The sequence below is a fragment of the Anser brachyrhynchus genome, assembly GCF_964034855.1.
Source record: "Anser brachyrhynchus genome assembly, chromosome: W".
Classification (NCBI taxonomy): Eukaryota; Metazoa; Chordata; class Aves; order Anseriformes; family Anatidae; genus Anser; species Anser brachyrhynchus.
In genome coordinates this window covers 14,186,768-14,448,604 of record NC_137704.1, presented here as the reverse complement: position 1 = coordinate 14,448,604, position 261,837 = coordinate 14,186,768, and the positions used below count along the sequence as shown (strand labels likewise).

General features: G+C 45.2%; 3 protein-coding genes and 2 long non-coding RNA genes across 16 annotated transcripts; 2 read left to right on the top strand and 3 right to left on the bottom strand.

Moving 5' to 3' along the window:
• Positions 1-1,604: 1,604 nt before the first annotated feature.
• LOC308184865 lies at positions 1,605-3,128 on the bottom strand. Its single transcript, XR_013942970.1, has 2 exons — positions 2,779-3,128; positions 1,605-2,599 (listed from the first exon to the last, which is right to left on the bottom strand). It is a non-coding gene; the product is annotated as an uncharacterized lncRNA (long non-coding RNA).
• Positions 3,129-25,377: 22,249 nt separating this feature from the next.
• LOC308184760 (uncharacterized protein) lies at positions 25,378-140,971 on the bottom strand. Of its 9 annotated transcripts, XM_080572263.1 has the most exons (7): positions 44,487-45,033; positions 43,634-43,762; positions 40,920-43,055; positions 39,333-39,514; positions 36,407-36,523; positions 27,582-27,775; positions 25,378-27,326 (listed from the first exon to the last, which is right to left on the bottom strand). In XM_080572263.1, exons 5-7 carry the CDS (start codon positions 36,453-36,455, stop codon positions 26,502-26,504), a joined length of 1,068 nt encoding a protein of 355 aa, XP_080428389.1. In that variant the 5' UTR covers positions 36,456-36,523; positions 39,333-39,514; positions 40,920-43,055; positions 43,634-43,762; positions 44,487-45,033; the 3' UTR covers positions 25,378-26,501. The 9 variants fall into 9 exon arrangements, with proteins under 9 accessions (XP_080428389.1, XP_080428381.1, XP_080428382.1 ...); XM_080572255.1 differs by having other exon boundaries at positions 25,378-27,775; positions 39,333-39,526; XM_080572256.1 differs by lacking the exon at positions 39,333-39,514 and having other exon boundaries at positions 25,378-27,775; positions 40,900-43,055.
• LOC308184745 (ubiquitin-associated protein 1-like) lies at positions 45,272-256,731 on the top strand. Of its 4 annotated transcripts, XR_013942894.1 has the most exons (9): positions 45,272-45,580; positions 93,856-93,896; positions 96,531-96,655; positions 98,541-99,470; positions 113,279-113,314; positions 113,787-113,984; positions 115,353-115,454; positions 144,221-145,547; positions 254,642-256,731. XR_013942894.1 is itself a non-coding variant. In XM_080572172.1 (8 exons), exons 2-8 carry the CDS (start codon positions 93,863-93,865, stop codon positions 141,052-141,054), a joined length of 1,575 nt encoding a protein of 524 aa, XP_080428298.1. In that variant the 5' UTR covers positions 45,273-45,580; positions 93,856-93,862; the 3' UTR covers positions 141,055-141,069. The 4 variants fall into 4 exon arrangements, 3 of the variants coding, with proteins under 3 accessions (XP_080428298.1, XP_080428299.1, XP_080428300.1); XM_080572172.1 differs by lacking the exons at positions 144,221-145,547; positions 254,642-256,731 and adding an exon at positions 140,905-141,069 and having other exon boundaries at positions 45,273-45,580; XM_080572173.1 differs by lacking the exons at positions 144,221-145,547; positions 254,642-256,731 and adding an exon at positions 137,992-138,057 and having other exon boundaries at positions 45,275-45,580.
• LOC308184790 (alpha-2,8-sialyltransferase 8E) lies at positions 171,257-192,950 on the top strand. Its single transcript, XM_080572347.1, has 6 exons — positions 171,257-171,385; positions 179,018-179,104; positions 182,221-182,365; positions 185,259-185,371; positions 189,872-189,964; positions 190,958-192,950. Exons 2-6 carry the CDS (start codon positions 179,076-179,078, stop codon positions 191,424-191,426), a joined length of 849 nt encoding a protein of 282 aa, XP_080428473.1. The 5' UTR covers positions 171,257-171,385; positions 179,018-179,075; the 3' UTR covers positions 191,427-192,950.
• On the bottom strand, positions 246,037-250,487 carry LOC308184891. The gene is made up of 2 exons (XR_013943009.1): positions 249,580-250,487; positions 246,037-246,486 (listed from the first exon to the last, which is right to left on the bottom strand). It is a non-coding gene; the product is annotated as an uncharacterized lncRNA (long non-coding RNA).
• Positions 256,732-261,837: the final 5,106 nt, after the last annotated feature.

Genomic DNA, 261,837 nt, shown 5'->3' with positions numbered 1-261,837 from the left:
GAAAGTGATTATGCAGGATTATGGATCAGGATCTCACGTCCTTTTCCAGCCTCAATATTTACACTAAAAGCAGACGAGAAGTTTGACGAAGAAGAGAACAAAAAAATAAAAAATAAAAAAAAAAGGAAAAAGAAAAAGATGATGAATGGGAGTCATTGGATAACCTACCACCTCTATATCCTAACAATCCACCCCCGGTGGTGCATCTTGTAATCCTGTTTTGTTCTTAAATGTTTTGACTGTGTCAAGGAGGAAGGTGGGAGCATTATCTAAGTAACAGTTTAGAAGTTTGGGTATATTCGCGGTGGTGTTCGGTCAGTTTCCCAAGTATCGGGGGAGAGGGGCTGACTGATTATCAAAGTGGTAGAACGGAGAGTCACTTCTTTGGTGGTTCGGGCCTGAGCCCTGGGAATTTGGTAAAAAGGGGGAGAGCGAATTTATTTAGGCCTCAATACCTTTTTAAACCCCCATCTTGATGGATACACAGGAGTGATTCCTTGTTTTGTGTAGGCTTACTAACAAAGTGCATGAGAAAAATTAGCATTTGGCTTGAAATTCGGTCTTATTGAAATGTAAATTCTGTGGAAAAGGTGTTATTGTTTGTCTAGAAGACAGAAGGCTGAGTGCTTCAGGTGTTTTTCCGAAGTCCTGTGGATTTATGATTGGAATGGGGCTCATTAATAATCTGAAATAGTAAAGTTTGTATGTGGAAAGAAGAGTTTAATCCCAGAGAATTGGGACATTTGGGAAGAAGATTAGGAAAAGATAGTAAAAACCTGCAATAAAAAGGTTTGCGTGGAAATTGAAACAAGGGACAGTAACTAATATAAATAAATAAAAGGGAATGGGAAATCAAGGAAAAGGGGAAAATCCAAAAAAAAAAGACGTCCTAAAAAAAAAAAAAAAGCCTCCTTGGGTGCATATTGGCACATTGGAAGGATACTGTTAGAAATGGGGGCACAGAAAGCAAGAGGACTTTCACTAAGTATTGCAATCAATGGTGGCCACTATATAAACTAAATGGCCACTTTATGGATCAATCGACTATAACAGTGTCTTGCAATTAATGTTTTTGAGGAGAGAAGGAAAATAGGATGAAATGTTGTATAGTGATATGTTGTTTCAGCATGTTGGAGGGAAAAGGTTTGGAATTAAGTTGGCCCCTGACTGAGCCTTTGGTGTTGGCATTAGAAAAGTACAGGCTGGAGAAAGATAAAGGAAGTGTTAAAAGGATTGTTGAAGGTGTTAAAGGTTGTGTGGCATGTAGTATTTAACAGAGCTGTTTGAAGTTGAATGAGCAGGGAAAGAGGATGTAGGAATGTTAATAGTTCCGTCTCAACCCGAGGCTGAGATCTCTAAATCGCGGGTGTGAGCCCTCTGGGGCAGGGGGACCTTGATGGGTCCGAGAGAGTTGTCGTGGAAACAGAAAAGCAGCTAACTCTTGAAACAACCTGAGTTCCTGTGTGAGCTCAGGTTGCCAATGGGACCGCTCAGGGAACTTTCAAGGATTGCATTCCCCTGACCGACCCCCTCACTGAGACCCTAATCACCCCGGAAATTATGTAAATACTAAAATCTGGTTAAATTGGCTATTGGGAATTGAGAATCTGTTCCAACAAGGTCCAAAAGAAACCCCTATGGAATTTATGGAATTTTTGAATTTCTGGACCAACTTTGAAATGCAATGAAAAAAAAAAAAATGGACCTGGCTTAAAAAAAAAAAAAAAAAAAGAGAGAGAGAGGCAACTGGCTAGCCTCTTTCCAGGGCAATCAGCCCCTGATATCAGAAAGAAATTGTCTTAGGCTGCAGGACAAACTTACAACAGTCAGGAATGATGGGGACCTGGGGCATCTACCCTAGCAGGTCCACTAGTTGAAATAAAGCTAGGAAACGAAGACAGAGGCTTGAATTTTTTGTTGGTTATGGGAGCTTCTTTCTCTGTGTTAATTAGGCTGTAAATGTAATAGGAGCAACATATTCAGTGTTAAATAGTTTAAAAGGACGATTAGGAACTAAGACAACTACAATAATTGGAGCCACAGGGAAAGAGGAGGAATGGTCATTCTTACAACCCCTTGATTTGCGTTTTGGGGGTAAGGAACTAACCCATGAATTTTAGTATGTACCAGAATGCCCGATGCCACTCTTGGGACGGGATCTATTAGCCAAATTAGATGCAACAATAACCTTTGAGGATGGAGAATTAATAATGAAGGTACCTGAGTCCAAAGTAGGCCAAATCCTAATGATCAAAGATAAACCCTTTGTTAATATTCCAAGAGAAGTAGAAAATGCAGTTATAGCAACAGTACGGGAAACAGATGTACCAGGGAAGTCGAAACTGGCACAACTGGTAAAGGTGGAATTAAAGGAAGGAGCCAAACCTGTTTGAATCAAACAATATCCACTTAAGATAGAAGCTAGGCACGGGAATGGTGAAAATTATTGACAAATTTCTCAAATATCAGATTCTGGAAGAATGTAAATCGGAATACAATACTCCAATTTTTCCAGTAAAGAAGCCAAATGGCGAGTATAGATTTGTACAAGATCTTAGAGCAATAAATGAAATAACAAAGGATATTCACCCGGTAGTAGCTAATCCTTACACATTGTTAACATCTGTGAAAGGGAAATATAAATGGTTTACCGTGATAGATTTAAAGGATGCCTTCTTTTGCATACCTCTTGATAAAGATAGTAGAAAATTATTTGCCTTCAAATGGGAAAACGTATTGAAGTTTTTGGACCACATATGGTAACAACCGTTTTGGAACAAGGGGGGGGGGGGGCACTGGTTATCACCCAGCTGGATGATGAAATATCAGGCAATCCTAACTGAACAAGATGACATAACCTTGAAAACGACTAACCTGTTATATCCAGCAGTATTTCTAGGAACCGTTCCAGAAGAAGGACCGTTGGAACGCAATTGTGTGGAAATAATCGAACATACGCCAGCCACAAAGATTTGAAGGATGTACCCCTTGAAAGGTATTCAGTGGGAATACCACACTCCGTGGCACCCACAAAGCTCAGGGAAAGTAGAAAGGATGAATCAAACAATAAAACAACAATTGGCTAAGTTAATGATCGAGACACAGCTGCCCTGGACGAAATGCTTACCATTGGCATAAACATAAGAACATAAGAACTAAACCACACAGTGAGACTGGATTATCATCATATGAAAAGTTATATGGTATGCCTTATTCTCAAGGGGTGCCCCTAGGGAACAATGTAGTTGAGGATCATAGTATCCAGAAATGCATAATTACCATTGGAAGGAGATTACAGGAGCTAAGAGAAATTGGGATGATGACTCAGACACCACCTTTAGGATTTGCTATTCATAAAATACAACCAGGAGACAAGGTCTTAATAAAAACCTGGAGAGAAGAATCATTGAACCCCCGATGGGAGGGACTGTACCTTGTTTTACTTACTACTGAAACAGCTGTGAGAACAGCAGAAAGGGGTTGGACCCACGCATCCAGAATAAAAGGACCAATAACTACCGAAGCCTGGAGGGTTGAGTCCACTCCTGGGGAACTGAAACTGAGACTAAAGAGGAACTGATATCCCAGCAATGAGGTTCTGCATGAATTAAGGGCACTGGATAAAGAGGACAAGTCTGAAGGGAGGAAAGGGAGAAGGCAAGACCGGGGTAGGACCCTCCACTGCGGCGTGTATGGTCTACCGAGGGAGGCAACCCCTATGGGTATTGACCGCCGAGTGAGAGTGCCTCGACCGGACTTCTCCCACACCAAGATCAGTTTGTCCTGAGAAAAATAACATGAGAACCTTTTAAACCCATAATAAAATTGTGATTAGTTTTTCCAGGAGCTGGATCACCCTGAAGGGCTGAATGGTAACACAAGCTCTGAAAGCGGGCCCAACCCCATGATTGAAGGCGCTTCCCACACTCTCAAGATTGGACGGCGAAAAAGGCTTATAATATGACAGGTCGCCAAAGAGAACTGAATTGTGACTGTAAGTGGAAACCCAACGTGGGAGCTTGGAAGCGTGCATATACGAGTACAAACGGGGCAGACATTGTAACAGGACCACTCGGTAACAAGGACACTCTGTATTATCACGCCCCAAAGGGTAAAGATGGATGGGATGGTCATTTTCCAAACGGGACGTGGGCCCTAAAGGGACATTATTGGGTGTGTGGCAAACATGCTTACAAGAGGCTACCCGGAAACTGGTCGGGAATATGCTATGTGGGGTACATAAGACCCTTGTTCTTTTTATTGTCACAAACACAAGGAAATCATTTAGGAATAAGATTATATGATGACCTGAACAGAGTAAAACGATCTATTGATACTTCCTTATCCGGGGATAGTGCCCAAAAATGGGGAAAGGATGAATGGCCTCCTGAAAGAATCATACAGCATTATGGGCCAGCTACCTGGAACCCGAATGAGTTGGTATCAGGAGCCCGAGAACCTATTTATAATTTGAACCGAATAATTAGGTCGCAAGCTATCCTCGAAGTTGTAACCAATCAAACAGCGACGACCTTGGATCTTCTGGCTGATCAATCCACTCAGATGAGGAATGCTATCTTTCAACGTAGAATGGTCTTAGACTATTTACTAGCAGAAGAAGGGGGAGTGTGTGGAAAACTGAACGATTCTAATTGTTGTTTACAAATTGATGATAATGGAAAAGTGGTTAAGCAGATAACAAAAGAAATTAAAAAGCTAGCCCACGTCCCAGTACAAACTTGGAAGGGTATGGATTGGGATTTCTTTTCATGGTTGCCTGGTGGACCATGGGTTAAAAGGATGTTATTTTTATTTTTATGTGGTATAATGACATTATTGTTTATACCTTGTTTTATACGTTGCTTTACGTTGTTGATATGGCGAATAATAAATAGCACCCAATTTGTGATGACTTCGGTGGAGAGAAAAGGTGATGTGTCGATAATGATGCTTAAGAAATGGGCACCCCGAGAACTGACTGATGAAATCCAATTGTTACTAACAAAGGTTGAAGAAGAGACACGAATTGATGATATTAAAAAGAAGGGGAGGGATTGTAAGGAATGGTCCAGCAATTCGTGCCACTAAGGGATTTGAAGGGTTAACATTGAGGCCTGGGTTTAGGTGAGAAGAGAACAAAGGGATTTCTTCAGAGAAAAACTGCTGACTTTGCATGGACATGCAGTAACTTCTGACAGCCAGCCAAGAGACCACTAGATAAGGAGGAAGAATATGAGCCTCCCTGTCCGAGCGGCCCCCGAGAGACTAACAGAGACTGATAAGCAGACGCACCTGGGAGGACTTCGGATTCGGGAAACCAATTATAATAACCCTGCCTCTTCTAGAAGTAGTAATGAATATGTATTAGCCTAGGAGCATAAAAACCAGCCGCCTTACGTAACAGGTGTGCGTCCTGGTGGGGCAGAGACTCCCGGCGCACCCAGCGCTGTTTGCTTGCCTCTATTCGTTTAATAAATTGTAAACTTTGATTGTAATCCTATTTGGGACTCAGTCATTTATAACATATATATTTAATCTTTTTCCCTGTTTTTTGGGTTGTTTTTCCAAATTCTTATCATTCTTCCTAAAGGACTATCTTTAGGCACAATCCTGGGGTCTCCACCCCCACCCTGCTGACTCTTGGAACCCTTAATCCCCGTCTCTTCCTGACGTGCTGCTGTGGACTTTACCACCCACAGGGTACCACACGCCTTCACCTAGGATTAGGACAGAGGTGGGGTGTACTGCCGAGCACCTCACTTCACTGTGCTCGGGGTACCATACACCTAAGGGCCCAAACCACCAAGACTCTCTTTCACTCCTCTCTCTTTCGCTTCGTCCCTCTCCAGCTGAGGGGACTTCGTTCATCCCCTCGTGGGACTACAGAATCTCGAGGATCAGGACTCCACACTCGCTTCGCACTATAAGTGCGTCTCATTCACACTCCACACAAGAGTCTCCCCGAACCCAACCCGAGGCAAGATACGGTAAAGTTTCCCTTACCTCGGTCCGTGCACGGCTTCCCGGTCTGGGTTATCAGCAGTAATCCCCGTGCCTGTTCCCGATCTGGGCTGGACTATATGTGGGCTGTGTCTGTGTATGTCAGTGCTGGCCTCCCTTCTCCCCAGAGCTTCGCAGAGCCTGTCTTCAGATTAACAGTCTCGGTCCTTTGCTGGCCATACCGAGACGACCCACCAACCCTGACAGGACCGCTGAAATCAGTGGGGTGCACCTTCCTCTCTGTGGTGGCAAGAAATCTTCGGCAGGTGACAAGATCCCAGACGAGCCCTCAAATTGTGAGAAAAATCTCAAATAATTTTCTTCAGACAGGGTCTTCTGTGAAGCTATTTTATTTGAGATTGCAATGGCAGGCGTCCTGCCAATTAGTAGTGCATTTTAGTAAACAAATCATAACCTTTTATTCCCTATTACCTGACACCTGATCACCTCCCCTGCTTCCTCATTGGCTGAGTACTACAGGTTCACAAGCTACTCGACACTCCTCTATACCATATATGTACAATTTTTTTTCTTCAACCCTTTAATTTCTCCTTTTTCCCTTTTTTTCCCTTTTTATGTTTTGAGAACTTGTGATCTTTGTTTTACTGTTCTCACACTGCTCATCCTGTTTTTCTCAAGCTTCCACCTTATTTTGCAACAGTGAGGCCTTCTACTGTCCGCTTATCTACTTAGCGTTTCTCCTTATTATGACTACACAGCTACCTTGGAATACAGAAAATTAGTTCTCTACTGCAAAAACACAACTTAGTTTCTCACAGTATGTATGTGCAAACCAGTTGCAAAGAGGCTAGAGGAATGAGAGACCTTAGGTTTTGTGTGCTCTCAAACCTCTGACTAAAAATTCAAGACAGTTTGCATGGATCAGGCTTAAAATTGGTCTCTATCAGCGACTTCACTGAAACACCTACCCATTTGCTGCAGTGCCTGTCAGTTGTAATACATAGCTGACAATCCTTACAAAGCATTTTAAGAGATAATGAAGATGGTAAATGGAATCAATCAATTCATCCCTCATAGGAAAACTCAGCCTATAAAGACAGTCATGCAGTTGGTAGGTTAAAGACTGCAAAACATCAAGTGTTATTAACCTGTTGCAATCGTACCTGTCCTCTTTCAAACTTGTTGAAGTTTGTTTCAGATTTTCTGAGTTTCCTCTCTCCAGTGTCCCCCAGATCTCCATAGATATTTAGGAAAACATTAGCATCTGTCCCAGCACCGTTGATATCTCCAGTGAACACACTGATTTTGTATGTGTGAACTGCAGAAGGAAGCGGAGATGTGATTTCTGGCCAGGTGAATTCTCAAGGTCTATCTTAGATACTGAATTTACCTAAGAAGGTGTTCCCCAGTCTTTCTGCTCATTACTGAGTTCCTGGGGAGTTAAAATCCTGTATGCTTTATCCTTCCAGGCTTCTGATAATGATCCCAAGGTTGGAGAAGCACTCGACTGAAATTTGCTGACTTTCTTTTTTCATCTAATCAATGTCTGCATATTGCTTTGATCACACAGTACATAGTTAAAAATGCAAAGAATCATTATGATTATTACTGGATGTGAAGTCAATAAGAGGTGAGGGAACTCAGTACCTTTTCATACTGAGGCTCAAGGGACCTACATCTGAGAAGTGGTTCAGTGTTGTGAATTCTTAATATTCCATCTTCCATAAACAAACTCCAGGGATTCTGATGTGCAATTGTTACTAGAGTTAACGGCATGTATCTCTATAAATTCCCCAAACAGAAAGAGAACAAAGGTTTCAGAGTCCTTTTTTTTTCAGACAGTATATAATTAAGGAAGTGTTGAGATGTATTGTTTAAGTATCCTTTCTCTTTAGCTTGCTCAATGATGATCCAATAAAGCCCCATCAAATCTTTAATAATGTGCTTTAATAAACCTGTTAAATGCTTCTTTTTCTATTTTGCTACGCTTTTCCTAATTACACAGGGAAAAAAAATCAAGAACATCTTCTCCAGGAAAACAATTAGGAACTGTGCAAGTCTCTGATTACCCTGGTGACATACAAGCCCTAGAGAATGCCTCCTTGCAAATCCCAGGGCAATACAGATGAGGAAGAGGGACAAAGTCTTAGCCATGGAGATTTGCTATGCATGCTGTTAATATTCTTCTTTGTACATTAACAACATCAAAGAAAATATCAATAGTGTCTTTTCCTTCTGCACCTAGCTTTCCCAATAAAACAGAGCCTATTCTGCTTTTTAGTACATGAAATATTTCTATTTATTTCTCTAAGAAAAGTATCAAAACCATCACTTGAGACCATTTATCAGGTTAGATACAATGCCAGGTTTTCTGGTTTGCCTCTTCATAATATGTCCTAAATATTTATAGAGTTGCAGGTTTGTGTTTGAGTGACAACTGCCACATTAGTAATGAAGGAAGGTATGCATACAGTCTAATTAGTCACTTCATCTCTCTTTGGTCTTCACTTGCCAGTTCTGGACACCTTCAGGACTGAAATCAGACCACTATATAAACTACCATCCTCAGAATATCATAATCTGGATTTTCCATTGATGTCATTTATACTGTGTTAGTACCCAATACGTATAAGGTCTCATAGTGATGCAGAAGATATAATTCGCATCCCAAATATTTTATATCTAAAGCAGAAGCTCCCAGACTTAGCCCTAGATTTCAGCCAAAAGAAACCTTTAGTTACTGAAACACCTATTCCTTAGCTTGTCTTGTAGAACTTGTTTTAAGGCTTTGGCTTTAGGAGGAAAAAATGGGCCACACAGATTAGTTAATACATGGTAATGACTGCAAGGCAAAGCGACATGAGTTAGTAGGTTAAAGTATGTCATGAAGCTATCTAGCAGTCATAGTGCTTAGTAATTGATAATACAACTGCCTTTTCCTCCAGCAGAAAAAAAAATAAAAATCTCACATGAGCTACTGTGTAGTTCTTAACAGGAGGAAAGAGCACACCTTTCTCTTCTAAAGGAGCAATGCAAAGGCTGCACTCCATACAAACAGCCTCTACAGACACCACACAAAGCACCTCTTCACTTCCCTGGCAGTAAAAAAACACTTAACATTCATATATATTCCACCTTGACAATGGTGTACTGTAAATGCAAATCAGACTGAGATAAAAGAAACAGAGAGAGGAATGATTTCCTCCGTTGAATCATCTTGTTACCAGCTGCAAGAACCAGGAATGAAGATGGCAGCTGCATTCAATTTGCTCTGATCAGGAAATAGGAAGGTTCACAACCTCTCCCAAGGACAGAGGAGCTCAGTGAGGGAAAAAGAGGTTCTAGAGAAAGAAAGAGTTAGGAACAGCCAGGTATACATGGAAGCAAATAGTTGAGGATGAAAACTTTGGCCCTCATAATCCACAAGGAAATGGTTGGTAACCTGCTACAGCACTTGGATGTACGCCGTCGATGGGGCCGCATGGGATCCACCCAAGGGTACTGAAAGAACTGGCGGTAGAGGTGACCAAGCCGCTTTCCATCATTTATCAGCAGTCCTGGCTATCAGGGGAGGTCCCAGTCGACTGGCGGCTAGCAAACATGATGCCCATCTACAAGAAGGGCCGGAGGGTGGACCCAGGAAACTATAGGCCTGTCAGTCTGACTTCGGTGCCAGGGAAGCTCATGGAGCAGATTATCTTGAGTGTCATCACGCGGCACTTGCAGGGCAACCAGGCGATTAGGCCCAGTCAGCATGGTTTTATGAAAGGCAGGTCCTGCTTGACGAACCTGATCTCCTTCTATGACAAAGTGACACACTTAGTGGACGAGGGAAAGGCTGTGGATGTGGTCTACCTTGACTTCAGTAAGGCTTTTGACACCGTTTTCCACAGCATTCTCCTCAAGAAACTGGCTGCTCGTGGCTTGGATTGGCATACGCTTCATTGGGTTACAAATTGGCTGGGTAGCTGGGCCCAAAGAGTCGTGGTGAATGGAGTTAAATCCAGTTGGAGGCCGGTCACTAGTGGAGTCCCCCAGGGCTCAGTACTGGGGCCGGTTCTCTTCAATATCTTTATCGATGATCTGGATGAGGGGATCGAGTGCACCCTCAGTAAGTTTGCAGATGACACCAAGTTAGGTGCATGTGTTGATCTGCTCGAGGGTAGGAAGGCTCTGCAGGAAGATCTGGATAGGCTGGACCGATGGGCTGAGGCCAGCTGTATGAAGTTCAACAAGGCCAAGTGCCGGGTCCTGCACTTGGGGCACAACAACCCCAAGCAGAGCTACAGGCTGGGAGATGACTGGTTGGAAAGCTGCCTGGCTGAGAAGGACCTGGGAGTACTGGTTAATAGTTGGCTGAATATGAGCCAGCAGTGTGCTCAGGTGGCCAAGAAGGCCAACAGCATCCTGGCTTGTATAAGAAGCAGTGTGGCCAGCAGGACTAGGGAAGTGATTGTCCCCCTGTACTCGGCTCTGGTGAGGCCGCACCTCGAGTACTGTGTTCAGTTTTGGGGCCCTCACTACAAGAAGGACATGGAGGTTCTCGAGCGTGCCCAGAGAAGGACAACGAAGCTGGTGAGGGGTCTGGAGAACAAGTCTTACGAGGAGCGGCTGAGGGAGCTGGGGTTGTTCAGCCTGGAGAAGAGGAGGCTCAGGGGCGACCTTATCGCTCTCTCTACAGGTACCTTAAAGGAGGCTGTAGTGAGGTGGGGATTGGTCTATTCTCCCACGTGCCTGGTGACAGGACGAGGGGGAATGGGCTAAAGTTGCGCCAGGGGAGGTTTAGGTTGGATGTTAGGAAGAACTTCTTTACTGAAAGGGTTGTTAGGCACTGGAATGGGCTGCCCAGGGAAGTGGTTGAGTCACCATCCCTGGAGGTCTTTAAAAGACGTTTAGATGTAGAGCTTAATGATATGGTTTAGTGGAGGACTTGTTAGTGTTAGGTCAGAGGTTGGACTAGGTGATCTTGGAGGACTCTTCCAACCTAGATGATTCTGAGATTCTGTGATCTTTTCAGGAGGGCAGCACTGTGTTTCATTCACAGGCTGGGAAGGGAAGAGAGGGTGAAAGACTGGAGACTGGGGAAGAAAATGCAGGCAGATTATTGTCTGACCCTGCTGCTAATCCCAAAAAAATCAGTGAAGGTGTATTGATAGAGCCATGCAAAGTACTGCTTTGCTCCCCAGACCAAGGACTGTGCTTTTAATAGTGTGTGGTCCAGTTCTTTATGGGTGAACTCTCAATGCCCTGCTGATGCACTATATGAATTTTTCCAGCTAATGACCTGTCCCAGAGAACAAGGTAAAATGTCTCCAAGTTGGAAACTTATGACCATGTGACAGAAGAGACTCCTCCAAAAAGCTAGTCAGAGTCATTTTCTGCCTCTTACTCCACTACGGCAAAGATAACAGCACAAGATTTTGGAACTATGAAAAAAAAAACAAACAACAATTTCAGTTGCTTGATGTACAATGAGGGTCAAACACTGAATCTGAACACTTTATAAGATGGAATAATAGACAGAGATGGATAATAACTTATTCTGCTCCCCAGGAGCATTTGAATGAGGTGAGGGTGCTTGCCTAGGGCCAAATTTTTAGAGGGTGTCCATATGTACCTGGAGAGCATCAGTAAAAATAGCTTTGGGAGGAAATAGGAGAATGAATCAGACTGACAGGGTAGGATAAGAAGGGATGGAGTGCACAGGACAGGTGAATTTGGGCAAACATGCAAAGATGTTTGCAGAGCCTAGAAGACAAGGTCAAGATGTTGGGAATTTGCTGTGCATCAAAAGAGATGTGCAAACCATGCCTGTGTGGAAGGGTGGCTGCAGTAGGTTTGTAAATACCCTACAGGAAAACAATAGTGTTATTGCATAGAAGTGCTTCAGGTGTAAAGTGCTTCGGGCCACAGAATGGGAAGAGAAAGAAATATGGACAGGTAGAACCAGTAGTACGTTTGCTTGAACTACACATCCAAACAGTTTTTCCCCCAAAAATCAGATAAATAGGTCCCTTCCTACTCCTACCCATTGTATTGCCTTCTAATGGGTCTTCAGCCTCTTCTATCTGTTTGAGTGTCCCGTCCTTCATAAGCTTCTCAGTAAAAATATCAGATGGTACCAGTTCTCTGACAATCTAGCCATCATCTTCAGACTTCGCAAGCCATCTTTCGCATGGAAATGTGACAGTTTCTGAGCCCTGAAGTAAACAGGACAGAGAAACTTTTCAAAATAAAGTGAACACAAGTTAGCATTCCTCCTCTGAAAATACTACTCTGACATGCAAGCAAGGATACTCAATTCATGTATGCACACCAGTGTAAGTATACATAGACCTGAGACAGTAGGCACAGCAGCAACCAACCCACATGGGTATGGTTGTTGAGACAAAGCAGAACAGAGTGCATCTTTACATGACAAAATATTTCAGTCATTCAAACTCCAGAAAGAAGATATCTGAGGACGCTGAGAAGAAACATTGAACATATAGCAGAGAGCAGTATTCCCAATGGCTGCATGAGACTGGCTACATGACCCAGTAGATCTTTGTCCTCTATGATACCTGTGGGTTCCAGTTTTTGATCTTGCAAACCCCTAATCAGGACTGCACCATTTCCACTGAAGCTATGTTTTATTGAGACTCTGCAGTCCCTCTTCAATCCTTATTCAGGCAGCATTCTCTTTGAAGTCAGTAGGGTTTTTTCTGAATCGATACTTCAATATTTTGCCATGTAATTCTCTGACTCAAGCTGGTTTCTACGCAATTCCCATACGTGCATTAAGAGGACAAAAATACTGAATTTTTGATCCTTTGTTTTGACTCACTTTGGTGGAAACAAATATGATTTCTATCATCAAAGAAACAAAAACAATAGAACGTGTTTTCCACTTAGTAAATGTCCTGGTTTCAGTTAGGATAGAGTTAATTTTCCTCATAGTAGCTGGTAGGGTGCTATGATTCGGATTAGGATGAGAAGAGCGCTGATAACATGCTGATGTTTTAATTGTTGCAGAGCAGTGCTTACACCAGGCCAAGGACTTTTCGGCTTCTCGCTCTGTCCTGCCAGCGAGCAGGCTAGGGGTGCAGCAGGAGCTGGGAGGGGACAGACCCAGGACAGCTGACCCAAACTGGCCAAAGGGGTATTCCATACCATCTGACGTCATGCTAAACAATATATAGGGGTGGCTGGCCGGGGTGGGGGGGCCGGCTGCTCGGGAATAGGCTGGGCATCGGTCAGCGGGTGGTGAGCAATTGCATTGTGCATCACTTGTTTCGTACACGTTATTATTATTAATACTATTATCATTATTGTTATTATTATTTTCCTGTCTTAATAAACTGTCTTTATCTCAACTCACAGGCTTCACTTTCCTGTTTCTCTCCCTCATCACAGAGAGGGAGGGGGGAGGGTGAGCGAACGGCTGTGTGGTGTTTAGCTGCCAGCCAGGTTAAACCACAACAGTAAACAAAATCAGTCCCAGGCTACTCATTAAGAATGGACTCCTGTAAGGCCTCCAAGATGGTAAGAGGCAGGAGATTTTCTTTGTGCTGGGCACCCCAGGCTATGTCTCCATAAAGAAATGGGCATGAGCCATCACGCAACTTGCAGAGCCCACAAGTCAGAACAGAAAGAAGTTTTCAGCTCACAGTAACAAAATAAAGGATGAAAAAATGGCCCTTTCCTTACTGACAACTTCAGTATTTCTCTCCTTTAGTAGCACAGGGGCTTTCTGCTGTTTCCAGTAGTCCATCTGTCACTGAGCTTTTACATATAAAATACTGTCCACTGTCTCATGGTTATTTATCAAATTGACATAGAGCCCCTTCTTCACTCTTTTTGCTATTTAAATACTAAAAAGTTAATATATAATAAAAGAAGGCAAGAGCTCTCTCTGCCAAGATATTGAGCATCGTTATTGCTGGGTACTACCACACTGCACTGACTTGAGCTGCCAGATCCTGCCCTCCCAGACATGCTCACTGGAGAGGAATGGTTGTGCACCTCAGATCAGTCCCTGCTAACCTGGTATGAACAGGTCATCATACAGGTCCCTGAAAAGCTGGATTGCAGGCGCTGAACACCCCCAAGGGGCATGTGTGATACAGCCATTAAGTGTCTTGCTCGAGCCTGCAGCAGAACCATCCTTTGAACCCAGATAGCCCAAATCTGTCAATACAACACAATTTCTCCTCCTTTCTGCTGCTCCATGTTATGCTGGTTAATACCCGAGACTTGCAATGTTTAAGCCCATAAGTTGTTTTGGAGCATGACTTGTACACAGTGTCAAACAAAACTGATCAGTACATTAGATGATTTCAAATATTTTACTTTCAAGTGTTTTTTGTGCTGTATAAACAAAATACAGTGCTTAACATCTGGCCACACCACTACTTTTGCATCCTCATTTCTGCACTGTCTGTCTGACCACGTAACCCGTATTACCTTGCTGTACGCCGAGCGAACAAACAGCAATTGCAGTGCTTATCTCCCCACTTACAGTTTGGGAAGACAGGCCTTTCCAGAGCAATGTTTCAGTGCTGAAACTCTCTCCTCCCAGTAGAGATCCCACTTCAGTCACTTCTCTTGCTGAAGCTTTTAACTGCTCCTTAAAGCTGATAATGTTGGTTGTCCTTGCCATTGATAAGAACACTGTTTATTTGGTAATAGGACATCTAGGGACTTGAGTACCTGCACAGTTGGGCATAATGTGCAGTTACTGCAAGAGTTAATTGTATCATTATTGTTAATCACCATGGCATTGCCACAGTTTTTATTGTAGTTTCCTTGTATTGCGGTAAGGGGTGTAGCCGATTAACCTTAGGGAGGTATTGCCCTGAGTTTTTCCAAGGGCATTTACAATTAATTGATGAAAATGTCTGATAGAAGCCATTGACTTGCTCCTAAGGCCAATAAGGATGATTTTATTGGTCGTTCCAATTTCCTTAGGTCATCTCTAGTAGCAGTTATTTAATATACCTAATCCTGTTCCCAATAACCCAGTTGCATCTACCCTTTTAGAGACCGGCTAGGGTTAAAGAGAACTTCTTGTTGTCCCACATTTTTAATTATGTAAGGACCAGGGTTGAAGATGGAAGGAGTTAGACCAATGGGAGGCCAAGTTGGTACATTTCCAAATATCTGCGGGGGCAGAGGCTTCTTAATTCTGTGCCTCCGTAACCCCAAAGACAGTACACAATTATAGGTTTGGTGAAAGTAAAATTGTGCTTAATTTCAGTTGGCCTATTGTAAGTAGATCCATTAGTTATTCGGCAACTGATTTGTATTGTCTGGCAAGACGTGGCTTGAAGTTCAGCCATTCTTAGAGAATCGTTCCAACTCCATTCATCTTTTGAAAATATTTTACTCCCATGTAAAACCAAAGTAGAGAGATTTAGGTCCTTTTTGTTTTGAGATGTTCCAGTGATTGCGCTATACCGTGACAACGCATGGTTAGATGTCACGGTGAAACACCTCAGCTCCGTGCACAACCACAGTAGCTAAGTTTCCTTTAAGGCCTGTAATTGCATCAAGGTCAGGGTAAAGCATAGCATTATTAATCCAAACTGTTGATTCGTCATCCTCCAGCTGTCCATATGCAGTTCACTCAGGATTCCTGTGAACACAAAAGAAAATAAAATATGCTCTGTTGTATTCAACCGGCAGGGTTAGAAAGAGGGTGAAATAGCAATCTTTGATTTCCCATGTATAGGGATATTTGGGAGTAGTTAGCACCATTGCTACTGTTAGATGCACAGAAGGCTTTCACTATCTCTGCCATGTTTGGAACTGCGGCAGTCAAAGGTGTGGTGTTAGCATTTAACTGTCTGTAATCCACTGTAAAATGCCATTGCCTGGTTGGTTTCTTTACTGGCCACACCGGTGAATTGTAAGGTGAATGAATCCTTTTAATAATGCCTCTTTCTTCCAATTCTGTTACCACCCCATCAATCCCCATAAGTGCTGCTGCTGGCAACAAATATTGCCGAACATCAGTGATTTTAGTGGGGGGTAAGGGTATGGATGTTTGTAACAGACTCAATCTCACTGTGCCTGAATCCCTTTGATGTGTTGTGAAACTCCACACGGTTCCATCTGGGAGTTTCCACATACGGCCACGCGGTATGTCAAATCCTAAAATATTAGTATGTGCAGCACTGACTAATACTTCTACCCTGGTTAATTTTTGTTCCTCTGGCAACCAGAGTGAAATTTTTGTGGTGGGGCATTGTTTTTCCACACCATCGATTCCCGTGAATTTAACCCTCTGTCGACCAGGTGTTATGCTCAGGGTTTGTGCTGTCTCGTGTAATTACTGACATTTGGGCCCTGGTGTCAATAAGAAAATTTACCAATATTTTTCGGGGTCCAGCGGGAATGGCAATGATAGGGTGAGAGTGTTCATTAGAGAGCCATTGAATTGCTAATACCCGCCGAGCAGGGTGGCTCACTGCCCTCCCCAGGGATAGGAGTTTTTTTGCTGAGCTTCTGCCTCCTCAATTAGGCTCGGTGCAGAAGTTGCACTTTCCTTATGGGTTGGGGGTTTTCCAGTTAGGCAATTCTCCCCAGCTGGAATATTTTTCTTATCCAGAAATTGGACTAATGTACGGAGGTCCTCCATAGAGGCACCATGCAAGAATGGTCGGGGTGCACCCAAAGCTAGGGCCTTATGCCACAACTCACCCCGTTCTTTATTAAATTTGAACCGCTCTTTGAAGTTGGGGTATCTGGGATTTTGAGAGTGGATTTTGCGGACTTGCTGAGGGTGATCTTGGGACTTAATACTGGAAGAACTAATCCAGCCCATTCGGCGTCCGTACTTATCTATGTCTTGTACAAATTCACTCCAGGTGGGAATGGGGGAGTTCGGATTTTGCCTACAACCACGATCATCATCCCTACGAGCAGCTAGTATGTGATCCTGGGTATTTGCTACAAACATCTTAAGACAATCAGGGAGTCCACGGATGAGAGGGGTTAATCGAACCGGGTCAATAGGAGCTAACATGGGGGATTTCCTGAATTCATCTCTTTCATATATCGCCTGAATGCAGGCTGCTTTCTGTACTGCTACAGCCAGGTCAGAATAGCTTGTGGCTCTAATTTCCAGTGGTTCCCCTCTCTCCTGGGGATCTACACCACCTGCCCAGTATGCAGCAGGTTATAGAGTAATTATGGTCTCCTGGTGTGGTGGTTAAAAATACTCCAGGTCCCCAAAAGCCTCCTGCCTCTTCCTCACTCAATATAATTCAATCTCCTCCTTCAAGAGAAACTCGCCACACATACTCAACTTCCGATTCCCCTGACCGCCTTGAGAACTTCTGTATTTCAACCAACTCTGCCGGTGACCATGGAATCGTTTGCACAGTAGTGCGGATTTCATCATCATCATCAACAGTAGTCTCAGTCTTAACCAAAGGTCTCAAGGAAATCGATTGAGGTTCAGAATCAGCAATCTCTTTGACATCATCATCACTGTCAAACCAAAAATCACCATTCCAGCTTTCAGGGTCTGCACTATGCATCAATCTATGAACCTGCTTAACCGGAGCAGAAGGCTGTATTCTATTTAACAGATGACTAAACCTCTCCAGCAATTGTTTAAGATGATCATTCTCACTCACAAGTTTATCATTTTCAGTCACAAGTCTGTTATTCTCATTCAAAAGTTTATCATTTTCATTCAAAAGTTTATCCGCTCTGATTCCTAATGTTTTTCCAGTCTCCCTTTCAAAGGCCAATGATGACTTCAACACCTCATTCTGTGATTTCAAAGCTGTATATTCCACATCAAAAATCAGTTTGGGAGCAGGAATTTCCTTAGCTTCTTGCTGAGCACAAGACAAACAGGCATCTAACACAGCACAAATCGCACCTTTACCCTTTCGTTGTCCGATCTTTTGTGAAGCCTGACACTGCTCAATGCACTCTACCACTTTCTCTTGATTTTTCCAAAATTTTTGGGCCCACTCCTTCCCTACCTGGGAAGGGAAACATTTGCATTTTTGCAGCAGTTTATCCATAGCAATCCTGCTGACTACGCCAATTTCTCTGTCGCGTTAAGGGGTGTAGCCGATTAACCGTTAGGGGTCCGGTCGGATTCAGGGTACTGAACTATCACAATCCCAGATTCACCAATAACGCATTAACCGATATGGGTCTGGTTGGATTCAGAGCACTGAACTACCACGGTCACGGATTCACCAATAACGTATAACCACCCTTACTCTAGTCGCGTTCAATGAGAACTATCACAGCTAGGAACAATGCCATCAAGTGCAATTTATTACAGCAACAGGTACACAGGTTCTTTGGATTGCTGGCGATAATTTACTGTCTGCAAAAGCAAGCTAGCATGCATGAAATACACAGGTGCGCAGCCTGGAAATTAACGCATTAAAAGGCACAAAGACTCTATAGAGATTTCTAAGTTTCCGCGGAGGCACACAGTATAACCAAGTGTTCAAATCTCACCCAAAGGTGTCCCAATGGGGGGGAAGAGAGGCTCAGCCCGTCGACTGATCCCAGGAGTCAGGAGGTCCTCAGGACAGTGTATTCCCTCGGGATGATATCTCCCCTGACGGTGGTATCTTCCCTAATGATAATATCTTCCCCTACATCCCCCCTCTCTTAGGCCAATTTATATTATTTTCTATCTTTTAGGTGGAGCTTGAGTGACTCTAGTCAAGCATATCTTAATTATGATTGGTGAAAAGTTTTCCCGTCTCTGTTTAAAGGTATAGGCTCTGAGAAATTCAGAGTGCATGCTCAGTGAGGGGTGGTCGCACCTTGGAGATGAGCAGCTTTTGGGATGGAGGTGTGTTTTGGTATTATAATGATATTATAATGAGCAAAAGTACACTAGAGTACAGCATTTGTCAAAACATGACAGGTTGTTGGCTCAGAGTAGCAAAAAGTGCGGCTTATCGGTCTCGGTGTGCACAAGAACAATCGAGTCCCCACCTGGTCACAGAGCCTAGCCGTGGTGTCTCCACTCCACTCTATGCTCCGTACTGTTCCTTAGAGCTAGCACACCAGGTTCCCCCAGCGCGACAGCATCTAAGGTTGGAAGCCTAGGGAACACTCAGGTAATGCAGCTATGCCCCACCCTGAAAGCCTCTTCAATGCTGTACATTTTCTTTAAAATGTGAATGTTAGTTTTATTTTCCTAGTTACTTTAGGCATTTGCACCACACCTTGTTAGTGATTGCATTAATATTTAAGTGACGTTAAGTGCACTGTTTTATGTTACCCACAGTAAAATCCTCTTGCAGCTCCAAACAGAATTTGTTTCATTAGAGTTTGAGCCTGTCCCTAAAATAGAGGCAGGGTAGGATAGTGTGCTAAAAGTCAGTGCTTTGCCCTTCTCCAAGTTGTAACAAATGAAATATAATGATCAGATATAATTGGCATGCCAAGACAGAGCTTTATTGGCATGAAACAATTCTAGTTTCTTACCCAAGTGCTTTCAATTTAATTTGAAAAGTTACTGACCTCATTTTTCTTTTGCAGCATTACAGATATATCTAGACACATCTTAGCAGTCTAATCAGGTGGGACAGCTTTTAGAAGTATTGGCAGCACATTGCTATCCTGTGGCAGGTCATAATACCCTGCAGCTGATCAGCGGCATCATGCAGTGCTCTGCTTTCTTCTTTTTTCCCATACCATAATCAAAAGATCAGCAAAATTGTAAATCTCTCCATTTTAAAGGTGTTCATGGCTTTCCTCCCTTCCTCCACCTCCCCAGGTTTCTCACTGTCCGTCCTTCAAAACCTCTATAACGACTGCACAGCTGTGCAGGCCTAAGCACATTTCTGGGGTGATGGCAGAGTACTCAACACTGAACTCAGAGTTTCCCAAAGTGTTTGGTCAACCACACGTGTAGAAATAGGGAGCCCAGGAATCTCTTTTCGCTTAGTTTCCATGCCTTTGCACAACACCTTCTTTGCTTTCCCTAGTCTCTGACCAAGAACACATCATCATCTTGTTCAATAACATAATCAAGCCATACAAGATAAGGATTAGTCAATACACAGGTAGAGGATCTGACGATAGCAGACTGGCAAAAATGTAATCAGAAGCAAGCAACAAGTACTGGCTTGTGTGGAAAATTGTATAACAAGTATGAACAAGCTTGAGTGTGATAAGGAGGATCAAGGCAGACCTTTGAGTCGCTCAGTGAGGCAAAGAGTAAAGCCTATCCCTGAAATTTTGAAGGAGGAAACAAGACGAAAAGTAGGTTCACCACATCTAAGCACACCAACACTAGATATCAGAAGCTGCTTGAGGAAGGGGCATACCTGAGCAATGGGGCAGAGATGAAAGCTGAAATCCACTCAGAATAAGGGGAGGAAGGACAAGGCAGAGGACAGAGGACAGGTGTTCCCAAATACAGCTACTGCCCAGAATTCTGAGCTGAACTGAATCACCTCCTGAAGGAGGTGATGTTATTCTGAGCTTCCACTTCCTGGTGTTGTGGTTTAACCCGGCTGGCAACTAAACACCACACAGCCGTTCGCTCACCCTCCCCCCTCCCTCTCTGGGATGGGGGAGAGAAACGGGAAAGTGAAGCCTGTGAGTTGAGATAAAGACAGTTTATTAAGACAGGAATATAATAATAACAATAATAATAATAATAGTGATAATGATAATAGCATTAATAATAATAATGTGTAAGAAAACAAGTGATGCACAATGCAATTGCTCACCACCCGCTGACCGATGCCCAGCCTATCCCCGAGCAGCCGGCCCCCCACCCCGGCCAGCCACCCCTATATATTGTTTAGCATGACATCAGATGGTATGGAATACCCCTTTGGCCAGTTTGGGTCAGCTGTCCTGGGTCTGTCCCCTCCCAGCTCCTGCTGCACCCCTAGCCTGCTCGCTGGCAGGACAGAGCGAGAAGCTGAAAAGTCCTTGGCCTGGTGTAAACACTGCTCTGCAACAATTAAAACATCAGCATGTTATCAGCGCTCTTCTCATCCTAATCCAAAACATAGCACCCTACCAGCTACTATGAGGAAAAATTAACTCTGTCCTAACTGGAACCAGGACAGATATCCACCCCTTATTCCATACCATTTATGTCATGCTCAGGTTACACTCTTTCCAATACCTTGTAATTAATCACCATTTTCATCTATGATATATAGCAATCATGGTAGTGATGACATACAGTATTATATAATAATTAACATACTACAATTCAACTCATGGGCTATTCTCACTCAGTATCAAATCCCCTTGAGGTACACACCAGACCTCCCCATTCTTTTGCATTACCCACCAAGTGCATCCAGGTCCCTGAGCAAAAGCAATTCCACGAATGGGTTTGCCTTTTCCTGAGGCAGGAGTAGCCCAGACTGTTTTACCCAGCATGTTTCTTACGTGCACTACAGGAACTTTATCCCCTTCTACAGTGCGTAACAGGTTTGATTGGGCAGGTCCAGCTCGGTTGGCAGATCCCCTGGTATTGACTAACCAGGTGGCCTTTGCCAAATGTGTATCCCAATTTTTGAATGTCCCAGCACCCATTGCTTTCAGTGTAGTCTTCAACAGTCCATTGTATCGTTCAACTTTTCCAGAGGCTGGTGCATGATAGGGGATGTGATACACCCACTCAATACCATGTTCTTTGGCCCAAGTGTCTATAAGGTTGTTTCGGAAATGAGTCCCGTTGTCTGACTCAGTTCTCTCTGGGGTGCCATGTCGCCATAGGACTTGCTTTTCAAGGCCCAGGATAGTGTTCCGGGCGGTGGCATGGGGCACAGGATATGTTTCCAGCCATCCGGTGGTTGCTTCCACCATTGTAAGTACGTGGCGCTTGCCGTTGCGGGTTTGAGGGAGTGTGATGTAATCAATCTGCCAGGCCTCTCCATATTTATATTTCAGCCATCATCCTCCATACCAAAGAGGCTTTGACCGTTTGGCTTGCTTGATTGCAGCACGTTTCACAGTCATGAATAACCTGTGCTATAGTGTCCATGGTCAGGTCCACCCCTCGATCACGAGCCCATCTGTATGTTGCATCTCTACCTTGATGGCCTGAGGTGTCATGGGCCCATCGGGCTATAAATAATTCACCTTTATGTTGCCAGTCCAGGTCCACCTGAGCCACTTCAATCTTAGCAGCCTGATCCACCTGCTGGTTGTCCTGATGTTCTTCAGTAGCCCGATTCTTGGGCACATGAGCATCTACATGGCGTACCTTTACAACCAGGTTCTCTACCCGGGCAGCAATATCTTGCCACAATGCCGCAGCCCAGATGGGCTTGCCCCTGCGCTGCCAGTTGTTCTGCTTCCATTGCTGTAACCACCCCCACAGGGCATTTGCTACCATCCATGAATCAGTATAGAGATAGAGAACTGGCCACTTTTCTCGCTCAGCAATATCTAAAGCCAGCTGAATGGCTTTCACTTCTGCAAACTGACTCGATTCACCTTCTCCCTCAGCAGCTTCTGCAACTTGTTGTGTAGGGCTCCATACAGCAGCTTTCCATCTCCGATGCTTTCCCACAATACGACAGGACCCATCAGTGAACAAGGCATATTTCTTCTCATTTTCCGGTAGCTTGTTGTACAGTGGGGCTTCTTCAGCACGAACCACCTCCTCCTCTGATGATATCCCAAAGTATTTGCCTTCTGGCCAGTCCATAATCACTTCCAAGATTCCTGGGCGTCTGGGGTTTCCTATTCGAGCCCGCTGAGTAATCAGTGCAACCCACTTGCTCCATGTAGCATCAGTTGCATGATGTGTAGAGGGGACCCTTCCTTTGAACATCCAGCCTAGTACCGGCAGTCGGGGTGCCAGGAGGAGCTGCGCTTCAGTACCGACCACTTCCGAAGCAGATCGAACTCCTTCATATGCTGCCAATATCTCCTTTTCAGTTGGAGTATAGCGGGCTTCAGATCCTCTGTATCCCCGACTCCAAAACCCCAGGGGTCGACCTCGAGTTTCCCCAGGCTCTTTCTGCCAGAGGCTCCAGGTGGGACCATTCTCCTCGGCTGCGGTGTAGAGCACATTCTTTACATCTGGTCCTGTTCGGACTGGCCCGAGGGCTACTGCATGAACTATTTCCTGCTTAATTTGTTCAAAGGCTTGTCGTTGCTCAGGGCCCCATTCAAAAGCATTCTTCTTACGGGTTACTTGGTAGAGCGGGTTTACAATCAGACTGTAATTTGGAATATGCATTCTCCAAAACCCCACGACACCTAGGAAAGTTTGTGTTTCTTTTTTGCTAGTTGGTGGAGACATAGCTGTTATTTTGTTGATCACATCCATTGGGATTTGACGACGTCCATCTTGCCATTTTATTCCTAAAAACTGGATCTCTCGTGCAGGTCCTTTGACTTTATTCTGTTTTATGGCAAAACCGGCCTTCAGAAGGATTTGGACTATTTTCTTCCCTTTCTCGAAAACTTCTTCTGCAGTGTCACCCCACACAGTGATGTCATCGATGTACTGCAGGTGTTCAGGAGCTTCCCCCTGCTCCAGCGCAGACTGGATCAGTCCATGGCAAATGGTAGGGCTGTGTTTCCACCCCTGGGGCAGCCGATTCCAAGTATATTGGACTCCCCTCCAAGTGAAAGCAAACTGTGGCCTGCACTCTGCTGCTAGAGGGATGGAGAAAAATGCATTAGCGATATCAATTGTGGCATACCACTTGGCTGCCTTTGATTCCAGTTCGTACTGGAGTTCTAGCATGTCCGGCACTGCAGCACTCAGTGGTGGCGTGACTTCGTTCAGGCCACGATAGTCCACTGTTAGTCTCCACTCACCATTAGACTTTCGCACTGGCCATATGGGACTATTAAAAGGTGAATGAGTCTTGCTGATCACTCCTTGGCTCTCCAGTTGACGAATCAGCTTATGGATGGGACTCAGGGAGTCTCGGTTGGTGCGATATTGCCGCCGGTGCACAGTTGTGGTAGCGATTGGCACCTGCTGTTCTTCAACCCTCAGCAACCCCACAACAGAAGGGTCCTCTGAGAGACCGGGCAAGGTAGACAACTGTTTAATGTCCTCTGTCTCCAAGGCAGCTATGCCAAAAGCCCAGCGGAACCCTTTTGGGTCCTTGAAATATCCTCTTCTAAGATAGTCTATGCCAAGGATGCATGGAGCATCTGGGCCAGTCACAATACGGTGCTTTTGCCACTCATTACCGGTTAGACTCACTTCAGCCTCCAATACAGTTAACTGCTGGGATCCCCCTGTCACACCATAAATACAGATGGGCTCTGGCCCTTTATAGCTTGATGGCATTAGAGTACATTGTGCACCGGTGTCTACTAAAGCCTTATACTTCTGTGCGTCTGACGTGCCAGGCCATCGAATCCACACAGTCCAATAAACTCGATTGTCCCTTTCCTCCCCCTGGCTGGAGGCAGGGCCCCTCTAGTCCTGGTCAGAATCTTCGTTTCTGTGTTTAAAGGACTGCCTGCTGGAAGTTGGAGCAGCAAACTTTTCAGAGAACCCCTTTTTCCCAATTGTTTTCCTTTGCAATTCACGTACCTGTGCCTCTAGGGTTGCAGTAGATTTTCCATCCCATTTTCTCATGTCCTCTCCATGGTCACGTAGGTAAAACCACAGGGTGGCGCGGGGTGTGTGCCCACCATATTGTCTTCCTTGCATAGATGAACGTTTACCCCTAATAGCTGAGACACTGGTTTGTACAGGTGGGGCGGAAAATAATCTCTCTTCAAGTTGGTGGATCTTTTCAGAAAGTTTCTCCAAAGTATTCTCTTTTAGCTGGTGGACACTGGTTCGTTCAGGTGGAGGGGAAGATAATCTTTCTTCAAGTTGGTGGATCTTTTCAGAAAGTTTCTCCAAAGCATTCTCTTTTAGCTGGTGGACACTGGTTCGTTCAGGTGGAGGGGAAGATAAATTCTCTTTAAGTTGGTGGACCTCTTCAGAGAGTTTCTCCACAGCCGAGACACAGGCCTGTAGGGAAGAGGAGAGATTTCCTTCGTACTGCCGGAGTATTTTAGTCACTTCATTCACTGTGGGATTGTCCTCCGCTTTCCAGGTTAGTATTGCCAAGGAGCTGGCATATGATGATGGTGCACTCCGTACAAACTTCCACCACATGGGTGGTGTACACCGGACTGCATCTGGATCTGCGGATGTTTGTGCGTCGTCTAGGTCCTTATAAATTACTTCCCGTACGGCCAATTCCCTCAGGTACTGAATTCCCTTCTCCATGGTGGTCCATTTGCCTGGTAGACATACAAGTTCTTCCTTGAAGGGATACCTTTCCTGCACAGCTGACAGGAGACACCTCCAGAGGCTGCGAGATCGTGCTCCATCTCCAATTGCTTTGTCAATGCATGCGTCCCTAGCAAGGGATCCCAGCCGCCTGGCTTCCCTGCCCTCTAATTCCACATAATTGGCTCCGGTGTCCCAGCACCGGAGCAGCCAGGTGACAAGCTGCTCACCTATACAGCGACCAAAATCTTTTCGCACATCTCGTAGCTCACGCTGGTATAGAGTCCGGGTAGTTACTGTTGATTTTTCGACATCCTCATCCTCATCTTCAGTCTCCTGCACCTTTGATGGCCCAGCCTCGTCTTCGCTATGCCCAGACTTCGCAGAAGACTGTCTGCGTTCTAAACGACCTGAGCCTCTACACCATCTTTTCACCTTGTCTACAGGGTCAACTTGCACTGCTACAGCTCGTTTCTCTGACGCAGGGGCTGGAGCGGCTGCAGGGGCTGGAGCTGGAGCGGCTACAGGGGCTGGAGCTAGGTTGCTAGTAGCATCAATTGCAGCTCGATAGGCACAAGCCAGACCCCAGCACGCTACAGTGATTTGTGTCAATTTGGAACTGCCAGAGTCATGATGTTAGCGTAGCAACCACATAACCACCAAGTGATTATATGAAGGTGCTTTATTCAGCGCTGGAAGCCGGGGCAGGTGCCCAAATCTGGCTTCAAGTCCCGTTACTTCCCAGCCATTATTTATACATACAATATTGCGTCAGGTATACATATTCATTACAGGTTGCAACATCAGCCTCGCTTTTCATTCTAATTAGCTCCCCTCCCCTTTGCACATGCGTGGCACACTCTGGTGGTCGTCCAGGTGGTCGTCCAGATGAAGTAAGGAGTCTTCCTCTTCGCTAAACTTTTCACCTTTCTATTCGACGCATGCTCTCTCCGCTCCTCGGTTCTGCTTCAACTCACTTCATCATCTCCAGGCCCTTATCCAAGGTCAGGTTGTACCTGTTCCCTCCCAGGGTTCCCCTCCAACGATTCTTTTGATTGTTCAATGTACTCCCTAAGTTTCCAGTGTACATAGATTACTTGATAATGTAAGTACATTTAATGATATTTAATTATACTGTATGTCCCATCACCTAAGAGACATTAATAAAACATCCATTCGATTCTCCCCAACACTAACATTTCCCCCCTTTGAAAATACTTCACTCATACCAAGAGCAAGTATTTTCATTACTATTAGGTTGAATCAGGTTAGTAGAGGTTAGTGAGTATAACTTGATATAGAGATTAGTAAGTATAATCTTAACGCATCTTCGTTAGTCTACTATCTTATTGATTCCTCTATGCCTGCTTGTTAACGCTAGTACTATAGGATGGGGGTGGAGTAAGTGGGATAGGGTGTTCTGGGTGATTCCCAGTAACCTACTAACCTCCTTAACCACATTGGCAATGAAATGTGGTCCCCTGTCTGAAGAAATACCCAATGGTACACCAAATCTAGGGATTATTTCCTGTAGTAACCATTTTACCGTTTCCTTTGCTTGGTTGGTGCGACAGGGAAGGGCCTCCGGCCATCCTGAAAAAGTATCAACCCCTACCAATAGGTATTTATAACCTCTTGCTTTAGGCAGTTCCACGAAATCTATTTGCCAGTAATCTCCAGGCTCTATCCCAGCTCTAATTCTTCCCATCTCAGCATGTTTCCTTGCTACCGGATTATTCTTTAAGCAAAGCTCACATTTTGACATTACTGACTTTGCCATTGTTAACATGTGTACCGAGATGACATCTCGTTTCAAATAGGTCACCATTGCTCCTGCACCCCAGTGACATTCATTATGTTTTATTTGTAAGATTTCTCGCATTACTATAGGAGGCACTATAAGTTGTCCTGTCGCAGTCACATACCAGCCGTCAGGATTCTTCTGGGCCTTCATCAAATTTGCAAGTCTCTCATCTTCTGCTGAATACTTTGGGTTTTTAGGTAATTTGAAACAAGAGAGGCCTACCTTCGATGGAATTAGAGCCATTACTTTCCGTACTTCACGCGCGACCTTCCGGGCCGTCAAATCTGCCAATCTGTTACCTTCTGCAATCTCTGACATCCCTCCTTGATGAGCTTTACAATGCATTATGGCCACCTGTTGGGGTTTCTGTACAGCTGTTATTAATTTCAATATTTCTTCCTGATATTTTATATTAGTCCCTTGTGAGGATAGCATTCCCCTTTCTTTCCATAATGCCCCATGTACGTGGACTACCCCGAATGCATATTTTGAATCTGTCCAAATATTCACATTCTTACCCTCGCTTAGTTCCAGGGCCCGCGTCAGGGCGACTATTTCTGCTCGTTGGGCTGAAGTCCCCGGAGGTAGGGAATTTGCCTCAAACACTACCTTTGATGTAGTTACCGCGTATCCTGCAAAACGAGTCCCATTTTCCACAAAGCTGCTTCCATCCGTGAAAAGTTCCCAATCTGGTCTCTCCAGAGGCTGATCTTTTAAGTCTGTTCTGCTGGCATAGGTATGTTCGATGATCTCCACGCAATCATGACTGAGGTCTCCTTCCTCCGTAGTTGTTCCTAGAAACACTGCTGGGTTCAATAAGTTAGTAGTTCTTAAGATTACATCATCTTGCTCAGTTAGTATAGCTTGATATTTCATCATTCGGCTGGGCGATAGCCAATGGCCCCCCTTTTGCTCCAATACCGTAGTCACCATATGTGGCACGAACACCTCAATTCGTTTCCCTAATGTGAGCTTCCTGGCTTCCTGTATTAAAAGGACTGTGGCTGCCACGGCCCTTAAACACGAGGGCCATCCGGCGCTTACCGCATCCAATTGTTTAGAAAAATACCCCACAGGTCTTTTCCAGCTCCCAAGTCGCTGGGTCAGTACTCCTAATGCCAATCGTTGTCTCTCATGCACAAACAGCTGGAAGTCCTTTGATAAGTCCGGCAAGCCCAAGGCAGGCGCCTTTATCAGGGCTTCTTTTAATTTTTAAAGGCCTCTTGGGCTTGTCCCAGGAAAATGAGTGCTAATTGAGCTTTAGCTTGCTCAGTCTCTACGTCTAAATCTGTATATTTCTTAGCAGTTTCTTTCAATCTCTCTAAAAAGGCGGAAGGTGATTCCGCTTTTTCTTGCCTGACATTATACAATTTTGACCAATTTATGGTCCGGGGCATGGCATTCTGTTCCCCGACTTGTACCCAGTCTTGATATCTCTTCAGCCTCCTTATTCCATCCCCTGTGTTATAATCCCATTGGGGATCCTCAGTGGGGAAGTTTTGATCTAGATTTCCAAGCACTAATCCATTTCGTATATCCTCTCGGGCTCTCTCTCTGGCTGCCCGCAATACCATGTCTTTTTCTGTCGAGTCCATCAAAGTATCCAGGATCACCTGGAGATCATCCCAATCGGGATTTTGGGTTTTAATTATCATTTTCATTACCCTGGCTACTTTATCTGGGTTTTCCCTGTAGGTGCCGGCTGCTTGTTTCCATATCATTAAGTCCCCGGCTGAAAAAGGCACCTTAACATATACCGGTCCTTCTGTCCCCACTCCTTGCCTGAGGGGAGCGATTATTTTCCCTCCCTGTTCATTTATAGTTTCTCCTGCCCTTCGCTGTTGCCGGGTCCTATGTGACACGGGGAGACTAAAATCGGGGATTCTCCATCACTACTGCTATCTTCCTTTTCTCTTTTCCCTCCCTGTCCTGGCTCTTCCGGCGGAGCCGACGGCGCAACTTCCAGATCAATATTTCCATTATTCATTTCCCATAATACTTATTATTCTCTATTGCCTGATGCTGTATACAGCGTCCCTCCTTAGTACATGCACAACAACGTTCCTCAGTTTAAACTTCAAGCACCATTATTCCACAAGCATGCTGCCATTCAGGCTTTCGGCGCAAATAAAAGAATAATTCCACATACGGCAGTTCATCATATTTTCCTTCCCACTTACAAAATAGCATCAATTGTAAAATTGTATTATATTGCAATGTTCCATTCTCAGGCCAAGTTTCTTGGTCCCCTAGTTTATACTGTGGCCACCAAATATTACAATAATCAATCAGCTTTCCTTTCCGCATTTCTTGACCAAAACCTCCCTCTTTCCAGTGTGCTAGCAAACACCCCAGCGGGGATGTCCGCGGGATAGGTACATCTTTTCCCAGAATTTCTTTAATCTTTTTCATTTTGAGCTTATGATACGGACCCAAAAGCTGCCGGAGCAGCAACACACTCTCCCGGAAGCTGCCGGAGCAGCAACACACTCTCCCGGAAGCTGCCGGAGCAGCAACAGCACACTTTCCAGAAGCTGCCGGAGCAGCAGCGTGCTTTCCCAAAAGCTGCCGGAGCAGCAGCAGCAGCACGCTTTCCCAAAAGCTGCCGGAGCAGCAGCAGCACGCTTTCCCAAAAGCTGCCGGAGCAGCAGCAGCACGCTTTCTACATACCAATAATACCAGGTGCTGACCCTTCAGCCCAAACCAATACAATCACCAATGCCGAACCTGCAGAGCTTTCGCTCTGTCTAACGGACGGCGCCTAGGCTTACCCCGGGAGCTCCCTGCCCAACCGAGCGTGGCTTTTGCCGCGTCTGACCGGCAGGCTTTCCCAACCAAATCGGTACCGAATACCCAAAGTTGAAAGCACCTTTGCTTACCACTCCAGTGGTACGTCGTGAGCAGCGGAGGTCGGTCGTGGTCGACTGCTCCCCGAGAATCCCTCGGTGCCGGCTGGAGCGAAACCGAGACACGATCCGCCTCAGCAGTGCCCACGCAGTCCCATCTGGGTCGCCAAAATGTTAGCGTAGCAACCACATAACCACCAAGTGATTATATGAAGGTGCTTTATTCAGCGCTGGAAGCCGGGGCAGGTGCCCAAATCTGGCTTCAAGTCCCGTTACTTCCCAGCCGTTATTTATACATACAACATTGCGTCAGGTATACATATTCATTACAGGTTGCAACATCAGCCTCGCTTTTCATTCTAATTAGCTCCCCTCCCCTTTGCACATGCGTGGCGCACTCTGGTGGTCGTCCAGGTGGTCGTCCAGATGAAGTAAGGAGTCTTCCTCTTCGCTAAACTTTTCACCTTTCTATTCGACGCATGCTCTCTCCACTCCTCGGTTCTGCTTCAACTCACTTCATCATCTCCAGGCCCTTATCCAAGGTCAGGTTGTACCTATTCCCTCCCAGGGTTCCCCTCCAACGATTCTTTTGATTGTTCAATGTACTCCCTAAGTTTCCAGTGTACATAGATTACTTGATAATGTAAGTACATTTAATGATATTTAATTATACTGTATGTCCCATCACCTAAGAGACATTAGTAAAACATCCATTCGATTCTCCCCAACACTAACAATGACACCTTTTTTTCAAGCATTCTGCCAGCTTTTTAGGATTTTGCAGTTGTTCAGGGGTGAATGTCCAAAACACTGGAGGTGACCACTGCTCTAGAAACCTGCCCATATCCTCCCACACTCCCTGCCACTCGCAACTATCCCGCCTCAAGACAGATCTCCGGATGAGATTCCTAAGTAGTTGTTTAACCCTCACCAAAACCTGAAGCGCATTCAGGAGACATAACAACAAGAGCAGGCTGGTCTGAGTATCCCAAGGATATTCAACATCTCGGAGAACCACCGTAACTAGCTCGGGGGATAAGAGGGTGGTGGTGAAGGAGAAAGGGAGAGTGAACAGGTAGGGAAACGTCTTCCCCTGTCCTCTTCACAGATTGGCTCCCTAAAGAAAACAGGCAATAGGTGTAATTGCTAATAGTTTCCGAGATATGGGTTCCAAAGTATAGAGTCGACGTCAGTGCTGAGTACAAATACCAGGTTAGAGTCGTGACCAGATATTTCATCATTTCATAAGCCATTGTTACACTGCACAGTACCATAACAATCTTAAACCAGGGCCCGGAAAGGATAAACAGCGCGACAGGGAGCACATACAGAAAGTAACGCGCTATAAAACTCAATTTGGAAAACAGGCACAGCAGACTGGAGATTAAGGCAATCAACATCGTGACTAGCAACTATTAAGCAGGTCCAATACTTATACCAATTTTAGTTTAACACACTCTGGTCAAATTTGTCGATATCTCAACCCTCGAGCCCCACGTTGGGCGCCAAAAAGGACTGTTGTGGTTTATCCCGGCTGGCAGCTAAACACCACACAGCCGTTCGCTCACCCTCCCCCCTCCCTCTCTGGGATGGGGGAGAGAAACGGGAAAGTGAAGCCGGTGAGTTGAGATAAAGACAGTTTATTAAGACAGGAATATAATAATAACAATAATAATAATAATAGTGATAATGATAATAGTATTAATAATAATAATGTGTAAGAAAACAAGTGACGCACAATGCAATTGCTCACCACCCGCTGACCGATGCCCAGCCTATCCCCAAGCAGCCCGCCCCCCACCCCGGCCAGCCACCCCTATATATTGTTTAGCATGACGTCAGATGGTATGGAATACCCCTTTGGCCAGTTTGGGTCAGCTGTCCTGGGTCTGTCCCCTCCCAGCTCCTGCTGCACCCCTAGCCTGCTCGCTGGCAGGACAGAGCGAGAAGCCGAAAAGTCCTTGGCCTGGTGTAAACACTGCTCTGCAACAATTAAAACATCAGCATGTTATCAGCGCTCTTCTCATCCTAATCCGAATCATAGCACCCTACCAGCTACTAGGAGGAAAATTAACTCTGTCCTAACTGGAACCAGGACACAGTCACACTTGTTCCTGCTCCTACAGCCAGCACCCAAGGCAGGGCTTAAGGAACAGCTTCTTACGTGGACAGGTTCAAGATGTCCAATTTGGCTGAACTCAGTTAACCCTGTTGGTATTTGCAACCATAAGTCCTGTGACCAAACTTGATGATTTTTATGAGTGATTCTGGGACTTACACTGATGGGCCTTTTGCTTGCCCTCATTGTAATGCTCCCTGCATTTACTCTTCCAGAATTAGGGGACTGATGAAAATTTTATTGTTCATGTTTAGCAACAATACTTTTTATCTTTAAATGATGCACTCACTTCCTTCCCTGTGATTGGTTAAAGCAAACCTATTCATGAAAATACGAAGCTTTGGTCTCTCATGTCACTCAAACCGACCATTATTTGAGCTCTGTAGAAGCTATATGACTTATGGTTTAACCCGTCCGGCAGCTAAGCACCACACAGCCATTTGCTCACCCTCCCTCCTCCCTCTCTGGGATTAGAGAATATCTCTGGGAGAGAATTAGAAAGAAATGAAAACCCATGGGTTGAGATAAAGACAGTTTATTAGGACAGGAAAGAAAGGAAAGGAAAATAATAATAATAATGATAATAGTACTACTAATAATAATGTGTATGAAACAAGTGATGCACAACGCAATTGCTCACCACCCACTGACCGACGCCCAGCCTATCCCTGAGCAGCCGGTCCCCCCCCTGCCCCCAGCCCCCCTACCGTTCAGCATGACATGATATGCTACCACGATTGGCACCTGCTGTTCTTCGACCCTCAGCAACCCCACTACAGAAGGGTCCTCTGAGAGACCGGGCAAGGTAGACAACTGTTTAATGTCCTCTGTCTCCAAGGCAGCTATGCCAAAAGCCCAGCGGAACCCTTTTGGGTCCTTGAAATATCCTCCCCTGAGATAGTCTATGCCAAGGATGCACGGAGCATCCGGGCCAGTCACAATACGGTGCTTTTGCCACTCATTACCGGTTAGACTCCCTTCAGCCTCCAATACAGTTAACTGCTGGGATCCCCCTGTCACACCATAAATACAGATGGGTTCTGGCTCTTTATAGCCTGATGGCATTAGAGTACATTGTGCACCGGTGTCTACTAAAGCCTTATACTTCTGTGTGTCTGACATGCCAGGCCATTGAATCCACACAGTCCAATAAACTCGATTGTCCCTTTCCTCCCCCTGGCTGGAGGCAGGGCCCCTCTAATCCTGGTCATAATATTCATCACTGTGTCTGGGGGACTGCCTGCTGGAAATAGGAGCAGCAAGCTTTTCAGAGTACCCCCTTTTTGTGGTTGTTTTTCCTTGCAACTCACGTACCCGTGGCTCTAGGGTTGAGGTAGATTTTCCATCCCATTTTCTCATGTCCTCTCCATGGTCACGTAGGTAAAACCACAGGGTGGCGCGGGGTGTGTGCCCACCATATTGTCTTCCTTGCACAGATGAACGTTTACCCCTAATAGCTGAGACACTGGTTTGTACAGGTGGGGAGGCAGGTGAATTCTTTCTAAGTTGGTTGGAAACTTTCTCAAGTTTCTCCAGAGTATTCTCTCTTAGCTGGTGGAACTCTTGAGAAAGTTTTTCCACAGCCGAGATGCAGGCCTGTAGGGAAGAGGAGAGACTTTCTTCGTACTGCCGGAGTTGTTTAGCCACTTCATCCACTGTGGGTTCCTCATTCTCTTTCCAGGCCATTATTGCCAATGAGTTGGCATCTGATGATGGTGCACTCCGTGCAAACTTCCACCACATGCGTCGTATACACTGGACTTCATCTGGATCTGTGGATATTTGTCCGTTGTCTAGGTCCTCATAAATCACCTCCCGTACGGCTAATTCCCTCAGGTACTGGATTCCCTTCTCCATGGTGGTCCACTTGCCTGGTAGACATACAAGTTCTTCCTTGAAGGGATACCTTTCCTTCACAGCTGACAGGAGACGCCTCCAGAGGCTGCGAGATCGTGCTCCATCTCCAATTGCTTTGTCAATGCATGCGTCCCTAGCAAGGGATCCCAGCCGCCTGGCTTCCCTGCCCTCTAATTCCAGACTATTGGCTCTGGTGTCCCAGCACCGGTGCAGCCAGGTGACAAGCTGCTCACCTATGCAGCGACCAAAATCTTTTTGCATATCTCGTAGCTCACGCTGGTATAGGTTTCGGGTAATTACTGTTGCTTTTTCAACATCCTCATCTTCATCCTCCTGCTCCTCTGATGGGCCCAGCCTCGTCTTCTCTATACTTAGTCTTAGCAGAAAATTCTCTGCATTCTAAACGACCTGAATCTCTACACCATCTTTTCACCTTGTCTACAGGGGCAACCTGCACTGCTACAGCTGGTTTCTCTGACCCAGCCACAGGGCCTGCCACATGGGTTGGAATACACGCTGGGCCAGCCACAGGGGTTGAAACAACCGCTGGGCCCATCACAGGAGCTGGGACGGCCGCTGAGCTGGAGAGGCTGCGGGAGCTGGAGGGGCCGCAGGGTCTGTCACTAGGTTTATATAGCATCAATTGCAGCTCGATAGGCATAGGCCAGACCCCAGCACGCTACAGTGATTCGTGTCTCTTTGGAATTGCCAGGGTGATGACACCCCTTTTTCGAGCATTCTACCAGTTTTTTAGGATTTTGCAGTTGTTCAGGGGTGAATGTCCAAAACACTGGAGGTGCCCGCTGCTCTAGATGCCTGCCCATATCCTCCCACACTCCCTGCCACTCGCAACTATCCCGCCTCAAGACAGATCTCCGGATGAGATTCCTAAGTAGTTGTTTAACCCTCAACAAAACCTGAAGCACATTCAGGAGACATAACAACAAGAACATGCTGGTCTGAGTATCCCAAGGATATTCAACATCTTGAAGAGCTATCGTGACTAGCCTGGAGGAGAAGAGGGGGGTGAAGGAGAAAGGGAGAGTGAACAGGTAGGGAAACATGTCTTCCCCCGACCCCTCCATAGACTGGCTTGTTAACAGTTTCTGAGATACTGTTTCCAAAGTATAGAGTCGACGACAGTGCTGAGTACAAATACCAGGTTAGAGTCATGACCAGAAATCTCATCATTTCATAAGCCATTGTTACACCACACAGTACCATAATGGTCTTAAACCAGCCCCCAGAAAGGATAAACAGCACGACAGGGAACACATACAGTAAGTAACGCGCTATAAAACTCAATTTGGAAAACAGGCACAGCAGACCTGAGATCAAAGCAATCAACATTGTGACTAGCAACTATTAAGCAGGTCTAATACTTATACCAGTTTTGTTTAACACACTCTGGTCAAATCTGTCGATATCTCAGCCCTTCGGGCCCCACGTTGGACGCCAAAAGGACTGTTGTGGTTTAACCCGGCCGGCAGCTAAGCACCACATAGCCATTCATTCACCCTCCCCCCTCCCTCTCTGGGATGTGGGGAGAGAATTAGAAAGAAATGAAAACCTGTGGGTTGAGATAAAGTCAGTTTATTAGGACAGGAGAGAAAGGAAAATAATAATTATAATGATAATAGTACTCCTACTAATAATGTGCACAAACAAGTGATGCACAATGCAATTGCTCACCACCCGCTGACCGATGCCCAGCCTATGCTTGGGCAGCCAGTCCCCCCCACCCTGGCCAGCCCCCCCATATTAATTGTTCAGCTTGACGTCAGATGGTATGGAATACCCCTTTGGCCATTTTGGGTCAGCTGTCCTGGGTCTGTCCCCTCCCAGCTCCTGCTGCACCCCTAGCCTGCCCGCTGGCAGGACAGAGCGAGAAGCTGAAAAGTCCTTGGCTTGGTGTAAGCACTGCTCTGCAACAATTAAAACACCAGTTCGTTATCAACATTATTCTTATCCTAAATCCCAAACACAGCACCATACCAGCTACTAGGAGGAAAATTAACTCTATCCTAGCTGAAACCAGGACAATGACTATGGCACACAGGTATCTGATCGAGTCTTTGGCATTCTGGGATGCCCAGCCACAGTGGTGGAGTTGTCCACAAGGACAACTGTTCAGGACTGTAGTTCTTTGGCTGAGTTTGCATAGCAGTAGATACAAACTCAGCAATCTCTCCTCTCAGCCCAGCAAGATAGCCAGGACAACATTGCTTCCAAACCCAGGCAGATTGCTCCTTCACACCAAAAGATGGACAGTAGCAAAAACCCCCAAAGGTTGAGGAGCAGTATCACTGTTTTCCTCCTATCTATTGCCAGGAGAAAATACCTCTATTCTAGTCAAAATTTATGATGATAACAGCACTTTTTAAAAAGCAACGATTGCAGAACTGTATAATCAACTTTTGTAGAATAAAACATGATAATAAATGGTTGTTGCCCCCAGATTCCCAAGCTTGAACAAGTTAATTAACATACATTGTACTTTGAGGAGTCATTTTTCACTATTAATCACACTTTGCGTACTGAAAATCCTCTTTGGAAAATAGAAGCAGCTGCCAATGGAAGTGTATTCCAGAGTAACATGATTCACAGCCTACCTTCCCATTTGGTAACAGTCTTCGAATTGCCACACGATCCAAATGCCATCCGGAGTTCAACCCTCCACCTTTGTGTCCTATGCGAATCTTTTCAGTAATGTCACCAACATCCTCCAGCTAAAAAAAATAAAATGAAAGAAAAATATGGCATGGTCACTTTTGAGACACTACTTATAAGGCTTATTTCCTATTTCCAGTCTGTATGAAGTCCCTGGGGAGCAAATACTAGTGCTGATGCTAATTATGCCCTAACTTGTATTTTAGTTAAAGGGCCTCCCTGAGCTTCTATCCCCAAAACAAAGAGAATTTTGCACTACGTAACTTACCCCCCTGTATGAGATAGGTTTGGTTGCACAGCAGCATTCCTGCATCTCAAGCTTCTTTGTATTAGGGGGAATGAAGGTATTTTTTAGGAATTGCAATGCTGCTGCATCGTGAATTGTTCTTTCTATATCCCTTTCCTTTTGAAAAAAACTTATGTGATTAGATGGTTGTGCACGGTTATAACACTGGGAAAATAGCCTTGAGATCAAAGCACAATATTAACAGCCTGGCATTTTATATTCCCTCCTTTGTTCTGCTACAGAATCCAAGTGCTATTCTGAGCAAGTCAACAGGATCACTACCTTATGAAATGGCTACTATGTTTTTATGCCTCATCTTATTACTGGAGTAATTTGTCACTAGTATATTACATTTAAGACACTTTCCTTCCAAAGGCCTGAATGGGAAAATGTCTGCTCCTAAGCAATACCTTTTGGTGATTCCAGTGCAAGCTTTTGTATAGTTGGCCTTTGAAAAACCAAAGCTGGCTGCAAGCTTCCTTTGCACATAGGAGAAGCACATCAAGCTTTCCATAGGGACTTGGAAAATTTTGTTCTTGGAGACATTACAAAATTTAACTTCTCAATTTACACCACTGGAGACCACTCCCTTGTCTCCTCAACTAACAAAATTGTCCTATACTTAAGTAAAGACATCAGCAATTTTAGGAGACTCCTCAGCTCAGTAAGACTTCAGACAGCACAAGCATCAATTGCAAAATAATTAAATGCTTATAATCCATTTCTAAAACCTCACACATGCACTCAGGCATACACTTGAGGGAAATTATATTCTTCCTCCTCCCTCCTGCCCAACTACTCATCTTTCAATGAGGCTTTTGATCAATACATAGCAATGAAGTGATACGTGACCAGTAAAGGTTCATGTTAAAGAAGAAATGTTTTTTACTCTGCTGGTAGGCATCTCCAGCAAAGCATCACACTTTGAAATGTAGCTGAGACAAGTCTTTAATCTTTTTGTGCCTCTTTTGCAAAATACAAAATGGCAGAGTAAAAACACTAAAACAAATGGGCAAATTTCAGTTTGTGTTTCCTGAGATCCCCAAATTGTTTACAAGTTCTATTGAACTCCAAATTATGGCTCTACACAAGCAGGTGAAAAAAAATATATTTTGCCTCATCTTCCCCCTCTGCTGCAGCAAGCGGAACTGGTGAAGAGACAATGAAGTTTGGGGACAGATTAATATAATGTTATAAATCTGGAGAACAAACTGCATTTTCACTTACTTCATATAAGAAAACTACTGATGTTTCACATTCTGCCAAGCCTGAAATAAATCTTATGGAAAAAAGAAATAACAATAACACTCAGTTTAAGATTTATACCTACGTATTAATGGAACCTCTGTTTTGAAAATCTCGGTGGGAACTCCGCCAAAATAAGTCATATTATTTGTTTTTAAGGAATCACGCTGGGGATTTATTTTATGATTCATGCCATACAACAACGTGAGCTGGAATCATTTTAACTTGTTAAAAAGCTTGTTTTAAAATTTGCCTTCTATTATTTTACAGAAAAACAAACAAAACAAATTCAAAGCACAGAGAGGTTGTAAGGCCCTCTACAAGGTCAGTGTCAGTTTTGCACCCAGTGAATGAAGGTGAGTGTAATAAGTAGTACCAAAAGAGCAGACCAGGGCAGAAGTGCCTGTATTTTTGCCTCTTACAACTTCTCAGCAATAGGAATATATTATGAATAGGAATTGCTGAGTACTGTAGATGTAAGTGAGCGCAGTCATTTACATGCAGTGGTTTACTATTTGTATACATGTGCAAATACTTTGGTAAACACTTGATAAGATCTTTCAAAAAGTTAGTCCATGTATTCAGAAAATAATGGTGCCTGCAGCAAAGTAGCAATCTCTGTCAGAGGAAACAGAGAGAGAGCATGATGCTCAGCATGATATTGAGTTAGAACAAACGAACAGACTATCCACCCCAAATGGAGCGCTTTGCAAGCGGTGAACACTATGGACTAGCCACTTCAGCATGATCTGCTGAAACAGGAGCGTGAAACAATGCATAGGGAACTTATATATGAGGCCATCTAGTTTCAGAGCTACTGCAAGGATTTGGTTCATTTCAAAGTGTTATAAACTGTGAGGGAAAGCAAAAGTGCAAGCAAATAAGGGTGATAAGGAGAGGGACACGTTAAACCCAGCACACACTTAGATGATGCCAAGAATGGTCTAGGAAATGGAAGATGTAAAGACTCCTATGCACTAACCTTCCAAAGCGCCTCTCAACTTGACATGGAAAGGCAAGTCTCCGTATCTGTGCATTGGTACATCTCAGCTCCATGATAAAACTGAACCAGCCCTTACAAGATTTAATGTGGCATTAGGCCACAGGGACACTGCATGTTGATAACTTTGAGTTGCTACTAACTGGATCTCAATGAGAAGTGATTTTCTCCAGTACGTGGTAAGTCTGTTGTGGAACAGGGATTTAAACTCACATTCTGTGAGTAAAAAGAGCCAAATAGCTTTCCTTAAACAAGGAAAAATTCCCACTTTGTTACATTTTCTCTTCCTAATCTCCTCAGGGCAACCTAAGATGAGCACAAACATCTTTGATTTTACCTCCACTATGAACTGATTCACTGAGTTCCTTTCAAAATACATCCTTTGCTCTCTCTTGTTGAGGCACAGGGATTTCTGCTGAGTGCAGATCACATCGCTTCCGGAGAGAACAATTAAGACATCTGCATCTATGCCAGCTCCAAAGCTATCGCTGGTGTAGACAATGATCTCATAATGAACAACTGGTTTAGGAACTGGCAGAAAATAATAATTTTAAAAGTTAGCAAGCAGCAGATGAATGTTCCTAATAACAATTTAAATAAATAAAATCTGGGTTAGAAAACTCGACAGTTAAAGACAACGAGGTAGGAATTACACTTCTCATTGAGTTATCATGCTGATCAGTATTATGAGAATCCAGAGGAATTTCCTTGAACCCTATAAAGCCAACTGACCATGATTCAAGTCCATTTACTGAGATTTTGGGGCTTATCACGTGATCAGAAAGTGTTCAGTATATTTATATCAGCCATCTAAAATTACTGAAAGGGGATTTACTTCAACAGCTCAAGTCTTAAAGCAAATCATGATTTGACAATTTTTTTAGCAACTAGGCAGATGGATTAAGTTAAGCCAACTGGAGACATTATATAAATATTCAAGATAGCCTTGTTTGTAAAAGACAAACAAACAACCTCCCGTTTCTTTCACTACTGAATAAGTAACAAGAATCAATTAGAGGGAAAGGAATAAAACACCTTGCTATCCACTCTGATCTAGTTTTCTCTTAGTACCACCTTATTCTTTGACAGCATATAGTCCTTAACACCCAGGCAAACAAGGTAAAAAAAAATAGCAGATCAGCGGGGAGTGCAGGACAATAAGGATCAAGCCCCTACATACTTCCTGACTCTGTTCCCTTACTTTCTCCAGAATGCCCCATTACCCAAGATCTGATGTTTCCTCTTGTCCTTCTCTGTCTTCACAGCTTCTCAGTCCTGACTCGACTCAGACTTGCTGAGGAACAAGACTGACCCAGGAATAAGACTGAGACTCTGTTCCTGGCTCTGCTATAGACTTGCTGAATATCCTTGGTCAAATCCCTTCCCACCCAGTTTCCAAGGTGAGATGCTGTTCAGCTCACAAATTAGGAAACCAAGATTCAGATGTCCACACATGGAATAAGTGCATAAAACTCCCTTGAAGCCAAAGGAGGTGTAATCACTAAAGTCAGTGGAGTTTGGAGAAAGAGCCAGACAAGCAAATACAAGCATCTTTATCAGGATTAGCTGAATCACTCTGCAAATCCACCACTTGCAAATGACGACACATCTATTGATAACAGTGGGAAATCAGACACTCGCTGTTGTGAGGACATGTAAGTTCAGGGGTGCCATTTGGCAGACTGAGTCCAACATCTGTCTCTTTTAAATCCTCTCTGAAATCTATAGATGGTAAACGTCAGGTAAGACTTGGGCACCATCTATTAGCTGCAGGGACTTCTCCTTACTTCGGGCAGACATAATCTTTGCACTCCACACCGCTACCTGCGAGCACTGCACTTGACACTGAGCACTGTCACCGGGATCCCTGCTGTCCCTCTCCCATACACCGCCTACCCACTTACCAACATTTCATGTCCCTCACCAAGATCTTTTCAGCTGCTTGTCATCTGCACCCTCCCACGCTGCAGCGACTTCAGTCATCCTTGCTGTTCTTTACACAACAGTGCTTTGTGTTGTATTTCAGATTCAGCATCTCTGTTAGGGTAGAGTGAATGTTTCTGGCACAGTATCTGTTACTATTGGAGTAACTCTGATTATGCATATCAGAGGCTAATCATTCATTAAAAACACAGGCTCTCTACATACAGTACTCAGGAGAACAGAGATGAAGTTGTTTTCTTTTACAGAGAGTCAACCTGGAGGTACTTAATATCCTTTCTGCCCAATCCAACAAAATCTGCTCTACTGCGTTCCACGTAAACTAGAATAGTTTCTCCAATATGTAAGGGAAAAAAAATCCTGGAGACCAAAAATCACATGCTGTGCATTATGAATTAAGAATTATTTTCTCTACTGAAATCTCTGGTGCTTGCTTTTGCTGTTTGAATATTAACATCAGCTTAGAACTGAATAAGCAAAGTGGCATGTAACAAGGTCACTAGCAGCACAACTTTCAGTTGTCAGACTCCCATTCCATTTACATGGCACTTTTAAAGCAGTACCCCCACAGGCATGATTTTAATTGGACTGCCAATGACACATTTTCATCTTTCGTTCTTCATGAAACAAATCGGCCACTAGTCATCATAAAACAAATCCAACCATTTTAGTTACCTCTGACACACTGAAACCACCAGGTTAATAGTTAGGAAACTAGAATGCAGTAAATAGCATGGTGGGAATGGTTTGAATGGGGAAACTGCCTAAGCTGATGCTGAGTTTGGTGCGACTTTTTTGCTAGAGGCCTATTCGCAAATGCTGAATGTGGACTGCTGACAAAAATCAGGTTTACATACACTGTGTACTCAACAGCACAGTATTCCAGAAACTATTACATCATTGTTATATACTAGGACATTAATAAATTATATAGTCAACATCTGCATCCAAATGTATTTTGACTGGGATAACATGGAAGAACCTGCTGAGAAGCACATACAAGGTCTCTTGCTTATATTCACTCCCATGAACATGTTCACTATATTTACTAATTTATTCTTTCAAACATAAGGACTATAGCATATTCCAGGATACCGATGAAAGCAAGGAAGGGAGCAAAGAGTGTCTGTTCTTCCACTCCAGACAGTTTAGGGAAAGAAAGACAGACATGAGGAATACCTTGGTCAGAGCACTGGGGAGGCACAAATGGCAGATCTTCAGAAAAGAAAGTTGATTTTAGCTTAGAGACTGCAGGATATGTGGATATGGACATTGGCAGGTAGTTGGCCAGTGTGAAAGAGACCTTCAGCATCAACCATGGTGTTGACAGTCAAAAGGAGTTAAAAGTGGTTAACAGTCTTTATGTAGTTATTCTTACAATTACTTACGACAAATGAAACAGGCAGAAAGAGAGAGATTGGGAAGCTGTAAATGCTGATATCTAAGTAAGTAACTGCAGGCAGTAGCTTTCGATACCAGCACTGGGTTTACACTAAACATTAATTTAGAGGGGAGTGAAGTGAAGATTAAGGAAAAATGGGAGAATCCTGAAAGAGTCAGACTGGTGCAACACTGTCAGAAAAGCACTACACTGAAGAAAGTGTGGAAGAGGGCCTTCAGCAAGAGAAGGGTGCACAGTGCCAAAGGCACTGGTGGGACCAAGACTTGGAAGTGAAACCACAAGTGTCTACTTTGACATCAGAAACAGCAACATTAGCATGGAGGAAAATCAAAGGGAAACTGGAGATGAGGAAACCAGCATGAAATGGGCTAAGGACTTATAGATGAAAGGACAAGAGGGAGCAAAAAGACGATCATACATGGCCACATAGCTTCCAATGACACTTTGATTTGGAAAATACAGGAAACATTAGTCTAGAGCACCCAGAGGAACTTTCTTGTAGTAATTAGAGAAACTGGTATGTTATGTATTTATAAAATTCTCAAAGACAATTACAGATATATTCTATTGTCTGCAGTTCCACAGAGAAGATAATTCTCTCAATGGCTCCATCCTCCTCCGATTTATCCAGCCAATGGCCACAAGGGAACTTAAGGAATTGGCTCAGGAATGGGGCATCAATTTCCACCCACTCCAGAAACCAGCCAGTTGAATTACCTGTGGTTGGAGAGATACAGGCAATAACACACAAAAGCTTTACAGACAACAGCAAATGAATCATTGCCTTCCAAGCCTCCAAGAATAAATTTTCCTCTTTTGCCAATGGAATAGAAATCATAAAGATCATTGCAAGTGATTGGCCATATTTGAGCTAATGCACTTTATTTCTATATGCAACAAGTTAAAGATGTGCATATGGAAGTGCTATTCGCTCCATTGGTTGGATTAATGAGAAAGTTATTGACACTTATCCAAGTGCCCTATAAGGAAGGAATCCATGTACCCTTTCAGCGCTTCCCTTGTTTGCAGCTGAAACGTATCTATGTCTGAAAAGCAGTTAGCACCTGATAACAAAGACAACAAAAATACTGATAAAGAGATGTGACAAATCTGTAGGTTCCATGCGGAACAAGAAAAACTCTCCTTTTTTTAAAAAATAACATTAAGCAGCAAAGATAGTGACAGCAAGGATCCATCAGCAAAAGGTAAATTACATTTGGAGTTTTGGAAGAAATTTTATACAGCAATGTGCTGAACCCCATAGAAATACTAAGTTACAAAGCAGATTATCTTACCTTTATTGTCATGGCCTATCTTGATTTTTTTTAGGTCTCCAATGTCCATGGACTCCACTGTAAACTCATCTACCTTCCCACGCTCAAATTTGTTCTTGTTAATCTTTGAGGCCTTTAGGCTGACTATCCCTGTTGCAGTGATGCAAAAGGACATTGTTCAGCATGTGATAAATTAGCAGGTGTTTGTTCATTGTCTTTAAAAGGAATTCAGAGAATCTGCTGAGAAGATAAGGTTTTGCAATTTACGACCTTGTTAAGGGGGAAGACTAAGCAAGTAGATAGTGGGGAGGGGGTGTTGGATAAACATCCTTGGTAAAACAAAGACTCTGTGAAATACTGTTTCCCGCTTCACTACCCTCCCCCTTGAACACGAGCACAATGCATGATCATTGAAAGAAAAACAACGACCCCCAACAAGGAACTGCGCAGCTTCAGAAGGTTCAACAAGTCCTGACAAGCCGAAACTTGGATGCTATAAAACAGCGACACTGAAAAGGGAAAGTTGCGTGCTGTGGTGGAGCGGAGACTCCCCAGCCACCCAGCGCTGTTTTGCTTGTGCCTGCTTACTTAATTAATAAAATATTTCTGATAGACCAAGAAATTTGTATGGTCTCACTTATAACAAGCATGTGAAACAAATCCTCTGGGAATGTCAGCAGCAGAACAAGGGAAATGGCTAAAAACGTGAAAAATGGCTTTTCATCTCAAGATATGAGCTTTGTCCCTCCTGCTCTCTGAACCCAAACCTGTATCACCACCTGCACCCAAAGAATCTCTGCTTGAGGGATCCACTGGCTGTGCCCCAGGGACAGCGCCATTGTGCTGTGTTTACAGCTAAGGAAATGGGTCCTACCTGCCAGTTCCCTGTCACTCTCACAGCCACCAGAGTCCCTGCACAGAGCTCATCAGCTGATTAAATGCTTCTGGGCCACTCAGAGAGGCAGAGCAGGGCTGGATTTCAGGAGCATGCTGATTCACTGCTGAGGAAAGCAAATCATTCACCACATTCACTGCTCAGCAATGTAGTCCCAGGCAACTGTGCTGTTTCTGTAATTGAAATTAAAGCCTTCAGACCGGCAGCTGGTGCAAATCAGCATCTCAAAGTTCTGCAGCTGGTGGTATGCTCCCAGCTATCATGTTGTATGCAGACAGTGAGAACATGAAGTTATCCTAAAAAAGACTGAGGTATGGGCATTGAGGAAGCAAAAAGTGACCATGACCTGTCTTTTCAGACAGCCATATTGTGGTGTATGAGGCATGTTTGTTCATTATTTCCCATGGCTATATTAAGAAGGAACAAAGGGAGTCGCCAGGTGGCTGTAAGGACCTTGAGGCTCCCTGCCTGTTGCTGTCTCAGGCGGATAGTTGAGAGAACTTTGTGTAAATACTATAACTGCAAAATTTGATAACCCACCTGTCCTATCTGAAGACAAAACAGCATGACCGGCTACGGAGGGAAAACATCATGTACCAAGCAGAGGAAGACTATGGCCTTTATCCGTGCGACCACCAGAGGGACCAGAGACGACCCCCTAGAAACAGTCGACGCAGCCGCAGTAGCAGGAAGGGGGGCTACGTAACCCCGGAAGAACTCGGTGATATAAGGACTGTGAAAAGGGGGGGGGGTGGGTGCGGGCCGTTTGGAGGAGCATGGACTCCCCGGCCGCCCAGAGCTGTTTTGCTTGCTGATCGCTTACTCAATAAACTAATTCTTTCTGGCTAAAAGAGTAATTTATAACAAATTTGGTGCCGTGACTCGGATAGAGGTACGTCGATCGGGAAGCCTGTCGAGGGGGGCGCCCCGCCGATTTCGGCGGCCCTCGCCCGGACTCTTCCCGTTCGGGCCCTCTACCGACGAACCCTAAATTTCGGGCAGCAAGCAAATAAAGCTGGCAAACCCCTAGGTAATCTTTGTGCACGAAGGCTGAACGATGACCCACGGGGTGGGTAAGTATAGGCTCGTGTTCCGTTCGGCTGGGGTTGGTGTTCCCGGAGTGCGTCTGCGTGAGACATCCAATTGCAGACGAAGTGAGTGCGGACCCCTCAGTAGTGCGGTTCCCACATCCCGCGAGGGACTGGGCCACGACCAGGGGGAAGCGGCTGTGTGTGTGTGTGTAAGGCGCTCCGGAAGATGGGACAGAAGAAGAGTAAGCTTTCTGGTCCCATGGGTGGGGTTAGGTTGCCCCCTATACCCCCGGATAGTCCACTAGGGTTAATGATTAAGAATTGGAATGATTCCCCTTTTAGGCGGGGAAAGGAAAAAGTAAAAATGATTCATTATTGTGTTGAAGTTTGGGAAGGTCAGCAGATTCAAGGCGACAGTCTCTATTGGCCCTTGTATGGGTCGTCTGACGACGGGGTGTGTCAAGCCTTAAATGTTTATGTGAATGCCAAAGAACCTTTCTGTTTAGAAGAAAGCGAATATGCGAGTTTCTGGCTGGGCTCGGGGGGGATTGTGTTAATTTGTATTCGTTAAAAGAGAAAGGGGAGGAGAAACGTAAGAAAAAGAATCGGGAATTGGAAGTCCCGGTATCGCCACCTCCCTATGTCCTGCCCACAGCCCCCCCAGCCCCCCCCGGGCCTTCGAACCCGCAGTCTTCAGGGGAGTCAGACAGTGATGTCGATCAGGGGCCGGTAACTAGGATTCGAATTAGAAAACGGAAACAGAAATCTCAGAAACCTGAGAGCGTGGGGGGGCTGTATCCGTTGAGAGAAATATCTATGGGAGGCCCGCAACCCAAAATGGGGTATGTAGCGGTCCCCCTTAATTCAGGGGATGTCCGCGATTTTAAGAAAGAGATGGGAAGTTTGTTGGAGGACCCCGTCGGAGTAGCAGAGCGTGTGGATCAGTTTCTGGGACCCAATGTGTACACTTGGGAGGAGATACAGTCTATATTAGGGATTTTATTTACCTCGGAAGAGAGAGGAATGATTAGGAGAGCGGGGATGCGAATCTGGGATCAGCAGCATCAGCAAGGTCCAGCTGCAGATATTAAATGTGTGAGAAACACTCCTGTGGGAATGGAAATGTTGTTTTTGCAGTGTTACATTGTATAGAAGGAAGGAATGTGGTATTGAGATATGCTTACAGTGATAAGAAAGCTCAGCAGGTGACCTCCTAAAATGCAGACAACCAGACTCCTTAGAGCAATCAGGTGGAAATCACTATGTTAAGTCAAGCCAGATAAGGGGAGAAAACATTACCATCTCAAAAACAGGCCGGCAACTGAAGGCCAGGCATTGTCTATGAAGCATCAGATAGATTGTGAACCTGGATTACCCACTCCAGTGGGGAAACAGGGGAGGGTCCTGTCATCAAAAAGTATATATTTGCTACTCCACCTGGATCCCTACAAGTCCATGGGTCCGGATGGGATTCATCCCCGGGTGCTGAAAGAGCTGGCGGACGTCATCGCGGAACCTCTCTCAATTATTTTTCAACGATCCTGGGAATTTGGAGAGGTCCCGGTAGACTGGAAGCTGGCAAATGTTGTGCCGATTTACAAGAAGGGTCAGAAAGAAGACCCTAGCAATTACAGGCCTGTCAGTCTCACGTCAGTGCCTGGTAAAATCATGGAGAAGATGGTTCTCGAACTTATTGAGGCTCACCTGGGGGACAAAGCAGTCATTGGTCCCAGCCAGCATGGGTTTGTGAAGGGTAGGTCCTGCCTAACTAACCTGATTTCCTTTTATGATAAGATCACCCGTATGATGGACCAAGGGAAACCAGCTGATGTGATTTTTTTGGACTTCAGCAAGGCTTTTGACACGGTTTCCCATAGGATCCTACTGGACAAAATGTCCACCATACAGCTAAATAAAAACATCATACGATGGGTGAGCAATTGGCTAACGGGCAGGGCCCAAAGGGTTATGGTAAATGGGGCTGCATCAGGCTGGCGGGCGGTCACCAGTGGGGTCCCTCAAGGCTCCATTTTAGGGCCGATACTTTTCAATATTTTTATAAACGATCTGGATGTAGGAATAGAAGGTATTTTGAGCAAGTTTGCTGATGACACCAAACTTGGAGGAGTTGTGGACTCGAATGAGGGTGGAAAGGCCTTGCAGAGGGATCTGGATAGGTTGGAGAGCTGGGCGATCACCAACCGCATGAAGTTCAATAAGAGCAAGTGCCGGGTCCTGCACCTGGGACGGGGAAACCCTGGCTGCACATACAGACTGGGCGATGAGACGCTGGAGAGCAGCCTAGAAGAGAGGGATCTGGGGGTCGTGGTAGACAGCAAGTTGAATATGAGCCAGCAGTGTGCCCTGGCGGCCAGGAGGGCCAACCGTGTCCTGGGGTGCATCAAGCACGGCATCGCTAGTAGGTCAAGGGAGGTGATTGTCCTGCTCTACTCTGCGCTGGTGCGGCCTCACCTCGAGTACTGTGTGCAGTTCTGGGCACCACAGTATAAAAAGGACATGAAACTGTTGGAGAGTGTACAGAGGAGGGCTACGAAGATGGTGAAAGGCCTGGAGGGGAAGACGTACGAGGAACGGCTGAGGTCACTGGGCCTGTTCAGCCTGGAGAAGAGGAGGCTGAGGGGAGACCTCATCACAGTCTACAACTTCCTCGTAAGGGGGTGTCGAGAGGCAGGAGACCTTTTCTCCATTAACACCAGTGACAGGACCCGCGGGAACGGGGTTAAGCTGAGGCAGGGGAAATTTAGGCTTGACATCAGGAGGGGGTTCTTCACAGAGAGGGTGGTTGCACACTGGAACAGGCTCCCCAGGGAAGTGGTCACTGCACCGAGCCTGTCTGAATTTAAGAAGAGATTGGACTGTGCACTTAGTCACATGGTCTGAACTTTTGGGTAGACCTGTGCGGTGTCAAGAGTTGGACATGATGATCCTTATGGGTCCCTTCCAACTCAGGATATTCTATGATTCTATGATAAACTGTGTTTTTGGAACTAGTAGGCGCGCTCTCCTGCTTGTGGGGCGCCCGCCATTGCAATCGCGAATAAATTACTACTTCACTGAGATCCTCGCCTGAGCCTAAGTTATTGGCTATGGAGTGTTTCTCACAATTTGGGGGCTCGTCCGGGATCCAGTCACCTACCGGGGAGCCCCACCGCCGCAGCAGCAGGAAGGCATGCCCCGCTGATTTCAGCGGTCCTGTGCATCGACGGTGGCGGCTCTGCGGAGAGCTGACAGAGGGCCCGAGACTGATTAAAGAGGCAGGATCCGTGAAGTATTGGGGAAAAGGAAGAAGGTAGGCACTCCGGGTTTTAAGAATTGATCCGGTAACTCTGTGCACAGACCAAGGTAAGAAATATTAAGTATTGCCTTGGGGGTCGGGTGAGACTCTGTGTGACGTGTGATTGAGACGTACTTTTGTACAAAGCGAGTGTGGAGTCCTGATCCGCGGTTCCGTAACTCCGCGAGGGGCGCGGCCGGAGACGGACGAAGCGTGAGATAAGGGAGAGAAAGGAAGAGTCTCGGGAAATTTGGTGTACGGTAATCCTTGCACGGGGTAGTGCTCGGAAGTACACCAGGGAAATTTGGTGTGCGGTAAGCCTTGCACGGGGAAGTGCTTGGCAGTACACCAGGGAAATTTGGTGTGCGGTAATCCTTGCACGGGGTAGTGCTCGGAAGTACACCAGGGAAATTTGGTGTGCGGTAATCCTTGCACAGGGAAGTGCTTGGAAGTACACCAGGGAAATTTGGTGTGCGGTAATCCTTGCACGGGGAAGTGCTCGGAAGTACACCAGGGAAATTTGGTGTGCGGTAAGCCTTGCACGGGGAAGTGCTTGGCAGTACACCAGGGAAATTTGGTGTGCGGTAATCCTTGCACGGGGTAGTGCTCGGAAGTACACCAGGGAATCTGGTAAACTCATAGGTGTGCGGTAGCCCTTGCACGGGGAAGTGCTTGGCAGTACACCACCATTTTCCAGGATAGGAAAAATGGGAAATATGAGTTCCAGGGGACAGGGAGATATCCCTGGGGGAGTGCCTACCGACTGTCCTTTAGGAAGGATGTTGAGAAATTGGAAGAATAACCCCAAAACTAAGGAAAAAGATAGGAAGAAAATGGTTAAATATTGTGTATCAGTCTGGACGAAAGAACCAATTAAAGGAACTGCAGTATTTTGGCCAAAATACGGGTCTGACAAAGATTGGGTATGTCAGGCCTTAAATTTTTATGTTAATAACAAATTTCCATTTTCGGAAGAAGAATCTGAGTATGCAGCTTGTTGGATACAAGGAATAAATTTGGTTTTGAGCAAAAATCAGAATAAAGAGGGAAAGAAAGAGGAAGAGACAAGTGATAAATGGGACCTTCTGGATAACTTACCTCCTCCTTATAACCCCCAAGTTGCTGCAGCAGCAGCGGCTGCTGTAGCAGTTCCTCCGAAAGAAGAGACAGGAACTATAGATAACATTAGCTCTGGGAACAGGAGGTACCCCAAACTGGTAAAAGAATTGGAACAATGTAAAAAAGACCTTGAGAATTTTCCACTCCCTGGTACTAATAATACTAACACTACTGAAGCTGCTATGTATCCTCTCCGTGAAGTGCCGCTGGGACCTGGACAGGTAGGGTATGTGAATGCTCCCCTTTCTAGCAGAGAAGTGCGAAATTTTAAAAAGGAAATGGAATCTCTGATTGAGGACCCCATTGGATTAGCAGAACAGTTAGATCAGTTTTTGGGACCCAATCTATATTGCTGGGGAGAAATGATGGCAATTCTGAATCTGCTATTCTCAGGGGAAGAACGAGGAATGATTAGAAGAGCAGCAATGCGGGAATGGGAAAAGGATCATCCTCCAGGAGATGGAGTAATTCCAGCAGAGCAAAAATTTCCAAATGTGGACCCTAATTGGAACAACAATAATGTGCAGGATAGGGTTAACATGAGAGACTTGAGAGAAATGGTAATTAGAGGAATTAGAGAAGCAGTACCTAAGTCTCAGAATTTTATTAAAGCATTTGAGGTTCAGCAGAGTAAAGATGAAACTCCAAGTGATTTCTTGGAAAGGCTCAGGGACAGGATGCGAAAGTATTCAGGAATGAATCCTGACGACCCTGTAGCGCAGGGGCTTTTGAAGATTAATTTTGTGATGAAAGCGTGGCCGGACATACAAAGGAAACTTCAGAAACTGGAGGGGTGGAACGAAGAGCCGTTAGAAAAACTTTTGAGGGAAGCGCAGAAAGTGTATGTCAGGAGGGAAGATGAAAAGCAGAAGCAAAAGACGAAAATGATGATCTCCACAGTGAATCAAGTGGTGGGGCAGAGAATGGGGGACCGACGGGAAAAGAAGTTTCAGGAAAGACAAGGATTGGGATGGAATCAAGAAGAAAAAGGGAACAGGAATGTGAAATCAAAGTGGCCACCTCCTTCTCAGCCACGGCAGGTACAGGAAGGATGTTATAAATGCGGGCAAACAGGACATTTTAAACGAGAATGTCCTGAATGGAAAAGGGAAGAAAGATTGTTTGCCATTATAAACTCTGAATAGGGGGGTCAGGGGTTCTTTGAACAGTGGTCCCACCAAGAGCCCTTGATAAATTTAGAAGTGGGACCTAATAAAAAAGAGGTTGTATTTTTAGTAGATACAGGAGCAGCCAGATCATCTTTAGCTTATAAAATATCAGGACTCAATTTAACTAACAATACTCTACGAGTAACAGGGGTAGAAGGATTTGGTATGGTAGTGTCACTTTTTGAAACTACTGAATTAAACTGGGGAACTAAAACTGTCACTGGGCAATTGTTATATGTACCTGAAGCGGGGCCCAATTTATTGGGGAGAGATTTAATAGTCAAATTAGGATTACAATTGAAGACCTGCAAAAAAGGAATAACAGTCTCAATGAAATTATTAGCAGAAAATGATGAGAAAGAAATAAATCCCATGGTATGGGTAAGGGAAGGAAATTGAGGAGGGCTTAATATAACTCCCTTAAAGATAACTGTTCAAGAAGGGAGAGAGAGAGACAACGGCAGTATCCTATCTCTTGTGAAGGAAAAAGGGGCCTGAAACCTATAGTGCAAACTCTAGTTAAAGATGGTCTTTTGGAGCCTTGTATGTCACCATATAACACTCCAATTTTACCAGTGCGAAAGCCAGATGGTTCGTACCGATTAGTACAAGACCTGAGAAAAGTTAATGAGATAACACGAAAGCGCCACCCTGTGGTTCCTAACCCTTATACCCTGATGGGTAAAATCCCTTATGAGCACAAATGGTTCAGTGTTATAGATTTAAAGGATGCCTTTTGGGCATGCCCACTGGATCCTGAAAGTCGGGATATTTTTGCATTTGAATGGGAAGACCCAGAAACAGGCCGGAAACAGCAATATAGATGGACTGTTTTGCCTCAGGGATTCACTTAATCTCCCAATTTGTTTGGGCAAGAATTGGAAAAGATTTTAGAAATATTTCAGATTCCCGAAGGGGTGACGTTGTTACAGTATGTAGATGATTTATTGATATCTGGGGTAGAAAAATCAGAGGTAAGAGAAGCCACAAACAAACTCCTGAATTTTTTAGGAGAACATGGGCTAAGGGTATCTAAAGATAAATTACAGTATGTAGAAAAAGAGGTTAGGTATTTGGGACATCTAGTCTCTGAGGGCAAAAGGAGGATAAACCCTGAAAGGATTCAGGGAATTGTGCAACTTCCTCTCCCTAAAACAAAGAAGGAGTTGAGAAAATTTTTGGGTTTAATTGGATATTGCAGACTGTGGATAGAGTCATATGCACAGAAGACAAAGAAATTATATCTCAAATTATTGGAGGAAGAACCCAATATACTGAACTGGACTAAAGAGGAAAAAGAAGTAATGGAAAAATTAAAAAAAGATCTTATTACAGCACCAGTCTTAGCTCTTCCTGCCTTAAAGAAATCATTTTATCTTTTTATAACTGTAAGTGAGGGTGCTGCTTTGGGTGTGTTAACCCAAGAATGGGGAGATAAGAAGAAACCTGTAGCATATTTGTCTAAATTATTAGACCCCGTGTCCCGGGGATGGCCAGAATGCATTCAGGCAGTAGCAGCAACTGCCTTATTAGTAGAAGAGAGCAGGAAATTGACCTTTGGAGGACAACTGATTGTTGTTACCCCTCACCAAGTGAAGACTATTCTCACTCAGAAAGCAGGAAGGTGGCTGACAGACTCCAGAATACTAAAATATGAAGCTATACTAATTGAAAAGGATGATTTAACTATAACTACAGAACCCGTTTTGAATCCTGCCTCCTTCTTGTCAAAGGGAATTGAAGATCCAATAAATATGGAACATAACTGCTTATATCTAATAAATTACCAGACAAAGATAAGATTAAATTTACAAGAGCTGCCCTTAGAGGAAGGGGAAATATTGTTTATAGATGGATCTTCTAAGCTGGTACAAGGAAGGAGATGTAATGGTTATGCCATCATTGAAGGAACAGATGGGAACGTCGAAGAAATGGGAAAACTGCCTAGTAATTGGTCAGCCCAGACTTGTGAATTATATGCATTAAGTCAAGCATTAAAGCTATTAAAAGGGAAACAGGGAACTATATATACTTACTCACGGTATGCATATGGGGTGGTACACACATTTGGAAAAATTTGGGAAGAAAGGGGCTTAGTGAACAGCAAGGGAAAGGAATTGGTCCATGAAGAATTAATTAGACAGATTTTGGAAAATCTGTTACTCCCAGAAGAGATTGCTGTGGTGCATGTGAAAGGACATCAAAAAGGAAACTCACTAGTTGAATGGGGAAACAGAATTGCAGATGAAAAGGCTAAAGAATCAGCTTTGCAATTAGAAGTAGAAGCAAAGTTACTTCTTGTACCTGAAATAAAACCTCTACCTGAAAAGCAAATATTCAGTGAAAAGGAGATAGAAATCTTTAGGGAATTAGGAGCGAAGGAGTCTGAAGGACGGTGGATTCTTCCTGATGGGACAGAAATGGTAAATAAACAAATAATGAGGGAAATTTTAGCTGTTCTACATCAAGGAAGCCACTGGGGAGTCCAGGCAATGTGTGATGCGGTATTAAGAAAATATATATACGTGTAGGCATGTATACTGTAGCTAAGCAGGTCTGTAATAGTTGCATAACATGTCAACGAGTGAATAAGAAGGCCCTGCGGAAACAACCTCTGGGTGGACGGGAGCCAGGGCTTCGACCTTTTCAGAGCATCCAAGTAGATTTTACTGAATTACCTAAAGTAGGTAGATTTAAATACTTGCTAGTATTAATTGACCATTTGTCAGGATGGGTAGAAGCTTTTCCTTCAGCATCAGCAACAGCTAGTGTGGTGATAAAGGTAATCCTGGAACAAATAATCCCTAGATATGGGGTTATTGAAAATATAGACTCAGATCAAGGAAGTCATTTTACTTCATCTATTTTAAAAGGATTAATGAGAACCTTGGGAATAAAATGGGAGTTTCATACTCCATGGCATCCTTCCTCCTTGGGGAAAGTGGAGCGAATGAATCAGACATTAAAGAAGCATCTGTCAAAACTGGTTTTAGAGACTAAGCTTCCCTGGACAAAATGTTTACCTTTAGCACTCCTTAGAATTCGAACTGCTTCTAGAAAAGATGTAGGAATTTCACCATATGAGATGTTGTTTGGACTACCGTACCTGGGGAGAAATGGTGAGATACCTACTTTTGAAACTAAAGATATTTTTCTCAAAAACTATGTACTTGGATTATCTTCTTCCTTAGCATCTCTCAGGGTTCGTGGACTGTTGGCTCAAACCCCACCTTTGGAATTCCCCATTCACCACCATCACCCAGGAAATTGGGTCCTGATTCGGACTTGGAAATAATCAACTCTGGCCTGAATGGGAAGGACCATTCCAAGTACTACTAACCACTGAAACAGCCATAGGAACTGCGGAAAAAGGTTGGACTCACTATACTCGAGTGAAGGCATCCGTCGACCCTAGTACCGGGGAAGTTGTTCCTACAGAAGACTTGCTGAAAGTTAAAATCAAAAAGAAAAATTTTGTAATAGACTCTGAGCGGGATAAAAGCTTACAATTGTAAACTAACCTTTTATTTTCACAGGTAACTAATGAATGTGACTTGTAAGGACAGACCTATAGCAAATTGAAGTGCTCCCAAGAGGGGTTCGTTATAGTAGCAGTGTACATCTTATTCTTTGTATTGATAATTATTTGGAAACCTAAGGTTTAAAGATAATGATAGGGAAAAATCAATTATTAATTTTGTTTCTGATAATTGTAGGCCTCAGAGAAGGCCTTGGTCAATTGGAAACTTGGAAAAGATTTGACCAGATGATAGCAAAGACAGGGTATCCTGTCAAAATATGGGTGAATGTGACAGAGAGTTATGAACCACAATCCGTCATGTTTGATGCTTGTGAAGTGTTACCTTGTGGAGACTGAAATGCTCAACGACAGTTGAGCAAAGAGCACAAATATCTCTGTCCTGAACCTAAGACTAGCAGTATGTTTGAAGGACCCCCTTGCCCAGCATGGACTGATGTATGGTGGATGACCAATCATAAAGGGTGGTCACATACGCCCACCTCAAGTGTTTACTTCATGAGGTTAAAGAAACAAATTAACATATTTAAAGGAACTGTTCAGCCCAATTGTCGGCATCTACAATGTAATCCAATAACTATAACAATTAGTCAGGCTGATTACCTTACAAACCGTACTTATGGTCTTGGAGCAGATGTAACTGGGCGAGACCCAACAGCCAGATTGAGAATAGCTGTATGGAAACGATCCTCTATTGCCATCAGAGAAAGGGAGAAACTCAAGGAGAAAACAGGAGAGAAAACAGGAGAACCTCTTCGAAATGCGGCAGTTGTCACAGTTAAAGAAATAAAAGATCTTAGTCAAACATTTGAGATTGAGACAGGGCATGGGGATGTGAATGCCTGGATAGAATGGGTCAAATATACTGTCCAGAGTCTCAACCATAGCAATTGCTATGCTTGTGCCTTGGGATGACCGATTGCCCAGATAGTGCCCTGCCCATTGGGGTGGACCAAGGACTCCCAGGGAATGCGATGTATGATTGCATTGTACCAAGAGAAGACTGCCTGGGGAAATGAGGCCTGTAAGTCTCTCTTTGCTGTTCCCTTCCTTGCGTGATAGCAATATCAGGGCTCCCCCTGCATTCTCTACAGCTATAGGTAACCATACAGCTTGCCTCTCACGGCAGGGTGTGAGTGCTACCCAGCATCTGGGAGAATTTGCCTTGTGCACGAGGACCTTGAATGCTACCGAGGACTTGATGGGAAACTGCTCAAGACTTGAGATCCCCAGGGCAGATCTCTGGTGGTACTGTGCAGGGAAGATCTTACGGTCCACCCTACTGTGGGAATAGAAATGTTGTTTTTGCAGTGTTACATTGTTTAGAAGGAAGGAATGTGGTATTGAGATATGCTTACAGTGATAAGAAAGCTCAGCAGGTGACCTCCTAAAATGCAGACAACCAGACTCCTTAGAGCAATCAGGTGAAAATCACTATGTTAAGTCAAGCCAGATAAGGGGAGAAAACATTACCATCTCAAAAACAGGCCGGCAACTGAAGGCCAGGCATTGTCTGTGAAGCATCAGATAGATTGTGAACCTGGATTACCCACTCCAGTGGGGAAACAGGGGAGGGTCCTGTCATCAAAAAGTATATAAACTGTGTTTTGGAACCAGTAGGTGCGCTCTCCTGCTTGTGGGGCGCCCGCCATTGCAATCGCGAATAAATTACTACTTCACTGAGATCCTCGCCTGAGCCTGAGTTATTGGCTACGGAGTCTTTCTCACACAATGGCCAGAGTACCACAAGCAGGAGCATGTCTACTAGTCACATAGTACAGTTATGTTACAGTTAATATATTTTAATAGTTAATTACAGTTAATATACTTTATTTCTCGACGACCAGGACCCTCCCCTGTTTCCCCATTGACTGGGTAATCCAGGTTCACAATCTGTCCGGTGCTTCACAGACAATACATGGCTTTCAGTGGCTGTCCTGTTATTTTTTAAATTTCTTTTGACTTTTATACTCTTTTAGGTGGTAATGTTCCTTACACCATGATTTTCTCCTAATTGCTCTAAGGATTCTGGTTGTCTGCATTTTACAAGGTGGTTTGTTAAGCTTTCTTATCACTGCAAGCATATCTCAATACCACATTCCTTCCCTTTAAACAATGTAGCACTGTGCAAAAACAACTTCTTTGTTCTCACGTGTGCAAGAAGTCTAAGGAGGTATTCTTTGTGTCTTATGGTATTGGACTGAGGAAGAAATTCTCTTTCTGCCTACTCCTTCAAGGAAACAAATGCTTGAAAGAGGGAGTATTTAGTGCAGGGACTTGGCTGTACTGTGAGAAACACTCTCTAGCCAATAGGCTCTGTAGGCGTCTGTAGGCTCAGGCGAGGATCTCAGTGAAGTAGTAATTTATTCGCGATTGCAATGGCGGGCGCCCCACAAGCAGGAGCGCACCCACTAGTTCCAAAACACAGTTTATATACTTTTTGATGACAGGACCCTCCCCTGTTTCCCCACTGGAGTGGGTAATCCAGGTTCACAACCTATCTGATGCTTCACAGACAATGCCTGGCCTTCAGTTGCCGGCCTGTTTTTGAGATGGTAATGTTTTCTCCCCTTATCTGGCTTGACTTAACATAGTGATTTTCACCTGATCGCTCTAAGGAGTCTGGTTGTCTGCATTTTAGGAGGTCACCTGCTGAGCTTTCTTATCACTGTAAGCATATCTCAATACCACATTCCTTCCTTCTAAACAATGTAACACTGCAAAAACAACATTTCTATTCCCACAATTCCCCCCTTTTCTCTTTTTATAATTTGTTGATTTTTGCAAAATTTTTCTCTAAGATGTAATTTGGTAGATGTCTTCCTCTTCTTCCCTTTCTTTGCTTTCCATTTGCTCTAATATCATCTTATCTGAGTAGGGTGGTGGATCCAGGGTCATTTGTTTCAAAAGTGCAGTTTCAATTAACCGCTGGACAAGTCCCCTTACACAGGGGATAATGCAACAACCAACGGCTGTCAAAACTCCTGCTACTACAATCAAGGATGTAAATATGGACACTACCATCCCTTTCCATTTACCAAACCAAGATTCCAACCATCCTGTGATGGAAGTGTCTGCTCCTGAGTTTTCTGCCAATTCATTGGCAAGGGTGGTAAGCCCTTGCAATGCTCTAGTTACTGTGCCATCCGGGGCAGTATTGTTAGGGATAAAAGTACAACAACGGTTGCCCAGCATCACGCACACACCACCTTTCTCCGCAAGAATCATATCTAATGCTATTCTGTTTTCCCAAGCCATTTTGCTGGTGGCATCTAGTTGTTCAGCGATTCCTCTTATCGCATCTTTTGTATAGTTTATGAATCTCTGCTGATTATAATAGATATAATTAATCCAATCCACATTTTTATTGATCATTACCCATCAGAGCAGTGACTCAAACCCTGCAGCAATTTGATTCCTGGCTTCCTGTTCATCAGGAACTCCTCTAGGCACCCCAATAGAATCTATGTACGCTCTATCATCAAATGATACTCCTAAGCTTCTTTTACTTCTTCTGGGTATTTGTGATGTTTCTCTTTCAAATGCCAGGGTGAAGGGTATAGCTAATTGAACAAGTGCACAAGTGCCTCCCCAGTTAGATGGTAGGGTGGACCGTAAGATCTTCCCTGCACAGTACCACCAGAGATCTGCCCTGGGGATCTCAAGTCTTGAGCAGTTTCCCATCAAGTCCTCGGTAGCATTCAAGGTCCTCGTGCACAAGGCAAATTCTCCCAGATGCTGGGTAGCACTCACACCCTGCCGTGAGAGGCAAGCTGTATGGTTACCTATAGCTGTGGAGAATGCAGGGGGAGCCCTGACATTGCTATCATGCAAGGAAGGGAACAGCAAAGAGAGAGACTTACAGGCCTCATTTACCCAGGCAGTCTTTTCTTGGTACAATGCAATCATACATCGCATTCCCTGGGAGTCCTTGGTCCACCCCAATGGGCAGGGCACTATCTGGGCAATCGGTCCTCCGGAGGCACAAGCATAGCAGTCGCTATGGTTGAGACTCTGGACAGTATATTTGACCCATTCTATCCAGGCATTCACATCCCCATGCCCTGTTTCAATCTCAAATGTTTGAACTGCCGCATTTCAAAGAGGGCCTCCTGTTTTCTCTCCTGTTTTCTCCTTGAGTTTCTCCCTTTCTCTGATGGCAATAGAGGATCGTTTCTCAATCTGGCTGTTGGGTCTCTCCCAGTTATTTGTTCTCTCTGCTCAATTGTCGTTGGGCATTTAAATCTCCACAAGCTAACACCTCACAAGCATCAAACATGACAGATTGCGGTACATAACCCTCTGTCACATTCACCCATATTTTTATGGGGTATCCCGTCTTACTATTATCTGGTCATGCCTTTTCCAAGTTGCCAATTGACCAAGGCTTTCTCTGAGGCCTACAATCACTAAAAGCAAAATTAATAATTGATTTTTCCCTGTCATTATTTTTAAACCTTAGGTTTCCAAATAATTATCAATACAAAGAATAAGATATACACTACTACTATAACAAACCCCCCTTGGGAACACTTCAATTCACTATAGATCTGTCCTTTCTTTCAATCACAAGTCACACTCATTAGTTACCTGTGAAAATAAAAGGTTAGTTTACAATTGCAAGCTCTTATCCCGCTCAGAGTCCACTATGAGATTTTTCTCTTCGATTTCAGCTTCTAACAAGTCTTCTGTAGGTACAGCTTCCCAGGTACTAGGGTCGAGGGATGCCTTCACTCGAGTATAGTGAGTCCAACCTTTTTCCGCAGTTCCTATGGCTGTTTCAGTGGTTAGTAGTACTTGGAAGTGTCCTTCCCATTCAGGCTGCAGTTGATCCTTTCCAGGTCTGAATGAGGACCCAATTTCCCACGGGTCCTGAGAGATGACAAAGAAGAGGACAACCCCAGAATACAGTTCTTAAGAAAACTCTCTTGTTTCGAATTGTGGTATCTCATCCCTTCTGCCCAGATAGGGCAATCCGAACAGCATCTCATATGGTGAAATTCCCATATTGTTTCTTGGTGCTGTTTGAACCTGCAGGAGTGCTAAAAGTAAACATTTTACCCAAGGAAGTTGGGTTTTTAACACTAATTTAGTTAATTGCTTCTTTAATGTCTGGTTCATTGGCTTTGCCTTCCCAGAAGAGGAGGGGTGCCAGGGGGTGTGAAAAGCCCACTCAATCTCTAAGGCCTGCATTAACCCTTGCAGTACTTGTGAAGTGAAATGACTTCCTTGATCTGAATCAATGTTTTCAGCTATCCCGTATCTAGGGACTGTTTGCTCCAGTGATACCTTAGCCACCGTGTTTGCAGTGGCAGATACCGAGGGGAAAGGTTACACCCATCCAGTCACGTGGTCAACTAGGACAAACAAGTACTTAAATCTCCCTCCTTTAGGTAACTCAGTAAAGTCTACCTGTATACTTTGTAAAGGTCGAATCCCTGGCTCCCGTCCCCCTCTAGGTGAGTTACGGATGACCTTTTTATTTGCCTTTTGACATATGGTACATCCTCTGCATATTTGCTTCACTAAAGTGTATATTCCTACACAGACATACTGTCTTAGCACAACATCACACATTGCTTGCACCTCCCAATGACTCTCTTGATGTAAAACATCATATTTGCCTCATTGGTGCTTTATTCAGCATTTCTCTCCCATCAGGGAGTATCCATTTCCCCTCAGACTTCGTGGCTCCTGATTCCTTAAAGAAATCTCTCTTAAAAACTTTTTAGTTCTTTCTTAGTTTTCAACAATTCCCTGAATCCTCTCTGGATTTATTCTCCGTTTTCCCTCAGACATTAGATGCCTTAAATACCTGACTTCTCTTTCTACGTATTGTAATTTATTTTTCAACACTCCCAAGCCCTGCTTTCCCAGAAAGTTGAATGGCTTGTTAGTGGCTTCCTTCACAACTGTTTTCTCCTGTCCTGACAATAAACGATCATCTCCATATTTGTAACAGTAACACGTCCTCGGGGGGTTGGAATTGCTCCAAAATCTGTTCTAGAACTTTGCCCAAATTAATCGGTGGCCCTGTAAACCCCTGAGGTAAAACTGTCCATCTGTATTGTTGCTTCCGCCCCCACTTCAGAGTCTTTCCAGTCAGAGGTGAATATATCTTTGCTCTCAGGGCCTGAGAGCACTCCATTAATACCACTGTTATTCCAGTCTAACAATTTACTATTTGAATGCCCAATTTCATCATCAAATCCCTTCCCAACAAGTTAGTCCCTGCCTTGGGTACATACAATAATTGCCCAGAGATCATTTTATCCCCTAGTCTCAGCTTGGTACCCCCCAAAGGTGGCACTGTTATCCCAGTCCCTTCTACCCCCATCACTTGTTAGGGTTTCATTAGTTAATTTAATCCCTGATACTTTACAGGCCAGTAGTGACCTAGCTGCCCCAGTGTATTGGGTTTGATGGCAAGGTTTGGGGGGGAGGGGGGCTGCAGTGGCAGCCCCCCACGAGGAGAATCCAGAAACCACCCCGTGGCAGATAAGGGACAATTTCATCCGGCCCCAGAGGGGCCCACCGCTGCCCAGAGCCAAGCCATGAGCAACACAGTCCGTGCCTCTGTGAGAGCACATCCACGAAAACAAACAAACAAACAAAATCCTGCTGCTCAACAGCAGCTGGGAGAGGGAGGAGTGAGAAACCTCCCCGCAGACACCAAAGTCAGCACAGAAGGAGAGGGTGGAGGCGCTCCAGGCGCCGGAGCCGAAGCCCCCTGCGGCCTGTGGAGAGGCCCCTGGTGGAGCAGGCTGCCCCCCCCGCCCCCCCCTTCTCGATACTTGGGAAACTGACCAAACACCACAGCAAATATACCGAAACTTCTAGACTGTTACTTAGATAATGCCTACATCCTCTTTCCCTGCTCTTTCAACTTTCCCAACTCATTCAAAAAACAGCTCTGTCAAACATTACATACCACACCTTTAACACCTTTAATAACCTTTTTTAAGCTTCACTCCCAGGCTGAAGTGGCCAGCCTGCCCACACTTAAAACATCCCATCAAAGCCTGTCCCTGCTAAGATTCAGGCCGCAACACAGGTAGCTTTCCTTGCCTGCCATTCCTTCATCTCTCTTCCTCTCTTTTCCATCCTGGCCCTGACTCCCCCTGAAGATTTTCTTCTTCTTTCTCCAACCCTCTGCCTCACTACCTGCTACACTGTCAATACCATCAGTTTCACTCTCTGCTTTTCCTTCTCATCTCCCCTCTTGACACACACGTTCAGGGCCTCCCGCAGGAGGGCCCCCCAGTGACTGTTCACTACATCCCCCCACCTTCTGGAGCATTTTCTGTGCATCTTGCCAGGCTTCAATCACAAAATGAACTTTCAAGAGCCCTTGGGATACCGGGTCCTCAGGATTCATCCCCAAGTACTTTCTCATTCTGACCCCAAGTCTCTCATATGATTTCTGTGTTGCACACTATTATTCTTCCAGCCAGGATCGGCAAGTGGGTATTTCTGCCCTGCCGGTATTACCCCTGGTCCTGGTGTTAGTGTTGGGGAGAATCGAATGGATGTTTTATTAATGTCTCTTAGGTGATGGGTCATACAGTATAATTAAGCATTGCCAAATGTACTTACATTATCAATTAATTTATGTATACTGGGAAGTTTAGGGAGTATATTATCAAATAATCTATGTATACTGGGAAACTTAGGGAGTATACTGAACAGTCAAATGAATCTTTGAAGGGGAACCCTGGGAGGGAACAGATACAACCTGACCTTGGATAAGGGCCTGGAAGTGCTGAAATGAGTTGAAGCAGAACCAAGGAGCGGAGGGAGCATGCGTCGAGTGAGAAAGGTGAAAAGTTTAGCGGAGAGGAAGACTCCTTACTTCATCTGGACGACCACCAGAGAGCGCCACGCATGTGTAAAAGGGGAGGGGAGCTAATTAGAATGGAATGCGAGGCTGATGTTACCACCTGTAATGAATATGTATGCCTTACGTAATGTTGAATGTATAAGTAATGGCTGGGAAGTAACGGGACTTGAAGCCAGATTTGGGCACCTGCCCCGGCTTCCAGCGCTGAATAAAGCACCTTCATATAATCACTTGGTGGTTATGTGGTTGCTACGCTAACATTTTGGCGACCCAGATGGGACTGCGTGGGCACTGCTGAGGCGGATCGTGTCTCGGTTTCGCTCCAGCCGGCACCGAGGGATTCTCGGGGAGCAGTCGACCGCGACCGACCTCCACTGCTCACGACGTACCACTGGAGCGGTAAGCAAAGGTGCTTTCAACTTTGGGTATTCGGTACCGATTTGGTTGGGAAAGCCTGCCGGTCAGACGCGGCAAAAGCCACGCTCGGTTGGGCAGGGAGCTCCCGGGGTAAGCCTAGGCGCCGTCCGTTAGACAGAGCGAAAGCTCTGCAGGTTCGGCATTGGTGGTTTGGTATTGGTAATTGTATTGGTTTGTGCTGAAGGGTCAGCACCTGGTATTATTGGTATGTGGTAAGCACGCTGCTGCTCCGGCAGCTTCTGGGGGAGTGTGCTGCTGCTCCGGCAGCTTCTGGGAGAGTGTGCTGCTGCTCCGGCAGCTTTTGGGTTTGTATCATAAGCTCAAAATGAAAAAGATTAAAGGAATTCTGGGAAAAGATGTACCTATCCCGCGAACATCCCCACTGGGGTGTTTGCTAGCACATTGGAAAGAGGGAGGTTTTGGTCAAGAAATGCGGAAAGGAAAGCTGATTGATTATTGTAATATTTGGTGGCCACAGTATAAACTAGAGGACCAAGAAACTTGGCCTGAGAATGGAACATTGCAATATAATACAATCTTACAATTAATGCTATTTTGTAAGCGGGAAGGAAAATATGATGAACTGCCGTATGTGGAATTATTCTTTTATTTGCGCCGAAAGCCTGAATGGCAGCATGCTTGTGGAATAATGGTGCTTGAAGTTTCAACTGAGGAACGTTGTTGTGCATGTACTAGGGAGGGACGCTGTATACAGCATCAGGTAATAGAGAATAATAAGTATTATGGGGAAATGAATAATGGAAATATTGATTTGGAAGTTGCGCCGTCGGCTCCGCCGGAAGAGCCAGGACAGGGAGGGAAAAGAGAAAAGGAAGATAGCAGTAGTGATGGAGAATCCCCGACTTTAGTCTCCCCTGTGTCACATAGGACCCGGCAACAGCGAAGGGCAGGAGAAACTATAAATGAACAGAGAGGGAAAATAATCGCTCCCCTCAGGCAAGGAGTGGGGACAGAAGGACCGGTATATGTTAAGGTGCCTTTTCAGCTGGGGACTTAATGATATGGAAACAAGCAGCCGGCACCTACAGGGAAAACCCAGATAAAGTAGCCAGGGTAATGAAAATGATAATTAAAACCCAAAATCCCGATTGGGATGATCTCCAGGTGATCCTGGATACTTTGATGGACTCGACAGAAAAAGACATGGTATTGCGGGCAGCCAGAGAGAGAGCCCGAGAGGATATACGAAATGGATTAGTGCTTGGAAATCTAGATCAAAACTTCCCCACTGAGGATCCCCAATGGGATTATAACACAGGGGATGGAATAAGGAGGCTGAAGAGATATCAAGACTGGGTACAAGTCGGGGTACAGAATGCCATGCCCCGGACCATAAATTGGTCAAAATTGTATAATGTCAGGCAAGAAAAAGCGGAATCACCTTCCGCCTTTTTAGAGAGATTGAAAGAAACTGCTAAGAAATATACAGATTTAGACGTAGAGACTGAGCAAGCTAAAGCTCAATTGGCACTCATTTTCCTGGGACAAGCCCAAGAGGATATTAGGAAGAAATTGCAAAAGTTGGAAGGTGCAGATTTGAGAAATTTGGATAGGCTGTTGGGAATAGCCTGGAAAGTGTATAATAACAGGGAAAAGGAAACAACAAAAAGGCAACAACAGAACTTATTAGCAGTAATTCTAGGGAGAGAACATGCAGGATTAAGGGGCAGGGGAAGAGGAAATATTAATGGTCGAGGTAGAGGAACAGGGAGAGGCTACCCGAGCTCAGGGGGAAACCGGCTGGGTCTTAACCAATGTGCCCATTGTAAGGGGGAGGGTCATTGGAAAAACGAGTGCCCTCTCCGTGGACAGATGATCGTTGGTGGGGGAAATTCGTTCCGAAACCAAGAAGCAGCCAAGGCGATGGTTCTGGGGGAATATAGTAGCTGACTAGGAGATCCGGTAGCAGAAACTAAAGAGCCCTTAGTAAAAATTCAAATAGGAAACAAGGAAGTAAAATTTTTAATTGATACAGGGGCCACATATTCAGTACTCAATAGATTAAGTGGTAAGATAGGGGAAAGGAAAACTACTGTTGTAGGTGCCACCGGGAAGGAGGAAATACGGCCGTTCTTACAACCCCTTGATTTACGGTTTGGAGGTAAAGAAATTACGCATGAACTTTTATATGTACCAGAATGCCCTATTCCTCTTTTGGGACGGGATTTGTTAACTAAACTAAACGCTACCATAATGTTTGAAGATGGAGAATTGATTATGAGAATCCCGGAATCAAAACTGGGACAAATATTAATGATTAAAGAGAAGGCTGTTCCTCATATACCAAAAGAGGTAGAAAATGCAGTAATGCCTACGATTTGGGAAACGGACGTGCCCGGAAAATCGAAAGTAGCCCAGCCAGTAAAAATTGAACTTAAGGAAGGGGCACGACCGGTACGGATTAAACAGTACCCGTTGAAGCTAGAAGCTAGGCTAGGAATAGTAAAGATTATAGATAAATTTCTTAGCTACCACATTCTGGAGGAATGCAAATCCGAATATAATACCCCAATTTTCCCAGTAAAGAAACCTAACGGGGAATACAGGCTAGTGCAGGACCTTAGGGCAATAAACGAAATAACAAAAGATATTCACCCAGTGGTGGCTAATCCTTATACATTGTTAACATCTGTAAAAGAGAAATATAAGTGGTTTACGGTAATTGATTTAAAAGATGCCGCCTTCTGCATACCCATTGACAAGGATAGTAGAAAACTCTTTGCTTTTGAATGGGAAAATCCACGGAACGGACGAAAGATGCAACTGACCTGGACAAGATTGCCTCAAGGATTCAAGAATAGCCCGACCCTCTTCGGCGGTCAACTAGCTAAAGAAATAGAAGATTGGATTAACCAAGGGCAGATTCAGGTACCAAAGGATCGATACTTGCTGTAACAATATGTGGACGATATATTAATAGCTACCGAAGGAGAGTCAGAATGTATTCAGGTAACTATTGATATTTTGAATCAATTGGGACTAAATGGGTACAAGGTTTCTAAACAAAAGGCACAAATCGCGTGCACAACAGTAATTTATTTGGGATGTGAAATTTCTCAAGGACAAAGAAAATTGGGAGTTAACCGAATACAAGCTATTTGTGAAATCCCCGAGCCGCGAAATTTGCATGAACTACGGGCTTTCCTAGGTATGGCCGGGTGGTGCAGACTGTGGGTAATGGACTATGGACTCATAGCAAAGCCCCTCTATGAAACCCAAAAGGCCTGTACATTTACCTGGGGAAAGCCACAACAAGAGGCCTTTAAGAAATTAAAGGAAGCCCTGATAAAGGCGCCTGCCTTGGGCTTGCCGGACTTATCAAAGGACTTCCAGCTGTTTGTGCATGAGAGACAACGATTGGCATTAGGAGTACTGACCCAGCGACTTGGGAGCTGGAAAAGACCTGTGGGGTATTTTTCTAAACAATTGGATGCGGTAAGCGCCGGATGGCCCTCGTGTTTAAGGGCCGTGGCAGCCACAGTCCTTTTAACACAGGAAGCCAGGAAGCTCACATTAGGGAAACGAATTGAGGTGTTCATGCCACATATGGTGACTACGGTATTGGAGCAAAAGGGGGGCCATTGGCTATCGCCCAGCCGAATGATGAAATATCAAGCTATACTAACTGAGCAAGATGATGTAATCTTAAGAACTACTAACTTATTGAACCCAGCAGTGTTTCTAGGAACAACTACGGAGGAAGGAGACCTCAGTCATGATTGCGTGGAGATCATCGAACATACCTATGCCAGCAGAACAGACTTAAAGGATCAGCCTCTGGGGAGACCGGATTGGGAACTTTTCACGGATGGAAGCAGCTTTGTGGAAAATGGGACTCGTTATGCAGGATACGCGGTAACTACATCAAAGGTAGTGATTGAGGCAAATTCCCTACCTCCGGGAACTTCAGCCCAACGAGCAGAAATAATTGCCCTGACACGAGCCCTGGAACTAAGCGAGGGTAAGAACGTGAATATTTGGACAGATTCAAAATATGCATTCGGGGTAGTTCATGTACATGGGGCATTATGGAAAGAAAGGGGAATGCTATCCTCACAAGGGACTAATATAAAATACCAGGAAGAAATATTGAAATTAATAACAGCTGTACAGAAACCCCAACAGGTGGCCATAATGCATTGTAAAGCCCATCAAGGAGGGGTGTCAGAGATTGCAGAAGGTAACAGACTGGCAGATTTGACGGCCCGGAAGGTTGTGCGTGAAGTATGGAAAGTACTGGCTCTAATTCCATCAAAGGTAGGCCTCTCTTGTTTTAAATTACCTAAAGACCCAAAGTATTCGGCAGAAGATGAGAGACTTGCAAATTTGATGAAGGCCCAGAAGAATCCTGACGGATGGTATGTGACTACGACAGGACAACTCATAGTGCCTCCTATAGTAATGCGAGAAATCTTACAAATAAAACATAATGAATGTCACTGGGGTGCAGGAGCAATGGTGACCTATTTGAAACGAGGTGTCATCTCGGTACACATGTTAACAATGGCAAAGTCAGTAATGTCAAAATGTGAGCTTTGCTTAAAGAATAATCCGGTAGCAAGGAAACATGCTGAGATGGGAAGAACTAGAGCTGGGATAGAGCCTGGAGATTACTGGCAAATAGACTTTGTGGAACTGCCTAAAGCAAGAGGTTATAAATACCTATTGGTAGGGGTTGATACTTTTTCAGGATGGCCGGAGGCCCTTCCCTGTCGCACCAACCAAGCAAAGGAAACGGTAAAATGGTTACTACGGGAAATAATCCCTAGATTTGGTGTACCATTGGGTATTTCTTCAGACAGGGGACCACATTTCATTGCCAATGTCGTTAAGGAGGTTAGTAGGTTACTGGGAATTACCTGGAACTTACATACCCCATGGAGGCCTCAATCTAGTGGTCAGGTAGAGAGGATGAACCAAACTTTAAAAGGACAATTAAGCAAAATCTGTCAGGAAGCTAAGATACAGTGGCCACAGGCCTTACCAATAGCTTTGCTAAGAATTAGAATAAAGCCAGGAAGTGGGATGTCAGTAAGTCCCTATGAAATCATGTATGGAAAACCTTATGAGTCTCCTGAACCGAACCCGAATATACATGTTACCGGTAAACAGGTTGGCAAAGGTAACCAAGAAGGGGTTCAAAGATTTAAACTTACAATTACAGGCTACAACCAAAAAGACCCTGCAAAACAGAATGGCTCTGGACATGTTTTTGTTAAAAGAGCATGGGGTGTGTGGATATTTGAAAGATAGAATTGATCGTTGCTGTGTACATATTCCAAATGTAACTACAGATGTGGAAAATGACATATCCCAACTAGTTCGTGTGGAACATAAGCTAGAGGAAGAAAAGCAAGAAGCTGAGCAAAATTGGTTGGGAGCAACCTTTGAGGGACTAGGCCTTCATCTGGAAGGATGGCTCAAGTCCCTCCTACAAAGCATTGTGCTGCTGCTAATTGTATTCGCTGCAATGGGAGTAATGTTCTCGTGTGTGAAGGGAGAAATAGTTAGGAGTAGTGCATGGGATCGCCGAATAATGAGAGTCCTTACTGGGAATCACCCAGAACACCCTATCCCACTTACTCCACCCCCATGCTATAGTACTAGCGTTAACAAGCAGGCATGGAGGAATCAATAAGATAGTAGACTAACGAAGATGCATTAAAATTATACTTACTAATCTCTATATCAAGTTATACTTACTAACCTCTACTAACCTGATTCAACCTAATAGTAATGAAAATACTTGCTCTCGGTATGAGTGAAGTATTTTCAAAGGGGGGAAATGTTAGTGTTGGGGAGAATCGAATGGATGTTTTATTAATGTCTCTTAGGTGATGGGTCATACAGTATAATTAAGCATTGCCAAATGTACTTACATTATCAATTAATTTATGTATAGTGGGAAGTTTAGGGAGTATATTATCAAATAATCTATGTATACTGGGAAACTTAGGGAGTATACTGAACAGTCAAATGAATCTTTGAAGGGGAACCCTGGGAGGGAACAGATACAACCTGACCTTGGATAAGGGCCTGGAAGTGCTGAAATGAGTTGAAGCAGAACCAAGGAGCGGAGGGAGCATGCGTCGAGTGAGAAAGGTGAAAAGTTTAGCGGAGAGGAAGACTCCTTACTTCATCTGGACGACCACCTGGACGACCACCAGAGAGCACCATGCATGTGCAAATGGGAGGAGAGCTAATTAGAATGGAATGCGAGGCTGATGTTGCAACCTGTAATGAATATGTATGCCTTACGTAATGTTGAATGTATAAATAATGGCTGGAAAGTAACGGGACTTGAAGCCAGATTTGGGCACCTGCCCCGGCTTCCAGCGCTGAATAAAGCACCTTCATAGAATCACTTGGTGGTTATGTGGTTGCTACGCTAACACTGGAGGATGAGTTCTTTCCCATTTTTGTATAGCAGCTCTCCTCCTGATCATTCCCATTTCTTTCCCTGTAAACAACATATTTATATACATAATTCCCCCTCCCCAAGAGTATAAGCTAGGTCCTAGGAAACTCCTAACCTCTCTGCTGGTAAGGAGGGGGGGAAGTTCACTTAAGAGGACACACAGTTAGTGTTAGTACTGTTAGTATCAGGGAAGGCAAAATTCTCAGTACCTCTTCTACCTTGTTCTAATTCTTGCCAGAGCCTAGAGTACGCTCTTCTCTAGGGACAGTGTTAATTGCAGTCCCTGTCTCCTTTCCTGGAGCGACTGCTGCTGCCACCGGTGCAATATTAGGATTATAGGGAGCATAACTTGGCTCCTCCTCCAAAAAAAAAGGAATCTTATTGTTTACACATAAATTTCAAGCCTGAATTTTCATCAGGCCCGTATTTTGGCCAAAATACTGCTGTTTCCTTAATTGGTTCTTTTGTCCAGACTAATACACAATATTTAGCCATATTTATTTTTTTTTTTACCATCTCCTCCAATTTTGAGATTATTTTTCCAATTTCTTATCATTCTTCAGGAAGAACTGTCGGTAGGCACTCCCCCAGGGATATCTCCCTGTCCCCTGGAACTCATATTTCCCATTTTTCCTATTCTGGAAAATGGGGGTGTACTGCCAAGCACTTCCCCGTGCAAGGATTACTGTACACCAAATTTCCCTGGTGTACTCCCAAGCACCTCCCCGTGCAAGGGCTTACCATACACCAAATTTCCCGAGACTCTTCGTTTCTCTCCCTTATCTCACGCTTCGTCCGTCTCTGGCCGCGCCCCTCGCGGAGTTACGGAACCGCAGATCAGGACTCCACACTCGCTCCGTACAAAAGTACGTCTCAATCACACATCACACAGAGTCTCACCCGACCCCCAAGGCAATACTTAATATTTCTTACCTTGGTCTGTGCACAGAGTTACCGGATCAATTCTTAAACCCGGAGTGCCTACCTTCTTCCCTTCCCCACTACTTCACGGATCCTGCCTCTTTAATCAGTCTCGGGCCCTCTGTCAGCTCTCCGCAGAACCGCCACCGCCGATGCACAGGACCCTGAAATCAGCGGGGCATGCCTTCCTGCTGCTGCGGCGGTGGGGCTCCCCGGTAGGTGACTGGATCCCGGACGAGCCCCCAAATTGTGAGAAACACTCCGTAGCCAATAACTTAGGCTCAGGCGAGGATCTCAGTGAAGTAGTAATTTATTTGCGATTGCAATGGCGGGCGCCCCACAAGCAGGAGAGCGCACCTACTGGTTCCAAAACACAGTTTATATACTTTTTGATGACAGGACCCTCCCCTGTTTCCCCACTGAGTGGGTAATCCGGGTTCACAACCTATCTGATGCTTCACAGACAATGCCTGGCCTTCAGTTGCCGGCCTGTTTTTGAGGTGGTAATGTTTTCTCCCCTTATCTGGCTTGACTTAACATAGTGATTTTCACCTGATTGCTCTAAGGAGTCTGGTTGTCTGCATTTTAGGAGGTCACCTGCTGAGCTTTCTTATCACTGTAAGCATATCTCAATACCACATTCCTTCCTGCTAAACAATGTAACACTGCAAAAACAACATTTCTATTCCCACAGTACTCCGTATAAAGTGACTGCACCTAGTAATGTAAAGGTCTTTTCTCTTTTCCTGCAAGTTGGGAGAGAGCTTGTCTATCTGTTTTATTACAGGCCTTCTTCAAGGCACATTTCTCCTGTAATTTGATGTTACCGCAGGAATGTGAGCATGATGATTCTGTTCTTTCATTAGGCAACACTAGATTTATCTTTTAAAGCTGTGTTGAATCAGACAAGGGTTAGAACAGAGGCTGGGGAAGATTCTCAGATGATGGGAGGAAATTAACATCTCAGTAGAGGAATGGTCTACTCGAAGTCTTTCCACTTTTTTTTTTTTTTTAAAGAAAATCTTGCTGCTTTGTAGTGGTAATGATGGTCCAATGTGATAGATCAGGTGTTGTTAGCAGTCCCGTATTGTTGCTGATCTGTTAGTCTGTTTGGAGAAGAAAAGCTGTGGGCACTTTTGTTGGATGGTCCTGTGGCAATCTCATCCAGCAACCTACTCCAATCTAGTTATGTAGAAGTGAAGCTAGATTGCTGGAGCTGATTCAAATCTGTCAAAACGTCCTGAGGAAACAAAGCTAATGCATGTCTGAAGACTCCTTTGGCATGTCAAATGAGCTGTTTCTGTTTAGTTATTCCTTGCTTTAAGTGTTTCAGGGTTTGTGCTCATTAGCAGTGCTTCTGAAGAAATGTCTAATAGGCTGGAAAAAAGTTTATACCACTGAGGAATACTGGAGATCATGTGTAACCAAACTGCAAACTTAAATGTGTTGGAAATAGTAACTTCAACAAAGTTTGGGCTAAATCCTGTTTCATGATAACAATCCAGAAGAATATCCTTAAGGCTTTTGTAGTAAAGTGGAAAACTGAATAGGAGAAATTTGATACAGAAAATTGTGGATCAGAGGTATTGGACCAAACAGAGATAACACAGTGATATTCTCGGAATAGCTGTGGGTTTGGGAATCAGGAAATACAAGTTCTGCTCTGGCTTTGTTGTTGGCTGAGCTGGGTGACTGTGGGCATACAGTTTCATCTTTGTCCCCTGTTCCTTACACCCGCAAAACTAGGATGAATTTTGCTCCTTGGTAAGTGCCTTGAAAACTGTTTTGAAGTGTCATGCATGAACTAGGTGGTGCTGATGGTTTAAGGGAGTTTTGGCAAAATGGCTTTCTGCTCAGGGTGAAAGTTGTGAATGAGAAATTTTTTAAAAAGTGTATTCAGTTTGTGGTGGTGTGAATGCCTCAGAGCCCTTTAGGCTTCGCCTGAAAGCAGCGTGTTTCTGGGATTATGGGTTCCTCTCCATTTCTCATTCCACCTGAGTATGAAATTCTTGTTCCGTCTTCATGTGCTCTTATCATTGGGAGGCTTGTAGTTGCACATCTGTCACTCCCAGTTTCTCATGAGTTTATGGATTTTGTTCTGTGTATTTATGACTGAAGGGTGAATGTGTGTTCACAGTGAGGTGCGGGCTTCCAGCCTACAGTAAGTGTTAAACTCATCTGTTCCTAGTGTCAGTCTGCAGTGCTGAGAGGGCAAATTGAATTATTGTCTTAGAGAGAAAGCAGACCTTTCCAGGTTGTTGTTTTTTAAGCGAGGGAATGTAAATCTTGCCTTAAGTCCAGTTGTTTCCATATTAGATGAGTGTCATGTGGATACAGGTTATTTTATGATGCTTAAGGATGTGCTGGGTATTTTTTCCTTAATGTAGCTGACTTCTGTGCAGCAGAGGGGGAGGGATTACACCTGTGGTATGGAAAGGCTTTCTGAAGCAACTTGTGAAGGTGAGTTTAGTGACTGGAGCATCACTGAAAAATGTCTGGGGTTTAGGTAGTTGCTCTGCTTTTTCTCAGAGGCTGAGGGCTGTTTGCATGTGTTTATGTCTCAGCTGTGAGCAAGCTCAGCTGTGGCAGTCGCACACATAGAGGGAACCTTGTTTAACAGATGTACTCACTCTTTGCCTCTTGCTCGTGGCTTCCTTTCCTGAGCTCTGTAGTCCATTGTTGGACTACAGGCTAAGCCTTATTGCCATTTAAGCAGCCCTAAATAGAGCGGCCTTTGCTGTTTGGGAACTCCAAATCAGGAGACTGCAAGGAAGAAGTTTCTGTTTCAGGACTGGAGCACGATGCCTTCAGGGAGCTTAGGCCAACGAAGTTTTCTAATACACAGCAAGCAGCCCTTTGACTTGTCATATTCTATTTTTGTGATAAATCAACTGCTATCGCTGAGGGCAAGCTCAGTTTGGCTGCGTAAAGCTAGATTTCTACTTCTCTATGCTAGACAAGCTCGCGAAAGACAACTTCCTGTGGTCTGTTCCCAGTTAGTTCAGTTCCAGAAGTGTGGGCACCACCACTTTGCTGAGCCTGTTCTGGTGTCTGTTGCTGTTTTCATATGTCAAGAGTGTTTATTCTTGATATCAGGTGACAATACTTCTGTCCCTGTGGGTTTTTAAAGAGCAAGACTGAATGTTTGCTATAAATTTCAGTCTTCCCTGAAGTTAACAAGTCTTTTCAAGAAACAATTAAGGTGTAAGTGCTCACTTCAAAATTATTTCCTGTTTGGTATGCTCAGTTATGCACCTATTCCATTTTTTGTTGAAACTAGTGGAACTTCTTTAAAAGATGACTCTTTGGAGCAGAACTTAATTCAGTGTTGACTACTGATGATATTCCCCTTCTGGACCATTTTTTTAAACTGTCATTCAGCCCTATTTGGACATGAAGGATATGAATATGGATATGAAGACAGGTACCTATGGGCTAACGAGAAAATGAGCTGAGAGCTGAAGCTGTGCCAGTGACATGCTGATTTGGTAGAAGAAGTGACGAAAACCCAAAAAAGTCAAGTCACTGTGTAAAGAATGTCACATCTGTAGCACTGAAGATGGAGTTCACATTTCTCTCGTAAGCTTAGCTTGCTGGTGTCTAATAAGGTGTGTTTTGAAAATCAGGCAGGTTTGGGATGATGTCAGTTCTGTGCAGTCACTTGCAGAAGAGTGTTTTGGTAAGCATGCTCTTCCAGGTACCCCGTGACAAGATCTTAGGTGCTTCTGAAAGTTTCCTATTACTGAACTTCTGCACTTGTGCATTTTCAATTGCATGTTTGGTGAAAGAGAAACTTGTGTCCCAGTGGTGAGTACAGGTGTTTGTTCAAAAACAGACAGCACAGAACTTGGTGGCATCTTTGAATGGTGGCTTCTAAATTACAGGGAATTTGTGTCCTCAGGATGTGACACTTCTAGCTGAGAGAAGTGAGGGGTGTCAGGTGGATGGGAACGTTCATCAGTGTTACACATATCATGGGAGAGATCCTATAGGGAGTGGGAGAAGGCTTCTGGTGGCCTGACGTGTGTTGAAACTGCTCAGGCTGAGGGTGCAATCAGGATTTGAAGCAGCAACTCCCACACCAAATTCAAGGTTTTAGCAAGGGGGCAGGCAGAGTCATTCGTAGGTGGGGATGGTTCATTTAACAGACAGCATCTTCCCAACAAAACTCAGTATGGTACTGACAGAAAGCGAAGTGTGTGGTGCAGGTGGGTAGTGCATGTGACTCGAGCGTAAGGATTAAAATTGATAACTCTCTAGTAGCCTAACAGTGTTCCCATTATTCTTGTATAGCACAATACATGTGTATCTTGGTTCTGTTTGAATATATGAAATGGCAACTGCTGTTTGACCTGCTAGCAGATTGCAGGTTTTGGTTTTAAAGCTTTTGTCCAACTTGATTTCTTGCTGGATTTTTTTTATCTGCTTTAAGTAATTCCATAAGAATTCATGTTTCACCAAATTAACCAGGACCATAACTAGCAATAAATTAAAGCTCAGAAGGAAAATGGTTTAACAAGGAAAAGGTAACAGTTATATAGCTTGCTTTGGAATAGATTTTTAAGTAGTCATTTAATTGCTGTAGTGGTAAAAATGTATTAAGTCCTAGTTTATGTTGATCAAAAGAACACAAATTACTTCTGCAGTGAAATAATTGGGCAGAATTCTTGTGTCAGTGTTGAGAGTAGGTCCTGGTATTGTCCACAGTGTTGAACTCTTTTTAGTTGATATAAGACCAACTACTTTATACCTCTCTTGATCAAAGAGCATAAGAAGAAAGCTTGAAACTGCACTTTTTTGATTAAAAATGGACTTCTGTTTAATGATAAAAGCTGCTTTGCTCTGTGGTGGTGGCAGCATGTTGGCAATGTTTGTCTAGCTCTCTTCATAACTGGGAAGAGTCTGCAGTATTAATAATACTCAAGTACTTCATAGTTGGCTTGTTGCATATTGAAATCTCATTGCTACAAGGACAGCAGTATTTTAATTAGCTTAAGTTGCTCTGGGTTCCAGACGTACATTTTAAACATGCAGGATGCTCCAGATTTTTTTTCCATGCATCTTTACCAAAGGAACAGAAAAAGTGAGGCATTTTGTTGAAGCTGGTAGCTTGCTTTCTAGTTACTCTTCTCAACTTGGACTGATTATATCAAAATATTTGCTTTCTTCTGAAGTGAGTTAGCTACAAAAGTTAATACCTGTACTTTGCTCTAGCTAGTACTGAGATTACTGTTAAGGATTTTGTTTGTTCGTAAGTGGTATCAAGTCTTGTGCTAACTAACCTGAAATTTCTAAATTAATTAGCTTTCAGGCTCTCAAAAGTGGTAGGTAGTTGCTGTCCAAAACTTGAGATACATCATAGAATCCCAGGATGGTTTGGGTTGGAAGGGACCCTAAAGCTCACCCAGTCCTACCCCCCTGCCATGGGCAGGGACACCTCCCACCAGCCCAGGTTGCCCAAAGCCCCATCCAGCCTGGCCTTGAGCACTGCCAGGGATGGGGCAGCCACAGCTTCTCTGGGCAGCCTGGGCCAGGGCCTCACCACCCTCTGAGTGAAGAACGTCTTCCTAATATCTAATCTAAATCTCCCCTCTTTTAGTTTAAAGACGTTCCCCTGTGTCCTATCACTCCATCCCCTGACAGAGTCCCTCCCCAGCTGTCCTGTAGCCCCCTTTAGGTACTGGCAGGCTGCTATAAGGTCTCCCTGGAGCCCTCTCTTCTCCAGGCTGAACACCTCCAGCTCTCCCTCAGCCTGTCTCCATAGCAGAGGTGCTTCAGCCCTCTGAGCATCCTCATGGCCTCCTTTGTATTTGCTCCAACAGCTCTGTTTCATTGTGCTGGGGCTCCAGAGCTGGGTGACTCCAGGTGGGGTCTCACGAGAGCAGAGCAGAGGGGGGCAATCCCTTCCCTCCCCTGCTGGCCACGCTGCTTCTGGTGCAGTCCGGGACACGGTTGGCTTTCTGGGCTGCAGGCACATACCTGCAAATGTTAGCCTTGGTTCTGTTGTGTCTTGAGGAGCGGAAGATGGCCCTGCTATTTCTAGTTTACTGCCTTTTTCCTGGTGATATTGCAGCCTCTCCAGGTTAGTGAAGCTGACCTTCTAAAGAACCAACAATAACAAAAATAACCCCTTTTTTTCTATGCTTTACTGTTTAGCTGATCTTCAAGTCAGAAGTAGGAGCTGTGCTCAGAAATTCACATCTGCTCTCGGCCTAGATAGAACCTGAACTGTCCCCTTACTGCCCGGGTTGGTAGTCAGGCCCGCCTGTTGTTTGCAGATGGCTTTCTCTTGTGGCAGACTCTTTGGGAAAGAGTCCATTTTAAAAAGGTCACCTCCTTGTTTGTGTAGTTAAATATGAACTTAGAATTGGTGCATTTCCCATACGCTTCTTTGGCAAGACACTCTGGCCAAAGGAAAAGCTTGTGCTGATCTGCTTCCACCACAGGGCTTGTACACAAGGGATTTTCAGTTTTCTTATGCTCTTGCTCATGAAACCTGCAATTTTAGACTTGTGGGGTTTATAAGCCTCAACTTGGCTGGAAACTTGTGTGACTGATAAGCAATTCAGTGATAGTAAAAACTAGTGCATCAGTGTACTGCATCTCCTCAGCCGTTGCAGGGTTTTCCCTTATTTCTAGGTGAAATTTAGGGCAGGTTGCTTTATGGCCAAGAAAGATCAGGATGTTAACAGAGGAGTAGGACTGTCTGTTATCAGGTAAGAGCATTAAATCCTTAACCGGTTCAAACAGTATGCACTTCTATTGAGTGGGGTGTGTTTAACGAGCCAAGTGGGGCACTCCATGAGGAGAGCCATGTAACTACAGCTGTCTGACATTAATGCAACGAATCCATATGGGGCAACAAATGGGAGCTGCAGTGTGTGGAAATCACACAATTGTCTTCCACTTTAACTTCCCATTGATTGCATGCTGAAGCAGAAGGTCTAATTGCATGCTCTGTCACATTAAACAAGTGCACAGCTTGAAGAATCAATTTCTCCTAATGTCTGTCCCTGCTAGGAAGATATCGTTCCACAGCTGTATGTGGAGCCCCTTAATGGATGTTACTGCCATCGCTAAAGAGCCTTGTCTGGTAATTCAGTGATGCAATGTGCAGATAGCCCTGCTCCTTGGGGGCTCTTTTCTCCCTGTCCTTCCCATTAATGGGAAATGTTTTTTGAAAGCACTACCCTATTGGTTCCTGTCCCTCTGCCCCTCAATCACTGCACTGAAAATAGCAAACGAAATTAATTTGATGTTATGGGCTGTCTTTCAAAACGTAGGTCTCTCTTCAGAGTGCTTGGTTGTTGAAATGTGGGGTGTGTACACAGCATAGCTGTCTCATCCCTGCCTCCCTACACCTCCTACTGCAGTCGTTGCAATCCCTGCTCTGCCTTTCGTTAGCTGCAGGATGGCCACTTGTATCCAACAAGATGAAGACGAGTCATTAGCTTTGTTTTAACTAGTGGCCATTGAAAATCAAACACCAGGATGGAGTTTGCATTTGCTTCAAGGAGGGTCTGGTTTGTGCTCATGATCTTAAAATAGAACAAGAACCATAACGTACCTGATCTCCTGTCTTCAAGTAGCACTTGGAGTAATCATAGAATATCCCGAGTTGGAAGGGACCCATAAGGATCATCAAGTCCAACTCCTGGCACCGCACAGGTCTACCCAAAAGTTTAGATCATGTGACTAAGTGCACAGTCCCATCGCTTCTTAAATTCAGACAGGCTTGGTGCAGTGACTACTTCCCTGGGGAGCCTGTTCCAGTGTGCGACCACCCTCTCGGTGAAGAACCTCGTCCTGATGTCCAGCCTAAACTTCCCCTGCCTCAGCTTAACACCGTTCCCGTGGGTCCTGTCACTGGTGATAACGGAGAATAGGTCACCTGCCTCTCCACTCCCCCTCGCGAGGAAGCTGTAGACTGCGATGAGGTCTCCCCTCAGCCTCCTCTTCTCCAGGCTGAACAGGCCCAGTGACCTCAACCGCTCCTCATACGTCTTCCCCTCTAGGCCCTTCACCATCTTCGTCGCCCTCCTCTGGTCACTCTCCAACAGTTTTACATCCTTTTTGTACTGTGGTGCCCAGAACTGCACACAGTACTCGAGGTGAGGCCGCACCAGCGCAGAGGAGAGCGGGACAGTCACTTCCCTCGACTGACTAGCGATGCCGTGCTTGATGTACCCCAGGATACGGTTGGCCCTCCTGGCTGCCAGGACACACTGCTGGCTCATATTCAACTTGCTGTCAACCACAACCCCCAGATCCCTCTCTGCGGGGCTGCTCTCCAGCGTCTCGTCGCCCAGTCTGTATGTATAGCCAGGGTTGCCCCGTCCCAGGTGCAGGACCCGAGTAATTCACATTTTCGTTCCATTAAGACTAGTGAAAGTGATGCTTTTTTTTTTATTTAACTGTAGAGGATGTGGTTGCAATATGTCAAATCCAGTTTTACAGTGACTATCCAAAGAGCTGTCACTACCAGCTTGATGCCCTTGTACTTCATAAAAGGGGAGCACCTCTCTGCAGCTTGCTGGGATCGTTGGTTGCAGAGTTGTTAGGGGGCAAAGCAAAAGCATGTGCTGTGGATTTGGGGGTGATGTCATCTCTTTGGAGATTGTAATGCTTGAAAACTGGACCTGTTGTGTGCTGTGCTGAACTTCTGGGGTCAGGTTTTACTCTGATACCCAGATCTTGTTTTGTCCTGGCAACAGGCACTGCCTCCATCTGTATGTGCTGTGGACAGCTGTATAGAGAGTTCTGACGTTGGTCCTAGCCTTTCCCTTATGCTGAAATTAGTAGGTGCAGTACAACTTTTAAAATGTTGTCTAAAACCGGTGTCTTACGTAACATCGATATGCCAGTCACTTGAATCAAACTACTTTTTGCTTTCTCAGTGTAAAATCACTGCTGAGCTCATCAATGTGATCTATGCAGAATAAAAGTGATCTTTTTGATTTTTTGTTTTGTCTTTTTGTAGTTTTTCTTCTTCAAAAACTGACCGTGTCCTGATTGTGGTCAGATATGGCAAATGGTAGCGGGTGGATTGGCCTAACTTGGGTAATATCAATACCTCAGAGCAGTTGTGAAGATGGTTCAGGTGCACGTAACTTCAGAGGCTGAGCTTGTGTTTATTGGCTCTTAATACCAGGTCTGGGACTGACGTGATGCATGGAGCCTCTTGGTATCATCACCTCCAAATGTTCCAGGGCCAACTGTGCCTTTTCTTTCATCTTGTTCTTCAAAGCATCTCAGTGCTGTCCCTTCAAGTCTGTTCAGCTCGGCACCATCTCTTTGTGCTGGTTGCTTTTGTCATCAGTTTTGTGTTGGCACTTCTTTGCTTCTGCATCTTTTTCTCTCTTATTTCCCCTTCTGTCCCTCAGTCTCTGGGCTCTACTACACTGTCTCTCTCTGGCTGCATGGCTTTAAGACTGTTGTCTCAGGGTAATTAAGTAAAAGGTGGGCTTTTCCTGTCCTCTCTGTATGTTCATACTAGGCTGTTGATGTTAAAATTACTTAGAACTTTCAGGCACCTGTAGCCCTGATCCCCTTTCCAAAGGGTTAGCTAGAACCAAGAATTAGGGGATGGGGCTAAGGAGGTCTATGATTATAGAAGAAAGCTTGGAGGTGGCTGTAAGAAGACCTAGAAATATGGAACCAACTTGTTTCACTAGCCCAGGAAGGGTGCTGAAAAACTCTACCTACAGTAGAGTAGGCTTTCTGTCAGTTTAAAATGCACAGTGAAGCGTCAAACCACAAATGCCCTTTAGCATCTTGTTCTGGTGTCTGGAAATCCAAGGGCTGCAGGCAAAAGTCCTTAGCTGGTTTGGAGGATGGCTTTGGGAGCAAACCCTTCAAATCTCCAAAAGATCAGCCCTAAAGGTGAGCAAGCCCTTACTGTCTACTGTAACAGCTTTGACCAAGCCTGAATAGCTTATCAAATCTCATTACTCAGAAGACACTGGTTTAATTAAGCCCCCTTTAGAAAGGAGGTGACGAAATGTGGCTGGCAGCCTGTGCCAGCATTCCTGCGTTCAGCGCTCCACAACGCTGTTTGCTGATGTTGCAGGCTCAGGGAATGGTCTCTTGCTAAGTGTTTGCTCACGGTGCATTAGGAAGAGCTAGTGAGATTTAAAAGATTTTTAAGATTTTTAAGATTTAAACTGGAATGCTACTTGAATCTAAAGTGTGACTATCTCTGTGAATAGCGCAGTTTCATGATAGATTGCTGTAGCTTAAAAATAAGGTGTTGCATGTGGCAGAGGAATTGTTTTTCCTCCTGCATTTCAAAACTAATGCCAGGTCCTTGGCCTCCTCTTGGATCTTACTACAGGGTTGGCAACAAAAGAAAAATACTTAGTGCTTATGTGGGTATTTTTGCATCCAGGGCACATCCAAGGCTTTATGTGACCCCAGCCTGATATGACTGTGAAACTCCCTGGATGCTAGAGATACACATCTTTGGTTCTGGGGGACTTGTACATGCTGCTGTTCATGTCCCTGGAGTGAACTGATAACATCGCGCTAACCTGGTGTTCAGTTAGCTAAGATCAGTGTGTGGGAAACTTAGTATGTCCTTGCAGCAGCCTGCTGAAGAGGGGATATCAATTATCACTTTAAAAATGATCCCTTTGGATTTTCCTTTTGTTATTCCTTATGTGAGAAACACTCCGTAGCCAATAACACCTCACAAGCATCAACCATGACAGACTGTGGTACATAACCCTCTGTCACATTCACCCATATTTTTACGGGGTATCCCGTCTTACTATTATCTGGTCATGCCTTTTCCAAGTTGCCGATTGACCAAGGCTTTCTCTGAGGCCTACAAACACTAGAAACAAAATTAATAGTCGATTTTTCCCTGTCGTTATTTTTAAACCTCAGGTTTCCAAATAATTATCAATACAAAGAATAAGATGTACACTACTACCATAACAAACCCCCCTTGGGAGCACTTCAATTCACTATAGGTCTGTCCTTTCTCTCAATCACAAGTCACACTCATTAGTTACGTGTGAAAATAAAAGGTTAGTTTACAATTGCAAGCTCTTATCCCGCTCAGAGTCCACTATGAGATTTTTTTCTCTTCAATTTCAGCTTCCAACAAGTCTTCTGTAGGAACAGCTTCCCAGGTACTAGGGTCGAGGGATGCCTTCACTCGAGTATAGTGAGTCCAACCTTTTTCCGCAGTTCCTATGGCTGTTTCAGTGGTTAGTAGTACTTGGAAGTGTCCTTCCCATTCAGGCCGGAGTTGATCCTTTCCAGGTCTGAATCAGGACCCAATTTCCCACGGGTCCTGAGAGATGACAAAGAAGAGGACAACCCCAGAATACAGTTCTTAAGAAAACTCTCTTGTTTCGAATTGTGGTATCTCATCCCTTCTGCCCAGATAGGGCAACCCGAACAGCATCTCATATGGTGAAATTCCCATATCCTTTCTTGGTGCTGTCTGAACCTGTAGGAGTGCTAAAGGTAAGCATTTTACCCAAGGAAGTTGGGTTTCTAACACTAATTTAGTTAATTGCTTCTTTAATGTCTGGTTCATTCACTCCACCTCCCCAGAAGAGGAGGGGTGCCAGGGGGTGTAAAAATCCCACTCAGTCTCTAAGGCCTGCATTAACCCTTGCAGTACTTGTGAAGGGAAATGACTTCCTTGATCTGAATCAATGTTTTCAGCTATCCCATATCTAGGGACTGTTTGCTCCAGTGATACCTTAGCCACCGTGTTCGCAGTGGCAGATACGGAGGGGAAAGCTTACACCCATCCAGTCACGTGGTCAACTAGGACAAACAAGTACTTAAATCTCCCTCCTTTAGGTAACTCAGTAAAGTCTACCTGTATACTTTGGAAAGGTCGAATCCCTGGCTCCCGTCCCCCTCTAGGTGAGTTACAAATGACCTTTTTATTTGCCTTTTGACATATGGTACATCCTCTGCATATTTGCTTCACTAAAGTGTATATTCCTACACAGACATACTGTCTTAGCACAACATCACACATTGCTTGCACCTCCCAATGACTCTCTTGATGTAAAACATCATATTTGCCTCATTGGTGCTTTATTCAGCATTTCTCTCCCATCAGGGAGTATCCATTTCCCCTCAGACTTCGTGGCTCCTGATTCCTTAAAGAAATCTCTCTTAAAAACTTTTTAGTTCTTTCTTAGTTTTCAACAATTCCCTGAATCCTCTCTGGATTTATTCTCCGTTTTCCCTCAGACATTAGATGCCTTAAATACCCGACTTCTCTTTCTACGTATTGTAATTTATTTTTCAACACTCCCAAGCCCTGCTTTCCCAGAAAGTTGAATGGCTTGTTAGTGGCTTCCTTCACAACTGTTTTCTCCTGTCCTGACAATAAAAGATCATCTCCATATTTGTAACAGTAACACTTCCTCGGGGGGTTGGAATTGCTCCAAAATCTGTTCTAGAACTTGCCCAAATAAATCGGTGGCCCTGTAAACCCCTGAGGTAAAACTGTCCATCTGTACTGCTGCTTCCACCCCCATTTCAGGGTCTTTCCACTCAAAGGCAAATATATCTTTGCTCTCAGGGCCTGAGAGCACTCCATTAATACCACTGTTATTCCAGTCTAACAATTTACTATTTGAATGCCCAATTTCATCATCAAATCCCTTCCCAACAAGTTAGTCCCTGCCTCGGGTACATACAATAATTGCCCAGAGATCATTTTATCCCCTAGTCTCAGCTTGGTATCCCCCAAAGGTGGCACTGTTATCCCAGCCCCTTCTACCCCCGTCACCTGTAGGGTTTCATTAGTTAATTTAATCCCTGATACTTTACAGGCCAGTAATGACCTAGCTGCCCCAGTGTATTGGGTTTGATGGCAAGGTTTGGGGGGCGCTGCAGTGGCAGCCCCCCACGAGGAGAATCCAGAAACCACCCCGTGGCAGATAAGGGACAATTTCATCCGGCCCCAGAGGGGCCCACCGCTGCCCAGAGCCAAGCCATGAGCAACACAGTCCGTGCCTCTGTGAGAGCACATCCACGAAAACAAACAAACAAACAAAATCCTGCTGCTCAACAGCAGCTGGGAGAGGGAGGAGTGAGAAACCTCCCCGCAGACACCAAAGTCAGCACAGAAGGAGGGGGTGGAGGCGCTCCAGGCACTGGAGCCCATGTGGCCTGTGGAGAGGCCCCTGGTGGAGCAGGTGGCCGCCCCCCCCCCCCCCCCTTCTCGATACTTGGGAAACTGACCAAACAGCACAGCAAATATACCAAGCACTTCCCCGTGCAAGGACTACCGCACACCAAATTTCCCTGGTGTACTGCCAAGCACTTCCCTGTGCAAGGGCTTACCATACACCAAATTTCCTTTCTCTCCCTTATCTCACACTTCGTCTGTCTCCGGCTGTTATAAGCGAGACCACGCAATTTTCTGGTCAAAGATAATTTATTAATTAAGTAAGCAGGCACAAGCAAAACAGCGCTGGGCGGCTGGGGAGTCTCCGCTCCACCACAGCACGCAACTTTCCCTTTTCAGTGTCGCCGTTTTATAGCATCCAAGTTTCGGCTTGTCAGGACTTGTTGAACCTTCTGAAGCTGCGCAGTTCGTTGTTGGGGGTCGTTGTTTTTCTTTCAATGATCATGCGTTGTGCTCGTGTTCAAGGGGGAGGGTGGTGAAGCGGCAAACAGTATTTCACAGAGTCTTTGTTTTACCAAGGATGTTTATCCAACACCCCCTCCCCACTATCTACTTGCTTAGTCTTCCCCCTTAACAAGGTCGTAAATTGCAAAACCTTATCTTCTCAGCAGATTCTCTGAATTCCTTTTAAAGACAATGAACAAACACCCGCTAATTTATCACAATCCCTCCTTTTTCTTTTTCTAACATATTTTGTTCATTGATGAATTTTTGAAGCACTTGTTTGCTCAATATTAAAGTTTCTGCGTCATCCTCCTCCTGTTCAAGAGATTCATATTTCGCACGCACAAGCATAAGGTGAGCTGCCTCTAATCGGTTTTTTACAATCGCGATTACTCGATTGAATATACATGGTCCAAAAGTCAATGCTAATATAAATAACAGTAAAGGTCCTGCTATGGTTGATAGCAAGGTAGTGAGCCAAGGCGAGTAATTAAACCAGGATTCGTACCAGTTTTGGTGGGCTTCATTCTCCCTTTTTCGTTTTTCTAGCCCTTCTCTCAATTTAGTCATTGTATCCCTTACTACTCCAGTATGATCTGCATATACACAACACTCCTCTCGTAGGGCTGCACACAATCCTCCTTGTTGTAGAAAAATCAGATCTAATCCCCTATGATTTTGTAGTACTACTTCAGATAAGGATCGCACAGATTTCTCGAAAGCTGATATAGATTGCTCGATATGGGCCAAATCCTCATCTACAGCAATGCGTAAAGAGGTAAATTCTTGGCTTTGTTTTACCAGAGAGGTAATTCCAGTTCCGGCTCCTGCAGCCCCCAGAATCATCAGAGTGGCTAAAGTAACAGCCGTAATAGGCTCTCTCTTCCTTAAGTGGTTTTTTGCCATAGCATGTTGGATGTACATATACTCCTCAGAATGGTAAAGAATCCTAGGTATAATTACTACCTGTACACAAAAATCATGAGACGAGTTGAACAATTTCAAAGATAAGCATGGAGTTACCCCCAGAGACGAACATACCCATCTGGTGTTATCTGCTGGTATTAACCATTTTTCTTTGTCTAATTGTGTAACATTTTCTGTAATATTGCATAGATGGAACTTCTCACCAGGGACCGTGCCTACGCATCTGCCATTCCCAGTTACTTCCGTTAACGTTATTCCTACATCCCTTCCCCAATTGCATTGTGGGGGATCGGTTTCGTTTGAACGGGTGGTCTCTCCCAGATCCCCAATGGCGTCGTAATATGAGGGCCTTATATCAAGACATAACCAGCAAGGTCTAGGCACGTCTGGATTTGTTTGATTCAACAACTGATAACTAGCATTCATGATTCTCCATGTGTTATTCCCGGTCACCCCTTCATTTCTAATCCCGTACTCCGGGTTTACTGATTTATTAGCAACCTCCAGTGGTTTAGGGCTATTAGGAGTGTCCTGGTTCCAGTTAGGACAGAGTTAATTTTCCTCCTAGTAGCTGGTAGGGTGCTATGTTTTGGATTAGGATGAGAAGAGCGCTGATAACATGCTGATGTTTTAATTGTTGCAGAGCAGTGTTTACACCAGGCCAAGGACTTTTCGGCTTCTCGCTCTGTCCTGCCAGCGAGCAGGCTGGGGGTGCAGCAGGAGCTGGGAGGGGACAGACCCAGGACAGCTGACCCAAACTGGCCAAAGGGGTATTCCATACCATCTGGCGTCATGCTAAACAATATATAGGGGTGGCTGGCCGGGGTGGGGGGCCGGCTGCTCGGGGATAGGCTGGGCATCGGTCAGCGGGTGGTGAGCAATTGCATTGTGCATCACTTGTTTCTTACACATCATTATTATTAATACTATTATCATTATCATTATCACTATTATTATTATTATTGTTATTATTATATTCCTGTCTTAATAAACTGTCTTTATCTCAACTCACCGGCTTCACTTTCCCGTTTCTCTCCCCCATCCCAGAGAGGGAGGGGGGAGGGTGAGCGAACGGCTGTGTGGTGTTTAGCTGCCAGCTGGGTTAAACCACAACAAGGAGTTAGCATTCTAAAAGCTTGTGTAGGCTGAATCCTCAAAACACTCCCCGACAGTTCCTGATTTGGTCCCACCCGTTGGGGACTCTTAGTCTCTTCCTTCTTTATATAGATGATGCCTCCCCTATCAGTCCCCCAGCAGTAGTTATCTGCTGAACAACATGGTGATCTTCCCATCTAATCAGGCTCCATTTAAAAGGTTTGTGAGGGTGCGCAGACCCAGGAACAGTGTAAACAATCGTACCCATTACTATGTATCGCAAAAAAAAAAATAAAAAAATGGCTAGGGCCCATTTTCCAGAGTTCTTTACCTGGCCACGTAATTCCCCACCGTTTCACTCTCTGCCTCGCTTGTCAGTTCGGTTGCAGCGAACTACAAGGTGCAGGTTCTTCTCGGCAGCAGCAGTGTTCTTCAGGGGAGTTTCTCAGGTAACCGCGACCTTTTTCTGATCAAACAGGGTCCCCTCTCCTCCTTTTTTTATGATACATAGACAGTTAGACCATACTTATCGAGTTCGTTTCAACGTGAGCTTTAAGTCATCAGGGCCTGCGACCGCTTCCCATTCGCTTTTCTGGATCGGTCCTTTCACGCGACTGGCATGCGTTCACCCCTTCTCAGCCGTCCGGATAGCCGTCTCTGTGATAAGTAAAACAACATAGGGGCCTCCCCACCGTGGTGTTAAAGACGTTTCTTTCCATGTCTTAATTAGAACCCTATCTCCAGGTTGTATCCTATGGATTGCTATATCTAGCCACCAAGCCTTTCGCTTGCAACTCCCTCCGTTGGTTCATAAGCTGTATTAAATAAGGTTTTAATTGGATATCCTGTACCTGGGGGTGATCAGATGGCATCTCTAAATCATAAGGCATACCATACAGCCTTTCAAAAGGTGAGATTCCGACATCGGCTCGGGGCTGTGTCCGGATATTCAATAGTGCAAGCGGTAAACATTTCACCCAGGAGGTTTTAGTCTCTATCATAAGCTTTGTTAGTTGCTTTTTAATTTCACCATTCATTCGTTCTACCTTTCCCGAACTCTGAGGATGCCAGGGAGTGTGATATTCCCATTTAATTCCCAGAGCCTTCATCGTGTCTCGGGATACCTTTGACACAAAGTGTGGGCCTCGATCAGAGTCAGTTGCTTCCATTGCCCCGTATCTGGGTATGATGCTTTCTAATAATATCTTTACCACGGTTTGAGCTGTGGCCCTTGCCGTAGGGAATGCTTCAACAAAGTTTGTGAGGTGGTCTACAATAACTAACCAGTTAGTTGAGAAGATAAGAAGATAAGGTTGCTGAGAAGATAAGGTTGGAAGTTCAGTAAAATCTAATTGAATCTTTGCAAAAGGTCGATGTGCCAATTCTCGTCCTCCCGGGACCCTTTTTCTCATATGTTGAGCATTTACCCTCCGACAAGTTATACAATTATTTATGATCCTCTTTGCTATATTATAAATCCCTATACACATATAATTTGTGGCAAATTGATCCACCAATGCCTGGGTTCCCCAGTGCATCTGTTCATGAAATCTCCGTAGCACCCTCATAGCTACTGATTTTGGTAACACTTCCCGTCCATCAGGCAGTACCCATTTCCCTTTATCGTTTTTTTGTTTTGAACCCCCATTTGTGTCATCTTGTCTTCTTCTGTAATAGTGAAACAGAGTAAGGGGAGGGGAATGGGTCCATTCGACCACAGGGAGTTAGCCGGCCCGCACTTGTAGCAGTTTTTATAAGGCGGGCTTTCTTCCTCAGAACAATTGCATTCAATCCCATCAACTCCCCATTCACTCCAGCAATCATAACATGGAAATTCCTTTAAGTCTTTCCCACAGTATTAAGTATTAAGTATTAAATTAAGCATTATTATATATTATTTATATATTATATTATTAATTATTATATTAATTATTATATATTAAGTATTAAGTATAAGTATTAAGTATTTCCCACAGTCTGGGCAATCTTCCCTCGTTCTTCTAATTCTTATACTCATTAATGCTGCCCTTTTTGCCTCCTGATCTGCTAGATTATTACCCCTAACCTGAGGGGTGAGGCCTTTTTGATGCCCTTTTATATGTACTACGGCAATTTCTTTGGGCTCTCTGATAGCTTGTAAAACCTGGGTAATCAATTCCTGATGTATTAAACCCTTTCCTTGTGAATTGATGAGCCCCCTTTCTTCCCATATTTTACCAAATGTATGTACTACCCCATAAGCATATTTTGAATCTGTATATATTGTACCGCTTTTATTTTTCAACAATTTTAGGGCCCGCAATATGGCATATAGCTCGCAAGCTTGGGCGGACCAGCTAGGGCTCAAAGGTCCAGATTCCACTATCTCAAATGTTTTCCCGTTTACTAACGCGTATCCTGATTTTTGCTTTCCCTCGACTACTCTCGAGGAACCATCCACATATATCTGTTCACCGATGGGTAATTCCACCTCCTCTAGATCAGGTCTCAATTTCGTTTGCTCTTCTATATTTCGGAGGCAATCATGTCCTAAGGACTCATTTGGTTCCCCATAAAGAAATTGAGCAGGGTTCTGTAGGGAGGTTGTTTCTAATGTTAATTTTGGAGAGGAAATCAAAATTCCTTCATATTTTAATAATGTGGCGTCAGTGATCCATTTCTCTGCCTTCTGTTGCAGTACCCCGCATATATTGTGTAGAGATATTACTTTGATTTCCCCCCCCAAAAGTGATCTTCTGTGCTTCTTCCACTAACAAGGCAGCAGCTACCACTACCTGCAAACAGTTTGGCCAACCCCGGCTAACCGGATCCAATAATTTAGACAAATAGGCCACAGGTTTGTTTTTTTTTTTAACTCCTTGCCCATTCTTGGGCCAGCACTCCGTATGCCGTGCCTGCTGCGCTGTTCACAAAAAAAAAACAAAACGGCCTCCTTAACACTGGGGGGGGGTACTAGTTCCTCCTTTAACTTGTTCAGTCGTTCCTCATCTTCTTTTGTCCATTTGAGTAATCCATCCTTATTCAGCTTGTTATATAAAAATTTAACCTTTCCACTGTAATCTTCTATCCATTGTCTACAGTATCCGGTCAACCCTAACAGTTGCCGTACCTGCCTTTTAGTTCGCGGGGACGCTAAAACCAGTATTCCACTGATTCTGTCTGGGTCTAACTTCTTAGTCCCCTTACTTAACTGGTGACCCAGGTACTTTATCTTTTGCTCCACAATTTGTAATTTTGCCCCTCCTTTTTCTTTTAAAGGGTACAGAGGGTACAGATTAACTCGATTCTCTGAGCCAATCCAAAGGCTCGCATATTCGCTCTCCTCTAAACAAAAAGGTTCCTTTGCATTTACATGAATGTTTAAGGCTTGGCAAACCCAGTCTTCAAACGACCCAAATATGGGCCAATAATTTGCCTACCTCCCCAAACTTCAACACAATAATGAATCATTTTTACTTTATCCTTTCCCCGCCTAAAAGGGGAATCACTCCAATTCTTAATCATTAACCCCAGTGGACTATCTGGGGGAATAGGGGGCAACCTAGCACTAGGCATTACCCCACCCATGGGACCAGAAGGCTTACTCTTCTTCTGTCCCATCTTCCGGAGTGCCTTCACACACACACAGCCGCTTCCCCCTGGTCGTGGCCCAGTCCCTCGCGGGATGTGGGAACCGCACTACTGAGGGGTCCGCACTCACTTCGTCCGCAGTTGGACGTCTCACACAGACGCACTCCAGGATCACCAACCCCAACCGAACGGATCACCGGCCTATACTTACCCACCCCGTGGGTCTTCGTTTGGTCTTCGTGCACAAAGATTGCTTGGGGTTACCGGTTTTATTTGCTTCTGCCTAATTTTAGGGTTCGTCGGTGAAGGGCTCGAGTGAGGCTTTCCGTTCCAGGGGCCGCCGAAATCGGCGGGGCGCCTCCCCTAGAGGGATTCCCAGTCAATCCACCTTCATCTGAGTCACGGCACCAAATTTGTTATAAGCTATAAGCGAGACCACGCAATTTTCTGGTCGAAGATAATTTATTAATTAAGTAAGCAGGTACAAGCAAAACAGCGCTGGGCAGCTGGGGAGTCTCCGCTCCACCACAGCACGCAACTTTCCCTTTTCAGTGTCGCCGTTTTATAGCATCCAAGTTTCGGCTTGTCAGGACTTGTTGAACCTTCTGAAGCTGCGCAGTTCGTTGTTGGGGGTCGTTGTTTTTCTTTCAATGATCATGCATTGTGCTCGTGTTCAAGGGGGAGGGTGGTGAAGCGGCAAACAGTATTTCACAGAGTCTTTGTTTTACCAAGGATGTTTATCCAACACCCCCTCCCCACTATCTACTTGCTTAGTCTTCCCCCTTAACAAGGTCGTAAATTGCAAAACCTTATCTTCTCAGCAGATTCTCTGAATTCCTTTTAAAGACAATGAACAAACACCCGCTAATTTATCACACGGCCGCGCCCCTCGCGGAGCTACAGAACCGCAGATCAGGACTCCACACTCGCTCCGTACAAAAGTACGTCTCAATCACACGTCACACAGAGTCTCACCCGACCCCCAAGGCAATACTTAATATTTCTTACCTTGGTCTGTGCACAGAGTTACCGGATCAATTCTTAAACCCGGAGTGCCTACCTTCTTCCCTTCCCCACTACTTCACGGATCCTGCCTCTTTAATCAGTCTCGGGCCCTCTGTCAGCTCTCCGCAGAACCGCCACCGCCGATGCACAGGACCCTGAAATCAGCGGGGCATGCCTTCCTGCTGCTGCGGCGGTGGGGCTCCCCGGTAGGTGACTGGATCCCGGACGAGCCCCCAAATTGTGAGAAACACTCCGTAGTCAGTAACTTAGGCTCAGGCGAGGCTCTCAGTGAAGTAGTAATTTATTCGCGATTGCAATGGCGGGCGCCCCACAAGCAGGAGAGCGCACCCACTAGTTCCAAAACACAGTTTATGTACTGTTTGATGACAGGACCCTCCCCTGTTTCCCCACTGAGTGGGTAATCCAGGTTCACAACCTATCTGATGCTTCACAGACAATGCCTGGCCTTCAGTTGCCGGCCTGTTAAATTTCAAATTTCTTTTGACTTTTTTACTGTTTGAAGTGGTAATGTTTCTTCACTTCTCTGACTTGACACCGTGACTTTCACCTAATTGTTCTAAGGAGTCTGGTTGTCTGCATTTTACAAGGTCCCCTGCTAAGTTTTCTTATCACTGCAAGCATATCTCAATACCCCATTCCTTACCTTTAAACAATGTAACTCTGCAATAACAACATTTTTATTCCCACACTTATACTGGTACAGTCTGGAGTAAGTTGCTTCTCATAAATGAGGTAGGCAATATAAACTGTATTGCCCTCAGATAACTGAGTGAGGAAGCTACTTTTCTGTGCATCACAAGTTTTAAAATCCTTAAGGAGTGGAGCACTTGGCTTTCAGTCTGAGGTAGTAGCTAGAATAAAGCAGAGTTGAGAGAAATGCAAGGAAGTGCACAGAGACCCTGCCCCAGTTCATCGTGGACAAGTGGCCGCAGCACATGCTTGCAGTATGTGAAAACTGTGTGACTTCACAGGTGGCCTGGCTGTCTCAGTAACAGCAGATCAAGTTGACATCTTAATTGCTACTCCCACAGAGATCTAGCAAAGCAGCAGCTTGTCTGACCCTGTGATCCGGGCCCAAAAGGTGCAGCTGGCTTCATGCTCTGCAGTGTGATCTCCTCCTCTGTGGTGCTGTGACCAGTAAAGCCCTTTCAACTCCAGTAGTTCACGTACAACTGTACTGTCTGGTCTTGTGGCTTTGCCCTCAGCCTTCCTGAATGCCCTCTGAGAGGCAAATTCAACACTGTTCCGTCTCCTTCCCTCTTTGAAGGCTCCATGTATTGTTTCCTTCTGAGAAGCAGCTGTTGGCTGGTGCCAAAGCCAGCTCAGTGGCCGAGAGGAGCGCTTTGGGGCATACGTCCAATGCCGAGAGAGAGAGAGGGTGAGACATGCAGCGAGGAACCTGACAAACACCAAGCAGAGTGATGTGCAGCTCTTCTGTGTAAGGTGTGTGGCAACAAAAATGTTGTTTTTGCACAGAGTTACATTGTTTAGAGGGAAGGAATGTGGTATTGATATGTTTGCAGTGATAAGAAAGCTTAACAGATGACCTTGTAAAATGCAGACAACCAGACTCCTTAGAGCAATTAGGCGAAAATCACAGTGTTGAGTCAGATAAGGGAAGAAACATTACCACCTCAAACAGTAAAAAAGTCAAAAGAAATTTGAAAAATAACAGGCTGGCAACTGAAAGCCATGTATTATCTGTGAAGCATCGGATAGGTTGTGAACCTGGATTACCCAGTCAATGGGGAAACAGGGGAGGGTCCCGGTCATCGAGCAATAAAGTATATAAACTGTACTATGTGACTAGTAGGTGCGCTTGTAGGACACCCGCCATTGTAATCGCGAATAAAAATGCTACTTCACTGAGATCCTCGCCTGAGCCTATGTTATTGGCTACAGAGCGTTTCTCACAGGTGTGTCCAGAGTTGCCCAGCATGACTCACTTCCCCACAGCCTAGTGCCTGCTTGCTTTGCCTCAGGAAGTTGGGCTGCATCTGGGTAAATCTTGCAGCTTTGGCTGTGTTAATTCCCATTAGCCATTGGTGTTGATTGAGCTATTGACTCTGATGTAATGGTGAAAACGACCTTTGCCCAGCAAAAGGTAGTTTCCAAAAGTACTTGAAACTCTCTTCCTGATCCCCACCATGTCAGCTGCTGCCAGGAAGGACAGCGAAGCTGTCTATGTAGTCCTAGGCTCTGGACACCCTTCCTTGAAGGTAACATTTGCCTCTGGAATTCACAGTGGAAACACCGAGGCTGAAGAATAAGACCTCATTTGGGGAGTGATGGGTTTGAAAGTTAGATTGGCTCCAAATTGTGCTTTGAGCACTGACTGCTGCTGGTGGGTGTGTAGCAGATAATTTCATGAGTGTGAAGATAGACTGCCCTGCCCAACAGGCAATCAGCTGGAGGGCTCCAGAAACAAAGGGCAACTCTGAGTCTTTGTTATGCATAACGTCAAAGGGGGGCTTACAGATGGAGTTATTCAGGGAAATAGGCTGTGGTGTTCTAAGGAAGATCTTGTGATGCTCTTGTACCTGCTTTAGCTGCTAGACTAGGTTATTGAGTGCGCCACAAGCATCCTGTAGTGGGGTTTTAGCTGATCAATCAACAAATATTCTCCAGCTCGCTCTAGTTTCAAAACAGCTCTCTTCTCAGGATAGCCCTGAGAAGGCCCTCTGTGTTAAGAGCTGCCTGAATAATCATGCATTTAACATCTTAGCCATGTAGGATTTGCATTGACTTCTCAAATTAAACAAACAAACAAACAAAAAAAACACACACACACACACACAAAGAAGTTGTTGATTAAATTCTGTGGTTGCTGGATGAAGGCTCTGGTTAGCATTGTTTCCTTGTGCATATCCGAAAACTTGAGGTCTTCCTACCAGTTACTGTGTACCAGCATTGTGTATTGTTATCAGTGTACTACCCAGCACATCTAGACAAGTGCCATGCTGGCTGTGCATACCCAATATCATAGTATCCCTTTTTAGAGCAACAGGGATTAAACTGAAGAGGATCAGTGTGGTATTTCCAGTGGGAAGGGCTATTAATGCCAGAGGAGGCAGGATGTGCTCAGTGGGGCTGGGAAGGAGCAGTCTTGGAGTGCTGTGATCTACAGCATGGCTTTCCTAATCAACCTGGCTGCTTCTTGGCTATTTGGATTGTCAGACTCTGAGCAAAGTTATTTATTCACTTGGTCAATTCTTGGCGCTGTAAAATACATTTTGCTGTCTAACATAGCAAGTGTCAGCAGCGTGTCCCATACTACAGAGATAAGACTGTAGGCTTATGCAATGCTATATGTATTAAGTTGCTAAATCAATTTTAAAATGTTTTTCAGGTTCTAAATGGCTTCTAAGAAGTTGGGGTCTGACTCTCATGGTAAGTGGAATTTGGTATCCTTGTCCTATCAGTAGGATGAATCTTACTGTTGCTGCTGAGTAATGTCCTGGCCATCGAGACTAATCTGTTCAGCCCCTGACTGGCTTTTTTGTTAGGAACAAAGTGCCTTGGCTTCCTTCTTGCATATCTGCTTGCTAACGCTGTGCCTGTTCTCTGGTTAAACTGAAGTTCAGCCTATGACTATCCCCCATCATCCCTGCCCCTCTCTTATGAGAGAGTGGCTGAGGTGGAGCTCAGCCGCCCACCTGAGTAAAACCACCACGTTACCATCGAAACAGTGGCTTGGATGTTACTTTGTATATGTTGGTTTTGCTTTTTGTATTGAATTTACTGTTAGAAGACAAATTGAGTCTTTATCTATTTGAGTATTCAGGTAGTAAGGTCATCTATTTAAAAAAAAAAAAAGTGAAGGATTCTTTACTTTCTGGGTCAGTTTTCAAGTTTTCCTAGACTAGTACTGTTGTGATTGGGCTGAATGCTATGAGCATCAGTGTTTTGCTTCAGAAACACTTTTTTTTTCTATTAACTGTCCTAAAACAGTTGGTGTCTCTTAGCACATGCTTGATGTTTTTGTAGCAGGATTGTATTCAAGAGAAGCATTGTATTAGAAATAGAATAGCATTGTATTAGAAAATTAACATACTGGAAAGAACCAAGAAAGTTTTTATTCCTTAGTCTAGGTGCTGAGGTTAAACTGACAGCCATCAGTTCAGCTCATCTAGTCTGGGTGCACTTAGGTTTTTTACTGTCCCAAAACAAGGGATGTTTTTCTGTAAATACCACAGAGTGTGTTCTATGGCTAGTGTGTATTTCAGGCAAACAAGAAGGCTGTGGAAGGGGAGGTGTCTCCCACTTACTGTGTCAATAGGTCTAATAAGACAAGTATTTGCATACTGAGCAATTTGGGCTGTGAGATTGGTGCAAAGAGGTAATTGTGCTTGGCTTGTGTGCTTGGATCATCCCAGTTAGAGCTGGACTTGTAGCAGCGGGACTAACCAGGGCATGGTAGCAGCAGGCAAGCTTGACTCTGAGCCTTTAGGAGGAGATAAGGCTGTCTCTGACCTGGCCATGATGTAAGTGTAAGCACAAAGGCTGCCACAATTGCTACTTCTGCATAAACACGCACTGTTGTATCCAAGTTCTCACACTGCCAGCTCAAATGCTATTTGGGTGTCGTGGTGTTGGTGGCCAGCGAGGTGCAGTTTGAGTGCTGTGCTGTGTACTGCTTCTCAGTAAGGACCAGTGAAAATACTATTATATTCTGCCTGGAGCGCTCTTTTGTTTTGGTAGTATGGGTGCCATGTAGGTTGTTCAGCCTGAGGGTGTCAGGGCTAGAGGAAATGCCCTCTGTGTCCCAACAGGGCTCTGGGACCAGCCAATGCAGTTTATAGCACAAGAGGTCAACTGATGACAGCACATAAACATTTGATTCCAAATTAACAGGATATTCCTGTTCTCAAAAGCTGCTTGTCCTCTTGGAGCTTGTGGCTGCGTTGTTGTAGATGAGTTAACAGTGAAGGAGCACAAATAGTACTTAAACTGTCATCCAAGTATGAAAATGGGTCACATAAAAATGGCAAGTCACAGCTCACTGAGCAAGAGGTTAGTCACCAAACATCTTACATTGCCACTAATGTCTTGTTGGATCTGTAGCATTCGGAGCAAAGTTACAAATGATAACAAAAATTTGGAGTGTTTGTCTAGTAATATACAGTCAAAAACCTTGTATGTAATTCCAGAAGGTTAGACCAGTTAATCTAGAAACTGACTACAATTTATGTTATGGGTTTTCTCGCACTTCTTCACAGCAGCTCATGGAAAAAAAAAACTTTAGTCTGGCTTCTTGGAGGAGCTTGAGTTGTTGGTGATTCTGCCTAGTGAGTTTGCAGGGTGCTTGAAAAGTTTTTGTCCTAAAACACTATAAATACTACACGTAAGTGACAGATGTAAAGCACAGATGGAGGACCATGGAATAAGTCTGTGGCCTCTCACTGGAGTGATCACAAATCAGACTGGATCCAGTTAGATTGCCTTGTTTGGAAAGTCAGAATTGCTACACTGAATGTTCTTGAGCTATTTCACCGTGTTTTGTTTAAAGCAGATCTCCTGGACTTGGGGCTACTTTGTCCTTGTGACCCCTTCTGTCCAAATGTTACTTTCCACTTGTATGTCAAACCTTTTTTTTTTTCTTAGCTGCTCTACAGCTGGGTCATTTTAAAACTTGCTTTGAATATAACAAAAGCTGATGGCTCCTTCTATAGAGGCTTAACAGAACGCAACATTCAGGAGAGCTTCAATTTCTGGTTGTGTAGGCATAGTGTTGTCATGAGGGAAGCTAAGATGCTGGAATATTAACTTCAAAATCTGCTCAGCGATTGGAGTGTTGTAAAATATAGTTATGGACTAGAATATTCTTTTAAAAAGAACAAAACTGAAGCAATGAAGTCTAGGCATATTCAGTGTGTTTCTTATCACGCAACTTCCTTTGTATTGAGTCACATTGTGTGGTTGGGGTAGCAGAGAAAGAGTAGCTGCCAAATACAGAAACATGAGACTTAACTGAATGCATCAAATTTGTATGGTTTTTGATACAATTTCTTCTTGTGATCTTAGGGCCTTTCAGTTATCTCGATGACATCCCATTTAAGATAGGAGACAAATTTAAAACCCCTTCGAAGGTTGGATTACCCATTGGTTTCTGCCTGCCTGATTCTTCTCAGCTTGTCAGAGAAGCCCAGGTAAGGATGGTTTGTGCACTTCTGCTCTTTCCTCTGTGACCCTAGGTCTTCAACGTGCGATGCTGTGAACTATATTTTATATATATATATATATATCTTCACTGTGCTATACTGTTATTTCATAGTCTGCTAGAATGTAGAGGAAGATAATATTGTAAGCCATGCAAAAAGTTTGTACTACTTGTCACTATAAAAAGTCTGATGGCATTTATTTTAGTGTATCTACTCCAAAAAACCCACAGTGTTTTTGTGTAACAGGTAAGGGTTTAAATGCTACCCTGACATTGCTAAACTAAGTTGTAAACTAAGTTGCTAAACTAAGAGGAAAGATGGTAATAATTGAAACACCCATGCTGTGGCATACCGTCAAACAGGGTTCTACAAGTATGACCATATTCTGTGCTATCTCTGTTTTCCAGCCAAGCTGGGGTTCAAATACAGTACGCCTGGTTGGATTGCAACGCCTCGAATAAAATGATGTGATCATGTAGGCTATGCCTTGCACAGAACTACTTGGCTTTTTTACAGTTCTGGTGGGAGCTATTCAAAGTAGTAACAGTGCATTGAGGCTAAATTGACCAAAGCCATGTACTTAGTATTTCATGTGTCTAAACGTGTGTTTGTATGTATACAGCTATGATAGCTCTGCTCAGATGGCAAAGTGTGGAATGAATAGTGCCCAGCACTTCTGCCAGTGAGTTGTGTTTCAAAATCACCTTGCTGATAAATTATATGTCCCATCTCTTAGAGCTAAAGGAAGGGAAAACTACTTAGTATAGAGTTGAGATAGGTCTCCAGGTTCTCTCTGGAGCCTGCTATGGGATGGATAGCACAGTGTGAGTCCCAGAAAAGCCCAGCAGAGGCGTAGCAAACCTTCCTGACTTGTTGCTCTTCAGAGCTAGGATGTCTTATTACCCCTTTGGTTATGTGACATCATCCTGGCAAGCAGGCTGTAATTCTTGTGAGTCACAGGTAGGTTACACCCTGGACTTAGCTTTGTAGGCTGTGTTCTCTGAATGTTTTGTCATGATATGGAGGGCGCTAAGGGCATCTGGTCTCTGTAAGATATTAAAGCTTCACATGTATTTAGTGTGTTCAGAATTTTGTCCTCTCAATCAGGCTACCACAGTGGCCTGTGCGCTGGTAGTGAGTAGCTTATCTAAATGTCTTATGTGCTAACCCAACCCTGAAGGAGCTGATGTCAAATGAGAAAAGCTTGTGGGATCCAGTCATGCCAAGAACAGTGGCAAAATCTGCTACTACAGGAAGTTGTTGTCAGAGTAGCCAGCACATCCCCTTTGGCTGATGAGTCCTTAGCACAGGTATGAGAATGCTGATACCTCTCCAACCAGTGGGTCTAAAACTAGTGTCAGGTCCCTTAGGAATCTTTTAGGGGGAACTGATAAATACCTTATTGCTCTTTGGATGCAAAAATTACTCTTCTGTAGTATTGAATGCCTTGTTCAGTGGTGCCAGATCTGGGTGTGACTGTCCATCATGTGTGACATCGCTGTCACTGACACTTCAGGCTTCCACTGACTGCATCTATTTTCTTGTTGGAAGAGGGGGAGAGAGTTGTGAAATTGATCTTGTGATCATCAGTAGCTCTAAACAAAACTAAATGTAGGATGGACACAAAATATGAGATTCTGATCCAGACTATAGCCAGATTTTGCTGCAAGAGGTAAAATGAACTACTGCTGGTGTCTCCTAGTTTTGCCATTCTGTAGGTTATAAGAGATGCTGGGGAAAAATTGTCTGTCTGTGATGAATCATGTAGTTCTTGCTCTGTGTTACTTGTGTTACTTCTGCTGTAAAGTAGTAGCTGTGATTCTTATAACTTGTCTTTATTTTTTTCCCTCTTTCCTTCTCTACCACTGGTCAGTATGACTTCTCCCTGGAAAAGAAAACAATCGAGTGGGCTGAAGATATCAAAAAAATTCAAGCTGCCCAGAAAGAAGCTGAACGCAAGGCAGAAGAAGCAATAGCAAACTCAAAAGCAGCCCCAGAGGACAGCAACAGAATGGGGTTCTCAGAGGGACCTTGCCCTGAGGCCATGCCTCCTCCTATTAACCCCATCCTCGCTGGTCTGCAGCACAATAACATTCTTACTCCCACGCCAGCCGACAGCAGTGCTGTGAAGCAGAAAGTTCTTAGTCCACCTCGCCCCAAAGCAGACTTCAACCCAGCTGATTTTGAAAGTGAAGAAGACCCATTTGACAAACTGGAATTAAAAACTATCAATGATAAGGAGGAGTTAAAAAACATTCTGGAAATCCATGTCGGTACTACTGGGCCGGTTGTTGCCCAGCTGTTAGATAGCAGTTTGCCCAAAGGAGGGTCTGAGTCTGTGTTGCAAGATCAGGAGGTTCTGGCATTCATAGAAAGGGCCACGTTGGACTTCAAGCCCCTTCACAAACCCAATGGCTTTATCACTTTGCCACAGTTGGGAAACTGTGAAAAGATGTCCTTGTCTTCCAAAGTGTCCCTGTCCCCCATCACTTCAGTGAGCAATATCAAATCCCTATCCTTTCCTAAACTCGACTCCGATGAGAGTGATCAAAAATCACCAAAGCTCATGAGCACTTTTCACAGCACTACCTGTCTCCACAACGGCACTTTTCTCAGCTCTTTGCAGGCCTGTGCTCAGACTAAAGCTAGCAAACTGAACGGACACCATGTGGTTGGTCTTTCTGCTTTAAACGAGGACAGTGGCATGGAGACATCAACGTTATCCTCTTCAACCAGGCTGCCTTCCCTGGCTGTGTCAACAGTTCGTACGGAAGAAGAATCGTCTCAAAGCACAGCGACCACGGTAAACACGCGGTGGATTAAAACTGAGTTTGTGGGGCAGATGTGGAGGTGTGGAGGCAAATGTTGATTCTAAAATGTCCCGTGGCTTTGTATTTAATTTCATTTAATGTGTGGTGTGTAGATAGGACAGGTCATGTACAGTAATTCTTTTATGTGGCAAAATCATCAGCCCAACAGGTCTTCATGCTGACAGTTGTGAACCTCAGGCTACTGCTCACAGGCTTCTCCCTGCTCCCCTCCCATCTCTGAAACCAATTCTGGTGACTTTTTTCAGCTTCTCAGCTCTTGTTGTTCATAGTTATACATAGCTGCATGCCTTTTGAGCTAACTGTAAGATTTCTTCCATGGTTTCTTACCTGTGAGGATGGGAGGATTGCTTTTTGGATACCAAAAGCAGTTTTGAAGACCATCTCAGATTTACAGATTTTGGTTGCTGTACAGCTCTGAGACAGGAGTTTGAAGCTTTGTTGCTTCTAACTTATAGCAAGTTCTGAGAGTACTTCGGGGACACCTAACTTGATGCCATCTGTTGTGGCTTTGTGAGTGGGAGTCCAGATTTGAGTGAACTTGGGCACTTTTTTCCAAAGAACCTAAGATCTGGACACCAATACTTATGAATTCTAATGGAAACTGTATAGCCAAATCTTCTAATTAGCTCTAAAATGTGAGATTTGGAAGGCTGCTTCTGTCCTGTGCGCGGTGGTTTTGCGTTCTTGCTGGTGTACTGTAGGTTTTTGTGACACCATGTGCTCTAAAACTGGTGATGGTCCTTCTCTTCCCACTGTTCTTTCATCTCTCTTCAGGCTTAAGTAAATGCAGTATTATTTGAGAAATGCAGTATTCTGGCAACTAGCATATCCCTCAGAGCATAGCAGAATAGGTGCTTATGGATCACTAGAGCAAATTCAATGCTGTAAGCTTTGGCAGGAGCAGCGGTGTGCTGAGCAAGTGCTTGCTGTTACAAATCACAGGTTTGAGGGGAGATTGCCTCATTGTATGAGGCTCAGAGGTGAAGCCTTGGAGCATGACGTCTCTAGGGATTAACATGAAAGATCACTTACCACTAGGTAGATGGGCCTTAAGATAACCAAATTCTCACTGCAAGTACTTAAATCTCTGTGCTAGATTAAATCCTAGCGAAGACCGAGAGGGGAGGTGTGTTCTCGACAATGCTGTAAGGGAAGGTACAAAAGGTTTTAAAAACTAAAAAAGGAATTAACAAATAGACTTACTAGGAGATGTAATAAAAATCATCACTTGAAACTGTGTGTTTTGTAAGTAGCAAGCCAAGAAATAGGTATGTTGACAGAACTAGTTCTTTCTATTGAATTCCCAAGGCTTCTGAATATGCTTGTTTCCTATTTCCACAATAAGGTCCCAGTGGCTGGAAAAGGACAGCAGAGTTGCAAGAAGTTGAAGTATAGGCAAGGACCGTAACAAAAATCCTCGGAGTATGAAAAGGATAGAGAAGGAAATCAGAGTAAACCATGTGGCCGACAGGAGGAGGACACAATCCTCCTACTGCAAGATTGCACGAGAAGAAGCCTGGTGATTTTATAAAGCTTCAATATACTTCTGTCCCAGTGTGTTGCACAGTGCTGTTTACATACATGTTTTTTCCCTCACAAGTTCAGAAATCATAACTTTTGGATTTGGAGTTACCACTGGAGCATGTTTTACCAGTAAATTGGATCTAAGGGTTTTTTGGATGCAAATAAACTTGTGATTTCTCTGCTGCACTGATTCTGGCCTGGGTGGTTCCCTTTTTCCTCGCGGTATTTCTTGAAGCTCACGGGTTTACTTTTTGCAACTTTGGCAGAGGAAGAAATGACTAGCGAAGACAACCAGTTGAAATTAAACAATCGTTTAGAGACCTGAATTTGTATGGAATGTCTTATTTGTGGAAATATTTGGTTATGGGAGGATGGACACTCCCGATGGACCATTCAGAATGGACACGCTCCCAGATAGTGTACAAAGTCCCTAAAAGTAGGAACAGTGTGCAAGCATGGGCTGAAAGCACTGCATGCCTTCTTGAAAGGCACTGAAATGCAGGCTTGAGTCTTAAGGGAGCACAGCTTCTGAGTGGCCGCCAGCTCTGGCTTTGTCTCCTGCAGTTCCTTTAGGTGATTCTGTCCTCCACTGGAAGTCCTTTGATCATGAGCACAGGTTATCAAGCTCAAGTAGATCAAGGAGCTGCTTTACCATGACTTGAATCCCTGGTGTCAGAAACAGTTTGGGTTCTTCTCGCTGTTGCATTAATAACAGAGCATCGTTCATTTGGAGTATTTGATAACCAGCTGATTTTAGGGCTATTCCAGACCCCTATTTCACTGTATCCCATATTCTAGTGCTTTATGCTCTGCCAAAAGAGTCTGGAGAAGGGTGGAATTTGAAGAGCTTTCAAACCCCTCTTACGACCATCAGGACCAGGTTCTTAGGTAAACCAGTCTATCAAACTGCATGTGATTTCTTGTGCTTTGTCTCCTGGAAGAGAAATTGAGTGGCAATGTAGAACAAACCCCCTCGCCTCCCCCAGTCCTTCTTGGGGCCCAAAGAAGGACTTTCTGAAAGAAGTGGCCAAGTTTTCAAGCAATTGATGTTGGCTGAAAAATATTAAGAAAGGCCATATACTGAGGGTTTTGGTGATGTGATTTCTTGCAGCTTCTTCTAATTCTATTTATTCGATTCTATTTAAGTCTTCCTGCATTTTAAATGTGCAGACCTTGGGCAAAGTAAAATAGAGTTGTTGGTTGGTTGTGCCCCTTGGCAGACCAGTTCTGCAGAAATGGAGCAGGTGTACAGCCCTGACACAGGTGGGTTTCCTTGCCAGGCTGTTTTGGAAACTGAACAGGCAGGACAGAGGAGGCCTCTCTGAAATAGATGTGCTACTGAAAATGGGTAATTTCTGTGCTGTCTGGCTGGAACTTCTCAAAGAAGGGCCTGCTCCCAATTGCTTATTTTTCTTCTGCCAGCTGTTTAATTAACAATTAACAGCCCAAGTTGGATATGAGAAGTTTGATATGAGTGATGTGAAACAGCCCTTTGAGGTGGCTACTTTAAGGTTCCTCTTGAAGTAAGAGCACTTAGCTCCTTTTCAACCCAGCAAAAAGTTTACTAAGGGAAATGTGGTTTAACCCGGCCAGCAGCTAAGCACCACACAGCTGTTTGCTCACCCTCCCCCCTCCCTCTCCGGGATGGGGGAGAGAATCAGGAAAATGAAGCCTGTGGGTTGAGATAGAGACAGTTTATTAGGACAGAAAAGAAAGGAAAACAATAATAATAATGATACGTATATACAATGTCCACAGAGTTTGTGTAGTCCATGACTGACTTTGGGCTCCATCTGTCACAGCAGTCTTTCAGGGCAGAAGAGATGGTGTGTGGTGTTGGATCGTTGCATGCTGAAGCCCGTTCTCGTTCCATCACACCACTGTGCTTGTCCAATTCTATCAAAATTCATTCATCATTATCTGCGTGGCTGTTACTGTGATACCATTAATGGGACATTGGCATATAGCAATCACAATGGTGATGACATACAGTATTATATAATAATTAACATACTACAACTCATGGGCTATTCTCACCCAGTATTAAATCCCCTTGAGGTACACACCGGACCTTCCCATTCTTTTGCATCACCCACCAAGTGCATCCAGGTCCCTGAGCAAAAGCAATACCACGAATGGGTTTGCCTTTTCCTGAGGCAGTAGCCCAGACTGTCTTCCCCAGCATGTTTCTTACGTGCACTACAGGAACTTTATCCCCTTTTACAGTACGTAGCAGGTTTGATTGGGCAGGTCCAGCTCGGTTGGCAGATCCCCTAGTATTGACTAACCAGGTGGCCTTTGCCAAATGCGTATCCCAATTTTTGAATGTCCCAGCACCCATTGCCTTCAGTGTAGTCTTTAACAGTCCATTGTATCGTTCAACTTTCCCAGAGGCTGGTGCATGATAGGGGATGTGATACACCCACTCAATACCATGTTCTTTGGCCCAAGTGTCTATAAGGTTGTTTCGGAAATGAGTCCCGTTGTCTGACTCAATTCTCTCTGGGGTGCCATGTCGCCATAGGACTTGCTTTTCAAGGCCCAGGATAGTGTTCCGGGCGGTGGCATGGGGCACAGGATATGTTTCCAGCCATCTGGTGGTTGCTTCCACCATTGTAAGTACGTGGCGCTTGCCGTTGCGGGTTTGAGGGAGTGTGATGTAATCAATCTGCCAGGCCTCTCCATATTTATATTTCAGCCATCGTCCTCCATACCAAAGAGGCTTTGACCGTTTGGCTTGCTTGATTGCAGCACATGTTTCACAATCATGAATAACCTGTGCTATAGTGTCCATGGTCAGGTCCACCCCTCGACCACGAGCCCATCTGTATGTTGCATCTCTACCTTGATGGCCTGAGGTGTCATGGGCCCATCGGGCTATAAATAATTCACCTTTATGTTGCCAGTCCAGGTCCACCTGAGCCACTTCAATCTTAGCAGCCTGATCCACCTGCTGGTTGTTTTGATGTTCTTCAGTAGCCTGATTCTTGGGCACGTGAGCATCTACATGGCGTACCTTTACAACCAGGTTCTCTACCCAGGCAGCAATATCTTGCCACAGTGCAGCAGCCCAGATGGGTTTGCCCCTGCGCTGCCAGTTGTTTTGCTTCCATTGCTGTAACCACCCCCACAGGGCATTTGCTACCATCCATGAATCAGTATAGAGATAGAGAACTGGCCACTTTTCTTGTTCAGTAATATCTAAAGCCAGGTGGATGGCTTTCACTTCTGCAAACTGACTCGATTCTCCTTCTCCCTCAGCAGCTTCTGCAACTCGTCGTGTAGGACTCCATACAGCAGCTTTCCATCTCCGATGCTTTCCCACAATACGACAGGACCCATCAGTGAACAGGGCATATTTCTTCTCATTTTCCGGTAGCTTGTTGTACAGTGGGGCTTCTTCAGCACGGGCCACCTCCTCCTCTGATGATATCCAAAAGTATTTGCCTTCAGGCCATTTCATCATAACTTCCAAGATTCCTGGGTGACTGGGGTTCCCTATTCGAACCCACTGAGTAATCACTGCAACCCATGTAGCATCAGTTGCATGATGTGTGCTTCCTTTGAACATCCAGCCTAGTACCGGCAGTCGGGGTGCCAGGAGGTGCTGTGCTTCAGTACCGACCACTTCCGAAGCAGATCGAACTCCTTCATATGCTGCCAATATCTCTTTTTTGGTTGGAGTGTAGCGGGCCTCAGATCCTCTGTATGCCCAACTCCAAAACCCCAGGGGTCGACCTCGAGTTTCCCCAGGTTCTTTCTGCCAGAGGCTCCAGGTGGGGCCATTCTCCCCGGCTGCGGTGTAGAGCACATTCCTTCCATCTGGTCCTGTTCGGACTGGCCCAAGGGCATGAACTAGCTCCCGTTTAATTCGTTCAAAGTCTTGTCATTGCTCGGGGCCCCGTTTGAAATCATTCTTCTTACGGGTTACTTGGTAGAGCGGGTTTACAATCAGACTGTAATTTGGAATGTGCATTCTCCAAAACCCCACAACACCTAGGAAAGTTTGTGTTTCTTTTTTGCTAGTTGGTGGAGATATAGCTGTTATTTTGTTGATCACATCCATTGGGATTTGATGATGTCCATCTTGCCATTTTATTCCTAAAAACTGGATTTCTCGTGCAGGTCCTTTGACTTTATTTTGTTTTATGGCAAAACCATCCTTCAGAAGGATTTGGACTATTTTCTTCCCTTTCTCGAAAACTTCCTCTGCAGTGTCACCCCACACAATGATGTCATCGATGTATTGCAGGTGTTCAGGAGCTTCCCCCTGCTCCAGCGCAGACTGGATCAGTCCATGGCAAATGGTAGGGCTGTGTTTCCACCCCTGGGGCAGCCGATTCCAGGTGTATTGGACACCCCTCCAAGTAAAAGCGAATTGTGGCCTGCACTGTGCTGCTAGAGGGATGGAGAAAAATGCATTAGCGATATCAATTTTGGCGTACCACTTGGCTGCCTTTGATTCCAGTTCTACTGGAGTTCTAGCATGTCCGGCACTGCAGCACTCAGTGGTGGCGTGACTTCGTTCAGGCCACGATAGTCCACTGTTAGTCTCCACTCACCATTAGACTTTCGCACTGGCCATATGGAACTATTAAAAGGTGAATGAGTCTTGCTGATCACTCCTTGGCTCTCCAGTTGACAAATTAGCTTATGGATGGGAATCAGGGAGTCTCGGTTGGTGCGATATTGCCGCCGGTGCACAGTTGTGGTGGCGATTGGCACCTGCTGTTCTTCAACCCTCAGCAACCCCACAACAGAAGGGTCCTCCGAGAGACCGGGCAAGGTAGACAACTGTTTAATGTCCTCTGTCTCTAAGGCAGTGTCCTGGTTCCAGTTAGGACAGAGTTAATTTTCCCTCATAGTAGCTGGTAGGGTGCTATGTTTTGGATTAGGATGAGAAGAGCGCTGATAACATGCTGATGTTTTAATTGTTGCAGAGCAGTGCTTACACCAGGCCAAGGACTTTTCGGCTTCTCGCTCTGTCCTGCCAGCGAGCAGGCTGGGGGTGCAGCAGGAGCTGGGAGGGGACAGACCCAGGACAGCTGACCCAAACTGGCCAAAGGGGTATTCCATACCATCTGACGTCATGCTAAACAATATATAGGGGTGGCTGGCTGGGGTGGGGGGCGGGCTGCTCGGGGATAGGCTGGGCATCGGTCAGGGGGTGGTGAGCAATTGCATTGTGCATCACTTGTTTTCTTACACATTATTATTATTAATACTATTATCATTATCACTATTATTATTATTATTGTTATTATTATATTCCTGTCTTAATAAACTGTCTTTATCTCAACTCACCGGCTTCACTTTCCCGTTTCTTTCCCCCATCCCAGAGAGGGAGGGGGGAGGGTGAGCGAACGGCTGTGTGGTGTTTAGCTGCCAGCCGGGTTAAACCACAACAGGCAGCTATGCCAAAAGCCCAGCGGAACCCTTTTGGGTCCTTGAAATATCCTCTTCTAAGATAGTCTATGCCAAGGATGCACGGAGCATCTGGGCCAGTCACAATACGGTGCTTTCGCCACTCATTACCGGTTAGACTCACTTCAGCCTCCAATACAGTTAACTGCTGGGATCCCCCCGTCACTCCATAAATACAGATGGGCTCTGGCCCTTTATAGCTTGATGGCATTACAGTACACTGCGCACCGGTGTCTACTAAAGCCTTATATTTCAGTGCGTCTGACATGCCAGGTCATCGAATCCACACAGTCCAATAAACTCGATTGTCCCTTTCCTCCCCCTGGCTGGAAATAGGAGCAGCAAGTTTCTCAGAGAACCCCCTCTTTTGTGACTGTTTTTCCTTGCAACTCACGTACCCGTGCCTCTAGGGTCAAGGTAGATTTTCCATCCCATTTTCTCATGTCCTCTCCATGGTCACGTAGGTAAAACCACAGGGTGGCACGGGGTGTGTACCCATTATATCGTCTTCCTTGCGCAGATGGACGTTTACCCCTAATAGCTGAGACACTGGTTCATTCAGGTGGGGAGGAAGATAAATTCTCTTTAAGTTGGTGGTCCTCTTCCAAAGGTTTATCCACAGCCGAGACGCAGGCCTGTAGGGAAGAGGAGAGACTTTCTTCGTACTGCCGGAGTTGTTTAGCCACTTCATCCACTGTGGGTTCCTCATCCTCTTTCCAGGCCATTACTGCCAATGAGCTGGCATATGATGATGGTGCACTCCGTACAAACTTCCGCCACATGGGTCGTGTACACTGGACTGCATCTGGATCTGTGGATATTTGTTCGTTGTCTAGGTCCCTATAAATCACCTCCCGTACGGCTAATTCCCTCAGGTACTGGATTCCCTTCTCCATAGTGGTCCACTTGCCTGGAAGACATGCAAGTTCTTCCTTGAAGGGATACCTTTCCTTCACAGCTGACAGGAGACACCTCCAGAGGCTGTGAGATCATGCTCCATCTCCAATTGCTTTGTCAATGCCTGCGTCTCTAGCAAGGGATCCCAGCCGCCTGGCTTCCCTGCCCTCTAATTCCACACAATTGGCTCCGGTGTCCCAGCACCGGAGCAGCCAGGTGACAAGCTGCTCACCTATGCAGCGACCAAAATCTTTTCGCACATCTCGTAGCTGACACTGGTATAGGGTTCTGGTAGTTACTGTTGTTTTTGCGACATCCTCATCTTCATCCTCCTGGTCCTCTGATGGCCCGGCCTCGTCTTCTCCATGCTTAGTCTTAGCAGGAGTTTTTCTGTGTTCTAAACAATGTGACTCTCTGAACCATTTTTTCATCTTGGTTACCGGTGCAACTGACACTGGTACAGTTTGTTTCCCTGGCTCACCCTTGGGGCCCAATGTAGGGCTTGGAGTGACTGCTGGGCCTGTCTCAGGGGTTGAAGTGGCAGCACGGTCTGTCACTGGGGTTATATTGGCATTGAGTGCAGCTCAGTAAGCATAGGCCAAGCCCCAGCACGTTGCAGTGATTTGTGTATGTCTGGTACTGCCAGGGCGATGACACACCTTTTTCAAGCACTCTACCAGTTTTTTAGGATTTTGCAGTTGTTCGGGGGTAAATTTCCAAAGCACATGAAGGTGCACACTGCTCTAGATGCCTGCCCATATCCCCCCACTCTCCCTGCCACTCATAACTATCCTGCCTCAGGACAGATCTCTGGATGACACTCTTAAGTATTTGTTTAACCTTAGACAAAACCTGAAGTGCATTCAGGAGACATAACAATGAGAACATGCTGGTCTGGACATCCCAAGGATATTCAAAGTTTTGGTAAGCTACCATAACTCGCCTGGAGGAGAAGAAAGGGAGAGTGAACAAATGGGAAAAAACATCTTCCCCTGACCCCTGCATTGATTGATTTATGAAGGGGGGTGGGGGTGGAACCAGGGACACTAGAAAGGAGCCTGAATGTGACATGCCAGTTCTTCTGGGTGAGGAATATGCTAGCAAGACCTCGCAGTCTTGTGTCTTTGTGAAGGATGAGGATGACAGAACATTTCGCAGGAAGGACACAAGGGTTGGTGAGAGGTTGGTAACTATGGAAACACCTGAGTGTGGTCAGGAGGGTATTAGGGTTTCTCCCTCCCAAAAGGTGGCCCAGCTGAGGTGCATTTACACTAATGCATGCAGTATGGGTAACAAACAGGAGGAGCTGGAAGCCACTGTGCTAGTAGGAAACTATGATGTAGTTGCCATCATGGAAACCTGGTGGGATGATTCCCATGACTGGAGTGTGGCCGTTGATGGCTACAAACTGTTCAGAAGTGATAGGCAAGGAAGGAGGGGAAGAGGAGTTGCCCTCTGTGTTAGGAAGTGGATAGATTGTGAAGAGCTGTGCCTGAGAAACAGCCATGACCAGGTCGAGAGCCTGTGGGTGAAAATCAAGGATCGGTCCAGTAAAGGACATCTAGTGGTTGGGGTCTGCTACAGGCCACCTGATCAGGGGAAGTCTGTTGACGAGGCCTTCTTGCTTCAGCTGCAAGAACTGTCACACTCACAAGCTCTTGTCCTGATGGGGGATTTCAACCACCTGGGTATCTGCTGGGGGTAGCGGCACTGCAGGTTCCAGGCAATCCAGGAGATTCCTGGAGTCTGTTGAAGATAACTTCCTGGTCCAGGTAATAGACGGACCGACCTGACGTGAAGCCTTACTAGACCAGGTGCTCACCAACGTGGAAGAGAGCATTAGAGAGGTTAAGACTGGAGGCTGCCTGGGCTGTAGCGAACATACCCTGGTGGAGTTTGTGATCTTGAGGAATATGGGTCTGGCAAAAAGCAGAGTCAGGACCCTGAACTTGAGGAGAGCAAACTTCCAGCTGCTCAAGGAATTACTGGCTGGGATCCCCCGGGAAACTGTCCTTGAGGGCATAGGAACAGAACAGAGCTGGCAGATCTTTCAGGACACCCTTCTGAGAGCGCAAGAGCTCTCCATCCCCCAGCAGAAGAAATCGAGCAGAGGAGACGGGCGACCGGCATGGCTGAGCAAGGACCTGCAGCTTAAACTGAGGGAAAAGAGGGAAATGTACAGGAAGTGGAAGCAGGGTTGTGTAGCCTGGGAGGAATACAGGGGTGTCGTCCGGATGTGTAGAGACAGGATCAGGAAAGTCAAGGCACAGATGGAGCTGAACTTGGCAAGGGATGTGAAGAATAACAAGAAGGGGTTCTACAGATAAATAGGCAGGAGGAGACAGGCCAAGGAGAGTGTTCCCCCTCTGATAAACAAGACAGGAGAACTGGCTTCCTCAGACATGGAAAAAGCTGAGGTACTCAATAAGTGCTTTGTCTCAGTCTTCACTGGTGGTCAAGTTTCCTATGTCTGTCAGGACCCTGAACCTCGAGGAGAGGGTGAGAGGAGCAGATTCCGTCCCACTGTGACAGTGGAACAAGTCTGGGACTACATAAGGAAATTGGATGTGTATAAGTCCATGGGGCGAGATGGTATACATCCCAGGGTGCTGAGAGAGATGGCTGATGTGGTTGCTGAGCTGCTCTCCATCATATTTTGGGCCCCTCGCTACAAGAAGGACATGGAGGTGCTTGAGAGAGTCCAGAGAAGGGCAACAAAGCTGGTGTGGGGTCTGGAGAACAAGTCTTACGAGGAGCGGCTGAGGGAGATGGGGTTGTTTAGCCTGGAGAAGAGGAGGCTCAGGGGAGACCTCATCGCTCTCTACAGGTACCTTAAAGGAGGCTGTAGGGAGGTGGGGGTTGGTCTATTCTCCCACGTGCCTGGTGACAGGACGAGGGGGAATGGGCTAAAGTTGCGCCAGGGGAGGTTTAGGTTGGATATTAGGAAGAACTTCTTTACTGAAAGGGTTGTTAGGCATTGGAATGGGCTGCCCAGGGAGGTGGTTGAGTCACCATCCCTGGAGGTCTTTAAGAGACGTTTAGATGTAGCCCTTAGTGATATGGTTTAGTGGAGGACTCGTTAGTGTTAGGTCAGAGGTTGGACTAGGTGATCTTGGAGGTCTCTTCCAACCTAGACGATTCTGTGATATTCTGTGATATTTGAAAAATCATGGCTGTCGGGTGAAGTCCCCGGTGACTGGAAAAAGGGAAACATTACTCTCATTTTTAAGAAAGGGAGAAAGGAAGACCCAGGGAACTACAGGCCAGTGAGCCTCACCTCTGTGCCTGGGAAAATCATGGAGCAGATCCTCCTGGAAGACATGTTAAGGCATGCACGAGATAAAGAGGTGATCCGAGACAGCCAGCACAGCTTCACCAAAGGCAGATCTTGCCTAACCAATCTGGTGGCCTTCTATGATGGAGTGATGGCATCGGTGGACAAAGGAAGGGTGATGGATATCATCTACCTGGACTTGAGCAAAGCCTTTGATACTGTCCCTCACCACAATCTTCTCTCTGAATTGGAGAGGTATGGATTTGAACGATGGACTGTTAGGTGAATAAAGAATTGGTTGGCTGGTCGCAGCCAAAGGGTTGTGGTCAATGGTTCTATGTCTGGGTGGAGGCCAGTCACAAGCGGTGTCCCTCAGGGGTCGGTCTTGGGACCGGTGCTCTTCAACATTTTTATCAATGACATAGATGGAATCGAATGCACCCTCAGCAAGTTTGCAGATGACACCAAGCTGAGCGGTGCAGTCGATACAATAGAGGGAAGGGATGCCATCCAGAGGGACCTGGACAGGCTGGAGAGGTGTGCCCATGTGAACCTAATGAGGTTCAACAAGGCCAAGTGCAAGGTGTTGCACTTGGGCTGGGGCAATCCCAGGTATTTATATAGACTGGGCGAAGAATTACTTGAGAGCAGTCCTGCAGAGAAGGACTTGGGGGTCCTGATGGATGAGAAGCTGGACATGAGTTGGCAGTGTGCGCTTGCAGCCCGGAAGGCCAACTATGTCCTGGGCTGCATCAAAAAAGGGGTGGCCAGCAGGGAGAGGGAGGTGATTGTCCCCCTCTACTCTGCTCTTGTGAGACCCCACCTGGAATACTGCATGCAGGCCTGGGGTCCCCAGCACAAGAAGGATGTAGAGCTCTTGGAACAGTCCAGAGGAGGGCCCCTAAGATGATCAGAGGGCTGGAGCACCTCTCCTATGAAGAAAGGTTGAGGGAACTGGGCTTGTTTAGCTTGGAGAAGAGAAGGCTCTGGGGAGACCTCATTGCGGCCTTCCAGTACTTGAAGGGAGAGTATAAACAGGAGCGGGAACGCCTGTTTACATGTGTTGGTAGTGATAGGACAAGGGGAATGGTTTTAAACTAAGACAGGGGAGATTTAGGTTAGATATTAGGAGGAAGTTTTTCACTCAGAGGGTGGTGAGGCACTGGAACAGGTTGCCCAGGGAGGTTGTGGATGCCCCATCCCTGGAGGCATTCAAGGCCAGGCTGGATGCGGCTCTGGGCAGCCTGCTCCAGTGGTTGGCAACCCTGCCCAGAGCAGGGGGGGTTGAAGCTAGATGATCTTTAAGGTCCTTTTCAACCCAGGCAATTCTATGATTCTATGATTGGCTCCCTGAAGAAAAAGCATGAAAGGTGTAATTATTAATAGTTTCTAGGGTAGGGTTCCCAAAGCATGGAGTTGATGGCAATGCTGAGTACAAATACCGGATTAGTCTCATGGCCGGTAATTTTATCATATCGTAAGCCAGTGTTACACAGCACAGCAAAATAATAACCCTATACCAACCCCCAGAAGTGATAAGCAACACGACAGGGAATACATACACTACATAATGTGCTATATAACTCAGTTCGGAAAGCAGGTACAGCAGACTTGAGATCACAAAAATCGGCATTGTGATTAGCAACTGTTAAACTGATGTAATGCTTATAAGAATCTTGTTTTAACATGCTCTAGTCAGATCTGTTGTTATCTCAACCTTTCGTGCCCCACGTTGGGCGCCAAAAGGACTGTTGTGGTTTAACCTGGCCGACAGCTAAGCACCACACAGCCGTTCGCTCACCCTCCCCCCTCCCTCTCTGGGATGGGGGAGAGAATCAGGAAAATGAAGCCTGTGGATTGAGATAAAGACAGTTTATTAGGACAGAAAAGAAAGGAAAATAATAATAATGATAATAGTACTACTACTAACAATGTGTACAAACAAGTGATGCACAATGCAATTGCTCACCACCCGCTAACCAATACCCAGCCTATCCTTGAGCAGCCGGCCCCCCCACCCCGGCCAGCCACCCCATATTAATTGTTCAGCATGACGTCAGATGGTATGGAATACCCCTTTGGCCAGTTTGGGTCAGCTGTCCTGGGTCTGTCCCCTCCCAGCTCCTGCTGCACCCCTAGCCTGCTCGCTGGCAGGACAGAGCGAGAAGCCGAAAAGTCCTTGGCCTGGTGTAAACACTGCTCTGCAACAATTAAAACATCAGCATGTTATCAGCGCTCTTCTCATCCTAAATCCAAAACATAGCACCCTACCATCTACTAGGAGGAAAATTAACTCCATCCTAGCTGAAACCATGACAAATTTTTACTGTCAGAGATAGGTGTTGTTAGCCCTATGCTGGGGATGGGACAGTATTGGATGCTGGTGGGAAACCACGTGCGTTTAGCCATTGTGCCGTTTTGCTCATATACAGCATGCGAAATGCAGTGCTTTGAGAGCAGAACAAACAATCCTTATGATTATGTTATAACTACACACAACTGCATAACCTCTGCATCTCATGTGGATTACTGATCAGGCCACAGGTCTCTCCAGTACAGTAGACACAGTCCCCAGTCTCTTCCCTGAAACCTTTTTCTCCAGCTGTAGCAAACTCTGCTTGTGTGTAATGTTCATCACCTTGTTCATGTGTTGTCCAACAGGTACACCCAGACAACAAGGAAACAGAAATGCCTATGGTAAGTTCCCACCTTGCTGTGTGCTTGCATTGCGTGGTATTTGTAAAATGCTGCTGGGGTGTTTCCAGAGGTAACATTCCTCTGAGTACAGAAAATCATAGGTGATGAGTGAACTGCAGGGTGAGGGAAGCAATCCCTTGCTTCTTCCAGGGTAAAGGGCTTTCCCATATCATAAGGACCTTTACTGTTGGAAAGGTTGGGTGTGAGAAAGTTTCAGTCCTGCCAGTAAGAGAGGGTATGTAACAAGAAATCTGGGTAATCAAATGTCTTTTTGAGGGTAAAAAGGGTGTGGTAGGAGTCAGACTACATAAAGTGCTTGGTTTCATCCTACCAGTGAGCAACTTCCCCAGCACAGCCTTGGAAGTCTCCAGTTACCTAATTTTGTGGGGTGTCCTAGTCCTGCAGTAGCCAGGAATGGGGACATGGATGCAAAAGATGACCATCACCTAAGCCTCTGGGTTTTCCCTTGTAGGTAATGCACCAAAACTTCCCAGCGTCTCAAGTGCCCAACAACACCAGCTGCGCAAAGCGGTCATGTGGCCCTGCTCCTGACATACAGCAGGCCCTCTCCGCTAGCGAGAGGCAGTGTGTAGAGACCGTCGTCAACATGGGGTACTCGCCTGAGAACGTCCTGAAAGCCATGAAGAAGAAGGGACAGAACATAGACCAGGTAAGAGCTTTTGCAGGAAGAGAGAAACCTTTGAGTGGGTGCTGATTCTGCTGAGAAACAGCCTTAGCTTTGCAAAATGGAGGGGGAGGGCACTTTATTCTAACAGTGAATTGCAGAACTGCCCCAGAAGTTTTCACCTGGCAGAAAAGTCTTCCCAAACCAAAGAACATCTGCATAACTTTCTGTTAATCTGCTTCAGTCAGCACAGTCTTCCTAGGAGTCACAGAACAATCCTTGGGAAGCTTGGTATGGATCCATGCCTTTAGTGCTGCGTGACCAAAAAGCAAAGCACCTTCCCTGTTCTGAGCACAAGGGGTTACTCTGATGATGCCTCTCCCTGTAGAGAGATGGGCCCCTGCAGGCTTACTACAGCCACGAAAGGCTCGTGAGGCACCAGTGACTGACTTTTTGTGTGCTCTGGCTGTGGTGCTTCCTGCCATGTGTTGCCTCAAACGCTTGCTAAAACCATGTCACGGAGCATAAAGTGTGGCAGGGTGAAGTGTGGCTCTGGGTCTTGGATCAGCTTCAAACAAAGCAACGTTTTGAAGCCAGAGGAGCGTGGCCAGGCTTTCTGTGCTGGCCCCGTGCTCCCTGTGCACTGCGCAGAGCGTTGCCTCGGCAGGAGGAGCATTCCGGTAGCTCCTGTGCTGTGTAGGATTTGGCTGCTGGTAGAGCTGCTCTGCTTGCCCCCTGCCTATAAATCAAGAGCACTTTAATCTGTGTGAGGAGCTGTAGTGCCAAACAGAAGGAATGTCCCTTCGGAGGGCAGTTTCAAATCCTGCAGTATTTGCATGCTGCTTTCTATCTCATTCCTAGCACTACCTTTCTCCTACCTGTCAGACTTTCACCCCTACCTCTCAAAGCTGAGAATGAATAAGAAATGTGGCAGTAGTTTCTGGGCATGTAAGCTGGGATCTGCAGCTTGCTCAGCAGTATGCTGAGGTGATCTTAAGAAGCTGACTGCTTTCAGATTGCGTTAGGTCTTCTGGCTGAGAGGAAACTAAAAGCTGATGTAGCTTGATTGCTGGCCTACGGTACCACCTTAAAAATTCACAGTATAAAAAGCACTGTTAATCTTAAATTTCTGCCTCCTGAGTGATTCAGAATGGAAGGCTAGAGAAGGAAGGCTGTTTGACTGGAGTGAAAGATGAAGCTGATGGGAGAGCACAAAGACAGAAGGACTTGTTTGCTGTTTTTTTGAACAAGCTCTTGCACAAAGAGCGTCTCAAGATAGAGTAGGAAGAGCTTTGTCTCGGTTCCTGGTGAAGCCTGGGACAGAGTTGTGCTCAGTTCCTCTGCACGTATTGAGGTGCACGACTCTGTGCTGTGAATGCAGCTCTGCAAACTTCTTTGTTTTGTTCCCTGCAGGTTTTGGATTACCTGTTTGCACACGGACAGCTTTGCGAGAAGGGCTTTGATCCACTTCTTGTTGAAGCAGCTTTGGAAATGCATCAGTGTTCAGAGGAGAAGGTGAGAGCGCCATGTGCTCCGCAATAGTGAGAATGCACCATGAAGGGGAATTCCAGCACAATGAAGTGGTTGGTGTAATTCTATCTCCATGGTAATGCTGCCTTGTTGTCAAAACTGGCTGCCAAAGAACATTCTTGTAGTGATGAAGGGAATATGTTAAAACATTAGATTTCTTCTGCATTGGTTTATTGGTTTATTACCCCTACTCGCATGCATTTTTATGGGGACAAGCTCTTTTTAAAGACCCTGCTTATTTTGATGGCAACGTTCTAAACCACAGTGTTGTCTTTTGAGCAAGGTGCTCAGTACAGAGAGAGTTAACTTCAGAAGCAGCAAATTATCATCAAAATCCTTCCAGCTTGCCGTGGCTGTAAATTTTCTCCACTGTACAAATACATCTGCCTGCCAAATTGGGTTAGGGCTCTGTCTGAAAGAAGCTGGAAAAAACAGCTTTTGTGGTTTATGGTGTGGATGCTTTGCCAGCACCAAAGGTACAGAGGCAGGAACAGAGGACAGCAGAACTGCTTTTTAGTGTATGCCAGTGTGAGAAACACTCCGTAGCCAATAACTTAGGCTCAGGCGAGGATCTCAGTGAAGTAGTAATTTATTCGCGATTGCAATGGCGGGTGCCCCACAAGCAGGAGCGCACCTACTGGTTCCAAAACACAGTTTATATACTTTTTGATGACAGGACCCTCCCCTGTTTCCCCACTGGAGTGGGTAATCCAGGTTCATAATCTATCTGATGCTTCACAGACAATGCCTGGCCTTCAGTTGCTGGCCTGTTTTTGAGATGGTAATGTTTTCTCCCCTTATCTGGCTTGACTTAACATAGTGATTTTCACCTGATCGCTCTAAGGAGTCTGGTTGTCTGCATTTTAGGAGGTCACCTGCTGAGCTTTCTTATCACTGTAAGCATATCTCAATACCACATTCCTTCCTTCTATACAATGTAACACTGCAAAAACAACATTTCTATTCCCACAATTCCCCCCTTTTTTCTTTTTATAATTTGTTGATTTTTGCAAAATTTTTCTCTAAGGTGTAATTTGGTAGATGTCTTCCTCTTCTTCACTTTCTTTGCTTTCTATTTCCTCTAATATCATCATCTTATCTGAGTAGGGTGGTGGATCCATGGTCATTTGTTTCGAAAGTGCAGTTTCAATTAACCGCTGGACAAGTCCCCTTACACAGGGGATAATGCAACAACCAATGGCTGTCAAAACTCCTGCTACTACAATCAAGGATGTAAATATGGACACTACCATCCCTTTCCATTTACCAAACCAAGATTCCAACCATCCTGTGATGGAAGTGTCTGCTCCTGAGTTTTCTGCCAATTCATTGGCAAGGGTGGTAAGCCCTTGCAATGCTCTAGTTACTGTGCCATCCGGGGCAGTATTGTTAGGGATAAAAGTACAACAACGGTTGCCCAGCATCACGCACACACCACCTTTCTCCGCAAGAATCATATCTAATGTTATTCTGTTTTCCCAAGCCATTTTGCTGGTGGCATCTAGTTGTTCAGCGATTCCTCTTATCGCATCTCTTGTATAGTTTATGAATCTCTGCTGATTATAATACATATAATTAATCCAACCCACATTTTTATTAATTGTTACCCACCAGAACAGTGACTCAAACCCTGCAGCAATTTGATTCCTGGCTTCCTGTTCATTGGGAACTCCTCTAGGCACCCCAATAGAATCTATGTACGCTCTATCATCAAATGATACTCCTAAGCTTCTTTTACTTCTTCTGGGTATTTGTGATGTTTCTCTTTCAAATGCCAGGGTGAAGGGTATAGCTAATTGAACAAGTGCACAAGTGTCTCCCCAGTTAGATGGCAGGATGGACCGTAAGATCTTCCCTCCACAGTACCACCAGAGATTTGCCCTGGGGATCTCAAGTCTTGAATAGTTTCCCATCAAGTCCTCGGTAGCATTCAAGGTCCTCGTGCACAAGGCAAATTCTCCCAGATGCCGGGTAGCACTCACACCCTGCCGTGAGAGGCAAGCTGTATGGTTACCTATAGCTGTGGAGAATACAGGGGGAGCCCTGATACTGCTATCACGCAAGGAAGGGAATAGCAAAGAGAGAGACTTACAGGCCTCATTTACCCAGGCAGTCTTTTCATGGTACAATGCAATCATACATCGCATTCCCTGGGAATCCTTGGTCCACCCCAATGGGCAGGGCACTATCTGGGCAATCGGTCATCCCGCGGCACAAGCATAGCAATTGCTATGGTTGAGACTCTGGACAGTATATTTGACCCATTCTATCCAGGCATTCACATCCCCATACGCTGTTTCAATCTCAAATGTTTGAACTGCTGCATTTCAAAGAGGGCCTCCTGTTTTCTCTCCTGTTTTCTCCTTGAGTTTCTCCCTTTCTCTGATGGCAATAGAGGATCGTTTCCATACAGCTATTCTCAATCTGGCTGTTGGGTCTCTCCCAGTTATTTGTTCTCTCTGCTCAATTGTCGTTGGGCATTTAAATCTCCACAACCTGACACCTCACAAGCATCAAACGTGACAGATTGTGGTACATAACCCTCTGTCACATTCACCCATATTTTTATGGGGTATCCCATCTTACTATTATCTGGTCATGCCTTTTCCAAGTTGCCAATTGACCAAGGCTTTCTCTGAGGCCTACAATCACTAAAAGCAAAATTAATAATTGATTTTTCCCTGTCATTATTTTTAAACCTTAGGTTTCCAAATAATTATCAATACAAAGAATAAGATATACACTACTACTATAACAAACCCCCCTTGGGAACACTTCAATTCACTATAGGTCTGTCCTTTCTCTCAATCACAAGTCACACTCATTAGTTACGTGTGAAAATAAAAGGTTAGTTTACAATTGCAAGCTCTTATCCTGCTCAGAGTCCACTATGACGTTTTTCTTTTTGATTTTATTTTTCAACAAGTCTTCTGTAGGAACAACTTTCCCGGTACTAGGGTCGACAGATGCCTTCACTCGAGTATAGTGAGTCCAACCTTTTTCCGCAGTTCCTATGGCTGTTTCAGTGGTTAGTAGTACTTGGAAGTGTCCTTCCCATTCAGGCCGGAGTTGATCCTTTCCAGGTCTGAATCAGGACCCAATTTCCCACGGGTCCTGAGAAATGACAAAGAAGAGGACAACCCCAGAATACAGTTCTTAAGAAAACTCTCTTGTTTCGAATTGTGGTATCTCATCCCTTCTGCCCAGATAGGGTAATCCGAACAGCATCTCATACGGTGAAATTCCTATATCGTTTCTTGGTGCTGTTTGAACCTGTAGGAGTGCTAAAGGTAAACATTTTACCCAAGGAAGTTGGGTTTTTAACGCTAATTTAGTTAATTTCTTCTTTAATGTCTGGTTAATTCGCTTTACCTTCCCAGAAGAGGAGGGGTGACGGGGTGTGAAAATCCCACTCAATCTCTAAAGCCTGCATTAACCCTTGCAGTACTTGTGAAGTGAAATGACTTCCTTGATCTGAATCAATGTTTTCAGCTATCCCATATCTAGGGACTATTTGCTCCAGTGATACCTTAGCCACCGTGTTTGCAGTGGCAGATACGGAGGGGAAAGCTTACACCCATCCAGTCACGTGGTCAACTAGGACAAACAAGTACTTAAATCTCCCTCCTTTAGGTAACTCAGTAAAGTCTACCTGTATACTTTGGAAAGGTCGAATCCCTGGCTCCCGTCCCCCTCTAGGTGAGTTACGGATGACCTTTTTATTTACCCTTTGACATATGGTACATCCTCTGCATATTTGCTTCACTAAAGTGTATATTCCTACACAGACATACTGTCTTAGCACAACATCACACATTGCTTGCACCTCCCAATGACTCTCTTGATGTAAAATGATTAATATTTGCCTCATTGGTGCTTTATTCAGCATTTCTCTCCCATCAGGGAGTATCCATTTTCCCTCCGGCTTCGTGGCTCCTGATTCCTTAAAGAAATCTCTCTTAAAAACTTTTTAGTTCTTTCTTAGTTTTCAACAATTCCCTGAATCCTCTCTGGATTTATTCTCCGTTTTCCCTCAGACATTAGATGCCTTAAATACCTGACTTCTCTTTCTACATATTGTAATTTATTTTTCAATACTCCCAAGCCCTGCTTTCCCAGAAAGTTGAATAGCTTGTTAGTAGCTTCCTTCACAACTGTTTTCTCCTGTCCTGACGATAAACGATCATACACATTTTGTAATAGAAATTCCTCCTCGGGAGGTTGGAATTGCTCCAAAATCTGTTCTAGAACTTTGCCCAAATTAATCGGTGGCCCTGTAAACCCCTGAGGTAAAACTGTCCATATGTATTGTTGCTTCCGCCCCCACTTCAGAGTCTTTCCAGTCAGAGGTGAATATATCTTTGCTCTCAGGGCCTCAGGATTCATCCCCAAGTACTTTCTCATTTTGACCCCAAGTCTCTCATATGATTTCTGTGTTGCACACTATTATTATTCCAGCCAGGATCGGCAAGTGGTTATTTCTGCCATGCCGGTATTACCCCTGGTCCTGGAGGATGAGCTCTTTCCCATTTTTGTATAGCATCTCTCCTCCTGATCATTCCCATTTCTTTCCCTGTAAACAACATATTTATATACATAATTCCCCCTCCCCAAGAGTATAAGTTAGGTCCTAGGAAACTCCTAACCTCTCTGCTGGTAAGGAGGGGGGGGAAGTTCACTTAAGAGGATACACAGTTAGTGTTAGTACTGTTAGTATCAGGGAAGGCAAAATTCTCAGTACCTCTTCTACCTTGTTCTAATTCTTGCCAGAGCCTAGAGTACGCTCTTCTCTAGGGACAGTGTTAATTGCAGTCCCTGTCTCCTTTCCTGGAGCGACTGCTGCTGCCACCGGTGCAATATTAGGATTATAGGGAGCATAACTTGGCTCTTCCTCCAAAAAAAAAGGAATCTTATTGTTTACACATAAATTTAAAGCCTGAATTTTCATCAGGCCTGTATTTTGGCCAAAATACTGCTGTTTCCTTAATTGGTTCTTTTGTCCAGACTAATACACAATATTTAACCATATTCATTTTTTTTTTTTACCATCTCCTCTAATTTTGAGATTATTTTTCCAATTTCTTATCATTCTTCAGGAAGAACTTTCGGTAGGCACTCCCCCAGGGATATCTCCCTGTCCCCTGGAACTCATATTTCCCATTTTTCCTATTCAGGAAAATTGGGGTGTACTGCCAAGCACTTCCCCGTGCAAGGGATACCGCACACCTATGAGTTTACCAGATTCCCTGGTGTACTTCCGAGCACTTCCCCGTGCAAGGATTACTGTGTTAGTGTTGGGGAGAATCGAATGGATGTTCTATTAATGTTTCTCAGGTGATGGATCATACGGTATAATTAAATATTATTAAATGTACTTACATTATCAAGTAATCTATGTATACTGGAAACCTAGGGAGTACACTGAACATTTAAAGGAATCGTTGAAGGGGAACCCTGGGAGGGAATAGGTACAACCTGACCTTGGATAAGGGCCTGGAGATGATGAAATGAGTTGAAGCAGAACCAAGGAGCGGAGGGAGCATGCGTCGAGTGAGAAAGGTGAAAGAGTTCAGCAGAGAGGAAGACTCCTTACTTCATCTGGACGACCACCTGGACGACCACCAGAGTGCGCCACGCATGTGCAAAGGGGAGGGGAGCTAATTAGAATGAAAAGCGAGGCTGATGTTGCAACCTGTAATGAATATGTATACCTGACGCAATGTTGTATGTATAAATAACGGCTGGGAAGTAACGGGACTTGAAGCCAGATTTGGGCACCTGCCCCGGCTTCCAGCGCTGAATAAAGCACCTTCATATAATCACTTGGTGGTTATGTGGTTGCTACGCTAACATTTTGGCGACCCAGATGGGACAGCGTGGGCACTGCTGAGGCGGATCGTGTCTCGGTTTCGCTCCAGCCGGCACCGAGGGATTCTCGGGGAGCAGTCGACCACGACCGACCTCCGCTGCTCACGACGTACCACTGGAGTGGTAAGCAAAGGTGCTTTCAACTTTGGGTATTCGGTACCGATTTGGTTGGGAAAGCCTGCCGGTCAGACGCGGCGAAAGCCACGCTCGGTTGGGCAGGGAGCTCCCGGGGTAAGCCTAGGCGCCGTCCGTTAGACAGAGCGAAAGCTCTGCAGGTTCGGCATTGGTGATTGTATTGGTTTGTGCTGAAGGGTCAGCACCTGGTATTATTGGTATGTAAAAAGCGTGCTGCTGCTGCTCCGGCAGCTTTTGGGAAAGCACGCTGCTGCTCCGGCAGCTTCTGGAAAGTGTGCTGTTGCTGCTCCGGCAGCTTTCGGGAGAGTGTGTTGCTGCTCCGGCAGCTTTCGGGAGAGTGTGTTGCTGCTCCGGCAGCTTTCGGGAGAGTGTGTTGCTGCTCCGGCAGCTTTTGGGTCCGTATCATAAGCTCAAAATGAAAAAGATTAAAGAAATTCTGGGAAAAGATGTACCTATCCCGCGGACATCCCCGCTGGGGTGTTTGCTAGCACACTGGAAAGAGGGAGGTTTTGGTCAAGAAATGCGGAAAGGAAAGCTGATTGATTATTGTAATATTTGGTGGCCACAGTATAAACTAGGGGACCAAGAAACTTGGCCTGAGAATGGAACATTGCAATATAATACAATCTTACAATTAATGCTATTTTGTAAGCGGGAAGGAAAATATGATGAACTGCCGTATGTGGAATTATTCTTTTATTTGCGCCGAAAGCCTGAATGGCAGCATGCTTGTGGAATAATGGTGCTTGAAGTTTCAACAGAGGAACGTTGTTGTGCATGTACTAAGGAGGGACGCTGTATACAGCATCAGGCAATAGAGAATAATAAGTATTATGGGAAATGAATAATGGAAATATTGATTTGGAAGTTGCGCCGTCGGCTCCGCCGGAAGAGCCAGGACAGGGAGGGAAAAGAGAAAAGGAAGATAGCAGTAGTGATGGAGAATCCCCGACTTTAGTTTCCCCTGTGTCACATAGGACCCGGCAACAGCGAAGGGCAGGAGAAACTATAAACGAACAGAGAGGGAAAATAATCGCTCCCCTCAGGCAAGGAGTGGGGACAGAAGGACCGGTATATGTCAAGGTGCCTTTTTCAGCCGGGGACTTAATGATATGGAAACAAGCAGCCGGCACCTACAGGGAAAACCCAGATAAAGTAGCCAGGGTAATGAAAATGATAATTAAAACCCAAAATCCCGATTGGGATGATCTCCAGGTGATCCTGGATACTTTGATGGACTCGACAGAAAAAGACATGGTATTGCGGGCAGCCAGAGAGAGAGCCCGAGAAGATATATGAAATGGATTAGTGCTTGGAAATCTAGATCAAAACCTCCCCACTGAGGATCCCCAATGGGATTATAACACAGGGGATGGAATAAGGAGGCTGAAGAGATATCAAGATTGGGTACAAATCGGGGTACAGAATGCCATGCCCCGGACCATAAATTGGTCAAAATTGTATAATGTCAGGCAAGAAAAAGCGGAATCACCTTCCGCCTTTTTAGAGAGATTGAAAGAAACTGCTAAGAAATATACAGATTTAGACGTAGAGACTGAGCAAGCTAAAGCTCAATTAATACTCATTTTCTTGGGACAAGCCCAAGAGGATATTAGGAAGAAATTGCAAAAGTTAGAAGGTGCAGATTTGAGAAATTTGGATAGGCTGTTGGAAATAGCCTGGAAAATCAAAACTAGCCCAGCCAGTAAAAATTGAACTTAAGGAAGGGGCCCGACTGGTACGGATTAAACAGTACCCGTTGAAGCTAGAAGCTAGGCTAGGGATAGTAAAGATTATAGATAAATTTCTTAGCTACCACATTCTGGAGGAATGCAAATCTGAATATAATACCCCAATTTTCCCAGTAAAGAAACCTAATGGGGAATACAGGCTAGTGCAGGACCTTAGGGCAATAAACGAAATAACAAAAGATATTCACCCAGTGGTGGCTAATCCCTATACATTGTTAACATCTGTAAAAGAGAAATATAAGTGGTTTACGGTAATTGATTTAAAAGACGCCTTCTTCTGCATACCCATTGACAAGGAAAGTAGAAAGCTTTTTGCTTTTGAATGGGAAAATCCACGGAACGGACAAAAGATGCAACTAACCTGGACAAGGTTGCCTCAAGGATTCAAGAATAGCCCGACCCTCTTCGGCAGTCAACTAGCTAAAGAAATAGAAGACTGGATTAACCAAGAACAGATTCAGGTACCAAAGGACCGATACTTGCTGCTACAATATGCGGACGATATATTAATAGCTACCGAAGGAGAGTCAGAATGTATTCAGGTAACTATTGATATTTTGAATCAATTGGGACTAAATGGGTACAAGGTTTCTAAACAAAAGGCACAAATCGCGTGCACAACAGTAATTTATTTGGGATGTGAAATTTCTCAAGGACAAAGAAAATTGGGAGTTAACCGAATACAAGCTATTTGTGAAATCCCCGAGCCGCGAAATCTGCACGAACTACGGGCTTTCCTAGGTATGGCCGGGTGGTGCAGACTGTGGGTAATGGACTATGGACTCATAGCAAAGCCCCTCTATGAAACCCAAAAGGCCTGTACATTTACCTGGGGAAAGCCACAACAAGAGGCCTTTAAGAAATTAAAAGAAGCCCTGATAAAGGCGCCTGCCTTGGGCTTGCCGGACTTATCAAAGGACTTTCAGCTGTTTGTGCATGAGAGACAACGATTGGCATTAGGAGTACTGACCCAGCGACTTGGGAGCTGGAAAAGACCTGTGGGGTATTTTTCTAAACAATTGGATGCGGTAAGCGCCGGATGGCCCTCGTGTTTAAGGGCCGTGGCAGCCACAGTCCTTTTAATACAGGCAAAAGGGGGGCCATTGGCTATCGCCCAGCCGAATGAATCTTAAGAACTACTAACCTATTGAACCCAGCAGTGTTTCTAGGAACAACTGCGGAGGAAGGAGACCTCAGTCATGATTGCGTGGAGATCATCGAACATACCTATGCCAGCAGAACAGACTTAAAAGATCAGCCTCTGGAGAGACCGGATTGGGAACTTTTCACGAATGGAAGCAGCTTTGTGGAAAATGGGAGTCGTTATGCAGGATACACGGTAACTACATCAAAGGTAGTGATTGAGGCAAATTCCCTACCTCCGGGGACTTCAGCCCAACGAGCAGAAATAGTCGCCCTGACACGAGCCCTGGAACTAAGCGAGGGTAAGAATGTGAATATTTGGACAGATTCAAAATATGCATTCGGGGTAGTCCACGTACATGGGGCATTATGGAAAGAAAGGGGAATGCTATCCTCACAAGGGACTAATATAAAATATCAGGAAGAAATATTGAAATTAATAACAGCTGTACAGAAACCCCAACAGGTGGCCATAATGCATTGTAAAGCTCATCAAGGAGGGATGTCAGAGATTGCAGAAGGTAACAGATTGGCAGGTTTGACGGCCCGGAAGGTCGCGCGTGAAGTACGGAAAGTAATGGCTCTAATTCCATCGAAGGTAGGCCTCTCTTGTTTTAAATTACCTAAAGACCCAAAGTATTCAGCAGAAGATGAGAGACTTGCAAATTTGATGAAGGCCCGGAAGAATCCTGACGGATGGTATGTGACTACGACAGGACAACTCATAGTGCCTCCTATAATAATGCGAGAAATCTTACAAATAAAACATAATGAATGTCACTGGGGTGCAGGAGCAATGGTGACCTATTCGAAACGAGGTGTCATCTCGGTACACATGTTAACAATGGCAAAGTCAGTAATGTCAAAATGTGAGCTTTGCTTAAAGAATAACCCGGTAGCAAGGAAACATGCTGAGATGGGGAGAATTAGAGCTGGAATAGAGCCTGGAGATTACTGGCAAATAGATTTCGTGGAACTGCCTAAAGCAAGAGGTTATAAATACCTATTGGTAGGGGTTGATACTTTTTCAGGATGGCCGGAGGCCCTTCCCTGTCGCACCAACCAAGCAAAGGAAACGGTAAAATGGTTACTACAGGAAATAATCCCTAGATTTGGTGTACCATTGGGTATTTATTCAGACAGGGGACCACATTTCATTGCCAATGTGGTTAAGGAGGTTAGTAGGTTACTGGGAATCACCCAGAACACCCTATCCCACTTACTCCACCCCCATCCTATAGTACTAGCGTTAACAAGCAGGCATAGAGGAATCAATAAGATAGTAGACTAACGAAGATGCATTAAGATTATACTTACTAATCTCTATATCAAGTTATACTCACTAACCTCTACTAACCTGATTCAACCTAATAGTAATGAAAATACTTGCTCTTGGTATGAGTGAAGTATTTTCAAAGGGGGGAAATGTTAGTGTTGGGGAGAATCGAATGGATGTTCTATTAATGTTTCTCAGGTGATGGATCATACGGTATAATTAAATATTATTAAATGTACTTACATTATCAAGTAATCTATGTATACTGGAAACCTAGGGAGTACACTGAACATTTAAAGGAATCGTTGAAGGGGAACCCTGGGAGGGAATAGGTACAACCTGACCTTGGATAAGGGCCTGGAGATGCTGAAATGAGTTGAAGCAGAACCAAGGAGCGGAGGGAGCATGCGTCGAGTGAGAAAGGTGAAAGAGTTCAGCGGAGAGGAAGACTCCTTACTTCATCTGGACGACCACCTGGACGACCACCAGAGTGCGCCACGCATGTGCAAAGGGGAGGGAAGCTAATTAGAATGAAAAGCGAGGCTGATGTTGCAACCTGTAATGAATATGTATACCTGACGCAATGTTGTATGTATAAATAACGGCTGGGAAGTAACGGGACTTGAAGCCAGATTTGGGCACCTGCCCCGGCTTCCAGCGCTGAATAAAGCACCTTCATATAATCACTTGGTGGTTATGTGGTTGCTACGCTAACAACTGTACACCAAATTTCCCTGGTGTACTGCCAAGCACTTCCCCGTGCGAGGCTTACCGCACACCAAATTTCCCTGGTGTACTGCCAAGCACTTCCCTGTGCAAGGGCTTACCATACACCAAATTTCCCGAGACTCTTCGTTTCTCTCCGTTATCTCACGCTTCGTCCGTCTCTGGCCGCGCCCCTCGCGGAGTTACGGAACCGCAGATCAGGACTCCACACTCACTCCGTACAAAAGTACGTCTCAATCACACATCACACAGAGTCTCACCCGACCCCCAAGGCAATACTTAATATTTCTTACCTTGGTCTGTGCACAGAGTTACCGGATCAATTCTTAAAACCCGGAGTGCCTACCTTCTTCCTTTCCCCACTACTTCACGGATCCTGCCTCTTTAATCAGTCTCGGGCCCTCTGTCAGCTCTCCGCAGAACCGCCGCCGTCGATGCACAGGACCACTGAAATCAGCGCGGCATGCCTTCCTGCTGCTGCGGCGGTGGGGCTCCCCGGTAGGTGACTGGATCCCGGACGAGCCCCCAAATTGTGAGAAACACTCCATAGCCAATAACTTAGGCTCAGGCGAGGATCTCAGTGAAGTAGTAATTTATTCGCGATTGCAATGGCGGGCGCCCCACAAGCAGGAGAGTGCACCTACTGGTTCCAAAAACATAGTTTATATACTTTTTGATGACAGGACCCTCCCCTGTTTCCCCACTGGAGTGGGTAATCCAGGTTCACAATCTATCTGATGCTTCACAGACAATGCCTGGCCTTCAGCTGCCGGCCTGTTTTTGAGATGGTAATGTTTTCTCCCCTTATCTGGCTTGACTTAACATAGTGATTTTCACCTGATCGCTCTAAGGAGTCTGGTTGTCTGCATTTTAGGAGGTCACCTGCTGAGCTTTCTTATCACTGTAAGCATATCTCAATACCACATTCCTTCCTTCTATACAATGTAACACTGCAAAAACAACATTTCTATTCCCACAAATGGCCACTGCAGAGACCTAATTGGAATAATCAGGACCCCGTACACCGTGGTCATATGCAGGATCTAAGAATCATTATTATACAAGGGATTAGGGAATCAGTCCCGAGAGGTCACAACATTAATAGGGCCTTTAGCGAACAGCAAAAAAAAGATGAAACCCCGACGGAGTGGCTAGAGAGGCTGCGTAAAAGTCTGCAGCTGTATTCGGGGGTGGATCCGGGGACTCCTGTGGGGGAGGCCCTACTGAAAACTCAATTCGTGGCAAAATCTTGGCCGGATATTAGGAAGAAATTAGAGAAGATAGAAGATTGGCAGGCTCGGGGTCTGGACGAGTTGTTAAGGGAAGCACAGAAAGTGTTTGTCAGGAGAGAGAATGAGAAGGAGAAAAAACAAGTGCGAATGATGGTGGCAGCGGTCAGAGAAGGACAGAGGATGATTGAGCATAAACAAGGGTCTGGAGTGGCTTATCGGAAGCAAGGGGGGGGGACAGGTCAATTGCTCGCAGACCGAGAGACGTGACTTGCTTTTACTGTAATAGAAAGGGTCACATGAAAAGGGAATGTCGACAGAGGTTGGCTGATGAGAAAATGTTCAAGGAAGATTAGGGGTGTCAGGGGCTCTATTTGCTGGGGACCTGGAATACCACTGAACCCTTGATAAAATTAAAAGTAGGTCCCCAGCGAAAGGAGGTGGAGTTTCTCATAGATACAGGGGCTGAAAGATCTACAGTCCAAGTTCTGCCTCCGGGGTGTAATATATCGACTGAGAAGGTACAGGTGATTGGGGCTAAAGGGGAACTGTTTGGGGTCCCCGTTATAAAAGAAATGCTGATTGAATCTAATTCGAAATTGGGGATAGGGTCTTTGCTTTTGGTACCTGAGGCATGTTATAAGTGAGACCATACAAATTTCTTGGTCTATCAGAAATATTTTATTAATTAAGTAAGCAGGCACAAGCAAAACAGCGCTGGGCGGCTGGGGAGTCTCCGCTCCACCACAGCACGCAACTTTCCCTTTTCAGTGTCGCCGTTTTATAGCATCCAAGTTTCGGCTTGTCAGGACTTGTTGGACCTTCTGAAGCTGTGCAGTTCGTTGTTGGGGGTCGTTGTTTTTCTTTCAATGATCATGCATTGTGCTCGTGTTCAAGGGGGAGGGTAGTGAAGCAGGAAACAGTATTTCACAGAGTCTTTGTTTTACCAAGGATGTTTATCCAACACCCCCACCCCACTATCTACTTGCTTAGTCTTCCCCCTTAACAAGGTCGTAAATTGCAAAACCTTATCTTCTCAGCAGATCCTCTGAATTCCTTTTAAAGACAATGAACAAACACCCGCTAATTTATCACAATCCCTCCTTTTTCTTTTTCTAACATATTTTGTTCATTGATGAATTTTTGAAGCACTTGTTTGCTCAATATTAAAGTTTCTGCGTCATCCTCCTCCTGTTCAAGAGATTCATATTTCGCACGCACAAGCATAAGGTGAGCTGCCTCTAATCGGTTTTTTTACAATCGCGATTATTCGATTGAATATACATGGTACAAAAGTTAGTGTTAATATGAGCAGCAACAAAGGTCCTGCTATAGTTGATAGCAGTGTAGTGAGCCAAAGTGAGTAATTAAACCAGGATTCATACCAGTTCTGGTGGGCTTCATTTTCTATTTTTCGTTTTTCTAACCCTTCTCTCAATTTAGTCATTGTATCCCTTACTACTCCAGTATGATCTGCATATACACAACACTCCTCTCGTAGGGCTGCACACAATCCTCCTTGTTGTAGAAAAATCACATCTAATCCCCTACGATTTTGTCGTACAGATTTCTCGAAAGCTGATATAGATTGCTCGATATGGGCCAAATCCTCATCTACAGCAATGCGTAAAGAGGTAAATTCTTGGCTTTGTTTTACCAGAGAGGTAATTCCAGTTCCGGCTCCTGCAGCCCCCAGAATCATCAGAGTGGCTAAAGTAACAGCCGTAATAGGCTCTCTCTTCCTTAAGTGGTTTTTTGCCATAGCATGTTGGATGTACATATACTCCTCAGAATGGTAAAGAATCCTAGGTATAATTACTACCTGTACACAGAAATCATGAGACGAGTTGAACAATTTCAAAGATAAGCATGGAGTTACCCCCAGAGACGAACATACCCATCTGGTGTTATCTGCTGGTATTAACCATTTTTCTTTGTCTAATTGTGTAACATTTTCTGTAATATTGCATAGATGGAACTTCTTACTGTGAGAAACACTCCGTAGCCAACAACCCAGGCCCAGGCGGGGATCTCAGTGAAGTAGCAATCCATTCGCGATTGCAATGGCGGGCGCCCCACAAGCAGGAGAGCGCACCTACCATCTCCAAAAACACAGTTTATATACTTTTTGATGACAGGACCCTCCCCTGTTTCCCCACTGGAGTGGGTAATCCAGGTTCACAATCTATCTGATGCTTCACAGACAATGCCTGGCCTTCAGTTGCCGGCCTGTTTTTGAGATGGTAATGTTTTCTCCCCTTATCTGGCTTGACTTAACATAGTGATTTTCACCTGATCGCTCTAAGGAGTCAGGTTGTCTGCATTTTAGGAGGTCACCTGCTGAGCTTTCTTATCACTGTAAGCATATCTCAATACCACATTCCTTCCTTCTAAACAATGTAACACTGCAAAAACAACATTTCTATTCCCACATCACCAGGGACCATGCCTACGCATCTGCCATTCCCAGTTACTTCCGTTAACGTTATTCCTACATCCCTTCCCCAATTGCATTGTGGGGGATCGGTTTCGTTTGAACGGGTGGTCTCTCCCAGATCCCCAATGGCGTCGTAATATGAGGGCCTTATATCAAGACATAACCAGCAAGGTCTAGGCACGTCTGGATTTGGTTGATTCAACAACTGATAACTAGCATTCATGATTCTCCATATGTTATTCCCGGTCACCCCTTCATTTCTAATCCCATACTCCGGGTTTACTGATTTATTAGCAACCTCCAGTGGTTTAGGGCTATTAGGAGTTAGCATTCTAAAAGCTTGTGTAGGCTGAATCCTCAAAACACTCCCCGACAGTTTCTGATTTGGTCCCACCCGTTGGGGACTCTTAGTCTCTTCCTTCTTTATATAGATGATGCCTCCCCTATCAGTCCCCCAGCAGTAGTTATCTGCTGAACAACATGGTGATCTTCCCATCTAATCAGGCTCCATTTAAAAGGTTTGTGAGGGTGCGCAGACCCAGGAACAGTGTAAACAATCGTACCCATTACTATGTATCGCAAAAAAATAAAATGGCTAGGGCCCATTTTCCGGAGTTCTTTACCTGGCCACGTAATTCCCCACCGTTTCACTCTCTGCCTCGCTTGTCAGTTCGGTTGCAGCGAACTACAAGGTGCAGGTTCTTCTCGGCAGCAGCAGTGTTCTTCAGGGGAGTTTCTCAGGTAACCGCGACCTTTTTCTGATCAAACAGGGTCCCCTCTCCTCCTTTTTTTTTTTACGATACATAGACAGTTAGACCATACTTATCGAGTTCGTTTCAACGTGAGCTTTAAGTCATCAGGGCCTGCGACCGCTTCCCATTCGCTTTTCTGGATCGGTCCTTTCACGCGACTGGCATGCGTTCACCCCTTCTCAGCCGTCCGGATAGCCGTCTCTGTGATAAGTAAAACAACATAGGGGCCTCCCCACCGTGGTGTTAAAGACGTTTCTTTCCATGTCTTAATTAGAACCCTATCTCCAGGTTGTATCCTATGGATTGCTATATCTAGCCACCAAGCCTTTCGCTTGCAACTCCCTCCGTTGGTTCATAAGCTGTATTAAATAAGGTTTTAATTGGATATCCTGTACCTGGGGGTGATCAGATGGCATCTCTAAATCATAAGGCATACCATACAGCCTTTCAAAAGGTGAGATTCCGACATCGGCTCGGGGCTGTGTCCGGATATTCAATAGTGCAAGCGGTAAACATTTCACCCAGGAGGTTTTTGTCTCTATCATAAGCTTTGTTAGTTGCTTTTTAATTTCACCATTCATTCGTTCTACCTTTCCCGAACTCTGAGGATGCCAGGGAGTGTGATATTCCCATTTAATTCCCAGAGCCTTCATCGTGTCTCGGGATACCTTTGACACAAAGTGTGGGCCTCGATCAGAGTCAATTGCTTCTATTACCCCGTATCTGGGTATGATGCTTTCTAATAATATCTTTACCACGGTTTGAGCTGTGGCCCTTGCCGTAGGGAATGCTTCAACAAAGTTTGTGAGGTGGTCTACAATAACTAACAAGTATCTATATCGCCCCGTTTTTGGAAGTTCAGTAAAATCTAATTGAATCTTTGCAAAAGGTCGATGTGCCAATTCTCGTCCTCCTCCCGGGACCCTTTTTCTCATGTGTTGAGCATTTACCCTCCGACAAGTTATGCAATCATTTACGATCCTCTTTGCTATATTATAAATCCCTATACACATATAATTTGTGGCAAATTGATCCACCAACGCCTGAGTACCCCAGTGCGTCTGTTCATGAAATCTCCGTAGCACCCTCATAGCTACTGATTTTGGTAACACTTCCCGTCCATCAGGCAGTACCCATTTCCCTTTATCGTTTTTTTTTTTTTTTTTTTGTTTTTTTGTTTTGAACCCCCATTTGTGTCATCTTGTCTTCTTCTGTAATAGTGAAACAGAGTAAGGGGAGGGGAATGGGTCCATTCGACCACAGGGAGTTAGTCGGCCCGCACTTGTAGCAGTTTTTATAAGGCGGGCTTTCTTCCTCAGAACAATTGCATTCAATCCCATCAACTCCCCATTCACTCCAGCAATCATAACATGGAAATTCCTTTAAGTCTTTCCCACAGTATTAAGTATTATATTAAGCATTATTATATATTATTATTTTATTATTATATTAATTACTATATCTTAAGTATAAGTATTAAGTATTTCCCACAGTCTGGGCAATCTTCCCTCGTTCTTCTAATTCTTATACTCATTAATGCTGCCCTTTTTGCCTCCTGATCTGCTAGATTATTACCCCTAACCTGAGGGGTGAGGCCTTTTTGATGCCCTTTTATATGTACTACGGCAATTTCTTTGGGCTCTCTGATAGCTTGTAAAACCTGGGTAATCAATTCCTGATGTATTAAACCCTTTCCTTGTGAACTGATGAGCCCCCTTTCTTCCCATATTTTACCAAATGTATGTACTACCCCATAAGCATATTTTGAATCTGTATATATTGTACCGCTTTTATTTTTCAACAATTTTAGGGCCCGCAATATGGCATATAGCTCGCAAGCTTGGGCGGACCAGCTAGGACTCAAAGGTCCAGATTCCACTATCTCAAATGTTTTCCCGTTTACTAACGCGTATCCTGATTTTTGCTTTCCCTCGACTACTCTCGAGGAACCATCCACATATATCTGTTCACCGATGGGTAATTCCACCTCCTCTAGATCAGGTCTCAATTTCGTTTGCTCTTCTATATTTCGGAGGCAATCGTGTCCTAAGGACTCATTTGGTTCCCCATAAAGAAATTGAGCAGGGTTCTGTAGGGAGGTTGTTCCTAATGTTAATTTTGGAGAGGAAATCAAAATTCCTTCATATTTTAATAATCTGGCGTCAGTGATCCATTTCTCTGCCTTCTGTTGCAGTACCCCGCATATATTGTGTAGAGATATTACTTTGATTTCCCCCCCAAAAGTGATCTTCTGTGCTTCTTCCGCTAACAAGGCAGCAGCTACCACTACCTGCAAACAGTTTGGCCAACCCCGGCTAACCGGATCCAATAATTTAGACAAATAGGCCACAGGTTTGTTTTTTTTTTTAACTCCTTGCCCATTCTTGGGCCAGCACTCCGTATGCCGTGCCTTCTGCGCTGTTCACAAAAAAACAAAACAAAACAAAACAGCCTCCTTAAATCTGGTAAGCTTAACACTGGGGGGCGTACTAGTTCCTCCTTTAACTTGTTCAGTCGTTCCTCATCTTCTTTTGTCCATTTGAGTAATCCATCCTTATTCAGCTTGTTATATAAAAATTTAACCTTTCCACTATAATCTTCTATCCATTGTCTACAGTATCCGGTCAACCCTAACAGTTGCCGTACCTGCCTTTTAGTTCGCGGGGACGCTAAAGCCAATATTCCACTGATTCTGCCTGGGTCTAACTTCTTAGTCCCCTTACTTAACTGGTGACCCAGGTACTTTATCTCTTGCTCCACAATTTGTAATTTTGCCCCTCCTTTTTCTTTTAAAGGGTACAGAGGGTACAGATTAACTCGATTCTCTGAGCCAATCCAAAGGCTCGCATATTCGCTCCCCTCTAAACAAAAAGGTTCCTTTGTATTTACATAAATGTTTAAGGCTTGGCAAACCCAGTCTTCAAACGACCCAAATATGGGCCAATAATTTGCCTACCTCCCCAAACTTCAACACAATAATGAATCATTTTTACTTTATCCTTTCCCCGCCTAAAAGGGGAATCACTCCAATTCTTAATCATTAACCCCAGTGGACTATCTGGGGGAATAGGGGGCAACCTAGCACTAGGCATTACCCCACCCATGGGACCAGAAGGCTTACTCTTCTTCTGTCCCATCTTCCGGAGTGCCTTCACACACACACAGCCGCTTCCCCCTGGTCGTGGCCCAGTCCCTCGCGGGATGTGGGAACCGCACTACTGAGGAGTCCGCACTCACTTCGTCCGCAATTGGACGTCTCACACAGACGCACTCCGGGATCACCAACCCCAACCGAACGGATCACCGGCCTATACTTACCCACCCCGTGGGTCTTCCTTCGGTCTTCGTGCACAAAGATTGCTTGGGGTTACCGGTTTTATTTGCTTGTGCCTAATTTTGGGTTCGTCGGTGAAGGGCTCGAGCGGGATTTCCCGTTCCCGGGGCCGCCAGAATCGGCGGGGCACCTCCCCTAGAGGGATTCCCAGTCAATCCGCCTTCATCCGAGTCACGGCACCAAATTTGTTATAAGTGAGACCATACAAATTTCTTGGTCTATCAGAAATATTTTATTAATTAAGTAAGCAGGCACAAGCAAAACAGCGCTGGGCGGCTGGGGAGTCTCCGCTCCACCACAGCACGCAACTTTCCCTTTTCAGTGTCGCCGTTTTATAGCATCCAAGTTTCGGCTTGTCAGGACTTGTTGGACCTTCTGAAGCTGTGCAGTTCGTTGTTGGGGGTCGTTGTTTTTCTTTCAATGATCATGCATTGTGCTCGTGTTCAAGGGGGAGGGTAGTGAAGCAGGAAACAGTATTTCACAGAGTCTTTGTTTTACCAAGGATGTTTATCCAACACCCCCACCCCACTATCTACTTGCTTAGTCTTCCCCCTTAACAAGGTCGTAAATTGCAAAACCTTATCTTCTCAGCAGATCCTCTGAATTCCTTTTAAAGACAATGAACAAACACCCGCTAATTTATCACAAGGCAGATTATAATTTATTAGGTAGGGATTTAATAGTAGAATTAGGTATAAGTCTAGAAGTAGTAGATAAGGAATTGAAAGTCAAATTATGTCCTCTGAGAGTAGAGGATGAGCAAGATATAAATCCAGAAGTTTGGTATACTCCTGACAGTGTGGGAAAACTGGATATTGCACCTTTTAAAGTGACTATAACCAACCCAAGTATGCCGATACGAATTAAACAATACCCCCTGTCTGAGGAAGGCAGGCGAGGGTTAAAGCCTGAGATCGAACGATTGCTACAACAAGGGTTATTAGAACCCTGTATGTCCCCCTTTAATACCCCAATTTTTCCAATAAAGAAAAAGGATGGTAAATACCGGTTGGTTCATGATTTAAGGGAAATTAATAAAAGAACAGTAACCAGATTTCCCGTGGTAGCTAACCCTCATACCCTGCTAGGCCATTTGCACCCGGAGGATCGATGGTATAGTGTGATAGATTTGAAAGATGCATTTTGGGCATGTCGCCTGGAGGAAAAGAGCAGAGATTATTTCGCTTTCGAATGGGAGGATCCGGATACCCACCGGAGACAACAATTACGGTGGACAGTACTTCCCCAGGGGTTTACCGAATCCCCCAATTTGTTTGGACAAGCATTAGAAAGGATTCTGCAGGGTTATGACAGAATACCAGGGGTAACCTTAGTGCAATACGTAGATGATTTATTACTAGCAGGAAAGGATGAAACTGCTGTTAGACAAGCGAGCATAAGGCTGTTAAATTTTCTTTGCTTACAGGGATTAAAGGTTACAAAATCAAAATTACAATTCGTAGAACAAGAAGTAAAGTACCTGGGGCACCAGTTAAGTAAAGGCACTAAGAAGCTGGACCCTGACAGAATCAGTGGAATATTAGCATTAACGCCCCCGCAAACTAAAAGACAGGTGCGGCAACTGTTGGGACTAATAGGCTATTGCAGACAATGGATAGAGGATTATAGTGGAAAGGTAAAATTTCTCTATGAAAAACTGACTAGAGACGGGTTGCTGAAATGGACTAAGGAAGACGAGGAGCGACTAAATAAGCTAAAGGAAGAACTAGCACGCCCTCCAGTGTTAAGTTTGCCAGATTTAAAGAGGCCGTTTTTTTGTTTGTGAACAGCGCAGACGGCACGGCATACGGAGTGCTGGCCCAAGAATGGGCAGGGAGTAAAAAACCTGTGGCCTATTTGTCTAAATTATTAGACCCAGTTAGCCGGGGGTGGCCAAATTGTTTGCAAGTAGTGGTGGCTGCCGCCTTACTGGTAGAGGAAGCACAAAAAATCACCTTCGGAGGGGAAATTAAAGTAATATCTCCACATAATATACGTGGAGTACTGCAACAAAAGGCAGAAAAATGGATCACTGATGCCAGGTTATTGAAATATGAAGGAATATTAATCTCGTCTCCGAAATTAACACTAGAAACAACCTCACTGCAGAACCCTGCTCAATTTCTTTATGGAGAACCAGATGGGCCCTTAGGTCATAATTGCTTCCGAAATATAGAAGAGCAAACAAAATTAAGACCTGATTTAGAAGAAGTAGAATTACCTGTCGGTGAGCAAATATATGTGGACGGTTCCTCAAGAATAGTTGAGGGGAAACGAAAATCAGGGTATGCGCTGGTAAATGGGAAAACATTTGAGATAGTAGAATCCGGACCCCTGAGCCCTAGCTGGTCGGCCCAAGCTTGTGAACTATATGCCATCTTGCGGGCCCTAAAGTTGTTAAGGAATAAAAGTGGCACAATATATACAGATTCCAAATATGCTTATGGGGTAATACATACATTTGGTAAAATATGGGAAGAAAGAGGTCTCATCAATTCACAAGGAAAGGGTTTAATACATCAGGAATTAATTGCCCAGGTTTTACAAGCTATTAGGGAACCCAAGGAAATTGCAGTAGTACATATAAAAGGACATCAGAGGGGCCTCACCCCTCAGGTTAGGGGTAATAACCTGGCAGATCAGGAGGCAAAAAGAGCATCATTAATGAGTATGAGAACCACAAGAACAAGGGAAGATTGCCCAAACTGGGGCAAAAACTTAAAAGAATTTCCATGTGATGCCTGTTGGAAGGATTTCGGCTTTGATGCTATACAATGTAGTTGCTTGTCCTGGGAAAAGGAGGAGGGGAAAAAGCCACATTGTTATTGTTATTTACACGGACCTATATATACATTACTGTATTTTACACATCCAGAAAAGGATAAAATGGCTCAAATGGGCATAAAAGAAATAGATGGGAGTAAATGGATATTGCCTGATGGAAGGGAAATGCTTCCTAAATCTGCAGCTCTGCGAGTGCTACGGAGGTTTCATGAGAACACCCACTGGGGAGCTCAAGCACTAGTGGACCAATTCGCCACAAAATATATGTGTATTGGAATATACAATGTAGCAAAACGAATTGTGCATGATTGTCTTGTTTGTAAGAGAGTGAATGCCCGACAAATGAGGGAAAGAGTATTAGGGGTTCGGGAATTAGCACACCGACCTTTTGCTAGAATTCAATTGGATTTCACAGAACTTCCAAAAGTGGGAAGGTACAAATATTTATTAGTAATTGTAGACCATCTCACGCATTTTGTCGAGGCTTTCCCAACAGCGAGGACAACGGCCCAAGCTGTGGTAAAAATACTATTAGAAAACATTATCTCGAGGTACGGGATTGTAGAAACAATTGATTCTGACCGAGGCCCGCACTTTATATCAAAGGTGTCCAAAGAGGCTATGAGAGCCCTGGGGACGAGTTGGGAATATCATACACCGTGGCACCCTCAGAGCTCTGGAAAGGTAGAACGAATGAATGGGGAAATTAAAAAGCAACTAACGAAGCTTATGATGGAGACAAAAACCTCCTGGGTGAAATGTTTACCGCTTGCACTATTGAATATTCGAACACAGCCTCGAGCCGATGTTGGAATCTCACCTTTTGAAATGCTATACGGTATGCCTTATGATCTAGAGATACCAGCTGATCACCCCCAGATACAGGACATATAATTAACACCTTATTTAATACAGCTCATGAATAGACAGAGGGAATTGCGAGCGAAAGGGTTGGTGGCACAGCGTCCCCCGTTAGATATAGCAATCCATAGAATACAGCCTGGAGATAGGGTTCTAATTAAGACATGGAAAGAAACATCTTTAACACCACGGTGGGAAGGCCCCTATGTTGTTTTACTTACTACAGAGACTGCTATCCGGACGGCTGAGAAGGGGTGGACGCATGCCAGTCGTGTGAAGGGACCAATCCAGACAAGCGAATGGGAAGCGGTCGCAGGCCCAGATGACTTAAAGCTCACTCTGAAACGGACTCGATAAGTATATACTGTCACTGTCTATGTATCGTAAAAAGGGGGAGGAGGGAGGCTCTGTGTGATTGGTAACAGGTACGAGGTCAGTGACCGAGAAACTCCCCTGAAGAGCACTACTGCTGCCGAGAAGAACCCACACCTTGTAGTTCGCTGCAACCGAACTGACAAGCGAGGCAGAGAGTGAAACGGTGGGGATCTGCGTGACCAGGTAAAAACCCTAGAGATGGGCCCTATCTCCATCCACTTTTTGCGATACATAGTAATAAGTGTATGTATTTGTACTGTTCCTGGGTCTGCGTACCCTCATAAACCTTTTAGTTGGAGCCTAATCAGATGGGGAGAACACCGTCTGGTACAGCAAATAATCACCGCCGGAGGCCCTAGTTTTAAAGTCGCTCTGTGTGACCTTGTGACATGGGGCAAAAATGCAAACATATGCTCTGGTCAACTGAGCTTCTATATGTGCCCAAGCTTTAACCCGGGAAGACCGCATTGTAACGATCCACATGAATACTTTTGTGCCTATTGGGGTTGTGAAACTATTGCTACAGACTGGACTCCTGGAGCTGGAGCAGACAAGTATGTGAAGGTGGGGTACGGGCCACCAGGATGTAACCGTAATTGCAGGTTCATATACATCAATGTAACCCATCCGGAAGACCAAAGGTGGACCCTAGGACTACGTTGGGGAATTAGGTTGCATGAATCCGGAGCTGATGGGGGGGGATACTACATATAAGGAGAGAAGAAATTAAGAACCCCCAACAGGTGGGGCCAAACCAAGAACTATCAGGAAATGTTTTGACAAAAGCCTCTGAAATGCAAACTACAAATAGCCCTAAGCTACTAGAGGCCATTAACAAATCAGTGGACCAAAAATATGACAAAAATGAAGGGATGACTGAAAATAGCATGTGGAAAATCATGGATGCTAGTTATTTCTTACTAAATCAAACAAATCCCAACATCCCTAAACCTTGTTGGTTATGCCTTGATATAAGGCCTCCATATTATGACGCTATTAGGGATCTGGGAGAAGCCACCTGTTCACGTCACCCCAACCCTCCACAATGCAATTGGGGAAAAGATGTAGGAATAACATTGACGGAAGTAACTGGGAATGGAAGATGTGTAGGTACAATCCCTAGGGAAAAGCTCCATCTATGCAGCAGTATAGAGAAGGTTACACCAGGAAGTAGAGAAAGGTGGTTAATACCTGCAAACAATGCTAGATGGGTATGCTCATCGATAGGTGTTACTCCTTGTTTATCACTTGAACTCTTTAATGTATCCCAAGATTTCTGTATACAAGTGATAATATACACAGCACACAGTAACAGAAAACCACTTAACGAAAAGAGAACCAATCACGGCTATAACATTGGCAACGTTAATAATTTTGGGAGGTACCGGGGTGGGCACTGGAGTTGCCTCTCTGGTCAGACAGAGTCAGCAGTTTACCTCCCTACGTGTGGCCGTAGATGAGGACTTAACTCGAATTGAACAGTCAATTACTGCCCTGGAAAAATCGGTACGGTCACTATCAGAGGTTGTTTTACAAAATCGTAGAGGATTGGATCTGGTGTATTTACAACATGGTGGATTATGTGCCGCCTTGAAAGAAGAATGCTGTGTATATGCAGACCATACTGGAGTAGTGAGGGATACAATGATGAAGCTCAGAGAAGGATTAGAGAAAAGAAAACGAGAATATGAGGCTAAACAGAATTGGTACGAATCTGGGTTTAATTATTCACCCTGGCTTACAACTTTACTGTCGACAGTAGCGGGACCCTTATTGTTACTAATATTGAGCTGTCCTGGTTCCAGTTAGGACAGAGCTAATTTTTCCTCATAGTAGCTGGTAGGGTGCTATGTTTTGGATTAGGATGAGAAGAGCGCTGATAACATGCTGATGTTTTAATTGTTGCAGAGCAGTGTTTACACCAGGCCAAGGACTTTTCGGCTTCTCGCTCTGTCCTGCCAGCGAGCAGGCTGGGGGTGCAGCAGGAGCTGGGAGGGGACAGACCCAGGACAGCTGACCCAAACTGGCCAAAGGGGTATTCCATACCATCTGGCGTCATGCTAAACAATATATAGGGGTGGCTGGCCGGGGTGGGGGGCCGGCTGCTCGGGGATAGGCTGGGCATCGGTCAGCGGGTGGTGAGCAATTGCATTGTGCATCACTTGTTTTCTTACACATTATTATTATTAATACTATTATCATTATCACTATTATTATTATTATTGTTATTATTATATTCCTGTCTTAATAAACTGTCTTTATCTCAACTCACCGGCTTCACTTTCCCATTTCTCTCCCCCATCCCAGAGAGGGAGGGGGGAGGGTGAGCGAACGGCTGTGTGGTGTTTAGCTGCCAGCCGGGTTAAACCACAACATGAGCCTAACTTTTGGACCATGTATTCTTAATCGTGTAATTGCGATTGTAAAAAAACCGTTTAGAGGCAGCACATTTGATGCATATTAGTGCCAAATGCGAATCCATAACCACGAATGAAGATGCTGAATCTCTAACACTCAGCAGACTGGCATACCAGGAATTAATGAACAAAATAGCTAACTAGAAGAAAAAGGAGAGATTGTGGTGTCTGAGGCATGTTTGTTCATTATTTCCCATGGCTATATTAAGAAGGAACAAAGGGAGTCGCCAGGTGGCTGTAAGGACCTTGAGGCTCCCTGCCTGTTGCTGTCTCGGGCGGATAGTTGAGAGAACTTTGTGTAAATACTATAACTGCAAAATTTGATAACCCACCTGTCCTATCTGAAGACAAAACAGCATGACCGGCTACGGAGGGAAAACATCACGTACCAAGCGGAGGAAGACTACGGCCTTTATCCGTGCGACCACCAGAGGGACCAGAGACGACCCCCTAGAAACAGTCGACGCAGCCGCAGTACCAGGAAGGGGGCTACGTAACCCCGGAAGAACTCAGTGATATAAGGACTGTGAAAAGGGGGGGGGTGCGGGCCGTTTGGAGGAGCATGGACTCCCAGGCCGCCCAGCGCTGTTTTGCTTGCTGATCGCTTACTCAATAAACTAATTCTTTCTGGCTAAAAGAGTAATTTATAACAATATCAGTGAGGTGCCATCCCTTTCCATCACACAGAGCCATACATGTATCATCTTTACTTCCACAGAGAGTGATGAAGACAGAATCACAGAATCATCTAGGTTGGAAGAGACCTCCAAGATCACCTAGTCCAACCTGTGACCTAATTCTAACAAGTCCTCCACTAAACCACAGCACTAGGCTCTACATCTAAACGTCTTTTAAAGACCTCCAGGGATGGTGACTCCACCACTTCCCTGGGCAGCCTATTCCAATGCCTAACAACCCTTTCAGTAAAGAAGTTCTTCCTAATATCCAACCTAAACCTCCCCTGGCGCAACTTTAGCCCATTCCCCCTCGTCCTGTCACCGGGCACGTGGGAGAACAGACCAATCCCCACCTCTCTACAGCCTCCTTTAAGGTACCTGTAGAGAGCGATGAGGTCTCCCCTGAGCCTCCTCTTCTCCAGGCTGAACAAGCCCAGCTCCCTCAGCCGCTCCTCGTAAGACTTGTTCTCCAGACCCCTCACCAGCTTCGTTGCCCTTCTCTGGACTCTCTCGAGCCCCTCGATGTCCTTCTTGTAGTGAAGGGCCCAAAACTGAACACAGTACTAGAGGTGCGGAACATTGACATTGGCATCTGTCCCAGCATTCTTCTTGTCCCTGGTTTTCACTTTCACGGTGTATGTAGTTGATTTAGCTGTCAGATAAAATTTCTTAATTTAAGAGTGTGAAGTCTGAACAGGAATTCATTCTACTTTTACTGCATATGTGTGTTTGGTTTGAGTTTTATTTTGACTGATTGCAGCCATGTTGTAATCTCTAATTTCTGCCATATGCTGTGAGCAGGGCTATCTGGTTGCACAGTCTTCTACTGCTCCAGTCATTCAGAACATTGTCTGCATATTTACAGATGAGAAATGTGTTCACCCTTCCTATTTGCTCCCTGGGCATCTCTAAGATTCCTCAAAGCTGCCTTTATCTACAATAATATTTCAGGGGCAGGGGGGAAGTCTGTTTATTCTAATAGCACCAAATAATTTAAGTGCATATAACACATACCAGAACATATGCGCACTTTGACATACACAGCTCATATTCACAAACACATCCTTTACAACAGCATCATTAGGGAGGTTCCTACTGCACCATCATCTAGCAAGTGCAGTAAATTAATACAAAATATGGAAAAGTCTAATATAGCCTTCACTGAACTACAAAAACCTACTCAAGATTTCCAAAACAGCACCTTTCTGCCATAGTGAGATATGTGTTTTCCAAGATGCTGCTCAGCCAGCAGGTCCTATGCAATTTGTAGAAATTATTCATGTATTCAAAAGCCTTTGGAGGGAAAGCTAAGGGAGAGCTTAAGAGCTTTTGCAGGCAGTGAAGCCAGTGGAAGTGCTGGGCACTCAGCACCTTACCACATCAGACCCAGGAAGGTTATCATTGTTCTGTGGTTTCTGTGTAAAATTTTGTACAATAGAGACAAATTTATTTTGGAGGACAACAGATGAAAGATAGAAAATGAAACAAACTTAGGTCTCTTCCCTTTCCCTGATTGTGCTTGCTCTCTGCTTAGTTTCTTGTTAAAATATTTAACTGTTCCAGTCCACCATGTGAAATAGCTGGGAATTATGCCTTAGATATTAACAACTAACGTACATTTCAGTTGAGAGATGATGACTAAACATGTTATCCATCTTCCTAGCTTTCTCACTTTGGGTCCAATCTTGCAAGATGATTAAATCACCTAAAAATGAGGAGTGTCCACTCTTCACTGGCTGACATGCACTTCACACTTCATTCACACCTGGAAACTTCATGGTTGGGGCTGAATTACTCACAGCCCAGTGAATGCTAACCAGCAATGCCCTTAGCACTACTAATACTTTGGTTCCTTTTCAACCCCATACTGGAAGAAATACAAGGCTAACACAGACCTTTCTGTTCCAGGCCCAGCGTTGCAAGAGACTGGCTATCATTTTCTGAATCTTTCTTTACAAATGCTTCATCCACTGGGACCAGCTCCCTGACAATCTGACCGTCATCTTCCTCAACTGCTAACCACCGCTGGCATGGAAAATACCTACAAGAATGACAGCAGCACCCAGCACTTACACAGGACTTCACAGGCTTTATTAACAGAAATATGCACAGATAAGAGGTTATTAAAAAAAAAAAAAGAGATTGCTCAGAGCTGAATAATACATCTGTTTCCATCCTTGAGCTTTGGTATTGTTTATTATTTACTGGGAACTTAATCCATAAACAGGTTAGTGAGCATTTACTGAAAAGTGCTGTTTCTGAGTTTCCAGCCCAATATGACCGAATCCTTTTACTTTTCACTTCCAGAAGTTAAGTAACTCAAGGAAAACTGCAGTCTCCCAAGCATTTTATACTTATGAAGAGTGGACCCATCATGAGGTCCTTATGGGAAGTCCCACCCACCAGCACATTGTGCAACTTTTAAATAAGTTCCAGCTCAAAGGCAAGCATGTATTTAAGGTTTCTAACAGCTTAAGCTCTGTCTGTGAAAATCATGGGAGTTTGCTTAGATTGCTCACTTGGTTGTGACCCAGCTCTTTGCATTAGGTACAAAATAGAAAGGAAATGTGAGGTGAGAAATTTCCAGAGCAGAGCCTTGGAAGGAGGAATGCAGCTGCAGGCTCTGTGAGGGAACCTCTTCAGGAGGGAGAATCCCTCCCAGGAAAAAACAGAAAAAGTGAGGTTTCCTTCAGAACACAGCTGGTTCCCAAACTGCAGAGATGCTGGGACAGCAAAACCCCACACAGAGGTTCCCCAGAAAGGCCCTATGCTCCCTGTAACTGCACAACAACACAAGACTCCCGTAGGATGCCTGCTCCCTGTGAGTTGGTGAGGAGCTATGGTGATGACCTTCTGCATCTCCTCTGCCTTCCCACAGTTCTGCAGTCTCCTGAGAAAGTGCCCCCTTCTTTGACCATACAGAAAAGGTGCTACAGGCTGCTCACATGGTGCTGTCCTTGAGGTCAACAATCTCTACCCTCTCCAGGAACCATCTTGGGCTACCACCAGAGTTGTCGTGGCGGATCCGCAGCTTCTTCAGCTCGCCCAGATCAATGGCTTTGATGGTGAACAAATCCATCTGCACAGGAGGCAAGAGGCAAGTGAGGCAATTGACTGTGCTTCCCAGAAAGGGGGAAAGAGAGGCAGTAGCCAGGGTATTTTTTTCCCCACTAAAATTAAAGGTGTCTGTAAGTCTCCCTTGTATGCCTAGGGTGGATATATAACTACATAAATAATTCCAGAGCTGTGAATTGTCCCATTCGCACTCATGCTTGGCTCCTACAACACAGTAACAGCCTTGGAGATACACAGCCCTTCATTCCTTTCTTTACTTCATCTCAATTTCAGCCTCCTGTAGGTTTAACTCATCTCTCCTAAATCTCATTCCTTTCAGGGTTAGCATTTTCCCTCAGTTTCAGTCTGGAACTGGACACAAACATTAACTCCAAGGAAACTCTCATCTGTGCTTCCATGTATTTTACTTCAAACTGCAGATTTTTTTTCCTTTTGTCATTTACTACAACCATGAGGTTCATTTATTAACAGTATTAGTGTGACAGGATGGGCCTTGTTATGATAACAATTTAAACACCTTAATGTGATTAACTAACTTGTTGGTAGACTTTGGGTTTCTACTCCCAAGAGCAGAGGGCAATACATTTGCAGAATCGATACCTGCTGTTACAATATGTGGACGATATATTAACAGCTACCGAAGGAGAGTCAGAATGTATTCAGGTAACTATTGATATTTTGAATCAATTGGGACTAAATGGGTACAAGGTTTCTAAACAAAAGGCACAAATCGCGTGCACAACAGTAATTTGTTTGGGATGTGAAATTTCTCAAGGACAAAGAAAATTGGGAGTTAACCGAATACAAGCTATTTGTGAAATCCCCGAGCCGCGAAATCTGCATGAACTACGGGCTTTCCTAGGTATGGCCGGGTGGTGTAGACTGTGGGTAATGGACTCATAGCAAAGCCCCTCTATGAAACCCAAAAGGCCTGTACATTTACCTGGGGAAAGCCACAACAAGAGGCCTTTAAGAAATTAAAAGAAGCCCTCATAAAGGCGCCTGCCTTGGGCTTGCCGGACTTATCAAAGGACTTTCAGCTGTTTGTGCATGAGAGACAACGATTGGCATTAGGAGTACTGACCCAGCGACTTGGGAGCTGGAAAAGACCTGTGGGGTATTTTTCTAAACAATTGGATGCGGTAAGCACTGGATGGCCCTCGTGTTTAAGGGCCGTGGCAGCCACAGTCCTTTTAATACAGGAAGCCAGGAAGCTCACATTAGGGAAACGAATTGAGGTGTTCGTGCCACATATGGTGACTATGGTATTGGAGCAAAAGGGGGGCCATTGGCTATCACCCAGCCGAATGATGAAATATCAAGCTATACTAACTGAGCAAGATGATGTAATTCTAAAAACTACTAACCTATTGAACCCAGCAGTGTTTCTAGGAACAACTACGGAGGAAGGAGACCTCAGTCGTGATTGTGTGGAAATCATCGAATGAGGGGATTGAGTGCACCCTCAGTAAGTTCGCAGATGACACCAAGCTAAGTGCGTGTGTCGATCTGCTCGAGGGCAGGAAGGCTCTGCAGGAGGATCTGGATAGGCTGGAGCGATGGGCTGAGGTCAACTGTATGAAGTTCAACAAGGCCAAGTGCCGGGTCCTGCACCTGGGGCGCAACAACCCCAAGCAGAGCTACAGGCTGGGAGATGAGTGGCTGGAAAGCTGCCTGGCCGAGAAGGACCTGGGAGTATTGGTTGATAGTTGGCTGAATATGAGCCAGCAGTGTGCCCAGGTGGCCAAGAAGGCCAACAGCATCCTGGCCTGTATAAGAAGCAGTGTGGCCAGCAGGTCTAAGGAAGTGATTGTGCCCCTGTACTCGGCTCTGGTGAGGCCGCACCTCGAGTACTGTGTTCAGTTTTGGGCCCCTCACTACAAGAAGGACATCAAAGTGCTGGAGCGAGTCCAGAGAAGGGCAACGAAGCTGGTGAGGGGTCTGGAGAACAAGTCTTACGAGGAGCGGCTGAGGGAGCTGGGCTTGTTCAGCCTGGAGAAGAGGAGGCTCAGGGGCGACCTTATCGCTCTCTACAGTTACCTTAAAGGAGGCTGTAGAGAGGTGGGGGTTGGTCTGTTCTCCTACGTGCCTGGTGACAGGACGAGGGGGAATGGGCGGAAGTTGCGACAAGGGAGTTTTAGGTTGGATGTTAGGAAGAACTTCTTTACTGAAAGGGTTGTTAGGCATTGGAATGGGCTGCCCAGGGAGGTGGTGGAGTCACCATCCCTGGAGGTCTTTAAAAGACGTTTAGATGTAGAGCTTAGCGTTATGGTTTAGTGGAGTACTTAGTGTTAGGTCGGAGGTTGGACTCGATGATCTTGAGGTCTCTTCCAACCTAGAAATCTGTGATACTGTGATACTGTGAACATACCTATGCCAGCAGAACAGACTTAAAGGATCAGCCTCTGGGGAGACCAGATTGGGAACTTTTCACGGATGGAAGCAGCTTTGTGGAAAATGGGACTCGTTACGCAGGATACGCGGTAACTACATCAAAGGTAGTGATTGAGGCAAATTCCCTACCTCCGGGAACTTCAGCCCAACGAGCAGAAATAATTGCCCTGACATGAGCCCTGGAACTAAGCGAGGGTAAGAACGTGAATATTTGGACAGATTCAAAATATGCATTCGGGGTAGTCCACGTACATGGGGCATTATGGAAAGAAAGGGGAATGCTATCCTCACAAGGGACTAATATAAAATACCAGGAAGAAATATTGAAATTAATAACAGCTGTACAGAAACCCCAACAGGTGGCCATAATGCATTGTAAAGCCCATCAAGGAGGGGTGTCAGAGATTGCAGAAGGTAACAGACTGGCAGATTTGACGGCCCGGAAGGTTGCGCGCGAAGTATGGAAAGTAATGGCTCTAATTCCATCAAAGGTAGGCCTCTCTTGTTTTAAATTACCTAAAGACCCAAAGTATTCAGCAGAAGACGAGAGACTTGCGAATTTGATGAAGGCCCAGAAGAATCCTGACGGATGGTATGTGACTACGACAGGACAACTCATAGTGCCTCCTATAGTAATGCGAGAAATCTTACAAATAAAACATAATGAATGTCACTGGGGTGCAGGAGCAATGGTGACCTATTTGAAACGAGGTGTCATCTCGGTACACATGTTAACAATGGCAAAGTCAGTAATGTCAAAATGTGAGCTTTGCTTAAAGAATAATCCGGTAGCAAGGAAACATGCTGAGATGGGAAGAACTAGAGCTGGGATAGAGCCTGGAGATTACTGGCAAATAGACTTCGTGGAACTGCCTAAAGCAAGAGGTTATAAATACCTATTGGTAGGGGTTGATACTTTTTCAGGATGGCCGGAGGCCCTTCCCTGTCGCACCAACCAAGCAAAGGAAACGGTAAAATGGTTACTACGGGAAATAATCCCTAGATTTGGTGTACCATTGGGTATTTCTTCAGACAGGGGACTACATTTCATTGCCAATGTGGTTAAGGAGGTTAGTAGGTTAGTGGGAATTACCTGGAACTTACATACCCCATGGAGGCCTCAATCTAGTGGTCAGGTAGAGAGGATGAACCAAACTTTAAAAGGACAATTAAGCAAAATCTGTCAGGAAGCTAAGATACAGTGGCCACAGGCCTTACCAATAGCCTTGCTAAGAATTAGAATAAAGCCAAGAAGTGGGATGTCAGTAAGTCCCTATGAAATCATGTATGGAAAACCTTATGAGTCTCCTGAACCGAACCCGAATATGCATGTTACCGGTAAACAGGATGTATATAATTATGTTTTATCCCTTGGTAAGACTTTAGCTCAACTACGCAGCGTTCTGGTGTGGAACCGACCCCTGGCCTTGGAGAATCCAGTGCATGATATACAGCCAGGAGACAGAGTCTACATCAAAAATTGGAACGAGGAACCCTTGAAGGAACGGTGGGATGGGCCTTACCAAGTTCTACTGGTAACCTTCACTGCTGTCAAGGTAGAAGGGGTAGATGCTTGGATACATTATACTCGAGTGAAACGAGTACCGAGACTTTGGGAGGCACAGCCACTGGGCCCTACAAAATTAAAGATCCAGAGTATTTGATATGATTGTTTATCAAATGTTGGGAGTGGTTTGGGGTTGGTGGGTACTATCGTATTATAGTGAGACAAATGCTGCTTCTCTGAAAATACCTCAGAAGAAAGAGAATAAGACCGTATATGTCGGAAATAATGCCACTCTGATCTGCAGGGTCAAAAGTGATTCCCCGATAGATCTGTCGAAAGCCCGGATTGTATGGGAAAAGATTCGAGACCCCCCGCAAGACCCCGATACAATTTACGACAACAAGTGCAGGCATGAGGGATTATGGGAACGCTGGAAAAAGAAAGGGTGGGTAAATGAAAAATGTCAAGGAAAGGAAGGAAGTGTAGAGCTGCACCCCCGGAACCTGACTCTCGAAGACCAAGGAAAGTATAGGTGCTTGGTGAGAAGTGGTGAGAATTTGAGAGGAAAAGAGGGCTATGGAATTAGGCCTGGTCATTGTTGTAGGTTACAGGGTAACAGTAGAGCCAATACCAGCTGGACAAGGAACAACGATCCAGTTGAGGAGGATGAGAAACACAAGACAGATACAGGATTGGGAGGCCAGATGACCCTAACAATTAGAGGAGTTACCAGGGAGAACTTAGAAGAATATCAATGTTCGTATAATAATGGAACTGCTGGAGGATTTAGTAAGATTACAGTCTCCGAAACCAGAAGGAAAAGATCAATTCAGCCTACAACACCAGGAATGCAATGGGTAGTAAAGGATCGAGAAGAAAATCTGATGATAGGTTTGATTAGGGATTTTGCAAAAATGCAGAATGTGAGTCAAATAACTGCTTGTTTACCTATACCCAAGTCAGCAGGGGACCCTATACCATGGGGCATAATAACATCTTCATTGCCCCAAATTGAGCGGAATAAAACAATTCAATGCAAAGCAGAAAAGACTGTGGAAACGGAAAAGATCGAGGGATATTATAGGGAAAAGGTAATTGCCTACTACTCACAATGCGAAAAGAAAAGAAACTATCAATTCACGAATTTAAACACCATGAGCAGACGACTAGGATGGTGTGAGTATGATGAGCAACGTACAAAATCACAGGAGAAAGTTAAATGGGAATGCGAGGAAGTAAGTGAATCAGGAGAATTAGAAGGCTGGGATAGCGCATGGACCATGAGCATACTGCAGAGATATCAATATGGAGGAAATACTCCCTGGTGCATACAGTGGACTGGTAAGACAAATGATAGCCAAAGGGACCAATAATATATGGCAGATCAGAAGGAAACTAGTAGTCGAGAACGAGTGAAGGCAGTCCCATGGTGGAACTGCACCCAGATCCTGGATTGCGATACGGACCTGAAAACCATACCTTTACTCCCAGTAAAAGTAGCTTTAGCGACCGGATGTGCATGTAGGGGACTGCGAGTCAACGGAAATATAACCAGTCAGAAAAGCAACAAGATAATCAAGGTAAATTGCAAATATTCAACAATACGGAGTATGGGACACTTCGTATGGGCTGCTAATGATGGAACTTGGACAACACACCTGGAACTAGACGGTCCAGCGAAAGAAATAACACTAGGCTTGCCCACCTTGTGTCCGCTCTGGAAGAAATCTCCTTTTAAAGGGAGTTCGACAAACTTGCGAATTAGAATAAGAAGGGAGGTAGACCAAGATGATGATTGGCAAGACCCCTCAACTGCAATCAGGATAGGATGGGTGATAGAATCACTATTTGCCTCAATAGCAACATACCAGAATAGGGAAATAATATATAGCTTAATGGGCCAAGTTAACAGGTTGGCAAAGGTAACCAAGAAGGGGTTCAAAGATTTAAACTTACAATTACAGGCTACAACCAAAATGACCCTGCAAAACAGAATGGCTCTGGACATGCTTTTGTTAAAAGAGCATGGGGTGTGTGAATATTTGAAAGGCAGAATTGATCATTGCTGTGTACATATTCCAAATGTAACTACAGATGTGGAAAAATGACATATCCCAACTAGCTCATGTGGAACTAGCTCATGTGGAACATGAGCTAGAGGAAGAAAAGCAAGAAGCTGAGCAAAATTGCTTGGGAGCAACTTTTGAGGGACTAGGCCTTCATCTGGAAGGATGGCTCAAGTCCCTCCTACAAAGCATTGTGCTGCTGCTAATTGTATTCCTTGCAATGGGAGTAATGTTCTCGTGTGTGAAGGGTGAAATACTTAGGAGTAGTGCATGGAATCGCCGAATAATGAGAGTCCTTACTGGGAATCACCCAGAACACCCTATCCCACTTACTCCACCCCCATCCTATAGTACTAGCGTTAACAAGCAGGCATAGAGGAATCAATAAGATAATAGACTAATGAAGATGCGTTAAGATTATACTTACTAATCTCTATATCAAGTTATACTCACTAACCTCTACTAACCTGATTCAACCTAATAGTAATGAAAATACTTGCTCTTGGTATGAGTGAAGTATTTTCAAAGGGGGGAAATGTTAGTGTTGGGGAGAATCGAATGGATGTTTTATTAATGTCTCTTAGGTGATGGGTCATACAGTATAATTAAGCATTGCCAAATGTACTTACATTATCAATTAATTTATGTATAGTGGGAAGTTTAGGGAGTATATTATCAATTAATCTATGTATACTGGGAAACTTAGGGAGTATACTGAACAGTCAAATGAATCTTTGAAGGGGAACCCTGGGAGGGAACAGATACAACCTGACCTTGGATAAGGGCCTGGAAGTGCTGAAATGAGTTGAAGCAGAACCAAGGAGCGGAGGGAGCATGCGTCGAGTGAGAAAGGTGAAAAGTTTAGCGGAGAGGAAGACTCCTTACTTCATCTGGACGACCACCTGGACGACCACCAGAGAGCGCCACGCATGTGTAAAAGGGGAGGGGAGCTAATTAGAATGGAATGCGAGGCTGATGTTACCACCTGTAATGAATATGTATGCCTTACGTAATGTTGAATGTATAAATAATGGCTGGGAAGTAACGGGACTTGAAGCCAGATTTGGGCACCTGCCCCGGCTTCCAGCGCTGAATAAAGCACGTTCATATAATCACTTGGTGGTTATGTGGTTGCTACGCTAACACTGAGAGCAAAGATATACTCACCTCTGACTGGAAAGACTCTGAAGTGGGGGCGGAAGCAACAATACAGATGGACAGTTTTACCTCAGGGGTTTACAGGGCCACCTATTTATTTGGGCAAAGTTCTAGAACAGATTTTGGAGCAATTCCAACCTCCCGAGGAGGAATTACTGTTACAAAATGTGGATGATCGTTTATTGTCAGGACAGGAGAAAACAGTTGTGAAGGAAGCTACTAACAAGCTATTCAACTTTCTGGGAAAGCAGGGCTTGGGAGTATTGAAAAATAAATTACAATATGTAGAAAGAGAAGTCAGGTATTTAACGCATCTAATGTTGGAAGCTGAAATCGAAGAGAAAAATCTCATAGTGGACTCTGAGCAGAATTAAAGGTTTACAATTGTAAACTAACCTTTTATTTTCACAGGTAACTAATGAGTGTGACTTGCGATTGAGAGAAAGGACAGACTTATAGTGAATTGAAGTGCTCCCAAGGGGGATTTGTTATAGTAGTAGTGTACATACATCTTATTCTTTGTATCGATAATTATTTGGAAACCTGAGGTTTAAAAATAATGACAGGGAAAAATCAATTATTAATTTTGTTTCTAGTGATTGTAGGCCTTGTGATAAATTAGCGGGTGTTTGTTCATTGTCTTTAAAAGGAATTCAGAGAATCTGCTGAGAAGATAAGGTTTTGCAATTTACGACCTTGTTAAGGGGGAAGACTAAGCAAGTAGATAGTGGGGAGGGGGTGTTGGATAAACATCCTTGGTAAAACAAAGACTCTGTGAAATACTGTTTCCCGCTTCACTACCCTCCCCCTTGAACACGAGCACAATGCATGATCATTGAAAGAAAAACAACGACCCCCAACAAGGAACTGCGCAGCTTCAGAAGGTTCAACAAGTCCTGACAAGCCGAAACTTGGATGCTATAAAACGGCGACAATGAAAAGGGAAAGTTGCGTGCTGTGGTGGAGCAGAGACCCCCCAGCCGCCCAGCGCTGTTTTGCTTGTACCTGCTTACCTAACTAATAAATTATCTTTGACCAGAAAATTGCGTCGTCTCGCTTATAACAGGCCTCAGAGAAAGCCTTGGTCAATTGGCAACTTGGAAAGGCATGACCAGATAATAGTAAGATGGGATACCCCGTAAAAATATGGGTGAATGTGACAGAGGGTTATGTACCACAATCTGTCATGTTTGATGCTTGTGAGGTGTTAGCTTGTGGAGATTTAAAATGCCCAACGACAATTGAGCAGAGAGAACAAATAACTGGTAGAGACCCAACAGCCAGATTGAGAATAGCTGTATGGAAACAATCCTCTATTGCCATCAGAGAAAGGGAGAAACTCAAGGAGAAAACAGGAGAGAAAACAGGAGGCCCTCTTTGAAATGCGGCAGTTTAAACATTTGAGATTGAAACAGGGTATGGGGATGTGAATGCCTGGATAGAATGGGTCAAATATACTGTCTAGAGTCTCAACCATAGCAATTGCTATGCTTGTGCCTTGGGATGACCGATTGCCCAGATAGTGCCCTGCCCATTGGGGTGGACCAAGGATTCCCAGGGGATGCGATGTATGATTGCATTGTACCAAGAAAAGACTGCCTGGGGAAATGAGGCCTGTAAGTCTCTCTCTTTGCTGCTCCCTTCCTTGCGTGATAGCAGTATCAGGGTTCCCCCTGCATTCTCTACAGCTATAGGTAACCATACAGCTTGCCTCTCACGGCAGGGTGTGAGTGCTACCCGGCATCTGGGAGAATTTGCCTTGTGCATGAGGACCTTGAATGCTACCAAGGACTTGATGGGAAACTGCTCAAGACTTGAGATCTCCAGGGCAGATCTCTGGTGGTACTGTGGAGGGAAGATCTTACGGTCCACCCTGCCATCTAACTGGGGTGGCACTTGTGCACTTGTTCAATTAGCTATACCCTTCACCCTGGCATTTGAAAGAGAAACATCACAAATACTCAGAAGAAGTAAAAGAAGCTTAGGAGTATCATTTGATGATAGAGCGTACATAGATTCTATTGGGGTGCCTAGAGGAGTTCCCAATGAACAGGAAGCCAGGAATCAAATTGCTGCAGGGTTTGAGTCACTGCTCTGATGGGTAATGATCAATAAAAATGTGGATTGGATTAATTATATTTAGTATAATCAGCAGAGATTCATAAATTATACAAGGGATGTGATAAGAGGAATCGCTGAACAACTAGATGCCACCAGCAAAATGGCTTAGGGAAACAGAATAGCATTAGATATGATGCTTGCGGAGAAAGGAGGTGTGTGTGTGTGTGATACTGAGCAACCATTGTTGCACTTTTATACCCAACAATACTGCCCCAGATGGCATAGTAACTAGAGCATTGCAAGGGTTTACCACCCTTGCCAGTGAATTGGCAGAAAAATTAGGCATATTTACATCCTTGATCGTAGTAGCAGGAGTTTTGACAGCCGTTGGTTGTTGCATTATCCCCTGTGTAAGAGAACTAGTACAGCGGTTAATTGAAACTGCACTATTGAAACAAATGACCACGAAGCCACCACCTTACTCAGATAAGGTGATGATATTAGAGGAGATGGAAAGCAAAGAAGGTGAAGAAGAGGAAGATATCTACCAAATTACACCTTAGAGAAAAGTTTTGCAAAAATCAAGAATTTATAAAAAAAAGAAAAGGGGGGAATTGTGGGAATAAAAATGTTGTTTTTGCAGAGTTACATTGTTTAAAGGTAAGGAATGGGGTATTGAGATATGCTTGCAGTGATAAGAAAACTTAGCAGGCGACCTTGTAAAATGCAGACAGCCAGACTCCTTAGAACAATTAGGTGAAAATCACGGTGTTAAGTCAAGTCAGATAAGTGAAGAAACATTACCACTTCAAAGAGTAAAAAAGTCAAAAGAAATTTGAAATTTAACAGGCCGGCAACTGAAGGCCATGCATTGTCTGTGAAGCGTCAGATAGATTGTGAACCTGGATTACCCACTCAGTGGGGAAACAGGGGAGGGTCCTGTCATCAAAAAGTATATAAACTGTGTTTTGGAACCAGTAGGTGCGTTCTTGCTTGTGTGACGCCCACCATTGCAATCGCGAATAAATTACTACTTCACTTAGATCCTCGCAATTATTACCTGTATACAGAAATCTTGAGACACATTAAAGAGTTTGAGTGATAAGCAAGGAGTAACACCCATCGATGAACAGACCCATCTAGTGTTATCTGCTGGTATTAACCATTTTTCTTTGTCTAATTGTGTAACATTTTCTGTAATATTGCATAGATGGAACTTCTCACCAGGGACCGTGCCTACGCACCTGCCATTCCCAGTTACTTCCGTTAACGTTATTCCTACATCCCTTCCCCAATTGCATTGTGGGGGATCGGTTTCGTTTGAACGGGTGGTCTCTCCCAGATCCCCAATGGCGTCGTAATATGGGGGCCTTATATCAAGACATAACCAGCAAGGTCTAGGCACGTCTGGATTTGTTTGATTCAACAACTGATAACTAGCATTCATGATTCTCCATATGTTATTCCCGGTCACCCCTTCATTTCTAATCCCGTACTTCGGGTTTACTGATTTATTAGCAACCTCCAGTGGTTTAGGGCTATTAGGAGTTAGCATTCTAAAAGCTTGTGTAGGCTGAATCCTCAAAACACTCCCCGACAGTTTCTGATTTGGTCCCACCCGTTGGGGACTTAGTCTCTTCCTTCTTTATATAGATGATGCCTCCCCGATCAGTCCCCCAGCAGTAGTTATCTGCTGAACAACTTGGTGATCTTCCCATCTATTCAGGCTCCATTTAAAAGGTTTGTGAGGGTGCGCAGACCCAGGAACAGTGTAAACAATCGTACCCGTTACTATGTATCGCAAAAAAATGGCTAGGGCCCATTTTCCGGAGTTCTTTACCTGGCCACGTAATTCCCCACCGTTTCACTCTCTGCCTCGCTTGTCAGTTCGGTTGCAGCGAACTACAAGGTGCAGGTTCTTCTCGGCAGCAGCAGTGTTCTTCAGGGGAGTTTCTCGGGTAACCGCGACCTTTTTCTGATCAAACAGGGTCCCCTCTCCAACTTTTTTTTACGATACATAGACAGTTAGACCATACTTATCGAGTTCGTTTCAACGTGAGCTTTAAGTCATCAGGGCCTGCGACCGCTTCCCATTCGCTTTTCTGGATCGGTCCTTTCACGCGACTGGCATGCGTTCACCCCTTCTCAGCCGTCCGGATAGCCGTCTCTGTGATAAGTAAAACAACATGGGGGCCTCCCCACCGCGGTGTTAAAGACGTTTCTTTCCATGTCTTAATTAGAACCCTATCTCCAGGTTGTATCCTATGGATTGCTATATCTAGCCACCAAGCCTTTTGCTTGTAACTCCCTCCGTCGGTTAAGCTGTATTAAATAAGGTGTTAATTGGATATCCTGTACCTGGGGGTGATCAGATGGCATCTCTAAATCATAAGGCATACCATACAGCCTTTCAGAAGGTGAGATTCCGACATCGGCTCGGGGCTGTGTCCGGATATTCAATAGCGCAAGCGGTAAACATTTCACCCAGGAGGTCTTTGTCTCCATCATAAGCTTTGTTAATTGCTTTTTAATTTCACCATTCATTCCACCTTTCCAGAGCTTTGAGGGTGCCACGGAGTATGATATTCCCAATCTGTCCCCAAAGCTTTCATAGCCTCTCGGGACACTTTCGATACAAAGTGCGGACCTCGGTCAGAATCAATTGTTTCTATAATCCCGTGTCTCGGGACAATATTTTCTAATAGTACTTTCACCACGGCATGGGCCGTTGTCCTCGTTGTTGGGAAAGCTTCGACAAAGTGCGTGAGATGGTCTACAATCACTGATAAGTATTTGTACCTTCCTTCTTTCGTAAGCTCTGTGAAATCCAGCTGGATTTTGGCAAAAGGTCCGTGCTCAAATTCTCGACCTCCTAACACTCTTTTTCTCATTTGTCGGGCGTTCACTCTCCTACAGACAAGGCAATCATTCACAACTCATTTTGCTACATTGTATATTCCAGTACACATATACCTTGTAGCAAATTGATCCACTAGTGCTTGAGCTCCCCAATGAGTGTTTTCATGAAACCTCCGTAGCACTGTTAAAGCTGCAGACTTAGGGAGCATCTCCCGTCCATCGGGCAACACCCATTTGAGCCATTTTATCCTTTTCTGGCTGCGTAAAGCAGAGCAATGTATATATGGGCCCGTGCAAGTAGCAATGCAGATTTTTCCCTTCCTCCTTTTCCCAGAACGAGCAACTACATTGTATGGCATCAAAACCAAAATCCTTCCAGCAATCATAACATGGAAATTCCTTTAAGTCTTTCCCATAGTATTAAGTATTAAATTAAGCATTATTATATATTATTTATATATTATTATATTATTAATTATTATATTAATTATTATATATTAAGTATAAGTATTAAGTATTTCCCACAGTCTGGGCAATCTTCCCTCATTCTTATAATTCTTATACTCATTAATGATGCCCTTTTTGCCTCCTGATCTGCTAGATTATTACCCCTAACCTGAGGGGTGAGGCCTTTTTGATGCCCTTTTATATGTACTACGGCAATTTCTTTGGGTTCTCTGATAGCTTGTAAAACCTGGGTAATCAATTCCTGATGTATTAAACCCTTTCCTTGTGAACTGATGAGCCCCCTTTCTTCCCATATTTTACCAAATGTATGTACTACCCCATAAGCATATTTTGAATCTGTATATATTGTACCGCTTTTACTTTTTCAACAATTTTAGGGCCCGCAATATGGCATATAGCTCGCAAGCTTGGTCAGACCAGCTAGGGCTCAAAGGTCCAGATTCCACTATCCCAAATGTTTTCCTGTTTACTAACGCGTATCCTGATTTTCGCTTTCCCTCGACTACTCTCGAGGAACCATCCACATATATCTGTTCACCGATGGGTAATTCCACCTCCTCTAGATCAGGTCTCATTTCGTTTGCTCTTCTATATTTCGGAGGCAATCATGTCCTAAGGACTCATTTGGTTCCCCATAAAGAAATTGAGCAGGGTTCTGTAGGGAGTTTGTATCTAATGTTAATTTTGGAGAGGAAATCAAAATTCCTTCATATTTTAATAATGTGGCGTCAGTGATCCATTTCTCTGCCTTCTGTTGCAGTACCCCGCTTATATTGTGTAGAGATATGTCCTGGTTCCAGTTAGGACAGAGTTAATTTTCCCTCATAGTAGCTGGTAGGGTGCTATGTTTTGGATTAGGATGAGAAGAGTGCTGATAACATGCTGATGTTTTAATTGTTGCAGAGCAGTGTTTACACCAGGCCAAGGACTTTTCGGCTTCTCGCTCTGTCCTGCCAGCGAGCAGGCTGGGGGTGCAGCAGGAGCTGGGAGGGGACAGACCCAGGACAGCTGACCCAAACTGGCCAAAGGGGTATTCCATACCATCTGACGTCATGCTAAACAATATATAGGGGTGGCTGGCCGGGGTGGGGGGCCGGCTGCTCGGGGATAGGCTGGGCATCGGTCAGCGGGTGGTGAGCAATTGCGTTGTGCATCACTTGTTTTCTTGCACATTATTATTATTAATACTATTATCATTATCACTATTATTATTATTATTATTATTGTTATTATTATATTCCTGTCTTAATAAACTGTCTTTATCTCAACTCACCGGCTTCACTTTCCCGTTTCTCTCCCCCATCCCAGAGAGGGAGGGGGGAGGGTGAGCGAACGGCTGTGTGGTGTTTAGCTGCCAGCCGGGTTAAACCACAACAGTCCTTTTGGCGCCCAACGTGGGGCACGAAGGGTTGAGATATCGACAAATTTGACCAGAGTGTGTTAAACTAAAATTGGTATAACTATTGGACCTGCTTAATAGTTGCTAGTCACGATGTTGATTGCCTTAATCTCCAGTCTGCTGTACCTGTATTCCAAATTGAGTTTTATGGTGCGTTACTTTCTGTATGTGCTCCCTGTTGCACTGTTTATCCTTTCCGAGCCCTGGTTTAAGATTGTTATGGTACTGTGCGGTGTAACAATGGCTTATGAAATGATGAAATATCTGGTCACGACTCTAACCTGGTATTTGTACTCAGCACTGACGTCGACTCTATACTTTGGAACCCATATCTCGGAAACTATTAGCAATTACACCTATTGCCTGTTTTCGTTAGGGAGCCAATCTGTGAAGGGGACAGGGGAAGACATGTTTCCCTACCTGTTCACTCTCCCTTTCTCCTTCACCACCCTCTTATCCCCCGAGCTAGTTACGGTGGTTCTCCGAGATGTTGAATGTCCTTGGGATACTCAGACCAGCCTGCTCTTGTTGTTATGTCTCCTGAATGCGCTTCAGGTTTTGGTGAGGGTTAAACAACTACTTAGGAATCTCATCCAGAGATCTGTCTTGAGGCGGGATAGTTGTGAGTGGCAGGGAGTGTGGGAGGATATGGGCAGGTTTCTAGAGCAGTGGTCACCTCCAGTGTTTTGGACATTCACCCCTGAACAACTGCAAAATCCTAAAAAGCTGGCAGAATGCTTGAAAAAAAGGTGTCATGACTCTGGCAGTTCCAAAGTGACACAAATCACTGTAGCGTGCTGGGGTCTGGCTTGTGCCTATCGAGCTGCAATTGATGCTACTAGCAACCTAGCTCCAGCTCCTGCAGCCGCTCCAGCTCCTGCAGCCGCTCCAGTTCCAGCTCCTGCAGCCGCTCCAGCTCCAGCTCCTGCAGCCACTCCAGCTCCAGCTCCTGCAGCCGCTCCAGCTCCAGCTCCTGCAGCCACTCCAGCTCCTGCAGCCGCTCCAGCTCCTGCAGCCGCTCCAGCTCCAGCTCCTGCAGCCGCTCCAGCTCCTGTAGCCGCTCCAGCTCCTGCCTCCGCTCCAGCTCCAGCTCCTGCAGCCGCTCCAGTTCCAGCTCCTGCAGCCGCTCCAGCTCCAGCTCCTGCAGCCACTCCAGCTCCAGCTTCTGCAGCCGCTCCAGTTCCTGCAGCCACTCCAGCTCCAGCTCCTGCAGCCGCTCCAGCTCCAGCTCCTGCAGCCGCTCCAGCCCCTGCAGGCGCTCCAGCTCCTGCAGCCGCTCCAGCTCCAGCTCCTGCAGCCGATCCAGCCCCAGCTCCTGCAGCCGCTCCAGCTCCTGCAGCCGCTCCAGCTCCAGCTCCTGCAGCCGATCCAGCCCCAGCTCCTGCAGCCGCTCCAGCTCCTGCAGCCGCTCCAGCCCCTGCAGCTGCTCCAGCTCCAGCTCCTGCAGCCACTCCAGCTCCAGCTCCTGCAGCCGCTCCAGCTCCTGCAGCCGCTCCAGCTCCTGCAGCCGCTCCAGCTCCAGCTCCTGCAGCCGCTCCAGCTCCTGCAGCCGCTCCAGCTCCTGCAGCCGCTCCAGCTCCAGCTCCTGCAGCCACTCCAGCTCCAGCTCCTGCAGCCGCTCCTGCTCCTGCAGCCGCTCCAGCTCCTGCAGCCGCTCCAGCTCCAGGTCCTGCAGCCGCTCCAGCTCCTGTAGCCGCTCCAGCTCCTGCCTCCGCTCCAGCTCCAGCTCCTGCAGCCGCTCCAGTTCCAGCTCCTGCAGCCGCTCCAGCTCCAGCTCCTGCAGCCACTCCAGCTCCTGCTCCTGCAGCCGCTCCAGTTCCTGCAGCCACTCCAGTTCCAGCTCCTGCAGCCGCTCCAGCTCCAGCTCCTGCAGCCGCTCCAGCTCCTGCAGCCGCTCCAGCTCCAGCTCCTGCAGCCGATCCAGCCCCACCTCCTGCAGCCGCTCCAGCTCCTGCAGCCGCTCCAGCTCCAGCTCCCGCAGCCACTCCAGCCCCTGCAACAGCTCCAGCTCCTGCAGCTGCTCCCACTCCTGTGTCTGGGTCAGAGAAATGAGCTGTAGCAGTGCAAGTTGCCCCTGTAGACAAGGTGAAAAAATGGTATAGAGGCTCAGGTCGTTTAGAACGCAGACAGTCTTCTGCTAAGTCTGGGCATAGTGAAGACGAGGCTGGGCCATCAAAGGTGCAGGAGACTGAAGATGAGGATGAGGATGTCGAAAAATCAACAGTAACTACCCGGACTCTATACCAGCGTGAGCTACGAGATGTGCGAAAAGATTTTGGTCGCTGTATAGGTGAGCAGCTTGTCACCTGGCTGCTCCGGTGCTGGGACACGGGAGCCAATTATGTGGAATTAGAGGGCAAGGAAGCCAGGCGGCTGGGATCCCTTGCTAGGGACGCATGCATTGACAAAGCAATTGGAGATGGAGCACGATCTCACAGCCTCTGGAGGCGTCTCCTGTCAGCTGTGCAGGAAAGGTATCCCTTCAAGGAAGAACTTGTATGTCTACCAGGCAAATGGACCACCATGGAGAAGGGAATTCAGTACCTGAGGGAATTGGCCGTACGGGAAGTAATTTATAAGGACCTGGACGACGCACAAACATCCGCAGATCCAGATGCAGTCCGGTGTACACAACCCATGTGGCGGAAGTTTGTACGGAGTGCACCATCATCATATGCCAGCTCATTGGCAATAGTAGCCTGGAAAGCGGAGGAGAATCCCCCAGTGAATGACGTGGCTAAATTACTCCGGCAGTACGAAGGAAATCTCTCCTCTTCCCTACAGGCCTGTGTCTCGGCTGTGGAGAAACTCTCTGAAGAGGTCCACCAACTTAAAGAGAATTTATCTTCCCCTCCACCTGAACGAACCAGTGTCCACCAGCTAAAAGAGAATGCTTTGGAGAAACTTTCTGAAAAGATCCACCAACTTGAAGAGAGATTATTTTCCTCCCCACCTGTACAAACCAGTGTCTCAGCTATTAGGGGTAAACGTTCATCTATGCAAGGAAGACAATATGGTGGGCACACACACCGCGCCACCCTGTGGTTTTACCTACGTGACCATGGAGAGGACATGAGAAAATGGGATGGAAAATCTACTGCGACCCTAGAGGCACGGGTACGTGAATTGCAAAAGAAAACAATTGGGAAAAAGGGGTTCTCTGAAAAGTTTGCTGCTCCAACTTCCAGCAGGCAGTCCTTTAAACACAGAAACGAAGATTCTGACCAGGACTAGAGGGGCCCTGCCTCCAGCCAGGGGGAGGAAAGGGACAATCGAGTTTATTGGACTGTGTGGATTCGATGGCCTGGCACGTCAGACGCACAGAAGTATAAGGCTTTGGTAGACACCGGTGCACAATGTACTCTAATGCCATCAAGCTATAAAGGGCCAGAGCCCATCTGTATTTATGGTGTGATGGGGGGATCCCAGCAGTTAACTGTATTGGAGGCTGAAGTGAGTCTAACCGGTAATGAGTGGCGAAAGCACCGTATTGTGACTGGCCCAGATGCTCCGTGCATCCTTGGCATAGACTATCTTAGAAGAGGATATTTCAAGGACCCAAAAGGGTTCCGCTGGGCTTTTGGCATAGCTGCCTTGGAGACAGAGGACATTAAACAGTTGTCTACCTTGCCCGGTCTCTCAGAGGACCCTTCTGTTGTGGGGTTGCTGAGGGTTGAAGAACAGCAGGTGCCGATCGCTACCACAACTGTGCACCGGCGGCAATATCGCACCAACCGAGACTCCCTGAGTCCCATCCATAAGCTAATTCGTCAACTGGAGAGCCAAGGAGTGATCAGCAAGACTCATTCACCTTTTAATAGTCCCATATGGCCAGTGCGAAAGTCTAATGGTGAGTGGAGACTAACAGTGGACTATCGTGGCCTGAATGAAGTCACGCCTCCGCTGAGTGCTGCAGTGCCGGACATGCTAGAACTCCAGTATGAACTGGAATCAAAGGCAGCCAAGTGGTATGCCACAATTGATATCGCTAATCCATTTTTCTCCATCCCTCTAGCAGCACAGTGCAGGCCACAGTTTGCTTTCACTTGGAGGGGAGTCCAATATACTTGGAATCGGCTGCCCCAGGGGTGGAAACACAGCCCTACCATTTGCCATGGACTGATCCAGTCTGCGCTGGAGCAGGGGGAAGCTCCTGAACACCTGCAGTACATCGATGACATCACTGTGTGGGGTGACACTGCAGAAGAAGTTTTCGAGAAAGGGAAGAAAATAGTCCAAATCCTTCTGAAGGCCGGTTTTGCCATAAAACAGAATAAAGTCAAAGGACCTGCACGAGAGATCCAGTTTTTAGGAATAAAATGGCAAGATGGACGTCGTCAAATCCCAATGGATGTGATCAACAAAATAACAGCTATGTCTCCACCAACTAGCCAAAAAGAAACACAAACTTTCCTAGGTATCGTGGGGTTTTGGAGAATGCATATTCCAAATTACAGTCTGATTGTAAACCCGCTCTACCAAGTAACCCGTAAGAAGAATGCTTTTGAATGGGGCCCTGAGCAACGACAAGCCTTTGAACAAATTAAGCAGGAAATAGTTCATGCAGTAGCCCTCGGGCCAGTCCGAACAGGACCAGATGTAAAGAATGTGCTCTACACCGCAGCCGGAGAGAATGGTCCCACCTGGAGCCTCTGGCAGAAAGAACCTGGGGAAACTCGAGGTCGACCCCTGGGGTTTTGGAGTCGGGGATACAGAGGATCTGAAGCCCGCTATACTCCAACTGAAAAGGAGATATTGGCAGCATATGAAGGAGTTTGATCTGCTTCGGAAGTGGTCGGTACTGAAGCGCAGCTCCTCCTGGCACCCCGACTGCCGGTACTAGGCTGGATGTTCAAAGGAAGGGTCCCCTCTACACATCATGCAACTGATGCTACATGGAGCAAGTGGGTTGCACTGATTACTCAGCGGGCTCGAATAGGAAACCCCAGTCGCCCAGGAATCTTGGAAGTGATTATGGACTGGCCAGAAGGCAAATACTTTGGGATATCATCAGAGGAGGAGGTGGTCCGTGCTGAAGAAGCCCCACTGTACAACAAGCTACCGGAAAATGAGAAGAAATATGCCCTGTTCACTGATGGGTCCTGTCAGTCCTGTATTGTGGGAAAGCATCGGAGATGGAAAGCTGCTGTATGGAGTCCTACACAACGAGTTGCAGAAACTGCTGAGGGAGAAGGTGAATCGAGTCAGTTTGCAGAAGTAAAAGCCATTCAGCTGGCTTTAGATATTGCTGAACGAGAAAAGTGGCCAGTTCTCTATCTCTATACTGATTCATGGATGGTAGCAAATGCCCTGTGGGGGTGGTTACAGCAATGGAAGCAGAACAACTGGCAGCGTAGGGGCAAGCCCATCTGGGCTGCGGCATTGTGGCAAGATATTGCTGCCCGGGTAGAGAACCTGGTTGTAAAGGTACGCCATGTAGATGCTCATGTGCCCAAGAATCGGGCTACTGAAGAACATCAAAACAACCAGCAGGTGGATCAGGCTGCTAAGATTGAAGTGGCTCAGGTGGACCTGGACTGGCAACATAAAGGTGAATTATTTATAGCCCGATGGGCCCATGACACCTCAGGCCATCAAGGTAGAGCTGCAACATACAGATGGGCTCGTGATCGAGGGGTGGACCTGACCATGGACACTATAGCACAGGTTATTCATGACTGTGAAACATGTGCTGCAATCAAGCAAGCCAAACGGTCAAAACCTCTTTGGTATGGAGGACGATGGCTGAAATATAAATATGGAGAGGCCTGGCAGATTGATTACATCACACTCCCTCAAACCCGCAACGGCAAGCGCCACGTACTTACAATGGTGGAAGCAACCACCGGATGGCTGGAAACATATCCTGTGCCCCATGCCACCGCCCGGAACACTATCCTGGGCCTTGAAAAGCAAGTCCTATGGCGACATGGCACCCCAGAGAGAATTGAGTCAGACAACGGGACTCATTTCCGAAACAACCTTATAGACACTTGGGCCAAAGAACATGGTATTGAGTGGGTGTATCACATCCCCTATCATGCACCAGCCTCTGGAAAAGTTGAACGATACAATGGACTGTTGAAGACTACACTGAAAGCAATGGGTGCTGGGACATTCAAAAATTGGGATACACATTTGGCAAAGGCCACCTGGTTAGTCAATACCAGGGGATCTGCCAACCGAGCTGGACCTGCCCAATCAAACCTGTTACGCACTGTAGAAGGGGATAAAGTTCCTGTAGTGCACGTAAGAAACATGCTGGGTAAAACAGTCTGGGCTAAACCCATTCGTGGAATTGCTTTTGCTCAGGGACCTGGATGCACTTGGTGGGTAATGCAAAAGAATGGGGAAGTCCGGTGTGTACCTCAAGGGGATTTGATACTGGGTGAGAATAGCCCATGAGTTGAATTGTAGTATGTTAATTATTATATAATACTGTATGTCATCACTACCATGATTGCTATATATCATAGATGAAAATGGTGATTAATTAGAATGTATTGGAAAGAGTGTAACCTGAGCATGACATAAATGGTATGGAATAAGGGGTGGATATCTGTCCTGGTTCCAGTTAGGACAGAGTTAATTTTCCCTCATAGTAGCTGGTAGGGTGCTATGTTTTGGATTAGGATGAGAAGAGCGCTGATAACATGCTGATGTTTTAATTGTTGCAGAGCAGTGCTTACACCAAGCCAAGGACTTTTCGGCTTCTCGCTCTGTCCTGCCAGCGAGCAGGCTGGGGGTGCAGCAGGAGCTGGGAGGGGACAGACCCAGGACAGCTGACCCAAACTGGCCAAAGGGGTATTCCATACCATCTGACGTCATGCTAAACAATATATAGGGGTGGCTGGCCGGGGTGGGGGGCCGGCTGCTCGGGAATAGGCTGGGCATCGGTCAGCGGGTGGTGAGCAATTGCATTGTGCATCACTTGTTTTCTTACACATTATTATTATTAATACTATTATCATTATCACTATTATTATTATTATTGTTATTATTATTTTCCTGTCTTAATAAACTGTCTTTATCTCAACTCACAGGCTTCACTTCCCCGTTTCTCTCCCCCATCCCAGAGAGGGAGGGGGGAGGGTGAGCGAACGGCTGTGTGGTGTTTAGCTGCCAGCCGGGTTAAACCACAACACTCACAATTACAACTTTCTTGAATTCTTCACAACTTTTACGTTCATAAAAACATCCAGTCCATGTTTTGCCCGAACTTCTCTCAACTGTCATCCTTATCTCAAATTCCTTGAGCCCCATGTTGGGCCAGTAAAAACCAATAAGACGTTACCACAGATTTGGGGTAGGAGGTTTGAAGAAACCAATCTTCCAGCAGTATCGGACAATAAATGGCACAGAAACTATAGTAATGCTGAGTCGTACTGGAGCAAACAATTTGTGAATAGCATATGCCAACACCAATGCGCTTGTACCAGCAGCCCTTTTAGATTGCAGCGATGATTCACTGAAATCAAGTTTGAAGAGAACTGCAGTCATATCCACACCACTTGACGCAGCCAGGTAGAAGGTTCCTGGAGATACTAATGACATTCCAACATGGAATGAAACCCCTACAGCACCACATTCTTTGAAAACTTTTTCAGCTGCTGGAATTTATTGAGTTTCTTGTTTTCACTGCTGAGATCTGTGGCTGCCTTTTCAGGGGATCCACCCACATCCTTGGCCGAGCTGCCGGCGGCAGAGAGGCCGGCGGGCTGAGGGGAGGCCGGCCCGGGGGGGAGGGGCAGCAGCGGCGGCGGCGGCGGGCGGCGGGCGGCGGCGAGCGGGGACGGAACGTGGCAGCGTCCGGTGCGGGCGGGCGGGCGCTCAAACCTGAGAAACGCAGCAGCCGGCGGCGGGGCCGGTGGGCTGGTGCCCGAAGCTGACAGCTGACGTCGAGCGCGGAGTGGCCGCCATGGGTGGGGATATTGCCTCTGCCTCTATTCCCAAGTCTATCAGGTTTGCTTTCTCTGGCGGTATGCAGTCATCGCTTTTTATTTTACCCACCTGCATAGCCTGAGTGGCCACTGTCGTTTCCCTTTTATCCACTTGCCATGATCTCAATGTCTCAGTCGCTAAGTGCCAGGTCGTCATCACCTCAGCAGCTGTTGTATCTATCTCCCCGCAAGGCAGCGTTGTGAGGGAGTTAGGAGAATCTTATCAAGTAGAGACAGAGTGCCGATGGCATTAAACTAGGATGCTACTTAGTGTCTTTGCTAACTATGGTGCGTTGTGCAAATTAACTAAAGCAAGAAGCCTTGGGCCCCTTACCAAGGTCTGTCTCCTAATAAGAGAGTGAGCCTATCTTAAGAAACTGGTCCTGGGGATGGAAAAGAGCCATGGAGCAACTGAGTCTGCGCAAAGACAAGAGGTCAACTAGCGGTGATGAGGAAGAGTCATCAACCTTCATCCCCACGACCCCTGACGACCACCACCAGAACACACTGCACAAGCGCAGATGGGAGTTTATGGAAATGACTCCTTGGAACTAATTTTAATATGAAGCGGGGACAGGTTATGAATATGTATAGGCGTATTGTGAAACGTCATGCATATGTAACTCTTTGCTGCATATAACCAAGGCAAATTGCCGCGTCAGGTGTGCACGACTTTGGCAGGACTACCCCCTGTGCTGCCCAGCGCTGAATAAACATACCTACTTCACAATCTTACTGGTTGTGGAGTCCGTTTTCTGCAAGCCAGCGTCCCATATAGTTGTCCCAGCATTTTCCCAAGTTTTTAAATGAAACACCGCCAAAACTGTCGACGGGGCCCCATTCTTTTGTAAGAACTTTAGCAGTAGTTTCACTTTATACGGGTCATATTTCACTCCTCTTTTTACCAGGAGTTGAGTCAGTAACTTAGCTATTGCCTCCTCCTCAGCCGATAGATTAGCTCCCATAGTTAATGCCCCAGTTGCTCACCTGCTTCTTGAGGTGATGTCCCGGTATTAAAGCCGCAGTCCTGCCGTCAGCTTGAGTCATTTGGCTGGGGTCCCTTCAGATGCTTCTCTCAGCATTGCTCTCTTCCCGATCATGTCGGGGTCACCAAGGGATGAAAGACACGGACTCCCGATGGTTCTTGAACAGAAGGCCTTTATTGCCATTTTTTCTCCACTACATATACTTTCCCCGTAGCCCCATATGCTGTTCACACGCCCGTATCTGTCATACACTTGGTCAGAGAGCCTCGGACACGCACCTCAAGCCAGCCAGCAGTTGGCCACTGCACAAAGCTCATCTTTAACACTGCAGCCAAGTTGTTTATCTCGACCTTGCTCAAGTTCTTGTTTGTACTGCTTACTTCCTCATTATCTCTAGTTCAGGGATGTGTCAAACAACGCAAGGCTACTTGCGAATTCCTTCCCCTCACATCTCCCATAGTTGTTAAATGTGGTGGGCACTGGATCTTTCCTCTGATTTGTTGGCCATGCTAGCAAAGGATTTATCATTTATCATATTTGATGACTTCTCTAAACCACTCCATATTGCTGCTTCTCCCTATTTGGGAAGACGATATTTTTTAAGCAAATGCAAATCACAACCAACACAACTCCCTGTCTTCTAAACTTTCACAAACTCATTGCAAGTCTCATGATGCCTGCAGTCTTCTGGAAACTCCACCTATAGTTGGGTAGAAATTTCACATGTATTTAAAAAAGCTGGGCCTGAAGAAACACTTGACAATACAAGCCAAATCCCTCCTATAGCTCAGAAGTCAACAAAAAAGAATCTTGCTGATTGTTATTTTTAAGCTTTTCCGTTTTAACCCAATTTTATGTTTTCAGAAGCCTGGCAGCTGAGTTGTGAACATTAGGTGCTGCCAATACCGAAAGTTAACTTCTTGGCTGGGCTGTGTGGGAACAGCCAGGAAACAATCTGCCCTCCTGCTCTGCTCAGAAGAAAGGGCATCCAGGACCCCACTAGGTTTCTTGGTCAGCTGGCTGATTACAGGGACTGGAGCATCTCTCAGACCACGTCCATCCCCTACTCCAATTGGCAGCAGTTATCAGCCCAGGAAGTTAAGAAGGTGTCCTGGTTCCAGTTAGGACAGAGTTAATTTTCCTCCTAGTAGCTGGTAGGGTGCTATGTTTTGGATTAGGATGAGAAGAGTGCTGATAACATGCTGATGTTTTAATTGTTGCAGAGCAGTGCTTACACCAAGCCAAGGACTTTTCGGCTTCTCGCTCTGTCCTGCCAGCGAGCAGGCTAGGGGTGCAGCAGGAGCTGGGAGGGGACAGACCCAGGACAGCTGACCCAAACTGGCCAAAGGGGTATTCCATACCATCTAACGTCATGCTAAACAATATATAGGGGTGGCTGGCCGGGGTGGGGGGCCGGCTGCTCGGGGATAGGCTGGGCATCGGTCAGCGGGTGGTGAGCAATTGCATTGTGCATCACTTGTTTCGTACACATTATTATTATTAATACTATTATCATTATTATTATTATTATTATTGTTGTCATTATTATTTTCCTGTCTTAATAAACTGTCTTTATCTCAACTCACAGGCTTCACTTTCCCGTTTCTCTCCCCCATGGCAGCCGGGTTAAACCACAACAGAAGGACAGATATGGGGCATTAAAAAAAGGCTCCTGCTTCCCACAGCAGAAAAGTGGAGTAGCTCTACAGGGCTCCCAAAGCATGCAGGAGGTATTTCTTTGTTCTGTACCGTGGAAATGTGCACATAACTTCCTTGTTGTCATAGCTTTTTAAGACAACATTGTCCAAATATCTTCAGTGCAGGCATTTCCACCTGAGCTAACTGTCTTGGTCCTTAAAAATCAGTAGATTGGCTCAATACAGTTAGTTTTGTGAAGGATTCACCTGATCAAAGGCTGGCCTTCCCCTAGGGGAGGCTGATCCCTGCTGCAAAGCCTCCCTCCATCAGCAGCACAGGCAGCCCAGGGTTGCTTGTAGTGTGGGCACATGTGACAGAAGCATCCCACCACCCAAATTGTGCAATGCATGTCACCACAAATGTTTTTCTGACCTAAAAATGACAAATTTTGAAAGGCTTTATGATGGTTATTCTTGTATGTTTTGTGTCTTTTAACCTTTATGTTTGTTTTTTTTTTTATATTGAAAACAAACTTTCTGGTAAAGGCATTTTGGGTGAGAAGGAATTCTGAGGGAGGTAGGGAGTGGTTTAAACACTATGAACTGAAGAAAGAGCTGGCATCCTAAACTGCCCCCTCAGCTTGGAAAATGACATCAAAGGGTGTGTAGGTTCTACTGTAATGCCTATAGGCTAATGCAGTGCTGTGGCTTACCAGGGAGTCCCATACCTTCGACACTGCTCTGACAGTTTTTAATCAGCCGAGGTTGCCCAAGGTGATGACTTCTAAGTAGAAGTTGGGTGTGAAGAAAATATGAGAAAATTCCCACTTTGACTAAGACACCTTCACTTTCAGGCTTGTTGAAATAAACACCTGTGATTGTCCCCAAGCATCATAGTCTAACACTTTTTTTGCTGCACTTTATGACTCTGGTAGAATAGTGTAAATGTCCTTGTAAAATAATTGTATGGCCTTAAAAATATGTTTTAACTGCTAAGGGCAGCAGTGAATGATGCATGGAGAGAGGGAGTAGAAGTGTGGGAAAACCAAGTTGGAATTGAATTTTTTAATTGGATTTAAATTGGCTATTTTGAGCTTGGATACTAACTTACAAACTAAAATAGCATCAGTCTTGATAAGTAGCAGGTATCAATGCAGGTAACCTCAGAGGTTAACTCTCCTAAAGTGTAGCCAAAATTCAGGGAGATGAAATGAAGAATAAAACATTTGGTAAAGCCCCTTTCCCTTTGTACATCTTCACTCTGCATGTAACAGCTGGAAGGAAATTCTTAAAGGTAGAGTGGGGATCTAAAGCAAAAGAAATGATAAAAACACTCTCTAATCCTCCCAACTCATCAAGCCTTTTTGGGATCACTGCGTACTGTCGCTGAGGCACCAAATTTACAAGAGGACACGCAAATGTTAGGTAAGATCCAAGAGGAGATCAGGAAGACTAACGGTGAGGAATGGTAGGTATGTCTCATGAGGAACAGCTTAAAATACTCAGCTTTTAAATGGTAGACCGGGGGACCTGAGGTACAGAAATATCTGATGAGGGCAAGCAGGGGGCCGGGTATGACGCTTCTTCCTCTACATGGTAAGGGGAAAACACAAGGTGGTGAGCTGAGCTTAGGGTTAGGAGCAAGACAAGTGTCTGATCTTGAACGAGACAGGAAAAAGGGACTATCCAGTGCCCTTCTTCCAATGAGCGGGTGCTACAGAGTTTAGCACCATACAGACATATATACACAAAACATACCATAGAAGACACATTACACGGCTCATAGGACTGTGGCTCACTGCAAGTCCACAAGACTGACACAAACTTTCACAAACTCATTGCAAGTCTCATGATGCCTGCAGTCTTCTGGAAACTCCACCTATAGTTGGGTAGAAATTTCACATGTATTTAAAAAAGCTGGGTCTGAAGAAACTCTTGACAATACAAGCCAAATCCCTCTTATAAAAAAAAAAAAAAAACAGCGCAAAGCCACCTGTGAATTCCTTCCCCACAAAACTGGACATAGGTGGCTGTTCTAAAATTTGCAATGACATCTGTATTTTCATATAATCACAGAATCACTGAATCATACAATCATAGAATGGGTTGGGTTGGAAGGGACCTTAAAGAAGATACAGTTCCAACCCCCCTGCCATGGGCAGGTACACCTCCCACTACACCTGATTGCTCAAAACCCCATCCAGCCTGGCCTTGAACACTTCCAGGGATGGGGCATCCACAGCTTCTCTGGGCAACCTGTGCCAGTGCTCCAGGTGCTTCAGTCCCTTGATCATCCTCGTGGCCCTCCTTTGGACTCATTCTAATACTTCCATGTCCTTCTTGTGCTGGGCCCCAATTTTCCTGTGAAGTAATAACCTGCTCTTGGGACAAATGTTGTAGTCTCACATTAGGTAGCGATCACAAATGACAACTTATAGCACATTTCTGTTGAAGTGTAAGAGAAGTGTTCTAGTATAAGGGTTATTGATAATCTTTGTTCTTCTTCAGGTATTTTGAGTTTTATGAAGGGCCTTTGGAATACAACTCCACCAAATGCCTGGAATTACGACAGGACATCATTGAGGTGAAGGTTTTGTCTATGTAAGTATGAATAAATGTTTGCTAAAAAGGTTACTTTTCAGGCAGGATGGAAATGATAACATGATGAAATTATGAAAGTTGTAAGGTGCAAGAGATTCTTTCAATAGGGATCTCATCGGGGATTCCTGAGGCAAGTAGTGACATTTGGATTTGATCTGAGATCTATTTGAAAAAAAAAATGGAGGCTTTTAAATACATTGCGACATTTTGTTCAGGACCAGTATTCCCAGTTTGGAATTAAATAGTGTTTGCAATATTATGTGTAATATTATATTCCAAGCCCTCTACTGAAGGTAATTGAAGAGTAAGAACAGAGAGACTGACTCATGACTGACTCATGCCCTGTCGTTGACGGTGGACAGTAGTGAAGGCTAAGAAATGAGGCCAAATGGTTAGCCCTACCTGATAACAAATACTGGCATGGGGTCTCTCTGAGCGGTAGATGGTGTCTAGACTCCAGTAGTCAGAGTGGACAACAAACCTCTTTGTTAATTTGTTTAGATCTTTTTTGAGCCCATTTGTACTTTTGAGCCCACTGCAATAATTTCCTGCAGCAGTGAGTTTCAGTAATAGCACTCAGTAAAAAGTATGGAAATACATTTCTGAGAAATCATAAAATATCTGTATTTTGTCTTTTTTGGTGCTATATGTACATCAGGAAACTAATGAGTTGACTGAGATGTAGCCATGAAGCTATAGAGCTGAAGTCAGGCAAAAAAGGTTGCCCATGGAGCTGATTGGACAAAGCAAAGCAGGATGGTTTTGTGTTGTCCTGCATTTTCAGCATCACATTGTATTTAGGTGCTTACATTATGTGTAGTCCCTTACTGTATCTACAACCAGTGGTGTAGTTATCTTACCTCCAATCCATAAGGTTTGTTAAGGTCTGTGAAGTGCACTGATGGTCTCAGCTGAAAGTGCAGCTGTATAAGAGCACAGCTTTAAGCGATCAAGGCCACAGCAAATAGAAGTTGTTGCTCTAGGTCTGCATGAATTTTGAGCATGTCTCCCTTGCTGACTTTGTGCACCAAAAAATGTAGGTTATGTCCTTGTCTTCTGTATTTGGTACTGGATGAAGGAACACAAGTAGCAACTTTGCACTGCCTGCTGACTTGTAGTGCTTAAAATAAATAGAAGGGGTGAGAATGTGACACTTCTGCCTATGTTCTGCTGAAGATGGTGAGTTTTGAATTGCTTTTCTGCATACTCGTTATATGGTACAAAGAATTACTCATTTCTCTTCATCTTTTCCAATGGTACATAGAAGGCAGTGGACTCCTGCTCAGTTGGATAGTTAGCCTTACTTCTGTGATAGATGCCATTTGACATTAAGCTCTTTTACTATGCTGGATTCTTCTGATGTGCTTCCTTCTGATGGGGTGCATTTCCTAAGTCAGCCCTTATGGTAATGGAAGATTTCCAAGTTAATATGCTCTGGTGGGCTACAGAAAGTACAATATGACCTAATTCCTTCCTCTAACTTCCACAGCCTGGGAAATCCTAAGTTCTACTCACTTTAAATATATAATTCTCTTAAAAGTCTTTGTTTTATTAGAACATTCAAAGCCCCCAAAGTTGAAGAGAACTCATTAATACCTATCAGTCTTGAATAATTCTCAGACTTCAAAATTTCCCAGCCATATTATAACATTGCTGCGTACCTCTAGGTGTTTGTAAGGCTTTTGTTATATCCATTGTCCAAATGCAGAAAAGTGTGTATGAACTGTTAGGTAGAAGTAGTTGGAATTGATACCACCTAAAATGTGTCACCCTTTGCTAGCCTACTGGAATTAGGAGCATCACTGCTTGATGTAGCTAAAAGTATATTTATTAACAGAGGGGGAGGGAGAGCTCCTTATGTAAAGAGCTTTTTGTGTTCTCTTCTCCTCACACATGCTTATCCCTGCACATGTGCAATTGCAGTTTATACAATGAATTTACCAACAGTGCTGTTCTGTAGGATCTCATGGATTAACATACCCTCACCAAAATATATGCAGCAAATAAATGGAGAGGACCCAAAAGACTATGCATGGCTGGGCCTGTTAGAGCCTGTCTAGGACATCACACGAGCAGTGTGAGGCGAGGGCACGGAGCAGCACCTTGTACTCCAGAGCCAACTCACTCCCCCAAACCACCAGTTCATCTCATTTTATCCCAGCCAGCAGGCAATTTCCACTCATCTTCCAAGGTGATAGCTACCACTACCCTCATCCTGTGTCTACCAGAGGCAGACTAAACCCAGAGGCAAGCAAAAATGGACAGAAACCAATGTCATTTTATACCGGTGAAGCAAAGCCGAAATCTGACTCAGCTTGCTGGTCTACCACAGATGGGCAGGCAAGGGGAAGCAGAGTCGTCTATGGGCACCTTCTCTGAAGGGGTGAGAGGAAGACAGGAATGTTCCCATGAGCAAGGCAAATTACTGCATTTTCTTTTGGAACCCCCTCTGTTATTTGTCTTTACTTTCCCTGTTCTTTCTTTCTAACAATTCTCACATTCCTTCCCTGTATACATTTTCCTTAGCAAAGACAGTATTGGGACATGACAGGAAGCCCAGCTTTTTTGATTTTGGTTCCTCTTTCAGTTATAAATTAATAATATATACATTAATTCCATATGATAGTTTTAATTTAATTTCATTAAATAATTTTAATTTCATTCCATTAATTCCATTAATAATTTTACAATCATATTTCTTCAGGTTTGGTCACGGTGCTACACTACACTGTTACATGTCCCCCAAACACAGAAGCCATATGCAGGCCCTGCCCTGACAAACAAGGCCATGTACTGGCTTCCCAAAGTCAGTGGAAAATCACTTACTTTCAATCTACCTCAGTTTCCCCACTTCATAATCCTTGTGCCCTTGAGAAGAGGAACTGAAGACTTCAGTGTTAAATGATCTTGCTACTCTCCTTGCAACTGGAAAGTGATCCCCCTGGACTATTAACATGGATGTCACAGAGATAGGAAAGTCAGATGATTAATCATGCTGAAGATCCAGTTCCTTCTTTCCTGCAAAATAAGGAAAATGTGACTCACTGTGTCCACAGGGTGGATGGAAGATAAAACAAAACTGGTGGTATGCATGAATGACCTGTAGATTAGAATGATTGAAAACAGTCACTAAAATGGATCAGAGAGTAGAGGAGGTTGGAAAAAAGGGGGAATATCAGGATTCAGCAAGGTGACAGACTGCTGCAGTCATGAAGAAAAAGATAAGAGCCAATGGAGATAGTAAGTGGAGTCTGGGAGGAAAATCAAGGATCTTAATCTGTCTTCTGTGCAAGCCAGAAATAGCAAGATTATTTACCCAGCACCTGAAAAGACATCAGAGGCGCTCAAAAATCCCTAGATATCAAGGGGTAAAGCATCCACTAGGAAGCAATGAGACCCTGAGATCAAACCCAAACCAGCAGAGTCAAGGTATGCTAGCCTCTGAGTCCAAAAACTCTCATTTGCTGACCAAAGAGCAAGACTTGGTCACTAAAGACAGTGAAATTAGCTGAGAAGTGAAAGGCAAACACTTATTTGAACAGTTTATTAAAACTCACATTTGCATTCAGTGGAAGCAGATTTGAATCTGAGTTGTCAAGCTGCAAAAAATACTTATTTCTCCAGTAAAATGAGCAAAATGTTCATATTTCTACTCACTGTATTAATAGAGAGCAATATGATATAATATGGGTCCCATGAAGAGTAAATATGGATGGAGGATGCTGGAAATGGGCACGTGTGGTTACATCACACATTGGCCCATACTGCACTATCCTGGGGACAAGCCTGGCTCTACATGTCGGAGGGAAATGCTAGTAATAACGTGGTGGAGGAGTATATTTTGACTAGCACAAAGAGCAAAATTGGAAACATAGGTGGGAAGCTTCTGGATTGTAACCACTATTATAGAGAAAAAAGGTTTTGTTTCATACAGCACATTTCACATTTGGGATAAATTTTGTATCAGATATTCACATTCAACTTCTGAAAAACCCGATCTAAAATTACTTCCCAAGAAAGATAAAACAATATGAACATTCCTTTTCTGATCTGTGGCTGGACAATAAACATCCAAGGAGTGATAGAAAATCAGCATTTTGTAATAATTATTCATAATTAAAATATTATTATTTGTAACAATTAGGGGAAGCACAAAACCCACAACAGTTGACTGAAGCAGGTTGTGAACTTATCAAGATAAAGGACTGCTCAAGTCCCAGGCAGAGTCTCACAGGAAATCCCAAATATTTTAAGATGCCAGCAAATTCTGACACTTGAGACTATAGCACAGTGCAAAGATACCTGACACAGCATGGGTACCACAAGCAATCTCACCAGGGCACTAAAGACCTGACTAAGCTAATTCCTTTGCATCTCAAGTTTCCAAAGCTGATATATTTACTACCGGGTCAAGTATCCCTACACTGTGCTATATTCGTCAGTGTAAACATAACCACCAAGCCCCAGTTGTGCTAAGGGCTTGGGTGGAAGATGACAAGCAAAATGCTTGATAAAGGCACTGTGTTTGTACTCTGTGTCAGCCACGCGAGTAGGCAAGATTCCCTCTCTCCATGTGTGCAAGCCTTCCATGCTGTTGAATGGTCAAGATTTTCATCTGGGACTGTGAAAAGCTTGTCTGTATTTGTTCTTATGGGAAGTGCCATGAAGCTACAGTGACGGACATTGTTTTTAAGGTTTCCATCACAAGAGCTAAAGCATAAAACTAACTGCATAAAGAGGGCGCGGAAGGACAGTGGCTATCTGCAGGGCTGATGAAAATGCAAAATGGATGCAAGCAATGGAGGGCAAGGACACCTCAAAGAAATGAGAGGTTAAGTCCATAATTTGCCTGAGGGAGGCATGGACTGCTGAGCAATGAGTACACTTGAATTAAGAAACAAGAAATGAAATGAAAAAGCAATCAAGGGTAAGAATGAGGCACAGTGAAAGTATGAAAATACAAAGCTTTGCACGGCAATTTCATCTGAACAGCATTCAGCAAGTGTAAGAAAAATCAGGAAACTCCTATCAGTTCAAAAATTAAAGACCAAATTACCAGGACAACAGTGGCCACCGAGGTGAGCAGTGGCTCTGATGAGATCGCTCACAGCCAGAGCTCTGCAAGAACACAGGTGTAGCACAACTCCAAGCAGAAGTTTTGGGTTTGGCAGAAACTTTGTTCTAGAAACACAGGGAAGTCTGAGCTTTGTACCTGCCCACACATGTAGAAGGAAGCACCCAATTTTTTCAAAATGAGATAAAACAAGTTGATGGCAGGTTATAACAGAGGTGCTTTTGAAAGATAAGTCACAGGTTGCAAGCCCCTTTGGATGAAGAGTTTGCTTCATAGGTGTTTTATGCTGGGCATTAGGAAAACTCTACCATGACTTTGTCATACAGAGTCAACAGTTGTGTATAAAGTACAGAAAGCAGAGTCAGCCTAGATATTAAGCCAAATATTCAAAAAGAGCTGTTTGAATGGACAAAAATAGGCCTAGATCCCTGACTGACGCAAGCTGCTGCTGGGTGTCCTGTGGATCAGAATCAGGATTTAATCACCTCTGTTCACCAGTGAGGGTGATGGTCACCTCTTGGCTGGTAAACGGGACACCTACAATCCACCACTGCAGGGCACGAAGTTTCTGCAGAGCTCCTACAGCTCAACATGATCCCAACCCTACACAAGCCAACCATTGATTGCAACCTACACAAGCAACCAGATGATGGCCATATCCCATGTGGGTTTGCCATATATACACTTAGTTGTCTATATAGCTTCAAGATTTTGCTGTCTCCTGAAGTTTTCAGTGCTCTTCATCTCTAAGAAAAAACAATAACCACAACCAAGACAGGCTCCACAACCCTTCAGCGAGGATTGATTCATGTCATTTTGCTGGTGTAATGTTTCTGGGTAGAAGTGGAGGGGGCACAGAGCTGTATTATCAGAGAGATGATTCATTAGGTGAACTTCAGCTTGTCTCTTGGGGAAAATATTTAAATGGGAAGAAACTTTTAACCTGGGATACATGGTCTCAGGATGGTCTCAAATAATGCAGTCTGCCTGCACAGGAAGGTTTGCTCTTTCTTGCTGAGTTAGTCTTTGAGGTTTTGTACATGCCCCCTCTGACAGACCCTAGAGTAATCTTTGTTTAAGTTTTCAATAGCTTTGAAAATGTGTTCTTCTTGGCTCAAAAGTGTTTTTAAATTCACCTCTTCAGCTGACTCTCACTCTGGGAGGAAGTCAGGCTGTTAGAAAAACAATATTTAGTGAACTCTGCCAACACAATATAGGCATATAGCAAAGTATTACTCTGATATTTTTCCCTTGCCAAAGCAGGCAAGGACAATCCTACTGATTTCTTCCATGCAACAGGTTGGAAGCTGAGGACCGGGACCATTTCAACAGCTTTTACCATAGTGGCAGTTTCCTGATGTAATCCAGGATTATTCCCTGCTGGCCAAACAAGAGCTCACAAAAGAAAAAAAAAAGGCCAGCCCTCAACTGAGCATCTGATTCAAAGGCAAATTCAGATGAAAGCCGTGCACTGGAAAGATGAGTCAATACAAAAGCAAGAAGCAGCTCTGGATTTAAGCAGAAGTCCACAGCATTTAACCTACTTTAACAGATCAATGCAGTGGATTTTTAATCATCATATTAATCCTAAAATAAAAATAATTACCCCAGAGATCCGTATTAAAGTCCCTTAATTATATCTCATTTCATCATGCTTTTTACTCAGGATCAGGAGCTACAAAGACCAGAGCTTCTCAAAGTCATTCTCCAGCCTGGAGTTTAAGTCTCTTGTTAAGACATTAGCTGTTATGGGGATGAGAGACTGGCCTTGCTGAGAGCACTGACGTTCATCCTGCTAAAGGATGGGAAAGAGGAAGAAAAGCCAAAAGGAAAAAGGGGCAGGATTCAGCTTTCCAATAGCACATTATAAAACAGCAGGTAAAGGAGCGGAGAACATTATACGGTAGGTGAAAAATGTGTGAATATCTAGAAATCTGATCTCTGTGTTCTCCCCTTTGCCCGGTGACACCAGGAGCTCATTAATAGCTCATTAAAGGGAAAGAGAGGACCTGACTGGAGGTTGGACCCCTTCTCGAATTCCTCTGACCAGAGTTTCTTTCCTGGAGCATCCTCTCCTGCCTGCAGTCCTGCCATCCCTGCAGCCAGGCTTGGGAGCATGGCCATGGGTGGATGCAGGACCACCAGCCTCCACATCACCCCCCCAGGGATCTTCGGGGGGTTTATGGCAATAAAACCAGCTCATTCCCTGCTTCTTTCCATCTTGCTTCCAGAAAGATGTCCACACCACTTACTGGGACGAGTCCCATCTCTGCATTCCCCTGTGTTGTGCCCAAGTTGCTTGTTTCAGCTGTTTGCTTTAGGCCTCGCTGGCCTTCAGTACCCCCATATCAGTACCTGTATATATATGGCTTAGCATTGCTATCTCTGAGTAGGAAAATAAACAAACAAACAAACAAAAAACACCTAAGTTTTGCACTAAATAGACTGAATAGTTTGTCCTATCAAACACCTGATTCATGGTACCCTGTCTACAGCAGTTGAATGAGATAAATGCCATGTAATAAAGAATTTTGCTTTTCTTTCTTTTTATCTTTTAGGGTGAAACAAACTGAATTGTTTGACAGGTGGAAGAGCCTACAGATGTGCAAATAGGAGATGAATGTCACAGAAGCTAACCTATTCAAGTACGAATGGTTCGCATTAATGGGACTGAGTAAGATTTGCTTTAGTTTGAGTTTAGCTTCCTGTTAGCTGTTCCAAACCTTCAATATGGATAGCAAGAGTAAGCACTGTAACTGTTGGAGTACCATCCTTCTGAATAAATATTGACTTTTTTCTGCTTTAAAAAGGTCAGCAGGGAGGGTGAAAGAGAGCTCTTGTGGCATATGGGACAGTCTTCCCAACAAAGGCAGGGAATTTGGTATGGGAAAGACTTTTCCGGGTATGATTTGGGCAGAAATGAGGCTGGAGCAAAGAGTTAAAAGCTATATATAATGCATCAACCAAACTCTGGTGGTGTAAAATAGTAGTATCAATGGTGATACTGCAAATTTGGCCTACAAAATACTCAAACTGGATTTTTTCTATGGTGTATTAGGTACTGCCAGACCTTGTTTATCAGTTCTTTTTAATGGCTTCTCAGCTATTACTCCCCAACTATCTTCAGATGTTTCTTCTGGTACTGAGACCTCTGCAGTTTGTTTCTGTAGTACTTTGTCTTCCTTCATGTGACCTCATCTTTGCTGAAGGTCCTTCATGGTCCTTTCAAGATACAGCTTGTGAAACTGGTCTTGTGAAGGCAATAGAATGAAGCCAAAACAATACTTGAATGTTGTGTGTTAGCATATTCAGGGGCCATATTTGAGTAGGTCTATGGAAAATGCATTATTTCAAAGTGGAATATAGACTAATTAATTCTGTAAGTCACTGCAATGATTCAGATCTGTTGTTTAGAATAAGGCCCCACAGATTTCTCCCAAATTCTGTTTCATGATTACAGGAAAAAGCTGGCACGAGTTAATGAGAGAATTTGAGAATGCATGTGCTGAGTTAGTCACTAACATCTTTAAAAATAACTAATTGTTAGTCCCAGGATCATAACATTTTTTTCCAATGTGAGCTCCACACATATGTTTTTAATGTATTTTTCTGTAAAATATTTGATGAGCAATTATCAAAGCCCATTCTGGGAAAAAAAAAAAAAAAAGAGCCATGCGGGATTAGAGCCTTCTATCGTAAAGACTCCTTGGAGTGAGAGAACTGTGTCCTAATGATTGTGCCCAGAGTGCAAGGAGCACATAGAAGTACAGAGGCCAGCTGAGAGTTGGGAGCGATGAGAAATGACCATCTAGAGACCATCTGGAGGACCGTCACTCTCAGGCCAGTAACACCAGCACTTTAAGCAAAGAACCTCCCTCTCCATCCTACACAGTGCACTGAGAGAAAGAAGGGATGACAAACTCCTGGCACTGGATATACCAGTCTGGCTGATTCATCACTGCTTAAGAAAATCCCACTGGCACCTCTGTGGAACCTAACTTTTATTAGCTGGCTTCAGGAACAATAATCCTGCAAATCATGAAAAAAAAAAAAAAAAAGCTCAACATCTGTTTCAGTTTTGTCACTTGGGACAAGAATTTCAGTATGTGGATGTGTGGAGATACTGTAGTCCCTAAAAGCAGAAAAAAGTCTCTGAGTTTGGAGGTAGTTTAATAGGTGCCTCTGATGTTAAAAAGGACATGGTTTAACAACATTAAATTGTGGGCTTTCAAACTGTGTGAGTTCTGGGCCACCATGTGAGATGGGGAGAAACCAGAAAAAATCAAGTGGAAGCTACTTAAGCAGTAGAGAGGGAGGAAGAATGAAAATCACACTGATTTTTGTATCTGTAGGCTAAGGCAAACAATTTCCTGGATGGTCTTCCTCCATCAGATGTCAGACATTTACATTAAGGAATGTGTGTCAGGAAAACTATTTGGACAATAGATTAAAGAACATCTCTTCAAATTCCTTAATGCAGAACTAATGAAGAATGTATTCATATCTCAAATATCACAATTCAGTCCCACTACCTGCTTTTCATTATTTAATGATTTAGTTACTTGAAATTACTCATTGGCTCATTCAGTCTCAGTTGCTGCCTTGATCTGATCATCATACGATGTCATTCTGTTTCAGTCAAGTATGTAATAGTAACTGGACATCACTGAAATGCTTGCATAATTCCGTATTTGCTTTCTGATTCTTGTAATAAAACCCCTAGAGAAGAGTGGTTTATTTTTCCAGAAGAGTGGCTTATTTTTCCAATTCCTAGTGAGGCCACATACCCCAGAGGCAAGGTACTTAATCTAGCCATTTGGCTTTGTCTTCATGAGAGTGAGTTTAAGTCAGGGTTTTCAGTTTCACCAGTGAAAGGAGAAAAGCTTCATGGAAATGGATCCCTATTTGGAAAGCTACTCCTCCTATTTACATTTCTTATGAAACTTATGGTAAGGGGATCAGAGCTGAATGGAATTTTTCTCATGTCATGAATCCCATTTTTGAGATTTCAAAACTGTTCTTGTTGGCATTGAAATATCTGCTATTTTATCCCAGTGACAAAGAAATTTTGGCCATTTATCTGAAATTCTGGAGTTGTAGCCGTGACCAGACTGCCTGGCACCCATTTGTCAGGGCTGCACCATCTCCCTGATGTGCATATGTGAGGTCAAAAGCAAAACTAAGACCTTTTAAAGTTTTTGTGTAATTGAAATGTGCCATGCTCCACAGTAGTCTAGTAAGTGTGGTAGTGACTTTAGGTATTGCTGTGTCCCTGCTCCGCCAAGCTTCCACATCCCCAAAGACTAGCCCCTGTGTTTCCTGCCCACTGACGAGTAAATAATTTACAAAAAGTGGAAGACCTCTAAGGCAGAGAGGGACTAATTCATGAGGATGGTTTCCACAGGATATGGGGGCAGAAGCTCAGATTTAGGGTATAGAGCAGAGCAGAGTTTTCACATGGTTTTCCTGCAGCCTAGAAGAGGGACAGGTACAGGGGTCTCATTTCTTCTGTTTATTTATTTATTTTTTTAACCATAAATTCATCAGTCAAGGAAAATTTCACTGAACCTGACATTTTCTAAAGGAAAACCCAGCAAACCACCATTTTGCCCCACCTATTGTTAAAAATAGCGGTTTTTTTCTTTTTTTTTTTCTTTTTTTTTTTCTTCTGAAAAATGCCTTCTTAGGAGTAATAGTAATTGCAAATCCTAAAGCATGCTCTCAGCTCCTAGATCTTATTGATCTCTTTTTCATTTTGCAGGTCTACTTTGTTGAGGTGTTGCAATGCCCCTGCCTTTCTGTTCACCACCCAGAAAAATACTCCCTTGGGAACTAAACTGAAATATGAAGTGGATACTAGTGGAATCTTCCATATCAACCAAGAAATCTTCAAAATGTTTCCAAAGGTGCCTTATGCCTCTATCCATTTGCAGATTTAACTTCACTGTACTTGCTGCATTAGATTATATCCTATAGCCAAGCATTTAGCAATTAGCAGTTTGACATTTCTGCAGACATCATTGCTTATACTTTTAATATGTTTAGTTTTGATACAATATTTCAATTGATTATCCTATTTTCTAATGGTCATCTAGTCTAGTATGCAATGTACATGCCTTTTCCTGCAGAATATTAGCAACCTATCTGCAAAGTGGCTGATGAAGTAACTTAATAAAGCTGAATAAAAAAGACAGTTAGTGAACAGAACTTTTTAAAGTACAATATTCACATAAAATAAATCCAAAATTTGGGGTAGGTCTGCCTTTTCAGGGCATGATTATTTTATAATTCATATTCACAGTGACTGACTATTTTTATCCTTATTCCTACTTGCAGCTTATCTGTGAACAGACTGCAGAATTTTCAAATGTATCCATCATAAAGATTATTCAAAACCTTTTCAGCCTTGACCTGAGGGCCAAAGTGCACATGTTGTAACTGGTGGGTAAATCCCACTGCACTTTGTGACTGATGTGCAGAAATGGTCTTATGTGACTACTGATTTATCATGAGGCACACGTCATGAATTTAAAATGGTGTATTTGTAAGGGATAACTGCAATTTGTCCCTTTCAGAAAGGGAGGAAAATACTCAATTTCAGTACACAGGATTCTGTCATTAATGTTGACCTTGAGGGTCTAACAACTTTTAATCTGTTTGCTTTCTGATCACAACTAAAAGGTAGGGCAGTGCTGTTTTCTAAATGTGCACATGGGAAACTAGGGCAGAGCAGGGGAAGGACTGAGATCCAGGAAAGTGTTTTGGCATCTGGAGATATGCAAAGAATGGGTACATCTATGTCCAGGAGTATGATCCTCAAAACCCTGCCTAATTGCGCAGATGAATGCATGAAAGACTAAAAGATGCCTGTGCTTTGACTGGGAGTGTCCTGTAGCTGTTGTTGTATTTATCCAGGTGTGGTGGTTTTACTCAGGTGGGCAGCCAAGTTCCACCACGGCCACTCTCTCATTCCCCCTTCTCAAAGAGGAAGGGGGAGAAAATACGACACAAAGAGCTCAAGGGTTGAGATAAGGATGATTTAATTAAAGGGAAAAGGGAGAGGGGGGAAAAAAAAAAGGAAAGAAAAAAAAAAGCAAAGGCCACATGGAAGCACAGAGAGAGCAAAAGCAGTTGCTCTCTACTTCCCATCAATGAGCGATGTTCGGCCACGTCCTGGGAAGCAGGGCCTCACTAAGCGCAGCGGTTGTTCGGGAGGACAGACGCTTCCACAACGAGAGCCCCCCCCTCCCCCCTCCCCTTCCCCTTTCCGACCTTTTATTGCTGAGTGTGACGTCATATGGCATGGAATATCCCTTTGGTCGGTTTAGGTCAGCTGCCCTGGTGATGTCCCCTCCCCATCACTTGCCCACCCCCAGCCTGCTGGCTCCTGGGGGCTTGGAGGGAGTCCTGATGCGGTGCCAGTATTATGCAGCAATAGACACAACACTGGAGTGATACCAGTGCTGTTCTAGCTACAAGTGCAGAGCACAGCACTGTATGGGCTGCTGCAGGGAAAGTTAACTCCATCCCAGCCAGACACAGCACACCAAGTATGCTTCGAGGATGCTTTGCAGGGTTTATCACGTGCCAAAATGCCTTTGGGATTTACTGGGCAGCAGCTGTATGGCCAAAGCCACTCTCTGCCTAGGAGCAGGGCTGCTGCATGGCAAGTATAGGAGATACAAGGCTGAAAGCAAGGGAGCAAGAGCATAAGGGCCAAAGCTCGGTGCTGAAAGTGGACACCTGGCTTTTGATCCCCTTTCAGGACTGCTGAGGCATTTCATGTTAAGAAATCACTGGATAAAGCACAGACAACTCTGTCATGCCTCTCTGTTAGACAGGTGCTGCTTTTGTCCAACAGGCATAAGTGCATACCCTTTTGCCTCATGATTTATGAATGCTATGGGAAGATCCTGGAAATAATCACCTAGAAATGTCACACTGTTACCGCATCTCTCTGTAGTTTGCAGTATGAAGTTATTGATAAAATATGTATGTACAAAAAAGAGCGCTCATGCTTACATAAGCGCATCTCTACATATTCATAAGGTGCAGTGCAGCTCAGTGCTGCATCACAGCCCTCTCGCACCAGCGGCACAGTTCTGCTCTCTGAGATGTTATTTTTTCACTCTTTCTGGCTTCTGCAGCAGCTGCATATGTGCATATTATGACAGAATTTTGCCTAAAGATTACAGAAAGATGAGTCATATCCAAGACCTTAAAGATGCCTTACCAAAGGCTCTAGGCACTGCTGGTGGTACAAGTGCTATTTAATAATCATCGATACTATTAGTACAGGCAGTAGTGGCAAGCACTAAAGTTTGACCTAGATTTTGATAAATAGCTCTGATGTGCCATCTGATTTAGAGATACCTCCTGGGCTTTACTAGCTGCTCTGAGATTACGTGCAGACTTCTCCAAAGCAGGACATTGGCACCTGGGCAGCCAGCAGTTTGCAGGCAGCTAGGGAGGCGATGCCTTGGGTGCACTGATTTTATGGTTCATGTCCCCATGTGAAAGTCAGAAGGGAAAGCAGGCTTCTAGGTGACTTCTTCCATTATTAAGTCTGGACCAAAAGAGGTTACTGCATTTTTCTTTCTGAGTTAGCTGCTCACAGCATCTCTTATTGCACAGAAAGCTTATAAGCTGTCTGCTTATGTACACCATGGGAATACCACGAGCCAGAACCAGTGTCAACTTCCTATGATTAGTGCATCTGCACCAAAAAAAAAAGGAAAAAAAAATCCCTTCTTCTCTCCATGGTTCAGGAGAATGACTTTCCTTGCTGTGATGTTGCAGGATATGCACTACCACCGCTCCCAGTTTAAGAAATGTGCAGTGGTCGGGAATGGAGGAATTCTGAAGAACAGCAGATGTGGCCGAGAGATTGACAGCGCAGACTTCATGTTTCGGTAATCACCACAGCACCGTTTTGTTTGTTTGTTTTGCCTGTTTTCTGCTTTAATAACAAATAAAAGATTGCTAAGTTATTCTCTCTATCATGCAAACCTGGGATTTACAAACTGGTCAAGTCTGCTTCTTGCACAAAGTGGTGATATTTCAAAGAAAACACTGCACTGTATAATGTTTATTTTAAACTTACACTTTGAAGGATTATTTCTCCTGAACTTCATGTAGTTAATCACTGATTTATTGACAAAGTTTAATGTCCTCATTCAGCCTGCCCTGTTACTCAAGTTGTGGATTTATCCTTCTGTGGACATTAGCCCAGGCGTAGTGTCCTGTGAACATGGCCATGATTTTCTGGTACATTTCTGGACCTCTTCTGCATAAGAAGCATCTTGGCGAGACCTTAACAGCTCCACACCGCACAGCTCACGTGCCTCGGAGGTGTGTTTGTGAAGTGGTGCAGTCTCTTTGGATGCAGAGCTCAAGTGTTGCATAATGCATGTTTTGCTGATCCGTAGCATAGATTCCAGGTTGTGCAGAGACACCCAAGTGACTTTGAAGCTTCGGTGTCTTTACACTGCACTCCCCACTGTATCTGGAGTTACTCTGGTGTTGTATGGTCAGGGTTGTCTCATTACTTGCATCAGGGATAACAGAATTTAGCACTATTTTCATCATCCTTAATATGAAGGAAAGATTTTTTTATTATTGTGGTGGTTTTAGTCGGGTGGGTGGCCAAGCTCCACCACAACCGCTCTATCACTCCCCCTCCTCAAAGAGGAACGGGGAGAAAATACGATGAAAAGGGCTCAAGGGGTGAGATAAGGACGAGGAGATCGCACAGTAATTATCGTGAGGGGCAAAACAGACTCAGCATTGGGAGATAGTAAGATTTATTGCCTATTACTAACAAGCTAGAGAAGTGAGAAACAAAGGAAAGAAACCAAAAGCACCTTCCCCCCCATCCACCCTCTTCCACCTCCTCCCCCCCGAGCGGCGCAGGGGAACAGGGGAATGGGGGTTATGGTCAGTCTACAGCGCTTCTTCGCCGCCGCTCCTTCTCGGTCACTCTCGTCCCCTGTGCTGTGGGGTCCCTCCCACGGGATGCAGTCCTTGCTGAACTGATCCAGCGTGGGCTTCCCACAGGCAGCAGCTCTTCAAGAACTGCTCCAGATATAGGTCCATACCACGGGGTCCATCCCTCAGGAGCAAACTGCTCCAACCTGGGTCCCCCACAGGCAGCAGCTCCTGCCAGGTCACCTGCTCCTGCGTGGTCTCCTCTCCACAGGTACAGGTCTGGCCCAGAATCTGCTCCGGCAGGGGTTCTCCGCAGGCCTCAGTCGCCACGGTGCAGGTCCACCTGCTCCACTGTGGTCTCCTCCATGGGCTGCAGCGTGGAACCCTGCTCCACTGTCGTACTCTGTGGGCTGCAGGGGGACAACCTACTTCACCATGGTCCTCACCACAGGCCACAGGGGACTTCTGCTCCGGCGCCTGGAGCACCTCTCCCCCTCCTTCTTCACTGACCTTGGCGCCTGCAAGGCTGTTTCTCACTCCTCTCACTCTCCCAGCTGCTGTGTGGTGCAGCGTTTTTTTTTTTCCCATCTTAAATATGCTCTCAGAGAGGCGGAAAACAACATCGTTTATTGTCTCAGCTCTGGTCAGCAGTGGGGCCCTTACAAAACATGGGGCAGCTTCTAGCTTCTTCTCACAGAAGCCACCCCTATGGCCCCCTGCTACCAAAACCTTGCCACGTAAACCCGCTACAATTATTCATATGCATGTTTAATCCTTCTCAGAATCCTATTAAGTTCTTTGCTTGGGTCATGGCGTATGACAGCTAGCTCATAGATTCATGACCTGTTTTATAGAAAATAATCTTTTTTACTTCTGTTGGCCCATTTTTTGATCTTAGGTATATTTTTGTAAGATTAAAATAACTGTTCATAAATCAATGAATTTCTCTGATTTCATACCATACCAATTAGTCCAAATTTTGCCTCATTGTATTCTTAATTTGGCATCAAATGAAAAATAACTTTTTACAGGCCCTACCTTCACTATTCATTAATTTCAGACCCCTTGTCTCTGCCTCCCGTTCCCCCTTTATATTAAACTATTGTCCTAATTCTATTCTGTGAAACAGTCTGGGCTTCACATAATCTGTTTCAGTTTAAAAGCCTGCTTTACACTGTATACATTAATTAAGTATGGTAGATTCCTTTCTACTGTGTTGGATCGCTGCTATTAGTATGATTGAAATGAAGGACACGTTACACTTGGAGATGACAAACTGTTGAGTGGAACTGGAAATATGGGCAGCAAATGTCATCGTTTATGTATAAGAACTTTCAGCGGAGGTCCCTTCTTACCGCTGTTACTCTTTCTTGGACAGTACCACACCTGCTTAAAGAAAGCAGATCAGATCAGTACAGAACATAGAAATTTGATTTTTTTGGTATCAGGAATTTATTAGAGACTTAAGTAGAACTGAAATATGAATAAGTACATAAGTACTCACGCAACAAAAAAAATGGTTCACCATCTCCAAAACATATGGGACCAGTGTTATGCACAAAGCTGTGTTAGAGTTTAAGAGTTTAAGTCTACTGTCATCAATTTTAAAGTAGAGCTTGTGTTTAAAGACAGGTGTCCTTAATCCACTTAACAGATCCACTTTCCAGTCTGACACCAGTTCTCCAAACTGTTGGGAATCTCCATCTTGGTCAGCAACAAAAAGATTATTTAAAATAGCAAACACTGCCTATGGAGCACTGCTAACATTCAACGATACCTTCAGGACACCTGGGAAAGTCTTTATATTATCAGGGAGCTGGTGGTCATCACCATGAAATGAATTCTGATAGCAATTAGTTATACTACAAGAGAATATATAAAATGCACACACACCAATTGCATTTACTAGTTGTTATTGTCTATCTCCATCTACTGGCCAGAGTGGAGATCTGTGATGAAATGTTGGATGCATGCTGCAATGTGACTATTCTTTTTGCAGGGATGAATTTTTGGAGTTCTAGAGCAAAAGTAGTTTATGCAGATTGTATAGTTTTTATAAGGAATTATCACCTTCAACAAATTTAACATTTCTTAATCCTGCTGTGAGTTGACTGTTTAAAAATACTAAAGCTAAATATTTGAAAACCTCATTCAAATATAATCTAATGAATACAGTGCTCAGTGCTAGGTGGAACTGAGAATGCTAGAGAACTTCAGAAGGATGTTGCATGACCTAGCAGAGAAAAGTGCTGGAAATAACATTGCCCATGAGGAGGACAAGGTGGTTTAAAAAAAAAAATGTCTGACCTGATAAAGGAGGACTCTCTGGGAGGTAGATATGAACCTCCTGAGTCTGAAAAGGACTTTGAAGGATTTTCATGCATTCCTCTGCTCCCCTATACTTGCTCTCTCCCTGTGACAGAAATTATATATTGAGAGCTTGAAACTGCACTGTAACATTGTGAAAACACTGAGAATTGCTTACCCTAGATGCCTTCATGGTTTTCTACTACTCAGCCCTGATCTTCAAAAGTATGGAGGTGTTTGGGAATTAGGCACAGCAGTAGTTTTGAGATATGAGGATCTAAACAGTGATGACTTTTATTCTGGCTTGTAGATCACTTCAAAAATTTTGAAAATGTCAGCAGATAGCTAACATTAGCTTGAATTGAGCATAAGACCAGCTGTAAGAACTTATGTTGCCTCTGACAACACATGCTGCAGTTTGTTTTTTTAGCTGGGTTTCCTATGGGAGTGAAACTTCTGTGCAAATGTGTTTTTCAGTAACTTCAGCATCTCTTGAAATATGCTCTAAATTTTGTAAGGTGATGAATCTAGGTCAAGGCCAGGGTAAGGTCAAGTTTTGCAAATGTTCACGTTTGCTCCTAATAGCTCTGACATCCACTGTCAAATCTGTACAGTCAGAATTGCTGCTCTTACACTGTGCTGGGAGATACTTACAAAGGGAAGGGGAGGGGAAGCAGGTTGTTTTGGATTAATTAGGGACTGGATTGATTTCTCTCTTGTGGAGCATATCCCCTAAATTCTCTTGGGTATAAAACAAAACGTTAAACACAATGTTAGAAGTGTAGCTTATGTATTAATTATGGAATACAATTGAGCTGTTGCTGAGGAAGTCTTTGATTTTAGAGGGTGATTGTCCTTGGAGCTTCATCCCAATTCTGGTTCTAAATTACCAAAGTAAATAGCTGAATTGCTACTAAGGGAGCAAAATGAGTGAACATTGGTTACATCTGCCAAAAGAGGACATCTCTGACAGACTTGGGGGAGAACAGAGGTCTTTATGCAGCCCCTAAGAACTTGCTACTTCAATGCACAGTCCAGGTATCAATGTGTTTTGATACAATTTTAAATTCTCAAAGTGTTTCTAGATTTGTTGAAGAAATGCTTAAATCAATTCTAATTTCTAGTGGTGAAAAGGTGTAAGGAATTGTTTAACTTTCTTACTATTTTTTCCTTTATAGATGCAATTTGCCTCCTATATCTGAGAAATACTTCACAGACATTGGGGTAAAGACGGATGTCGTGACTGTCAATCCCAGTATAATTACAGAGAGGTCATTTCACTTCTTTGTGTTTTCATCTCCTATTGCTTTTCCAAATCTACCTTTCATTAAATGCTAACTGTTAAAGAGGATTTTTATCCCAATATTAATTAGAACTGACACTAGGAATCATACATTCCATTCTGAAGTGAAATTATTTGGAATCAGTAACAACTTAAAGAAATGCGTTAAACATTTAAACCTTCACATTGATGATAGAAAGTGGGAAGCCGATGAGCTAAATTTATAACAGCAGAGCCATCCTTCCCCCAGAATTCCTGTGTGGTTCTGGCAAGCCCCAGGAAAATGTCTAAGACTCATTAGGTTGGAATTGACTTGATCCCACCCTAAATGCTTAAATAAACACACATCATCATATGTTTTTACAAAAATGCCAGTTAAACTTTGGAGCCAGGTGATTGACCTGGTGATTTCAGTTTTAAATTTGTTAATATCTTCACACCACCTTGCTGACAGGTTTGGGACCATGGGGCCCATTCCTGTTGACCTTTCTTGGTGGGGAAATGTATTTAATTTTTTCATCATTTGCTTGCACTGCAGTTTTCTTTTAAATGTTACAAATAGACATTCTAATTTAGAAATGTTTTTCTTCTGCTTTGGTGTTTGCCAGTTTTTTGAACTGTCCTACACTGCATAGTGCATTATACAGTTGACCAAGCCTTGGAAAAAATACATACTTCTCATAATAAAAGGAGAAATGAGACATAATCAGAAATGTCTACAAAGTTCATCCACTGTAATGAGTGTATTGTCAAAAAAGGGGAGAATATGTGTGGTTTTTTTTATCCCCTGCATTTTTGCCCTACATTTCATACTGGTGTTTTAGCTACAGATTTAAATATATTCCCCTTGTTAACTGAAACATTATTTCAATTATCTCTGTATCAGAAATTTTTCAGTAAAAGTCCGCTGTGGGTTTCTTATCTGCTGGTCCAAACTGAGTTTGTACTGGTTTGACTGTTGCTTGCATCCTTTTCCCTTTAGATTTCATAAGCTGGAGAAATGGAGGAAGCCTTTCTATGACATGCTCCAGGTCTATGAAAACGCTTCTGTGCTGCTGCCAGCTTTCTACAACACTCGCAACACGGACGTCTCAATCCGGGTCAAATACGTCCTGGATGATTTTGAATCTCAGCAAGCTGTTTACTACTTTCATCCCCAGTATCTCATCAATGTCTCACGCTACTGGCTTGGCCAAGGGGTACAGGCCAAGCAGATTAGCACGGGACTGATCCTGGTGACTGCTGCCCTGGAGCTCTGTGAAGAGGTCCACCTCTTTGGCTTTTGGGCCTTCCACATGAATTCCTCAGGGATTTTTATAACTCACTACTACTATGACAATGTGAAACCTCGCCCCGGTTTTCATGCTATGCCTTCAGAAATCTTCAACTTTCTCCACATGCATAGCAAGGGGATCCTGCGGGTTCATACAGGGACCTGTAGCTGCTGTTGACAAAGACATTTCTTCCTCTGATGCAACAGTGCAACAGGAACTCAAAGCCTGTGTACAGTGTAGGAAGTTTTATTACACCCTGAGATTATGCAATAATTGTTTGATATAAATTTCCTCAAGGCATTGCATCCCATAGGACCTAGGATACTAGCATCCTTCCTGCTAGCAGAGTCAGGTCTGTAACAGTGTGGGTGAAACAAAACTCCTCTGCCCTAGGGTATGCACTACCCTGGAAAGCAAGTCGGATAAGAAGCACATTTCCAGTAGGTTTAGAGATATACAGAGCACATAAATATAGTTATAATTTATCATTTCACTATGAAGAAAAGCAACAAACTTTTGAGGAGAATCAGTGGTGGAGAATTTTAGCATAGTGTATGACTGTACATAGGTTTTTGAGTTGAGTACCTTTGGGGCATTGCCAGATTTTATTGAAAGCACTGTTCTCTGGCATTTGGGTTTTTGAAAATATTCTTTAGCGTTATAGTTTTAAGGACAATTGTATAACTTGAGGTCTTTGTTCTGTAATGTCACAAAGTATTGGTGAAAAATAGCAGATAGATTTGATAGGAATAAACAAGGTCACTTTATGAAATTATTCAGCTGAGATAGAAGAAAATGTTAAGCTCCCATTCTCAGCAACAGGTAACTGTGTTGATCATGACGTGTAATTGTTTTAGAGTTTCTTTCTTCTTCCTTCCTGTGTCTTACATTTCTGGTCTTCTCTGCTGTTAACATTTTCTTTCTCATTGTCTGTAATGCTTTCCTTCTTGCTAACGTATGTGCAATGTGTGCACTTTGTCCTACAGTGACCATCTCAGCTTGTTTGAAGTCTTTACTGAAGAAATGTGATTCTTCACACTTCTGCAAGCTTTTCTTGGGCTAAATAGCAAGGAGATTATGCAAGTTAGATGTTCTGAGTTGATTTTTGGTTCAAATATCACAGCATTGGTTAGAGAACGCATTTCCTCTTCAATTTTATTAAAGACTTTGTAAGAGTATCTTATGTTGATCTGCTGTTGTGCAGGTTGAGTTAAATATTTTCAGGTATATGTGATAAGTACTTGCAGGAAATGAAGTTAAAAGGCAGTGAAGATACTTTGTGGTTTGGAGTATGATGCTTATTTTAAAATTCTGCATTTCAAGACCTCGGGTGTCTTAATGTGGCATTTATTTGTGTTGAGAATGTTACTAGGATAATAAAAGGGCTGGTGTATTCCTTGAAAGGTTACCAAGGTAACTCAGTTATGTCAAGCTTGATTTTCCACCTGATACAGTTAAACTGGCAAAATCCTGACTCAGAAAAGATACCACACTCTGCTGAACCACGGTGTAGTAGGCTGCTGGCACATGCCCTTTCATATTGGTATGACTACGTACACAGGCTGGTGAGGTTTGCTGTTTAAGCTGTGCTGGCATAATTAAAATGAGCAGAGTTTCCGTGTGTAAGTTGTTAGGCTGAAGCACTTGGACTGTTGTCCAGTGCCTTGTCTTGTCTTATTGTTATGGTTTAACCCGGCCAGCAGCTAAGCACCATACAGCCGTTTGCTCACCCTCCCCTATCCCTCTCTGGGATGGGGGGAGAGAATTAGAAAGAAATGAAAGCCTGTGGGTTGAGATAAAGACAGTTTATTAGGACAGGAAAGAAAGGAAGATAATAATGATAATAGTACTACTACTACTAATGTTCATAAACAAGTGATGCACAATGCAATTGCCCACTACCCGCTGACCGATGCCCGGCCTATCCCCGAGCAGCCGGCCCCCCCACCCCGGCCAGCCACCCCATATTAATTGTTCAGCATGATGTCAGATGGTATGGAATACCCCTTTGGCCACTTTGGGTCAGCTGCCCTGGGTCTGTCCCCTCCCAGCTCCTGCTGCACCCCCAGCCTGCTCGCTGGCAGGACAGAGCGAGAAGCTGAAAAGTCCTTGGCCTGGTGTAAGCACTGCTCTGCAACAATTAAAACATCAGCATGTTATCAGCGCTCTTCTCATCCTAAATCCAAAGCACAGCACCCTACCAGCTACGAGGAGGAAAATTAACTTTATCCTAGCCGAAACCAGGACACTTATTTAGATTACAAGGATTTGGGGTTTAAAGTGCTCATCCTCTGTGAGGGATGTTTTTCTGTTTTGGGAGGGTGTTTAAATCCAAATTGGACTTGGATTTTGATTTTGTAATGCATGAATGCACAAAGCTTCTTTTAAAAGCCTCTGTGCTATGCTGAGAGCTCTGAAAGTTGATCACACTACAGATAAAATGATCTAAAAGAAAGTGAAGCACGGTGGTCAACCGTTTCAAAAGTCCCTACTGACCAGCAGTGACTGGGATGGTAAGCAAGAGTCTGTATTTCTTTTACACTAGACTCCAGAGGTCTGACTACTTTAAAAACAAACTATATTCTTGGTAAAAGAGTCAGAGCTCGCTTGGGAAATACGAGCTGGGAGTAGGTGAAGGGCCTGTGCTTAAGCTTTATGTATTTGTGTTGTGCTTTTGTTCTTGTGCTGCGTGTTGGTGAGCACCACCTCATGTCAGCTAGCTATGAGGTGTGCAGTGCGCTGAGAATGCACTTGTAGATGAAATGGTTTCCTTGATTTAATAAGCAAAAGAGATCTTTGTCTTTGCTGTGTTTTATAAATTAATGTGAAAAGGGCTTTGATAATGAAGTGCTGTAACAGAAGTGCTATGTAGAGAGCAACATGACCCGTAGGTCGGCCATCTTGCTGTGTATTAAGCTTTATGATAACAGGAATGATGCTGAAGCTGGTACGTAGAGCCCTTACTTCTTATTCTTCCTGAGTAAGGGTCTGGTAGTATTGCTTGGCTGCTGCTGCGTTGCTAAGGATACATTCTTTGATAAGGGTATTTCTTCACTATGTTGATTGAAGCGAACAAAAGCAACTGAAAAGAGTCTGATCTGTTGAAAGAGACAGTTCAAAAAGATGAGAAGACACTTGAGAAGCATCTGTATGTTGGAAAATAGCAGTGCAAATCCCTGATGAGTTGCAAAAATACTTTTGGAGTTTTGGACAGGAAAAAGGATAAGCAAAACAGTAATTACAGCTATCATGTAATTACAGGAACACAGACATTTCCTTTCCTTTGTTTCCTTCACATAAATGAACAATGTAAATTCACCTAGGCGATACTGTAATAAGTGCAGTTTTACTGTGTTTAGATTTTGATGGGTTACAAGTCTATGACTGCTATATTTTTTAATGATGTTAAAAATGTCTGTGCAGGATACTTCCACATGTGCACCAAAGGCCCAATCCTGCAACATTTATCTAAAAAGAGCGCCCATTCAAGTGGATGGGTGAAGGGATGCAAGACACGGACTCCTGATGGCTCTTGAACAGGAGACGTTTATTGCCCTTTTTCACTACTACATATACTTTCCCCGTAGCCCCACACGCTGTCCACGCGCCCAACTCTGTCTTACAGTTGGTTAGAGACCCTCAGACACACCTTGAGCCAGCCAGCAATTGGCCACTGCCCAAAGCTCATCTTTAACACTGCAGCCAATTTACTTTATCTCGACCTTGCTCAAGTTTTTGTTTCTACCGCTTACTTCCTCATTATCTCTAGTTCAGGGATGTGTGAAACAGCGCGAAGCCACCTGCAAATTCCTTCCCCACAATTCCCCCTTTTTTATTTTCAACCAACCAAACGCTTTTTATAGATTTTCCTGTCAAGCACCGCAAACATTGCAATAAGAAAGGTACAATAAGCAACAGGGTGAAAATCACATGCAGAATTACGATTGTAAAGTAGCATGCCTCCTAGAATCTGCATCAGCCAACAAGCCACTAAGCGCTAGGGATGTTGCTTCGCAGCGATGCTGCATCTCACTCGCACAGCACAATCAATCAATCATGCAAAGAGGCCTCTTGCACTTCTCATTCAAACCACAAGAAAATATCACTTAAAATAATTTGTCTGCAGCTTCAGGAGGTCCTTGTCTACTCCCGTGGTGAGCGGCTGAGAGTGGAGACCCCTCCGAGGAAAATGCTCGGGGTGCACCTAGGGGCGTCCGTTCCACAGTCGATCCCACAGCCGAGCAGAGCGGCTCCTGGCCCAAGGAAGGATGCTATTATAGTTTTGTATAATTACAGCAAAGAGATGCATTGCAATAAGGAGCAAGTGCGGCACTGACCATTTGTTTCATGATTTGTTTTTTTGCCTGAGCAATTAAACCTTACACATGCTGATGCTGTTACACATCCCAGGATATCTAATTCCTGTGGCTCTAGGGGCGCTTGCGGCAAGTAGACAGTCCAGTCTTTGTTATCTGCCGGGTTCCACACCAGACATGTCGTGAATGGGTCGTTAGCACTAGCCCGGGACAGGCACATCGCTTCTTGTCCTGTCATGTTGGCGAGGGTGACCCAGATGTTGCGGCGTGGTTGGATGGAGACCCAGGGCTGGCAATAACCGATGACAGCGGCGATTGTGAGGAGGAGGCCAACCATGGCCTTACCCCCCTTGCTGGTACCCACCTTGGTCCATGACCTGTGGGACACAAGCATGCCCTCGACCCCAAGTTATTAGAGGTTGGGGTCCCTCCCAAAGACCTGTATTTAATTTTTTTTACCATTACTAAGGCCTGCTCTGATTGTGGCACCTGTGACAGGGTGGAATTCATACTTTTGTAATGTTTTATTATGGGCGGTACCTCTTTGTGAGGAAAGGGTAATGATGGGTGATTCATTATGTGAAGTGCCTTTCCCAACCTGTTCTGTGGTGTTTCCTGGGTGTCTCCCCCTTTTTGTTTATTTGGCAGTGTTTTCAAGGTGCGATGTGTGCGCTCAACAGTGGCTTGACCCGTGGGGGAATGAGGAATGCCTGTGATGTGTCGGATACCCCAAGTTTGAAAAAAGTTTTGAAGAGAGTGACAAGTACAGGCAGGGCCACTGTTGGTTTTTATTTCCTTTGGGATGCCTAGCGCTGCGAAAGCAACACGGAAGTGAGCCTGGACGTGGCGACTAGGTTCACCCACCGAAACTGTCGCCCAAATAGCATGAGAGAAAGTATCTACCGATACGTGAACATATTTCAAGCGACCAAGTTCTGGAATATGCGTGACGTTGGTCTGCCATAACTGTAAGGACTGTAGACCTCTATGGTTTACCATTAAAGACTGGGTCGAACCACGTTGTTGACAGTCAGGATATGTTTGGACAATCAGTTTGGCGTCAGTGATCTATATAGTGAATTGTTTCGCCAAGGCTTTGGCGGATTGATGGAAAAAGGCATGGGATAACCGTGCTTGCTCCAGCACCTTAGGCACCGGAGCAGTCAGGGTCATATTAGTTAGCTGGTCAGCGTGTGTGTTACCCTCTGCAAAAATACCAGGTAACAAGGTGTGGCTCTGCATGTGAATAATACAATATGGGTGAACTCGCTGCTCTACCAAAAATAACAGCTCTTTAAATTTTAGAAACAAGTTTTCCTTTGGGATATGTCTCAAATGTGCCTGTCCTGGTTCCAGTTAGGACAGAGTTAATTTTCCCTCATAGTAGCTGGTAGGGTGCTATGTTTTGGATTAGGATGAGAAGAGCGCTGATAACATGCTGATGTTTTAATTGTTGCAGAGCAGTGCTTACACCAGGCCAAGGACTTTTCGGCTTCTCGCTCTGTCCTGCCAGCGAGCAGGCTGGGGGTGCAGCAGGAGCTGGGAGGGGACAGACCCAGGACAGCTGACCCAAAGTGGCCAAAGGGGTATTCCATACCATCTGACGTCATGCTAAACAATATATAGGGGTGGCTGGCCGGGGTGGGGGGCCGGCTGCTCGGGGATAGGCTGGGCATCGGTCAGCGGGTGGTGAGCAATTGCGTTGTGCATCACTTGTTTTCTTACACATTATTATTATTAATACTATTATCATTATCACTATTATTATTATTATTGTTATTATTATATTCCTGTCTTAATAAACTGTCTTTATCTCAACTCACCGGCTTCACTTTCCCGTTTCTCTCCCCCATCCCAGAGAGGGAGGGGGGAGGGTGAGCGAACGGCTGTGTGGTGTTTAGCTGCCAGCCGGGTTAAACCACAACATTTACACATAAATTTCAAGCCTGAATTTTCATCAGGCCCGTATTTTGGCCAAAATACTGCTGTTTCCTTAATTGGTTCTTTTGTCCAGACTAATACACAATATTTAACCATTTTCTTTTTTCTTTTATCATCTCCTCTAATTTTCAGATTATTTTTCCAATTTCTTATAATTCTTCAGGAAGAACTGTCGGTAGGCACTCCCCCAGGGATATTTCCCTGTCCCCTGGAACTCATATTTCCCATTTTTCCTAGCCCTTGTCAGTGTGCTGCTACAGAAATTTCCCTCCTGCAGGGTACCACACACTAATGTTCCGATTCTGGAAAATGGGGGTGTACTGCCAAACGCTTTACCGTGCAAGGGGTACCGCACACCTATGAGTTTACCAGATTCCCTGGTGTACTGCCAAGCACTTCCCTGTGCAAGGGTTACTGTTATAAATGAAGATAAAACTCAATCTGAATTTAGTAATATTTATAAAAGGCAAGTAAACAGCACTGGGTGTGCGGGGAGTCTGCGCTCTACCAACACGCACACACAACCGTCGAACTTTCTAAATATATAGAAGATTGTTTTTACATATTCATAAGAAACCGAAGTACGCCTATACATATGTATGACCTATCCCATTCGTATTATAATTAATATTTTCACAAACTCCTCCTTTTGGCGCCTGTACAGTGTCTCTTGGTGGTGGTCGGTGGGGTCGTGGGGATGAAGGCCCACGGTTCCCCACCCCCACCCCCATCACCGCTAGCAACCTTTTGTTCCTGCGCAGACCCTGTGGGTTCCTGGATCTCGTCCAGACCGCATGGGCGGCTTCGACCGGCTCCCTCTTCTTCTGCCCATGCTCTGCCCTCCACAAAGTTCCCGAAAGCAACAAAACGTGATCGACACCAACCCATGCGAGGCCGTCTTTTCCCGCGTTTCGTTAACCCTTGAAACCACACTAATAATATGATTATCATAAAACACCAAACAACAAATTTTAACAGTTTCAACCTGCAAACCCCCAGCAATTTCCATGCCTTAACGGCGGGAGAACAAGCAACCCGAGACGGCATGGCGTCTCCTGAATCACCCTTCTTTGTTCCCTCTAAACTCTTTACATTCCTGATGGCCTCATCGTTAAGAGTCTGATGTTATCACCAACCATGGGGCTTGTCGACCCCCATGGCCACACTCCCACATCTCCCCCTTCTTTATTAACATCAACCATCTTCTTAACATGAATTATTACTCCATATATCACAGTTACCATACACCAAATTTCCCTGGTGTACTGCCTGTGATAAATTAGCGGGTGTTTGTTCATTGTCTTTAAAAGGAATTCAGAGAATCTGCTGAGAAGATAAGGTTTTGCAATTTACGACCTTGTTAAGGGGGAAGACTAAGCAAGTAGATAGTGGGGAGGGGGTGTTGGATAAACATCCTTGGTAAAACAAAGACTCTGTGAAATAGTGTTTGCCGCTTCACCACCCTCCCCCTTGAACACGAGCACAACGCATGATCATTGAAAGAAAAACAACGACCCCCAACAAGGAACTGCGCAGCTTCAGAAGGTTCAACAAGTCCTGACAAGCCGAAACTTGGATGCTATAAAACGGCGACACTGAAAAGGGAAAGTTGCGTGCTGTGGTGGAGCGGAGACTCCCCAGCCGCCCAGCGCTGTTTTGCTTGTGCCTGCTTACTTAATTAATAAATTATCTTCGACCAGAAAATTGCGTGGTCTCGCTTATAACAAATTTGGTGCCATGACTCAGATGAAGGCGGATTGACTGGGAATCCCTCTAGGGGAGGCGCCCCGCCGATTTCAGCGGCCCCGGGAACGGGAAATCCCGCTCGAGCCCTTCACTGACGAACCCAAAATTAGGCACAAGCAAATGAAACCGGTAACCCCAAGCAATCTTTGTGCACGAAGGCCGAACGAAGACCCACGGGGTGGGTAAGTGTAGGCCGGTGATCCGTTCGGTTGGGGTTGGTGATCCCAGAGTGCGTTTGTGTGAGACGTCCAATTGCGGATGAAGTGAGTGCGGACCCCTCAGTAGTGCGGTTCCCACATCCCGCGAGGGACTGGGCCACGACCAGGGGGAAGCGGCTGTGTGTGTGTGTGAAGGCGCTCCGGAAGATGGGACAGAAGAAGAGTAAGCCTTCTGGTCCCATGGGTGGGGTAATGCCTAGTGCTAGGTTGCCCCCTATTCCCCCAGATAGTCCACTGGGGTTAATGATTAAGAATTGGAGTGATTCCCCTTTTAGGCGGGGAAAGGATAAAGTAAAAATGATTCATTATTGTGTTGAAGTTTGGGGAGGTAGGCAAATTATTGGCCCATATTTGGGTCGTTTGAAGACTGGGTTTGCCAAACCTTAAACATTTATGTAAATGCAAAGGAACCTTTTTGTTTAGTGGAGAGCGAATATGCGAGCCTTTGGATTGGCTCAGAGAATCGAGTTAATCTGTACCCTCTGTACCCTTTAAAAGAAAAAGGAGGGGCAAAATTACAAATTGTGGAGCAAGAGATAAAGTACCTGGGTCACCAGTTAAGTAAGGGGACTAAGAAGTTAGACCCGGGCAGAATCAGTGGAATATTGGCTTTAGCGTCCCTGCGAACTAAAAGGCAGGTACGGCAACTGTTAGGGTTGACCGGATACTGTAGACAATGGATAGAAGATTACAGTGGAAAGGTTAAATTTTTATATAACAAGCTGAATAAGGATGGATTACTCAAATGGACAAAAGAAGATGAGGAACGACTGAACAAGTTAAAGGAGGAACTAGTACGCCCCCCAGTGTTAAGCTTACCAGATTTAAGGAGGCCGTTTTGTTTTGTTTTTTTGTGAACAGCGCAGAAGGCACGGCATACGGAGTGCTGGCCCAAGAATGGGCAGGGAGTAAAAAACCTGTGGCCTATTTGTCTAAATTATTGGATCCGGTTAGCCGGGGGTTGGCCAAACTGTTTGCAGGTAGTGGTAGCTGCTGCCTTGTTAGTGGAAGAAGCACAGAAGATCACTTTTGGGGGGGAAATCAAAGTAATATCTCTACACAATATACACGGGGTACTGCAACAGAAGGCAGAGAAATGGATCACTGACGCCAGATTATTAAAATACGAAGGAATTTTGATTTCCTCTCCAAAATTAACATTAGAAACAACCTCCCTACAGAACCCTGCTCAATTTCTTTATGGGGAACCAAATGAGTCCTTAGGACATGATTGCCTCCGAAATATAGAAGAGCAAACGAAATTGAGACCTGATCTAGAGGAGGTGGAATTACCCATCGGTGAACAGATATATGTGGATGGTTCCTCGAGAGTAGTCGAGGGAAAGTGATAATCAGGATACGCGTTAGTAAACGGGAAAACATTTGAGATAGTGGAATCTGGACCTTTGAGCCCTAGCTGGTCCGCCCAAGCTTGCGAGCTATATGCCATCTTGCGGGCCCTAAAATTGTTGAAAAATAAAAGCGGTACAATATATACAGATTCAAAATATGCTTATGGGGTAGTACATACATTTGGTAAAATATGGGAAGAAAGGGGGCTCATCAATTCACAAGGAAAGGGTTTAATACATCAGGAATTGATTACCCAGGTTTTACAAGCTATCAGAGAGCCCAAAGAAATTGCCGTAGTACATATAAAAGGGCATCAAAAAGGCCTCACCCCTCAGGTTAGGGGTAATAATCTAGCAGATCAGGAGGCAAAAAGGGCAGCATTAATGAGTATAAGAATTAGAAGAACGAGGGAAGATTGCCCAGACTGTGGGAAATACTTAATACTTATACTTAATATATAATAATTAATATAATAATTAATAATATAATAATATATAAATAATATATAATAATGCTTAATATAATGCTTAATACTGTGGGAAAGACTTAAAGGAATTTCCATGTTATGATTGCTGGAGTGAATGGGGAGTTGATGGGATTGAATGCAATTGTTCTGAGGAAGAAAGCCCGCCTTATAAAAACTGCTACAAGTGCGGGCCGGCTAACTCCCTGTGGTCGAATGGACCCATTCCCCTCCCCTTACTCTGTTTCACTATTACAGAAGAAGACAAGATGACACAAATGGGGGTTCGAAAAAAAACGATAAAGGGAAATGGGTACTGCCTGATGGACGGGAAGTGTTACCAAAATCAGTAGCTATGAGGGTGCTACGGAGATTTCATGAACAGATGCACTGGGGAACCCAGGCATTGGTGGATCAATTTGCCACAAATTATATGTGTATAGGGATTTATAATATAGCAAAGAGGATCGTAAATGATTGTATAACTTGTCGGAGGGTAAATGCTCAACACATGAGAAAAAGGGTCCCGGGAGGACGAGAATTGGCACATCGACCTTTTGCAAAGATTCAATTAGATTTTACTGAACTTCCAAAAACGGGGCGATATAGATACTTGTTAGTTATTGTAGACCACCTCACAAACTTTGTTGAAGCATTCCCTACGGCAAGGGCCACAGCTCAAACCGTGGTAAAGATATTATTAGAAAGCATCATACCCAGATACGGGGTAATAGAAGCAATTGACTCTGATCAAGGCCCACACTTTGTGTCAAAGGTATCCCGAGACACGATGAAGGCTCCGGGAATTAAATGGGAATATCATACTCCGTGGCACCCTCAAAGCTCTGGAAAGGTAGAACGAATGAATGGTGAAATTAAAAAGCAACTAACAAAGCTTATGATAGAGACAAAAACCTCCTGGGTGAAATGTTTACCGTTTGCACTATTGAATATCCGGACATAGCCCCGAGCCGATGTCGGAATCTCACCTTCTGAAAGGCTGTATGGTATGCCTTATGATTTAGAGATGCCATCTGATCACCCCCAGGTACAGGATATCCAATTAAAACCTTATTTAATACAGCTTATGAACCGACAGAGGGAGTTGCAAGCGAAAGGCTTGGTGGCTAGATATAGCAATCCATAGGATACAACCTGGAGATAGGGTTCTAATTAAGACATGGAAAGAAACGTCTTTAACACCGCGGTGGGGAGGCCCCCATGTTGTTTTACTTATCACAGAGACGGCTATCCGGACGGCTGAGAAGGGGTGAACGCATGCCAGTCGCGTGAAAGGACCGATCCAGAAAAGCGAATGGGAAGCGGTCGCAGGCCCTGATGACTTAAAGCTCACGTTGAAACGAACTTGATAAGTATGGTCTAACTGTCTATGTATCGTAAAAAAAGGGGGAGAGGGGACCCTGTTTGATCAGAAAAAGGTCGCGGTTACCCGAGAAACTCCCCTGAAGAACACTGCTGCTGCCGAGAAGAACCTGCACCTTGTAGTTCGCTGCAACCGAACTGACAAGCGAGGCAGAGAGTGAAACGGTGGGGAATTACGTGGCCAGGTAAAGAACTCCGGAAAATGGGCCCTAGCCATTTTTTTGCGATACATAGTAACGGGTGCGATTGTTTACACTGTTCCTGGGCCTACGCACCCTCACAAACCTTTTAAATGGAGCCTGAATAGATGGGAAGATCACCATGTTGTTCAGCAGATAACTACTGCTGGGGGACTGATAGGGGAGGCATCATCTATATAAAGAAGGAAGAGACTAAGAGTCCCCAACGGGTGGGACCAAATCAGGAACTGTCGGGGAGTGTTTTGAGGATTCAGCCTACACAAGCTTTTAGAATGCTAACTCCTAATAGCCCTAAACCACTGGAGGTTGCTAATAAATCAGTAAACCCGGAGTACGGGATTAGAAATGAAGGGGTGACCGGGAATAACATATGGAGAATCATGAATGCTAGTTATCAGTTGTTGAATCAAACAAATCCAGACGTGCCTAGACCTTGCTGGTTATGTCTTGATATAAGGCCCCCATATTACGACGCCATTGGGGATCTGGGAGAGACCACCCGTTCAAACGAAACCGATCCCCCACAATGCAATTGGGGAAGGGATGTAGGAATAACGTTAACGGAAGTAACTGGGAATGGCAGATGCGTAGGCACGGTCCCTGGTGAGAAGTTCCATCTATGCAATATTACAGAAAATGTTACACAATTAGACAAAGAAAAATGGTTAATACCAGCAGATAACACCAGATGGGTATGTTCGTCTCTGGGGGTAACTCCATGCTTATCTTTGAAATTGTTCAACTGGTCTCATGATTTTTGTGTACAGGTAGTAATTATACCTAGGATTCTTTACCATTCTGAGGAGTATATGTACATCCAACATGCTATGGCAAAAAACCACTTAAGGAAGAGAGAGCCTATTACGGTTGTTACTTTAGCCACTCTGATGATTCTGGGGGCTGCAGGAGCCGGAACTGGAATTACCTCTCTGGTAAAACAAAGCCAAGAATTTACCTCTCTACGCATTGCTGTAGATGAGGATTTGGCCCGTATCGAGCAATCTATATCAGCTTTCGAGAAATCTGTGCGATCCTTATCTGATGTAGTACTATAAAATCGTAGGGGATTAGATCTGATTTTTCTACAACAAGGAGGATTGTGTGCAGCCCTACTAGAGGAGTGTTGTGTATATGCTGATCATACTGGAGTGGTAAGGGATACAATGACTAAATTGAGAGAAGGGCTAGAAAAACGAAAAAGGGAGAATGAAGCCCACCAAAACTGGTACGAATCCTGGTTTAATTACTCGCCTTGGCTCACTACCTTGCTATCAACCATAGCAGGACCTTTACTGTTATTTATATTAGCATTGACTTTTGGACCATGTATATTCAATCGAGTAATCGCGATTGTAAAAAACCGATTAGAGGCAGCTCACCTTATGCTTGTGCGTGCGAAATATGAATCTCTTGAACAGGAGGAGGATGACGCAGAAACTTTAATATTGAGCAAACAAGTGCTTCAAAAATTCATCAATGAACAAAATATGTTAGAAAAAGAAAAAGGAGGGATTGTGATAAATTAGCGGGTGTTTGTTCATTGTCTTTAAAAGGGATTCAGAGGATCTGCTGAGAAGATAAGGTTTTGCAATTTACGACCTTGTTAAGGGGGAAGACTAAGCAAGTAGATAGTGGGGAGGGGGTGTTGGATAAACATCCTTGGTAAAACAAAGACTCTGTGAAATAGTGTTTGCCGCTTCACCACCCTCCCCCTTGAACACGAGCACAATGCATGATCATTGAAAGAAAAACAACGACCCCCAACAACGAACTGCGCAGCTTCAGAAGGTTCAACAAGTCCTGACAAGCCGAAACTTGGATGCTATAAAACGGCGACACTGAAAAGGGAAAGTTGCGTGCTGTGGTGGAGCGGAGACTCCCCAGCCGCCCAGCGCTGTTTTGCTTGTACCTGCTTACTTAATTAATAAATTATCTTTGACCAGAAAATTGCGTGGTCTCGCTTATAACACTGCCAAGCACTTCCCCGTGCAAGGGCTTACCATACACCAAATTTCCCGAGACTCTTCCTTTCTCTCTCTTATCTCACGCTTCGTCCGTCTCCAGCCGCGCCCCTCGCGGAGCTATGGAACCACGGATCGGGACTCCACACTCGCTTCGTACAAAAGTATGTCTCAATCACACATCACACAGAGTCTCACCCGACCCCCAAGGCAATACTTAATGTGGTGTATGAGGCATGTTTGTTCATTATTTCCCATGGCTATTGTGGTGTCTGAGGCATGTTTGTTCATTATTTCCCATGGCTATATTAAGAAGGAACAAAGGGAGTCGCCAGGTGGCTGTAAGGACCTTGAGGCTCCCTGCCTGTTGCTGTCTGGGGCGGATAGTTGAGAGAACTTTGTGTAAATACTATAACTGCAAAATTTGATAACCCACCTGGGAAAAGGAGGAGGGGAAAAAGCCACATTGTTATTGTTATTTACATGGACCTATATATACATTACTGTGTTTTACACAGCCAGAAAAGGATAAAATGGCTCAAATGGGCATAAAAGAAATAGATGGGGGTAAATGGATATTGCCTGATGGAAGGGAAATGCTTCCTAAATCTGCAGCTCTGCGAGTGCTACGGAGGTTTCATGAGAACACCCACTGGGGAGCTCAAGCACTAGTGGACCAATTCGCCACAAAATATATGTGTATTGGAATATACAATGTAGCAAAACGAATTGTGCATGATTGTCTTGTTTGTAAGAGAGTGAATGCCCGACAAATGAGGGAAAGAGTATTAGGGGGTCGGGAATTAGCACACCGACCTTTTGCCAGAATTCAATTGGATTTCACAGAACTTCCAAAAGTGGGAAGGTACAAATATTTATTAGTAATTGTAGACCATCTCACGCATTTTGTCGAGGCTTTCCCAACAGCGAGGACAACGGCCCAAGCTGTGGTAAAAATACTATTAGAAAATATTATCCCGAGGTACGGGATTGTAGAAACAATTGATTCTGACCGAGGCCCGCACTTTATATCAAAGGTGTCCAAAGAGGCTATGAGAGCCCTGGGGACGAGTTGGGAATATCATACACCGTGGCACCCTCAGAGCTCTGGAAAGGTAGAACGAATGAATGGGGAAATTAAAAAGCAACTAACGAAGCTTATGATGGAGACAAAAACCTCCTGGGTGAAATGTTTACCGCTTGCACTATTGAATATCCGGACATAGCCCCGAGCCGATGTTGGAATCTCACCTTTTGAAATGCTATACGGTATGCCTTATGATCTAGAGATACCAGCTGATCATCCCCAGGTACAGGACACACAATTAACACCTTATTTAATACAGCTCATGAATAGACGGAGGGAATTGCGAGCGAAAGGGTTGGTAGCACAGCGTCCCCCGTTAGATATAGCAATCCATAGAATACAGCCTGGAGATAAGGTTCTAATTAAGACATGGAAAGAAACATCTTTAACACCACGGTGGGAAGGCCCCTATGTTGTTTTACTTACTACAGAGACTGCTATCCGGACGGCTGAGAAGGGGTGGACGCATGCCAGTCATGTGAAGGGACCAATCCAGACAAGCGAATGGGAAGCGGTTGCAGGCCCAGATGACTTAAAGCTCACTCTGAAACGGACTCGATAAGTATATACTGTCACTGTCTATGTATCGTAAAAAGGGGGAGGAGGGAGGCTCTGTGTGATTGGTAACAGGTACGAGGTCAGTGACCGAGAAACTCCCCTGAAGAGCACTACTGCTGCCGAGAAGAACCCACACCTTGTAGTTCGCCGCAACCGAACTGACAAGCGAGGCAGAGAGTGAAACGGTGGGGATCTGCGTGACCAGGTAAAAACCCTAGAGATGGGCCCTATCTCCATCCACTTTTTGCGATACATAGTAATAAGTGTATGTATTTGTACTGTTCCTGGGTCTGCGTACCCTCATAAACCTTTTAGTTGGAGCCTAATCAGATGGGGAGAACACCGTCTGGTACAGCAAATAATCACCGCCGGAGGCCCTAGTTTTAAAGTCGCTCTGTGTGACCTTGTGACATGGGGCAAAAATGCAAACATATGCTCTGGTCAACTGAGCTTCTATATGTGCCCAAGCTTTAACCCGGGAAGACCGCATTGTAACGATCCACATGAATACTTTTGTGCCTATTGGGGTTGTGAAACTATTGCTACAGACTGGACTCCTGGAGCTGGAGCAGACAAGTATGTGAAGGTGGGGTACGGGCCACCAGGATGTAACCGTAATTGCAGGTTCATATACATCAATGTAACCCATCCGGAAGACCAAAGGTGGACCCTAGGACTACGTTGGGGAATTAGGTTGCATGAATCCAGAGCGGATAGAGGGGGGATACTACATATAAGGAGAGAAGAAATTAAGAACCCCCAACAGGTGGGGCCAAACCAAGAACTATCAGGAAATGTTTTGACAAAAGCCTCTGAAATGCAAACTACAAATAGCCCTAAGCTACTAGAGGCCATTAACAAATCAGTGGACCAAAAATATGACAAAAATGAAGGGATGACTGAGAATAGCATGTGGAAAATCATGGATGCTAGTTATTTCTTACTAAATCAAACAAATCCCAACATCCCTAAACCTTGTTGGTTATGCCTTGATATAAGGCCTCCATATTATGATGCTATTGGGGATCTGGGAGAAGCCACCCGTTCACGTCACCCCAACCCTCCACAATGCAATTGGGGAAAAGATGTAGGAATAACATTGACGGAAGTAACTGGGAATGGAAGATGTGTAGGTACAATCCCTAGGGAAAAGCTCCATCTATGCAGCAGTATAGAGAAGGTTACACCAGGAAGTAGAGAAAGGTGGTTAATACCTGCAAACAATGCTAGATGGGTATGCTCATCGATAGGTGTTACTCCTTGTTTATCACTTGAACTCTTTAATGTATCCCAAGATTTCTGTATACAAGTGATAATTGTACCAAGAATTCTATACCATTCTGAAGACTATGTATATACACAGCACACAGTAACAGAAAACCACTTAACAAAAAGAGAACCAATCACGGCTATAACATTGGCAACATTAATAATTTTGGGAGGTACCGGGGTGGGCACTGGAGTTGCCTCTCTGGTCAGACAGAGTCAGCAGTTTACCTCCCTACGTGTGGCCGTAGATGAGGACTTAACTCGAATTGAACAGTCAATTACTGCCCTAGAAAAATCGGTACGATCACTATCAGAGGTTGTTTTACAAAATCGTAGAGGATTGGATCTGGTGTATTTACAACATGGTGGATTATGTGCCGCCTTGAAAGAAGAATGCTGTGTATATGCAGACCATACTGGAGTAGTGAGGGATACAATGATGAAGCTTAGAGAAGGATTAGAGAAAAGAAAACGAGAATATGAGGCTAAACAGAATTGGTACGAATCTTGGTTTAATTATTCACCCTGGCTTACAACATTACTGTTGACAATAGCGGGACCCTTATTGTTACTAATATTGAGCCTAACTTTTGGACCATGTATTCTTAATCGTGTAATTGCGATTGTAAAAAACCGTTTAGAGGCAGCACATTTGATGCATATTAGTGCCAAATGCGAATCCATGACCACGAATGAAGATGCTGAATCTCTAACACTCAGCAGACTGGCATACCAGGAATTAATGAACAAAATAACTAACTAAAAGAAAAAGGAGGGATTGTGGTGTATGAGGCATGTTTGTTCATTATTTCCCATGGCTATTGTGGTGTCTGAGGCATGTTTGTTCATTATTTCCCATGGCTATATTAAGAAGGAACAAAGGGAGTCGCCAGGTGGCTGTAAGGACCTTGAGGCTCCCTGCCTGTTGCTGTCTCGGGCGGATAGTTGAGAGAACTTTGTGTAAATACTATAACTGCAAAATTTGATAACCCACCTGTCCTATCTGAAGACAAAACAGCATGACCGGCTACGGAGGGAAAACATCACGTACCAAGCGGAGAAAGACTACTGCCTTCATCCGTGCGACCACCAGAGGGACCAGAGACGACCCCCTAGCAACAGTCGACTCAGCTGCAGTAGCAGGAAGGCGGGCTACGTAACCCCGGAAGAACTCGGTGACATAAGGACTGTGAAAAGGGGGGGGGGTGCGGGCCGTTTGGAGGAGCATGGACTCCCAGGCCGCCCAGCGCTGTTTTGCTTGCTGATCGCTTACTCAATAAACTAATTCTTTCTGGCTAAAAGAGTAATTTATAACACTTAATATTTCTTACCTTGGTCTGTGCACAGAGTTACCGGATTAATTCTTAAACCCGGAGCGCCTACCTTCTTCCTTTCCCCACTACTTCATGGATCCTGCCTCTTTAATCAGTCTCGGGCCCTCTGTCAGCTCTCCGCAGAACCGCCACCGTTGATGCACAGGACCGCTGAAATCGGCGGGGCATGCCTTCCTGCTGCTGCGGCGGCGAGGCTCCCCAGTAGGCGACCGCATCCCGGACGAGCCCCCAAATTGTGAGAAACACTCTGTAGCCAATAACTTAGGCTCAGGCGAGGATCTCAGTGAAGTAGTAATTTATTCGCGACTGCAATTGCGGGCGCCCCATAAGCAGGAGAGCGCACCCACTAGTTCCCTAACAGAGTTTATATACTTTTTTTTTTTTTTCTCGAGGACCGGGACCCTCCCCTGTTTCCCCATTGACTGGGTAATCCAGGTTCACAATCTATCCGGTGCTTCACAGACAATAAGTGGCTTTCAGTTGTCGGCCTAAGTCAAATTTCTTTTGACTTTTATACTCTTTGAGGTGGTAATGTTTCTTACACTGTGATTTCCACCTAATTGCTCTAAAGATTCTAGTTGGTTGTCTGGTAAGCTTTCTTATCACTGCAAGCATATCTCAATACCACGTTCCTTCCCTCTAAACAGTGTAACTGCAAAAACAACATTTTTATTCCCACAGGGGGAAATGATGTCTATATTAAGTATGTTGTAAAAAGGGGAAAAAGGGGGAATGATCAGGAGGAGAGCTGCTATACAAGAATGGGAAAGAGCTCATCCTCCAGGACCAGGGGTAATACCGGCAGGGCAGAAATACCCACTTGCCGATCCTGACTGGAATAATAATAGTGTGCAACACAGAAATATGAGAGACTTGGGGTCAGAATGAGAAAGTACTTGGGGATGAATCCCGAGGACCCGGTAGCCCAAGGGCTCTTGAAAGTTCATTTTGTGATTAAAGCGTGGCAAGAAACACAGAAAAAGCTCCAGAAGGTGGGGGGATGTAGTGAACAGTCACTGGGGGCCCTCCTGCGGGAGGCCCTGGAGGTGTATGTCAGGAGGGGAGATGAGAAGGAAAAGCAGAGAGCGAAACTAATGGTACTGACAGTGTAGCAGGTAGTGAGGCAGAGGGTTGGAGAAAGAGGAAGAAAATCTTCAGGGGGAGTCAGGGCCAGGATGAAAAGGAGAGGAAGAGAGATGAAGGAATGGCAGGCAAGGAAAGCTACCCGTGTTGCAGGCTGAATCCTAGCAGGGACAGGCTTTGATGGGATGTTTTAAGTGTGACCAGGCTGGCCACTTCAGGTAGGAATATCCGGAGTGGAAGAAGGAGGAGAGAAGGAAAATGGGATGAAATATGTTATACTGATATGTTGTTTCAGCATCCTGGAGGGAGAAAGGTATGGAATTAAGTTGGCCCCTGACTGAGCCTTTGGTGAAAGTACAGGCTGGAGAAAGAATAAAAGTAGTGTTAAAAAGGGTTATTGAAGGTGTTAAAGGTGTGGTATGTAGCATTTGACAGAGCTGTTTGAAGTTGAATGAGCAGGGAAAGAGAATGTAGGCATTATCTAAGTAACAGTCTAGAAGTTTTGGTATATTTGCTGTGGTGTTTGGTCAGTTTCCTATGGGAAAGGAATGGGCAGGTGGCTTTGCACTGTTTCACATGTCCCTGAATTAGAGATAATGAGGAAAGAAGCGGTAAAAAAACTTGAGCAAGGTCGAGATAAATTAACTTGGCTACAGTGTTAAAGATGAGCTTTGGGCAGTGGCCAATTGCTGGCTGGCTCGAGGCACGTGTCTGAGGGTCTCTAACCAATTGTATGACAGATTCAGGCACGTGGACAGCGCGTGGGGCTATGGGGAAAGTATATATAGTAGTGAAAAAGGGCAATAAACATCTCCTGTTCAAGAGCCATCAGGAGTCCGTGTCTTGCATCCCTTCAAATGGTGACCCCGACGTGATAGGGGAGGAGCAGCGCTGCACGAGCGTCCGAAGGGAACCCAGCCGAACGAGTCGAGCTCACAGCTGGACTGCAGCTTCAACGCCGGGAACTCACCTGAAGGACAGGTGAGCGGCTGGGCATTGATCATGGGAGCTAACCTTGCAGCAGAAGAGGTTATAGTAAAACTATTAATGCAACTACTAACAAAAAGGGGAGTGAAATATGATCCGTTTAAGATAAAACTATAGTTGAAATATTTTGCAAAAGAATAGGGCCCCATCGACAGTTTCGGCGGTGTTTGATTAAAAAACTTGGGGAAATGCTGGGACAACTATATGGGACGCTGCCTCGCGGGGAGATAGATACAACAGCTGCTGAGGCAATGATGACCTGGCGCTTATCAACTGAGACACTGAGATCCTGGCAAGTGGATAAAAGGGAACTGACAGCGGCCGCTCAGTCTACGCAGGCGGGTGAAATAAAAAGCGGTGACTGCGTACCGCCAGAGAAAGCAAACCTGATAGACTTGGGAATAGAGGCAGAGACAATATCCCAACCCACGGCGGCCACTCCGTGCTCGATGCCATTGCGGCCATCAGCGCCGCCATCGCCGCCGCCCGCCCCGCTGTCAGCTCTGGGCACCCGGCCGCCCGCCCCGTCGCCGGCTGCTGCGTTTCTCCGGTTTGGGCGCCTGCCCACACGCACCGGGCGCTGCCGTTGTCCGCCTGCTGCTGCTCCCGAGCCCGCGGCCCCGCGGGACCCCGCCCGCCGACGCCGCCGCTGCCCACCCCCCCCGGGCGGGCCTCCCACCCCGCCCCCTCAGCCCGCCGGCCCCTCTGCTGGCGCTGCGGACCGCCGCCGGCAGCTCGGCCAGGGATGTGGGTGGATCCCCTGAAAAGGCAGCCACAGATCTCAGCAGTGAAAACAAGAAACTCAATAAATTCCAGCAGCTGAAAAAGTTTTCAAAGAATGTGGTGCTGTAGGGGTTTCATTCCATGTTGGAATGTCATTAGTATCTCTAGGAATCTTCTACCTGGCTGTGTCAAGTGGTGTGGATATGACTGCAGTTCTCTTCAAACTTGATTTCAGTGAATCATCGCTGCAATCTAAAGGGCTGCTGGTACAGGCACATTTGTGTTGGCATATGCTATTCACAAATTGTTTGCTCCGGTACGACTCAGCATTACTATAGTTTCTGTGCCATTTATTGTCCGATACTGCTGGAAGATTGTTTTCTTCAAACCTCCTACCCCAAATCCGTGATAACTTCTTATGGTTTTTACTCACCCAACGTGGGGCTCAAGGAATTTGAGATAAGGATGATAGTTGAGAGAAGTTCGGACAAAACATGGACTGGATGTTTTTATGAACGTAAAAGTTGTGAAGAATTCAAGAAAGTTGTAATTGTAAGGAATATGTTTCATATTAGTGTGGTTAAGGGACGAGGGGTGGGGTGTGTGTAAATTGTCCACCTCGTCGGTGTTGTGATGATGTTATGTTTATTTTGGTGTGGGGAATTCTTTTTTTGATGTAAGTGAAGTTTGTGAAGATTGTGATAATTGTAAAGTAAGAGTATATTGGAATGTAGTGGGTTTACGTGGCAAGGTATTGGTAGCAGGGGGCCATAGGGGTGGCTTCTGTGAAAAGAATCTAGAAGCTGCCCCATGTTAGGTAAGGGCCCCACTGCTGACCAGAGCCGAGCCAATAAGCGATGTTGTTTGAGCCTCTGTGAGAGCAAATGTAAGAAAGAGAAAAGAAAAGAAAAAAAAAAGGGGGAAAAAAATGCTGTGCCACACAGCAGCTGGGAGAGTGAGAGGAGTGAGAAACAGCCTTGCAGGCGCCAAGGTCAGTGAAGGAGGGGGAGAGGTGCTCCAGGCACCGGAGCAGAAGTCCCCTGCAGCCTGTGGTGAGGACCATGGTGAAGCAGGCTGTCCCCCTGCAGCCCATGGAGTACCACAGTGGAGCAGGGTTCTGCGCTGCAGCCCCGCTACCAGGGTTACCACCGTGGACACCCTTTCAGCAAGAACCAGAGGGAGTGCCGGAGTGGATGCCTCCACAGTAAGAGACGCCACTTTGTGGGGTACTCACGTTCATAAAATTCCATTGAACGTCAAAGGACCAAATGGGAATGACTGTAGTGTATTGCTGCTAGGACGATCAAGTACAACTTTGACCGGATTGTTTGTTTTGCCGGGGATAATTGATGCCGATTATAATGGACAAATCCAAGCTATGGCTTGGACACCGTCTCCACCATTGTCAATACCAAAGGGAACTAGAATTGCTCAGTTGATTCTTTTCTGAGCAGTAGTCTGCAGGACTTGGTTCAAGAACAACTCGAACAAGGACATATTGTTCCGACAAACAGCCTATGGAAATCACCAGTGTTTGTTATCAAGAAGAAGAGCGGGAAATGCAGATTACTGCATGATTTGCGACGAATCAATGCAGTGATCGAGGACATTGCAGCCATAAAGCAAACAAAAAAAAAGAGAAAAAAAAGGGGAAAAAAAAAGGGAAAAAAAAAAAGAAAAAAAAACAAGAAAAAAACAGTACCTTTGAATATTGTATCGGACTTGCAATATGCTGTAAGTGTCGCTCAGCGCATTGAGAGGGCACTGGCGTGGCGGCTTCTTCTGCTGGGATCTCTGGGAGGAGAGCCACCACGGCGAGTAGGTCCATGATCACCTGGAAAAGCCATACAAAGGGAATTGGGGAGATTGCAACCACAACTCTGGTGCGAGCCTTTAGTGCTGAGGAGTAACACCACAGAGGTGACACATGGAGCTTCACAGCTTGCGATGGCGAGGAGCAGCAACCCTGGTCCCCAACAAAAGCTGCCCCTGTGCAGGCTCGATTGGCGAGAAATTAAAGGTGGTGTTCACTCCAGATGTCTGGATGTGGTGGATGGAGGGGAACAGCTCTAAGAACAGTCAGCTCTGTGGGGTTTGGTGAATCAGTGGAAGTGTTGCTGAGGCCTGAAGCACTCGTGGTGACGCAGCTTCATGGGCGGACTGCCCCTGCTCGGCTTGACATGGCAGGAGGGAGCAAGCTCTGGTTTGTGTGTAAGGGAAGATGGGATGGATAAAATGCCAAGACGTGAAATGAGAGGGAATCTGTCCTTTTAAATTGAGGCCTAGTGGCTTGTCAGCAAAGCTGTAATTTTACAGGGCACAAGCTTGGGCAGTGAAAACGGAGAGCTTGGAAATGATCCTTTCTCCCTGTCTGGTTTGTATCTGAGCGTGCAGAGAACTTTGGAGCTTTTACACACACATTGAGAAGGAAATATTGACAGTATTCAGCAATCCAAGGGCCAAATTCACTGGGAAATTCTGGAGTGAGATGAGGTTTCAGGAATAAAGGAGTCAGTATTTATTCTTAGGGCCTTTTCCGAAATCCAGTGAAATCTACAGAAAGTTCAGTGTACTTCAGAGCAAGCCTCCAGAACGGACCCCAGTCATGGGCAGGAAGAGCAGCCTCTTGTTTCTTACTTGGTTTAGAATACATTTTTTTAATATATTGTAGATATGGTGCAGTAGCAATACTGTGTTTTTAGTGGTGTGTGTAAAGAACAAACTTATCTGGAAGCAGAAATGTCATGACTGTCACTCTCCCAGATTTCTGCACTTCCCATCTTTTCAAACTCATCTATGCAAAGCATTTCATCTTCATAGTGTAAGTCACTGTGTGAGGCCACAACGAACCCCCCTGTACCCAGCTGTATGTGTGTGAATCACATGCCTCGAGAGAAGAGGATTTTTTTCTGCTTGCTTTGAAATACCAGCATGGAATTCGTCAGTGAAGTGAACGCCATGAAGGTGGGATTCAGCCCATTCCCTCTGAGGCCAGCACAGTATTTGCATTTGGCTTCACTAGGAAAGCATCGCGTCCAAAGCTTGTAAGACAAGCCAATAACCCGCACCTCCGAAACACCCACCCTCTGTTGTGGTTTAACCCGGCTGGCAGCTAAACACCACACAGCCGTTCGCTCACCCTCCCTCCTCCCTCTCTGGGATGGGGGAGAGAAACGGGAAAGTGAAGCCTGTGAGTTGAGATAAAGACAGTTTATTAAGACAGGAAAATAATAATAACAACAATAATAATAGTGATAATGATAATAGTATTAATAATAATAATGTGTAAGAAACAAGTGATGCACAATGCAATTGCTCACCACCCGCTGACCGATGCCCAGCCTATCCCCGAGCAGCCGGCCCCCCCACCCTGGCCAGCCACCCCTATATATTGTTTAGCATGACATCAGATGGTATGGAATACCCCTTTGGCCAGTTTGGGTCAGCTGTCCTGGGTCTGTCCCCTCCCAGCTCCTGCTGCACCCCTAGCCTGCTCGCTGGCAGGACAGAGCGAGAAGCTGAAAAGTCCTTGGCCTGGTGTAAACACTGCTCTGCAACAATTAAAACATCAGCATGTTATCAGCACTCTTCTCATCCTAATCCAAAACATAGCACCCTACCAGCTACTAGGAGGAAAATTAACTCTGTCCTAACTGGAACCAGGACACCCTCCCAGACTATAATCATTTCATGTCTTAATGTCATCCCGTCTAGTGTGGGTGAGGCTTCTGGACATCGCCGTGTTGTCTGCATGGGATCCCAAATCAACAAGCAATTGTTCGTAAGTGCTTTTTCAACAAACCTTAGGGGAAACCCAAACGTACACTAAGCGTTAGAATGGGGGAGCCCGAGTCCCAGGCCTGAGCACCTCCAGCGCTCCCCGAAGCCCTCAGCATGAGAAACATCAGAAATGTGGGACTGGGCTGTGGTGGGAGGCTTCAAAAAAGACAGGGCTGCCTCACTGCTCCAAGGACTGAAAGCTGTAAATATGTTACCAACATGTCTGACTTTCCCTTTAGAAGCCATAAATGTTTTTGGTGTTTGATCTTTGGGTAGGTTGATATATGTTTTTAACTGTACTAATCACTGTAAAATGTGTTAGCATGTAAAATGGTGACAAATTAAACCAGCAAAGTCAGAAACTGTGCTGGCTAGCTCTTGAAATGTCTGTTTTACCTGGAGCTGTCTGCAGTGAGATGGACCAGGATACTGAAATGTCTCCATTGCTCCCTACAGCTTGTGCTGTATGTCCCTCATTTTCAGCTGATGGAAAAGAAATACTTTGGAAATGCTGGAGCAAAACAGTGTCTTCGTGTGAAGAGAGCTTGGGCTAGTACAAAAATAAAGCTTGTTCCATGATTGTTATTTCTGTAAGGTGCTGATGGCGGGGGTGGACAAATCCTAGAGCAGTCATGGTAATTTCATGCTGATGTTAATGCCATCGTGTCCATTGAGTCACCTTTCTTTTTTCCATCCTCCACCCTGTAATTCTTGCTTACTGTTTCTGTAGCTGTATTAAGGCACCCAGGCAAGCCGGTGATGAGCTAAGGGATGGTGTGCTAGAATCAGAGGGACTGTGTGCTAGTGAGGTCCTTTGGTCGGCTCCACAAGGTGCTGTGTGTAGGGAGGCGCATTTGAAGTGCTTCTACACAAACGCACGCAGTATGAGGAATAAAATGGATGAGCTAGAAGTCTTGGCCCAGTCCCACAGTTACGACATCATCGGCATAAGCGAAACCTGGTGGGATGAGTCCTGTGGCTGGTGTGTTGCAATAGATGGTTACAGGCTCTTCAGGAGGGATAGGCAGGGTAGGCGAGGTGGCGAGGTGGCCATGTATGGGAAGCATGGGCTGGACTGTGTGGAACTTCAAGTTGGCGATGGGAAAGTTGAGAGCCTCTGGGTAAGGATTAAGGGACGAACAAATAAAGGGGATGTCGTTGTGGGAGTCTATTACAGACCACCTGGCCAGGATGACAACGCCGATGAATTATTCTTTGTGGAACTAAGAGATGCCTCGAGATCAACTCCCCTTGTCCTAATGGGGGACTTCAACTTGCCAGATGTCAACTGGGATCACCACACGGCTGACACGAGCAAGTCCAGGAGGTTCATAAAGCACCTAGATGATAACTTCTTGGTGCAGGTGCTAAGGGAGCCAACTAGGAAAGGTGCCCTCCTAGATCTGTTGCTGGAGAACAGAGAGGGTCTTGTGGGGGACGTGGCAATTGGCGGCCGTCTCGGTCATAGTGACCATGAAGTGGTTGAGTTTAGAATTTATGGTGACAGAAGGAAAACTGCCACCAAAACTTCATCCCTGGATATGGGGAAAGCAGACTTCAGGCTGCTCAGGGAACTAGTCAGCAAGGTCCCCTGGGAAACTGCTTTTGAAGGCATTGGCGTCCACCAGTGCTGGTCAATCTTTAAGCACTGCCTCCTAAAAGCACAAGATCAGGCAATTCCAAAATATCGGAAGTCAGGCAGGCGGGGCAGAAGGCTGGCCTGGCTGACCAGGGATCTTCTTCTGGAGCTTAGGTGGAAAAAGAAAGTGTACGGCTGCTGGAAGGAGGGTCAGGCAAGGAGACCCTTTTTGTAGGGAGAAAATTCATGTGGCCAAAGCCCAACTAGAGTTGAAGCTGGCCATGTCTGTGGGAGACAATAAAAAAGGTTTTTTTAGATATATGATCAGAAAAAGGAGAACCAAAGAAAACATAGGTCCGCTACTTGATGGGGAAGGTCTCCTCACAGACAATGACATAGGCAAAGCAGAGATGTTTAACGCCTTCTTCGCCTCTGTCTTCAGTGCTGATGATGGGCTTCGGGACCCTGGGTGCCCTGAGCTGGAGGACCATGATGGTGGGAATGACAAACTCCCAACCGACCCTGAACGTGTGCGGGATTTGCTGCTCCACCTGGATCCGTACAAGTCCATGGGTCCGGATGGGATTCATCCCAGGGTGCTTAGAGAGCTGGCTGACGTCATCGTGGGACCTCTCTCAATTATTTTTCAACGATCTTGGGAATCTGGAGAGGCCCCAGTAAACTGGAAGCTGGCAAATGTTGTGCCAATTTTCAAGAAGGGCAAGAAAGAAGACCCTAGCAATTACAGGCCTGTCAGTCTCACGTCAGTGCCTGGTAAAATCATGGAGAGTATGATCCTTGAAGCTATTGAAGCGCACCTGGGGGACAATGCAGTCATTGGTCCCAGCCAACATGTGTTCACGAGGGGTAGGTCCTGCCTAACAAATTTGATTTCCTTTTATGATAAGATCAGCCATCTAGTCGATCAAGGGAAACCAGCTGATGTGATCTTTTTGGACTTCAGCAAAGCTTTTGACACAGTTTCCCATAGGATCCTACTGGACAAAATGTCCAGCATACAGCTAAACAAAACCATCATATGGTGGGTGAGCAATTGGCTGACGGGCAGGGCTCAAAGGGTTGTGGTAAATGGGGCCACATCTGGCTGGCGGATGGTCACTAGTGGGGTCCCTCAAGGCTCCATTTTAGGGCCAGTCCTCTTCAATGTCTTTATAAATGATTTGGATGTAGGACTAGAAGGTGTTTTGAGCAAATTTGCCGATGACACCAAACTTGGAGGAGTTGTGGACTCGGCTGAGGGTGGAAAGGCCTTGCAGAGAGATCTGGACAGATTGGAGAGCTGGGTGATCACCAACCACATGAAGTTTAACAAGAGCAAGTGCCGGGTCCTGCACCTGGGATGGGCAACCCTGGCTATATGTACAGACTGGGTGACGAGACGCTGGAGAGCAGCCCCGCAGAGAGGGATCTGGGGGTTGTGGTTGACAGCAAGTTGAATATGAGCCAGCAGTGTGTCCTGGCAGCCAGGAGGGCCAACCGTATCCTGGGATGCATCAAGCACGGCATTGCTAGTCGGTCGAGGGAAGTGATTGTCCCGCTCTACTCTGCACTGGGGCGACCTCACCTTGAGTACTGTGTGCAGTTCTGGGCACCACAGTACAAAAAGGACGTAAAACTCTTGGAGAGTGTCCAGAGGAGGGCGACAAAGATGGTGAAGGGTCTAGAGGGGAAGACATATGAGGAGTGGCTGAGGTCACTTGGCCTGTTCAGCCTGGAGAAGAGGAGGCTGAGGGGGGACCTCATCGCAGTCTACAACTTCCTCGCGAGGGGGAGTGGAGAGGCAGGTGACCTATTCTCCGTAAACACCAGTGATAGGACCCGCAGGAACGGTGTTAAGCTGAGGCAGGGGCAGTTTAGGCTGGACATCAGGAAGAGGTTCTTCACCGAGAGGGTGGTCGCACACTGGAACAGGCTCCCCAGTGAAGTAGTCACTGCACCAAGCCTGTCTGAATTTAAGAAGCGATTGAACTGTGCGCTTAGTCACATGGTCTAAACTTCTGGGCAAACCTGTGCGGTGCCAGGAGTTGGACTCGATGATCCTTATGGGTCCCTTCCAACTCAGGATATTCTATGATTCTATGACTCTATGAGTGTGAAATTTCCAATTAATTCCTGGAGTCCACATTAGCCCTTGCAATATTTCTGACATAAAGCGATTTCCTTGATCGGAGTCAGTATTTTCAACAATTCCATACCTGGGAGTTACTTGTTCTAGAGTTACTTTTGCTACTGTGTTCGCAGTAGCAGATACTGAAGGGAAAGCTTCCACCCACCCTGACAAATGATCTACCGAGACTAATAAGTATTTAAATCTACCTACTCTAAGGAGTTCTGTAAAATCTACCTGTACATTTTGGAAGCGTTGAATTCCTGGTTCTCGCCCCCCCCTTTGGGCTGACTGCGGATAATTTTCCTATTTACCTTTTGACATACTACACAACTCCTGCGTACTTGTTCAGCCAGAGTATATATTCCTACACATACATCATAGCACAGCGTCACACGTTGCTTGAATTCCCCAATGACCCTCTTGATGTAAAACAGTTAATATTTGCCTCATTAGCACTTTATTCAGAATTTCTCTCCCATCAGGGAGTATCTGTTTTCCTTTGGACTCCGTGACTCCTATTTCCTTAAAAACCTATTTCTCCTAAAACTTTTTAGTTCTCTTTAGTTTTGGGTAGGGGTAGCTCAAAAATTCCCTGAATCCTCTCTGGATTTATTCTTCATTCCCCTTCAGACACTAGATGCCCTAAATGTGTGACTTCTCTTTCTATGAATTTTAATTTATTTTCCAATACTTTCACGCCCTGTTTTCCCAGAAAGTCGAATAGCTTGTTAGTGGCTTCCTTCACAACTGTTTTCTCCTGTCCTGACAATAAAAGATCATCCACATATTGTAACAGTAGCACCTCCTTTGGAAGTTGGAATTACTCCAAAATTTGTTCTAGAACTTGCCCAAATAAATTGGTGGCCCTGTAAACCCCTGAGGTAAAATTGTCCATCTGTATTGCTGCTTCCGCTCCATTTCAGAGTCTTTCCAGTCAAAGTCAAATATATCTTTGCTGTCAGGGTCTGAGAGCAGCCCATTAATAACACCATTATTCTAGCCTAACAATTTACTATATGAATGCCCAATTTAATTATCAAATCCTTTCCCAACAAGTTAGTCCCTGCCTCGGGTGCATACAATAATTGCCCAGAGATCATTCTATCCCTAGTCTCAGCTTGGTGTCCCCCAAAAGTAGCACTGTTATCCCAGTCCCTTCTACCCCCATCACATTTAGGGTTTCATTAGTTAATTTAAGCCTTGATACTTTACAGGCCAGTAATGACCCAGCTGCCTCAGTGTATTGGGTTCACATGGCAAGGTTCTGGTAGCAGGGGGGGGCTGCAGAGGTAGCCCCTGTGAAAATGTTGTGGTTTAACCCGGCTGGCAGCTAAACACCACACAGCCGTTCGCTCACCCTCCCTCCTCCCTCTCTGGGATGGGGGAGAGAAACGGGAAAGTGAAGCCTGTGAGTTGAGATAAAGACAGTTTATTAAGACAGGAAAATAATAATAACAATAATAATAAGAGTATTAATAGTATTAATAATAATAATGTGTAAGAAACAAGTGATGCACAATGCAATTGCTCACCACCCGCTGACCGATGCCCAGCCTATCCCCGAGCAGCCGCCCCCCCCACCCCGGCCAGCCACCCCTATATATTGTTTAGCATGACGTCAGATGGTATGGAATACCCCTTTGGCCAGTTTGGGTCAGCTGTCCTGGGTCTGTCCCCTCCCAGCTCCTGCTGCACCCCCAGCCTGCTCGCTGGCAGGACAGAGCAAGAAGCCGAAAAGTCCTTGGCCTGGTGTAAACACTGCTCTGCAACAATTAAAACATCAGCATGTTATCAGCGCTCTTCTCATCCTAATCCAAAACATAGCACCCTACCAGCTACTAGGAGGAAAATTAACTCTGTCCTAACTAAAACCAGGACAGAAAAGAATCCAGCAGCTGCCCCATGTTAGATAAGGGCCAGTTTCAGCTGGCTCCAAAGGGGCCCACCACTGCCCAGAGCCAAGCCATGAGCAATGCAGTTTAAATCTCTATGAGAGCACATCCAAGAAAAGGAAAAAAAAACCTGCCGCACAACAGCAGCTGGGAGAGTGAGGAGTGACAAACCTCCCTGCAGACACCAAGGTCAGTGCAGAGGAGGGGGAGTGCAGTGCAGAGGTGCTCCAGGTGCTGGAGCCGAAGGCCTCCGTGGCCCACAGAGAGGCCCCTGGTGGGAAAGGCAGACCCTCGCAGCCCATGGTGTACCGCAGCGGAGCAGACCTCCACGCTGTAGCCCATTTAGGAAGAGCCCAGGAAGGTCGACACCCCACAACAGAGCAGGGGGAAGAGTGACCGTGAAGGAGCAGGGGAAACGAAGCACCACGGACTGGTGCACAACTTTGTTTCTCACACATGAGAGAATAGACCAATCCCCACCTCACTACAGCCTCCTTTAAGGTACCTACAGAGAGCGATAAGGTCTCCCCTGAGCCTCCTCTTCTCCAGGCTGAACAACCCCAGCTCCCTCAGCCGCTCCTCATAAGACTTGTTCTCCAGACCCCTCACCAGCTTCGTTGCCCTTCTCTGGACATGCTCCAGCACTTTGATGTCCTTCTTGTAGTGAGGGGCCCAAAACTGAACACAGTACTCGTGCGGCCTCAGCAGAGCTGAGTACAGGGGGACAATCACTTCCCTAGTCCTGCTGGCCACACTGCTTCTTATACAAGCCAGGGTGCTGTTGGCCTTCTTGGCCACCTGAGCACACTGCTGGCTCATATTCAGCCGACTATCAACCAGTACTCCCAGGTCCTTCTCTGCCAGGCAGCTTTCCAACCAGTCATCTCCCAGCCTGTAGCGCTGCTTGGGGTTGTTGTGCCCCAAGTGCAGGACCCGGCACTTGGCCTTGTTGAACTTCATACAGTTGGCCTCAGCCCATCGGTCCAGCCTATCCAGATCCTCCTGCAGAGCCTTCCTTCCCTCGAGCAGATCAACACATGCACCTAACTTGGTGTCATCTGCAAACTTACTGAGGGTGCACTCGATCCCCTCATCCAGGTCATTGATAAAGATATTAAAGAGAACCGTCCCCAGTACTGAGCCCTGGGGGACTCCACTAGTGACCGGCCTCCAACTGGATTTGGCTCCATTCACCACAACTCTTTGGGCCCGGCCATCCAGCCAGTTTTTAACCCAACAAAAAGTACACCAGTCCAAGCCATGAGCAGCCAGTTTCTTCAGGAGAATGCTGTGGGAAACGGTGTCAGAAGCCTTACTGAAGTCAAGGTAGACCACATCCACAGCCTTTCCCTCATCCACTAAGTGTGTCACTTTGTCATAGAAGGAGATCAGGTTCGTCAAGCAGGACCTGCCCTTCATAAACCCATGCTGACTGGGCCTGATCGCCTGGTTGCCCTGCAAGTGCCGCGTGATGACACTCAAGATAATCTGCTCCATGAGTTTCCCTGGCACTGAGGTCAGATTGACAGGCCTATTGTTTCCCGGGTCTACCCTCCGGCCCTTCTTGTAGATGGGCATCACATTTGCTAGCCTCCAGTTGACTGGGACCTCCCCTGATAGCCAGGACTGCCGATAAATGATGGAAAGCGGCTTGGCCAGTTCTTCCGCCAGTTCTGTCAGTATCCTCGGGTGGATCCCATCTGGCCCCATCAACTTGCGTACATCCAAGTGCTGTAGCAGGTCGCCAACCATTTCTTTGTGGATTATGAGGGCCACATCCTGCTCCCCATCCCCTTCCACCAGTTCAGGGTACTGGCTATCCAGAGAACAACTGGTCTTGCAGCTAAAGACTGAGGCAAAGAAGGCATTAAGCACTTCAGCCTTTTCCTCATCTCTCGTCACTAAGTTTCCCCCCGCATCCAGTAAAGGATGGAGATTCTCTTTAGTCCTCCTTTTCGTCTTTATGTGTTTCTAAAAGCATTTCCTGTTATCTTTAACAGCAGTAGCCAGACTGAGCTCCAGATGAGCTTTGGCCTTTCTAATTTTGTCCCAGCACAGCCTCACAACATCCTTATAATCCTTCTGAGTGCCCCCCCCCCTCCCCCCTTTTCCAAAGATCATAAACCCTCTTTTTTTCCTAAGCTCTAGCCACAACTCTGTTCAGCGAGGCCGGTCTTCTTCCGCGTCAGCTTGTCTTTGGGCACGTGGGGACAGACTGCTCCAGAGCCATTAAGGTTTCCTTCTTGAAGTGTGCCCAGCCTTCCTGGACTCCTCTGCCCTTCAGGACTGCCTCCCAAGGCATTCTGCCAACCAGTGTCCTGAGCAGCTCAAAGTCTGCCCTCCAGAAATCCAAGACAGCAGTTTTACTGGTCCCCTTCCTGACTTCGCCAAGAATAGAGAACTCTACCATTTCGTGGTCACTCTGCCCAAGACAGCTCCCGACCACCACATCTCCCACCAGTCCTTCTGTTTGTGAACAGAAGGTCTAGCGGGGCACCTCCCCTGGTAGGCTCTCTAACCAGCTGCATCAGGAAGCTATCTTCCACGCTCTCCAGAAACCTCCTAGACTGCTTCCTCTGAGCTGTATTGCATTTCCAGGATGTGCCTGGGAAGTTGAAGTCCCCCACGAGAACAACTGCTGGCAATTGCACAACTTCTGCCAGCTGCTTGTAGAACGCCTCATCTGTTTCCTCATCCTGGTTTGGCGGTCTATAACTGAAGGGATGCAAGACACGGACTCCTGATGGCTCTTGAACAGGAGATGTTTATTGCCCTTTTTCACTACTACATATACTTTCCCCGTAGCCCCATGCACTGTCCACGCACCCGAATCTGTCATACAATTGGTTAGAGACCCTCAGACACACGCCTCGAGCCAGCCAGCAATTGGCCACTGCCCAAAGCTCATCTTTAACACTGCAGCCAAATTACTTTATCTCGACCTTGCTCAAGTTTTTGTTTCTACCTCTTGGTTCCTCATTATCTCTAATTCAGGGATGTGTGAAACAGCGCAAAGCTCCCTGCGAATTCCTTTCCCACAATTCCCCCTTTTTTATTTTCAATCAACCAAATGCTTTCTATAGATTTTCCTGTCAAGCACCGCAAACATTGCAATAAGAAAGGTACAATAAGCAACAGGGTGAAAATCACATGCAGAATTACGATTGTAAAGTAGCATGCCTCCTAGAATCTGCATCAGTCAACAAGCCACTAAGCGCTAGGGATGTTGCTTCGCAGCGATGCTGCATCTCACTCGCACAGCACAATCAATCAATCATGCAAAGAGGCCTCTTGCACTTCTCATTCATACCACTGTGGTGGTTTTACCATGCTAGGCAGCTGAACACCACAACTGCTCTCTCACTCCCCCTCCTTAGATGAGGAGGGGAAGAAGTAAAGGAAAGAACAACTCACGGGTTCAGATAAGGATGATTTAATTAAAGGGAAGAAAAAAATAATTATTAAGGAAAGATTATTATTAATTAAACAATTTAACTAAACAATTTAACTAAACAACTAACAATTTAACTAAAGGGGGAAAAAGGAAAGGGGAAAAGGGAGGGGGAAAGGGAAAACTAAACAAAACAAGTAAAGGCTATGTGGAAGTGCAGAAGAAAGAAATTACTCTCTACTTCCTGCAAATGAGCGATGCTTGACCACGTCCTTGAAGCAGGGCCTCAACGCACGTAGCCGGTGTTCGGGAGGAGGACAGACATTTTCACAACAAGAGCCCACCCCTCCCTTCTTCCTCCTTTTCCCACCTTTTATTGCTGAGTGTGACATCATATGGTATGGAATATCCCTTTGGTTGGTTTAGGTCAGCTGCCCTGGTGATGTTTGTTTCTCACATCTTTGCCCACCCCTAGGGGGGTTAGAGAGAGTCCTGATGCTGTGCCAGCACTGCTCAGCAGCAGACACAACACTGGTGTGATACCATTGCTGTTTTAGCTACGAGTGCAGAGCACAGCACTGTATGGGCTGCTGCAGGGAAAGTTAACATCCCAGCCCGACCCAGTACAACCTCCACCCCTTATTCCATAACATTTGTGTCGCTCTCAGGTCCCCCATACTTTAGCATATAAGTATTCTCATCATCGTTGTCCCTTGTCCTGTAAGAGATCGATGGGTAAGTATGTCTTTTCATTCTGTAGGTCTTTCTCAGAAAATGTTCATAAGAACTGTTGACGATTTGGTCTTCATCTGCCAAAATGGTCACTCACAGCAGGCGGAGTTGGATGTCTGGACGCCAGCACCAGCTTAGCTTAAGTCCTTGTTGCACTTGCCCGGTTCCTTGCAAAGTTGACCTGTCGTTGATCCTGCAGCGTCTGCCTACAACATATATAACTTAGATTACAGATTAGTTTTCTCTCAAGGTTAAATCTCCTTGAGGCACGCACTTGATATCCCCATTCTTTTGCATGACCCACCAGGTATACCCCGGTCCTTGGGCGAAGACAATCCCATGAGTGGGTTTGCCTTTTCCCGAGGCAGGAGCAACCCACACCGCCTTCCCCATCCACTTTCCTACATGCACTACGGGGACTTTAGCTCCTTTCACCGTGTGTAGGGGTTTGTTTCGGCAGGACCAGGACGGCTGTCAGACCCCCTGTTGTTAACTAGCCAAGTGGCTTCTGGTAGGTTTATGTCCCATTGTTTCCATGTCCCAGCACCCAATGCTCGTAACATAGTCTGTAACAGTCCATTGTACCTCTCAACCTTCCCAGAGGCTTGTGGGTGATAAGGGATGTGATACACCCACTCAATACCATGTCTCTTGGCCCAGGAGGTGACCAAATTGTTTCGGAAATGACTCCCATTGTCAGACTCAATTCTCTCTGGTGTACCATGACGCCACAGCACTTGCCTTTCTAGGCCCAAGATTGTGTTTTGGGCCGTGGCATGGTTTACGGGGTATGTTTCCAGCCACCCAGTAGTTGCTTCTACCATGGTGAGTATATACCGTTTGCCTTGGCGGGTTTGTGGGAGTGGTCCGATATAGTCAATTTGCCAGGCCTCACGATATTGAAACCCTAGCCACCTCCCCCTGTTCCAGGGAGATTTTACCTTCATGGCTCTCTTAATTGCAGCACAGGTCTCACACTCATGGGTAACCTGTGTGATGGCCTCAATGGTCAGGTCCACCCCTCGATCACGAGCCCATCTGTATGTGGCATCCCTCCCCAGATGTCCTGATGTTTCATGGGCCCATCGAGCTACAAACAGCTCACCCTTACGTCCCCAGTCCAGATCCACCTGAGCCACTTCAGTTTTTGAAGCTCAATCCACTTCTTCGTTGTTCTGATGTTCTTCAGTTGCGCGGCTCTTGGGCATGTGGGCATCTACATGACATACTTTTACATCCAGGTTTTCTACCCGAGCAGCAATATCTTGCCACAGGGTAGCAGCCCAGATAGGTTTACCTCTGCGCTGCCAGTTGCTCTGTTTCCATTGCTGCAGCCACCCCCACAGAGCATTTGCCACCATCCATGACTCAGTGTAGAGATACAGTACTGGCCATTTTTCTCTTTCGGCACTTTCTAGGGCCAGTTGTATAGTTTTCACTTCTGCATACTGACTCGACTCGCCTTCCCCTTCCATGGCCTCCACGACTCGTCGTGTTGGACTCCGCACAGCAGCTTTCCATTTCCGATGGCTCCCTATCACACGGCAGGATCCGTCAGTGAACAACTGTTGTGGTTTAACCCAGCTGGCAGCTAAACACCACACAGCCGTTCGCTCACCCTCCCCCCTCCCTCTCTGGGATGGGGGAGAGAAACGGGAAAGTGAAGCCGGTGAGTTGAGATAAAGACAGTTTATTAAGACAGGAATATAATAATAACAATAATAATAATAATAATAGTGATAATGATAATAGTATTAATAATAATAATGTGTAAGAAAACAAGTGATGCACAATGCAATTGCTCACCACCCGCTGACCGATGCCCAGCCTATCCCCGAGCAGCCGCGCCCCACCCCGGCCAGCCACCCCTATATATTGTTTAGCATGACGTCAGATGGTATGGAATACCCCTTTGGCCAGTTTGGGTCAGCTGTCCTGGGTCTGTCCCCTCCCAGCTCCTGCTGCACCCCTAGCCTGCTCGCTGGCAGGACAGAGCGAGAAGCCGAAAAGTCCTTGGCCTGGTGTAAACACTGCTCTGCAACAATTAAAACATCAGCATGTTATCAGCGCTCTTCTCATCCTAATCCAAAACATAGCACCCTACCAGCTACTATGAGGGAAAATTAACTCTGTCCTAACTGGAACCAGGACAGATATCCACCCCTTATTCCATACCATTTATGTCATGCTCAGGTTACGCTCTTTCCAATACCTTGTAATTAATCACCATTTTCATCTATGGTATATAGCAATCATGGTAGTGATGACATACAGTATTACATAATAATTAACATACTACAATTCAACTCATGGGCTATTCTCACCCAGTATCAAATCCCCTTGAGGTACACACTGGACCTCCCCATTCTTTTGCATTACCCACCAAGTGCATCCAGGTCCCTGAGCAAAAGCAATTCCACGAATGGGTTTGCCTTTTCCTGAGGCAGGAGTAGCCCAGACTGTTTTACCCAGCATGTTTCTTACGTGCACTACAGGAACTTTATCCCCTTCTACAGTGCGTAACAGGTTTGATTGGGCAGGTCCAGCTCGGTTGGCAGATCCCCTAGTATTGACTAACCAGGTGGCCTTTGCCAAATGTGTGTCCCAATTTTTGAATGTCCCAGCACCCATTGCTTTCAGAGTAGTCTTCAACAGTCCATTGTATCGTTCAACGTTCCCGGAGGCTGGTGCATGATAGGGGATGTGATACACCCACTCAATACCATGTTCTTTGGCCCAAGTGTCTATAAGGTTGTTTCGGAAATGAGTCCCGTTGTCTGACTCAATTCTCTCTGGGGTGCCATGTTGCCATAGGACTTGCTTTTCAAGGCCCAGGATAGTGTTCCGGGCGGTGGCATGGGGCACAGGATATGTTTCCAGCCATCCGGTGGTTGCTTCCACCATTGTAAGTACGTGGCGCTTGCCGTTGCGGGTTTGAGGGAGTGTGATGTAATCAATCTGCCAGGCCTCTCCATATTTATATTTCAGCCATCATCCTCCATACCAAAGAGGCTTTGACCGTTTGGCTTGCTTGATTGCAGCACATGTTTCACAATCATGAATAACCTGTGCTATAGTGTCCATGGTCAGGTCCACCCCTCGATCACGAGCCCATCTGTATGTTGCAGCTCTACCTTGATGGCCTGAGGTGTCATGGGCCCATCGGGCTATAAATAATTCACCTTTATGTTGCCAGTCCAGGTCCACCTGAGCCACTTCAATCTTTGCAGCCTGATCCACCTGCTGGTTGTTTTGATGTTCTTCAGTAGCCTGATTCTTGGGCACATGAGCATCTACATGGCGTACCTTTACAACCAGGTTCTCTACCCGGGCAGCAATATCTTGCCACAATGCCGCAGCCCAGATGGGCTTGCCCCTGCGCTGCCAGTTGTTCTGCTTCCATTGCTGTAACCACCCCCACAGGGCATTTGCTACCATCCATGAATCAGTATAGAGATAGAGAACTGGCCACTTTTCTCGTTCAGCAATATCTAAAGCCAGCTGAATGGCTTTCACTTCTGCAAACTGACTCGATTCACCTTCTCCCTCAGCAGCTTCTGCAACTCGTCGTGTAGGACTCCATACAGCAGCTTTCCATCTCCGATGCTTTCCCACAATACGACAGGACCCATCAGTGAACAAGGCATATTTCTTCTCATTTTCCGGTAGCTTGTTGTACAGTGGGGCTTCTTCAGCACGGACCACCTCCTCCTCTGATGATATCCCAAAGTATTTGCCTTCTGGCCAGTCCATAATCACTTCCAAGATCCCTGGGCGTCTGGGGTTTCCTATTCGAGCCCGCTGAGTAATCAGTGCAACCCACTTGCTCCATGTAGCATCAGTTGCATGATGTGTAGAGGGGACCCTTCCTTTGAACATCCAGCCTAGTACCGGCAGTCGGGGTGCCAGGAGGAGCTGCGCTTCAGTACCGACCACTTCCGAAGCAGATCAAACTCCTTCATATGCTGCCAATATCTCCTTTTCAGTTGGAGTATAGCGGGCCTCAGAGCCTCTGTATCCCCGACTCCAAAACCCCAGGGGTCGACCTCGAGTTTCCCCAGGTTCTTTCTGCCAGAGGCTCCAGGTGGGACCATTCTCCCCGGCTGCGGTGTAGAGCACATTCTTTACATCTGGTCCTGTTCGGACTGGCCCAAGGGCTACTGCATGAACTATTTCCTGCTTAATTTGTTCAAAGGCTTGTCGTTGCTCAGGGCCCCATTCAAAAGCATTCTTCTTACGGGTTACTTGGTAGAGCAGGTTTACAATCAGACTGTAATTTGGAATATGCATTCTCCAAAACCCCACGACACCTAGGAAAGTTTGTGTTTCTTTTTTGCTAGTTGGTGGAGACATAGCTGTTATTTTGTTGATCACATCCATTGGGATTTGACGACGTCCATCTTGCCATTTTATTCCTAAAAACTGGATCTCTCGTGCAGGTCCTTTGACTTTATTCTGTTTTATGGCAAAACCGTCCTTCAGAAGGATTTGGAATATTTTCTTCCCTTTCTCGAAAACTTCTTCTGCAGTGTCACCCCACACAATGATGTCATCGATGTACTGCAGGTGTTCAGGAGCTTCCCCCTGCTCCAGCGCAGACTGGATCAGTCCATGGCAAATGGTAGGGCTATGTTTCCACCCCTGGGGCAGCCGATTCCAAGAATATTGGACTCCCCTCCAAGTGAAAGCAAACTGTGGCCTGCACTGTGCTGCTAGAGGGATGGAGAAAAATGGATTAGCGATATCAATTGTGGCATACCACTTGGCTGCCTTTGATTCCAGTTCGTACTGGAGTTCTAGCATGTCCGGCACTGCAGCACTCAGCGGTGGCATGACTTCGTTCAGGCCACGATAGTCCACTGTTAGTCTCCACTCACCATTAGACTTGCGCACTGGCCATATGGGACTATTAAAAGGTGAATGAGTCTTGCTGATCACTCCTTGGCTCTCCAGTTGACGAATTAGCTTATGGATGGGACTCAGGGAGTCTCGGTTGGTGCGATATTGCCGCCGGTGCACAGTTGTGGTAGCGATCGGCACCTGCTGTTCTTCAACCCTCAGCAACCCCACAACAGAAGGGTCCTCTGAGAGACCAGGCAAGGTAGACAACTGTTTAATGTCCTCTGTCTCCAAGGCAGCTATGCCAAAAGCCCAGCGGAACCCTTTTGGGTCCTTGAAATATCCTCTTCTAAGATAGTCTATGCCAAGGATGCACGGAGCATCTGGGCCAGTCACAATACGGTGCTTTTGCCACTCATTACCGGTTAGACTCACTTCAGCCTCCAATACAGTTAACTGCTGGGATCCCCCCGTCACACCATAAATACAGATGGGCTCTGGCCCTTTATAGCTTGATGGCATTAGAGTACATTGTGCACCAGTGTCTACTAAAGCCTTATACTTCTGTGTGTCTGACGTGCCAGGCCATCGAATCCACACAGTCCAATAAACTCGATTGTCCCTTTCCTCCCCCTGGCTGGAGGCAGGGCCCCTCTAGTCCTGGTCAGAATCTTCGTTTCTGTGTTTAAAGGACTGCCTGCTGGAAGTTGGAGCAGCAAACTTTTCAGAGAACCCCTTTTTCCCAATTGTTTTCTTTTGCAATTCACGTACCCGTGCCTCTAGGGTCGCAGTAGATTTTCCATCCCATTTTCTCATGTCCTCTCCATGGTCACGTAGGTAAAACCACAGGGTGGCGCGGTGTGTGTGCCCACCATATTGTCTTCCTTGCATAGATGAATGTTTACCCCTAATAGCTGAGACACTGGTTTGTACAGGTGGAGGGGAAAATAATCTCTCTTCAAGTTGGTGGATCTTTTCAGAAAGTTTCTCCAAAGCATTCTCTTTTAGCTGGTGGACACTGGTTCATTCAGGTGGAGGGGAAGATAAATTCTCTTTAAGTTGGTGGACCTCTTCAGAGAGTTTCTCCACAGCCGAGACACAGGCCTGTAGGGAAGAGGAGAGATTTCCTTCGTACTGCCGGAGTAATTTAGCCACGTCATTCACTGTGGGATTCTCCTCCTCTTTCCAGGTTAGTATTGCCAATGAGCTGGCATATGATGATGGTGCACTCCGTACAAACTTCCGCCACATGGGTCGTGTACACCGGACTTCATCTGGATCTGTGGATGTTTGTGCGTCGTCTAGGTCCTCATAAATTACTTCCCGTACAGGCAATTCCCTCAGGTACTGAATTCCCTTCTCCATGGTGGTCCATTTGCCTGGTAGACATACAAGTTCTTCCTTGAAGGGATACCTTTCCTTCACAGCTGACAGGAGACGCCTCCAGAGGCTGTGAGATCGTGCTCCATCTCCAATTGCTTTGTCAATACATGCGTCCCTAGCAAGGGATCCCAGCCGCCTGGCTTCCTTGCCCTCTAATTCCACATAATTGGCTCCCGTGTCCCAGCACCGGAGCAGCCAGGTGACAAGCTGCTCACCTATGCAGCGACCAAAATCTTTTCGCACATCTCGTAGCTCACGCTGGTATAGAGTCCGGGTAGTTACTGTTGATTTTTCGACATCCTCATCCTCATCTTCAGTCTCCTGCACCTTTGATGGCCCAGCCTCGTCTTCACTATGCCCAGACTTAGCAGAAGACTGTCTGCGTTCTAAACGACCTGAGCCTCTATACCATTTTTTCACCTTGTCTACAGGGGCAACTTGCACTGCTACAGCTCGTTTCTCTGACCCAGCCACAGGGTCTGCCACAGGGGTTGGAATACCCTCTGCGGGGTCAACTTGCACTGCTACAGCTCGTTTCTCTGACCCAGACACAGGGTCTGCCACAGGGGTTGGAATACCCTCTGCAGGGGCAACTTGCACTGCTACAGCTTGTTTCTCTGACCCAGCCACAGGAGTGGGAGCAGCTGCAGGAGCTGGAGCTGGAGCGGCTGCAGGAGCTGGACCGGCTGCAGGAGCTGGAGCTGGAGCGGCTGCAGGAGCTGTCGCTAGGTTGATTGTAGCATCAATTGCAGCTCGATAGGCACAAGCCAGACCCCAGCACACTACAGTGATTTGTGTCACTTTGGAAATGCCAGAGTCATGACACCTTTTTTTCAAGCATTCTACCAGCTTTTTAGGATTTTGCAGTTGTTCAGGGGTGAATGTCCAAAACACTGGAGGTGACCACTGCTCTAGAAACCTGCCCATATCCTCCCACACTCCCTGCCACTCGCAACTATCCCGCCTCAAGACAGATCTCCGGATGAGATTCCTAAGTAGTTGTTTAACCTTAAACAAAACCTGAAGCGCATTCAGGAGTGTTGTGGTTTAACCCGGCTGGCAGCTAAACACCACACAGCCGTTCGCTCACCCTCCCCCCTCCCTCTCTGGGATGGGGGAGAGAAAGGGGAAAGTGAAGCCGGTGAGTTGAGATAAAGACAGTTTATTAAGACAGGAATATAATAATATAAGGAATATAAGGAATATAATAATAACAATAATAATAATAATAGTGATAATGATAATAGTATTAACAATAATAATGTGTAAGAAAACAAGTGATGCACAATGCAATTGCTCACCACCCGCTGACCGATGCCCAGCCTATTCCCGAGCAGCCGGCCCCCCCACCCCGGCCAGCCACCCCTATATATTGTTTAGCATGACGTTAGATGGTATGGAATACCCCTTTGGCCACTTTGGGTCAGCTGTCCTGGGTCTGTCCCCTCCCAGCTCCTGCTGCACCCCCAGCCTGCTCGCTGGCAGGACAGAGCAAGAAGCCGAAAAGTCCTTGGCCTGGTGTAAACACTGCTCTGCAACAATTAAAACATCAGCATGTTATCAGCGCTCTTCTCATCCTAATCCAAAACATAGCACCCTACCAGCTACTATGAGCTACTTAACTCTGTCCTAACTGGAACCAGGACAAGGAGACATAACAACAAGAGCAGGCTGGTCTGAGTATCCCAAGGATATTCAACATCTCGGAGAACCACCGTAACTAGCTCGGGGGATAAGAGGGTGGTGAAGGAGAAAGGGAGAGTGAACAGGGAGGGAAACATGTCTTCCCCTGTCCCCTTCACAGATTGGCTCCCTAATGAAAACAGGCAATAGGTGTAATTGCTAATAGTTTCCGAGATATGGTTTCCAAAGTATAGAGTCGATGTCAGTGCTGAGTACAAATACCAGGTTAGAGTCGTGACCAGATATTTCATCATTTCATAAGCCATTGTTACACCGCACAGTACCATAACAATCTTAAACCAGGGCTCGGAAAGGATAAACAGTGCAACAGGGAGCACATACAGAAAGTAACGCGCTATAAAACTCAATTTGGAAAACAGGCACAGCAGACTGGAGATTAAGGCAATCAACATCGTGACTAGCAACTATTAAGCAGGTCCAATACTTATACCAATTTTAGTTTAACACACTCTGGTCAAATTTGTCGATATCTCAACCCTTCGAGCCCCACGTTGGGCGCCAAAAGGACTGTTGTGGTTTAACCCGGCTGGCAGCTAAACACCACACAGCCGTTCGCTCACCCTCCCCCCTCCCTCTCTGGGATGGGGGAGAGAAACGGGAAAGTGAAGCCGGTGAGTTGAGATAAAGACAGTTTATTAAGACAGGAATATAATAATAACAATAATAATAATAATAGTGATAATGATAATAGTATTAATAATAATGATGTGTACGAAACAAGTGATGCACAATGCAATTGCTCACCACCCGCTGACCGATGCCCAGCCTATCCCCGAGCAGCCGGCCCCCCACCCCGGCCAGCCACCCCTATATATTGTTTAGCATGACATCAGATGGTATGGAATACCCCTTTGGCCAGTTTGGGTCAGCTGTCCTGGGTCTGTCCCCTCCCAGCTCCTGCTGCACCCCTAGCCTGCTCGCTGGCAGGACAGAGCAAGAAGCTGAAAAGTCCTTGGCCTGGTGTAAACACTGCTCTGCAACAATTAAAACATCAGCATGTTATCAGCGCTCTTCTCATCCTAATCCAAAACATAGCACCCTACCAGCTACTATGAGCTACTTAACTCTGTCCTAACTGGAACCAGGACACCTGTATTTAAATATTTTACCATTACTAAGGCCTGCTCTGATTGTGGCACCTGTGACAGGGTGGAATTCATACTTTTGTAATGTTTTATTATGGGCGGTACCTCTTTGTGAGGAAAGGGTAATGATGGATGATTCATTATGTGAAGTGCCTTTCCCAACCTGTTCTGTGGTGTTTCCTGGGTGTCTCCCCCTTTTTGTTTATTTGGCAGTGTTTTCAAGGTGCGATGTGTGCGCTCAACAGTGGCTTGACCCGTGGGGGAATGAGGAATGCCTGTGATGTGTCGGATACCCCAAGTTTGAAAAAAGGTTTGAAGAGAGTGACAAGTACAGGCGGGGCCACTGTTGGTTTTTATTTCCTTTGGGATGCCTAGCGCTGCGAAAGCAACACGGAAGTGAGCCTGGACGTGGCGACTAGGTTCACCCACCGAAACTGTCACCCAAATAGCATGAGAGAAAGTATCTACCGATACGTGAACATATTTCAAGCGACCAAGTTCTGGAATATGCGTGACGTTGGTCTGCCATAACTGTAAGGACCATAGACCTCTATGGTTTACCATTAAAGACTGGGTCGAACCATGTTGTTGACAGTCAGGATATGTTTGGACAATCAGTTTGGCGTCAGTGATCTATATAGTGAATTGTTTCGCCAAGGCTTTGGCGGATTGATGGAAAAAGGCATGGGATAACCGTGCTTGCTCCAGCACCTTAGGCACCGGAGCAGTCAGGGTCATATTAGTTAGCTGGTCAGCGTGTGTGTTACCCTCTGCAAAAATACCAGGTAACAAGGTGTGGCTCTGCATGTGAATAATACAATATGGGTGAACTCGCTGCTCTACCAAAAATAACAGCTCTTTAAATTTTAGAAACAAGTTTTCCTTTGGGATATGTCTCAAATGTGCCCTCTCAATGCGCTGAGCGACACTTACAGCATATTGCGAGTCCGATACAATATTCAAAGGTAGTTTTTTTTCCTCTTTTTCTTTTTTTCTTTTCTCTTTTTTCTTTTCTCTTTTGTCCCTTTTTTTCCCTTTTTCATTTTTTCCTTTTGTTTTTTTTTCCTTTTTTTCTTTTTTTTCCTTTTTTTTTCTCTTTTTTTTTTCTTTTTTCTCTTTTTTTTTGTCTGCTTTCTGTCTGCAATGTCCTCGATCACTGCATTGATTCGTCGCAAATCATGCAGTAATCTGCATTTCCCGCTCTTCTTCTTGATAACAAACACTGGTGATTTCCATAGGCTGTTTGTCGGAACAATATGTCCTTGTTCGAGTTGTTCTTGAACCAAGTCCTGCAGACTACTGCTCAGAAAAGAATCAACTGAGCAATTCTAGTTCCCTTTGGTATTGACAATGGTGGAGACGGTGTCCAAGCCATAGCTTGGATTTGTCCATTATAATCGGCATCAATTATCCCCGGCAAAACAAACAATCCGGTCAAAGTTGTACTTGATCGTCCTAGCAGCAATACACTACAGTCATTCCCATTTGGTCCTTTGACGTTCAATGGAATTTTATGAACGTGAGTACCCCACAAAGTGGCGTCTCTTACTGTGGAGGCATCCACTCCGGCACTCCCTCTGGTTCTTGCTGAAAGGGTGTCCACGGTGGTAACCCTGGTAGCGGGGCTGCAGCGCAGAACCCTGCTCCACTGTGGTACTCCATGGGCTGCAGGGGGACAGCCTGCTTCACCATGGTCCTCACCACAGGCTGCAGGGGACTTCTGCTCCGGTGCCTGGAGCACCTCTCCCCCTCCTTCTTCACTGACCTTGGCGCCTGCAAGGCTGTTTCTCACTCCTCTCACTCTCCCAGCTGCTGTGTGGCACAGCATTTTTTTCCCCCTTTTTTTTTTCTTTTCTTTTCTCTTTCTTACATTTGCTCTCACAGAGGCTCAAACAACATCGCTTATTGGCTCGGCTCTGGTCAGCAGTGGGGCCCTTACCTAACATGGGGCAGCTTCTAGATTCTTTTCACAGAAGCCACCCCTATGGCCCCCTGCTACCAATACCTTGCCACGTAAACCCACTACATTCCAATATACTCTTACTTTACAATTATCACAATCTTCACAAACTTCACTTACATCAAAAAAAGAATTCCCCACACCAAAATAAACATAACATCATCACAACACCGACGAGGTGGACAATTTACACACACCCCACCCCTCGTCCCTTAACCACACTAATATGAAACATATTCCTTACAATTACAACTTTCTTGAATTCTTCACAACTTTTACGTTCATAAAAACATCCAGTCCATGTTTTGTCCGAACTTCTCTCAACTATCATCCTTATCTCAAATTCCTTGAGCCCCACGTTGGGTGAGTAAAAACCATAAGAAGTTATCACGGATTTGGGGTAGGAGGTTTGAAGAAAACAATCTTCCAGCAGTATCGGACAATAAATGGCACAGAAACTATAGTAATGCTGAGTCGTACCGGAGCAAACAATTTGTGAATAGCATATGCCAACACAAATGTGCCTGTACCAGCAGCCCTTTAGATTGCAGCGATGATTCACTGAAATCAAGTTTGAAGAGAACTGCAGTCATATCCACACCACTTGACACAGCCAGGTAGAAGATTCCTAGAGATACTAATGACATTCCAACATGGAATGAAACCCCTACAGCACCACATTCTTTGAAAACTTTTTCAGCTGCTGGAATTTATTGAGTTTCTTGTTTTCACTGCTGAGATCTGTGGCTGCCTTTTCAGGGGATCCACCCACATCCCTGGCCGAGCTGCCGGCGGCGGTCCGCAGCGCCAGCAGAGGGGCCGGCGGGCTGAGGGGGCGGGGTGGGAGGCCCGCCCGGGGGGGGTGGGCAGCGTCGGCGTCGGCGGGCGGGGTCCCGCGGGGCCGCGGGCTCGGGAGCAGCAGCAGGCGGACAACGGCAGCGCCCGGTGCGTGTGGGCAGGCGCCCAAACCGGAGAAACGCAGCAGCCGGCGACGGGGCGGGCGGCCGGGTGCCCAGAGCTGACAGCGGGGCGGGCGGCGGCGATGGCGGCGCTGATGGCCGCAATGGCATCGAGCACGGAGTGGCCGCCGTGGGTTGGGATATTGTCTCTGCCTCTATTCCCAAGTCTATCAGGTTTGCTTTCTCTGGCGGTACGCAGTCACCGCTTTTTATTTCACCCGCCTGCGTAGACTGAGCGGCCGCTGTCAGTTCCCTTTTATCCACTTGCCAGGATCTCAGTGTCTCAGTTGATAAGCGCCAGGTCATCATTGCCTCAGCAGCTGTTGTATCTATCTCCCCGCGAGGCAGCGTCCCATATAGTTGTCCCAGCATTTCCCCAAGTTTTTTAATCAAACACCGCCGAAACTGTCGATGGGGCCCTATTCTTTTGCAAAATATTTCAACTATAGTTTTATCTTAAACGGATCATATTTCACTCCCCTTTTTGTTAGTAGTTGCATTAATAGTTTTACTATAACCTCTTCTGCTGCAAGGTTAGCTCCCATGATCAATGCCCAGCCGCTCACCTGTCCTTCAGGTGAGTTCCCGGCGTTGAAGCTGCAGTCCAGCTGTGAGCTCGACTCGTTCGGCTGGGTTCCCTTCGGACGCTCGTGCAGCGCTGCTCCTCCCCTATCACGTCGGGGTCACCATTTGAAGGGATGCAAGACACGGACTCCTGATGGCTCTTGAACAGGAGATGTTTATTGCCCTTTTTCACTACTATATATACTTTCCCCATAGCCCCACGCGCTGTCCACGTGCCTGAATCTGTCATACAATTGGTTAGAGACCCTCAGACACGTGCCTCGAGCCAGCCAGCAATTGGCCACTGCCCAAAGCTCATCTTTAACACTGTAGCCAAGTTAATTTATCTCGACCTTGCTCAAGTTTTTTTACCGCTTCTTTCCTCATTATCTCTAATTCAGGGACATGTGAAACAGTGCAAAGCCACCTGCCCATTCCTTTCCCATAGGAAACTGACCAAACACCACAGCAAATATACCAAAACTTCTAGACTGTTACTTAGATAATGCCTACATTCTCTTTCCCTGCTCATTCAACTTCAAACAGCTCTGTCAAATGCTACATACCACACCTTTAACACCTTCAATAACCCTTTTTAACACTACTTTTATTCTTTCTCCAGCCTGTACTTTCACCAAAGGCTCAGTCAGGGGCCAACTTAATTCCATACCTTTCTCCCTCCAGGATGCTGAAACAACATATCAGTATAACATATTTCATCCCATTTTCCTTCTCTCCTCCTTCTTCCACTCCGGATATTCCTACCTGAAGTGGCCAGCCTGGTCACACTTAAAACATCCCATCAAAGCCTGTCCCTGCTAGGATTCAGCCTGCAACACGGGTAGCTTTCCTTGCCTGCCATTCCTTCATCTCTCTTCCTCTCCTTTTCATCCTGGCCCTGACTCCCCCTGAAGATTTTCTTCCTCTTTCTCCAACCCTCTGCCTCACTACCTGCTACACTGTCAGTACCATTAGTTTCGCTCTCTGCTTTTCCTTCTCATCTCCCCTCCTGACATACACCTCCAGGGCCTCCCGCAGGAGGGCCCCCAGTGACTGTTCACTACATCCCCCCACCTTCTGGAGCTTTTTCTGTGTTTCTTGCCACGCTTTAATCACAAAATGAACTTTCAAGAGCCCTTGGGCTACCGGGTCCTCGGGATTCATCCCCAAGTACTTTCTCATTCTGACCCCAAGTCTCTCATATTTCTGTGTTGCACACTATTATTATTCCAGTCAGGATCGGCAAGTGGGTATTTCTGCCCTGCCGGTATTACCCCTGGTCCTGGAGGATGAGCTCTTTCCCATTCTTGTATAGCAGCTCTCCTCCTGATCATTCCCCCTTTTTCCCCTTTTTACAACATACTTAATATAGACATCATTTCCCCCTGTGGGAATAAAAATGTTGTTTTTGCAGTTACACTGTTTAGAGGGAAGGAACGTGGTATTGAGATATGCTTGCAGTGATAAGAAAGCTTACCAGACAACCAACTAGAATCTTTAGAGCAATTAGGTGGAAATCACAGTGTAAGAAACATTACCACCTCAAAGAGTATAAAAGTCAAAAGAAATTTGACTTAGGCCGACAACTGAAAGCCACTTATTGTCTGTGAAGCACCGGATAGATTGTGAACCTGGATTACCCAGTCAATGGGGAAACAGGGGAGGGTCCCGGTCCTCGAGAAAAAAAAAAAAAAGTATATAAACTCTGTTAGGGAACTAGTGGGTGCGCTCTCCTGCTTATGGGGCGCCCGCAATTGCAGTCGCGAATAAATTACTACTTCACTGAGATCCTCGCCTGAGCCTAAGTTATTGGCTACAGAGTGTTTCTCACAATTTGGGGGCTCGTCCGGGATGCGGTCGCCTACTGGGGAGCCTCGCCGCCGCAGCAGCAGGAAGGCATGCCCCGCCGATTTCAGCGGTCCTGTGCATCAACGGTGGCGGTTCTGCGGAGAGCTGACAGAGGGCCCGAGACTGATTAAAGAGGCAGGATCCATGAAGTAGTGGGGAAAGGAAGAAGGTAGGCGCTCCGGGTTTAAGAATTAATCCGGTAACTCTGTGCACAGACCAAGGTAAGAAATATTAAGTGTTATAAATTACTCTTTTAGCCAGAAAGAATTAGTTTATTGAGTAAGCGATCAGCAAGCAAAACAGCGCTGGGCGGCCTGGGAGTCCATGCTCCTCCAAACGGCCCGCACCCCCCCCCCTTTTCACAGTCCTTATGTCACCGAGTTCTTCCGGGGTTACGTAGCCCGCCTTCCTGCTACTGCAGCTGAGTCGACTGTTGCTAGGGGGTCGTCTCTGGTCCCTCTGGTGGTCGCACGGATGAAGGCAGTAGTCTTTCTCCGCTTGGTACGTGATGTTTTCCCTCCGTAGCCGGTCATGCTGTTTTGTCTTCAGATAGGACAGGTGGGTTATCAAATTTTGCAGTTATAGTATTTACACAAAGTTCTCTCAACTATCCGCCCGAGACAGCAACAGGCAGGGAGCCTCAAGGTCCTTACAGCCACCTGGCGACTCCCTTTGTTCCTTCTTAATATAGCCATGGGAAATAATGAACAAACATGCCTCAGACACCACAATAGCCATGGGAAATAATGAACAAACATGCCTCATACACCACAATCCCTCCTTTTTCTTTTAGTTAGTTATTTTGTTCATTAATTCCTGGTATGCCAGTCTGCTGAGTGTTAGAGATTCAGCATCTTCATTCGTGGTCATGGATTCGCATTTGGCACTAATATGCATCAAATGTGCTGCCTCTAAACGGTTTTTTACAATCGCAATTACACGATTAAGAATACATGGTCCAAAAGTTAGGCTCAATATTAGTAACAATAAGGGTCCCGCTATTGTCAACAGTAATGTTGTAAGCCAGGGTGAATAATTAAACCAAGATTCGTACCAATTCTGTTTAGCCTCATATTCTCGTTTTCTTTTCTCTAATCCTTCTCTAAGCTTCATCATTGTATCCCTCACTACTCCAGTATGGTCTGCATATACACAGCATTCTTCTTTCAAGGCGGCACATAATCCACCATGTTGTAAATACACCAGATCCAATCCTCTACGATTTTGTAAAACAACCTCTGATAGTGATCGTACCGATTTTTCTAGGGCAGTAATTGACTGTTCAATTCGAGTTAAGTCCTCATCTACGGCCACACGTAGGGAGGTAAACTGCTGACTCTGTCTGACCAGAGAGGCAACTCCAGTGCCCACCCCGGTACCTCCCAAAATTATTAATGTTGCCAATGTTATAGCCGTGATTGGTTCTCTTTTTGTTAAGTGGTTTTCTGTTACTGTGTGCTGTGTATATACATAGTCTTCAGAATGGTATAGAATTCTTGGTACAATTATCACTTGTATACAGAAATCTTGGGATACATTAAAGAGTTCAAGTGATAAACAAGGAGTAACACCTATCGATGAGCATACCCATCTAGCATTGTTTGCAGGTATTAACCACCTTTCTCTACTTCCTGGTGTAACCTTCTCTATACTGCTGCATAGATGGAGCTTTTCCCTAGGGATTGTACCTACACATCTTCCATTCCCAGTTACTTCCGTCAATGTTATTCCTACATCTTTTCCCCAATTGCATTGTGGAGGGTTGGGGTGACGTGAACGGGTGGCTTCTCCCAGATCCCCAATAGCATCATAATATGGAGGCCTTATATCAAGGCATAACCAACAAGGTTTAGGGATGTTGGGATTTGTTTGATTTAGTAAGAAATAACTAGCATCCATGATTTTCCACATGCTATTCTCAGTCATCCCTTCATTTTTGTCATATTTTTGGTCCACTGATTTGTTAATGGCCTCTAGTAGCTTAGGGCTATTTGTAGTTTGCATTTCAGAGGCTTTTGTCAAAACATTTCCTGATAGTTCTTGGTTTGGCCCCACCTGTTGGGGGTTCTTAATTTCTTCTCTCCTTATATGTAGTATCCCCCCTCTATCCGCTCTGGATTCATGCAACCTAATTCCCCAACGTAGTCCTAGGGTCCACCTTTGGTCTTCCGGATGGGTTACATTGATGTATATGAACCTGCAATTACGGTTACATCCTGGTGGCCCGTACCCCACCTTCACATACTTGTCTGCTCCAGCTCCAGGAGTCCAGTCTGTAGCAATAGTTTCACAACCCCAATAGGCACAAAAGTATTCATGTGGATCGTTACAATGCGGTCTTCCCGGGTTAAAGCTTGGGCACATATAGAAGCTCAGTTGACCAGAGCATATGTTTGCATTTTTGCCCCATGTCACAAGGTCACACAGAGCGACTTTAAAACTAGGGCCTCCGGCGGTGATTATTTGCTGTACCAGACGGTGTTCTCCCCATCTGATTAGGCTCCAACTAAAAGGTTTATGAGGGTACGCAGACCCAGGAACAGTACAAATACATACACTTATTACTATGTATCGCAAAAAGTGGATGGAGATAGGGCCCATCTCTAGGGTTTTTACCTGGTCACGCAGATCCCCACCGTTTCACTCTCTGCCTCGCTTGTCAGTTCGGTTGCGGCGAACTACAAGGTGTGGGTTCTTCTCGGCAGCAGTAGTGCTCTTCAGGGGAGTTTCTCGGTCACTGACCTCGTACCTGTTACCAATCACACAGAGCCTCCCTCCTCCCCCTTTTTACGATACATAGACAGTGACAGTATATACTTATCGAGTCCGTTTCAGAGTGAGCTTTAAGTCATCTGGGCCTGCAACCGCTTCCCATTCGCTTGTCTGGATTGGTCCCTTCACATGACTGGCATGCGTCCACCCCTTCTCAGCCGTCCGGATAGCAGTCTCTGTAGTAAGTAAAACAACATAGGGGCCTTCCCACCGTGGTGTTAAAGATGTTTCTTTCCATGTCTTAATTAGAACCTTATCTCCAGGCTGTATTCTATGGATTGCTATATCTAACGGGGGACGCTGTGCTACCAACCCTTTCGCTCGCAATTCCCTCCGTCTATTCATGAGCTGTATTAAATAAGGTGTTAATTGTGTGTCCTGTACCTGGGGATGATCAGCTGGTATCTCTAGATCATAAGGCATACCGTATAGCATTTCAAAAGGTGAGATTCCAACATCGGCTCGGGGCTATGTCCGGATATTCAATAGTGCAAGCGGTAAACATTTCACCCAGGAGGTTTTTGTCTCCATCATAAGCTTCGTTAGTTGCTTTTTAATTTCCCCATTCATTCGTTCTACCTTTCCAGAGCTCTGAGGGTGCCACGGTGTATGATATTCCCAACTCGTCCCCAGGGCTCTCATAGCCTCTTTGGACACCTTTGATATAAAGTGCGGGCCTCGGTCAGAATCAATTGTTTCTACAATCCCGTACCTCGGGATAATATTTTCTAATAGTATTTTTACCACAGCTTGGGCCGTTGTCCTCGCTGTTGGGAAAGCCTCGACAAAATGCGTGAGATGGTCTACAATTACTAATAAATATTTGTACCTTCCCACTTTTGGAAGTTCTGTGAAATCCAATTGAATTCTGGCAAAAGGTCGGTGTGCTAATTCCCGACCCCCTAATACTCTTTCCCTCATTTGTCGGGCATTCACTCTCTTACAAACAAGACAATCATGCACAATTCGTTTTGCTACATTGTATATTCCAATACACATATATTTTGTGGCGAATTGGTCCACTAGTGCTTGAGCTCCCCAGTGGGTGTTCTCATGAAACCTCCGTAGCACTCGCAGAGCTGCAGATTTAGGAAGCATTTCCCTTCCATCAGGCAATATCCATTTACCCCCATCTATTTCTTTTATGCCCATTTGAGCCATTTTATCCTTTTCTGGCTGTGTAAAACACAGTAATGTATATATAGGTCCATGTAAATAACAATAACAATGTGGCTTTTTCCCCTCCTCCTTTTCCCAGGTGGGTTATCAAATTTTGCAGTTATAGTATTTACACAAAGTTCTCTCAACTATCCGCCCCAGACAGCAACAGGCAGGGAGCCTCAAGGTCCTTACAGCCACCTGGCGACTCCCTTTGTTCCTTCTTAATATAGCCATGGGAAATAATGAACAAACATGCCTCAGACACCACAATAGCCATGGGAAATAATGAACAAACATGCCTCATACACCACATTAAGTATTGCCTTGGGGGTCGGGTGAGACTCTGTGTGATGTGTGATTGAGACATACTTTTGTACGAAGCGAGTGTGGAGTCCCGATCCGTGGTTCCATAGCTCCGCGAGGGGCGCGGCTGGAGACGGACGAAGCATGAGATAAGAGAGAGAAAGGAAGAGTCTCGGGAAATTTGGTGTATGGTAAGCCCTTGCACGGGGAAGTGCTTGGCAGTGTTATAAGCGAGACCACGCAATTTTCTGGTCAAAGATAATTTATTAATTAAGTAAGCAGGTACAAGCAAAACAGCGCTGGGCGGCTGGGGAGTCTCCGCTCCACCACAGCACGCAACTTTCCCTTTTCAGTGTCGCCGTTTTATAGCATCCAAGTTTCGGCTTGTCAGGACTTGTTGAACCTTCTGAAGCTGCGCAGTTCGTTGTTGGGGGTCGTTGTTTTTCTTTCAATGATCATGCATTGTGCTCGTGTTCAAGGGGGAGGGTGGTGAAGCGGCAAACACTATTTCACAGAGTCTTTGTTTTACCAAGGATGTTTATCCAACACCCCCTCCCCACTATCTACTTGCTTAGTCTTCCCCCTTAACAAGGTCGTAAATTGCAAAACCTTATCTTCTCAGCAGATCCTCTGAATCCCTTTTAAAGACAATGAACAAACACCCGCTAATTTATCACAATCCCTCCTTTTTCTTTTTCTAACATATTTTGTTCATTGATGAATTTTTGAAGCACTTGTTTGCTCAATATTAAAGTTTCTGCGTCATCCTCCTCCTGTTCAAGAGATTCATATTTCGCACGCACAAGCATAAGGTGAGCTGCCTCTAATCGGTTTTTTACAATCGCGATTACTCGATTGAATATACATGGTCCAAAAGTCAATGCTAATATAAATAACAGTAAAGGTCCTGCTATGGTTGATAGCAAGGTAGTGAGCCAAGGCGAGTAATTAAACCAGGATTCGTACCAGTTTTGGTGGGCTTCATTCTCCCTTTTTCGTTTTTCTAGCCCTTCTCTCAATTTAGTCATTGTATCCCTTACCACTCCAGTATGATCAGCATATACACAACACTCCTCTAGTAGGGCTGCACACAATCCTCCTTGTTGTAGAAAAATCAGATCTAATCCCCTACGATTTTATAGTACTACATCAGATAAGGATCGCACAGATTTCTCGAAAGCTGATATAGATTGCTCGATACGGGCCAAATCCTCATCTACAGCAATGCGTAGAGAGGTAAATTCTTGGCTTTGTTTTACCAGAGAGGTAATTCCAGTTCCGGCTCCTGCAGCCCCCAGAATCATCAGAGTGGCTAAAGTAACAACCGTAATAGGCTCTCTCTTCCTTAAGTGGTTTTTTGCCATAGCATGTTGGATGTACATATACTCCTCAGAATGGTAAAGAATCCTAGGTATAATTACTACCTGTACACAAAAATCATGAGACCAGTTGAACAATTTCAAAGATAAGCATGGAGTTACCCCCAGAGACGAACATACCCATCTGGTGTTATCTGCTGGTATTAACCATTTTTCTTTGTCTAATTGTGTAACATTTTCTGTAATATTGCATAGATGGAACTTCTCACCAGGGACCGTGCCTACGCATCTGCCATTCCCAGTTACTTCCGTTAACGTTATTCCTACATCCCTTCCCCAATTGCATTGTGGGGGATCGGTTTCGTTTGAACGGGTGGTCTCTCCCAGATCCCCAATGGCGTCGTAATATGGGGGCCTTATATCAAGACATAACCAGCAAGGTCTAGGCACGTCTGGATTTGTTTGATTCAACAACTGATAACTAGCATTCATGATTCTCCATATGTTATTCCCGGTCACCCCTTCATTTCTAATCCCGTACTCCGGGTTTACTGATTTATTAGCAACCTCCAGTGGTTTAGGGCTATTAGGAGTTAGCATTCTAAAAGCTTGTGTAGGCTGAATCCTCAAAACACTCCCCGACAGTTCCTGATTTGGTCCCACCCGTTGGGGACTCTTAGTCTCTTCCTTCTTTATATAGATGATGCCTCCCCTATCAGTCCCCCAGCAGTAGTTATCTGCTGAACAACATGGTGATCTTCCCATCTATTCAGGCTCCATTTAAAAGGTTTGTGAGGGTGCGTAGGCCCAGGAACAGTGTAAACAATCGCACCCGTTACTATGTATCGCAAAAAAATGGCTAGGGCCCATTTTCCGGAGTTCTTTACCTGGCCACGTAATTCCCCACCGTTTCACTCTCTGCCTCGCTTGTCAGTTCGGTTGCAGCGAACTACAAGGTGCAGGTTCTTCTCGGCAGCAGCAGTGTTCTTCAGGGGAGTTTCTCGGGTAACCGCGACCTTTTTCTGATCAAACAGGGTCCCCTCTCCCCCTTTTTTTACGATACATAGACAGTTAGACCATACTTATCAAGTTCGTTTCAACGTGAGCTTTAAGTCATCAGGGCCTGCGACCGCTTCCCATTCGCTTTTCTGGATCGGTCCTTTCACGCGACTGGCATGCGTTCACCCCTTCTCAGCCGTCCGGATAGCCGTCTCTGTGATAAGTAAAACAACATAGGGGCCTCCCCACCGCGGTGTTAAAGACGTTTCTTTCCATGTCTTAATTAGAACCCTATCTCCAGGTTGTATCCTATGGATTGCTATATCTAGCCACCAAGCCTTTCGCTTGCAACTCCCTCTGTCGGTTCATAAGCTGTATTAAATAAGGTTTTAATTGGATATCCTGTACCTGGGGGTGATCAGATGGCATCTCTAAATCATAAGGCATACCATACAGCCTTTCAGAAGGTGAGATTCCGACATCGGCTCGGGGCTATGTCCGGATATTCAATAGTGCAAACGGTAAACATTTCACCCAGGAGGTTTTTGTCTCTATCATAAGCTTTGTTAGTTGCTTTTTAATTTCACCATTCATTCGTTCTACCTTTCCAGAGCTTTGAGGGTGCCACGGAGTATGATATTCCCATTTAATTCCCGGAGCCTTCATCGTGTCTCGGGATACCTTTGACACAAAGTGTGGGCCTTGATCAGAGTCAATTGCTTCTATTACCCCGTATCTGGGTATGATGCTTTCTAATAATATCTTTACCACGGTTTGAGCTGTGGCCCTTGCCGTAGGGAATGCTTCAACAAAGTTTGTGAGGTGGTCTACAATAACTAACAAGTATCTATATCGCCCCGTTTTTGGAAGTTCAGTAAAATCTAATTGAATCTTTGCAAAAGGTCGATGTGTCAATTCTCGTCCTCCCGGGACCCTTTTTCTCATGTGTTGAGCATTTACCCTCCGACAAGTTATACAATCATTTACGATCCTCTTTGCTATATTATAAATCCCTATACACATATAATTTGTGGCAAATTGATCCACCAATGCCTGGGTTCCCCAGTGCATCTGTTCATGAAATCTCCGTAGCACCCTCATAGCTACTGATTTTGGTAACACTTCCCGTCCATCAGGCAGTACCCATTTCCCTTTATCGTTTTTTTTCGAACCCCCATTTGTGTCATCTTGTCTTCTTCTGTAATAGTGAAACAGAGTAAGGGGAGGGGAATGGGTCCATTCGACCACAGGGAGTTAGCCGGCCCGCACTTGTAGCAGTTTTTATAAGGCGGGCTTTCTTCCTCAGAACAATTGCATTCAATCCCATCAACTCCCCATTCACTCCAGCAATCATAACATGGAAATTCCTTTAAGTCTTTCCCACAGTATTAAGCATTATATTAAGCATTATTATATATTATTTATATATTATTATATTATTAATTATTATATTAATTATTATATATTAAGTATAAGTATTAAGTATTTCCCACAGTCTGGGCAATCTTCCCTCGTTCTTCTAATTCTTATACTCATTAATGCTGCCCTTTTTGCCTCCTGATCTGCTAGATTATTACCCCTAACCTGAGGGGTGAGGCCTTTTTGATGCCCTTTTATATGTACTACGGCAATTTCTTTGGGCTCTCTGATAGCTTGTAAAACCTGGGTAATCAATTCCTGATGTATTAAACCCTTTCCTTGTGAATTGATGAGCCCCCTTTCTTCCCATATTTTACCAAATGTATGTACTACCCCATAAGCATATTTTGAATCTGTATATATTGTACCGCTTTTATTTTTCAACAATTTTAGGGCCCGCAAGATGGCATATAGCTCGCAAGCTTGGGCGGACCAGCTAGGGCTCAAAGGTCCAGATTCCACTATCTCAAATGTTTTCCCGTTTACTAACGCGTATCCTGATTATCACTTTCCCTCGACTACTCTCGAGGAACCATCCACATATATCTGTTCACCGATGGGTAATTCCACCTCCTCTAGATCAGGTCTCAATTTCGTTTGCTCTTCTATATTTCGGAGGCAATCATGTCCTAAGGACTCATTTGGTTCCCCATAAAGAAATTGAGCAGGGTTCTGTAGGGAGGTTGTTTCTAATGTTAATTTTGGAGAGGAAATCAAAATTCCTTCGTATTTTAATAATCTGGCGTCAGTGATCCATTTCTCTGCCTTCTGTTGCAGTACCCCGTGTATATTGTGTAGAGATATTACTTTGATTTCCCCCCCAAAAGTGATCTTCTGTGCTTCTTCCACTAACAAGGCAGCAGCTACCACTACCTGCAAACAGTTTGGCCAACCCCCGGCTAACCGGATCCAATAATTTAGACAAATAGGCCACAGGTTTTTTACTCCCTGCCCATTCTTGGGCCAGCACTCCGTATGCCGTGCCTTCTGCGCTGTTCACAAAAAAAAAACCAAAACGGCCTCCTTAAATCTGGTAAGCTTAACACTGGGGGGCGTACTAGTTCCTCCTTTAACTTGTTCAGTCGTTCCTCATCTTCTTTTGTCCATTTGAGTAATCCATCCTTATTCAGCTTGTTATATAAAAATTTAACCTTTCCACTGTAATCTTCTATCCATTGTCTACAGTATCCGGTCAACCCTAACAGTTGCCGTACCTGCCTTTTAGTTCGCAGGGACGCTAAAGCCAATATTCCACTGATTCTGCCCGGGTCTAACTTCTTAGTCCCCTTACTTAACTGGTGACCCAGGTACTTTATCTCTTGCTCCACAATTTGTAATTTTGCCCCTCCTTTTTCTTTTAAAGGGTACAGAGGGTACAGATTAACTCGATTCTCTGAGCCAATCCAAAGGCTCGCATATTCGCTCTCCACTAAACAAAAAGGTTCCTTTGCATTTACATAAATGTTTAAGGTTTGGCAAACCCAGTCTTCAAACGACCCAAATATGGGCCAATAATTTGCCTACCTCCCCAAACTTCAACACAATAATGAATCATTTTTACTTTATCCTTTCCCCGCCTAAAAGGGGAATCACTCCAATTCTTAATCATTAACCCCAGTGGACTATCTGGGGGAATAGGGGGCAACCTAGCACTAGGCATTACCCCACCCATGGGACCAGAAGGCTTACTCTTCTTCTGTCCCATCTTCCGGAGCGCCTTCACACACACACACAGCCGCTTCCCCCTGGTCGTGGCCCAGTCCCTCGCGGGATGTGGGAACCGCACTACTGAGGGGTCCGCACTCACTTCATCCGCAATTGGACGTCTCACACAAACGCACTCTGGGATCACCAACCCCAACCGAACGGATCACCGGCCTACACTTACCCACCCCGTGGGTCTTCGTTCGGCCTTCGTGCACAAAGATTGCTTGGGGTTACCGGTTTCATTTGCTTGTGCCTAATTTTGGGTTCGTCAGTGAAGGGCTCGAGCGGGATTTCCCGTTCCCAGGGCCGCTGAAATCGGCGGGGCGCCTCCCCTAGAGGGATTCCCAGTCAATCCGCCTTCATCTGAGTCATGGCACCAAATTTGTTATAAGCGAGACCACGCAATTTTCTGGTCAAAGATAATTTATTAATTAAGTAAGCAGGTACAAGCAAAACAGCGCTGGGCGGCTGGGGAGTCTCCGCTCCACCACAGCACGCAACTTTCCCTTTTCAGTGTCGCCGTTTTATAGCATCCAAGTTTCGGCTTGTCAGGACTTGTTGAACCTTCTGAAGCTGCGCAGTTCCTTGTTGGGGGTCGTTGTTTTTCTTTCAATGATCATGCGTTGTGCTCGTGTTCAAGGGGGAGGGTGGTGAAGCGGCAAACACTATTTCACAGAGTCTTTGTTTTACCAAGGATGTTTATCCAACACCCCCTCCCCACTATCTACTTGCTTAGTCTTCCCCCTTAACAAGGTCGTAAATTGCAAAACCTTATCTTCTCAGCAGATTCTCTGAATTCCTTTTAAAGACAATGAACAAACACCCGCTAATTTATCACAGGCAGTACACCAGGGAAATTTGGTGTATGGTAACTGTGATATATGGAGTAATAATTCATGTTAAGAAGATGGTTGATGTTAATAAAGAAGGGGGAGATGTGGGAGTGTGGCCATGGGGGTCGACAAGCCCCATGGTTGGTGATAACATCAGACTCTTAACGATGAGGCCATCAGGAATGTAAAGAGTTTAGAGGGAACAAAGAAGGGTGATTCAGGAGACGCCATACCGTCTCGGGTTGCTTGTTCTCCCGCCGTTAAGGTGTTAGTGTTGGGGAGAATCGAATGGATGTTTTACTAATGTCTCTTAGGTGACGGGACATACAGTATAATTAAATATCATTAAATATACTTACATTATCAAGTAATCTATGTACACTGGAAACTTAGGGAGTACATTGAACAATCAAAAGAATCGTTGGAGGGGAACCCCGGGAGGGAATAGGTACAACCTGACCTTGGATAAGGGCCTGGAGATGATGAAATGAGTTGAAGCAGAACCAAGGAGCGGAGGGAGCATGCGTCGAGTGAGAAAGGTGAAAGAGTTCAGCGGAGAGGAAGACTCCTTACTTCATCTGGACGACCACCTGGACGACCACCAGAGTGCGCCACGCATGTGCAAAGGGGAGGGGAGCTAATTAGAATGAAAAGCGAGGCTGATGTTGCAACCTGTAATGAATATGTATACCTGACGCAATATTGTATGTATAAATAACGGCTGGGAAGTAACGGGACTTGAAGCCAGATTTGGGCACCTGCCCCGGCTTCCAGCGCTGAATAAAGCACCTTCATATAATCACTTGGTGGTTATGTGGTTGCTACGCTAACATTTTGGCGACCCAGATGGGACAGCGTGGGCACTGCTGAGGCGGATCGTGTCTCGGTTTCGCTCCAGCCGGCACCGAGGGATTCTCGGGGAGCAGTCGACCACGACCGACCTCCGCTGCTCACGACGTACCACTGGAGTAGTAAGCAAAGGTGCTTTCAACTTTGGGTATTCGGTACCGATTTGGTTGGGAAAGCCTGCCGGTCAGACGCGGCGAAAGCCACGCTCGGTTGGGCAGGGAGCTCCCGGGGTAAGCCTAGGCGCCGTCCGTTAGACAGAGCGAAAGCTCTGCAGGTTCGGCATTGGTAATTGTATTGGTTTGTGCTGAAGGGTCAGCACCTGGTATTATTGGTATGTAAAAAGCGTGCTGCTGCTGCTCCGGCAGCTTTTGGGAAAGCACGCTGCTGCTCCGGCAGCTTCTGGAAAGTGTGCTGTTGCTGCTCCGGCGGCTTTTGGGAGAGTGTGTTGCTGCTCCGGCAGCTTTCGGAAGAGTGTGTTGCTGCTCCGGCAGCTTTCGGGAGAGTGTGTTGCTGCTCCGGCAGCTTTCGGGAGAGTGTGTTGCTGCTCCGGCAGCTTCCGGGAGAGTGTGTTGCTGCTCCGGCAGCTTTCGGAGAGTGTGTTGCTGCTCCGGCAGCTTTCGGGAGAGTGTGTTGCTGCTCCGGCAAGCTTTCGGGAGAGTGTGTTGCTGCTCCGGCGGCTTTTGGGAGAGTGTGTTGCTGCTCCGGCGGCTTTCGGAAGAGTGTGTTGCTGCTCCGGCAGCTTTCGGGAGAGTGTGTTGCTGCTCCGGCAGCTTTCGGGAGAGTGTGTTGCTGCTCCGGCAGCTTTCGGAGAGTGTGTTGCTGCTCCGGCAGCTTTCGGGAGAGTGTGTTGCTGCTCCGGCAAGCTTTCGGGAGAGTGTGTTGCTGCTCCGGCAAGCTTTCGGGAGAGTGTGTTGCTGCTCCGGCAGCTTTCGGAAGAGTGTGTTGCTGCTCCGGCAGCTTTCGGAAGAGTGTGTTGCTGCTCCGGCAGCTTTCGGGAGAGTGTGTTGCTGCTCCGGCAGCTTCCGGGAGAGTGTGTTGCTGCTCCGGCAGCTTCCGGGAGAGTGTGTTGCTGCTCCGGCAGCTTTTGGGTCCGTATCATAAGCTCAAAATGAAAAAGATTAAAGAAATTCTGGGAAAAGATGTACCTATCCCGCGGACATCCCCGCTGGGGTGTTTGCTAGCACACTGGAAAGAGGGAGGTTTTGGTCAAGAAATGCGGAAAGGAAAGCTGATTGATTATTGTAATATTTGGTGGCCACAGTATAAACTAGAGGACCAAGAAACTTGGCCTGAGAATGGAACATTGCAATATAATACAATTTTACAATTAATGCTATTTTGTAAGTGGGAAGGAAAATATGATGAACTGCCGTATGTGGAATTATTCTTTTATTTGCGCCGAAAGCCTGAATGGCAGCATGCTTGTGGAATAATGGTGCTTGAAGTTTAAACTGAGGAACGTTGTTGTGCATGTACTAAGGAGGGACGCTGTATACAGCATCAGGCAATAGAGAATAATAAGTATTATGGGAAACGAATAATGGAAATATTGATCTGGAAGATGCGCCGTCGGCTCCGCCGGAAGAGCCAGGACAGGGAGGGAAAAGAGAAAAGGAAGATAGCAGTAGTGATGGAGAATCCCCGATTTTAGTCTCCCCGTGTCACATAGGACCCGGCAACAGCGAAGGGCAGGAGAAACTATAAATGAACAGGGAGGGAAAATAATCGCTCTCCTCAGGCAAGGAGTGGGGACAGAAGGACCGGTATATGTCAAGGTGCCTTTTTCAGCTGGGGACTTAATGATATGGAAACAAGCAGCCGGCACCTACAGGGAAAACCCAGAGCCAGGGTAATGAAAATGATAATTAAAACCCAAAATCCCGATTGGGATGATCTCCAGGTGATCCTGGATACTTTGATGGACTCGACAGAAAAAGACATGGTATTGCGGGCAGCCAGAGAGAGAGCCCGAGAAGATATATGAAATGGATTAGTGCTTGGAAATCTAGATCAAAACTTCCCTACTGAGGATCCCCAATGGGATTATAACACAGGGGATGGAATAAGGAGGCTGAAGAGATATCAAGATTGGGTACAAATCGGGGTATAGAATGCCATGCCCCGGACCATAAATTGGTCAAAATTGTATAATGTCAGGCAAGAAAAAGTGGAATCACCTTCCGCCTTTTTAGAGAGATTGAAAGAAACTGCTAAGAAATATACAGATTTAGACGTAGAGACTGAGCAAGCTAAAGCTCAATTAGCACTCATTTTCTTGGGACAAGCCCAAGAGGATATTAGGAAGAAATTGCAAAAGTTAGAAGGTGCAGATTTGAGAAATTTGGATAGGCTGTTGGAAATAGCCTGGAAAATCAAAACTAGCCCAGCCAGTAAAAATTGAACTTAAGGAAGGGGCCCGACCGGTACGGATTAAACAGTACCCGTTGAAGCTAGAAGCTAGGCTAGGAATAGTAAAGATTATAGATAAATTTCTTAGCTACCACATTCTGGAGGAATGCAAATCTGAATATAATACCCCAATTTTCCCAGTAAAGAAACCTAATGGGGAATACAGGCTAGTGCAGGACCTTAGGGCAATAAACGAAATAACAAAAGATATTCACCCAGTGGTGGCTAATCCTTATACATTGTTAACATCTGTAAAAGAGAAATATAAGTGGTTTACGGTAATTGATTTAAAAGACGCCTTCTTCTGCATACCCATTGACAAGGAAAGTAGAAAGCTTTTTGCTTTTGAATGGGAAAATCCACGGAACGGACGAAAGATGCAACTAACCTGGACAAGGTTGCCTCAAGGATTCAAGAATAGCCCGACCCTCTTCGGCAGTCAACTAGCTAAAGAAATAGAAGACTGGATTAACCAAGAACAGATTCAGGTACCAAAGGACCGATACTTGCTGCTACAATATGCGGACGATATATTAATAGCTACCGAAGGAGAGTCAGAATGTATTCAGGTAACTATTGATATTTTGAATCAATTGGGACTAAATGGGTACAAGGTTTCTAAACAAAAGGCACAAATCGCGTGCACAACAGTAATTTATTTGGGATGTGAAATTTCTCAAGGACAAAGAAAATTGGGAGTTAACCGAATACAAGCTATTTGTGAAATCCCCGAGCCGCGAAATCTGCACGAACTACGGGCTTTCCTAGGTATGGCCGGGTGGTGTAGACTGTGGGTAATGGACTATGGACTCATAGCAAAGCCCCTCTATGAAACCCAATATGCCTGTACATTTACCTGGGGAAAGCCACAACAGGAGGCCTTTAAGAAATTAAAAGAAGCCCTGATAAAGGCGCCTGCCTTGGGCTTGCCGGACTTATCAAAGGACTTTCAGCTGTTTGTGCATGAGAGACAACGATTGGCATTAGGAGTACTGACCCAGCGACTTGGGAGCTGGAAAAGACCTGTGGGGTATTTTTCTAAACAATTGGATGCGGTAAGCGCCGGATGGCCCTCGTGTTTAAGGGCCGTGGCAGCCACAGTCCTTTTAATACAGGAAGCCAGGAAGCTCACATTAGGGAAACAAATTGAAGTGTTCGTGCCACATATGGTGACTACGGTATTGGAGCAAAAGGGGGGCCATTGGCTATCGCCCAGCCGAATGATGAAATATCAAGCTATATTAACTGAGCAAGATGATGTAATCTTAAGAACTACTAACCTATTGAACCCAGCAGTGTTTCTAGGAACAACTACGGAGGAAGGAGACCTCAGTCATGATTGCGTGGAGATCATCGAACATACCTATGCCAGCAGAACAGACTTAAAGGATCAGCCTCTGGGGAGACCGGATTGGGAACTTTTCACGGATGGAAGCAGCTTTGTGGAAAATGGGACTCGTTATGCAGGATACACGGTAACTACATCAAAGGTAGTGATTGAGGCAAATTCCCTACCTCCGGGGACTTCAGCCCAACGAGCAGAAATAGTCGCCCTGACGCGGGCCCTGGAACTAAGCGAGGGTAAGAATGTGAATATTTGGACAGATTCAAAATATGCATTCGGGGTAGTCCACGTACATGGGGCATTATGGAAAGAAAGGGGAATGCTATCCTCACAAGGGACTAATATAAAATATCAGGAAGAAATATTGAAATTAATAACAGCTGTACAGAAACCCCAACAGGTGGCCATAATGCATTGTAAAGCTCATCAAGGAGGGATGTCAGAGATTGCAGAAGGTAACAGATTGGCAGATTTGACGGCCCGGAAGGTCGCGCGTGAAGTACGGAAAGTAATGGCTCTAATTCCATCGAAGGTAGGCCTCTCTTGTTTCAAATTACCTAAAAACCCAAAGTATTCAGCAGAAGATGAGAGACTTGCAAATTTGATGAAGGCCCAGAGGAATCCTGACGGATGGTATGTGACTGCGACAGGACAACTTATAGTGCCTCCTATAGTAATGCGAGAAATCTTACAAATAAAACATAATGAATGTCACTGGGGTGCAGGAGCAATGGTGACCTATTTGAAACGAGGTGTCATCTCGGTACACATGTTAACAATGGCAAAGTCAGTAATGTCAAAATGTGAGCTTTGCTTAAAGAATAACCCGGTAGCAAGGAAACATGCTGAGATGGGGAGAATTAGAGCTGGAATAGAGCCTGGAGATTACTGGCAAATAGATTTCGTGGAACTGCCTAAAGCAAGAGGTTATAAATACCTATTGGTAGGGGTTGATACTTTTTCAGGATGGCCGGAGGCCCTTCCCTGTCGCACCAACCAAGCAAAGGAAACGGTAAAATGGTTACTACAGGAAATAATCCCTAGATTTGGTGTACCATTGGGTATTTCTTCAGACAGGGGACCACATTTCATTGCCAATGTGGTTAAGGAGGTTAGTAGGTTACTGGGAATCACCCAGAACACCCTATCCCACTTACTCCACCCCCATCCTATAGTACTAGTGTTAACAAGCAGGCATAGAGGAATCAATAAGATAGTAGACTAACGAAGATGCGTTAAGATTATACTTACTAATCTCTATATCAAGTTATACTCACTAACCTCTACTAACCTGATTCAACCTAATAGTAATGAAAATACTTGCTCTTGGTATGAGTGAAGTATTTTCAAAGGGGGGAAATGTTAGTGTTGGGGAGAATCGAATGGATGTTTTACTAATGTCTCTTAGGTGACGGGACATACAGTATAATTAAATATCATTAAATGTACTTACATTATCAAGTAATCTATGTACACTGGAAACTTAGGGAGTACATTGAACAATCAAAAGAATCGTTGGAGGGGAACCCCGGGAGGGAATAGGTACAACCTGACCTTGGATAAGGGCCTGGAGATGATGAAATGAGTTGAAGCAGAACCAAGGAGCGGAGGGAGCATGCGTCGAGTGAGAAAGGTGAAAGAGTTCAGCGGAGAGGAAGACTCCTTACTTCATCTGGACGACCACCTGGACGACCACCAGAGTGCGCCACGCATGTGCAAAGGGGAGGGGAGCTAATTAGAATGAAAAGCGAGGCTGATGTTGCAACCTGTAATGAATATGTATACCTGACGCAATATTGTATGTATAAATAACGGCTGGGAAGTAACGGGACTTGAAGCCAGATTTGGGCACCTGCCCCGGCTTCCAGCGCTGAATAAAGCACCTTCATATAATCACTTGGTGGTTATGTGGTTGCTACAGACAGTTAGACCATACTTATCAAGTTCGTTTCAACGTGAGCTTTAAGTCATCAGGGCCTGCGACCGCTTCCCATTCGCTTTTCTGGATCGGTCCTTTCACGCGACTGGCATGCGTTCACCCCTTCTCAGCCGTCCGGATAGCCGTCTCTGTGATAAGTAAAACAACATGGGGGCCTCCCCACCGCGGTGTTAAAGACGTTTCTTTCCATGTCTTAATTAGAACCCTATCTCCAGGTTGTATCCTATGGATTGCTATATCTAGCCACCAAGCCTTTCGCTTGCAACTCCCTCTGTCGGTTCATAAGCTGTATTAAATAAGGTTTTAATTGGATATCCTGTACCTGGGGGTGATCAGATGGCATCTCTAAATCATAAGGCATACCATACAGCCTTTCAGAAGGTGAGATTCCGACATCGGCTCGGGGCTATGTCCGGATATTCAATAGTGCAAACGGTAAACATTTCACCCAGGAGGTTTTTGTCTCTATCATAAGCTTTGTTAGTTGCTTTTTAATTTCACCATTCATTCGTTCTACCTTTCCAGAGCTTTGAGGGTGCCACGGAGTATGATATTCCCATTTAATTCCCGGAGCCTTCATCGTGTCTCGGGATACCTTTGACACAAAGTGTGGGCCTTGATCAGAGTCAATTGCTTCTATTACCCCGTATCTGGGTATGATGCTTTCTAATAATATCTTTACCACGGTTTGAGCTGTGGCCCTTGCCGTAGGGAATGCTTCAACAAAGTTTGTGAGGTGGTCTACAATAACTAACAAGTATCTATATCGCCCCGTTTTTGGAAGTTCAGTAAAATCTAATTGAATCTTTGCAAAAGGTCGATGTGCCAATTCTCGTCCTCCCGGGACCCTTTTTCTCATGTGTTGAGCATTTACCCTCCGACAAGTTATACAATCATTTACGATCCTCTTTGCTATATTATAAATCCCTATACACATATAATTTGTGGCAAATTGATCCACCAATGCCTGGGTTCCCCAGTGCATCTGTTCATGAAATCTCCGTAGCACCCTCATAGCTACTGATTTTGGTAACACTTCCCGTCCATCAGGCAGTACCCATTTCCCTTTATCGTTTTTTTTCGAACCCCCATTTGTGTCATCTTGTCTTCTTCTGTAATAGTGAAACAGAGTAAGGGGAGGGGAATGGGTCCATTCGACCACAGGGAGTTAGCCGGCCCGCACTTGTAGCAGTTTTTATAAGGCGGGCTTTCTTCCTCAGAACAATTGCATTCAATCCCATCAACTCCCCATTCACTCCAGCAATCATAACATGGAAATTCCTTTAAGTCTTTCCCACAGTATTAAGCATTATATTAAGCATTATTATATATTATTTATATATTATTATATTATTAATTATTATATTAATTATTATATATTAAGTATAAGTATTAAGTATTTCCCACAGTCTGGGCAATCTTCCCTCGTTCTTCTAATTCTTATACTCATTAATGCTGCCCTTTTTGCCTCCTGATCTGCTAGATTATTACCCCTAACCTGAGGGGTGAGGCCTTTTTGATGCCCTTTTATATGTACTACGGCAATTTCTTTGGGCTCTCTGATAGCTTGTAAAACCTGGGTAATCAATTCCTGATGTATTAAACCCTTTCCTTGTGAATTGATGAGCCCCCTTTCTTCCCATATTTTACCAAATGTATGTACTACCCCATAAGCATATTTTGAATCTGTATATATTGTACCGCTTTTATTTTTCAACAATTTTAGGGCCCGCAAGATGGCATATAGCTCGCAAGCTTGGGCGGACCAGCTAGGGCTCAAAGGTCCAGATTCCACTATCTCAAATGTTTTCCCGTTTACTAACGCGTATCCTGATTATCACTTTCCCTCGACTACTCTCGAGGAACCATCCACATATATCTGTTCACCGATGGGTAATTCCACCTCCTCTAGATCAGGTCTCAATTTCGTTTGCTCTTCTATATTTCGGAGGCAATCATGTCCTAAGGACTCATTTGGTTCCCCATAAAGAAATTGAGCAGGGTTCTGTAGGGAGGTTGTTTCTAATGTTAATTTTGGAGAGGAAATCAAAATTCCTTCGTATTTTAATAATCTGGCGTCAGTGATCCATTTCTCTGCCTTCTGTTGCAGTACCCCGTGTATATTGTGTAGAGATATTACTTTGATTTCCCCCCCAAAAGTGATCTTCTGTGCTTCTTCCACTAACAAGGCAGCAGCTACCACTACCTGCAAACAGTTTGGCCAACCCCCGGCTAACCGGATCCAATAATTTAGACAAATAGGCCACAGGTTTTTTACTCCCTGCCCATTCTTGGGCCAGCACTCCGTATGCCGTGCCTTCTGCGCTGTTCACAAAAAAACAAAACAAAACGGCCTCCTTAAATCTGGTAAGCTTAACACTGGGGGGCGTACTAGTTCCTCCTTTAACTTGTTCAGTCGTTCCTCATCTTCTTTTGTCCATTTGAGTAATCCATCCTTATTCAGCTTGTTATATAAAAATTTAACCTTTCCACTGTAATCTTCTATCCATTGTCTACAGTATCCGGTCAACCCTAACAGTTGCCGTACCTGCCTTTTAGTTCGCAGGGACGCTAAAGCCAATATTCCACTGATTCTGCCCGGGTCTAACTTCTTAGTCCCCTTACTTAACTGGTGACCCAGGTACTTTATCTCTTGCTCCACAATTTGTAATTTTGCCCCTCCTTTTTCTTTTAAAGGGTACAGAGGGTACAGATTAACTCGATTCTCTGAGCCAATCCAAAGGCTCGCATATTCGCTCTCCACTAAACAAAAAGGTTCCTTTGCATTTACATAAATGTTTAAGGTTTGGCAAACCCAGTCTTCAAACGACCCAAATATGGGCCAATAATTTGCCTACCTCCCCAAACTTCAACACAATAATGAATCATTTTTACTTTATCCTTTCCCCGCCTAAAAGGGGAATCACTCCAATTCTTAATCATTAACCCCAGTGGACTATCTGGGGGAATAGGGGGCAACCTAGCACTAGGCATTACCCCACCCATGGGACCAGAAGGCTTACTCTTCTTCTGTCCCATCTTCCGGAGCGCCTTCACACACACACACAGCCGCTTCCCCCTGGTCGTGGCCCAGTCCCTCGCGGGATGTGGGAACCGCACTACTGAGGGGTCCGCACTCACTTCATCCGCAATTGGACGTCTCACACAAACGCACTCTGGGATCACCAACCCCAACCGAACGGATCACCGGCCTACACTTACCCACCCCGTGGGTCTTCGTTCGGCCTTCGTGCACAAAGATTGCTTGGGGTTACCGGTTTCATTTGCTTGTGCCTAATTTTGGGTTCGTCAGTGAAGGGCTCGAGCGGGATTTCCCGTTCCCGGGGCCGCTGAAATCGGCGGGGCGCCTCCCCTAGAGGGATTCCCAGTCAATCCGCCTTCATCTGAGTCATGGCACCAAATTTGTTATAAGCGAGACCACGCAATTTTCTGGTCGAAGATAATTTATTAATTAAGTAAGCAGGCACAAGCAAAACAGCGCTGGGCGGCTGGGGAGTCTCCGCTCCACCACAGCACGCAACTTTCCCTTTTCAGTGTCGCCGTTTTATAGCATCCAAGTTTCGGCTTGTCAGGACTTGTTGAACCTTCTGAAGCTGCGCAGTTCCTTGTTGGGGGTCGTTGTTTTTCTTTCAATGATCATGCGTTGTGCTCGTGTTCAAGGGGGAGGGTGGTGAAGCGGCAAACACTATTTCACAGAGTCTTTGTTTTACCAAGGATGTTTATCCAACACCCCCTCCCCACTATCTACTTGCTTAGTCTTCCCCCTTAACAAGGTCGTAAATTGCAAAACCTTATCTTCTCAGCAGATTCTCTGAATTCCTTTTAAAGACAATGAACAAACACCCGCTAATTTATCACAGGCAGTACACCAGGGAAATTTGGTGTATGGTAACTGTGATATATGGAGTAATAATTCATGTTAAGAAGATGGTTGATGTTAATAAAGAAGGGGGAGATGTGGGAGTGTGGCCATGGGGGTCGACAAGCCCCATGGTTGGTGATAACATCAGACTCTTAACGATGAGGCCATCAGGAATGTAAAGAGTTTAGAGGGAACAAAGAAGGGTGATTCAGGAGACGCCATGCCGTCTCGGGTTGCTTGTTCTCCCGCCGTTAAGGCATGGAAATTGCTGGGGGTTTGCAGGTTGAAACTGTTAAAATTTGTTGTTTGGTGTTTTATGATAATCATATTATTAGTGTGGTTTCAAGGGTTAACGAAACGCGGGAAAAGACGGCCTCGCATGGGTTGGTGTCGATCACGTTTTGTTGCTTTCGGGAACTTTGTGGAGGGCAGAGCATGGGCAGAAGAAGAGGGAGCCGGTCGAAGCCGCCCATGCGGTCTGGACGAGATCCAGGAACCCACAGGGTCTGCGCAGGAACAAAAGGTTGCTAGCGGTGATGGGGGTGGGGGTGGGGAACCGTGGGCCTTCATCCCCACGACCCCACCGACCACCACCAAGAGACACTGTACAGGCGCCAAAAGGAGGAGTTTGTGAAAATATTAATTATAATACGAATGGGATAGGTCATACATATGTATAGGCGTACTTCGGTTTCTTATGAATATGTAAAAACAATCTTCTATATATTTAGAAAGTTCGACGGTTGTGTGTGCGTGTTGGTAGAGCGCAGACTCCCCGCACACCCAGTGCTGTTTACTTGCCTTTTATAAATATTACTAAATTCAGATTGAGTTTTATCTTCATTTATAACAGTAACCCTTGCACAGGGAAGTGCTTGGCAGTACACCAGGGAATCTGGTAAACTCATAGGTGTGCGGTACCCCTTGCACGGTAAAGCGTTTGGCAGTACACCCCCATTTTCCAGAATCGGAACATTAGTGTGTGGTACCCTGCAGGAGGGAAATTTCTGTAGCAGCACACTGACAAGGGCTAGGAAAAATGGGAAATATGAGTTCCAGGGGACAGGGAAATATCCCTGGGGGAGTGCCTACCGACAGTTCTTCCTGAAGAATTATAAGAAATTGGAAAAATAATCTGAAAATTAGAGGAGATGATAAAAGAAAAAAGAAAATGGTTAAAT

What these genes read in the sequence shown, in the direction of transcription:
- LOC308184760 (XM_080572262.1), bottom strand. Translation starts at nt 36,455, where the DNA reads ATGGCATTTGGATCGTGTGGCAATTCGAAGACTGTTACCAAATGGGAA. An exon ending in GACTGTTACCAAATGGGAAG is followed by an intron (nt 27,776 to 36,406) that starts GTAGGCTGTGAA and finishes TGAACCCAGCAG; the next exon opens with TGTTTCTAGGAACAACTACG.
- LOC308184745 (XM_080572172.1), top strand. Translation starts at nt 93,863, where the DNA reads ATGGCTTCTAAGAAGTTGGGGTCTGACTCTCATG. An exon ending in GTTGGGGTCTGACTCTCATG is followed by an intron (nt 93,897 to 96,530) that starts GTAAGTGGAATT and finishes TTGTGATCTTAG; the next exon opens with GGCCTTTCAGTTATCTCGAT. An exon ending in ATCAGTGTTCAGAGGAGAAG is followed by an intron (nt 115,455 to 140,904) that starts GTGAGAGCGCCA and finishes TCCTATCTGAAG; the next exon opens with ACAAAACAGCATGACCGGCT.
- LOC308184790 (XM_080572347.1), top strand. Translation starts at nt 179,076, where the DNA reads ATGAATGTCACAGAAGCTAACCTATTCAA. An exon ending in TCTTCAAAATGTTTCCAAAG is followed by an intron (nt 182,366 to 185,258) that starts GTGCCTTATGCC and finishes GTGATGTTGCAG; the next exon opens with GATATGCACTACCACCGCTC. An exon ending in CCCAGTATAATTACAGAGAG is followed by an intron (nt 189,965 to 190,957) that starts GTCATTTCACTT and finishes TTTTCCCTTTAG; the next exon opens with ATTTCATAAGCTGGAGAAAT.